This window comes from Miniopterus natalensis, chromosome 12, assembly GCF_054644295.1.
Source record: "Miniopterus natalensis isolate mMinNat1 chromosome 12, mMinNat1.hap1, whole genome shotgun sequence".
Taxonomy (NCBI): Eukaryota; Metazoa; Chordata; class Mammalia; order Chiroptera; family Miniopteridae; genus Miniopterus; species Miniopterus natalensis.
Genome location: NC_142092.1, coordinates 42415269 through 42703626, shown reverse-complemented (window position 1 = coordinate 42703626; position 288358 = coordinate 42415269). Strand labels below are relative to the sequence as shown.

The 288358-nt window shown below is 41.4% G+C and overlaps 2 protein-coding genes, 1 non-coding gene and 1 pseudogene across 7 annotated transcripts; 2 read left to right on the top strand and 2 right to left on the bottom strand.

The window, feature by feature from the left end:
- Positions 1-31524: 31524 nt before the first annotated feature.
- Positions 31525-31688, bottom strand: LOC148091827 (U1 spliceosomal RNA). Its single transcript, XR_015715482.1, has one exon. It is a non-coding gene; the product is annotated as a U1 spliceosomal RNA (small nuclear RNA).
- Positions 31689-41793: 10105 nt separating this feature from the next.
- On the bottom strand, positions 41794-66385 carry LOC148091826 (spermatogenesis-associated protein 31D1-like). The gene is made up of 3 exons (XM_087822543.1): positions 66244-66385; positions 42900-42957; positions 41794-42628 (listed from the first exon to the last, which is right to left on the bottom strand). The coding sequence occupies exons 1-3, from the start codon at positions 66383-66385 to the stop codon at positions 41794-41796; spliced, it is 1035 nt and encodes a 344-aa protein (XP_087678669.1).
- Positions 66386-160446: 94061 nt separating this feature from the next.
- LOC148091825 (large ribosomal subunit protein eL29 pseudogene) lies at positions 160447-160906 on the top strand (annotated as a pseudogene).
- Positions 160907-180404: 19498 nt separating this feature from the next.
- Positions 180405-262326, top strand: LOC107544870 (TLE family member 1, transcriptional corepressor). Of its 5 annotated transcripts, none has more exons than XM_087822717.1 (20): positions 180405-181672; positions 182438-182538; positions 183992-184055; positions 184168-184212; positions 208210-208272; positions 209827-209931; positions 221883-222087; positions 222817-222833; positions 234853-234969; positions 238099-238152; positions 238636-238788; positions 240175-240319; positions 241304-241488; positions 242795-242871; positions 253858-254107; positions 255757-256004; positions 258777-258924; positions 260524-260674; positions 261543-261619; positions 261754-262326. In XM_087822717.1, exons 1-20 carry the CDS (start codon positions 181649-181651, stop codon positions 261859-261861), a joined length of 2337 nt encoding a protein of 778 aa, XP_087678843.1. In that variant the 5' UTR covers positions 180405-181648; the 3' UTR covers positions 261862-262326. The 5 variants fall into 5 exon arrangements, with proteins under 5 accessions (XP_087678843.1, XP_087678844.1, XP_087678846.1 ...); XM_087822718.1 differs by having other exon boundaries at positions 181394-181672; positions 209827-209901; XM_087822720.1 differs by lacking the exons at positions 180405-181672; positions 182438-182538 and adding an exon at positions 183141-183172.
- Positions 262327-288358: the final 26032 nt, after the last annotated feature.

Below are 288358 nucleotides of genomic sequence, written 5' to 3'. Positions count from 1 at the left end.
TTCCAATACATGAACACGGAATATCTTGCCATTTCATTGCGTCTTTTTCAGTCTTTTATAATAACGCTTTGTAGTTTTCAGTATATAGGTCCTTCACATCCTTTGTGAAGTTTATTCCTAGATACTTTATTCTTTTGGTTGCAATTGCAAAAGGAATTGTTTTTTCATTTCTTTTTGTGAAATTTTATTAGTATACAGGAAAGCAGTGGATTTTTGTACATTGATTTTGTATCCTACAACTTTATCTTATTTGTTTATTGTTTCTAGTAGTTTTTTGGTGGTGTCTTTAAGGCCTTCTATATACAGAATCATGTCATCTACAAAAAGTGACACTTTACTTCTTCATTCCCAATTTGGATGCCTTCTATTTCTTTCCCTTGTCTGATTGCTGTGACTAGGACTTCCAGTACTATGCTGAAAAAGAGTGATGAAAGTAGACATCACTGTCTTGTTCCTGAGCTTCAGGAAAATGCTTTTAGTCTTTGCCCACTGAGTATGATGTTTGCTGTGGGTTTGTCATCTATGGCCTTTATTATGTTGAGATATATTCTCTCTATTCCCACTTTGCTGACAGTTTTTACCATAAATGGGTGCTGGATTTTGTCAAATGCTTTTTCTGCATCTATTGACATGATCATATGATTTTTATTTTTCATTTTGTTTATGTGGTGTATCACATTGATTGATTTGCAGATAGTCTACTAACCTTGCATCCAAGGAATAAATCCCCAATTCATCATGGTGTATGATCTTCTTAATATATTTCTGAATTCAGTTTGCTAATATTTTGTTTAGGATATTTGCATTCATGTTTATCAGGGATATTGGCCTATAATTTTATTTCTTTGTGGTGTCTTCATGTGGTTTTGAAATCAAGAAAATGCTGGCCTCTTAAATGAGCTCTTGAGTCTATGCTGCTCTTGAAATTTTTGGAATAGTTTGAGGATAGGTGTTAGTTCTTATTTGAATGGAAAAATTCACCTGTGACACCATCCAATCAAGCACTTTGTTGGGAGGATTTTATTGCTGCTGCAATTTCATTGGTTGTAATCGGTCTGGTCAGACTTTCTGTTTCTTTTGTTTCAGTCTTGGAAGATTATATATTTGTAGGAATTTATCCATTTCTTCCAGATTGTCCAATTTTTGGCATATGGTGATTCATATACTTCCTTATAATCATTTGTATTTCTGTGGTGTCAGTTGTTCTTCTATTTCATTTCTGATTTTACTTATTTGGATTCTCTCTCTCTCTAGTTGATGAGTCTGGTTAAAGGTTTGTCAACCTTGTTTATCTTTTCAAAGAAACTGCTCGAAGTTTTATTGATCTTTTTTATTGTTTTTTAGATTCTATTCCTTTTTTTCCAGCTCTAATCTTTGTTATTTGTTTCCTCTTCTGACTTTGGGATTGTTTGTTGTACTTTTTCTAGTTCCTTTAGGTGTGAGGTTAGGTTATTTGATATTTTTCTTGTTTCTTGAAGTAGGCTATGAATTTCCCTCTCAGGACTGCTTTCACTATGTACCACAAATTTCATGTTGTTTCATTTTTATTTTCATTTGTCTCAAGGAGTCTTTTGATTTCTTCCTTGATGTCACTGTTAGCCCATTTATTGTTTAGTAACATGTTATTTAGCCTCCATGTGTTTCTTTTTCAGTTTTTGCTTGTAATTGATTTTTAGTTTCATACCATTGTGATCAGAGAAGATACTTGATATGATTTCAGTCTTCTTAAATTACTTGAGTCTTCTTCTGTGTCCTAACATGTGGTCTATGCTATAAAAGTTTCATGTGCACTTGAAAAAAATGTATATTCTGCTGCTTTTGGGTGAAATGTTCTAAAAATACCAATTAAATCCATCGGATTTACTGTGTCATTCATTTAAGGCCAATGTTTTCTTGTTGATTTTCTGTCTGGAAGAACTATCCATTCATGTTAATGGGATGTTAAAGTCCCATACTATGACTGTATTGCTGTTGATCACTACTTTTATGTCCATAAATATTTGCTTTCTATATGTAGGTGCTCCTATGTTGGGTGCATAATGTTTTCAAGTGTTATATCCTCTTGTTGGGTTGATTTCTTTATTGTTATGCAATGTCTTTTTTTGTTCATTTTAGCTTTTGTTTTAAAGCCTATTTTGTCTTATGTGCATATTGTCACCCCAGTTTTTTTGTTTCTTTTTGCATATCTTATCTCATCTATTTACTTTCAGACTGTGTTTTTTTCATTCTGAAGTGGGTCTCTTGTAGACAGTATATATATATGGGTCTTATTTTCTTTCCATTCTGCTACCCTATATCTTTGAATTGCAGGATTTAAAGTGATTATTGGTAGGTATGTATTCATTGCCATTTCATTCTTCATAATTATGTTTCTCTCTCTCTCTTTTTTTTTTTGCCTTCTTCTTCAAGAAGTCCCTTTAACATTTCTTGTAATACTGGTGTGGTGGTAATTAACTCCTTTACCTATTTCTTGTTTGGAAAAGTCTTTATTTCTCCTTCAATTTTAAATGATAGCCTTACTGGGTAAGGGAGTCTTGGTTGTAGGTCTATGCTTTTCATCATTTTGAATATTTTGTGTCAGTCCCTTCTGTCCTGAAATGTTTCTGTTAAGAAATCAGCTGACAGTCCAGTGGGAGCTCCCTTGTAGGTAACTGTCTTTCTCTTGCTGCTTTTAAGACTCTCTCTCTGTCTTTAACCTTTGTGATTTTAATGATGATATATGTCTTGGTGTGAGAGTCTTTGGGTTCATCTGGTTTGGGACTCTCTGCACTTCCTGGACAGGCACGTCTTTTTCCTTCACCAGGTTAGAGAAGTTTCAGCCATATTTCTTCAAACAGGTTCTCGATACCTTGCCCTCTCCCTTCTCCTTCTGGTATCCCTATGATACAGATGTTGTTATATTTGATGTTGTCCAAGAGGTCCCTTAGATTTTCCTCATTCTTAAAATTTATTTTTTTATTTTTTTGCTGCTCTGTTGGGATGTTTTCTTCTATCTTGTCCACTGAATCACCGATTTGAGACACTGCTTCATCTAACCTGCTGTTGATTCTTTCTAGTGTATTCTTCATTTTAGGTACTGTATTCTTCATTTCTGACTGGTTCTTTCTTATGATTTTTGTATCCATTTTTATGCTTACTATCTCTTTGTTTAAATTCTCCCTGATTTCATCCATTATTCCTACAAGTTCTTTGATTATCCTCATAACTATTGTTGTGAACTCTAAATCTGGTAGCTTGTTTCCCTCCATTTCATTTAGTTCTTTTTTCTGGGAATTTTTCCTATTCTTTCATTTGGGGCATGTTTCTTTGTCTCCTCATTTTTGCTATCTCTTTGTATTTGTTTTAGTGTATTCAGTAGATCTGTTATGTCTCCCAATCTTGGTATGCTAACATTATGTAGTAGGCGTCTTGTGGGGCTCAGTGGTACAATCTCCCTGATCACCTGAGCTAGGTGCTCCAGGAATGTCCCTTGTGTGGTTATGTGAGCCTTCTTGTTGTAATTGAGTCTTGACTGCTATTAGCTCATTTTTGAGTGGGGGACCCTCAGGCTAGCTATGAGGACTGACCCCGACCACAGTGTACAAAATGCTGTGCGCAGCCTAACCTCATGAAGTAGAGTTGGCTCTAGCAGGGTCTGGTGCCTGCCAAGGTCTCTCTTTGGTATGCCACTTGTGATGCTAATTGGAGCATGCTCCATTGTGGTTTGAAGTTTGCCACCAATTTTGTTGGCTCTGGGGCCTCTTGGGAGGGACTTTGGTGCAGGTCAATGTCAGATGCTGTCTGTAACTGGTACCAAGCATTCCACAGTTTGTGACTCCCTCTGCTGGGTCTGAGTGCCCATGTGAGGAGCCAAGTTGTGTACTTAGGATGGCTTTCACCAACTCCAAGTCCATAAGGAGGTCAGAAAAAGGCTCAAGGCACCCCAAGACCTACCACCACCTGTTGGCTGCTCTGTCACCCTCCGTGGCTGCCTGGACTTCCTGAAGAGCACTCTGAAAAATGTCTGTTGAGTGGACCCAGGCTGGCCGCAGCCCACAGTCTCTTCCACAAGGCAAGAGCTTGATATCGCAGGGCACCAGGAATCAAGAGGACAGAACTAGTATGTCTCCTCCTAGGGGCAGTACCAGAATGGCATGCAGGGTAGGAAAAATGACCCCCACTTCAGAGCCACACAATTCATTGTCTCTCTCAGTTTCCAAGAAGAGCTCCCCAAGAAAGAGCACAGTGCATTTCCAGGCTGAATGCAGCAATAAATTTTTCTGCAGGGTGGTAGATTGGCAGGGTGAGGCGGTCAGGAGTTGAAAGGATAAGTCTAGTGGATCTCCTGTTAGGGGAAAGAGCCTGGAAGGGGATGAGGATCTCTGTTCAACAGCAAACAATTCAATGTCTGTCAAAGTCTCCAATAATTCCTGGGTTCATCCGAATTTCCTTAATAGTTCCCCAAGGCAGAGCACACTACAGGCCAAAGCTGGATGCAGCCACCAGACTTTTCTGCAGGGTGTGAGCTTGGCAGTGTGGGGCCACTGGGAGTAAGGAGGAGGAGGTTACTTCACTCACCCCAGGCTGTTGCTGTAAAGCTAAGGGTGCTCGACCCAGGGAAGATGGCATCTGTGGGCAGTGTGGGATAGGGACGTAGCACAGGGACCTTGGCCAATGACCCTTCAGTTCTCTCCTCAGGGCCAAGCAACCCAGTTCTTTTCTGTATGACTCCAGTTTGCTCTGAGTCACTTCCCCTCTGTTTGAGCCTCAGATTTGTGCACTTGCCTTTTAGAGGGCTTCTGGGTTTCTAGCAGACTCCCCTCTCTCCCTGGTGAATAGAATCCCAGCTGGTTTTCCCAGTCAGATGTTATGTGGGCTTCTCTTCTTGGCTCTGGTGCTCCAGGCTGGGGAGCCTGCCATGGGGTTGAGAGCCCTCACTGTTCAGGGGAGACTGCTGCAGTTGAGATATCCCCCAGATTCTCAACCATCACATGTGGGTCCGCACCAGCCCTTTCCAAATCACCACCTGGCTTCTTTTGTAGTTCCTTGGTTAGGAGATTTCTGTTCAGCTAGTTTTCAGTTGGTTATTCAGGTTGATTGATCTATAATTTACTTATAATTCTAGTTTGGTCCTGGGAGGAGGTGAGTGTAACTTTCACCTACTCTGCTGCCATACTGGATCCACAGAAGTTAAATATTTTTAAAACATCTGTTTCAAAATGCCCACTCAAACAAGGTATTACATTTTTTTAATTTAAAACCTAGAATGGCTTTCTAAGACTAAAATCATTTTAAGAAATCATAAGGCAAAAGTCCAACTGCTGAGATTACATAATATTTAAAACTCTTACTTGTAAAAAAAAATGTACCATAAGCAATTAGAAATGAACCAACAACAATAGCAGAAATTATGGCAAACAGTCTCCTTATGAAATGCATTATTTTATTGTAGAAAGTGATGAATTTTTACATTATTATTTGTTAATGAATTTTTTCTGTTCATGGCCTTTGTTCAGGGCAATATAATTAATATTCCTAAAACCCCATTTTCTTATGGCATTTCCTTATAATACAAGAAGAGCAATTATCTGTTGCTTACAATTCTCTAATCTTAGTCATTTCAGAACGACATACATATGCTCACCATATTTATATACCATCTGTCTCCAATATTTATTTAGTAATTTTCTTTAAATCAATTGTTTTACTTAAATATACCTTTCCTCTAACCAATAATTTCTGTGAAGTCAGTTCTATGTAAATGAAATTAAAATATATAATACAAATTTTAAAACATGAATATGTCTGCCACAGAAAATCGTCTATGCTTACTGTGACAGTTAATTTTTTAGAATATGTTTTTATTGATTTTAGAGAGAAAGGAAAGGTGAGGGATAGGGAGACAGAAATATCTACAAGAGAGAAACATGGATTGCCTGCCTCCTGCATGCCCCCTACTGGGGATCGAGCCTGAAACCCAGGCATGTGCCCTGACTGGGATGCAAACCTATGACCTCTTGGTTCCTGGTTTGACAAACACTGAGCCACACCGTCCAGACTGTGACTGTTAATTTTAATCTGTCACCTTGGCTAGGCTATAGCCCCATTGTTTGGTCAAACACCAGTCAATATTGCAGCAAATGGGTTTGATGTGATTATCATTTAAATCAATAAGCTTTGAGTAAAGCAGATGATCCTCCATAATGTATGTGGGTCTCATGTAATCAGCTGAAGGACTTGAGAGAAAAGACTGAGGTCCTCTGAAAAAGGAGGAATTCTGCCCCCAGACTGCCTTCAGATTCAACTTCTGGGAGAATTTCCAGCCTGCTAACCTACATGGCAGATTTTGAACTTGCCAGTTATCACACTCAAATGAAATAATTCCTTTAAATAAGTCCCCACTACCACCTGTGTGTGTGTGTGTGTGCGCGCGCACGCGCGGGCACACATATCCTGTCTTATTGGTTGTTTCTCTGGAGGACCCTAACACTCTTGCCAGCCTTTGAGAACACTGGATTTACACATTCAAATATCCTGGTTTAGATGCCAATAGCCACCTTAATCTGGCTTCTCTCTCCTATTCCAAGTTCATTTCATGTGACCTTCCAAAGCACCCTCTGCTTTATTCCATCTGGTGACCTCATACCTTTGTGCTCTGCACTCTGCTGAGAATGCCTTGGTGTGAGGCCTCCACAGTTCCTGCCATCGGGACTTGATCAGTTACTTCATGAAGAGCTAAGAAAGAAATAAAAGGTAGACTAAGAGTCTCACATTTAGAAATTTGTAAAACCGCTTTGAATAGTAAGGTTTTCTCTCACGTGCCAATACTGCCTAATTGGTAGTGGCTACTTAGAACATTTTAAGGATTCTGAGGCTCTATCTGAAGGAACACAATTATCTATTAATGATGTCTGACAGTAGAAGAGTGAGAAGGTGTCAAAATAGAAATAAACTTTGTACATACTTGCCATCTCTAGTTGAGCTATTATGGAAACTAGCCAGGATATTTTCCTGAGCCAGTTCCCATGCTTACTCAAACACGGTATTAGATCTGTGAACTTGTTAAAAAAATTAATTTAGCCTAGCCAGGCGTGGCTCAGCGGTTGAGCATCGACCTAAGATCCAGGAGACCGTGGTTCGATTCCCAGTCAGGGCACATGCCCGGGTTGCGGGCTGGATCCCCAGTAGGGGGCGTGCAGGAGGCAGCTGATCAATGACAACTCTTTCATCATTGATGTTTCTATCTCTCTCTCTTCCTCCCTCTCCCTTCCTCTCTCTGAAATCAATAAAGACATATTTTTTTAAAAATTAATTTATATTCAAGTCATTTCCCAGATTTACATACGTAGTGATATTCAAACAAGAGCATTCAAAGAAGGTAGAGTACAGAGAACAGGCTACCGTTGCTTCCCCAAAGCCTCCTTTCTCCTGTGATACCAAATATCAAGGCAGAATTTGCCTGCTGGGATGAGTGAGTGGGTGATACAAATATCCCCAGCATGCCCACTCAGCTACTCCTTGACCAAGCTGCCCCACACCTGACACTGGGACATCCTTATAAATACTTTTGGGAAATGACTAGGTATGACACAGTTCTCTTGGGGCATAGAGTTGCATTGGTCCTTACCTCACATTCCTGCCTTCCCATCCCTAGGTTGTTGGAATGAGAACAGAAGCAACCCCTTGCAGCACAGCAAGATCAGAGTTTGCCCTATTGATACAGATTTTCCTGAAAATCAACCCAAAATTGTCCTGATGAAAAAAAAAATCCCCCTTATAACTGGTTTTCAATGGTTCTTGTCCATAGTTCTTAAGATTGGAGATGGGGGGATAATTATTTACACAGATGAATTAGGTTACTTTCATTTATTCTGAACTTGAACACTTCTTTTCAATAAGACTGATAGGCACTGAAGATACAGACAGAAATCATATTTGAAAACCATGTTTTCAGGGACCTCCTACCTTATTTGACAGTCATAGAACATATAAAATCATTCCTTAGACCAGGGCAGGCAAACTTTTTCTATAACAGGCCAGATAGTAAATGTTTTCAACTCCGCAGGCCACACGTTTTCTGTTACATCTACTCAATTCTTCAATTGTACCACAAAAGCAACATAGACATGTCAAAGAAAAGAAGAATATGGAGGCTTTGGCTAGAAAGAAATGATAAAGATTTATTCAAGGGTCTTAGGGTTTGCAAACTAGAAATACAACTAGGTAATAACCAGTGTGTTCCAAAGAAGAAAGAAAAGCTAAGGGTTCTTGTAATAAAAAAAAATTTTTTTTAAAGTACATTCTTGAGAATAATGAATCCTACATTTTTAGCCTCAAGATTGGTTTGAGATGGAAATTCTCTTGATGACCAGTCATCTGGAGAATGAATGTCAAGCAGTCTGGACGCATGAAGATTCTTTCCTTAGTCCTTCAGGGAGTATCAGAGGGTTATCTGGAGCTTTGATGTACATCTGGGCATTGACTCAGAACAGGAAAGTTCAAAAGTTTAAGTTCTCAGGCCAGTTAAAACAAAAATAGAACCATTTCCTCATGCCTCAACATACTTGATTTTAGTAATTTACCAGCTTAACTACAGTGACTCCATTTTATTTCTTCACTCTGTTTCTCAGACATTACTTAAATAGAAGCTTGTGGCTATGTTCCAATTAAAATTTATTTACAGAAAAAGGCTGCTGGCCAGAATTGGGCTGGAGTTTGCTGATTCCTGACTTAGACTCCATTAGAGAAATTAGGAACTGAGATGAGCATTTCTCAGAGGAAGAGGTTAAAAAAAAAGAAAGAGTGGTTCAGTCTTTGGTTAGTGTGGTCACTTGTATAACCAGAACCTCATTCCTTGGAGATGATTTTTTAATTTATTAAAACTTCAAACAAGATCTATGACATCTCTTGTGAGTATGTGAGGAAATAAAGCTGTTGTATTTAATAACAGAATGGCTTTATTCATTAAAAAATATTTTTATAACAAGATCTGTAATAGTCACAATCCATGCAATGAGGAACAATTACCAAATACAAAAATGATGTGGTAGAAATCCACAGGGAAACTCTAGAGAGAAATCAGAAAATTATCATGCAGTATGTGTAATGAGAATGTGCCCCATCAGGCGCAGGAGCCTTAATTTTTCAAACCATCATGAATATTCTAGAGAAAAAGACCCTCAACCCAGTACCTCAACAAAGACTCTCTTATTCATGTACCCTCCAGCAACTAGAAATTTATTGAGTAGTAGGACAAATACAGAGGTTTTGAAAGCTTGATGGAAGATCAGAAAGCAGTATTTTAATATTAGTAACATGGGTAATGAAATCCTGGCCTTACAAAAAGAACTTGTTTCTGAAAAGTTGACGTGAGAAGTTCACTGAAACACAATGGCTTTGGGTAGATAGTGCCAACAGCTCTGCTTGTATGACAGAGTAACTTATCTCCCAAAGTTCATTGCACTGTCCCTCCTGATATTAAACTTCAGTGTCCTAAAGGTTAGAAAAATGGTACTCCCTGTTTTATTGTGAAACCAGAGTCCAGATAGATTCAGCTATAGTCAGTAGCACAATCATTGCTATCATTCACAAGATGACTTTCATTTCTAGAGGTGACGACAGAAGCAAACCCTGGCTAACTTCAGTTGATAAATATCTCTTACCTACAATTAGGTATTTTCAAAGAGGAATCTTAAAGACCAAAGGGTTTTTAAGGCCTAGCAATGATTCTGTAAAGTAAGATTTCAAATATCATGAGGGATAAAATCAATTTATTGGAAAAAGGGAAAAGGTTCTCCTGAAGCTAAACCTGATTATTAGCTTCCCAAACACTTATAAAAGACTGCTTGATTAAAACAGTAGTGGATAACCAGCTGTCTACTCACCACACCAAACACATTTCTCACCATATTCACACAAATTGTTGTCATTATAAACTATAATGGATTTGGTTAACTAATTTTCTCTCTAAGTGTGTATGTAAAGCCTTACTCTCAAGAATCTGAAATCAAACAAGAAGCACAAAACAAGTCTTTACAAGTTAAGAAGATTGAAACCATATCAAGCATCTTCTCGGGCATTTACACAATGGAATACTATGCAGCTATGAAAACAAAGGATCCCTTAGAGATAGCATGGTGGGACCTGGAGAGTATTATGCTAAGCAAAATGAGCCAGTCATAGAAAGACAAGTGTCACATGATCTTAATCATATGTGGAATCTAATGAACAAAGTAAACCGATGAACAAAATGGATCCAGAGACACAGAAGCATGGAACAGACTGATGAATCTCAGAGGGAAGGCAGGGGTGGGTGGGTGGGGAGAGATTAATGTAAGAATTTATATGCATATATGCATAACCCATGGACACGAACAATAGTGGAGTGAAGGCCTAGGGGGAAGGATATAGGGTGGAGGGGATCAATGGGAGGGAAAAAGGGGACATTTGTAATACTTTCAACAATAAAGATAAATTTTTAAAAAAAGAAGCAGCACAATCTCTTAGTCACCTACTCTATTTATTGTATAGTGCTGGCTGCTGGGAACAATAAGAAATATAAGACATGGTTCCTGTCCTGAAGAAGATTGCATGGTCAAAACAAAAATAAATAATAAAGCAAGTCATCATTTGGCCAATATAAATCCCCACAAAAAATTCCACAACACTCACCAAAATCACTCAGTTTTTCACTAATTTCCCACTGCAATCAGGATAAAAACAAAACTTAACAGGGGCTATGAAAACTCATATGCTTCCGGTGACAGCCTTTTCTCTGGCCGTTACTAGCTCAGTCTGCTCCAGACATACTATCCATCAGTGCCTTGTGCTTACCACACTTCCTCCCATCCCAGAGCCTTGGAACAGACTATTTCCTGAACCTGGAAGGCTTGTCATTCCTTTCTCCCTAGATAATCCTTTTTCATTATCAACACTCAGATCAGGGATGACACCCCCACCTCCAATATATACTTTTGCTGCCCCCATATGCTTATTCCTCTTGTTATTTTCCACTGTAGTGAATCTTTTATTCATTAAATATTTATTAATATATTTTTCTCTACTTAAAGTTCATGAAAGCAAGGATCATGTCTAATTTTTGCTTAGCCCTGAATCGCTAACATTTAGCATATAATAGGGTTACAATAGATATATTTGCCTGAATAAATGTATAAATGAAAGGCTATCTAGCCTTACATAAACAAACTAATCCATCTATTTTTATTTTATAATAATCATGTTATAGTCTAAAGGTCACTCAGCAAATATCTGTGAAATTCCTACTGTCTACCTGGCACTCTGCTAGGTACTGGAATACAGAGATGAAGACATTGTCCCCATCCATGCTGCCTACTAAGAGAGACATATGAATGAACAAAAAATTCCAACATAGCATACCTGATAGTTAAGAGAAATGCTCTGAAAACACAGAGGCAAGAATTAACTGCCTGAGGAAGCTGAAGAAGACTTGAAGAAAGTGATACTTGAGTTCTTGAGGAAGAAACAAGTATAATGGGCAAAATGGTGAAAGAAGGCATTTCATGCATAAAATGGAATGTGAAAAAGGTCAAGAGGTTTGAAGAGCTTGGTATAGGCATGGAAAAGCAAATAATTTGGTACACTGTGACTGAAAGTGTGCAGAAAGGGAATGACCTGAAATGGGATAGAAACTGTAGGCTGAGGTGAAGTGATTGGGGACATGACAAATCTGAGGTAAGTACAACACACCCGAGACTAAATGGCAATTAGTGGGAGATATAGAATAAAGGTTTGGGAAAGTAATAAGAAAGAGAAATATCTTTATGGGGATGATGAAGGATATTTGGGAATCAAGGTTTCCTCTTCTCTGATCACCTTTCAAAATCATACTTTGGAGGACAGTGTTCCCCACACGTCCGTCATGACAATAATCACATAGCTGTTAAAATACATATGTAAGAGACATACCCAAGCTCCCCTGCATCAGCATCCCCAAAGGAGGAGCCTAGAAATCTGAATGTTTAACCAACACCTTAGGTAACTCTTATAAGCAAGGAAGCTTGAGAAACATTTTCAGAGGGAACTCTGATTCCACCTTCAGGTAAGGCTCACCTTCCTTTTCCCTGGCACTGTCCACTGGCCTTCCAAGGATGTGTCTGTCCAAGAAAATATCAGCTTCATATGAATTAACATAATGACCTTTTCCCCCAGTACAGTAATCAAATATGACTGTGCTCCACAGAGGAAATACAAGCACAGTCAGCATTCATTGGGAGACTTGCACATGCTACTTGAGGAAAATTTCAGCCAATTATGCTCAGAAGGGAGAGAAACCATACTGTTGATGCAAAAAGAAGCAAGCCAATGAATTTCTATTAGTGTGGTAGCTACGGGTGATTTCTTAGGCCTCCAATCCATTTGCTTCTGCGCAAGTGACTATCAACTAAATTATAAATTGAGGTCCAAAGAGCTGTGAGGCCAACTATAGAACAACTGGAATCCTTTCAGCCTTTAGTTGTTGGGCCTTCCACTGACAGAGAATGGAGAAAGGATATATACTACATAACACGCCTTGCGTCAGAGTTTATCACACCACATGTGCTGGGAAAAGCTCTTTCTGTGCTACTGAGGAGTGACTGTTCAGAATCTGAGTTGCTCATACTGGAATCATTTGGATAGCAACCCTTCATTTAGCCCACACTTTCTGCAATGGGCTGGGTCACCGCCTGACTATCCATGACTACAGATATAAATGGAAACTTGGTTATTACAAGCCTAAATCATTGCTAATGGAAAGCTTTTGCCCTTCTTCGAAATCCAGCAGTGTAACTCCCTCCAACCTTGAAACTCACTGAAAAGCATCAGATTGTTTATATAATTTCCTTCACGGTTTTAGCTAAATAGTTTCATATATCTGTGCCTGTTTCCTCACCTGTGGTTCACCATAAATGTTACTTTTTAACCTGTATTATATAATAATATAAAAAAAAACATGTTTTTAGGAATTTGCTTGACAGGATATCAAAATCACTTGTTGATTTGAAACCATATCTAAACGGAAGCCTTTTATTTCAGTGGGCAAATATGTATAATCTATTGTTTTTCTTATTTTTAAATCCAATTGAATAAAGCTAAATTTACAATAGGTACTCTGTTTGAGGCAACAGCATATTGCCGGGAATGGAAAGGTTTGTTCAAAAGCAGAAAACCTGAGAAGTAAATACTTCTATGTCTATATTTTACTTTCTTTCTTAATGACATTTGCATGTAAGATAAGATTCTCTTAATAAAAGATGACTTGTTTTCCAAAATGCTGTACTGACGATTGGGTAAAAGAGGCTTGGGGAAGGAGAACTCTGGAGAAGGGAAAAGGGTAATTTCCGAGAGTTACTGAACTATAGACTATTTCTAGAAGTACCAGAAATTGTACTGGGTCAGCCAATTAGATGTATTTAAATGAGGATCTCAGGAAATGCTGAGCATTGCTTTGTAAATGACCATCTCTAAATTTTACAAATAATTATGTCCAGTCACAAAAGGACCTATGAGGTTTTCTAAGGTTTCTTGCTCTTTGGTACAAATGAATTTTCTCAGAGTATTTACAATGGCTGACCTAAGAATTATTTAAAAAAATAAAAGAGAAGAATCATGTTCAGAAATCAAGTACAAGGGACACCTGATGTATGACAAAAAAGAAACTACAAGACATGGGGCAAGAATGGTCATTACTATAAATAGCACTCATCATATAGAGCAGTGCTTCTCAAAGTGTAGCCCATGCACCACCTGCATCCAACTCACCTGGGTGATACTCACGAATACAGATTCCTGAACCTACCTTAGACTCTAGGAGCAAAACCTAAAAATCTGTATTTTTATCAAAGTCCCCTACATAATTTTTAGTACACTAAAGCTTGAGATTCACTGGCTGAGTGTTTTGCAGTTAGGAAAACAAATATCTGAATCCCAGCTCTGCCTGTCATGGGAAAATTAATCAGTCTGTCCAATTGTCAGTTTTCTCATCAGTAAAGTGTTGATAATGATAACCTTATAAATAGGTTATGATGATTAAATGAGATAACGCAGCCCTGGCCGCTGTGACTAAGTTGGTTGAGTGTTGTCCTGTGTACCGAAAGGTGCTGGTACAATTCCCAGTCAGGGCACATGCCCGGGTTGCAGGCTCGATACCCAGTAGGGGGCATGCAGGAGGCAGGTAATCGATGTTTTGCTCTCACACAGATGTTTCTCTCTCTCTCTCCCTTCCTCGTTCTCTAAAAATCAATAAAAAATATTTTTAAAATGAGATATTGCATATACTGCTCACTCCTTATCTGTGGTTTCACTTTTGTGGTTTCAGTTACCCATGGTTAACTGTAGTCCAAAAATATTAAGTGAAAAATTCCAGAAATGAAACAATTTGTAAGTTTTAAGTTGCCTGCCATTCTGTGTAGCGTGATGAAATCTCCTGTCACCTTGCTATGTTCCTCCCTGACATGAATAATCCCTTTGTCCAATGTATCCGGCTGCATACACTCCCCACCTCTTAGTTACTTAGTAGCCATCTCGGTTAACAGATGGACTGTCATGGTAGAGCAGTGCTTGTGTCCAAGTAACCCTTATTTTACTTAATGATGGCCCCAAAGTGCTAGAGTAGTGATGCTGGCAATTCAGATATGCCAAAGAGAAGCCATAAAGCATATGTATGGATAATAAAAAACATAGTATAAATAGGGTTCAGTACAATTTATGATTTCAGACATCCACTGAGGGTCTTGGAACATACCCCCATAAATAAGGGGGAACTAATGTACAGTGCTTAGCACAGTCTTGGTTCATAGTAAACACTCAGTAAATATTAAAATTACTCTCCACATCAAATAAACTTACTAAATATGAAGTTTTCAATCACTAACAAAAAATTATAATTATAAAATTATAAGTTTGTGTTGTATTACTATATATAAAGGACAGTGCTCTGTCAAGCACTGACATGTAAGTGGAGAGAATCTGAACTTGAAAACACATTTGGAGATACTACCTAGAGTACATAGCTATTTATTCATAAAACTTCACCAAAGAAATCATGATCCCATCTAAAAGATGCAACTTTAGGACTTGTGCATGTGATGCAGTAAGGGACATCTGCCCAGTGACCCTGAGGAGCTAAATCACCTTGATAATCAATGCAATAACAGATTAATTCATTCAGCAAACATTTACTGGAAGATTATCATATTCTAGGCACTGTATTAGAAGTTGAGCATTAAGAAGAAAAAGATATGCCTTCCCCTTGAGTAGCACATAATTTATGAGATATTGCAGTATATATCTTTATATTTGCATTACATGTATTTCTCAACCAATATTACACAGTATTTCTCAACCAATTTTTTGTTGTTGAATGGCTAAAAAACTGAAAAAGCCTGGTTTTATATGGCTATTCTGAATCAGGGATAAAAGAAAGATATTAAACAATAAATGCACCTAACTTCCTCTCCTCCTCCTGTCCCAAAAGCAAACATTTTTCTTTGGCACTTTGACTACCTAGCTCTATTTTTTTCAAGTATCCAGCACTACTGATAATAAGTATGATGCAATAAATGAATGGAGGAAACTACACACGGGTGAGATAGAAGCTACCTTAGCTACTCCTCTGGTCTATACATTCCTCTGCCTACTCTTTAGTACTGAGGGACTATCAATGCTGAGAAGTGAAGAGCCACTTCAGAAAATAACAGTCAAAGGGCTTATGAGTCTGGGCCCAACTGTGTGTACCCAGATATCCTAACCAGGCAAACCCGAGGTTCAGACAAAACATTTTGCAGAGATAGTCTTTACCAATTTCCTAGGCTGCCATAACAAGGTTTTACACACTGTGTGGCTTAAACAACAGAAAATTATTCTTTTGCAGTTCTGGAGGTTAGAAATTTGATATCAAGTTGTCAGCAGAGCCATGCTCCCTCTAAAGGCTGTAGGGAAGAATCCTTACATGCCTTTCTTCTAGCTTCTTAAGGACACCGGCAATTCTTGGCATTCCCTGGCTTGTAACTGCATTGCTACAATCTTTGCCTCCATCGTCACACGGCCTTCTTCTCTGTATGCCATCCCTTCTGATAGGGACACCAGTCCTTGGATTAAGAACTCACCTGAATCCAGGATACTCACCTAAATTTAACTAATTACATCTGCAAAGACTCTATTTCAAAGAATCACATTCTGAGGTTCTAAGTAGATATGAATTTGGGGGAGACTATATTCAACCCCATACAGTCTCAATAAAGCATGGTCTTAGTAGGAAAAGGTGATAAAGGTTAGTTGAAATCCAGGGTTCCAGTGCCAGGAAGAGAAGTCACCATAACTTCTGGCTGTAAAAACCAGCCAATATTGTGGCTGAGTGAGATGGAGGGCTTCTAGAATCCCAGACATGCCTCTTAAAGGGTGCTCACAGGTTTACTCAGACTCACTTGCTCTGAGCTCCAGCACTGGGTCAACAGCTTGAAAGGCACCAGGGACATATGGGGAGGAATGAATTATCTGGCTTCAGGATGAGGGCTGGAAGGGCAGCTTCTTCCCAGACAGAAGAGCTGGCAGAGGCCACTGTTCCTTTGCTGAACCTTCCCACAACAGAGGTGGCAGGCAGTCTCCATACCTGAGTCTCCTCAACTTGGTTAACACTGTTTGCCCCACACTGGGTACTCCCTGAGATCCCACTCCATTCAACTTATGCACCCACCCAAGCCCTTTCCAAGTGGCTTTTCCATACAAACAGCTTCTCTTGACTCATGCTTTGGACTTTCCTCAAAATCTTTCAAACAAGTAGCATCTGGCCTCTTATGTACCCCGTACCTCTTGCTAAGTGACCCCAGGCCTGGCATGCCCCCTACTGGGGATAGAGCCCCCAACCCGAGCATGTGCCCTGACCAGGAATTGAACCGTGATCTCCTGGATCATAGGTGGATTCTCAACCACTGAGCCACGCTGGCTGTATGAACTCTTTCCCACTAAAAGTGATTGTTTAAATCCTATGATTCTTAATATAATGAAGCTAAATATATTTTATGCTGTCTGAGAAATATGTTCCCATGGAACTTGGAGCTTGGGCATTTAGAAGATGGTATTCATAATCCTACCATACTGTGCTAGTGTCATTTCCAGTTGATAGGATTGGCATTGGTTAGTTCTGTAATTAATGCTGCTAAATATACAAACTTGTAGCCATCTTTTGGGCTTTTATTTTTCTCCCTTATTCTCAATTTTCACACCAAAAAAAATTTATATATATATATACATATATTTAGACAGATAACATAATTCAGGAGGATAAGCATGGATACTCATTTATGAAATATTTTCATAGAGATAAAATTTATTCCTTAATAAATAAAAGTTTAAAATATATTTAAAATAAAGTTCTAAGTGATTATCAGGATCATATGAAAATAAGGAGATTCCTGGTCAAAATTTATTCAGTAATATATGTAGAGCTTTGTGATCCTCCAGAAGAAACACTGGGTCCAAAGAACAGATGTTTGACAAATTCTTTGATTTTAATGGTGGAAGCCAGTTCAAACTAGTTTAAGCAAAAAGGAAATTTAATGAGTTACTGAATCAGGAAGCCATGGATACGTATGACATCTGGCAAAGTGAAATCAATGAGTTCAAACAATATCATCAGGCCCCCTTCTCTTTCCACTTTATTCTTCTATTACTCTGCCTAACTATATTCTGCATGCAGGCTGTCACCACGTGGTAGTCAATATGGGCATCGGCAAGTCAACCACATCTTTCCAGCTCAACAGCCCCAGCTTAACATTTCCAGCAACAGAATTTCCCTCTCCGCCCATATATTAATCCTATGGAATATTCTGCTTGACCCTTACCCAAGATTAGTCAAACTCAAAGTTAAATGACACAGTTCTCCAAACAGTCAAGTGTGCCTAAGACCTCTGACACAAACTGCAGTGAGTAAGCCAAAGTGCAAAATCAAAGGAAACAGACCACACAAAACTGCCCTCACTTTGCACACCAGCCACAAGTTCAGGGGTCCCAAAAAGGCCTCACTTCAGGCCAGTTAGCTACAAATTTAGGGTATCATATGACTACCCTCAGGTTCATGAATAGGCTAGAAAACCTCAGAGAACTCAGGAAAACATTTGATTTATCATTATAGTTTTATTATAGCAAAAGGATACGAGTTAGAAGCAGCCAAAGGAAAAGATGCATAGGTCAATCTGGAATGGTCCCAGGGGCAAAGCTTTCATCCTCCTAAGGGACAAATTACTCTCGCGGCACCACTGTATGACAGTGCTCTAAGAGTACTGCCAGCTAAGGAAGCCCACCCAAGCTACTGTAGACAGAGTTTTCATTGGGGGTTAATATGTAAACATGATTGATTGAATAATTACCCACACGGTTTAACTCAATCTTCAACCACCATACTTGCTGGGAGACAGGCTGACATCACGTGGTCTGAGAGGCACACCATAATTCACTTTGTTAAAATAAAGTACCAGATATGGTCCAATGGGCCAGTAATGACTAACAAAAATACTCCTATTAGGAAATTCCAAGGGATTAGAGGTTACCTCTTGGGAACTAGGGACAAAGGCCAGCCTTCTCCTTCAGCTGAGGACAAATTATTTATTACACAACCCTACTTGGCCATTCCTAAAAAAATCAGTCACTAAGGTTTAGTAAATGAAATAATCTGATTGTCCAAACTGGATCTGTTTGCATTCCAGTGGTGAGAGTAATGGGATTCTGGAGAAGTAGTTTCTGGAAGGAATCATAGAATAAAACTAGGATAAAACATATGAAGAAAAGACACAACTTTGCTCTGGCCAGTGTCGCTCAGTTGGTTGGAGCATTGTATCATATACTGAAAAAATGCGGGTTCGATTCCCAGTCAGGTCACATACCTAGGTTATGGATTTGATGCCCAGTCAGGGCACATACAGAAGGCAACTAATGGATGTTCTCTCTCACATCATCGTTTATCTCTCTCTCCCTCCCTCCAACCCTTCCCCTCTAAAATCAATAAACATATCCTCAGGTGAGAATTAAAAAACAAAACAAAGATACAACTTTGAGCCACAATTGTCCACTATAACTGGCCACAACCATTATTTCATTATTCAAAAATATTCAAACTATAAAACCTAATAGGAGTCTTAGGGGAGAAAGGAAGAAATGACTCTAAACAGCCCATGATTAGAAGCTAATCAAATAGAAATCTTTCTGTGTAAAACATTAAACAGGCATATAAGAAAACTATTTGAAGAATACGGTTTCAATAAATATTTGTCTATAGTACAAACTTCAAAATTAGGAATACATTTTTCCTTTCTTTCCTTTGAACTGTAATGCCTAAAAAATACAACTGTTTTTATTGGTGAAAGAACATCATTCTAAGGCTCAATTTTCCTATTTGTAAATATTACTTACCTACCATGTAGGATTATTAAGATGATTAGAGAAAATGCTTATAAACTGCCAAGCACAAAGTCTGGCATCTAATGGATAGTATCAAACTAATATCTGTTGTTGCTGCTGCTCCAGATTAAGAGCCACAACTCATACACAGCAAATGAGATAGCCAAATTTGAACGATCACTACCTCGGAAAAGCAGAACTCAGAAGAATCACTTTTTAGTGCTTTAGGATGAGAGAACGAACAGTACATATAGGAAAGAGATTTGAGGTAGGAAACAAAAGTCTTGATTTCACACTTCTTTCCCACCACTTTATGTACTAAGCAATCACCTTTACTGGTCTCCACTATTACATCTGTAAAGTGGGGATAGTAGTACTATTTTACTATCTTACTGGATTCTTCATGTGATATGTTGAGAAAGTATTATACCAAATGAGTGGCAGTAGTAGTTATAGGACTATCTTTTGCTTTGTACATATAAAGAAATATTACACGATGAGATAAAAATGTGTAAACTTCAGCTGCTTATAAAATTATGTCAAGAGAGAAAAGTGATTTTTATTACTCCACAAACATGAGAAATATCTTACCACATTAAAAAAGCATAAAATGTTAAATTTATATCTACTAATATATGTATGTCAAGGGTTACAAATTTGATGAAAGTAGAAGAAAATATAGATGGCTACAAACTTGCATATTTAGCAGCATTAATTACAGAACTAACCAATGCTAATCTTATCAACTGAAACTAGCAAAGTATGGTAGGATTATGAATACCGTCTTCTAAATACCCAAGCTCCAAGTTCCATGGGAACACATTTCTCAGGCAATGTAAGATATATTTAGTTTCATTATATTAAAAATTATAGGATTTAAACAATCAGTTCTAGATTGAAAGAGTTAGTAGAATTTCTAAGTTATGACCAAAGAATATATCTAGGACCCAAGACAAGCTTCCTCATTAATAATAAGCATCTTCCTTTTTTCAACTGAAGACGTCAAAAGCCTATGCTGGTATAATTTTCCACATAGTCCAAGCATCACAGTACCTCAAAGAACATTGCTTCAAAGACAGATTCCTAGCCTGGAGATCTTCAAGCCATCTTCGACTCCTCCATCCCTTCAAGCCCTCACATTCAACCAGGTATTCCATTTCCTGGATTTTCTCTTAAAATCTCCCTCACACTTGTTCCTTTATCTGCATTTTCTCTGCCACTATCACAGTCTACATCATCACATTTTGCCCAAACTCTGTCTTCTCCAGTTTTTCCTCCCTTCACTCCAGCCTATAAATCCCTGCCCATTATCTCCCTACAACACAGTACTGTTTACATCATCTGCCACATCCTAGCCCAGGAGCCTATCAGGTCAATCCTTTCATTCCAGGGGAGGAACTTTTAAAAAGCAATGATGCCCAAATTCTACCTGAAGAGGTTCTGAGTTAATTCATCTGGATTCAGTCCAGTCATTAATTTTTCTTTAAAAGTTCCTCAGGTGTTTCTAAATTTGCAGCATAGTTTGGGAACCCCTGTGATGAATCTCTATTGCTTATCAAGTCAACTCCTGTAGCAAACACTACAGGTACTCTGCCAAGATGCCTTCTGAACCCTTCCACCTTTCTGTGTGCTTATCCCCTGGCTTCAATGTGATTGGTATCTAACAGCCATCAGTGCTTCTCTCCTCTGACAACTGCCTTTGAGCTACTACTAGAGCTACTTTGTCCCTGCTTCTGCAGAGAAAACAGTAAGGGTCTGGAAATTTACATCCCCTGGAGTATCCCTTAGTCAATGCCTAAATAATGTGGGAATATGAACACCTAACTCCTTTGCTTGGATCTGGACATATTCTGAGGTGCAATTTACACTTCAGAATTCCCTGGCAGGACCAGGCTGACACATGAACTTTGCCTAAAAACATAAATACCCTTGCTTGACTTCTTCCCTTTCCCTTTACTCCCTTACTCATTTCTCCTAGGGACACTCCCTTAAGAAATCACTGCACACAAATCCTCATCATAAGGTCTGCTTATGAAGAATTCAACCTGTTTGACATCTTGCTGAAAACAGTTCATATCTTGGTCGCACCATGTTTTCTGTAATTATACATCATGCACCAGGGCGCTAGTTCTCTCTTGCACTGTGCTTATCCACCACACTCTACGCATGCCTCTTCCCAGCCACTATGATCATCAAAACATTCTACCTTTCAGAAAAAGCTCTAGATATCACCCCACCCCATGCATAGCTCAAGGCCCTACCCATGATAAGTGCTTAATAAATGTGGGTTGAACTGGTGCTGCCTCCTCCATGAAGTTTGCTTTGACAATTCTAACACACATAGCTCAAGATGTCTTCTCTAACTTCTTTATTCAATGTCAAATTCACACCCATTTATTGATTCATTCAACCGATATCTGTGTGATTATTACCCAGCAGGACCTGTGCTCATCATGAGGAATGAAAGAGTGAGTGAGAATATGTTTCTGCCTCCATGGAGCTTACAGTCAAGTTAAAGATACAGACATTCATCAAAAAATCACAAAAATAAATGTTAATTTATAAGCATGAAAATCTAAGGTGAGATCAATGGTGCTGTGAGTGAACATCTGAGTATGTTTATGGAGGACTCCTATGAAAAAATAATGAAGAAATGATGACAAATTTGGTCCTGCTCTTTACTGTGGAGGTTCTTGGCTCTCCTCTTAACACTGTATACAAATTTTGTGTGACCATGTATTATTATTCCTTTAATAGACTTTCAAGGGGTCCATAACCTCAAATTTTGCACAATGCCAATCCTATAGAAAACAATGCCACATTTATTAATTGCCTCCTATATATGCCTTGTATATAGACCCCTGTTTATAGAAATGTTAACATTTTTCTTTTGTATCTGATATCATTTAGTATAATGTTAGACTTGTTACATTTAACAAATATTTGTTTTCCTCCCCATTTGGGGGTATTTCTACTCTCAAAAACAAAAAAGAAAATGTCTTTATTTTCTTTATTGAATAAAAGTCCATTTTGAGCAGTTGTAGGTGGGGCAAAAATGATTATCTTGGTTTTCTTGGGCACCAGGAAAACAAGTGTAACAAAACAGGATTTGCAGGTTAAAACTTGATTGTGCTAGGCAAACAACTGTCACTGCACTTCAGAGTTCTGTTTCTTCATTGATTTAGCACCTTCATTCTGGAAACTCCCTATTGCTTCCCCCTTCCCAAACTTTAGCTATTCTAAAATTACTTGCCAGATGAAAGCAGAAAACATTCATTCCACATGCAAAAAGATGAAGGCTGATTACTTAATCAATTATCTTGATCAATGTAAAAGAAAAACTAAATTCAAAATTACGATTGCATTTCAGATGTCACTGGAAAATTTTTGTGACTATACATATACTGAAAAGTGTTATATATACATAAACAATAAATAAGTATGCATTTGTATATACTAGAAATAAATATGCTTTCAATATGTACATTTACAAATGCATTTATGTTATAGGTAGATAAACATATATAAACCACAATTTCTAATTGACGTCAATAAGTACGAGAACATAAAATAAGAAAATAAGATTATGCCAGATTCCAATATATGTCTATGGTATTGTTAAAAATGTAACAATTTCAAAAACCTGTAATTGAATCTCAGGTCCAGCAGACTTGAAATAATGGTGCAAAATGTGCAAAACAGAAAAATATTAAAATAATACAACAATTAAATTGGATAATCAAAGGACAAAAAGCTTCAAATTTGTGCATACCCACAAAGAGCTAAACAGGGTAAGTGACTTGCGTAATTCCATATTCTCATTTCGCGCTTTTCTAAACATCAAGCTCAGAATTCTCAAGGATACACTATTACTGGAATGTCATGAACAGATGACACCATATGTACACATCAATATTTTAACAGACTGCCATTCTTGAATGGTTCAAGGACCAAACACCAAATTTTACTAATCTATTTCCTTTGCCCATAGGTTGACAACCCTTGTTCCCCTGTACTCCTGCACAGGTGTGCAGATAAAGAGAGAGGACATTAGATGCAAACAATGTGGGCACTTAATAACAACTCAGATAAAAAGTCTGATAAAGTACTTGAAATCCATAATTCATTCTCAAAGCAAGATCTGATCTGTGGTTTCTTACTCAAGGTTTTCCTTTCTTGTTAGCATGTGCGATAAAATCTATGCTAAGTAATTATACATTAGAAATCAAGTCTCAAAGACAATTTTAAGAAGTAAACATCCGACACAAAATTACTTTCCATACAACGGTGACAGGGAATGAACGAATATAAAGTCATCTAATTTTGCCATCTATTGCTTCTACTTTTAGGTTCTTGGAGCCAATGTCCAAGTTTCCTAACACACTATCCTCCCAGGAATGTCACCCCATCCTTGCACAGTCAGCAGTTTTCCAAGCTAACTCTGTCCTTTTCTCTGCTGCCTCAATGCAAGTAAAGGAATAATGGGTTTACTATAAATAAGGATAGCTTTGATTTAGCTCCTGTTTTTTAAAGTAATTTATTCTTAAATGTCAACACTTTAATTACTAATGGTAAGTTATCTGCTACACACTTCATGAGTGATGAAGATTGACCAATATGTTGATATTCCAAAGGGGACAGTTGTTGGCCTCAAAAGATTAACACTAACTTAACGATTCTAACCAAAGAACTGTGAGGTATCTTGAATAACATCAGAGAACAGAAAGAAGAAATACTTAATAGCCATTTGATCCTGTATTTTGTAAATCCTCTGTCTGGAGCTCTCATATACACTGAGAGACTATCATAATTTTTCTTTTCTTCCTACTGACAGTTTTAGCCAGGGTGAGGGGAATGAAGGAGATGGTAGCCACAATAGAAAGCAGACAGGCTGATGAGTATGATGGAGGTTTCCCATGGGGATTGCATATATAACATGAGTATGGATGAGTGCTAGGGGTGATATGATGATGAAAGGCAGGAAAATGGCAGCTTCACTCTGTCCCAAGAAGGTTCGTTGAGCTGTCACTGACCAGTCCAGTAAAAACTCACTAAAAGCAGGCCCTCGATGTTTTTAACTTCACTTCATTGTCAGCCCAAGTGCATCATTGTTCAAACAGGAGTCATACTTGGGTTGCTTTCACTATACAAATAAAACAACCCAAGAATTTTTCAATAACAATGGATTTTTTAACTGGCATGTTAAATCCCCCTCCCGATCCCCAAGTCAAGGCACTCTTCCAATGACTTTAAGCCTTTTGTAGAATTATGAACTTGGAGAGCTTTTTAAAAGAAACAGGGATTGAATGCCAGGTGGGATTTAGCCAAAGCTGTCACAGCTCTGGTTGTTACCCCTTCATAATCCATCTTGCTGAATCAAAAAGCAAACTGTGAACAGCTTAGGCAGTTTGTTTGAAGATACACTCCTGTCTTTCTAGGAGGGATTAATTCGTGGCTACAGTTTGGGAAATGATTATTCACATGAAAATTATTAAACTCATGTGGCATCTCTTAGAGCCAAAATGTTTTATAACTTTTCGTCTCTGGATCGCAGTGATAATAATGCTGTATTTTTATCCTGAAGCACAGACCCTCTCAACAGTCTTTCAAAAAACTGTCTTTTTTTTTTTTTTTTTTTTGCATTTGTCACAAAAACACAGAACATGTTGACTTTCAAACTTTTAAATAATAAGGATTCAGGCACTGCCTTTAAGAGGAATCACAGCAATACCAGATCTGGAGAGAAAGGGATTATTTTTAGCATTTATTCCAAACACTGGGCTCCATAAAAGCCACATTCATGTCCTACTGCAATAGAGAGACAAAGTAGATGACTAAGAGCTTGAGCAAGAAGGAAAAAATACAGCCAATCCTGTGATACATTTCAGAAGTAAAGTATTTTCCCTTAAAATGGAGTGATGCTAAATTTCAGCATGGTAAATGGATCTACATCTTGGAATACAGTATAATCTCTTTAAATATCTAAGCAATCAGCCTCCTTTTTATTACCCAATATTTCATTTTTCAGACTCAAAGCATTTTTGGTATTTAAGTAATCCTTGAATTGAGATGGAAAAGGGAGAGTATTCAACAAACACTAAATAGTTACTATGTGTCAGGCACCATGGCAGAATTAATAAAACACTGGTCCTTTCTTCTGGAGCTCATAGTCTAGTAAAGGAGACAGGCACTTAAACAATAGATTATTCAGCGTTGTAATAAAGACCACAATAGAAGGGTAACCATTAGGTTGAAGAAGCAGAACTCCATAGAATGCATGCAGGCAAAAACAAACAAACAAAAAACTGCATTTATTACCTTCACTGGCCCTTCATAACCCGTCTGCAGACTCATTTTTCCCTTGCCCTGTGAAGAAAATGTTGGGTAAGAGAAGGTCCCATAATTTTCGTAGACACACTTCTTTTGGTATTTGTAGAGCCAAAAATAATCTTCCTCAGTAATTAAAATGTCCAGTCTACTTTATTAATCAAAACACCAATTTCATTTAAAGTTAAACTTCTTCTCTCTGCCAAATTGGTAGCGCTTTCAAGCTGGGAGACCTAGAGTCAAAGGCTACAGTATTCTTTTTCTCTGCTTTCCCACCTTGCATCTTCTTACTTCGCCATCTAACTCCCATCTCCACACACTAATCTGCCTCTGCTTCCATTAGGGGCGGGGCAGGTCAAAGGGAGTAAAAGGAAGCATTGGGAAACGTCTTGACTTGAATGGTACAATTAGAATCTGATAAAATAGATTCTTTCTCTCATAAAGTGTTTTTATTTATTTATTTATTTTATTTCACAAATATTAATGGAATACCAATTATATTTCCACAGAATTAGGCTGAGTAAAAAAAGCAAATCCCAGCAAGTTATATAGTATAAAATTCCATATATATAAAATGTTATTTAAATAGCAAAGTTATAAAAATGGAAAACAGGTTAGAGGGGGGTAAGGGGAGGAAAGAAATGAGTATGTCTATAACAAACATAAGGGACACTTGTGATGATAGAAATATTCTGTATCTTGACTATATCAATGTCAATATCTTCATTGTGATATTATACTGCAGTTTTATAAGATGCTATGTTTCAGGGAAATCAGATAAAGAATACATAAGATATCTCTAATTATTTCTTAATATGGTATGTGAATCTTCATACATCTCAAAAAGTTTACTTTTTAAAAAATCAAAATGAATGTAGAGAGATGAATGTGTTATCTTGACAGCAATAATTTCATTATCAAACTCACCTAGTAGTACACTTAAAATACATGCAATTTTTTAAATGTCAATTATGCTTCAAGAACACTAAGGAGAAAAAAGATGATGTATTTCTCTTGCTCTTCCCTTTCTCAAAATTATTTTTGTGAGAGATTGCTCACATACAGGAGGGGTGACTGAACAATATATTAAAGATAATGGAATCAGATTTCTCAGTGTTGGAAAAAGAAGTTATAAACACGGAAAGAGAGAAAACTAGGATGAACCCAGTAGTGTTGAATTGTAACTGGAAGTATTGATGTAAATCTATGATTTTCAGCATATACAGATATAGAAATAAATCAATATTTAAATGTGTGAATGTGTGTGTGCATATACATACACATATTCCCTAGCTGTGTTCACTGAGAGGGCCTAGAATCAGGAACATCCTGATAACAGTGAGCACATCTAACACCCTGACCTTGGATTCTAAATACCCTTCTTCACTAAAGGAGTCGGGGCTACTTGGAGAAATAGCTGAAACTTGCCCAGGGCTGATGTAGGGAAAGGTATACAATCAGCCTAAAAAATCTTTTTTGTGTCAGAAAGTAAGAAATTAGAGATACATCAAAAGAACACAGAAGTCAGATTAAAGTAACTACCTAAATTTGTGAAATTTGGGCACCAAAATAAACAGTAACATTTTGAATTGAACCAACTCACAAACCACAAGTCTATATTGATATAAATAACAAGGAAATAAGTGAATAAATTGAAAATTTGATTTAACATAAGACACTTGTGTTTGTTTTGGAGTGGATATTTAACCTTAATGAGAATGTTTTAGTTTTGATTCAGTGACCATATTTTACTAACATAATTAATATAGATTACAAAAATACAGCTAAAAAGTCTTACTTTCTGGGGGAGGGGGATGCAGTGGACTGTGAGAACTCTAAAATTTTTCTGCTCAGCTGACTAGCTATGGAGAAAATAAAGAGAAAAGGGCATAAAATAGCTGTTGTGTTTATACTTGGGTGTCCCGGTGCCATAACTGATACTGAAAACATAAGAGGAAGAGAAGGTTGGAGGTAGAGGAAAACAATAGGTTAAGTGCGCAAGATTCTACAGTGAAGATGTTTAGCAAGTAAGTGATTTCATTGGCTTGAAACTCAGAGGAGAACCTAGTACTGAAACAGCTAACCACAGAAGTGCACAACTCTGAGGACCACGGAGAAAGAGAAAAGCATTCAGCTCTCGACAAAACCCTGGGGTGAGCAGACATCTAGACACAGCTTTATGCTGTTTGGACAGGACCATTTATAAGCAACTACAATTCTGAGCAAACATGGTAAGCAAAATATTAAAATTTCAAAAAAATAGAAACTATCCAAATGTCCAAAAGGCAGAATTTAATACTGCTCCACTTGATAGGATTTTATCACTAAAAAGTTATGAAAGTTTATAATAACATAAAAATGTTTGATAGTGTTTTTCCTTTAAAGTACATATTACTTAAGAAATGCACACAAATAGGCATAGCAAAATCTGGAAAAAGATGCATCAGAAAATTAACAGCAATTGTTCTGAAGGTGGGGATCTACGAGGTTCTTCCTTTGACTTTTCCACGTCTTTCAAATTTACTACATAACATGTTCTAATAGTGAAGAGTCACAAAAAGGGTTCTGTTCTCCCTCTTCCTGGGATAAACATGGTGATAGTTCTAATTAACAAGGAGCCTGGACACACAGTAGGCCTTCAGTAAATGCATGAACCTATCTACACCTGCAATGAAGGCTCTCACCTGAGATCTTCTGCCTATAGAAAGCCTGAAATCCTGTGAGCAGGAGAGGCTCCTGTCCCCTTGCCCTGGGTCACGCTGGGATGGACAAACGGGGCTGGGTCCACCTTTCCGTCCAGTGACACGAACGCTTTGATGGACGTTCACCGGGGGTCCCAGGAACCGTCCTCCCAGATTCACTGACGGGCCCCAGGGGACGTAAAGCTCTCGTTGGAGCCTCTGAAAACCACCACCAGAGCCGTCGCTCGTCCTGCAGAGGATCAGCGATGGCGGCTTCTTCAGCGGCCTGTGCGCCGGGAACCGCGCGCTGCCCGCCCCACCTGGGCAGGCGCCCCCTCGGCTCGGGCTGCCCCGGGGCTGGCGAGGCCCACGTGCCGACTGCAGCCGCCCCGGGCGCCTCGTGAGCATCGGCCCCGGGCGTGTTCAGTCCCGCGCTCAGAGCAACCCCGCGAGTCCCACGGGCGTCTCCGCGCGTGGCACCGGCGACCAGAGACTCGGGTTCCCCCCCAGGCCCCGCAGCCGGGCAGGTGGAGCCCCCGCCGCCGCCAGGGCCGGCGCTGCGTTCGCGACTATGGCCGCCTCCCGGGAGGCCGGCGGAGGCCCTGCCCTGAAGCGGGGCCTCTCTGGGGGCACAGCCCCACCCCAGCCCCGAGCGTCTCCCGGGCCTCAGCCTCGCGAGGGTTCAGGGAAGGAGAGGGCTCGGGGCCAGGCGGGAGGGACGGAAAAGGCGGCCTGAGGGAGGGACGGGGCAGGCGGGGCGGGGAGAAGTCACTGGGGGCCCCATGCCTCCCTGATGACCTCCCTCGGGGTTAAATCTCAACTCCCATCTCCCAGAAACGATGAAAATAGGGCCCGGCAGCCAGAGGCGTCCTCGCAGCCTCCGCCCCGGGTTGCAGCTTTGGAAGCCAAAAGCCCGGGCCTCGCGCGCCCCCGGCCGTGGCCCCGCCCCCAGGTGCGTTGGGCGGAGCCTCCCGGGAGGAACCGCGGCCTTTGCTTCTGGTTCCTGCCCCCGCAGGGCTCCGGGCTCCCCCGCGCCGGCCCGGACGCGGGAACGTCAGCCTGTCCTCTCGGGAGGTAGGCGCCGTGGGCCGGGAACGCGCTGGGGCTGGGCGCCGACCTGCACCGGGGAAGGCTGCCTGTGACTGAAGTCGGCCTGCGCACAGAGGACGTGCGGCTGCCCGTTGAACCTTGGACCACGCGCTTTGAGCCCAGGGTCAGCCGAGCGTCCTGGGTCCACTGAACTGTGATCACTGGAACTGAGGAAGTCCACTGAAAACACACCCAGAGATAAGTGGACCCATGTAGTTCAAACCCGCGTCGTTGGAGGGTCACCTGGGGTTCAGCCGGATGTCGCGCACCGTGTGGAAAGCGGTGTGAGCTGGGGCGCAGGGCCTCGCCCGGGGGTGGGGGGGGGTCCAGGAGAACATCCCGGGGGAACCTTCAGTGTAACAGGCAGAAGAGGAGGAATGGGGGGAGCGGGGAGGTCACGTGTTGGTTTTGGTTTTGTTGTTTTGAAGTTTTTATAATGAAAAGTTTCCATGTGCTGAGCTCGCCTTCACCCGCGGTGCCCGGCACGGGACGCCCAGCGCGGGAGCGGCGTGGGGAGGCTGTAGGAAAGTGAAATGGTTCTCGGCGCGCAGGCAGGGAGCGATCGTGTCGGTCCCACCCAGGCAGCGAGCTCTGTCCTTCACTCGGGTGCCCCAAGTGCTTAGAAGAGTGCCTCCTGGGTATTAAACCCCGAGGAATGAATGGATACTTTTCAGGCGGTGTGGGAGCTGACGCGTAACCACTACGGAAATGTACGGTGACCTCGACATCCTTAAGAGGAGTCTGCCGCTTATTAGGAGCCAGGTCTAAAGGAGGCGGTTGATTTTGCCAGGCCGCACAGATGAAAGGGGGTGGGGCGGGCTGTTTAGACGGTTTAGATCTGGGATTACGTGATGGACCATGAAGTTTTCCTTGGAAATGAAAAGTTTGTCAGATAGGGAGAAATTGTAAAGTGGCGTGTAGTTCCTGAGTGTTGAGGAATTGGAGCTCTGAGGACATACGCTGAAAGGATAAAGTTTCAATGTCAGACTGTATTTTCAGAAGGCAGAAGGGTTGCTGGTGTTCTAGGATATGGCCATAACTGAACTGGAATGGAGGTAAAGGGGCGCACCCACAGAGTCAGCGTTTCCTGCAACTGTAAGCTTCAGTCAATGGCATGACTCCGGGCAAGAAGTCAGAAATGGGCCAGAGAGAGAGAAGGCTGTAGGAGACATCTGATTTGTTTTTTGTTTTGTTTTGACACCCAGCATTAATTCACCTTCTGGAAATAATTGCTCTGTTGTCCTCTGGGGAACTAACCCCATTCTCAGTAAAAGTCCAAGTCCAAGTGGAGTGGTCTTTCCCTAATAACACTCTTACTTTAAGGATGAATGTGTAACTCAGGTTTGTTCGAAAAGATCATTCCATGCTTTTGGCAGTAGTGGTTAATCAGGGATGGGCAGGTGACCCAACTGGAGACAATTAGGCACAGTGGGACTTTTGAAAGGGAGAGAGAACTCGTTTTTACCTGCACATGAAGCTTGCCGGATGTTGCCAGACAGAAAGTCTCAAAATAGAGCCACTCCAGAATATACAGCCAAAAAATGGGTGGGAACTGAATCTTTATGGCATCTACTGAGTGTCAGTATGAACCCTCCTACCTGAGGCCAACCTTACTCTGACTTATTCACAGGCCTAGTCAACAGTTTCTTTTTTTTTAAGTCAGTTGAATTGTATTTCCTGTTATTCACATACAAATTCCTCACAATATAAAGGGTTCTCCATCTTTGGCTTCCTCTTCCATGCTAGCACACACACAATATATATATTCTATGTTCTTCAGGTTTCTCTCTATAAAAGGGCATAAAGAAACCTATAGTAAAACCTCAGTATAATGGACTAACTCAGGCAAGAGGTTGTCAATTAAAGCCAAAAGCCCGTTATTTAATAAAGAGGTTTCCTGAATGCTTGTTAAAAAATTGACAAATTAGTTTACCTGTTTTTACTTATGTAGACACATTTGTATAATTAAAATTATGTATGAAAAGTTTAATTTCACAGAAAAGTTTTCTACGTGTATTACAGTATTTTTATTTCTCTCCAGGAGAGAGCTCGAACGCAGTCCACCACCACCACAGATTATGCAGTTGAGTTTCCCACACTTGGGAAAATCCAAGGGGTCAGCACATTCAGAGTGCAATGGATAAGCCTTGCCCTGGGACAACCACCTTCGTGATCATGGTATGTCCCCTGCCAGGTAAGTATGTATTACAGTAATTTCAAATTTATACTGAATAGCCTGGCTGGTGTGGCTCAGCGGCTGAGCATCTACCTATGATCCAGGAACACATGCCCAGTAGGGGGCGTGCAGGAGGCAGCCTATCAATAACTCTCATCATTGATGTTTCTATCTCGCTCTCCCTCTCCCTCTCTCTGAAATCAATAAGGATATATATATTTTTATATTTTTTAATGAAGTATATTTATACTGAATAGATCTAGTAAATACGTGAATTCACCAGGCACCACAAGTAAACAAATGCACATGGCTGGGGCATGGCTTAGTGGACATGGGAACATCAGCCTTCCAGACAGATTCATACCCCACTTATAACAGATTCTTCAGCCAGACCCACCCAGTTCCTAGACACTGCCCTAGGCAATCCAGTGTCCACATTCGCACAACCCATCCATACACACTCCACTCAATGACTGCTCACATATGATATACTGTGGAATTAGCAACTTTTTCTGAATGAAAGTAAGGCCCTGTTTTCAGGAAAGTATTCATATTCCTGGCCCTTTTCAAAGCTTCATCTTCTGCTCTCCTTTCTGCTCCAATAAGGACTGAAGATGGGGAAATGTTGAACTACTACCCATTATCAATTCAGACTCAATTCAGTCTTGGCTGGATCCTTTCTACTCTGGCACTGAAGCTCAAAGAGTTGTAAATGAGCATGTCTGTCTTTCTGCTGAGATATTTCAGTTAATCTACACGGTAGTGTCATCAGTGCTAGAGACTATATTCCTATATGCATGGAGACAGCAGCGTGGGATTAGCTTCCTTAGAACATGGTGTTTCTCCTGGAGTTCACTGGTGATATAATGGCCAGGAAGGATGGAGACTGCTACATAGGCATGGGACAACTGCTGACCAATGGAAGGTTGGCACCTTGAGTACAAGTGGGCTCTTGAGATTTTCCCACAAACTTTCATTGTCTCTACATGTCATTCCAGATGTTAATATTTATTCACTATATTAGAGTGTGACTCATTCTGGGATCCATGGAATGACACTCCACAGTCCCTAATCTGGGATGGAGAAGGTGATAGGATTGGGAGTTGGAAATGGAGGAGGGCACAGGGGCTGGACCTGAATAAAAGATTGGGACAGGGAATTGATGAGGCAAATGTTGAAGATCTGCATTTAGTAGGGGAAGCAGATGGAAATGAGGAGGAGGAGATCCTTGATGCTGCATTTTGACTATAGAAGCACTTCAGATTCCACTGAATAAGACAAAGTAAATCTCTAGTGGGGAACTACTTCTGGAAACCAGGAGAGTAGCCATGAGGGGCTCACTGTGCAGAGAAGGAACAGAGATTATAATGGGTCAAAATGTTAGTTGCTAAATCTGGAATAAAGTATATGGCTTTCCATACATGCAACTTTCCTACAAGTTTATTTTCAAATAAATGCATGTAAAAATGAACCATTGCCCAGCCCAGTCGAGCGTGGCTCAGCAGTTGAGTGTCGACCTACGATCCAGGTGATTGGGGTTCGATTCCTGGTCAGGGCACATGCCCGGGTTGTGGGCTCAATCCCCAGTAAGGGGTGTGCAGGAGGGAGCCAATCAGTGACTCTCTCATCATTGATGTTTCTATCTCTTTATCCCTCTCCTTTCCTCTCTCTGAAATCAATAAAGATATATTTTTAAATAAATAAAAAATAAAAATGAGCCATTGCCCTGGCTGGTATAGCTCAGTAGTTAGTGTCGACCTACGCACCAAAGGGTCGCAGGTTCTGTTCCCAATCAAGGGCACATACCTGGGTTGCAGGTTCATCCCCAGCCCGGAGGGGGGACAAATACAGGAGGCAACCAATCGATGTCTCTCTTTTACCTCAATGTTTGTTTCTCTCTCCATCCATCTTCCTCCTCCCCCCCTCCCTCCCTCCCACTCTTTCTCTCTAAAAATCATTGAAAAAAATATCCTCGGGTGAGGATTAACAAAAACAAATAAATAAGTAAATGGATCATTGACACTGTCCTGAATTTTACCAGACCTTTGAGATTTCTCCCCTTGATTCCCACAGCTACCACCACCATCATACCCAATCCCCAGAAGTGCAATACCAACTCTAAGAGTTGTCTGATTCTGTTCCAGGAAGGCATCCTCTGCACGTTTGAAGCACGCTACCATTTCAAACAGGATTTTACAAAATAATGAAGAGAACCTCCCCTCCCCCCCAAAAATTTTTTTGAAAAAATTATGTACAGTGTAAAACAAACAAAAAATAAAGATGTTTACTGCATTGAAACCCCTCATTTCTTGTCTGATATCATCGGGTAATTTTGTTTTCTCGGGTTTTGCGGAGTGAATGGGTTTGCCAGCACTTCCTCAGTTCTGCTAGTCACTCACCACACCTCCACTGGATTTCCATCTTCCAGAGATGTGTTGACACCTCTTGTCCTATCCTCTCCTCTTCCTGTCATTCTCAAGCACATATTCTTTTTGAACACTTTACTTTTTTAAACAGCTTTATTGAAATTATAGTTTACATACAAATAACCCATTTATAGTGTATAATTCTATGATTTTTAGTGTATTCACAGATATGTGCATCATCAGTCAATTTTAAAATATTTTCATGACTTTAAAAAGAAACATTGTAACCTTTAGCTATCAACTCCCCTCCTGTTTCCTCCTCCCAGTGCTAAGTAACCACTAATCTACTTTGACTCTATAGATTTCCTTATTTGGATATTTCATAGTAATGGGATCATATGTGGTCATTTGTGACTGGCTTCATTAACTTTGCATAATGTTTTCAAGGAGGTTCGTCCATGTTGTAGCATGTATCAGTATTTTTTATTGCCAGAAATAATACATTGTATGGATATACAATATTTTATTTACCCATTCATCTGTTGCTAGACATTTGGGTGGTTTCTACCTTTTGACTATTATGAATAGTATACTGCTATGAACATTTGTTTGTATGTTTATTTTTCAAATACAGTTGACATTCAGTATTATTTTACAATAGTTTCAGGTGTACAGCATACTGATTAGACATTTATATAATTTACAAAGTGATACCCCCAAGAAGTCTCCTACCCACCTGGCACCCTTGCATAAGAAGGGATTGGACTGAAATATTCAGTGATGAAAAGCAAAGACCTACAACCAAGAATAATCTCCCCAGCAAGGCTATCATTTAAAGAGAGAGATAGAAAGATAAAAAGCTTTCCAGAAAAAACCTAAGGAGTTCATCACCTCCGAATCAGTATTACAAGAAATGTCAAAGGGACTTCTTTAAGAACAAGGGGGGGGGGGGGGGACCTATAAATATGAATAATAAAAAATCAATAACTATGTACCTATCAATAATCATTTTAAATGTAAATGGATTAAGTGCTCCAATCAAAAGGCATAGGGTAGCTGAATGGATAAGAAAACAAGACCCATACATACGCTGCCCTCATGAGATCCACTTCAGGTCAAGTGACACACATACACTTTTAGAAAAGGGATGGAAAGAAATTTTTCACGCAAATGGAAACAAAATAAAAGCTGAGATGGCAATACTTGTATCAGACAAAATAGACTTTAAAACAAAGGTTATATTAAAAGACAAAGAAGGACATTTCATAATGATAAAGGGGTCAATCCAAAAAGAGGATTAAAGCCTTTATAAACATTTATGCACCCAATGTAGGAGCACCTAAATATATAAAGCAAATATTGACAGACATAAAGGGAGAGATCGACAATAACACGGTCATAGTAGGAGACTTTAACATCCTATTGACATCAGTGGATAGATCTTCCAGACAGAAAATCAACAAGGAAACAGCGGTTTTAAATGACACACTGGATCAGATGGATTTAATTGATACTCTTCTGAACATTTTGACCAAAGCAGCAGAACATGCATTCTTTTCAACTACACATGGAACATTTTCTAGGATAGACCACGTTAGGACACAAAACAAGTCACATAAATATAAGACTGAAATCATATCAAACATCTTCTCCAACCATAATGGCATGAAACTAGAAATCAATCACAAGAAAAAAAAGAATAACACATAAAGACATGGAGGCTAAGTAGCACATTACTGAACAATGAATGGGTTAACAGTGAGATCAAGGAAGAAACCAAAATAAACAAATGAGAACACAACAACCTGAAATCTATGAGACACACCAAAAGCAGTCCTAAGAGGGAAATTTATAGCATAATAGGCCTACCTTAAGAAACAAGAAAAATCTCAAACAATCTAACCTTACAACTAAGGGAACTAGAAAATTAACAACAAAGCCCAAAGTGAGTAAGGAGGAGGGAAATAATATAAGATCAGAATGGAAATAAGCAAAACAGAGCCTAAGAAAACAATACAAATGAAATTAGGAGCTGGTTCTTTGAAGAGATAAACAAAACTGATAAAGCTTTAACCAGACCTATAAAGAAAAAAATGAGAGAGGACCTCAATAAATAAAATCAGAAATGTTTATAAGTTTTTGTGTACACATATGTTTTCATTTCTCTTGAAAATATACTTAGAGGTAGCATTGCTGAGTCATATAGTAACTCTATGCTTAAGATTTTGATGGGGGAGAACATTTTGAGGAAGAGCCAGGTTGTTTTCCAAAGTGACTGTACCATTTTTTATTCTCATCAGCAGTGTACAGGGTTCCACATTCTCTACATTCTCTGAAAAACTTATGTGAGTTTTTGATTCTACCTATTTGAGTGCGTGTAGTGCTATCTCATAGTTTTTTTTATTTGTATTTTTCTGATGGCTAATGATGTTGAACATCTTTTCATCTAATCTTTTAGTGACATTTGGGGAAGAAAAAGATAAACAAGTGTGTCTGATCTACTGAGTTTAAGTCATTTTCATGTGTGAGAAAAAAGATTTTCTGAATATTTGAAAACACGTATAGTGATGCCAATTCCATAGTTTTCTACTTCTACACATTTAGCATGTTAGTGTAATCGCTGTGCGATTAGGAACAGCAGTGTTGTGCAGGGGATTTGCTGTCAGATTACTTCTCGCATGGAGTTGAGAGAACTCACTCAACGCCTCAGGGTTGACTAAAAGGCAGAGCGGAACTGATTGCCAAAGCCTTTAAGGCTCAATGCTTTTCTTCACCAGTGCTATTTATACTTGATAAATATCAAAGCAATGTGAGAGCTTTGACATGGGCACATAGCATAAGCCTGAGAAATGGATGGCAAGATGTTTCAATGGGCTTTTGTACTTTAATCATAATGCAAAAAATGGGTTGTAATACATATGCCAAATAATAATGAAAGTTGGTGAGGGTATAAGGGGAAGATATATGATTCTATCTGCTCTCGTGCATGTTTATGTATTTCTGTAACAACATGCTTTAAAAAAAATAGAAGATGTTAGGTGCCTCATAAGGAGAGGGAGGAACAAAACCTGGCAAGAGTACATCAGTGAGCCAAGACTAGAATGTATCTATCTCTCAATAAGGTGATTTCAGGAAGTGTCATTCCTTTGAGGTTGTGAAGGAAACCTCTTTCCATGTAACAGGAAGGAAAAAGCAAAGGGAGAATGTAAAAATGATTTTCTTTTTAAGTGTTTGATTGGGAAGTTCCCATCTCATGTCCTCTAGCCCCTCTGTGAACAGTGGTGCAGCACATCTATTGAGCCAGCGGAGATGCACTCAGCTTGAGGATAGTGAGAAAGATCTGAAATAGATTTGAGTAGCTTTGGAGAGAGAACAGACTACAGAAACAGGGTCCTAAGCTCCATTTGTTTTGTTCACATGTTAGTAAACAAGGGATAATTGTTTGTGGAATAAATAAATGGTTTCCAGGTAATTCTGGGGCACCAGTAGAATCAGTTGTGAGACTTAATTCAATAGTAATCAGTTACTTATAGGAAAGCACTTCTGGAAAAACAAAGAGTTGAAATTTTGCTGGAGAGGAAGGATTAAAGGGAATTTGAAGGGGCTGATTTGTAATGAAACTTTTTAAATATTGGTTGCCCAGTAGACCATCAAGTCTACTTTGGTGAGGGAGAAAGACATGAAAACTTTTGGAGAACTGATAAGTAGAAAAATAAATGATGTGAAGTTGAAAAATTAACAAGGGGCTTATAAGATTGAAGGACAGGAGTTTAATGTCAAAGGGTGGAAGGTTAGACTGTATTATTCCAGATGGCAGAAGTGTTCCTGGTAATAAGCTCTATCTACATTCTGGCAGTAACTGCACTGGAGTGGACGGACCCTGAGATGATGAAGGAACTGAGAGGCTGGGTTATTGGCTCTCGATTAATATGGATGTTAGAGGCCTCCACTGCCTGCTCACCTCTTTAAGTTCCTTGCCCTGGGCTCCATCCAACCTTTTGTCCTTCCCACTGCTTCCACAAAATCTGCATTTTTTTTGTTACCCCAAACTTCAGACATTGTAGGGTCAATGGAATAACTCTGGATAAGAAGATAGAAGTGTAGTAGTGAGAGAGGGCTACGGTCAGTCGACATGCTCTGTTTGTTTGCACCCAGGATTCACAAGGCTTACTGAAAAAACTACCTGAAGGACTCACTAGGACACTCATCCCATTTCTGTGTTTCAGCCTGTACAAGTGGAGTTCCTTTCCCTCTAAACCCTTATGGTAAGGGTGAGTATGCGTGCAGATTTGGCCAAAAATGCATTCCATGGCCCGGCAGGCGTGGCTCAGTGGTTGAGCACTGACCTATGATCCAGGAGATCATAGTTCAATCCCCAGTCTCGGCACATGCCTGGGTTGTGGGCTCGATCCCCAGTCAGGGGCATGCAGGTGGTCGCCAAACAATGACTCGCTCATCTTTGATATTTCTATCTCTCTCTCCTCCCGCTCTCCTTCTCCCTGAAATCAAGACATAATTTAAAAAAAAAAAAAAAAATGCATTCCTTGGAAGTCCATGATGAGTCCCCCAAACGTCTGTAACCCTGGTACATAGTCTAAATCTCACCTCTGGTTCATGAACTACAGGTGTTCTAGGGGAGAATATAACTCCACCAAGATCATGAATATCAAAGATGACACCTCCGTCGTGAGAGGTGAAATGTACTCGCTAAGGGCAAGACCTTGTATATTTCCATCAAGCATGGATGTAAGGAAGGCGCCACAATCACCTTCCTCAAAGACAGGGATGCCGTGCCTGATGACAACCCTGTAAATACTGTTTTAGGATTCAAGGAACAGCCCATGTCTTTTTGGTGTGAGGCCCAGTAGCTGTGCAGTGTGGAAGCTAGGAACAAGACAGAGTCACAGTGTGGGGATGGTGAGACATAACTCTTGTTCCAACAGCGAAGTTGCTCTTTCTCCTTTGCAATTGTTTGTATTTTCCAACTTACTCTAAGGCATCTTTTCCTTACTTTCATCTTTATTTTGCTCTGGGAGGTAGATGGCTGCCCATTCAGCATTGACCAGCTGTGTGATGCTTTTGCTCTGCAAAACATGTCATTAACCCCAAAGCCTGAAGAAATAGCCAGGGGCAGGAACCCCTTCCCCACAGTGACTTTCTGGTAGTAAACTTGACTTACTTCAGTGTCAAGTTTAAAGTATGCTTCCCCAACACATTAACATGACCAATTACACAGATCTTGAAGCAGATGTATATTGTTCCTAGACCCTTCCCAACCAGCCCAGGATCCACTGCAGCCATATCCCCCCAAACACTCCCATTCCGTGTTTATACACCTGTGGGATCCTCTGCTCACTGATGTCTAAATGATGACTAAGCCACTGTGTCTTCACTCATATTTTCTGAAAAATATACCTGTTCATCATCATCTTCAGACACAGAAGGCCTGTCTTCTCTACTGTTCAAAAGGATATAAAGCATCCCTGAGGGGGAAGGTGTGGGCTGCCATACATGTTTATTAAAGCTTAGCTAAAAGATAGGAGACACAGCCAGTCTCCTTAACCTTCATCAGGGAGGAAATGAGTATGGGAAGGGGGGAAGATACCTATTTTCAACAAGAACTCCAGGTTGCTGCTCACTTTTAGAAGCCAAAGGAAGCAATCAGTAAGAGCTGCACTAACTTCTTTCTTTCCTTAAGCACAAGCCCTGAGATACCCCAAACCCATGCACCCAACTGAGTACACAGAAAAAAAAACATCACTATTATTAGTGAAACATTTATTAGGGCAAATCGATATTCTCTACAGCGATGGAATTATTTTGGGGTCAGAAATTCTTTCTTCTGAAAAATGTCCAGAATCATTTTCTGTCTACATCGATTAGATGGATCTCTGGACACATTGCCTCCAGCAGTGGTGAGAGCAGCAGGAGGCCCCTGGGCAGCTGGAGGCCTGCAGGTGGGGCTTGTACGGGGCACAGCCCACCTGTGGGGCACAGAGTGGGGGGGGGCTTCTGACATAATAGTTGGTCCTTTAATCCCACAACTTTCTGGGGGTGTCTGTCCTTGTCTCTGAAGAAACTTCTTGGCCATAGGACTTGGTATTTGTCACTTTACAGGACGGATCCCTGGAGTTGAAAGGATGCCCCCGGACAGACTCTGCTCTGTCCCACACTGCTACCTCATGCTGAGCTCTCCCAAACTTCACTGCAGAGGGAAGGGCCTCTTGAGGGCAGGTGATATCTACTGCATGACGATTCCCTAGATTCTCCTCTAGAAAATTCCCAGTGTCCTCCTCTACTTTTAACTGGGCCTCTGCTCTGTATGGATGATCTGGGCCTGCCCTTTTCCTGAGAGAGTTCTTGCTTTTTGCATTTTATCCCAGGATGAAGCCATTGAACAAAGGTTCAATGAAAGGCTCAACTGAAAGCAGTTGATTTTGTTTCTGAAAAGGCTTGCAGGACGAGACTGTCCCTTCTGTGATGGAGTTTGGGTGGTCTTGCTCTCAAGCCTCACCCTTAATGCCATGTTCTGAATAGGAAATCTCTTTTTTCTAGGTTGGGATGTTCCCCACCCTGCCTCCCTTTCACCAAGTTCTTCTGATGTGGAACCTGAGGGCCTCACTTTCTTTATAGCTGCTGGGAATTTTTTATCTTGGCACAACCTTGAGACAGTCTTAGAGACCCAAGGCTCCTGTGGCTGCTCCATACTGACTCCTCTGCCCTCCAAATGGACATGCAGCACCTGGGGAGCTGCCTTGTCTACACTGGAGACCCCCTGAGCATGAATCAGGGAGGCTTTGTAAATCAAGCTGTCTGAGGCCTGGGACATGTGAGCACCTTGGCCTTGGGCCTGGCATTGCTTCCTCTTCTCCAACTTCCACTTTAACTCAGCCGTTAGTTGCTCCAGAAGGTCTGCTGATTTAGGATCTTGAAGAACTGAAAATTTTGCTGAGAGGCTTTTAGTTGTCACAGTATTTACTTCTTTACTCTCATTCACATATCAGGGGCACATAAGAGAGTGATCATCTCAGGGTTCCCTGTCCTTCCTTGCCCACAAGTGAAGTGGCAGAGCAAGGATAATTCAGGGTTGTAGAGTTTTTTCTAAGGTATGTGAAGCTCCCAGATTTGGAATCCATCTCAGAAATCAGGTTGTTTCAGGAGGAAGATTTGGAATCGAGCAAGGAATGGGAGGAAGTATCTTTCAATTTAAAGATCTCTGTGGGTTCAAGGACTTTGGCAGGAAGGCCCCACACCATCCTCAAATGAAACTTGGTAATGTGAGCTTCCAGCATCTGCAGTGCACTGGACTCAAGGAAGGAAAGCTCGTGGCACCACTGAATTTGCTCCTGACAGACTCATCGTGTAGCTGTTTAGGTCTTTCTCAGAGTTTTATCGCAAACCCTTATCTGAAGAGCTCTCTGAGTCACTCAGCAGGTAGCCTTTGGGGGCCATTCTCTGGGCTGTGTCTCTCATTCTTCCCCCTCATCGTCCTCCAGCTGAAGCATTTCTGAGTCCCTTTCACAGAGGCTTCCTGGTTGAATCAACCCAACATTTATATTTTTGCTACTTTGACTCTTATACACAGAGATGCATGAGAGGCCATACCTGCTCTTTGACTCATATCGCTGAGCAATCTCTTGGAGGCCTGGCCTCATCAGTGCCAGAGACTCATGGATCCTGTGGGGCAGGCCGCACCAGCGTTGGATGAGTTTCTTCCTAGAGTGGTGCTCTAGTTTCTCCCTAAGTTCACTGCTGAGAGGAAACTTTACAGGAAGAATGGAGATTGAAAATGGGCCTTAGACAGCTGGCAGCTGGGAGCTGAGGAACAAAAGTCATCCTGAGATCTTTGGACCACAGTAGGTAAACCCCACAAACTCTCCTGTTTCTTCTGCAACACATTCCATTCCAGGTGTTGAATTTCAGATGGGGTGAGACAGTCTGATTCATTATGGGATCTATGGAAATATACTCCACAGTCCTTAATCTGGGTTCGGGGACTGAATGGTACGATTGGGACTGGGGATTGAATGTGGACCTGGGGTTGGATCTGAGAGAGAGGTAGGGGCTGGGATTGGGGCAGGGTTTGAGACAAGCAGTTGATATCTTTGGTCATGGAGGAGCTAAGAAAGATGGTATTCAGGGTAAGAGGGGTTTCCATGCTCTGAGTATCATGTAGTGGGAGAAAGGGAAAGGCAAGGTGTTGGGGTGGGGAACTATCCACAGCGAATTCAGATTCCAAGGAAGGAAAAGGTTCTGGTGGCAGAGAGTGAACCGATAGTGATGGTGATGGTGATGGAAAATCACTTAAGGGGGTCACTGAGTTAAGAGAGAGATTGGAGGATGGTGGTGGGAAAGGCTCAGGCAGAGGAAGTGGTATGTTTCCTGGAGGGCCTGCTGAGAAGGCAGGGGACAGAGTGAATGAAGGCTCAGTCACAGGAGCTGTGGAAGCCAAAGGGCACACACAGGGAGTAGCATCTTCCAGGGCCAATGAGAACAGCAGCTGGTCCATCTCAGTGGTTGCGTTATTACACACCTCACAGGAGGGGTCTGGACACAACAGCTGACGAAAGCGGATGGTATCGTGATGCTGGCCCAGGGGGCTGCAGGAGACAGGAGGAGCAAAGCTGCAGCCAGGACCAGAACAAGGAAAGGAGGACCTACTGGCCTGGTCGGGTGGGGCCACCCGAAGCCCGCTGCCCCTTCGCATTGCCCCACATCACAATGCACTCAGTAGCGCTCACCCCAAGGCCTTCACTCACATCCTGTTCCCATGGCAACCCCTCCCCTAACTATGGAAGGGTGCACTGAGGCCCTGCAAGTGCATAGAACATGCTAAAGAGGGATGGGTAATGAAGGAAAAATACTAGTCACCTTTTAAGGAAAGAAAGTGTCTTTTTCTCCTCTTCTTCCCTCTGGTAGTATCTGCAACCTGGGAAGCAGGAGAGCAGGTTACATGTGGTCAAGGTGCAGAAGCCCAGCTATTACAGAGGAGCCCCTTAGAGCAGAGCATTGGGGTATTATGCCCTGAAAGCCCCACGGGTCAGGAGATGAGGCCAAATGGTCCATGATGATATTAATAAGGTTCCCAGGTGTGTGGCATCATTTATAAGGTGCTTTCACTTACATTATCCCATTTGATGCTCAAAACCACTCTGTGAAGCAGAGAGGTCAGCTGTTACATGGAAAAGGAATCTGATCATCTGAAGTCAAAGTTCTTTCCCAAAGTCAGGAGACAGAAGTACTGACTCTTGACACCTACTGGGCAACACCCATGACCCAGGTCCGTCACCGCTTCATACCCAGGGACAGCAGAGCAGGAATCTGAGAAGTGCCTCAGGTTCTGACTGTCTTCTCTTGAGCCTCTCCTCTGAAGGCTCTGTTTCCTGAGTGGAATTGTTTCTAGCAACTGACAGCCTCAGAGATCATGGATCTGGGATTTCATGGAAAAGAGAGCTCAGGTGGAATAGGCAGAACCTTACCTCTCATTGTCCCAAATTTCCTTCTCCTCTTGGCTCTGCTCTGATGCTATAAATAGAAGATAATCGTTTCACTTCTTAAGAAACTCAGAGATTCATAATCCAAAAATAATGACTCAATTTTAATTACTAGAACTTTATGTTCCTTCTTTTTATCAATTTTTATAGCTTTAAAATATTTTCAATTTTTTCTTCTTTGTAAAACTCAAAGTAGCATTTTGCCTATGAGGTCTACACTTGATATTCTCGGCGGGCCTCTACTCAAGAAGGGCACAGAATCTGAGGCCAACAGTTGCATCTCTGCTCCCTCAGAGAGAACCCTGTAGCCTAGGACAGAGCTCAGGCTCCTGCCTCTACACAGAGACTCTCAGCAGCTCAGCACTACTCTCCTGATCAGCCCGACATAAGGGAAGGCTTATCAAGTGAGACATGACATGGGAATATGACTCATGATGAAGTGCTGGGCAATTAGGTCATTCTGCATAGATCCGAAACTGTCTAACTCAATCCAGGGCCATGAAATCACTGTTTGGGATTTTATTCAGGAATCCTGCACCACATCCATATGGTGTGTGTGCTTCACATGATAACCTGAGTCCTCCCTGAACCCCTAGCCCTACCTGGTCTCTTCCCCTAAAAGAGTGATGTTCCCAACTAAACTGATTTATAAATGTGGAACTAGAAATGGAAAAAAAACAGTAAAGAATCTCTGTTAGGGCTTGTGTAAGGTTCCTTACCTTTTGTGTGTGTTCATCTTCCCAGAAGGTTGGGGTAAATGGAAATTTCACCAGGAAATAGAAGAAGAGGAAGAGCACCCATAACACACAGAGGTAAGTTAGGGTGTGGTAACAGTCTAAAGATTCTGAGCAGAAGCTCAGATAAGGCTCTGGGAGGCTGTTCAGAAATAGGCTGAAAGGCATTTTCTGAATGGCAATTCTGCCTGAGGCAACTGAGCTCTGAGAGTGCAGACTCTTGACTTTATTGCCCCGCCTGCATCACAGAGCACTGAGGGGTCACAAAGGGTTTCTGAGGGTGGGGGAGGGTACACCTTCTAGAGGGTGTGTCTATGACCCCTCCCCACACCAGCCCAGCTGATTTCTCTCCATACATCTTTTTTCTCTAAGTCCCTCTGCCCCACTCTTTCATTCTTTTTTTTTGTTGAATCTTCACCTGAAGACATGTTTATTAACTTTTAGAGAGGGGAAGGCAGAGAGAGATAGAGAGAAACATCTATGTGAGAGAGGAACACTGACTCTGCCTCCCGCATGTATCCCGACTGGGGTAGCGATCAAGCCTGCAACCTAGGCGTGCGCCCCAACCTGGAATCAAAACCACAGCCTTTCCTTATACATTGATCCGCCTACCAATTGAGCCACACCGACCAGGGCTGCCAACCTATTTTTTTAATCCACCTGACATCATATCATATATTTACTTTAATGAATGTTCTCTTTGTTCCGTCTGTAACCCATATGTTACCTGGGTTCCTCTTTACTGTTTGGAGACCTTGACTTGGGGCTCATCATGTCCACTACCTTGAAAGTCTGAAATAGTACCTGGAATTTTTGCTTATACCCAGACATTTACACTCAGGATCATATATGTCCTCCAATCTATCTTTCCTATAAGATGTTTTGCCTTTCATGAACCTAAATATAGAACTGAATGTTCTCTTACACTCGGTTTTCTGAATTTTAAATAGCAAATTTTAGATTTTGTTTCAGTTAGCGTTTACTGTCTTCAATCAGAGGGGCTGACTCAAATAATTAAAATAATTTATTATTCAACATTCACAAAACCAAAAAGTATAAAATGAATGCAAATAATTAAACCTTCAAGTGATCTTGGGAGCAAATCTGTGACACTTATTTCTCTGAAGTTAGTGAAGCTTAAACTGTGTAAACACTTTCAGGATATGCTACATACACGCACGAACACACACTGACACATCTTTTGACAAACCAATTCAGTATTTTCAAAATAAAGCATTTTCTCTTTTTTTTTTTTCTATCTTCTTTTATTTTGACCCTACTTCTTTTTACTCTTTCTAAAACAGACAGCCCCTGCAATCTACATCAATTTCCTAACAGCTGTAAAAATACCTGTCTTAGGCCTGGCTGGGTGGCTCAGTTGGCTGGAGCATCATCCCATATACCAAAGTGTTTCAGGTTTGCTTCCTGGTCAGAGCACATAACTGTGTTGCAGTTCTGATCGCCAGTCTGGGCATGTATGGGAGGCAGCCAATTGATGTTTCTCTCTCTCTTTTCTCCCTTCCTCTCTCTAAAAAATCAATCAATCAATCCCTCTCTTAGTCAGTTTGGGCTGCTATAATAAAAATACTGTTATCTGGGGGCTAAAACAACAGTTATTTCACACAGCTTTAGAGGCTGGGAAGTCCAAGATCAAGGCACCAGCAGACTTAGTGTCTGGTGAGGCCCACTTTCTGGTTCATATACACCTGCCTTCTTTCTACCACCTCACATGGTGAAAATAGATAGTAAGGGAGCCCTGGCCAGTGTGGCTAGATTGGCTGGAGCATCATCCCATGTACCAAAAGGTGGCAGGTTCAATCCCTGGTCTGGGCATATGCAGAGGTAACCATTTCATGTATGTTTCTTTTCTTTCTCTCTCTCTCCCTCCCTTTCTCTCTCTAAAATCAATTTTAAAAAATTAAAGAAAAAGATAGTGCCCTAGCAAGTTTGGCTCAGTGGTTAGAGTGTTGGCCCCACAGACTGAAGGGTCTTGGATTCGATTCTAGTAAAGGGCATGTAGCTCAGTTGCAGGTTTAATCCCCAAGCCCTGGTCTGGGAGTGTGGGGCAGACAACCAATCGATGTGTCTCTCTCACATCAATTTTTTTCTCTCTCTCTCTTTCCCTCTCCCTCTCCCCACCTCCTCCTCCACCCCTTCCACTCTCTCTGAAAAACAGTGGAAAAAATATACACCTGCCTTCTTTCTACCACCTCACATGGTGAAAATAGATAGTAAGGGAGCCCTGGCCAGTGTGGCTAGATTGGTTGGAGCATCATCCCATGTACCAAAAGGTGGCAGGTTCAATCCCTGGTCTGGGCATATGCAGAGGTAACCATTTCATGTATGGTTACATGAAAAGGTATATATGAACCAGAAAGTGGGCCTCACCAGACACTAAGTCTGCTGGTGCCTTGATCTTGGACTTCCCAGCCTCTAGAGCTGTGTGAAATAACTGTTGTTTTAGCCCCCAGATAACAGGATTTAAAAAAAAAGAAAGAAGAAAAAAAGAGTGAGGGAGCTTTCCGGGGTCTCTTTTCTAAGGGCACAAATCCCATTATAAGGGCTCCATCCTCATGACCTAATCACTTCCTAAAGTCCCCATCTTCTAATACCATCACATTGGGGTTGGGTTTCAATCTATGAACTTTAGGTGGAACGCAAACATTCAGGCTATAACACACCCAAAGATTGAACTAGGTGACATTGTGCTGAGCTATTGATCTTCTTGGTCCTCCAGTGGTCGGGTGGGACCTACAAGTGTCAAAGCCTTAGGGAAGATTCAGTTTTGAGCACCTTAACTTGATTATTCCTATGGGTCCTCTAAATATAATATTTTCCTAAGAAAACTGCATACAGCTATAATAAAGTGATGGGAGTTATAAAATAAGTAGTAATAAGAACACAATGCAACATAGAAAAAAGAGCAATTAATTCTTGTGCCAGGACATAGTGGTTAGAGGAGTCAGGGTTCTAAAACTTCAGAGTTGGTGCCAAGCAAGATGGGCCTTGTGAGGTTGTGTTCCCCTTTCCTTCTCCTTCCTCCTATTATGCCTCTTGTTTGTTAGTTTTGTTTGTTGTTGTAGTTGTTGTTTAGACTTTATTTGCTCAGAGCACTTTAGCTTCATAGGAAAATTTAGCAGGAATTACACAGTCCTATATGCTCCCCTATACATATGAGCACAATCTTTCAATATCCACCACCAAGTGGACATTTTTAGAATCGATGAACCTACATGGACACATCACTATCACCCAAAGTCCATAGTTTACATTAGGTTCACTCTTGGTATTGTACATTCTATGGATTTGGATAAATGTATAATGGCATGTGTCCACCATTATAACATCAAACAGAGTAAGTTCCCTCCCTAAAATTTCTCTGTTTTATTCCTGTTTATTCCATTCTCTTCCATAACCCTAGACAATCACGGATCTTTGTATTGCCACCAGAGTTTTGCTTTTCCAGAATGTCTTCTGGGTGGAATCACACAATGTGTAGCCTTTTCAGACTGGCTTCTTTCACTTGGTAATATGCACTTAAGGTTCCTTCATGTCCTTTCATGGCTTAATAACTCATTTCTTTTTAGTGTTGAATGGGTTCTATCATCTGAATATATCACAGTTGTTTTATTTATTCACCTTGGACATATTGAATGCCTTCTAATTTAGCAACTATGAATAAAGCTCCTGTAAACTCTCTTTATTTAAACAAACAAACAAACATTTTATTGAGATATAATTCATATACCATATAATTCACCCATTAAAAGTGCACAATTCAGTGGGTTCTAGTATATTCAGAATGTTGTGCATTCATCACCACAATCAATTTTAGGATATTTTCAACACTCAGAAATAAATTATGTTCCCTTTAGCCTTCACCCTTCAGTCTTCCTATGTCCTCCAAGCCCTAGGTTATCAATAATCTACTTTCTCTGTAGATTTGTCAATTCAAAACATTTCCTACAAATGAAATCATACATTATGTGGCCTTTTGTATTTGGCTTCTTTCACTTAGCATGTTTTCAAGTTTTATTTCTGCTATAACATAAATCAGGACTTCATTTTTTTATGGCAAATAATATTCCATTGAATGGAGGTGTTGCATTTTCTTTACACATAAATCAGTTGTTGAACTTTTGGGCATTTTCATTTTTTGGCTGTTACCAATAAAGCTGCAATGAACACTTGTGTGCATGTTTTGATGCAGACGTATGTTTTCATTTCTTGCTTAGTCATTTCTGCAATAACTTAAAGTTGCACTCTGTCAAATCTTGTTGGTTTCTGAGATTTTGGTAGTATAACCATATTAGGTTCTCTATGAAATGAGACCTTTGGGGTTTAAATGCAGTTTCTTATCAAATATCTGCCAACACTCTCAAAAATAGCCCTTAAATCAGCAGGAATGATGTTGATGTGTGATGTTTAACATTTAAAAATAATGAACACCGTATGTTCTCAAAGTCCTATTCTTAGAAAGTCAGAGAAGGGTGTGGGTGGGGGAAGTGCAATGCAGCCCAAGGGAACATGAGCAAACCTATAACATATATAAAAGGACGTATCTGGTCACAGTAAAGCATAAGGTAGGTGCCTAAGGAGAGAAGCAAAAAATTAGGCTAAAAAGTAGAAGGGGACTCAGTGGTGAAAAACACTGAATGAGAGTTTAAGAAACTTGAACTTTGTTCTGAGGGCAGTGGGAAGCTGATGTTTTCACAATCGGAAGAAAGGCAAACCCAGATCTGTTTTGGAAGTTGATGGGTAAAAGAGAATATGGTTGGGAGCTCATGGAGAAATATGCAAATTAATCACTGTGTCACATAGGACTCTCTCTCTTGCAGATGATAGAAAACCAGAGGAATTCAGGCTTTAGACAACATTATGCTTTATTGGCTTATATTTCTCCACAATACAGGAGTAGACTGAGCTTCTGACTTGCCATCCCTTGATTCTGCCTTCTCAGTGCTGACTCATTCCCAGTCCACTTCTCTTGCTGTCCCAAGGTGGCATCCTGGCAGGAGAAACAGGACTGTTGTCCCAGTGTTCTCAACTAAAGTCTGAATACTCCATTGAATGGGACTATCTCAGTCATAAGAACACTCCTGAAATAATTACTGGGAATCAGAGAATACTATTAGCCAAGCCTGTGTCACTGCTACTCAAAGTGTAGTTTGTGGACCAATGTCTGTCCTCATATTTTTCTTACCATCTGCAACAGTTTAAATATAGAAATTGAGGATGGTTAAAAAGAAATATTTATTGCCATTTGACAGAGTAATTAAGTCTCATAATAAGAAAATTGAGCCTTGTATTTTATATGTTTTTGTTTTGTGTGTCATTTTTCTAGTGATTTATTTGGATTGTAATTCCCACAATGTCAGTCCACAGTGGATGGGGGTGGTGCAAGAGGAAGTAAACTGGTTCTTCACCACAGAAAGTTTGAGAAATGGTTGTCTTAACATTCATGTGCCACTGTGAAGCCTGGAGTGAGTCAACATTCTGGAAGCACACAGAGAGACTTTGAGGAGATCTTTCCCTCTCTCCATTAGAAGGGCAATGACAGATGTCCACTATCATTGTGGAACCTAATTTGGAGAGAGGAAGGACACTCCCAGACTCACTTTAATTCTCTATTGTTCTCATGTTTCTTCCAAGTTGACCTGCCCTTCAGAGTCCTTCGTAAGAATGTACTCTGCTTAAGCTGCATATGGCCACTTTAATAGGCTAAACATTACATAAGCATTCATCTGTCCCCCCCATTGGAGGATCACAGGATTCAAATGGCTCTGTCAAACCATAAAGAGAAATGCTACTTTGAGCTAGACTTGCTAAACTGATGGACATTCCTTTCCCATGCTCTTCTCATTGAAGTATGGAAACACCAGAGCCCTACAAATAAGTTCCCAGCCCCACGCCTCACCCTCTCCCTCTGTGTGTGTGTGAGTATACTCCCGTCCTATTGATTCTGTCTCTCTGGAGAACCCTGAGACCCTTGCCAGCCTTTGGGAACACTGACTTTTGAAAACACTTTCAAATATCCTGGTTAAGATGCCAATGTCCACCTTAATCTGGCTTCTCCCTCCTGTTCCAAGTTCATTTCATGTGACTTTCCAAAGCACCCTCTGCTTTACTCCATCTGGTCACCTCACACCTTTGTGCTCTGCACTCTGCTGAGAATGCCTTGGTGTGAGGCCTCCACAGTTCCTGCCATCGGGACTTGATCAGTTACTTCATGAAGAGCTAAGGAAGAAATAAAAGGTAGACTAAGAGTCTCACATTTAGAAACTTGTAAAACCAGCTTTGGAAAGTAAGGTTTTGTCTGGTGCAGATTCTGACTAATTGGTGGTGGCTACTTGGAACATTTTAAGAAAGATTCTGAGGCTCTGTCTGAAAACACGGAGGTCTATTAGTGATGCCTGACAGTAGAAGAGTGAGAAGGGGTCAGGATGGAAATAAACTTTGTACACATTTGCCACCTCTGGCCTGGCTATTAAAGAAACTAGCCAGAATATTTTTCCTGAGCCCTTTCCAATGCCTACTCAAACAAGACATTAAATCTGTGAACATTTTGAAAATACTAATTTACATTCTAGTCATTTCCCATATTTACATATGTAGAGAAAGTCAAACGAGACCATTTAAAGAAGGTAGAAAGAGTACAGAGAACAGGCTACAGTTGCTTCCCCAAAGCCTCCTTTCTCCTGTGGTAACAAATGTCAGGACAGAATTTGCCTGCTGGGATGAGTGAGTGGGTGATACAAATATCCCCAGCATGCCCACTCAGCTATTCCTTGGCCAAGCTGACCAGCACCTGACACTGGGACATCCTTATAAATACTTTTGGGAAACGACTAGTTATGACAGTTCTCTTGGGGCATAGAGTTGCATTGGTTCTTCCCTCACATCCCTTCTTTCTCACCCCGGGATGAGATGAGTTTGCAACCATAGATTATGAGATATATTTTTGTGAACAACCATCTGTTGATGAAAGGAATGCCTTTGAAGATCTGATGCCGTTTAATAATTCCCTGGAGATCCTAAAAAATGTGGTTCTCTGGAGCCAGTTTTCGACAGGTTAGAAAAATGAAAGATTTCATGGCATGGAAATTCTATCAAGATATGTTTCTTTATAATTTAAGCAGCTCCTCTCAACCTTTGCAGCAGTTTTGGAGCTGAGCAGATGGCAGGGGAGGGCTTTACTAAGTGGTAAAGTTTCAGCTGCAAAAGGCAATTCCTAGAATGACAATTCAGAAACTCATTTCCCCCAACACTTATATTGGCAGAGGGCTTGTGAATATTTTTAAGAAAATAAGAAGGAAGCAGTGCACCAGAATAAGGCATTTTGTTTGCTTAGGTTATGTGGAAGCAAACACTACTGAGACCAATTCTTTTCTTGTGTTAGCTATTCCCAGGGCAAAAGTCCAGGCTTGTTTGTAAATTAAATAATACCAAAAAAGCTAAAGCTTAGGGTCTGCAATATAACAAACCCCCAGCACACGAAGCAACTGATAAGTGCGTTCTGAAACCAGTGTATGACACTCTCAGCTAGGTTGCCCCAACCCTGGCTAGTATTACAGGCCCCTGTAGTTTCTGGCTATATTTTATAAAGAAATAGTGAGGTTGTAGAAAGAACATAATCTGCACTAAAATCCTGCCTCTGACACTAAATAACTAAATGACCTTGAACAAATTACATGTCTTTTCTGAGCCTGTTTCCAAAAATGCAAAATGGGGGTTAGAGGTAGGGGAGGGAGGGGGTCATAGCCACCTCAGAGGATTTTGTAAGAACTCAGTGAGATAATGTCTATGAAAGTAACTGGAAAATGGTAGACCTTAAACCGTATCAGTTTGCCTTCATTTCTATTCTGCCTAGGTTGGCACAAGTTTATGTCAAAATATCTGTCACTTGTTTTTCAGACTATTTCAGCTCTAGCTCATCTATAATTTTTCCTTTATCTTCAAGAAGCTTTAATATTAAAAGTTTATTTTCCTTGAAATTCCATTGCCTTTTTTCTGTGTTTGAGGCAGTGACATTGAGCGTTGGGGACTTTACTTTTGACCCTCTACAATGTATATGTAATAGAAACTGCAAATGTATTTGTTATTCAGAAGCTATAAATTTATTGTCTTTTAAATGAGAATAGTTTAATTCAGTTTAAATTTCTCAAATACAACAAAGACATTATTAGTTGAGATAATTTCTATGGCAAATAACAGGAAAACTATTCAACTGGTTTAAACAATGAAGGGAATTTACTGGCTCTTGTAACTGAAAAGAACATAGGACTTTTCATGGCTTGGACCAGGCATGGTTTGATCCAGGCTCTGGGACAATTTTTCTAGTTGTCTCAGTTCTATCTGCCTTCAAATATTGGCTTTGTCCTTGGGCCAGCCTCCTGAAATGACTGCCAGCAGCATTCATGGTGGTTCCCTTTTCACATTTAAGAGTAGAGCAAAGGCCAAGGCCAGTTTATAGCACCACATTCTAACCAACTGAGCTAACTAGCCAGCGGTCCAACGCCAATTTTTAGAACCATCACGCAAAAGTCCCAAGCTTCACTCTAATTAGACTGCCCTGGTAAAATCTCTGTAACTAAGGGAATGCTATGCTCTGATTGGCTTAAATCTGTATCAGTCACTATGAAAAAGAAATGGGATTCTCCTGAGTGGCTTCAACCAAGCAGGGCTTCTGCCTGGATCTGAAGAGAAGGTTCATTCCTCCTTAGGGATAATAAAGAAGGAAAAGTCCTAAAGGATATTATCAATTGTGGAGACATTTTTTTTAAGTTTTATATTATATTTTAATGTAAAGAAAAAAGCTGTTTCCTCGTTGTATTCACTGAATTTAGTTTATTTAATAAACTTACTATACAAATGCAAAGCATCATATATGTATCTTCCGTATGTTTCAGGTGAACATACCTAAATGAGCATCAGTTGGTTCCTGCAGAAAAATCCTGAGTGTTCAGAGAGCAAGGGAGGAGTTTGTAAAGATGTGGACAGGGCTAAGGGACACCCAACAGATCAAAGGTGCAGAACACCACATCTAGCAACAATAGGGAGCCCTCAGCATCCCTAGGCTTGAAGGAGGAAGGGGAGGGAGATAGGGTTTGCCCAAGCCCAGGCAGGGATAGAGCTGAGCTTCTCTCTGACCTGCTGGTGCTGTGAAAGCCCAGCCAGTGCTGGGCGCAGAGCAAGACAGAGGCAGGTGAAAACCTCACTGGCATTGTCAGATGGCGAATACTCTGCACATATAATATATTTCTGTTTCTAAATTCTGGCAAATATAATTATAATTGATATGTATAATAATGAAATTACTTAAAATTGGTGATAAAGTAGAATTTCCTCATTGAATCTCTTGGCAAAAAATTGAATTGTATTCCTGTAGAAGAAAACATTAACCTTGGGTCAGTGAAATTAGCCTTAAGTGTTTAGAATATAGATAATGATATGATAAAATTAATCACCAAAACAAATCTGGAAATAAAAATGCTGAAAATGAAAGCTAAAGAAGCAGTGATCCTATGTCAGATCACAAGTGGAGATGCAAGCCCCAGGCCTACTTCACCCACCCTGACCTGTCTGCATAGACCATAAAAGTAACATGTCTTTTAACATCTTTGCTAAGACAGGTCCTCAGTAATACATTTTCTGACATCTGCAGTCTAAAATCATGATAAGATCATCTGTATTCTTAGGAAAACAGAAAGCTTTGTCCTTCTTAGCATCTCAAAGGATTATTTTCCCTGTTGCATCATTTTCCATTACTCTCTGCATTCTTATCTTTGTGAATTTCAAGTGGGCCACCTAAACTTTCCACAGCTTTGTTCTTTCTCACTGATGAACCAGGAAGGCGAGATTTGTTCAGCTACTCTTTCCCCAATCTACCCTCCAGCTGGTTCCCATATTCCAGCACTGCAAATCTCTTGCTTTTCTAAATTCAACTAAGTGGAGAGTCCTGTGTTCTTCCATTGCTCTAGAAAACTTTCTTCCCTGTCCCCACCACACACACACACACACACACACACACACCTGTGACTCCCTTCACTGTCTAAGGAAATCCGTCACGGTTCAGTCACATGTGGTCTCAACTCCTCGGTAATCACGCCCATACTGTGACTGACAGGACCACCCCCTGCCCTCCATCTGACCAATATAATTGAACATCCCCACTCTTCTGCTCACCTGGGACTTAGTCCCCAAACTTTAGAATGGTCTTTATCACCTGTGTTACAGTTCACTCTTCTGGCAACCATTCTCTGTTAGATTGTTAGCTCCTGGAAGCAGAAATCATACAGTTTACCTTTGTATCCCTAGCAGAAGAGGGAGAAGGTTCAGAATATATGCCAAAAGAAAGAAAAATATGAAAAGGTTTTCAAGATATCTTTAAAGTTTTGTAAGTAACAGAAGTAACTCCTATGCCCTTTCCTCTGCTCCACTCTACATCAGGGCCAAGGCTGCAGGAGACAGATGGTGGACATCTGGGCTTCCCACTTGGACACTGGTTTTTCACCCAGAAATCAGGTAAGGCCATCTCAAAAATCCCTTTAAGATAAATACAAGAACAACATGTAATAAGTTGAATCCTCTTTTTGCCGCTTAATTCTTAGCCAAGTTCTGTATGTCAGGTTGCTTTAAAATGAGAAGTGGTTGTTTATTAATAAGCAATGAGGTGGCTGTGTTTAGGAAATGGGTTGTGGCTACAACACATTGACACAGTTATAAATAAAGCAAACTGCAAAGAGATTAGCAGTGGAAGATCTGAGATTTTATTTGTTTTCACGAGGACTCTCCCAGTCACTACATGCTTATGGCAAAGTCATGACTGTACCCTAAGGTATACTTAGCCTAGACTAACTGGCCATCGTAAGCCCCATTAATGCCAGCCAAAAGCAAGGGGAGTTCTTTTCAGACCAGGGGGGTGAATTATGTCATTTTACTTAAGCAGAAACAGTTCTGAAGTCTTTAGCTTCTTTCACAGCCAGTAAAGGCAGCCCCTGAGTTTCTGACTATGAACTTTCAAGAGCTCCCTTCAGCCCACCCCTCCCCTGAGTCACGTTCGCTATACACATTAGATGATTACCCAAGTTCCTATTACTTGCAACCCACTGTTCTCTAAAACTGCCTAGTAAACCATAAAGGCTTTTAAATTCACTTGTTTTCCTGCCTGAAGTGGAGACACTCCTGCTCCATCTGCAATAAAGAGCACATATCTCACAACTACCTACCAGTGAGGATGGACCTTCCCTGATTTCTAAAGCAACATACTAAAGTGGAAAGATTGCTTTATTTAGAGAACTGAAGGCTGAGGTCCAAATTCTGGCTACATTACCAGTTCTGAGAGTAGGATGAGATGAGCAACAGGCCTAAGGAGCAAAATTTAAGGCAGCACTTGCTCTGGGGCTCCCTCTGGTCCTGCTCCACCCGTTATAAACTGTGACTTTTTTTAATTGAAGGCCTATTCATATAAAATTAACCATTTTGAAGAGTGTTATTCAGTGGCATTCAGTAGAGTCACAATGTTGAGAACCACCATCTCTACTAGCATAAAATTTTTCATCACCCCAAAAGAAAGCCTCCTGTACCCATTTGGTAGTCGTACCCCATTCCTCCCTCCCTCCAGCCCCTGCCAACTCCCAATAGCCTTTCTATCACAATGGATACAAATGTGTGGTTTTGAGTGCTAATCACTAACTTGCCTTTTGCCAAGACACTATCTGAAAGGTTTTATGTGCATTAATTCAATTCATCCTCACAAAACCCCAATGAAGTAGACATGAAAATGCCCACATGAAGAGCTTATTATTTAATTCTTTAAATATTATTTCTTCAACTGTAAAATGAAGAAAATGGTAGCATGCTAATAGCAATTTGCTAAGCACATTTGTGTGAGAGGCATACTTCTAGGCCAGGAATCTCAAATACAGTTCATCTTTAACCAACTGCAGACTTCCTTAGAACAGGGGGAGAGGGATTCCCTGAGATGGCTCATTGGGACAGGCTATGATCATCAACTTATGTCTGTCATGGACAGAGGAATGGGCGAAGTACCATAAAGAACAGAAACTTGCCTTTCCTCTTAGGCAAATGAGAAAAAAATAAACTATAAAAAAGGACAAGTGAAGTACAGACCCTGCCTCAGTCAAAATCAGGAGGGAAGCATCACCCATATGAATGCACTGAGGCAGTGAAGGCCACCTGTAGAGTGTTAATAGCAGAAGCATTGGAATTCAAACCTAACAAAATGGAATGTGTTCAGATCTGGACTCTGCAACTCATAGCTAATGTAAAGACCTGCTATATAGTAGGCAGTCAAGAAAAGTGGTGAAAAATATAAAGAGAATCGGTAACTAAATGTGTGATTAATATAATCATAAATAATGATTTCTTCAAATCTTTCAAAATTGGTCTAAAATGATTTCTCACTTTGAACTCATATACAGGGCAAATTGAAATGTGGGAAGATTACTTTTGCTCTCCTGACCCCCATTAATACATTTGAGAGATATTTTTATCTCATGGGAGTATGAGTATCTGGAAAATAGAGAGGAATGTGGGCTTATGAGTTAATAACAAAAGCTGATTGTTAAGAGTTACTTGATAATGGATCATTGAGAGATTATTCTGATGCTCCTAAAAGATCTGCTCAGAGATTTCCAGGAACTACATAGACCTTCAGACAAAAGGCAGGAGCCATAGAAGAGACTAATTACTTCAGTAGAGAAATTGGCCTCTTACCTTCATGCCCAACCCCCTCCCATATCAAATAAAACCCTCCCTCCCTATCTTCCCCTGCAGGTACTGCCCTACTTCTCCCCTCCCCTTAACTGTCCCCAGCTTTTTGATAGTTGTTTATATCATTTTTCCTACTTCCTCGCCTCCCACTCATTTCTCAGCCCACTGCAGTCTGGCTTCTACCCCGCCCCCTTTCACTGAAGCATCACTTGTCAAAGTCAGCAACACCTTCCTTTTAGCTAAACCTAACAGACACCTTTTCATCTTTGTCTTACTTGGCGTTACAGCAGTTCTGGATTATGATAACTTTTTCTTGGAAATACTGACATTACTAAACTTCCATAATTCAATAGTCTCATGGTTTTCCTCCTATGTATAATCAATTGTAATACATGCTCTTGGAGACTTTACAAAGGCACCCAAACTCAACACTCCCAGACTGAACTTGTATTTCTCTGCACATACTTTTCCTCCTATGTCCCCCTTAAAAATGAATGCCTCCCATATGTATGGGGGCTAAAGCTAAAGACTCGAACATCATCTTTGAATCTTCCCTCTCCCCAGTGCCCTTCTGTCAGCCCTCCAACAGTCAGTCAGTGCTGATTATTACAGTCCCTAAGTAGCACCCAAATACTTGTCCTTCTCTACAACCTTTCCGAAGCTGCCCTAGTCTGAGTAGCCAGCTAAATAACTGGATGATCTTAGTGGCCTCATACCTCTGAATCTCAATTGCTGCTTTGTAACATGAGACAGAACGGACACCAGGTTTCTTCCTTCTCTGTATTCTGTGATTGTAAGACTTTAAAACCATAGAGAGGATCAGGGCAAAACCAACTCCAGTGCCTTGGGAGACCATCCCTCTTTCCCCATTTAGGTTAAATACTGGTATGTCCAAGACTGGGCTTCATAGTCTCCCATGGCACTGCTCTTAGGGACAATCTCAGAGCCTTATGCCACATTTTGAGCTGTAGGAGAGAAAACCTGAATAACAGAAAAAGATTGATGGAGATTGCAGGAGAGGAGCAGTGATGAAAGGACTTTGGCTGATCGTCTGCAGCAGTAAGATCAAAATAAACACCTCATAAAAGAAGAGTAAAGGAATTAGGTCAGGGCCTTACATGAAAGAAAAAAATCATAAGCAGACAGAAAAAGTTAAATGACACAATAGGGCACATTACATTAATGAGTTTAATAAGCAGCCATTTTAATGGGAGAGAAAGTAGATTGCAGAGTGAGGAGAAGTTGGGAAACTTAAATAGGCAAGAGCCAGAAAAGTAAGGGGTCTTTTCCTGCACTAAGGTTTCACTTGGTTCTAAAGTGTGTTAGTTTATCTGAGTGAAGGCCTGGTGAGCATGTCACATATCCTCTAAAAGGGGCATCCATCAAAAGAAGGAAGGCGTGGCATCTCTCTCCAAAGCTCATTAGCACATTAAAATGTGTCTATATCACTCTGGTTAAGGGATTAATTTTCTAATCCCTGGGAAGGGACTCTCCTCTGAGTGAGCAGGCCTTCACCCAAAAACACAGACTCACATGGTATGGATGAGACACAAAAATAGCCTTAACCTCTGCCTTCCATCTTCTCAAGACCCACTGGGAAAGAAAGAGGAGGTTCCCCACCAATGAGGGGAGTTAAGGGTTAGAGTTTTCCAGCTGTTCCAGCCAGATACAGGCCCCACTAATGGGGGGCAGTATGATGCCTTCATACTAGCCAACAGAAACCTTGGGAAAGGAAAACTGGGCCCTTCTGGTCTGGCTATGGAAAACACAATACTTCCAACTTCCAACCACATTAGGGCCAAACTAGATGAGTACCCCATTACCTCAGACCCTCCCAGGCAGATGGGCTCCTGCCATTTATTGAGATAACTGGGCCCTGGCCATTTGGAAAATGCCCTGTCATTCCAGGGCTAGGCTTTGCAGGCAAAAATAACCCGCCAATCCCTTTAAAATATGTAACTGACAGCTATCTACACTTTTATATTTTAAATATGCTGTTGGGGCTTCATTTCAAACTGCTATATAGTAGAATTGCCTCAGATAGCTTTAAATCCAAGGCAGTAGCTCCCAAATTCTTTTGACAGCAACTCACAAAAAATACATAAAATCATTTTTATCATAGGCCAGTATACACACACATGCACAAAACTAATTTTAAAAGTATTATGAAATTTTACTGGCCCTTATTACATATAATGCACTCTAATATTATCTATTCCATTTTGTTTCATTGCTTTTTAAGTGCTTGCCACAACCCCCACTAACTATTTTATAATGGTTATTTTATAATTCACTACCTAGCAGGACCTGCAGTTTGAGAAACACTATTTTAAAATTATAGGTTCCAGACACTCTAGCCAGTAGTCTGGTGTCCAAATTTTTTAAAGACTCACTTAAATGCATTTTCAAAAAGTAATATTTGCTGAAGGAACCTCGGTCCCCCAAGAGGGCATTGTATTGGGGATTCCTACCATAACTCAACCAAATAAATAACCAGCCTTCCCTTGCAAGACTGAGATGTGAGCAAAGCATCAAGTGAAAATGACATAAAATCAGAACAGAGGTGGCAAAGAAACCAAATGCAATGTGTGGTCCCTCTGGAAAACATAGAGCAGCTTCAAGTGAGGTGAAAGGGGCAAAACAGAAGAAAGATATAAATGGAGAAAAGGCAAAGCTTGCGACTTCTACCACCAAGCTTTACAAGTCACCCTTGTGCTTTCCAACCCTGTAAGACAGAGTAAGATTCAGAACAACTTCAACAGTCATATGGCCTTGAGTGGCTCAGCAGACATCATTTAAGTCATTTAAAAGGATAACTGCAAATTAAATTAGTTCATCCTAATTATGCAAAAATGATAAATTCAAATAAGCAAGGTAATTCGCTTCTAAATTAAAATTTTTTTCAATCACTTGGCATCTCAAATCAAAGCAAATGGGTAATGTTACCAATTATATCAATTTGACTCTTAAATTTAAATACATAAACAGATGATGAACAAGATTAAAATTCTTATTTGATATGCACTTAACTTATTAACATCTGCACTAGGGTAGGGAACCACATTCAAGATGTGGAACAGGGTCATATCCTTGAAAACCTAAGAAGGTTGCTACCAAAGCCTTCGTGAGACTCTAGCAACACAGCGAGTCCCCGAAATCTATTAAACAGGTTCTCCCCTCAGGAAAAGTAAAGCAGATCACACTAGTAAAGGCAACACTAGGGAAGCTTACAAAATATTTATCAAGATAATAAAAAACATTCCATTTCAGGAAGCAGTATGAAAATGTGTTAAACTTCGATGTGGTCACACATATGAGCATAGACTTCCATAGGAAGAAAAGAAATGCAAATTTATTAAACATCTATGTTTTTGCAGGCATTACTACGTAATCTCAAATTCATTATAGCATTGGAAACTAGGAGTCAAAGATGTTAAATAACTTGCCCTAGGCCACATAGTGATAAACGATAGAACTAAGGTTTAAACTCCGTCTTCTGATTACACATCAATTATTCTTGTCACATCGATATCACTTTATCCTGAACCAATCATCAAAATATGATATTGCTTAAACTATTTGCTTAAATATTTCCTCAGATCTTTGATCAAGGTCAAGTCAGATCCCAATTTCAAGGCTCATGAGCAATAAAGTGATCGATCTTTATTTTTTAATTTTTTTTTAAATATATCTTTATTATTTCAGAGAGAGGAGAGGAGAGGGAGAGAGAGAGATAGAAACATCAATGATGAGAGAGTCATTGATCGGCGGCAGCCCACAAACCAGGCATGTGCCCTGACCAGGAATCGAACCCTGATCGCCTGGATCCTAGGTTGATGCTTAACCACTGAGCAACACCCGTCCGGGCCAAGTGATCAATCTTTAAAGAAAAATACATAAAACATATACATGCATCCTGGGTGGTATTATGAATCTTTCGGACGTTTGATACAGTGTCCTTTATGCTTCATGTAAGGATGAAAGAAGTTATCTATCACTATATAACAAACCACACCCAAGTGTAGTAGCTTAAAACATTATAGTAACTTATTCTCGTCTCTTATTGTCCTGTGGATTGACTGGGGTTGCTTAGGGTCAACTCAGAAGTGCAGTCAGATGTCACCAGAGGCTGCAATCATCTGTACAGGCTCAGCTGGGCTGGACATCAAGTTGGTTCAGTCACAGCACCGGCAGAGGATGCTGGCTATTATTTGGGGCTGCCAACTGGAGGGTTTATATGTGGCCTTTCCGTATGACTTGGCTTCTTTCAAAGTGGTGGCTGGGTTCCAAAAGAGAGCATCCCAAGAGTAAGTGTCCCAAAAGGCCCAGGATTCTTATACCCTAGCCTCAGAAGTCCCAGGAAGCCGCTTGCACAGCATCTTATTGGTTAAGATGGTCAGTAAGGCCTAGGGGTAAGGACTTCAACCCCACCTTTTGATATGAGAAACAACATGTAAAGGGAAGGACAGATTACCCATCAAAAGACCCACCTTGGTCTTTTGCCTCCCACTTTGGCATCTCTACTTTACCCAACTGAGTACAGGGGAAATATATAATAAAATTATAATAACACAAATTATTTTGTTGTATTTTCTCTATTCTTTGGCTCTGTCTCTTTCTCTGGAAACACAGCATTTCTTGAATGAGTGAAAAAATAAGTCTCTTCCTTTTCCATTCTAATCGTTTTCCCCCCTCATTACCTTTCTTTTCTTTCTTTCCAACTGAAGATAAAAGGTAAAAATAATAATAATAAATAGTGACATAGTGAATTAATTAGTAAATCTTATGGTTAATTTCTACTCATATCTCCCATTCAATATCTACCTTACCGATTCAGTGATCATCCCATACAAGAAGGTAATAATAGAATTTTTTTAATGCAAGCAAAGAATAGAAAAAAAAAAGTGGGAAATAAAAAGTAGATTATTAAGAGATAAGGAAAATATAAATGGAAGGGAAATAAATCAGTATAATCCATGGACGCAGACAACAGCGTGGTGATGGTCAGAGGGAAGGAAGGGCTGGGTAGAGTGGGACAAAAGGGAGAGGGAGGAAATGGGGGCATCTATAATAGTGTCAACAATTTTTTTAAAAAGAAAGAAATCAGGAAGACTGAACAGTATTAAGCCCAAGCTGAAAAGACCAACAGAAACAAGCCAAATTATCTCAGTATAATGCTGCATCGATCCCTTCCTGTCCCGTCACTGCCACCATTGCTAGCCTAGTCCAGCTTTATTTCTAATGACTGAATTATTGCCATATCATTGTATCATTGTACCTAATCTCCCTGCCTAGAGTCTGTATACCTCTTACAAACCATGAAAAACACTGTTTTCCTCATAGTGTTCACAATTTTTTAAAAAATTAAATGATTTCTGAAGGATAAAGTCCAATATAAGCATTTTAAGGATTTTTATAATCTGACCAAATACCTGGAAAAATGAGACTATATCTCACTATTACATCATGAAAAATGTGAAATCTAAATCAAAGAAAATAATGAACAAAAATATTGTGTTTCACAAAGCAGTGTGGCCACATTGTAAGCATGTTAATTACAATGCTTAGGGTCCAGACCACTTCTCACAAATACAGCCTTCTCATTTCTGTCTCCTGTCCTTTGCTCTAACTGATCCTATCACCAGGAGCTTCCCTGCTGCCTCCGTCTTTCCAAATCCTATCTCACCAGCCCATAAGAAGACCTCTTCTTTATGGAAACTGATGTTAGCTGATTCATTTGGAAGAAGTGTAATTAGCAGGATTATTCTGAACCTGAAGTACCCTGTTTAACTACAAGCACCTAGTTTAACTCTCTATAGAGACAAGTTGCCCAAGTTCCAGTTCAGTTTTTACTCTGTAGACTTATTCAGTACACAGTTGTTTAAAGGACCATTTCATCCCAGTTTAGTACTTAACTCAACCAGCATCCATTCATTTACACAACTTTGATTTACAATGATTACAAACAGTAATTACAGAAACAGTTAAGAAAACACCATTGCTAATATTACAACTCTTTGGGAGTCTGATATAAATGGAATTTTTTTAAAAAATTAAATATTTGAAGATAATGATGGGTATAGTCCATGATCAAACAGATTTTGTGGTGAGAAAAGTTTATTGTCAGGTATAATTAAAGCTATAGATACCATTTTGAAAATACAGACTTTAGGGGGCAAGGAAAGAGACTTTTTGAAGCAAAGTACAAATTAGGAATAATTACAGTGATGATCATGGAATGTCAACATCCATTTTCATCATGATGAGCTCAGTCTCCTTCAAAGTTCCATCGAGTCCAAGACAGCATTAGTCTAAAAGCAAAGGAAGCTTTGGGAAGAATACCTTTGAAGTATTAAGGAGTAGAGTGACTGGCAGCCAGCACACATAAAAGTGGGATAAGAATGTCTTGATCACCAGCAGAAATTGTACACTTCAAAATATCATATTAAAAAAATAACTAGTTTTCTTTTCATGTCCAATATTGCATGCAGTTGTTGTTTTTCTTTTTAAATCTATTTTGAAACCCATGGACAGACAATAGTGTGGTGAAAACCTCGGGAGGAGGGAGGAGGGAATGGGGTGAAGGGGTTATATGGGGAAAAGGGAGACATCTGTAATACTTTCAACAATAAAGATAAATTTTTTTTAAAAAATCTATTTTGAATTCAAAACTGGGTAAAACTAAACTTTTTAAGGGAGTGTATAAAGGTGGTAAAATTATAAAGAAAAGTAAGTGAAAGATGATTATATCAGACAGAGAGGTAAGGCTTCTGGGCAATATCAAAGTTCTTACTGGACATGAGTGGTAGTTCTATGGATGCTCATTTCATTCTATTTGTCTATGTTTTATGCATTTTGCTGTTTATGAAGATGTTATATATAAAGTTCACTGATAATGAAATGTTCAACTTCTACAGCTCATTAGCTAGCAGGTGTCTGTTACTGCCATAACTAGTCCTTTGTTCCCATTTCCTTTTGCCCAATGGTTGTGCATTTAGTGATGACTTGTTTTCTAGAAAAAATAGTCAACCTGGTCTGGCCCTCAGTGATATTTCAAAACAGCCTCTTCATGAATGGACACTAGATGTCCTTCTTATTAAGACAAGGATGGAGTGTTATACTTTGTATTATTTAAAGATCCTCATACAGTGCTACACAACTAGTATTCTTTCATTCATTCGACAGATATTTATTGACTTACCTACCAACTGACTCCCTGGAAAGCCACAGCAGTTTGCCAACTGCTGTGGTTAAATGGCATTTGATGAGTGCTATAAAGACACTGGAGATTCAGCGATTTATCCCGGCTGTCAAATTTATTTTGGCTAATGGATATCACTTACTCTCACTTTCATTTAAGTCTTACAAAGGGATACAAGAGAGGATTGACCAGTTAGAAGGTGGAGATTTAATAAAAATTGAAATAGAAAGAGCCAGATACAAGAGGGAGTTAAAAAAGCAGAGGAATGAGAAGGCAGAGATTGTATAAGCAGCAAGGCCTCGGTGCCCCGCACAGTTTACGTTGAGCCAGGCGCTCTTCCTATTTCCTTGCTTGACCTTTCCTCTTGTCCATGCCCTCACCTGGAGGAGCCAAGCCCAGCACAGATGCCACTGAGACAGGTCAAGTTTACGGAAAGGTCCTGGGATCAAAACTTGGCTGAGTAGGGTCAAAACTTCTGAGCAGCCTGTAGAAAAAGTCAGAAGGTAAACATCACCCATTTTCAAAGGAGTGCCGAAGGTGAAAAGCAGAAAAGCCAAAATTAGTCCCCAAGTCCCCAGGGACGAGAACAGAGCCAGAAGCTGGGAGGAAAAGGGGAATCAAGAAAGTCAAGTGCCAGGTAAAAACAGCAAGAGAGACCTGGGGCGGGGGGGAGGGGGGACTGAGTGAAATAAAGGGTCCAAGACAATAAGTGGAACCATTTCTTGGGGTTTGACACTGGGTTTTGTTGAGGGTGGGTTATCTTAATTTAAAAGCACAGGCTCTGGGTAGACACCTTCCCTCCTTCTGACTTTTATCTACCACCTTATTGACAACCTATTATCAACAAGGCATTAAAAATACGTACCAACTAAAGTCTGGAAGCCTTTTAGGCAGTCCTGCTAATGAGCCAACTTTGTCCAGACTGATTTGGCCATGAAGATGACCACATCTCCTGAGGACAGTTCTCCCTAGATTCCTCCACTGACTATTTCAGGAAATAAAGCACTTGAAGAAATGGTATATTTAAATAAATTAGTTCAGGTTTGAGCAGCCTGAGACACTGGTAGATGGAAATGCCTTGCTTATAGCAGAAAATTTACTGAACACTTACTATGTCCCATGCAGCATGCTTACTCAAAGTACTTTAAATATAATATCCCAGTGTATTTAACATTTTAAAATTTCTCCATTTGGTTAAAATCAATTAGATTTTTTTTTTTGAGGATCTTGATCTTCTCCCCACCCCCCAATTTAAACCATAATTTCCTGAAGACTAGGACTATCTTGCCATATTATTTTTAACCTCCGCAATTTCCAGCCAACCTTCAAAATGTGAAGTGTGCACCTGGGGCTCTTAGCACCTCAAAGATCATCTCAGTTCCACCTGTCCTATAGTGGAAAACTGACATGCTCAGTCAACATGCTACAAAGTGTGTAGCATCAACCTAAAAATAAATGTTTTCTTCTTTTCTTATTGTCTTCTTTTTTTCTGCTTTTCAGAGAAGAAGCAACAGTAATTTAAACTTCTCTGCTATGTGGCCTGACTCCACAGGCACTCTATCACGCCTGAGCCAGGTCAACAAAGGATTTGGGTGTGCGGGGGCATGTGTGTGTGCACATGTGTGTTGGTATCACACAATGTGATTGCCAATGTGAGGTGGGAGACAGGAAAGAATGTTCAGGCACATGCATATTTATGTCAAAGGGGTGGTGTGACCCACAAGAGAATTCATTTTTGTGGCATTCGTGTTCTATTTTCAGGAGTGGGCCGGGGAGCAGCTAGGGGGATGGACTCCTATCTCCGAGTGTGTAGGGAGGCTCAGGTATGAAGACAACCGAAGTCTTTACCAGCATTGGAGTATCTGTAGTTGATTCTAGAAAAGAAATGATGCAATGTTCATTCCCCTCCTCCCTCCCTTGGTGTCCTTCCAAGGTAGGGCCCCTTGGTGCTGGCTTCTCAGTCCTGCTCCCGGGGGAGGCTTATCCAGGCCAAGAGGGCCAGATGGGGCTGCTGGCAGAGCTGCTGCTGATCTGGCTCTTCCTTAGCCCACTTTCCGTCTGCCAGCGCTTTTGGTGGTGCAGTGCCTGCCCTGATGAGGCTCGAATTACCTCCCGCAGCAGGCGGCGCGTGTCCCAGCAAGCTTCCAGTTGCGTCCGCCAGCCCTCTACCTGCTCAGGGCTGTAATGCGCCATTATCCTGTGACTCCCATTTTACACTTCACACATCAGCTTTCTCTCGAGACAGTTATTTGATCACTAACCACTTTGAATATCATGATCATCGGCTCATTTATTTTTTCTATTTTAAAGGATGGTGCTGGGGAGCACAGGGAGCAGCCGTATCGATTTCCACATTTGCCAAGGCATCCGAGTGTGAGCTGCCTATCACGGTGCTGACTTTAATAAAAGGTTATTACCGAGATCATTATTTAGCATTTATATAGCTCCTCACAATTGTTTACCCATTTTTCCTTAGAGCACCCCTGTCAAGGTGATCAGTACTAGCAATCCCCACTGTAGAGGCAATAAATCGGGGAGGGGTTTTAGGGATATCCAGGAGAGGACACGTGATGAAGAACCGCAGAACTGGGCCAGGCCGGGGCCTCCCCCCGGCTAACGTTCTTGGTGAGTCCATTCATTCCATCTTTCCGGTTAGCAGATCTGCACAGTCCCCTCCTCTTGCGGGTTACAGCTCAAATACCCTGGCAGGCTTTCCCTGGCCGCCCCATCTAAAACAGCATCCCTTCCCCAATCACATTCCTGGGTTTATGGACTTCACAGTGCCTGGTGCTACTGAAGTTATCCTGTTTGTGTATTTATGTGCTTGTTTATTAGCTGTCTTCGCCATTCAAGAAGGTCGTCTCCATAACAGCAGCAGCCTTGCCTGGATTGTTCAGTGCTGCATCCATCCCCTTTGTTGAAAACACCTGGCATGCAATAAGTGCTCAGTGATGTTTGCTGAGTGAGTGGCAAGGACAAGAGCTCTGTAAATACTCCTACTCATGCATCATTTCCTGTGCCTTTTCATCTCTTTCTGGACTTCCTAGATATAGTCGCACATACAGTCAATTATTCTTAATTATCCTGGAGCTAATGATCTAGTTTGTGGATAGCCCAGGTTCCTTGGCTTCCTTTCCTCTGGAGTATCCTCCAGATCTTTCAGTCATTTCAGGCTTTAGTTGAGAGAGGTCAAAAGGAGAGTGGAGCAATGAAAGTCCTATTAAACAATTTTACTAGTTCTAATAGCTTTGGAAAGGTACAAAGTTGAAATGATTGATTCCAAGATTTCTTTTTTATCTTATTTGTGGATTTTTTTAAAAATCCATCTGTTTTATACAGGCAATACAGTGAAATTGTACTTTGAGGAAGTTAAAAGCACTGTATAAATGTAAGATATAATTATGTATGTATGTAGTTCCATTAACCTTGATAATTGAGAGTTGGTTATACATTTAAGGTTTAATTAGTTTTGATAGAACAGTAGCTCACACTTTTCTAATGGGTAGGGCTGGACAAGGACTTTGAAAATGTACCTTTGGTTGATTTTTTTTTCCCCAATCATCAAATCAAGATAAAGCTTGAAATCCCTTCAAAGCCTGAAAGGCTGCCAGTAATGCTGATTTCTCATCAACAAGTAAGAATAGACAACTGGTACTAAGCATTTGAACTTTCTTGCTTCAGATTTCAGACAATGAGAATACAATTTCCCCCAAAAAATTCTTAGTCAGATCTTGGAAGAAAGATCCTCCTGAAAAATCTAAAAATGAAGTTTTCTATTTAAAGGTTGTTTCTAATGTTCTTTACAGTCCTATATGCAACCATAAAATAGGTTGTCTTTTTGTTTTAAACATAAGAAATCAACATAGTACCTTATATTTAATAACATGTGCTGTGGCATTTGGTCCTCACTACGATTATGTCCACAGATATTATTGTTGCCACTTTATAGATGAAGAGATGGAAACAAAGCCAATGAGTGCCTTACCGAAGGTTTTAGAAGTCACCAAGAAAACAGGTCTGGCTCAAGTCTCCTGACTCCAGTTTAATATTCTCCACAATAATATTAGAAAACCACATTGGAAAGGGAAGACTCATTTCTAGACCACATTCAAAAGGGAAGACTTTTGTCATATCACCAGGCTTCAAAGATCAGGCATATTTTTTACTTTCTAGTTAAATTGGACACATTCACTCAGTCTGTACCTTATCCCAGGCCCTGTGCTTTGTCCTGGGAGAATGAAGAGAAAGTAAAAAGGAGGTTAGATTTCCCTTGCTCTTACACACATACAAACATTGCTATAATACAAGGAGGTGAATGGGAGGGGAAGTGAAGGACAGGGCATTGAGAGAGGTGCAAAGCTCTATGGAGCAGGAAAGAGCAGTTTGTGAAAACATTCCACAAAAGAGATCACCTTTCATGCCAAGATGAACCTGGCATAAAATCAGGATTTATCTGAGGAAATATTGAGAAGAGTGTGAAGGGGGGGGGGGGGGTGGCTACGAAATTTTATCTATTCAAATTTTATCTACCATGTCAACAAGTTAGTAGGTAATATTTCAAAGTTATTTTAAATAATAGTATTTGTGTATTAGATACAAAAATAGAAGTAGACACAGAAAGAACTAAAATAGAAATGGCTAAAGTGATTTTCCCTGGGATGTGGAACTGAAGGGATAGGAAGGATTGGGGTTGTGAGTGGGATAGGGTCTGTCATGGTTCTTTTTTGGGGAGGGGTTCCAATTAAAGTTTCCATTCAGTATTATTTAATATTAGTTTCAGGTGCACAGCATAGAAGTTAAATAATCATATACTTTACAAAGTGTTCCACCTATATTTTGAGTACCCACCTGGCACTGTAGTTATTACAATATTATTGACTATATATTCTACGCTGTACTTTACATCCCCATGACTATTTTGTAGCTATCAATTTGTACTTCTTAAGCCCTTCACCTTTTCACCCAGCCCCCGACCCCCTTCCCCTCTGGCATCTACCAATCTATTCTCTGTAACTGTGAATCTGTTTCTATTTTGTTTGTTTATTAGTTTTGTTCTTTAGATTCCCATATAATTGAAATTATATGGTATTTGTCTTTCTCTGCCTGGCTTATTTCACTTAACATAATACCCTACATGCTGTTGCAAATGGTAAGATTTCATTCTTTTTATGATTGAGTAATATCCCATTGTATATATGTACCACTACTTTTCAAACCATTTGTCTATTGATGGGCACTTGGGTTGTTTCCATATCCTGGCTATTGTAAATAATGATGTAATGAACACAGGAGTACATGTGAGGTGATATCTCATTGTGGTTTTAATTTGCATTTCTCTGATGATTAGTGATGTTGAGCATCTTTTCATATGACTGTAGGCCATCTGTACGTCCCCTTTGGAGAAGTGTCTATTCAGGTGCTTTGCCCTTGCTTTAACTGGATTGTTTGTGAGGCTTTTTTGGTGTTAAGTTGTATAAGTTCTTTATAAATTTTTGATATTAACCTTTTATCAGATGTATCATTGGTGAATATGTTCTCCTATTCAGTGGGTTGTCTTTTCATTTGTTGATGGTTTCCTTTGCTGAGCAAAAACTTTTTTTTAGTTTGATGTAGTCCCATTCATTCATTTTTTCTTTTATTTGCCTTGCCCAAGGGGATATATCAGAAAAAAATATTGCTAAAAAAAATGTCAGAGACTTTACTGCCTATGTTTTCTTCTAGGATTTTTATGATTTCAAATCTTACATTTAAGTCTTTAATCCACTTTGAGTTTATTATAATAAATGATGTAGGAAGATGGTCTAGATTCTTTTTTTGTGTGGGTTTTTTTTTTTTTTTTTTTGCCTGTATCAATCCAATTTTCCCAACACCATTTATTGAATAAAGTCTTTACCCCATTGTATATTCTTGCCTCTTTTGTCGTAGAATAATCTACCATATAGGCCTGAGATTTTTTTCTGGATTCTCTTTCTGCTCCATTGATCTATATATGTTTGTTTTTATGCCAGTACCATGCTGTTTTGACTACTATAGCCTTATAGTGTAGTTTGATATCAGGTAGTATGACACCTCCCACATTCTTCTTCTTTTTCAAGATTGCTGTCACTATTCTTGGTCTTTTGTGTTTTCATACAAATTTTTGGATTATTTGTCTTAGTTCTGTGAGAAACACTATTGATATTTTGATAGGAATTGCACTGAATCTATAGATTGCTTTGGGTAGTATGGGCATTTTAACAACGTTAATTCTTTCTGTTCATTGTTTTTCTTTATAAACCCTTCAGTACTATTTGAATTTAAAGTCACAGGTATGAATTACTTAGATAAATATTAATTTCTAAATGAGTTTTCAAGAACTAGTAAGTCTTGAGGGGAGGTTAGGGGTCATTTCTAACAGAAGAACCAGAACTAACAGAGAGAGGGTAGGATAGCAGAGGGAAGAGTAAGTAATTCATTTGAACTGCAGTGCAGAATACACCCACATGGGCAGAGAGTCACAAGCTGGTGTTCTATTTTAGATAGCCTTGAATACGAAGACATACGAATGAATACATGCTTATACTTTTTTGGCAAGAAAGGCAAAAGGGGGTATTCAACAGAGGTGATATGCTCAGAATTGACCTTTACATACAGCAACGGTTCTCACATTTGGATTACCTGCTTGAGAAAACAAAATTGCTGGGCCCTAAGGCCAAAGTTTCTTCTTGATTTGGTCCTGTGTGGGGCCCAAGAATTTGCATTTCTACTAAGTTCCCAGGTGGTGCTAATGATGTTGGTCTGAGGACCACAATTTGAAAACCAGTAACAGAATAATCTAGCAACAAGAAGAAGTCAAGGCTAGAGTAGTGCGAGAATGAGGTAAAGGGACCCTTTCTACAGGACAGACAAGTGTGGGGCCCTGACTAAAGAATTAACATTGTTAAAATGTCCATGCCACCCAAAGCAATCTATAGACTAGGGAGCTAATGATGGGAAAGCATGGAGCAGCAATCAAGAGAACAGAACAACTGTTTCAAAAGACACTGGGCCATGTTCTGAATCATTTCAAATCACAAATCATCAGTAAATCATCTCTAGTACAATGTCAGGTACACAAGAAGCACTTGCAATTCATTTTTAAAATAGCAATCTTGTCTAGAAATTAAGCTGCAAGTTTTATCTTACTTCCCTTCCTTGCACATCAATAACTTCATTCAAGTGCAATTTAGGTTGCAAAAGCATCTTCCCGGGAAAGGCATCCATAGCTGCACCTTGTTAGCAAGTGCATCTGTCTGTATATGTAAAATCATACAAAACCTGAAATCTTTATAATTTTAGCACATCCTTGTAGTTAAATAGTGTTCAAAGTAAATATAGAGTACAAGAAGCATCCATGTCTACCAAGTGGGGCAAAAAAATAATTAACTCACCATACCATATAAATACCCCATAAAAACATAGATGAACCTTTATCCAACCACATTCATTGACAAGCACCGTGGATGTGTTTGTTGTATACAAAGAAATAATATATGGGCTCCTCTCACAGCAGTTCAAAATCTAGTAGTCTTTTCCCAATGCTCTTAAATCTGCTTAAAGATTGTGCTTTGTTTGTAATAAAATTCTAATACAAGGGCAAAAGAAGATAGTTAGCTTTTCTAAACTGACCATTTCTTTGTCTAATTACTCAACTGAAGAGAACACTTTGGTTCTGGGTTACTTCACCAAGCTCAGGTATATTTTGCTGACACACAGAGAGTCTGGGGAACATCCAGCACTCATTTACTCCCTTGGTCTTTAATTATAGTGAGCATTTTATCACTTACAACTTTCAATGCCCAAAGTGCATGCCACTTGGGGTTTTTTAAAATATCATTTCCTTTTCTACCTCCCGAAATAACAGGGTCACTTCAGGACCAGTAAGTGGTTGGCACTGTGATGTGTTTCCCAGAAGTACTAATAGTTCTGGAGAGGAGCAAGTATTTTCACAGCTGCAGGTCTGGGTGCTGAACTTTCTACTGTCAGTGAGAATCATGTCCCAGTGAAAATATAGAAGTGGAGCTGACCATCAAAGGGATAAGGTGACGGGGAGTGTTGTTTACTTGAGTTAGAGAGCAACCAAAAATGATTTCTGCAGCTGGAACAAAACAAAGACAAGGGTTGAAGGTCAACTTCCTCTTTTATTTTGGCTACTCAAGCACTCCTAAGCAGCCTTTCTGAAATGTTTCGGGTCTGCTGACTATTTGTGCCCTATAAAAGACCCCACATATTGTACCTACTCTACCTTTTGGGCACTAGAGGGAAACAAACTGGAAAATGTTTAGTCTTATTAGAACTAATGAAGTCATTTACGGAATCCAGCTCTCCCTGCCCAATCCCCAAACTCACTCTTCTCTAAATGTTATGAATTTTATGTGTTAAATGCTATTCACATCCACCCACATGGCCCCATCTTAGCCACCACCAGTGTACTGCAGGTTGATGTCATTCCTCTTAGATTGTTGCATCTTGTAACTCATTAATTTACGTAGCTCATTCCTAAGAATCCTTTAAAAACTCAACAATACTACTGAAATCTGAACACCCCACGCATACACGTAACACCTAACTAAAATTTTTTTCTCTGGCTCTCTATTGTTCCAAAGACTTAGCTCGCTGATTTGGCCCAGAGAACGCTGCTTAAGCTGCGCCTCTCGCCCTTTCCCTCTTGTTGGTCCTTCCTCCCTCCTCACCCTTGCTCTCATTCCCCTGCCTGGAATGTTCCTCCCTCTCTGCTTTGCCAAGTTGTCTCCTACTCACCTTTAGCTCGGAATCCACACCCGCTCCCGAGGGACACTTGAGGACGACCCTCTCCTGCCTGGTTGAGGGCAAATCCTCTTGTTTGAAACTCCCTTGGGGCCATCAACCAGCTCATGAACCCTTCATAAATGTAGCACAGGACAGTTACACAATCTCGTGTGGCTGTTTAATTTCTGCCCGGTCTCCCCACTGGACTGTAAGATGCATGAAGGCAGGGACCCTATCTCTTTTTGGTTACCCTTGTATTCCAGAGCCTACCACGGCATCTGGCGTCTGTTAGGTACTAAATAAATATGTTCGTTTCCAAGGAAGAAAGGAAGGAAGGAAGGAAGACTGTATGAGTGGTGCATTGATTCTACTAAAATAAGAAAGAGGAGATCTAGCATTTTAAATGAACGATAATAACAATGACATATTAAACTTCCAATGTTGGGTAAAGTTCTAGAATCTACTTCTCATGCTGACCCTTTAAGGTAGTTATTTTTATGATCTTCATTTCATAGATGAGGAAGCTGAGCCACATAGAGATTAACTACTCAAAATCACACAGCTAGTAATATACCTCACCTCTGGGAAGATATTATGACCATATATCACCTCAAGAAGCTAATCCCCTCTGGGAATCTTATTGCCCAATCATTTTTAAGGGTTTTAGCAACCACTGCTTTTAAGGGTCAGGGATTTATTTTATTTGGAATTAAACTTTGTAAGTAGAAAACTCTGTGTCATCTTTACAAATGTGTCAACCTCCTCAATAGATGAAGATTGGGGATGCTCTTATCTGGATTTCAGCTGCCTCGGTGTCACTTTTCAGGATGAAATTTTTCTACATGAATGTAAGGCTGGGCCAATTAAAATGAGCACAATGTAAAGCAATAGGCCGCCCTCACCTCAGTGTTGACTATATTGTTTTAAAGTGAGCAAAATAGAAATTGGAGATCCTAAGCCATGGGATGCAAGGAAGAAAGACAAAGAGAGAGTTCAGAGTATGAGAAGAAGAAGGGAAGAAGAGCGCCCTAGGAAGAAAGATTGAAATACAGATATATATGTTTACAAAAGACAAGGTGAAAGGAATGTGCTGCCCTCCAAATAGCTACAGGAAGCCACTTGCTGTGCACACCACCATAGATCCGTGTATTTTGGGTCTGACCTGGAATAGAAAGCTAATGTTTAGACAAGGCAAAGCCTTCTGTAGAGGGAGGAAGGGAGGAAAGGCATCACATGGAAAAAGCAAATAATTTATTTGCAGAATGGAACTCTAGATGGAGCAGTTCCCCCTATTTGAATTTTCTGTGGAGCCTGATGCTGATTTCACTGGATTAGTGACTTTCAGAAAGATGACTAGTAGCAGCCCCTTAGCTCTGTGATTGGAAATAAAATTGAATGATGCACCACTTACAAAATAGAACCTGACTCTGTGGGTGGGATTCATATAAAGAGGGGAAGGCAGAAGATACAGAGGAAGGTGGGAGCAGAGGCGTTACAGTAGAAGGAACTTTGAAAAGGTGTCCATAAACATGGAGTGTACTACAAAATATGATACGGGGCACAAGCTCCAGAGTCCAACTGCTGAAATTTGAGTCCAGGCTTCCTCATCTACTAGTTGTAACCTCCCTAAACCTCAGACTTCCCATCTTTAAAATTGGGATTATAATTGTATCTAGCTCATAAAGTCTTTTAAGAATTAAAGAACCTAATCTTTGTTAACTACTTAGCTCATCGTAAATGTTTAACAAATGCTAGCACTCTGCTGCTAGTGAAGATGATCTATACCATCTGACATCATAAACCTGAAGTGCTAGCTGTGTTAATGATGTTGGAATCCACCAGAAATAACCAGGAACAATAGCAATGCTGTGTTAGACTCTCCTCTGTTTTAGAGGAGGTCATCACCTAACAGTGAGCTTTGTACCTTTGATGCAGAAAGCCAAAGTGAGATGCCATCTTCCAGAAATTGCCCATACTAGGCTTGTTCTATAAAAATCACTTTCTTGTCGCCCTGGCTGGTGCGGCTCCGTTGGTTGGGCATCGTCCCGTGCACTGAAAGGTGGCTGGTTCGATTCCCGGTCAGGGCACAAGCCCGGGTTGCAGGCTTGATCCCCAGTAGGGGGCGTGCAGCAGGCGGCCCATCCATGTTTCTCTCTCACATCGATGTTTCTCCTTCTCTCTCCCTCTCCCTTCCTTTCTCCCTAAAAATCAATACAAAATCTTTTTTAAAAATATCAGTTTCTCGTCTCCTTTTAGCTTTCATTCTCCATCTTTTTTCCTCTCGTTTTCTTTTCTACTTTGTGCTGTTTTCCAGTCCTTTGGAACCTCTGCTCCTCTCCACATGTAAGGATCCTGTCGAGACAGACCAAGCAGATCTGTTTCCTCTATGTTTAAACACTGGGGGCCAAGAGGGGAAAATGTTTCCTTTGGGTGGGTGCCAAGTAACTTCTTTGGGGATTCGGGGGCAGGGGAGAGTTTTTAATGACACAGTAAGAAAGAAAATATTTATGTTTCATTTTAATTGAACTTTTCTTAAGCTCACTACATTTTAGTAGGTGAAAAAAAGTCACCGTATGAGAACACTGGGAATGAAAATACACATAGCTCTGGCTTTGTGCACAAAAATGAAAAACGCAAATTGGGCAAAGGGAGGTCTACTACAAGCATCTAGTGCAGGGAAGACTTGCCCGGAGCTTAGCAGCACTGCCTTTATCACTTCATTCCAATGATTAGTGTACATCTTGTTTGATTGGCCCATAAAATTGGCAAGACAATGAACAAGGTCATTACTTTAAATAAATATAGTTCTATCTGGTCTACTCCAGTACCTTGAGGAGCAAGATTATAGAGTGTCAGTCACACTCCAGCGAAACCTGGAAAAGTGAGCATTGTGGAAGGAGGTGGCTTACTTTGTTAGATGACTCAAGAAATAATGACTTTTGTCACTGTTTCCTAAGCATTTACTATGCTCTAGGTACTGTACTGACTACTTTATACATCTGATTTCATTTAAACCTCCCAGTGGCTCTGTGAAGTAGATGTTGTTAACCTATCTTACTAAGATGGGTGACATCAGGCAACTCACCCAGGTCACATAGCTGATGAGTAATGGAGTTGGAATTTTAACCCAAGTCAGTAGGACACCAAACCCTGCATTTACACCATTATCTACCCGTCCAGTTACCTACTCTAACAATTGCTGGAAAGACTCATTATCTTAGGATTTATGGAGATAATAGAGTAGCTGAGAATGAGGACTACGTGCATATGTGTGTATAATACATTTAAATAACATAAAATATCATTGTTCTATTAAATGAATCACAGTAGGACTAGGATAGAAACATCAGTTCCTCCCACTATTCCAAATTAAGAGAATGCTTCTTTTCCTTGCTAAAGTTTCTCTTCTCACTGGGTTATCCAGCTTTTCCTAATTCATTTCTGTGTGGACTTCCAACCTTTGCATCCCAGCTGTGCCTCAGTTTTACCATCTGTATAAGGAGTACTGAACTCAGAGAGTTATCAGGATTAAGAGAATCCATGCATTTAAAACATTTGGAGGAGTGCCTGGCACATTACTGATATATTAAAAATGTTACCTATTAGTATCATACCGTTTCCTTGAATGGAGGTCATTCCCATTTGAAGCACTGACTTTAGTCTTTGTTGATGGACTTGCTTGAAAATATGGGCATTATCATATTATTGCCAAGGAGACTTTGCTTCTCTTTGCTGCATCTGTAAAATGGCTTATTAACTGCCCAGAAAAGTCTCTTTCTATTTTCACAGCCCCCTGTAGCTCCTTGGCATCCTCTGAAGAGGGCGAGGGTGTGTGTTGTACACCCTTTGCCACACTGAGATGGAGGAAGAAGATGTTTTCAAGGACAGTGGTAACAAGAATCATCTATTTGTAGTCAAAGCAAATTGATCTGCCTTTTCCATACATCTTCAAAAAAGATTTTCTATCTACTGTGGAGCGTCCCAACTCATGGAGAGTTGGTTTCCAAATCCTATGTCTAGTTCAAGTACCCATGAAGTCTCAGACTCTTCACATTTAATCATCCAGCACATTGCTCTCATTTCACAGATGAGAAAACTGAGAATCAGCTGGGTTAAGTCAGTGTTCCTGATAATATTTTTCCTGTGACATTTTATCTTATCAAATTTATCTTTCCTGAATTATAAAGATTTCTCACCCCTTCTCCAATAAATATATTGTTGTTTTCTAGCTAGAATTTATGAGATAGCTTATTATTTGTCTTAATAACTTGTAGAAGTTGGGAGGGGACTTCCATTTTGATATTTTTCAATCTCTTCTTTTCTCACCTAATTTTAATGCCATTGTTTCCCAAGGGCCATTCTGGTTTTATAGGTGAAAAATATTGAATATCGGTAATTCTGTGTGCTTCAACCTGATACCTAAAAGTCAAATAATTCTCTATTTCTAGGTTTATGTAGCCATTTATACTGTGAATTTTGTTTCTTGCTTCTTTATTTTCTTAACACACAGTATACTTTAAAGTAAATATTATAAAGTCAAGAGATTTACCGTGTAAAACATTCAGAGATGCACAAATGGCCCATTTAATAGAACCCTTGAATTTCAGTCTCTCACAACATACCTGTTTTGGGGTCCCCAATACTGCCCTGCCTTGTCTGACATGGACGCAGTAAGGCATCAGGGGGAGAAACCAATCTACTAAAGAAGTCCAAATCTGTTGCGTGACTAAGCAGAGAGCAGCAAAAAATTGCAGCCACGTGAGGCTGAGCGGTGTGCGCCGCAGTAACACTCACAGCAACCCCTGCTTGGGCAGAGGTCAGCGCTCATGGTGGGCCCTGACTCGTGTTCCCTCTCTCCTGATCGGGACCAGCTGGCCGTTCATACGTGAACAATGAACAGAGTGTGTCTGATGTCCATGTGTTAGGGACAGGCAAGGGAAGGTGTGAAAAGTATCAGGGAATGTGACTGCTGAGTCCACATTTGTTCCCTCAGAGAACATCTCATATGTGATTCAAGCCACTTCTAAATGACTCAAATGGGCAGAAAATCACAAGCAAACTGCAGGCCCACCAAACATTTCTTATACTGATGCAACTATAAGACAGCGCATGGGGGTGGGGAGATTCCTACAGAGCAGTAAAAGTTAATGAGTGAAGAGATTAAAAGCTGCTTCAAACCCAGCTTTTAAAAATGTGAACAAGGCAATAACTCAGTAGCAGTTTCCCCAGGACCCTAGAACCAATTATTTCCACCCAGTGGGGGTACATGTAGTGGCAACGTCTGCTTGTGGGAGAAGGGACAGCAGTGCCACCGAGCCATGGACTCAGGTCCCCCTTGATTAAAGCTTCACTTGTGTCACCTCAGGCAAATGACCTCACTAAGATTCAGTTTCCTCACCTGCAAAATGGGAGATGCCCAAGTCACAGTGTTGTTGTGAGAAACAGGGGCACCTGGTCATTGGTGGTATCAGTAACTAAAGAGCAGTGCCAGGCATGTAGCAGGAGGTCAGTAAACAAGAAGAAAGATTAACACTTATTTGGGGCTTGCTCTGTGCCAGGCATTGACAAGAATTTTTGGTGCATCGTTTATTTAATCCTTTCCACAACACCAAAGCAAGCACTAAAATTATCTGCATTGTATAAGTGAGGAAACTGAGGCACAGCAGGAAGTTCCCACATTTAGCGAGGGGAGGAGTTGGGCCTCTAACCCAGGCTGTTAACCAACCCCAAACCCATGCTCCTCACCAGTGAATAGTGATTCCTGTTTGTCCTGAGAATGACCCATAGGAAACAAGACAATATCAGCAAACCCACTGAGTCCTTCCTCTCACTTCCTCTACCCCATGGAACCCCACCTTCCTGCGCTCAGAGGGGAGCCCAGGTCTTTCAGGAGCTCCTAACCCCTGCCAGGATTGCTGAGGCCCAGCAAAGCTGTTCTGGGCTGAAGGGAGGTCAATCCAGAGTCTTTTCAAGCTCTGCTCTGGGCAGCGAGCCTAACCTTTATTTTGCAACTGATTTACTCTACCCAGCAGTCAGCTTCGGCTATCTTCTGTGAGAACCGGGTAGACTTAGGAAGTACTCGGCTGGCCAACCAGAAAATTAAATAAGAAAATCACCAGGCCCTGAAGCCTAATTCTCAAATGCCAAACAATTTAAAGCAATGAGTCACTCTTTCAAAATAGAAATAGTTGTCAACCAGTGTTTAAGTTCTTGCAGCATAACAGTTTAACAGTTAAAAACAGCCTGAAAGCCTAAGTTCTAGTCCTGACCCTGGCAGGGTGACTCTGAGAAAGTTTCTCAACCTCTCTGTGCTCTAAAATAGTTGCACTATTTATCACCTGGGAACAATAATAGGTCCTACCTCAGAAGTTGCTGTGAGAATTAATGAGTTAATATATTAAATACTTTAGAAATGCCTGGCACATCATGAGAACTCTATAAATATTAGCTTTTCTTATTATTAATTTATCCTCTTATGTTTCAGTACATGTATACAGGTTTTGCAGCCATATTTTTCAAGAATAACACTGCTGATGTCCGGCCAGCATGGCTCAGTGGTTGAGCATCGACCTATGATCCAGGACATCTGGGTACGATTCCCAGTCAGGGCACATGCCCGGGTTGTGGGCTCAATTCCCAGTGGGAAGTGTGCAGGGGGCAGCCCATCAATGACTCTCATCATTGATGTTTCTATTTTTCTCTCTCCCTCTTCCTTTCTCTCTGAAATCAATAAAGATATATATATATTTTTAAAAAGAGTAACATCTCTGATGCTTTATTCCTTTTGAAAATGGTTTCCCTGTTTTTACCGTCTCACCATCAGCACCATCCACCCCTAGGAACCCCCTTCCCACCATCTCATCTTGTTCTTAAGCAAAGGAAGTTACACTTAAAAGCTTCATGGAATTACCACACTCAATATGCTCATAAAAGCCAGGAAATGCAAAAGTTAGAATTCTCTAAAGACATTAACTCAGAATCGTGGCTCTGACATAAGATTTCAGAGGGCTCAGTGTAGCCTCCGGTGGTGAGCTTTGAGGCCTTTGCTGACGGCCTCCTCTTCGGCTGTTTGTCTTCTGGAATACCTTCTATAGACGCCAGCTGGCCTCTAGACTTGCCATTTCAAAGGAATGCAACCCTTGCTCCAGACTCAGACCCACCTCCGAGAGCAATGGTTCTCAGATTTAAGTGAGCATCAGACGGCCCTGGAGGGCTGATGGAAACACAGAGCGCTGGGCTCCACTCCCAGGCTTTCCCCCTCAGTAGCCCTGGGGTGAGGCCTGATCATTTGTATTTCCTGTAAGTGCCAGATGATGCTGATGCTGATGCTCATGCTGATACTCATGCTGGTGCTGATGGTCAGGACCACACTGAGAATCACTGCCATGGGGACTTCTCTTCACTCCCTTTCCCCCAAATCCCTTAGACTCCTCCAAACTGCACCAAAACAGAATGAAAAATTCTGCCTGTGTGTGTATATCATCCCTCCATTTTTTGAGAAATGGAAAACAAGTTTTGTTCAAATACCAACACAGTCTTGACAAAACAGGACACCTCATTTCAGCGGCTTCACTCATTCCACGCACCCACCCGCCCTTCCAGCCAGGTCCCGCCTCTGTCTGCACAGGAGTCAGACTCGTGTGCGTGTTTCAACAGCTCCAGCCCTGCTTGTCCACATGTACACATTTGTGTTTCTCCTTCCCCCTCATTAAACTATAAAGTCCTTGAGTGTCTTTCTCTCTACGGCTCCTCAGCCCCTGATGCTGAACACGCAGTGGGTGTTTAATAAATGCAGCTGACTGATAAATGCTGACTATTTTATTGTACCTGGTAAGTAAAAGAAACAGATATTGCCATGAGAACTTCAGACTTTGCATCAGAGACCAAAGTGTGTTTATTTTTTGTAGCACTTATGTAGCCAAAAGATGACTTTGTACTCACATATAAATATGCAGTATGTTGCCAGTGAGCATTTTAAATGCTTTGATGCCATCCTCAGAAATACCATCTGTGCCTCTTCTTCTCACAGTTATCAATATGAGCCATTTAATATAAGGCAGTGTGTTGCAAACTAATAGGAAATTGTAAGAGTGATGTTAAGTTGTAGAAATATTAGTATAATTGCAATCAACTTTCGTTTTAGGGGACATTCGTGATGTGCACCAACTACATCAAATCTTTTCAGAATTAAATAAATGGTATTAGCCCTGAAGGCCACCAATGAGAATATTTTCTGAGAGTTGATAATTAACCCAGAAGTTATTATTATGATGTACTGATTTACAAATCTCATGAACTTAAATCATCAAAGGATGAGATCATTGTTTTATCTATTGACCAACTGAGAGTCGAACGGTACCGAGTTAAGGACTCAGTATATTATCACTCTTTCCCAAGCAAGCAAAGGCTATTAGGGAGCCAATCAGAAAGCAAAGCCTCTGTCTCAGTGTCCTCTGAGGTCTAGAATATACATTAACCATAATGACATTGGAGGTCAAATATTTACCCAGTTCTGTTGAAAGAAGTCATTGTTATACCATGTCCCAGTTGATGTGACAATATGTGGCCTTTTAAGAGTTTTTTTAAGGATTTGGTGCTACATCTAACCTTTTTCTGATCCTTTCTTTTTTTTTCCTGATCATTAAATTAAGAAGCATTTTGCTGGTGTATGCTGAACACTTGGTTTCTTTCAGCTTAAATCTTTCTAAAGTTCAACCAGGGACCAATAATTAGTTCTAACTGAGGATAAGTGTAGGCTGTTTCTGAATTTTTAAAAAAGTGATTTCACGCTATTGTTACTTTCATAATAAAACGTAGTGACATCTGGGGTGATTTCTTTCCCTGGTCTGACTCCCAGTGCTGCTTTTATCCACCCAAGTCAAGTCTTGTTTTATAAAAGAAACCACATTGGTGAACTTGACCCAGCCTTTTCTTACACGTACCACATAATTACAGGCACCGCACTTTTCCCCCTGGCAATTAATTAATCTTTTCCCTCAAAGAAATTAGAAAAGTAAAGGATAAAGGGTATTTTTTTCTTTAAAAGTTAAAATCACATTTTGCCATATCACATAAGGATTTTAAGCCACTCAGACTCTTTTTAAAAATTTTTCATTTACTTTTTTAATTGAGATGTAATCAACATATAACATTGCGTATGTTTAAGGTATATGACATATTGATTTGATACATTTATATATTGAATTTGATTACCATGATAGCATTAGCTAAGGCCTCTATCACATCACATAATTATCATTTCTTTTTCTTTTTTTTGGAGGGAAAAAATTAAGATTTGTTCTCTTAGTAAGCTTGATGTCTAGAATACAGTACTGCTGTCTATAATTTTAGATCTTCAGAATTTATTTCTCAACCAGTTGCAAGTTTGTACCCTTAAACCATCTAGCCCCTAGTAACTACCATTCTACTCTCTGTTTTTATGAGTCCAGATTTTTTAGATCCCACATATTTGTCTTTCTCTCTTCAAGCCACTGAGACTCTTGGCTGATTGGAATAGTTTTAAAACCAAATAGGCAAGTGTTACACATTAAAATATGCCAAGAGCAGCTATGGTCAAGAAAATGGGGAAAATAATCCTGATCCTCCTCTGCTATTCCAGAAGCAAAGTTAAAAGTGACTTCAAAGGAAACTGATATTTGGACCAATTCCGAGAAGATGAGTTTTCAATCCAGTCCATCCACTGCCAGAAACTGTGGATAATATGAAAGTAATAGTCAACACAAACCCAGTCTTCAAGAAAGTTAGAGAACATTAAATGGATGATAAGAAGTCAAAGCACTTGTGGCAAAGTACTTTTATTCTTCCAGCATTTTGCTGTTGTTTATTTTCTAAATTGTGTTGCTTTTCCAGAAACTATGTGCATCCTAGACTTTAGAATTAGCAAAAGATAGTAATCAGGGGTGTAATTAAGCAATGTGTTTTCATTAATAAGTACAGGTTTTTAAAAACTAGTTAATAGCCCTTTAGTGGAAAAATTTTACTGAGAAAAAATATTTTAAAATATTTTTGTTTGTTTACTAAATTTAACGTTGTGGGTTAAAAAAAAAAAAAAAGAGCTATATCTTAAATGAAAAGATCTGAAACTGAGCCCATTTTCTGCGGATCACTTACAGGAGAATGCTGGCAACTTAGCCTATCTGCAGTTGGGCACCAATTCATCTGCCACAAGGTAAGATCCATAGAGGGTCTGAGCTCATCACATACAAAGTACTTAGGGCTGTTTTAGACTGAATCTTTCACAATATTTTCTGCATGTTCCACATTTTTACCTGTTTTGTTAATTTATTTGTTTTACTCAGTTGTAGCCTTTTGCAAAATTAATTTTATCCCCATAGAAAAGTTTTCTCAAGTTTCCAAATACAGGGGTGGGCAAAAGTAGGCTTACAGTTTTGAGTACATGAAGCACAGTTTATTCTTGTATTATTATTATTGATTATTGTATTACTAATTTGTATTACAACTATAAACCTACTTTTACCCACCCCTGTATATAATTTTATACACCAGCAAACTTTTAGAATCTCTCCAACTATAATATTTCCATGTATTTTTGAAGACATGTTCCTTTGAAGTGTAATGTTTTTGCAAAAAAAAAAAAAAAATGCCTCCGATGAAGATTGTTAAATTCTGTGGCGGTGTCCCCACTGCTCTGAGGTTACTATGCAAGGTGATGGTTGTACTTTGCCACGTGGTAGAATATGCACATAAGCTTTGGAATCAGACCTGGGTTCAAGGCCCAATTCCACTACTCAGCACCTGGGTGATATACGATATTTTACTCAACCCTTATAAATCTCTGTTTTCACATCTGTAAAAGAAGGATGATAGTAACAACCCTGTGGGATTACTGTAAAATTTTAAGAAGAAAATGCCTATAAGCCACTTTTGAAGAGTGTCAGCATATAGTAAACACTCAATAAATGTGACTTGCTCTTGTTATGACTATTTGGTTGCTGTTAACTTCCTCCTTTTAAGAAAGTCCTGTTTTCAATTTTGTTTAAAAATACTGTTGACCATTGAACAACACAGGAGTTGGGGTGCTAGCCCCTGCAGTCAAAAATCCATGTAGAACTTTTGACACCCCAGAAACTTAACTACAATTAGCCTACTGTTGACAAAAAGCCTTCAATTAACACATATAGACAGTTGATTAACACATATTTTGTATTATGTACTGTATTCTTACAACAAATTTAGTAAGCTAGAAAAAAAATGTTGAGAAAATCACAAGGTAGAGAAAATATATTTACAGTATTATATTGTGTTTACCGATAATATGTTTACATCATCTGTTTTAGGCTATACAATTCCTATGGGTGTTCTTTCAAATTATCAATTGAAAGAAAACAACCTGAATATAATTGGACCTTCACAGTTCAAACCCATGGTATTCAAGCATCAACCGTACCTTATTTCCCCGAGAAATGGCTCTTCCATTTCACTCTGCTGCAAGCTATGACCTAATACTAGCTCACCTACAACTTGATCTTCACTCATTCAATGTATTTATACAATACCCAGGGAACAAGTATTTATTAAACACTTCCTTTGTACTGGATGTGACACCAGGAAAAAAGGGGAACTCTTCCCAGTAAGATGATAATGCCATCTCTGCTTTTCAAAAACTCACAATTTCATGGGAAAAGATAGATAATTTTTTTAAAGTACAGTGCAGCCTAAAAGAATTAGGGAAATGGCAGCCAGAGTCATCTTTTTAAAAGAGGACACCTTGAAAGATGGAGAGGGTTTTGTCAGGTAGAGAGGGTGGAGGCAGGGCGAGTGAGGCTCCAGGTTGGAGTACTGGGAAAGCTAAATTTTTAATCAGAAGCTGACTAATGAAGATAAGATCAGAACAAGAGGAAGAAAATAACTGGTGAGAGGCCCATTCTTGCACCTAAGGGTTGAGGTGGCACTGAGCTCTCTCTAGCCGACCACAGAGAACAACTCTCAGAGACCAGATTGTGTCTGCTCCCCAAGCCTTGTATCTTTGTCTTGAAAAGCAGTAAGTTTTGCCTCCATGAACTCCATTTTCTATACTGGCCACCTATACTTTCGTGAGATATTATTTCTTTTCTTTCACATTAATACTGTTTACTAAATGGTTTGCTTATAAATGTAAATGATAAAACCCATGTGACTTTAGCAAAGAGTAAAAACTAACTAACAAACAAAAAGCCACGTCCCTCTAATGCCAGCCATTTTAGTATTTCTGCTTTAACTCTATAGTCTGTGTGCACAGTGGCCCAGACGGGTGTCAGCCCTCGGATGAGAGCTCACCAGCACCGCACACTCATTGGACACCAGCCACTTTCCCGTCCTTTATGTAACCCTCCCACAGCCTTTCAAAGAGCAGGTGTCACTCTCATCCATGCAGAAATCCACTCTCACATACAGAAATGGACACTTGGGGAAATAAATAACTTGCCCAAGGCCACACACCCACATGCGACAAAGCGTAGACTTAACCCAGGTCATCCCACTTCACAGCCAATGCGCTTTTCATGCCCAGAGCCGAGGTTCCCAGCACCAGGTCTTGAGCTGGGACCAGGCACAAGGACAAGCTCCCTGGCCTGTTGTGATATGAAAAAACAAAAACCCAAAAGCCCAACATAGTGACATTTTACATAGAGACAAATTTATTCAAGAATGGTTCTTTATGAAATGATGTCTTACTTTTTTTGATATCATACCGTCCTTTATGAGATGATGAGACTGAAGACGGCAGTAGCTTTCTTCACAATGCCCTACTCCCAAAACAAAACAAAACAGAAGCTGGCATGGGGTGTCAGTTTTTTAATATAAAAATTGTGTTGTCATTCCCAGAAATTCAAAATCTGAACTGTACTACTGGGTGAGAAAGCATCTCCCTCCCTGTAAGGCACGTGTTTATCTTCTGTTGTCCACATGCCTAGTCATTGTCGTCTTGAACTTTCCATGTTTCATTGCCTGGTTTTCAAGTGCTGCCACTTGCCTTCCCCAGACTTGGACCGGTTTCTTAAATGCATTTGTATTTACAGGGGGAGAGTAAGTGAATAGATAATATAATAGCTTTCTTCTGCTGCGGTTTCCACAAGAGCGAAAAGTCCAGGCTTTTCTTATCATAACTGGCTGGAAACATTCCACATCAGAGATGTCAAGTCATAACAATGTGGAAAAAGAGAAAAGCCCACTTTGCTCTCGGAGCTACACAGTTCTTCTATAGAAAAGATGTTCTTAAAAGCTGTTTGCAATATCCTACATCAATTTCCTCTGGCAGGCATCTCATACAAAGGGGTCTTACAAATGGATTAAATGTGGTTGGGTGCAGAAGTACAGTAAGCCCTCTGTCCAGTGCTCCTGAGGGTGGACGCCACAAACAGGGGCTTCCTTCATAAGGGTTCCCTGAAAATAGCTGACTTGAAGTTTTGCGACCAGTAATAACCTTCTTAAAAATAAACCACTTATACCATCTGCTGCTTAACAGTGCCCTATAAATTATACCAGGAATGTGCAGCTTTTCTACCCTGGCCCATGTCTTCTAAGTTGACAAAAGGATAAACAGAGCGGGGAGGAAAGGGCAGGGGAGCACTCGCTCTTTCCAGGCCTCCCCTGCTCGCCACCATTGTTTGGACTCGGCCTGCTCTCGGCGTCTTCCTCAGCAGGAGCAAGTCTGGGATGGAGGGAAGCAGAACCAACTTCCACATTTCCAAGACCACACGAATCACGGCTGGACAGGGTTAGGTCAGAAGGAGCAGGCTGAGGCGCTAGAACGAGCCCTCCGAGCTCAGGTGGCTGAAGTGGGTGTGGGCTTCGGTCCTGGCTTTGATTGCTGAGCCGATTGAGACACAGACAAAAGAGCAGAAAGGCAATCAAAATGTGATTTTTAGTATCTGACAAGTATGTATTAGAAATAACTACTTGGCCCAGAGACTAGTAAGATTTTTTTATATTTTTCCTCAAAATGTAGATTAGGTAAATCTGCAAGGGGAGAGTGAGATTTGCAGAGCAATAGTTATCTAGCCTAACTCACCTCCACCGAGACGTGGTGTGACTCAGATCCTGCTGAGAACTGGCCACATGTGAACAGCATGTCCCCTCTCAGTGGGGAGAGCCTGGGCGAGGGTGAGAGGAAGCAGCCATTTCTACCCACGCCCCTCAGAGAGGAAAGTTTCTTGAAAAGGGTGAGGCAGGCACGTGGAGAAAGGGACACGTAAGAAATTGCAGCAAGTAGAACCGAGCAGATCTTCCCAGAAAAACCACAGTTTCTGCAAAGCACCAACTTCAAAATCCCTCCAAACTCAAAAAAAGCTTGCTCAGGCCACCCCTCAGGTCGTTAAGAGGAACAATTTTGTCTGACACTTATTCTAAAGTGCTGTGCTTTGAATCGCAGTTACATAGTTTTATTTGGCTTTTCTTTATTTAAGTAACACAAGCGATAGCCAAGTTAACATATAAAACTTAATTGAGCCTTTCTTTTAAGTAATTTTTTTACTCTTCAAAATTAAGCCAAACATGGCAATGCCTGTAGAATGAAAAATTACTCAAAAAGAAAGCCGTGTGTTCAGGAAATGAGAAAATGAAAAAAATTACTTGCACTTACACCAAATAAACTATATTACACTGGGTGTCATCCAAGCCAAGATTTTTCTCAAGGAAAGTGCAAACGAACTCATTGCAATGTAAGTCTTCGCTCCTCCTCCAGTCTGCAGTCCTGAGGAGGTCAGTCTCCACTGTGTCCTAAGGGACCAAGAGGACGTTCCCCCGCTGACTCCAGCTGACTTCATTCTCTCTGAGATTAGGGTTTCCAGAGAATCGTGTGTGTGTGCACGCGCGTGTGTGTGCGTGTGCGTGTGCGTGTGTGTGTGTGTGCGTGTGGTGAGAGGAGCCAGCAGCAGCATTCAGAGGCACCCAACAAGTGCTTCAGGTCCTGCTCCTGAAGGGTAGAATGAGCAGCACGTAACCACTGTGGGAACAAGCTCCTGGCTTTGTGCGCAGGTGGGCTGCTAGTTTCTCTCCAGCCCCTCCTCTTAGGCACTCGGAGCTCTCCTTCAGACAAGAAAGGGGGAAGAAACCAGAAGTGACCCAGCTGAGCAAGAGGTACACTGTGCATAAGAGAAGAAAAACCAAACTGTAGCTACTGCCAAACCCCATGTGATCTGTGGTTCTTCCTTTCAGAAGATTATTCAAGGCAAAGTTGGGAGCTGGTGATAGAAAATATGAATGTTAGGATGTTGAGAGAAAGGGATGCGAGGTGGGGTGGTGGGTAGATGTGATGTGGAGTCATTTGGATAATTGTCTCAGCTAAATCCAAACTCGGCCTCTCCATTGTTGCACTTGGTCCTCAAATGGTGGCCTCTGGCTGGCATGTCGGCACTTCTGGGCTTTCTTTGTCATATTGCAGATATTTATGTGGGTAGCTGGGCCTCAGTCATCTTCAAATGATTTTTTTAAAGTCTCTTATTTCACCCAGTTTGAGAACCGCACTACAGAGCCTGGAGGCTGAGTTTCCCTTCTTCCTTTCCTTCTAGGTTCCCCTAACTTCCACCCTTCTTGCTCTTCTCCTGTCACTTATTCAGACATATTTTCACTGGGACCTACAGTGAATGCAGCCCTTTTAAAACTAGAAGTTAACTACCCTTGAAAATGTCTCAAGGCAGCATTCCTCCAATTCCATCATATAATAAACTCCTATTACGAGGAAAGCATCCCATTATGTCCTTTGGAGAACGCAAAAACATACCAGGCCTGTGTATTTAGTTATCTATTACTATACAACAAATTACTCCAAAACTTAGCAATGAAAACAATAAACATTTATCTTATAGTCTCTGTGGCTCAGGAATTGAGAAGTAGTTTAACCGGGTGGTTCTCTAGCTCTGGGTCAGTCACAAGGTTGCAAACCAGCTAGTCACATCAAGGTTCAATTGGCGGGAGGATCCACTTACCAGCTTTTCCACAGGGCTGCTTCTATGCATTTCCACGTGGCCTCTCATCCTCCAGGACCTCCTCAGCAGAATAGCCTGGGATAGCCTGGCCTCGTTTCTATGGTGGCTGGGATGGGGGATAGAGAGGGGGGAGACAGAGAAAGGAAAGGAGGGAGAGAGGACAAGCAAGAGATCCTGACCAAGACGGACACCAGCCTTTTTATAACCTCATCTTGAAATTGACATCCTATCACTTCTGCCATGGAAGTAAGTCAACAAGACCAACTCACACTCAAGGAGAGAATAATATGCAGATGGTGAATACCACCAGGTGGGGGTCACTGGGGACCCCTTTAGAGGCTGCCGGGCTGCACATCTTGGACAAAGATTGACGCATGCAGATACAGCAGATGCGGACAAGTTGTACAGCAACAGTAGAAGGGAAATGCTCTGAAATGGTAGAAAAAGAACTTAAAATTGTATGAGATGCTTGGAAGGCTTCTTAAAGAAAGCAAAGTTTGAGTTAGGTCTCAAGTAGACCTCAAATAAAGGCATTTCAGACAGCCAGAACTTCTTGAGCAAGTGGCCTGGGATTGGAGCAAGCCTCAAAATTACTTGCAGGGCTTGTTAAAATGAACATGGCTGGACCCCACTTCCAAAGTATCTAACTGAGTAAGCAGGTGGGCAGAGCAGGGAGGGGGAGCAGAAGGCATAGGGAATTTGCATTTTAGGCAATGCCCAGGCCCATGGTCCAGGGACCACACTTTGAGAAATGCTGGCATGAGCGAAAACTTGGAAGTAGAGCGTATTTGGAAAGTAACAAACAGATCTTTTTACTTGTCCATTTGGACTAATTCAAGTAGTTTCAGGATCTTCTTAGAATCAGTGGTAATGAAAGGCATTAGTCTGTACTTAATGAATCCCAAACATGAACTTCTAGTGCTGGGAAGGATTCAGAGAATCTAAACCCATCATTTTACAAATGAGGAAAGTGAGGGTAGGAGATAGGCTCAAATAGAGAGTGAGTTTTCCTTAAAATCAGATGCATATTTGTGATTTCCTTCTTCCAGGGCTCCTGAAAGACATATGCTGTATGAGAGCCCTTTTCCTTTGGCGGTTGAGTGCTTTCTCTTTGAAATGAGCTAACGAGCTTGTGATCGATTCTCCCAGTAGAATACTCACCCTCTATAAAATGCATATTCCCATACTTGGGGTAGGGAAGGGAGGCAGAAAGAACTCTCAGGACACCTCTGGGTCCATTAGACAAGTTTCCTTCTGCAAATGGATGGATGTAACTCCTGCCTGGCTCCTGCTTGATGAGAAGAGGCCACCCCCACACTTCTGCTGTTTCTCGGCCTCAGCTGACCTTTTTCTCTCACAAGGCCTCAGGTACACAAAATTGGTTACCTAATTTCTGTAAAACTTGGATTTGGGGCGCTGTTTCTTTTTAAAGTCTAAATAATTAATACAATCTCAGTGCAAATTGGGATGCATCCATCTGGACTCCTGATATACGCTTCCTTAGGAAAGAGGGTAGTGAAACCCTGCAGCTTATTTCTTGCAATATGTGCACAAAATTTGCCTGATGCCTTTGTTCTGTTGTTTGAGCTTCTGTCACCTTTTATTTGACTGAATTTAGGGAAACAGTATGAAGACATTCAAAAGAAGCCCAAGGGGATCTCATTTACACATTCAAATACAAGCGGCTCTTATCATTATTCCCCTGCCCCTGATTTCCTGTCCTCTCACTCTTACCCCAAATACCGCCCTCCACCCCACCCTGACATATATTCTTGCTCTAAAAGCAGAAGCAAAGATTCTAAAGGCAACTGAACTGTAACCCCCTTTCCACTTGTGGTTTCTGCGGAACCTCGCTTAGGCACAGATGTCTCTTTAATTGTGACATTCTGAGAAGTCCTGAAGCTCGCCACCCACACTTCCTCCTAAGGGTAGGACCTGTCCCGAGCTTTAACCTTGAATAAGGTAAACTACAGACAGACTGAAGTTAGCCACAACCTCGCTGCAGCTCCTCTCACACTGAGACCTGGTTTCCGAGCATACGTTTGTTAACTGGGATGAGAGGATGCCACGTAGCTAATGTCCTCTTAAAAAGCCGAGAGGTGAGAATGGCAAATTATAAATCCATTTTACTCATTGTCTTTACCAATTTAACCACAAATTGTTTCCTCTTCTCCCCCTGAGCACCGTTTACTGAGCTGTATCAGGTGTCCAATGGAAGCAGTGAACCACTGCTTGGAGGGAGGACATGTCTCGTGAGCACACGCAGGGGTCAGGCCCTGCCTTCTCCACTTCCCAGGTCCCTGGGCAAGGCCTCGGGCTCTTCATTTGGGCCTTGGTTTCCTCACCTAGAATGGAGGTGGTAAAGTGAAGTTGTTGTGACAATCACAAACTCCACGTGCATCTAAATCACCCTGAGGGACAGCACGAGTTCAATAAATGGTAGTCATGATGGACGGGGCAGTAAATTAAACACATGATTTTTCTCCCAAAGAAGCGCACACACAATCTTCATTTGTGTTGTTACAGGCTTGATCCTATTTTTCAGTGGCTCAGCACCATTTTTGTGTGTCTTACTTTTAATTCCAACTCAGAGAAATTCAAACTCGCCAGAACAGTGGTCCAGGGTCAGCCTCTGACTGGAAACCTCTGTATTGCACTGAAATGCCCACTGTGCTTTTCCCAACCAAGACCAGGTTTTTAACAACTCTGTTATCGAAGTTGTTAGGAAGGAACTGTCAGAATGGAATCATTCTTTGTATCTTCTGGGGGTTGATAGAAAAAAAGAGTTTTAAAATGTTGGAGGCTGAAGCATCAGTCACTGACATATATTCATCTGAAACAAAGACGACGTTTTTAAAAAAAAAAAAAAAAAAATCTGTGATGAACATAGACACAGAAAGAAAAATACTTTGGCTGCGAAATAGCCCCATCTTCTCTGGGGAGGCTCAGGCCTCTGCCTGCTGTTCATCAGCCTTGATTTTGATGGGGCGCTTTTTAGTCAGCTGCCTCAATCATTTTGGCACAGACAAAAATCCTTTAAAAAATGTTACACTTCATCAAAGTGTATCATGAGACTTCACGGTCATTATCTCAATGGCCGCTCTGATGTGCTACAATTGGCAGAGACACAAACGGTAGGGGGTGTAGGAGAAGAAAGCCAGCGTTTCGTGTGGAAAGCTGGCAGGCCTCGCCAAGCTTCTGTCAACAACTCCACGGTCTGATCCGATGCACTGAGCGTGCTGATGATGCTCTTGTTTCTGGAGGAAGTAAACAAGAAAATGAATTCCACCGCGCAACACAGCCTCTTTGTATCTTCCAAATGGTGTGACTGGACCCGGGCCAGCTGTGTTGAAAGTTTGGCCATTTATGTCATCTGGGCCCCAGTACTGATGGAGGCTTTGATTACGACTTGGACCCAGCTATAAGACCCTTCAGGGGCAGCCACGCAGCAAATAAAGGCATTGATTGGTTGTTGGGTCAATTTAGCCATAAGGGTACAGAGCATGGCTCTTTTGAAAGGCCTAATGGATTAGCTACACAACCAGTCCCACTGCAGGCCTTATTTTTCAAGTAACTCCATGACAGTTTTCCAGCTTGGCAGGGAGCTAACTCTTCCTCGGGATCGCGCTTCGGAGCTGTTCTTGTTATCAATAGTAGGGCTCAAAGGATTAGACACAGCGGGCTTTACAATTTAATGAAAACAGCTGTTGAAGCAACAATTAAGGCAAACAATAGTTTGCATGGAAAACTATTAATTATGTAAAGTTATGCAGAAAGTGGAATACTCTTTTATTCAGGGCCTTCTAAAGCGACTGAGCTGCCTTCCATTCCCCAGCTCTCAAGTGTCAGGAAGTGGGGTGCTTGTAGGAAGCGCTCCCCTGCGTGCGGATTGAATGTAAGCAGAGCTCAAGGCTGCCAGTTGCTGCAAAGCCAGTCATGGGTAAAATATTCAGGAAAAGAATATCAGTTCAATTTATATTACCTTGGGCATCTCAGATACAAACTCAGAGCTGTGTTTTCACAAGTTTCTGAAGTTCATTTGAGCCTTGTGGTTGGGATCTCTACTTTTGCTTTTTTTTTAAAAACATTTGTGTAATATGCCCCCTTTCTGGCCTCACTCACCCTGAAATGTTATTAACAACGACATTATTGTTTAAGTCATTAGTAAGGAACTGTCAGAAAGAAATCACTCCTGGGGAACTGGTGAAGTCCCTTGTTCTTTGGCCGAAGCAGGTTTTCATTCTTAAATTGGGATGGTCCAACTTGGACTCTCCACCATCCCTACATCCACCTCCTCCCCTGGAACAGCTCATCTCTCCTTTCACTCCCTCTGCTTGCCGGGGCTTTTAAATTCATTGCTTCTCTCTTTGCAATTTCCATCCTTGACTAACAGTGCTGGGAATTGACTTATGGCCCTTTTCCTACCCTGTGTTCCGCGTCTCACTCTCTTCCCGTACGGGAATCACCAAGCCAAGAAGTCCCATTAAGAAGGTTATTAACTGTATACATAAACATTGCCTCCTGCCTACAGTTAGATTTATTTCTCGCCACCTCCAAATAACTGGTTTTAACACTCTTTCCAGCACACCCAACACCTTTTATTTGACTATATTGTTTTAGAGAGGCCTCTGGGAATTTAGCTAATTTCATGCTGGAACTTATTAAGTGGGATTTGACACTCTTTGATAATTCCAATAAGCCATTAGTCATGTCTCACTCCCTTCAGGGAAAGAATGAAAGCTTTATTAGTCATAGAGCCTCTATTCTAAACATGTTACCTGAATTTAGTGGCATATGGGTACTGAAATAGAGTTGACGACATTGAATAGAACTTCCCCTGAAACTATAAGAAAGTTGTCATTGGCTATCAACAGTAAAAGAGCATCTGCCTTTTTCAGAAAATTCTCATTAGGTTCACCTGAGCATTACGCCATAATTCAGTGAACTTAATTTACTGTTAATGTTAATAAAATGAACAGCACGCATGCACACACACACAAACACGTGCATGCACACAGATTCTCTCTAAAGTGCATGCACACAGATTCTCTCTTCTTTTACAAGAAGATACAAGAACACAGAATAAGCTCCTACCTTTCTATGGATAGTTTTAAAATCCAGAGAGACCACATCTCTAGAAGGCCCCAGAACATAACTGAGTGTGCAAATGACATTCATTACGAGGGGCACAACAATAATCCAATTAACATGTATTTACGTAATGCTTTTAAAATCATTCTAAACTAAAAACGGCATTCATCTTTGAAGTATAACAAAAAATAAACACCAAGTCACAGCATACTCCAGTCCGCACTTTGCACTGGAGAGTACAAAACAGCATCAAGATTGCAAAAGCAATTATTCCAGTTAGCCAGATGTGATTTTTCAATCATTTTAAGAATTTTATTTTTTAGCCGTTCTTATTTCGTGGCTCCACTCACAGCTCTCACGCTGGCACGGTGCTTACATCTCTTCATTATTAATTCAGCTCATGGAGCTTAATTGGACAAGGCTAGAGCGAATTTGACAAACATCACAGCAGCAGAAAAAGCAATCACTCTTTCAAGATGAAAATTTGTTTGATGTCTTACTGTGTAACTCATTTACTCTCCTCGGCAGTCATGTGACCTGAATGTTAATCAGCCATTGATTGGTTCCTCTCCTTGGACAGTCACGCGACTCGAATATTAATGGGCTGGCACTTGGTAGCTGTGCTGTTAGGCAACCTTGTGATTGGCTGCCAGGTTAAGATACGGAGATAAGTGGGTGCTTGATGAGCACTTGACAGAACTTCACAGAAAATTAAGGCCCTAAAATAGCATGAGAAAGTCTTGTCAAATCAAGCATGATTATCATTGAATGCTTAAGGAATTCATCATCTGCATGAAATTGATACACTTCAGCACCAGCAGGCCCTGTAGTCAGCAGGGACTCATCAGATTTTTATTTATATGTGTTCACCAAATCACATTAATTCTGAGAGCTAAAACATGCTAAGGATGAAGGTTATTTTCTGTTCAATCTAATTTATCTATGACAATAATCATCACTAATAATGTGTCAAATTGGATTGCAGTCATTTTATGCATGCATGCTGATTTGGAAAATAGTGTTAAACCATCCCGAGGTAATTAACAACCAGTAAAGGTATGCCGGCCCGAAGTAATCAGCATATCTGGATGGAAAATTAAGTTTTATAGAATGAATTTATAGATACATATCCTTATTTAATTCGGAATATAAATTATTCCTGGTAAGAGCCGACATCATTTTTACAACACCATTAAGGCCAATAACTACTGAGGGACTCGAATCCTTAATTTGCTCCATCCTTCATTTTTTCTCTCATTTTCCGTGGTTAACTTTCTAATGGATGTCACTTCCTTCTTGGCAAGTCCTCATTTTAGAGGGGTTTGGTAGAACTGAGCAGTGAATGAATATGCATGGATTTAAGTGCTAATCACGGATGAAGGGCTCTGCGTCACACCTCTTCATACACAATGCTTTATGATTGTTGGCGGGGGTAGGGAGGTGGGCAGCCGGGAGAATTCAAAGAGGGGGGGTGGGGCCAGACTTTGGCCTTTTGCTGTTTCTCTATTATTTCTCCTCACAAAGGGACAACAGGAAATTTTGCAGATTAACTCATAAGGGATTAATGTTTCTTGGGGACTCATTTAAGCCTAAATTGCTTTTGTTGAAATACCTTTTACAGAATAGGAGCTGTGTGTGTGTGTGTGTGTGTGTGTGTGTGTGTGTGTGTGTGTGTGTGTGTGTGTGTGTATAAATAGCCTCCTGTTTACAGGAAATTATTTGAGTAATAGAGTATTGAAGTAATGAAATCTTAAAGAAATGTTAATACCCTTTGCTGAGCTTGGATAAAATGTTTGAGAGAAGAATTACACCCAGAAAAGAGGGGGGACAACAAATACATATAAACTGTTGTTCCTTTCCCACCACAACCCCTCCCCTGTGCTCCGCCCACCCCCATCTTAATCTCCTGTGCGACCAGGACGGCCCCTATTCTCTCCCCCTCTCTCTGGAGGTCTCTTTATTGATTAAATGAATCTGCTCCAAAGGCTGGCTCCCAGGCTCTTTGATCTAATCCGATCTGATTTTATCCTATCGCTTCAGCAGGACATCGGGGAATTAACAATAAGCAGCTTTACCACAAGTGTTTAATAACTCAACACAATCGCCTTATGGCTCGGAGCTGCTCAAGTTCCCATCCAGTCCACAGCAAACAGCGTAACAGATTGGCCATCCCCCTCACCCCCGCCCCCGCCCCCGCCCCTGAACCTGAGGAATTTCCATGCACTGTGAAACTAATCGCTTCAAGTTCCTTCATAAATCACACAAAGCAGATTTTAGCATCTTAACAAATTGAAAAAATAAACAAAAAAACAGCAGAGTGGGTTGGGGTGGGGGTGACAGAGAGGACTCACCCTCCAGCAACAAGGGGGTGGGAGAGAGGCAGGCTTTCTAATACTGCAGTGGAGGGGAGGCAGATGTAAAATAATAACTTCTGCTTCTCAGGCAATATGTTTCTCATCTCCTTAAATTTTAACATGAATGAAATAATTTGGGTATGCTCAAACCGAACTAGACTCCAAGCTGACAACTGACCTTATTTTTTTTTTTTTCCACTGTGATGGAAACGATGTGGTTTCAACAACAGGCCTCTTATTGTTGTTCCCGTGACAGCCCTTGAAGTATGCAAGAAAGACACAATTAAACAAGGGCCGCGCATCCTGTGTGGTGCAGGCAGCCGAGATGAGACGTTAGGCTGAAACGGTGTGTCCCCTGGATTTCAGGCCAGCAGACACGCATAAAGGGGCATCTTAAATGATCACTCAATCACAAAACGCCGTTTTTGAAATGCCTAATTTTTTAACCCGAGGCTGCCCCTATAAATGCACCCAGAGCTCTAAATTGCAAAGGCAGACTTCACTTAATATCGTCCTCGCCTCCCAACAAAAATAGTGCTTGACACCCACCTTTTCTAAATATCACAAGCACAATGAGTAAAGGTGATTCTCTCCTTTTCTAAGGCAGAAATTGTGACGCAATGGCTCACCCTTATGTCAGAATAGACAGAGCTGGGACTGAGAAACGCGGAGGGGAAATGGGCTTGTGAAAGCTGCCGGATTATTAGTGCCAGGGGGAAAATTTCACTCTGGCACTAATCTAAAATAAAACATCTTTTAGTTGCTCTATTTAATACCTACTGTACATCAGAATTACCTATAAAAACATGTTTCATAACAGAGAAACAGCCCATCTCTCCACCTCTGTCACTGCTCTCTCCATTACTCTGGCAGTTCTGTGATTTCTCGCTACATCAGCAGAGTAACGAAGTGCCCTCTAACTGGGGGCACCGGGAATTCTGTGACTCAGGTTTAGGCCCGGTTACTATTACCATGGTGAGATCGTTTTCCATATCCCCAGGGCCCAGGCCACTTACAGATTCACTCAGTTACAGCTGAGTGTTGCATTATTGCTTTCCAAAGTAAAAACATTCATTTTTATATCCTTAAATCTTTCTCCACCCACATCCATTCATCAGTATTTATCCAGATTTTCCCACCACTATACGAAGCCAACATTTGGAGATGCCTTCCCACCCCCCACCCAAAAAAAGGAGACTCTGATTTTGTGATTTCTACTCAATATGGAATGGAACGCTCACATGAAGAGTGTTATTATTTCCTCCTTGGAAATGCCTTTTGCCTTACTTTTTTCCTCCCCCTCAGATAAACGATGTCATAACAGAAAAATCCCTGTGAAGTTCTCCAAAGAACTCTTTGCTGCTTCCAGACCCTGGAACTATAATTATGCCTTGCATAATTAAAACAGAAAGAGCATCCCCTGCCAACTGTGAATGCCCGTTTACATCAGAAAAAGATAGCAAACTGCACTCAGGAAGGTTCCAGCCAAAGGAATTGAGAGGGCTGCTTGAACCCAGCTCTGCTTTCTAAATACGGTCCCTGGGTTAGGAGCTGGAGGGCCGAGGAAGGGAAAGCAGGGGAGGAGGGCCCCAGCCAGAAGCCTGTTGACATTTCCTGCCTGGGCATGATGTCACGGAGTTCAGTGACTTCGGGGCTGGTGTTGACTGAGGTCTTGCTGCACACTTAGTTCAGGTGCTTCTACTGGGGAGTTCCGACCTGCCGCTCGGCTGTGTGGTGGCCTTCGGATGCCCTGAGCCCCTGCACTGCCACGGAACAGTTCAGGACATTCCGCCAGGTGTAAACGTTCTTGACACCAAGCAGTATTAAGAAGTCTCTTCTGATTGCAGTTCACTTAGTTCACAAGCTGGTCCTTCTTCGGGTTTGCTGCAACTGGAACATAAGAGAGAAAGAGACAGGGAAAGAGAGAGAAAAGAAAGGGCATTGAGCGAAAAGAAGAAGGAAAAAACCCAAAGCCACAAGCCGAAAAAAATCCCTATAAAATGGAAGTGCATTATGTTTTTGTACATTTTCAAAATGTAGCCAAACTAAACCATTAAATGAGGATTTTGTTTCACAAAGTCTGCAAACTATTCAACCGCTAACCCACTATACCAAGAATGTGGTGCCAACCAAAATATGTCAAGATTAGTAGTGCTCAATAAAATCTCAAAACCAAATGACATGCAAGCTGTATTTCACGATTAGAGCGCTTCCTTATGTCAAGGAACATACATATTAACTTGTTTAAACACAGCGATGGGCTGTCACTCTGTTTGTCAAAAGCAGAGGAAGGAGAATCTAGTGCCTACTGAACCCATCCAGATGATACTCCACACTCTCTATTTCCCTGGCAGGCAGCACGGACACCATCCAATTAATGCTTACATCATCTGAGAGGAGCGGAGCTCAAGACAAGAGGGGGGAGCGGGAGAGAGGGGGGAGCAGCGGAGGAGGGGAGAGCTTCCCACTGTACCAATCGAATCGGGGTACTAAAAGGCAGCGTTTGCAAGTACCTTGCCCAAGGCCCTGACACAAGTACAGAGCTGGGATTAGAATAGAAAATGCTTACCTTTTCATGCCAAGTCACCAAATTTACAAAGTGCAAACACCTCGAATATTCTTTTTAAATGTAGGAACTAACATCTACATAAAGCTTTAGGGCCTGCAAAGGACTCGGATATATTTTGTCGCTGAATCTTCATCACTGTCGTCGTCACTTATATACTATTATCCTCATTAAACAAAAAAGAAGCCCAAGTCTCCGAGAGATGAAGTGACTTAACCAATCAGCTACATGCAGGACAGCTCTGTCTCAGGCCCCCAGACCAAATGGGAAGTATACAGAATGAAGCTGTTCCTCCCAGCACAGCGTTTCTTTATGCACCAAAATGCTTGAGCTTGAGCAGGATTCTAAAAACGGAGAGGGGTAATTATCTCATTCTCTGACTGTCAACAGCGAGGAGCTGCTGTGCACTCCTACCTGGCAGGAGGAAGAAAGGGAAGCTGTTCTCTCATTTACAAAATTAAGTAGTAAGATGTGTGATTATGTTAGGAAGACTTGAAGGGGCTTTGGGGTGAAAAGGAAAAACCAGAGCCTGCTTCCATCTGTTACGTGGATGCTTCTTCCCTTGTGTGAGCCTTGCAAGTCCCCTCCCCAAAGCTGACACAGACAAACTCCCCACCCACCTGTCCCCTGACACCCACGTGCCTTGTTCCCATCCACCCTCTAGATGCTGCAGTTTCACTGCCTCCTTTTAACTGTCACGGAGCCTTAGGGTGACGTGGGAGAGAACTGGAGTTCAAACCAGCTCTCCTCTGACATATTACAGTGTGGCTCCTTCCAGTCTGCCCCTCATTCCGCAGCCTGAGGGGGCCAGTGGAGCCTAGATGGGGTGGTCGTGTCAATTCCCACCCCCTCCACACACACACCCCCTAGTCTGATGAGAAGCCAGGCCTTTCAAGACCTGGGCACTGCTGGCATTCTGGCTTCATCCCCTGACACTCACCCACATACGCCTGACTGGTGGGCCATAGTTAGATGACCTGTCATGGGCTGAATTGTGGCCCCCGGCCTAGCCCCCTGTACCTGAGAATGTGACTACATTTGGAGATAAGGCCTTTAAGAGGTTATAAAGGCAAAATACGGTCATTTGGGTGGACCCTAATCCAATATGACTAGTGTCCTTATAAGAAGAGACTAGAATAAAGAGAAAAGACCATGTGAGAACACAGCGAGAAGGCAGCTGTCTACAAGCCACCGAGAGAAGCCCCAGAAGAAATCGAACCTGCCGATACCTAGATCTTGGACTCTAGCCTCCAGAACTGTGAAAAAAAATTAGTGCCAGACACTATTCTAAGTGCTGCACTTGTAATGACCAACTTGATCCTTCCAGTGACCATATGGAGTAAACAATATTGATATCCTCATTTTTACACCAAAGACCTAGGATTACCAAGAGAAGTTACTTTCCCAAGGTCATACAGAGCCAGGAATTTAAAACCAAGCATCTGGTTTCAGAGTATACATTCTTAAGAAAATGTCTTCCAAGGAGAAACAGAAGAAGACTGGAAAGGAATGAAGAAGGGAAGAAATCACCAATTGTGTAAACTTAGGCAAAATACTTCAATTCTTGGAAACTCAGTTCCCTCCTCTGCTTATCTCAGGAAAGGCCCAAGTGAGATAATACCCAGGGATACGTTGTAATTGCAGGGGCCCGTAGGACCGCACAGCCTTTATTTTCAGTAGCCAGAAAGCAGTCAAGTAACCACAGGCCAGCCACTTGAAGGCTGGATTTTCCGGTGGAGACATTTTGCACAGTGGAAAATCCTGAGAAGATACAATTCAAGAGAGAGAAGAATAGTATAGTCAAAGATGAGTGGAAAGAAATGCTTCTCTGCCTCCCACCCGGGGCCAGAAGTAGCACTGCCTTTTTGCAGCACTCAGGGGACACCCTTCCCCTTATCGAATCTCTGACCCCTGGAGGTGAGCATTCCAACTGCCTGGGAGGATCTCTGTTGCCCCTGGTTCAAAAACCACAGATTACATCTTCGATAGTCCTACAAATCACTGTCACATCAAAAATTTCAGTTTATTCACCCAGCCTACTGGGCTTAATACTTAGAGCAGGGATCCGAATGCTACCAGCGGGGTAGCAGGATTTCCTGGTCTCTTTTCAAACTGGACTTTTCTTTTTGTTTGTTTTTTAGGTACTGTCTTCAATGGAGCACCATCTCCCTTTTTTTTTTCCTCTCTCTCTAATTCAGAATTGCATTGAGTGTCAAACAAGGACATAATGGGGCCTAGTAAAGAGACGTGTCTAGTTGTTCCACACCTGCAAATTCTCCTCTTCTTTGAAGGTTTTCAGATGACCTACTTACCTAGACTGAGCAGAAAGGTTCAAGGGCTTGGAGGAAATCACCTGGAAATAGAAAAGCTATGTTTAACCTAATCGCCTCCAGAAGACTCTCCTCCAGTCACCGTAATCAACCCTGTAGCATCAGGTGAAGGTCCTTGATTTGTCTGCCTGTGGCATTATGTCTCACCGCACAGCCGATGATAAACTGATGGATTATCAAACAAGATTGCAGCTTTAGCAAATAAAATCATGTTTTGTGTTAAGAGAGAAAATGCTTACTATCCCTATCTGCCTGGCTAAATATTTACATATCACAGGCTTTCCAGGGTCCCTGTTCTTTCTAATCCGATTTTTAAAAAACAACACAGAGGTTAAGTTAACAGAAAGGGAACACACTGTGCTTTCGACACTAAGCTAAGTGTGCTTCTGGGAGAAAACAGGGACTGCCTGAAAAGTAGGACGAAATCCAAGGCCTCAGGTGCCAGCGAGATCAATGGGTACATGTGACAAAGGGTGGAGCTAAGTGTGTTAGGAGGGATCCAAGTGCCTACTTTAAAGGGAACATAAATGAAAGAGAATGGAAACATAAATATGTGTGCAGCTGTGTGTGTGTGCGTGTGTGTGTAAGAGGGGGAGCCATGTGCTTGTATAAAGCTTCATTCCGGTCTGCGGCTTTATGCCTTTCAAAGCCCTTCTCCTCCGTTACCTGCGCTCCCCCATCCACCCCCACACCTGCCCGTTTTCCCGTTTCCCCAATCTCTCCATTTTACAGCTGACACAAAGTGAGGCCGAGGAGAAGTTAAGTGGCTCATAAAAGATCCTGGAAGGAAGGCCTCTGCTAAGTGAAATAAGTCAGAGAGACACAAATACCATGGGATTTCACTTACATGTGGAATCTAAAGAACAAAATAAACGCAGACATGAAATTGAAATAGACTCATAGATACAGAGAACAGGCTGACCTGACAGTTGCCAGAGGGGAGGGGAATGGAGGGGACAGGGTGAAGAAGGTGAAGGGATTGAGAAGCACAAATTGGTGGTTACAGAACAGTCATGGGGATGTAAAGTGCAGCGTAGGGAATATTGTCAATACTGTAATAACTGAGTGCAATGTCAGGTGGGTACTAGCTTTGTCAGGGTGATCGCTTCGTAAGTTACATAAATGTCTAACCACTGGGTTGTACACCTGGAACTAATACAAAATAATATTGAATGTAAACTATAATTGAAAAATAAAATTTTTAAAAAAGGAAAACATAAATAACAACAACAAAAAAAGGTCCTGGCAAGGAGGCCTCAAACACAAATTTTCTAATTCCGAGCACAGCCCCCTCTCTGTTGCACCTCTCTGCTGTAACACAGAGATGCTCTCTCCTGAAGTCATGGCGTGGCAGCCCTCGATGGTCTGCTCAGTGGTTAGAGCATTGGCCCACGGACTGGAGGGTCCCAGGTTCAGTTCCGGTCAAGGGCACACACCTTGTTTGCAGGCTTGATCCCCAGCTCTGGTTGGAGATCACATGGGAGGCAACCAGTCTATGTGTCTCTCTCACAAAGATGTTTCTCTCTCCTTTCCACTCTCTCTGAAAAACAATGGAAAAAACATCCTCAGGTGACGGTTAAAAAAAAAAAAAAAGGAATGGAATGTTAAAGCTTCAGGTATTCATATTGACAAATCTGAAGTTAAATTACTATTTGGGTTAAGACTGGTGAACAGAAATAGATGTAACATAAAATAGAAAGTGGACATTTTTAAATGCCTGTCTTTTAAGAGAGAGAAGAGAAATCAGTTTGGAAATTTTGGTAAGTTTAAATTTGTTACCATCCCAGGGAAAAGTCCATGGCGTTGATAACAGCCACCTTGGCTAGTTCCGGAACAAGTTATTTCAGAAGATTTGACTTCCTTCTACGAGTGACAGATCTTGTAAACATGGGAGGGCAGAGAGACTTTATTCTCTGCATGTGAAAGTCACAGAAGCTCTTGGTTCCAGTCACTTTCTGTCACTGGAAACAGCCCTGGGCTGACCTTCATTGCAAAGAAATCTCTGTTCCGTAGACGTTAGAGGTCCACAAAAGCATCTGGGCAAGATGCTCTATGCTTCCCTCCACTTAGTCACAGGGTAGATGATCTTCCAGGCAAATCAGCCAGGTACCCTGGCATGAGAACATGCTGGTTCTCAGGCACGGGGCCCGAGAATCGGGTGTTCTCTGCACGTATTGCCCACCCAGTGAACAATACTGAGTGGAACAGTAATGAGAGTAACACATCATAAACATCTAATGCTGTATTTCTCTTTTGTAATGAATGGTATGTCATTTACACAATATATCAAAAATAAACCAGTGAAATCATGACTTTTCCCTTTTAATAATTAAAAGTCTGAAAAGAGAATACTAGTTGCTTAAAATATAAGGAAAACAATAAACAATACAAATTATCTACAAGTTTATACACCTTTCCTTCCTCACAATCTTTTTTCTCCCATCTCCCGACGGATTCTCTCTATAGTTTGGTGTGTATCCTTCCAGATCTTTTTCTATTATACATATATAATGTAGATATACACACACAGACACTTATAAAATATGTTATACACACACAGATATGTTCTTCTATCAATATTTGGTTTAACTTTGTTTAATGTATTACATAAATGAGGTGATACTTTATACACAATTTTGCCACTTTATTATTATTTTTAATATTATGTGTCAAAGTTCTTTTCAGGTTAATAGACAGAACTCTACCTCATTCTTTTTTCTTTTTTAAAATGTATCTTTATTGTTGAAAGTATTGCAGACATCCCTTTTTTTCCCCCTTGACCCCTTCTACCCCTTACCCACCCCCCATTTTTAATTGCCACTTAACATTCAAGAGTATGGATGTCCCATAAATTATTATGGATTCTACTGATGGACATTTAGGTAATTTTCAATTGGGGGTTATTTTAATCAAGAATGCCATAAACATTCGTGTGTGTGTTATTTTGTGCACATGGTGGAAATCCTGATTTGAAAGAAATGTCTGGTTTTAATTTTAATAGATACTGCCAAAATAACTATCACTTTATACTTCTACCTACAGTATATTAGTACCTGTTTTTTCACTCTCTCACTGACAGTGGCTATTATCAAATTTTTTAAATTTTGCCAATTTGATGGGCAAAAACTACCTTCTGTTATTCCTTTTTCTGTGACCTGTTATTTTCTATGGATTTAGGGAGTACTTTAAATGAGTTTTAGGAACTCTATACATTATCCATTTTGAATTACATATGCTACCAACCCAATATATGACAAACGTTTTATCATTATCTTTTTTATTGTCTTTTATCCTACAGAAATTTTAAATTTTATGTTATAAAAATCAGTTATTTTTTTTAATGGCCTCTGAGTTTTACTTGATCTTAATAAGGACTTTTCCACTCTGAGTTATTTTTTTTCTACATTTTCTTCTAATACTTATATTTATTTGAGTATTTATTTTTACACTTAGTTCCTTGATTCATCTGGAATTCATTTTTATGTATCTAAGAGATAAGGCTCTTACTTTATTTTCTTTCCAAATAAATAGCTAATGTTCCCAGCACCATTTATTAAATAGTCCACACTTTACTCTTATCTGAAATGCAAACTTTTCCATAGAGTAAATACCTGCAGGTGCTCAGGACTCTCTAATGTCAATTGCAATTATCTATCTATCTCTCTCCAGTCATTGCAACACCATTTCAATTGCTATGGCTACATGTCCTGTTTTGATATCTGGTAGAGCAAGTCCTCCTTCATTGTTCTTTTTTCAAAATTATCATACGTAATGTCGAACATTTTCTCTCCCTTTTAAAACTTTTCTTACATATCAACAGGTAAATATTAATTTAAAAATGTTATTGAGATATAAAGAATAACAGTAAAATGAATATATGTACAACCTCCATTCTACATTTTGTGGCCATTGTGTGTGTGTGTGTATGTATGTGGTCAGTCATCATTAGTTTTGGTACCTCGACTACATAAAATGATAGCTGAATTGGAATAATTTCCTTGTTTATTTACAGTAGAGATTAACTAGTTCTTAAGCATTTGAAGATTTGAAATCCATTAAATAGTCAAGGCCTTGCATCTTTTGTGGGGTAGATACTTTTCTTACCTTGTCAATTTCTTCTATGAGTACAGTTCTCTTTAGGTTTTCTCCCACTTCTTGAAATAATGTTAGTAATTTATATTTTCCTAGAAAAGTGTTTCTTTTCAAGTAGATTTTGAATATGTTATTTTAAAGTCAAACACATCATACTCCTATAAGTTTTTCAATTTCCTCTAAATCTGTAGTTGTGTTCTCCCTTGTTTCTAACGCGTGCATCTTTTTTTTTTTCTTGATCAGACTTACCAAAGGTTTTGTCTAATTCATACACCACTTCAAAGAAGTAGCTTTGGGTTTTATAGACAGAGTCCATTGTTTGGTGTCTATGTCATTGATTTTATTATCTCCATACTTGTACGTTTTTATTTATTTTGCTGCTTCTTTTCTCATTTACTGAGATTTTTTTGACCCCTTCTTATTTTCTAATAAGTGAATTGAGGTGATAATATTTCTTCTAAGTGCTGCATTAGCCATAGTCAGCAAGTGTTGATTGGAAGAGCTTTGATTTTTGTTTATTTATAAATGATTAATAGTTTGTCTTTATTTTCCCTTTAAACCAAGAGTTATTTAGGAAAGTGTATCTTTTCTGTTTTGAAATGCATAGAGTAGGACTATAATGGTCTCATTCTATTGTTACTATTTAATTTTACTGTATTTTGTTCAGAGTATAGAACTATGATTTCTGCTCTTTGAAATTTGTGGAGGTTTTCCTGTAGACTAGTACATTTTGTAAATGTGCTGTGGATCTTTGAAAATAGTTCAAATTCTCTATTGAAGAATATGAAGTTTACAAATACTTAAAGTGTATAAATTATATATGCTACACCAGAATTATTAAATGTGTTTTAAAATTCTGTCTCCTGGATTTATTCATTCTCATCAAAGTTGTATTAAAATCTCCCACTCTAATTATAGGTAATCCATTTCTCTTTGATTTTCATCACTCTTTTTTTCTTTGCTTTATATTTTATAACTTTTTTCTGCATACAATTTCATGATTATTGCATATTTCTGTCAAACTTTTTGTATTACTTTTTGAGGGGATGTTACATATCTAAACATCAAAGGTTGGCTTCTTTTTTCTTTTTCCAGTCTGAAAGTCTGTTTTTTAAAGGAAGAATTTAAGCCATTCTCATTTAGTGTGAATACTTATATATTTGACTTATTTTTGAACAGTTATTTTTATGTTTTCTATTTATCATTCTTTTGCATTCAGTTGGTTTTTGGTTTTTGTTTTGGTTTGTTTTTTTTGTTCCCTGCCTTTTGTTGAATTAACTTAGTTGTTCCATTTATTTTCTTCTTTTTTTAAATGTTTAAAAATACATGCATTTTTTCTTATTCTTCTTAGGGATTGCCTTGACCTTTAACTATTCACACTTAATGTATATACAGTCATGCGTCGCTTAATGACGGGCACATTCTGAGAAATGTGTCGTTAGGTAGGCTGTTTTGCTATGTAAACATCTTAGGGTGCACTTACAGGAACCTACCACACTTAGGCTGTACTGGAATAGCCTACTGCTCCTAAACTGCAAACCTGTACAGCATGTTGTACTGAATGCTGTAGCCAATTGTAACACAATGGTAAGTATTTGTGTATCTAATAGAAAAGGCACAGTAAAAATGCAATGTAAAAGGTAAAAAAAAAATGATACACTTATATAAGGCACTTACCATAAATGGAGCGTTCAGAACTGGAGGCTGCTCTGAGTGAGTCAGTGAGTGAATATGCAGGCCCAGGGCATTACTGTACACTGCTGCAGACTTTATAAACACTGTACACTGAGGCTACAATAAATTTATTAAAATATTTTTTCTTCAATAATAAATTAACCTTAGCTTACTGTAACTTTCTTACTTTATAAACTTTTTAGCCTTTTTTAACTTCTTGACTTTTCTGTAATGACACTTAGCTTAAACACAAACATTGCACAGCTGTACGCGGAGCTGTCATCTCCTATGATAACAATTATTTTTTCTGTTTACCTCCTGAAGGACCTGCCTGAGGCTCTTCTTGAGGAGCTGTCACTCTTTTCAGAAATATAATGATTTGCTTGGTTTGTCTCTTTTTTCATCCTAGATTTGCTTAGAAGCAGATAATGCACCGTGAACATTCCTCTCTATTACCGAAAACCTTTCCGTGTTGGGGTCCATGTTTTCAAACTTTTAAGGAGCTTATGGAGATCTGAAAAAGCTTCTGCCAAACCCTTCAGTGTGAATTTTCTTGGGGGGGGGGGTGTCTTCTTTTTCCCCCCTGCAGTTTCCTTTTCTCTCACCTTTTCTTCAGCTCCGTGTTCCTGTTCCAGCTCTACCCACTCCTTGTGAGTTCACTCCTCAGGAACCACCTCTAGGAGCTCCCCAGTGGCATCCTTGCCCACACCCAGGTTAAAGCTGTTTGTCATCTCAGCCACAGCTTTGATTTTTGCAACCTTCGTGCTATGTTACAACAGCTATGAAGTCACAAGATGATAGGAACTTCTCAGCTCCATTATAACCTTAAGGTCCCCTCACCATCTATGAGGGCCATCCTTGACGCAAATATAGTCAGGGGGCACATGACTGTATCTTATCAATGTCTAAAAATAATTAGTATTTCTATTATCCTCCTGACCAAAACAAAAATCTTAAGACATTTCAATTCTGGCTCCACCCTTTTCTTTCCTATTCTATAATCCCTGTACTTGCACATCTCCTACTATGGGATTTTAGTCCCATATTATTAACAATTATTTCTATATTATGGGTCAAATAGTTCTTTAGACTTGGCTATAACTTTAATGTTTTTTTGGCCCACATCTTCTTTATTGCTATGTACATTTTGTTTTCTAATTGTTTTACAGCAATGTGCTTTGATGATTACTTTCAAAGAGGGCCTGTGGTCATGTCCAAAAATGTCTTTATTTAGACCTCCCACTGGAACACAAATTTTGCTGGGTATAGAATTTGAGGGGTAAAATTGTTTGCTTTTACTAATAGATAATCTTTAGTATTTTGACTTTATGTACTTAGTCACTGTTTGGGTGTTTTTTTTTTAATGAAAGGAAAAATGTGGTAAATTCTACTTGGGAGAAAAATATTACTGAAGTTGATGTTTAATACATACAGGAATTGTCTTGTTTACCCTTTAATTTTGTGTGGGGTGAAGAAGCAAAGAAACTGAAACAGAAAATGGGTTTTATTCTTATAAACTCTTATGTAAAATGAGTTCTAAGTACCATCTGCTAAAGTGAAGAGATTAACAATAGAAAGGAAACTTCGAGAGCTTCATAGGCCACTCTAATCACTTTCTAAAAACCTTGGAACTATATTCACTCTAGAAAGAATCTGATCTAAGCTTAAGTAAAAATTGTTTTCTCCAATGCACTGTTGTTCAGATAATGAGCTGTTGATGATAGGTAATGCTAATAACAAGGGAACCAGAGCACACCAATGTATTTGTATTTCTTTAAATTTTGCTCTAACATGCTCTGTTGTTAATATTGACAATATTTTGTCAATAGAACTTGTCACATTTTACCATTTTAATAGGGAGCGCTTTTTAAAGAGAAACCTCTATTTGCATAGAATTTTAACCATAATCTATGCTCTTGGTTACTCTTACTCAATGAAAAAATTTAATCACTGGAGTCACAAAAACTCAATCCAAAAAAATACCATTCTCCACATAAGTTTCATGGGCTACTGTAAAGAAGGAAATAAAATTTCTGAATGACTAATTTTACACACTGAAACCTGTAAAATGACACAATATTTTTCCTTCCTCTACATACCTCAGCAACATCTCCTTCCCTTCAAATCTCCTCTTCGTTTGGAAAGGAGGAAACTGATTTCACAGAATTTTATTCAAACCCAAGAGAACAATTCATTAGTCACATTTCAAACCTTCTGCTGAAAGCTTGAGCCTTTTAGATCAGCCACACCATTGCTCACCAGCATAGCCCTTAGAATGACTAACACTGTCCAAAACAGAATGTACAAATCATAGCTACTGAAAGGTCACGAAGAAGCAGCTTTGGGTAACAAAATTTTATTAGACGAATTAATCAAGGAATGTTAATGTGGGTAGTTATCTGTGGCTATAAAAGGGGATAGGAGAGATAATGAATTAAGGAGACTCTACAGCCACCTTCCTTATATTTATGTACTATTTAAAACTTTTATAATGAGAATATAATCATATATAATTGTGTAACATTAAAAAATAAGGCAAATATTATAAAGTAGAATGTTAACAAAGAAAGGACCTTTGGAGGTGACCTGGACCCAGGTCCCTCAGTTGGGAGGGTATTAGAGAATGGAACTGATGCACCCCAGGTCACGGAGTAACCCAGTTTGTAACGCCAAACCTCCATTTAAAGGAGAGAGGTGGGGAACAGTGCAGAGCTGCTCTAACAACAGGTGTCCTCCTTTGAGAAAACAGATGTCAGGGCTTGAGATTGGTTAATCCAGAAACCAGGTAGAAAAGTTTTTGTTTGTATAATGGAGGAAGTAGAGAAATATGCCCAAACCAGGGGACATGAGCTAGGAAAGGTACGGGTTTAAGTCAGAGTCAATCTGAAGATTTTGAATCTAGGTTATTAGAACCAGTCAAGACATCAGGATCAAACTGGACCAACTGGTTGTCTCCAGCAGCTCTAGAGCTGGATCCTTGTTTTATGAGTTTATTAGACAGCCAGAGGGGTGGGGTGGCAGCAAAGATAGCAAAGAGCTGCTAGAATACAAGAACTACATATTAAATGCACTACTCCATCACATGTCAAACACCAGTAGTAAGAATTTCTTATGCCAAGTGATGGTGGTGCAAAAGCATATATAAAATGTTACAGACTTTTAGGGTAAAAAGAGCTGAAGTCCTTCAACAGGAGCTGAAAGCAATCACTGAAATTTATTTTCTTACACTGTATTGCTGTAACCTAGCAATACTGTTTTCACGTGATTGGGACTGAGTCACAGGCAATCTTTATTCCACTGTGTGGCAGAATCCAAAAAGAGAGTGCATTTCGGGGGAACCAGAAAGAGATGAAAAAGCTTAAGGACTTGGACACAAATGGTGCTGGTATCCATAATGACTTCTCTTCGTGTGTCCATTGTTTCTTCAGATAAAAAACAAAATGTTGTCTTATGGGCAATAAAATAATATCATAAAGTTATAAAGACCAGAGTAAATTGCAGTTCAAAGTTAAGTTTCACATTTGCTGAAAGCCTAAACAAACTTCCTGATAATTAATCCCCAAAATGTATAAATCTGCTGCAGATAGGTGCACATAAATTATAATAAAGAATGCTGGCATGCAATTTGATTCAAAGTGCTTTTTAGTAAAGTACAGAGTGATGCATGCTGAGGAGATGTAGGTATATTTAATTGGATACAATTAAAATAATGATGTGTGTTTAAAATAATGATATATTTAAATTTTTTTAAGTGTAAGTGACTGACAAACTCATAATAAAAAGTCAAAGCAGTAACTGCTTTTTGATTACTTGATTATTCACAGAGCTAATGCCTTTTATTTAACAAGTAATCAGTAATGCTGTGAGAATGTCACACTGGAGGCATTCCGGAGCCCCGCTGACAACGTGGGCCTTGGCTACCCCCTCTTCGGAGGGTGTTTCACCCTACAGGTCTCTTCTCATGCCAACTCCCATCGTCAAAACAGAATTTCTTTTGAGATCGGTAAAATGATGACAACCGTTGAAGCTGGGTAATGGCACACGAGGTTCAGGGTATGTTTCCTCTCTACTTCTGTGTATGTTTGCAGCGGCCTTTTATTAACTAATGACAGAAACAGAAGCCTCTCTCTACCTTGGAGTACAGGTTCTATAATGTTTCATAACGTTGACTCCTCCCTACGCAATGGGCATAATCTACTAACATGCCAGGGCGGGCCCTGGTTCTACCGCATGAAATTTCTTTCGCATTTCTACTAGACTTTTCTTCCAGACACGCGGACGAGCAGCAGACAGGTGCACACCCCTAACTCTGCGCCCGGGTTAGGCAAGGCCCCTGCCAGGGCCGCACGGTGTCTCCGCCGTCTCCCGCCTTCTGAGACCTGAGCTGCTATTTGGTTCCCTTGTTGTTCACCATGCTTCTTGCTTCAGCTCGAACCTATGAGTCACATCGCCTCGTCCACGGACCAGGACTTCCCAGATGAGCAGCTGATGAGCTACCCTATAGCCCAGGCATCTCCTTAGGCTCTGTCCTCTGCAGCCCTGCTGTCACCTCAAATGGAGCTCAGTCAACTCCCTGCAGGGTTGTGTGGTAAACCAGTGCCCTTGAAAACCAAGCTCTGTGATTCACGATCTTGGGAGAGGCAAATGGCTTGGTTGATTTCTTTTATTTCTGTTTATATGACTAAGCTTCTGTGCTCAAAAAGGGAAACTAGGGTTATGGTGCATTTATAACATTTCTTGAGGATTAAAACCATGGTATGCACCCTCTGTCTTTTCCCTTACTTTTTGTGTTTAATAATTGATAAATTATAACCACATTTTCAGTATTTTGAAATAGATACTCTGGAATTTTGAAAGATCATTCTCAAAAATATCTCAATTCCTCTAGCAGTTAATAGTTTCACAACTTCACAAGGTCATCTTAGAAGCGATTGTAGAGCAGGGGTATCTTCTTTGCAAAGCACATGTAGGACATCCAGAGAAGAACATGCATTGGAGGGGGAAAGGTCAGTGAACTTTTGGGAAATATTTGTCTTATAGCAATCCAGTTTCAGCTTATATGGACTATGATACCAAGCTTTTGACTATTCACTGGTGATGACCCAGTTTATAAATTGTACCTGTCTTCTCTTATTCTTATTTTCATTCTGTCCATCTTTCAATACTTTATTGCTCAATAGCAATAACAACTTTAGTAAAGACAAGGCAAAGAAAGAAAGGTAGAAAAAATGAAAGTAATCTATTGTACCCATTTTAGCATCTATCCAATAAGATTGTTTGAAGGAAAACGTAAAACCTTTGACCAAAATGACATCTGTGGAGTTTGAAGACCCGTGCAATTACTATTTTACAAATGCTAAAAGCAACAAGGGGGTTGTTTTTATACCCCAAATTTAGCAAGATAGCCATGAAATCCAATTCTCCAATACAGTGGCCCAATTTTTATAAGATTTTCAGTTGGGGTTTCATATGCAGCAGAGCAGCTCCCTCACTGCAATCTGTTGAAAGTCAACCCTCTACACTAGGGTTTGTAAAAAAGAAGATAAAAAATAAAAAATAAAGATTTTCAGTTAACATGATTTCTATAAACAAGTATGCGACGAGTATCCAGGACCTAGCCGGATGTCTGAAAAATCATAGTCTACATCCCACAAGAGTGCTTGCATTTGAATTCTTACATGTTATGTCTCAAAGGACTGTTGAAAATTTAATTAATGAAAAAATTAAAATTTTAAAGAGAATTTTCAAAAGTAAAGATACATTTTAAGAAGATATTTGTCTTCTCTCAGCAAGTTTTCACATTGCCAAGCTAGTTTTCTTAATGCTGCTCCCTGTTCCTTCATTTCCTTCCCGCTCACCCACAATCACTGGCCCAGATGTCCCCCGCCAGATTGTACATGGCAGAGAAAGGGGAAACACAGAGAACAAGGAAGGGTGAGGAGGGCTGAAAGAGCCAACAGCAACTTTTCCTAGGGCCAAGGTTTGGAGGTTATGCCACAAGTTAAACACACAGCAGCCAAATTATTTATTTTGCAGTTAGTGGAATTTTCTCCTTCAGTGTCAAGAGGCAGGATCCAAACTTTAGAAAGTCACAGTTTTCCCAAGACTTAAAAGAAAGATAGCCTTGATCATGCACATATTCTTGGAAGGCTTGCAGGCTAGAACTGATGTCCTTCCACTGGATGGGTTTACAGGCCAAAACGCAATCAAGGCTTAGGAGCTCTGCCTTCAGTTACAACTGCAAGTGAGGTAAATAGAGATTTCCAAATTATGTTTTCAACCTGCCAACGCATCTTCTCCTCCGCACCTCCCCACCATGCCCCAGCTCTGAGATTCAAATAACTGCTCCAGCCCGATTTCTGTGGCTCAGCAGTTGAGCATCAACCTATAATCCAGGAGATCGAGGTTTGATTTCTGGTCAGGACACATGCCCAGGTTTTGTGCTCGATCCCCAGTAGGGGGCAGGGCGTACAGGAGGCAGCCTGTCAGTGACTCTCTCATGATTGATGTTTCTCTCTCTTCCTCTCCTTTCCTCTCTCTGAAATCAATAAAGATGTATTTTTTTAAAAAAATGACTGCCCCATATTCATTGAGGTATTGTTATCTAAGATTTTTTTAAATCTCTGAAGGACATGGAAAGGTAAGCAGGGGTCACAGTATGGAAGGTGGCATTACAGGCCGTGCAAAAGAATATGGCTTTCCCTTTAGGGGGAGCTGTGATACATTTTTAAACAAGGTAAAGATTAGACCATGTTTATTTTAAAAAGATAGTTCTGAAGATGCCATTTTCTTCCAAAATAATGTATAAATTTAATACAATCAACAAAGATCTCAACAAGTGTTGTGTTGAAACTTGATACAATGATGCTTAATTTTATTTGGAAAATAAGATGTTGGGGGCTGGGGGAAGTAAGTATTTGCCACAAAAATTATAAGTAAATGAATGAAATGCAAAAAGGGGAACTGGACTACCAAATACTAAAACCTGCTAGAAAGCTACTGGGTTTGAAATAACAGGGCACTTTTGCTAGAAGTCGTAGTCAGATTGATGAAATAGAATAAAAAGCCCAGAAACAGACTTTAGTGTATGACAGAGTATTGGCACCTGAAATCACTGGGGAAAGGTTTGGTTAAACTATAAATAATATTATAAGTAATATCAGAAAGCTGGCAACCAGTTTAGGAAAAATGAACTTCTGATCATTGTCTCACACCTCATGCCAAAAAACTTCCAATTAAAAACAAGTATAAGTCATGAAACCGCAAAAAAATATTACAAGAAATTATATGTGATCGAAAGTTCCATTTCAAGTAAAAATGTTTCCTAAGGAAGTGAGACAGAAAGTGATATAAGTAGATACATATAGAAAGGTATTCAATATAATATCATTCATAAAATCAAAACAACTTGAATGACTTTCAAAAGAAAACTAAGTAAATGGTAGTACATCCATATAATGGGATAATATAAAGCCAACAAAAATGATATAGATGTGTGTGTATTCATTTATAAAAATACTCACAACCTATTAAATAAAAAGACAGATCAGCAATCAGAATTATATCATAATCTAATTTGTGTATATGTGTACATAATCATAGGAGAAAGTCTAGAAGGATACACACTGGCTTTTCAATTGGTGATTGCATTTAGCTATTTAACAATAAGAAAATATTGCTTTTGCAGAGGAGGTAAAAATGTGAAAGAGTGTATTTTGAAGGAGAAAATAAGATTAGGTCTGAGAGTAGTTTGAAATGGACTGGAGTAAGGAAGATTAATGATAAGTTAGGAGGTTGCTGCAAAAGCCCAGCTGATAGCAGATGAGAACCTAAAGAGAGCCAAGGGCAACAAAGCTGAATCTGAGAAATATTTGGGTGCTGGAAGGAGCAGGACTTGGTGATCAGCTGGGCCTTTGTTACAGGTTTGTTATTTAGTATGCCTATAACTTAAGTAGATCAATGGATCATTAACAAAGAAGGAAGCTAGCACTGCATGGTAGGGCAGGTGAGCAAGCCAATAGATCTACCTTTAGACATAAATTGCAGGACATTATGGAAGAGCTGGAGTAATTGTCCAGCAGGCAACTGGAAATAAGAGACTGGAACATGAGACATGGAGTTTATTAGTGGAAACCATAATCATGGCTTATAAAAGCACCTGTAATTCTCCAGGGGAAATGATCACTGGGTCCACACTGTTCCTAGAGCTGTTATCCCACCTGACTACGTTTTCCAAATTACATGGCATTCCATTTCCTGAAATCCTAATCATACAAATCTCTGTATCATTAGGATTTCCACTGTATCATAGTCCAGATTAATAAACTGCCAGTCCCTGCTTTAAATCTCCCTTTGGCTTCTTATTTCATTCAGAACAAAATTCAAATTCTTGGCCAGGATCTACTCACCCTACATGATTTAGACTGATGCTCTCTCTGGCAGTTTTTCTCACTATGATCTTGCCATTCTGGCCTTCTTTCTGATCCTTGAACATACTTTTGTTTGTTTGTGGGGTTTTTTCCATTTTAGGGATCCACATGCTCTTCCCTTTGCCTGGAAGGTTTTTGTTTGGCTTGCTTTATAACTGATTCCCTTCTTATCTTTCATATCTCAGCTCAAGGTCACCCTCTCCAAGGGGCATCCCCTGACCCCCATTTCTAAAGATCCACTCTCCTCTACATACTGTTGCTACTTTATCACATCATTGCATCATATTTCCTTGACTGAACTTACCTCTACTTAACATTATTTTGTTACTTGTGCATTGTCAATCTTTCCTTCTAGATTGTAAGCTCCATAAGACAAGTCATGCCAATCCAGGACCTATAACAGAGCCCAACATATAGCAGGCTTTCAAATATTTGTGGAATGATATAATGTGGAATGAATCAAAGAGCGATGCATTTATAGTAAGGAGCGTTACATTTGCAATCAGAAGACCCAAATGCAATACAACCTTGGCTAAATCAACCTCAATCTTCATATCTCTAAAATGTGGCCAAAAATGTCTAGCCTACCTATGTATTAGGGTTTTTATGAGAATTTAGTTTTCATGAGACTTCATTCATTCTTCAATAAATGTTTCCCAAATACTCCTATGTGCTAGGCACTGTGTTAGTTGCTGTGTTCATAGATATGAGTAAGGAGTTTGGTCTAGTAGCTGAGACAGTTATGAATGCTAAGACTATTATCAAAAAGACCAAGCACAGGGTGCCATAAGAGCACATAGGAGAGCTACCAAATCCATCCTCAGGGAATTAGAGAATGGTGATCAGCAACAGAAATCAACTTGGCAAGGAAAAAGGTTTGGTGGGAAGTGGGTAGGCAAAGAAGGGGAAAGTAATCCAGACAGAGGTAACAATATGTGCAAAGCAAACAAGGACAAGGCATATTGATGAACTGTTTATGTTATTCAGTATGGCTGAGACTAGAAAGAGGGAGTAGTGACAAAATTCAAGGCTAGAGCTCTAAAGTGAATCCAGGTCATGATGGGCATGGAGAATTTGGAGCATTGGCAGGACCAACTGCTTAGGGTGGTGGCGAGTTTAAGCTAGGCAATGGAGAGAAAATTGGAGGGAGACAAAATAAGGACTCAAAATTTTCATTAAACCAAGAGAAAACTAATGGGTGGCTTGAATTAAGAGTAATGATGATGATGGATCAAAGAGACAAGATCAAGAGATACTTAGGGCAGAGATTTGGGGTGACTGTCAAACCATGTTTCTGGGAGACATCAACGTGTTGAGGGATTGACTGAAAATTCTTTAATAATAGAAGTCTTTTCCTAATTCAGTGAAGAGATAATAATTAAAGGAGAGGATTTCCTTAATATTATGCTCTTTTAATTTTCCTTAAACTTTGGATTCTGTTTTCTATTTATAACTACCTGGCTCAAAAGAGAATTCTATGCTTGATTGTTTAAGATTGGGGGTTTGGAGGAAGCAGATTCTAAGACAGAGTTTAGTGTGCAGGATGTTCAGTAAGAAGTGTCCTTGGGATCAACAGCTGTGGAAGGGAAGTGAAAATAGGATCAGGTGAGACAGAAATCAAGTCCAATATGGGCCCAATGACACACTTGGACAATCCCACAAAGAGCTCTGCTGCTCAGATGGCCTGCCAGAGTTGTCCCATGCTGGACTGAATTGGCCAGGCAGGCCTTTAAACCATCTCAGTGGTTGGGTGTAAGCCACCCCGGGAAGGGTGTAACCTTGGGTAAGGCAGTTTTCTGAGGTAAGGAGGTAGTGAGGTAATCCCTGAAGGGGCTAACAATAAAGGCTGTCAGCAGACCACATTCCCAGCAGCTGGGTCAGGAAGTTCTTCATTGACATGAGATCTGAGCAGTGCACCTCCATGTCACAAAGTGATTATAAGTCTGTTATTTCAACATATCAAGACTCCCGGAGGACACCCTGACAGCCAGGAAATATGCCACCCTGGACAAGTTTGACAACTTCTTCCCTTCCTATATTCTTTAACAAACCTTTACTGGGCACATTTGTTGTGTCAGGCACAGGATCAATGCTGAATGTCACGGAAATGGCCTTCATGGAAATGATAATGTAATGGGGGAAACAGTTTTTTAAAAAAAGAAAAATATTATACAATTAAATTATTCCCATAGAAGTAAGTGTTCCAAAGAAAATGAAAAGGGTGAGTAACCTGGAGAATTGTCATTACACAGCATGCCTCAGGAAAGCCCTTCTAGAGGCTACCTACATTCCTTGGCTTGTGGCTTTGTATCTTCAAAGTCTGCAGCACAGCGTCTTCTCTCTTCTCTGGCCTCTGCTTCCACCCTTGTATCTTTTCACGCTGACTGTATCCCTGTTCCCTTCATATAAAGGACCTGTAATTACATCAGGCCCACGTGGATAATCCAGGATAATCTCCTCATTGCAAAATCCTTAACTTAATTGCATCTACAAAGTCCCTTTTGCTATGTAATGTAACATATTCACAGGTTTAGGGGATTAGAGAATAGACAGCCTTGGGGGGGCATTTTTCAGCCTACCACATTCAATTTTCTAATCTTTAAAATGAGGATAATAATAGGATCACCTCATATGGTTCTTGAGAAAAATTAAATTTATATCAAGTGCTAAGAACATTGCTTGGCACAAAGAAAACCCTCCATAAATGTCAGCAGCTATTTTTCCCAGGTGGGCTTCCTTATCTATGCCCTCCTCTTCATACCTGGTGTTTCTGCCTTAGTTCAGTCCCTATTTAGATCTTCCCACAATCATCTGTTGGCTTTAGTTTTGCTTTCTTATACACATATTCCTACATCCCCACCCTCACTACCACTACCAGAGTGGAACCACAGTGATCATATTTTATTAATTCACTCACTCAATAAATATGTACTGGGTGTCTACAATAAGCTACACACCCGCAATCACTGTCTACATGACCAACTCCTATGCCAGCTGGACATCTTGAGCCAGATATTGAGTCTCATTTATCTCTTTACCTCCACATTTTACAGTCCCTGGACCACAGTAGGTGCTCAATAATGCCTACCGAATGAGTTAATGAATGGGTGAATCCAGTTATAACATTCTATAGTTCTGTGATTCTACAAGAGTAGGAGCCCTAAAAATCCTCATCAGAGGAACTTATTCAAACTATTTCTAAAGCACTTGAGGTGCTATAAAAATGTATGGCTGTAGTTCAGTGCATCCTTGAGAAGCATTTCTGCACCTCCACACCTCCAGAGGCTGCCTTGGCCCGAGCTGCAGGGACACTAGTGTGGAAACGGGATCTAGGTAAATTGTGGAAGAGGCAGGCTTCAGAGCAGATACCTCTCTGCAACTTTTAGGAAGGAGAATCAAGTGACCCTATGATGTGGCTGCCATTTTGGTAAGGATATATTTTCTCTCTTTCAACGAAATCTCATTTCCTCTCCACCACCACCAAAAAAATAAAAAATAAAAAGGCAAGGTACTGAGAAGGGCCCTTCTCTCTGCTCCCCATTCAAGAGTGCCTGCCAAGCCAATTAATACCTCCTGAATGTTATCTCCCTGCTATGATAATGTTATGTTAATAAATGCAATTAAGATAACATTCAGGAGGTGTTAATTGGTTTGGCAGATGTACATGAATAAGAAGCACAGATATTTTGCTTTCCCTATTTATGGAGGCAGGAAGTGACACAAAGTCGGACAAAAGGAAACTTAATTTGCCTCCAGGCTCTTTCAATATCACTTAGGCCTTTTTTGTTAAGTAATATGTGGGATTCTTAAAAATGCTAATTTAGACGGTACTACAAAGATGAAGTGATTGTCAAATGTTGCAAAAACACTAAAATTGTCTTTTGCCACCAGAATCAACTGTAACTATGTGGTGCTTACTCCCTTTAAAACACAATATATGCCTATATGCTATATATATACATATATACACACTCTCTCTTTTTCAAATGTGGCTATAGCATATCTGCAAATAAATTCTCATGCTAATCTATGAAACAGATTGTTCCAAAGGACTAATTTCTAGACTATTCTTTTTTTAATTTTAGTACAGTCGACATACATGACTATTATGATGTAATTAGTCATTTAATAGATTCCAGTGATATAAGAGTTAATGTTCTTTTATTCTAACCTACAACAAAATGATAGCTTTAATTTTTTGTTTTTCGTGTTTAGGAAAAAAGTATATAGTGTACCTTTCAAAACAGGTTTTCTCTGAAATTTATATTTATACAATATATTTACACAATATATTTATACAATATATATAAATTTGTATGAACTTGAAGCACAGAAATGTTACACTGTATTGCCATCAAGGTCACTGTGTTGTTTTCTGGAACTTGGCATTTGCCTGCACATCACATGGCCTTTGGCAGGCTTAGCCCTCCCAGGGCGGTATTAGGACACACCTCTGATAAGAGCTGAGATCTGAGAAGATGTCAGAGCACAGACCCATTGAGGTTCCTTTCAATCCTGGAGGGCAATGTTTCAAGTGGATTGTTTTGTGCCATTATCTGTTGCATAATTCCAGAAAATTCACTGAGCCTTGAGAAATACATGCCTATGTTTCTTTGCTGAATGCCAATCTGCAACTCTTAACTGTCTTTACATCACTTTTCTCAATGCAATTTCCTTGGGTCTTACATATAAAATAATAATGGGACTGTTCCTGGCTTTCAATCTATGGGTGTAATTTCTGAAGCGATAAAGGGTTATTGTTGCTCTCTAGTGATGATAGATGTTAACTGAAGATGCTTGGGAAATATTCTTCTAATCTGTGTGCGTGTGTGTAACTGTGTTTGCAATATTTTCCAGTGAGATAGAATCACTGTGGCTCAAATTCTTTAGATTTTATGATCTTGGCTCCCCTCCAGGCCAAGGAGGTAGAGGAACACTTCCAAAGGCAGTGACACTGACTCAGTGTTGTGGGGCAGTCCCCACCACGGTTTTTGGCTTTGGTTGACTCTGGAGTGGCAGCAAAGCATTGACACAGATTCCACTGAGAAGCCATTTCCAGACGATAAGCTGTACCCTTGAGGGGAGTGTTGCTCACAGTGAGCACCTCCCGCTGCACTGCCCCAAGAACTCAGGAGGCCACCTGAGGTGAAATCATACAATAAAATCTTGTTCTCAAAGCAGTGAACTCTGGTCCAGGGGTTGGAAAACATTTCAGTTAAATAAATAAATAAATAAATAAATAAATAAATAATAAGTAGGTTATACTCACTTTAAATTATTTCTGGATAAAATTATTGCAATCATACTGTATGACCAAGATAGAAAATATATTATATCTGTGTGTAATAGGCTGAACTGTATCCCTCAAAAATTCATATGTTGAAGTCCTAACCCCTAGTGCCTCAGAATGAGACTATATTTGGACACAGGGTCTTAAAAGAGGTGATTAGCTAAAATGAGGCCATTACGGGCCCTAATCCAATCTGACTGGTGTCCGTATAAGAAGAGGAGACCTGAGCACACAAAAGAGACACCAGGGAGGTGCATGCACAAATGAAAGACATATGAGGACACAGCAAGAAGGTGGCCATATGGGAGCCAAGGAGAGAGGGCTCAGAAGAAACCAAACCTGCTCACACCTTATCTTAGAGTTTCACTTCCCAGAACTGTGAGAAATAAATTTCTGTTGCTTAAGTCACACAATGATATTTTGTTTTGGCAGTCCTAGCAAACTAATACACTGAGTGGCTGTGACTGGCTGCCTAAAGCACTATTAGAAAGGATTCTGGCCTGGTGAACCTGGGCACGGGAAGTGGGGCAGTGGTGTATCTGTCAATATTAGCCATCCGTACTCCACAGCATGGAATTGAGAAGATTTGACTAACTATATATTCACCTGCATAAAATCTTAATCTTACTCAAAGGTATTTATGTATTCCACCTATAGTTAAAAAAGATGAAATGTATGTATCTCTTTCAGCTTTCTTAAATTTCACAAAAGAATGTCCGTCTTACCCCAAACCCTGCTAATTAGTAATCATTAACACTGCACTGAATTGCATCAACAACCCAGAATAGATGCTTTTCCAGTCAAAAAGGAAAGCCTGAAACTTAATTGATGTTTAATATTAGTAGCAAATCAATAAATATTTCTTTATGAATAAGTGAATCTCATTCAATAATTATTTTTTCTTTTTATAAAAGTATGTTTTTATTGATTTTTAGAGAGAGAGGAAGAGAGAGGAATAGAGTCATAGAAACATTGATGAGAGAAACATCATCGACTGGCTACCTCCTGCATGCCCCCACCGGAGATGGAGCCCAAAACCCGGGCATGTGCCCTGACCGGGAATTGAACCACTGACCTCTTGGTTCCTGGGTAGACAATCAACGGCTGAGCCATGCTGGCAGCGCTATTTTTATTTTTTGAGAACATCCATTTTTAGCTTCATTTCTCCCTCCAAAGGACTTTGGAAAACCAGCATTCCTTCCCTGAAGAATTTGTGACCAAAAGCCATAAAAAGTCATATATTTATGAAAGTAAGGCCTCTGCAAGATTTTTATTTCATTGATCTTCTAATACTTATGTTTTTAATGTTGGGCACCTTTTTAAAATTCAACATATACTTTAAAAATATATATATATATATATATCTTTATTGATTTCAGAGAGGAAGGGAGAGGGAAAGAGATAGAAACATCCATGATGAAAGAGTCGTCATTGATCGGGATCCAGTCCGAAACCTGGGCATGTGCCCTGACCAGAATTGAACCGTGATCTCCTGGATCCTGCTCAACCACTCCACATATACTTTTGATTCTAACTAATCTTTAAGATTGAATAATTGGGTTTGGGGTTGTGTTGTTTCTTTGTTTGCTATAGTTTAATGGGTCCCAATGAGTGCATTGTTTCAGAGTGGCGGAGTGTCAGAGAGATCTTTGTGTGGAAAGACCAGACACTAATTACCTGATGAACCCAGCTTCCCTTATTCATGAACAAGGAAAAGTGTAAAGGAATGTGGTTATGCGATGTTAGGATGTCAGAAAAACTTTTATTCCATTTAGTATGGACTTGACCAAGGGAACTAGCCACCTATCACCAACACAAGCAACCCAATTTGGGCAACTTAGGAGAGTCCATTGCTATGGCACTAAATGTTTGTGCATTGCCCCCCCTTCACATGTTGAAACCTTAATCTCCAATTTGATGGTATTTGGAGATGGGGACTTTAGGAGGTAATTAGGCTATGAGGTTGGAATTCTTACCGATGGGATTAGTGCCCTTGTAAGAAGAGACACCAGAGAGCTTGCTTCCTCACACTCTCTCCGTGAGAGAGCTCTCATTTGACACTGAATCTACCAGCACCCTGATCTTGGACTTTCCAGCCTCTGGAACTGTGAGAAATAAATTTCTGTTGCCTAAGCCCCCAGTCTATGGTATCTGGTTATGCCAGCCTGGAATGAATTAAGACGTCCATCAGGCAAGCCACTTTACCCCTTTCACACATGAGAGTACTCCCTGACCATCCACTCTAATTATTCAATGCTTTCTCTAGCCCAGATCCTTTAATGATTCCCTACTATATAACCATTTCAACAGCAGATACTTGATTACCTATCTACATACTTTTCTAAAATAATTGAAGTACCCAGTGGGGAGGGGCAATGCAGAGACTAGATCATCTCCACCCAACTGATTACATTTGTGTGACTTCTAACCTGAAGCCATATTATTACTTTTAACATTTTTATTTTTTTAAACTACATACAATAAAATTCACTCATTTGATGTACATTCTACGAATTTTTACAAATTCATATAGTCATACAACCACAACCGTAATGAAGATACAGAACAGTTCTATCAGCCCCTGCCTCAAATTTCTTTAGGCTCCAAGTTTCTTCAGGCTTCCTGTTTTTTAGTCAATATTCCACCACTAACCATTGATTTGTTCCCCTCCCTACAGCTTCAGTTTATCCAGAGTGACATATAAATAGAGTTACATAGTATGTAACTTTTTAAATCTGGCTTCTTCCACTCAGCAGAATGGCCTTGGATTCATTCAAGTTGTTGCATGTATCAAATAGTTCTTTTTATTGCTGAGTAGTATTCCATCCTATGGATGTATCGCTGTCTGATTATCTATTCACCCGTAAAGGACATCTGGGTTGTTTCAGATTTAGGCAATTTTGAAAAAAGCTGCTGTAAGCATATTTGTACAGGTTTTTTTGTGTGAATGTAAGTCTTCAGTTCCCTGGGATAAATACCCAGGAGTAGGATAGCTAGATCATATGGTACATATATGTTTAGTTTTATAAGAAACTGCCAAACTGTCCTTCAGAGTGCCTATACCATTTTGCATTTTCACAGCAGTTTATGAGAGTTCTAGTTGTTCTGAAACTTCAACACTTGGTATTGGCAATTGTCTGTTCTTAATTTCAGTAATTTTAATAGGTGTATAGCTTATCTTGTGATTTTTAATGTGTCTTTCAATAACATCTAATGCCTAATGATGTTGAGGATTTTTCTATGCACTTACTTGCCATGTCTCTTTGGATGAAGTACTTGTTGAAATTTTTTGCTTTTTAAAAAATGGGGTCATTTGTTTTCTTATCGTTCACTTTGAGAAGTTCTTTATATATTCTAAGGACAGGGCTTTTGTCAAATATATGATTTGCAACTATTTCTCCCAACTGGTAACACGTCTTTTCATTCTCTTAACGACTTTGACAATGAAAAAGTCTTTAATTATGATAAATCTAATTTATCAAGTTTTCTCATATAAATCCAGCTTTTATTGTCATATTTAAGAATTCCCTACCTAACTCAAGTCCATGAAAATTTTTTCCTAGATTTTCTTTAAAAGTTTCAGAGCTTTATGTTTTGCATTAACTCCTATTATCCATTTTGAGCTAATTTGGTATAAAATGTGAAGTCTAGGTCAAGGTTCATTTTTTTTCTTTTTGCACATGGATGTCCAGTTGTTCAAGCACCATTTTTTAAGAGACTATCTTTTTTCCATAGAACTGCCTATGTATCTTTTTCAAAAATCAACTGACCAAAATTTCATGAGTCCATTTCTAAAGTCTCTATTCTATTCCATTGTCTGTGTGTGTATATTTTCATCTATATACTTCATTGTCCTGATGACTGTAGCTTTAAGTAAATCTTGATATCAGGAAGTATGCTTTCCAATTTTGTTTATTTTCAAAATTTTATTGGATATTCTACTTTACCTTTCCATATAAATTTTAAAATCAGTTTGCCAATAAACACAAACATATGGGCTAGGATTTTTATTGGAATTGCATCAAATATATAGATCAAATTGGAGAGAATTAACATCTTAACTGCATTGAATTTCCCAATACATGAACATGTTTTTTTTAAATTTCATCAGTGTCTTGTACTTTTAAGCATACAGATCCTGGTAAATTTATACCTATGTATGTATGTATATGTATTTAGCTATTATAAAAGGCACTAATTTTCAATTTGGGTTTCCAAATGTTTACTGTTATTGTAAAAGAATACAATTGCTTTTTGAATTTTAATCTCATAGCTTGACACTTTATCAAACTCACTTTTAAGTTCTAAGAGCCTTTTTATGGAGTTTTTGAGATATTCTACTTAAGCAATAATGTCATTTAGAAAGTTTTATTTTCTAATCTGAATACCTTTTATTTCTTTTTCATGTCTTAGTGCACTGGTTAGGACTTCTAGTATGAATGTTGAGTAGGAGTGGTGGAGCAGACAGCCTCACCTTGTTCCTATTCTTGGGGGGAAACATTCAGTCTTTCATCATTAAGCATGATGCTAACTACTGGTATTTACAGAGGTCTTTAATCACATAAAAGAAGTTCCCTTGTATTCCCAGAGTGCTGAGAAATTTATTATGAATATATGTTAACTATTATCAAAACATTTTTCTACTACTATTGAAATGATCAAGTAGCTTTTCTTCTGTAGTCTGTTAATGTAGTAAATCATATTGATACATTGAATGCTAAAACAATAGTGCATTTCCAGGATAAACCCTGTTTGGTTGTGATGTATTGTATGTATAACTGGATTCAGTTTGCTAATATTTTGTTGAGGACTTTTGGCATCTATGTTCATAAGAGGCTGTAGGTTTCTTGTACTGTCTTTGTTTTGATTTCACTTAATACTGGCTTCATAAAATGGGTTGGGAAGTGCTCTCTTTTATTTTCTGAAAGAGATTATGTAGAACTAATATAATTTCTTCTTACTTGGGCTTGGAATTTTCTTTGTGAGAATGTTTGTAACTACAAATTAAATTTCTTTCATAGAAGTAGAACTATTAGGGTAATTTCTTTCTTTTTTTTATTAAATTTATTGGAGTGGCATTGGCTAATAAAATTATACAGGTTTCAGGTGTATACAATTCTATAACACATCATCTGTATATTGCATTGTGTGTTCACCACCCCAAGCCAAGTCTCCTTCCATCACCATTCACCCTCTCCTATCTCCCTCTTTCCCCCTTCCCAGTGTTAATCACCTTGTCTGTCTATGAGGTTTTCATTTTTGGTGCTTAACCCATTCACCCTTTTCACTCAGTCCCCCTCCCCCTCCCTCTCCTCTTTGACAGTTATCAGTCAGTTCTCTGTATCTGTGAGTCTGTTTCTGTTTTGTCAGTTCCTTTTGTTCATCAGATTCCACATATGAGTGAAATCATATGGTGTTTGTCTTTCTCTGAATGGCTTATTTCACTTAGCATAATACTCTCTAGATCCATCCATGCTGTCACAAAAGGTAAGATTTGCTTCATTTTTATGACCAAGTAGTATTCCATTGTATAAATGTAACACAGCTTTTTTATCCATTCCTCTACTGATGGGAACCTGGGCTGCTTCACCTCCATGGGGTCTGGTGCCTGTCGAGATCCCCCTTTGAATATGCCACTTGTGAAGCTAATTGGACCCTTTTCTGATGTTGTCTGAAGCTGGCCACCGGGTGTGTTGGTTCTGGGGCCTCTGGGAGGGACTTTGGTACAGACCAATGTCATATACTGCTTGTGACTGGCCCTGGGCAACCTTTTCAAAAAAACGTTTTATTGATTTCAGAGAGAGGGAGAGAGAGGGAGAGAGAGATAGAAACATCAAGGATGAAAAAGAAACATCATTGATCAGCTCCCTTCTGCATACCCCCTACTAGGGATTGAGCCAAAACCTGGGCATGTGCCCTGACCAGGAATTGAACTGTGATTTCCTGGTTCACGGGTCGATGCTCAACCACTGAACCATGCAGGCTGGGCTGGGCAACTTTTTGAGGGTACAAAGCGATTCACAGTTTGTGGCTGCTTGTGCTGGGCCTAGGTATGTGGGGGAAAGACCAAGCTGCGCATCAAGGCTGGCTTTTGGCAGCACCAGGCCCAAGGGCAGGTCAGCAAATAGTCCCTGGGAACCCTGAAGTCTGCTTCTGCCTGCCTCTGCCTGCCGGCTGCCTATTAGGCTCAGTCACTGAAAAAGCCTCTGGCGGTACTCGAATTGCATGCGATAGGTTCTCAGTGAGTCACAGATAGGGGTGAGAGGTGTTCACCAGATCTACACAGGTTGAAACTTGGCATCGGTGCTGGGTGTGAGGCCACTCAGCAAATGTCCCAGGGTATACCAAGTCTAACTTACACCTGCTGGGTGCTGGCACACCTTTGTGGTGGTGCAGGGTCTCAGGTAGTTGACAGAGTAAGGCCAGCAGAGTTTATCAGGCCCAAACAGACCAACATTGGCCATGTGAAGTTGTGGGGTGTGGCCTTTGCCCCAGAGCCATACAACTAAGTCTGTCCCAGATTCTGCCCAGACGTTGGCAGTGCAGAGCCACCAAGCATTGAGAGGGTGAGGCTACTGGGAGCCCGGAGATGGGGCTAGTGGATCTCCCGTGGTGGGGGGAGAGCGCCAGTCAGGTTCATGGGAAAGTGGGGGGACCAGTACTCCTGAGTCTACCCAGACCTTTACACCGAAGCCCAATCAGCTGACTCCTCAGCAGGGCATGAGCTCGGAAGGGTGTGTCAACAGGGAAACCACAGGGTGAGGCTATTGCATTCCCCCAAGCTGATGCCATATGGAAGAGTGTGCACCACCCAAGAAAGATGGCATCTGTGGTGCAGAACTGTGACTCAGCATAGGGGATTCCAGCAGTTGTCCCCTCAGCTCTCTTCCCAGAACCACTAACCCCAGTCTCTCCTAGCTCTAGTCTGCTCTGCCCTCACTTGCTGGAGCCCAGGGTGAGTGACTACAGAAGAGATTTTGTGCATTGGCCCTTAAAGAGGGCGCTGTGTCTGTAGCAGACTCCTGTCTCTCCTTGGAAAACAAAATCCTCACTGATTTTCACAGCCAGATGTTATGTGGACACATCTTCTTGTTTCTGGTGTGCTGGGCTGGGGAGCTCGGCTTGGGGTTGAGACCCCATGCTTCCAGGGGGAGCCTTTGCAGCCGAGCTATCCCTCTGAATCTCAGCTGCAGTCTTTGGGAGTGAGGCCAGCCCTTTTTGGGTCTCTGCCCTTCCTACCAATCTTGGTGTGGCTTCTTCTGTAAATCCTTGGTTATAAGACTTCTCTTTAGCTACTCTTTAGTTGGTTATTCAGGTTGATTGTTCTATATTTTAGTTGCACTCCCAGTTTGGTCCTGGGAGGAGGTTGAGTGTGGCTTACACCTATTCCTCCACCATCTTGGATCTCTCCAATTTATTTCTTCTTGAGTTTTGTAGTTTGCATTTTTCAAGGAATTGGTACATTTCGTCTAAGTTTTCATATTTATGGACATGAGTTGTTCATAGTGTTACCTTATTTTACTTTCATGCCTCTAGGGCTTGTAGAGATAGCCTCTCCTTTCAAATCTATTTGCCAAATAAATATAAGAGTAATCCTTCCAAAACACAAATCTGATCATACCAACATTCAGCTTAAAGTCCTACAGGGTTCCACCATAATCTTTGAGATGAAGTCCAAAGTATTTAACCAAACTCTTCATTATCTGACAACTGATTTCACACTTTCTGCTTCACCCACACTTTATTATTGTAAATTTTTCCAGCTCTTTCTGCTCTCTCCTGCTTTTAGAATGTGCACCAGGTTGCACTCACAGCCTGAAAACACCTTTCCTTGCCTCTCTCTCCTCTCCTTCCTTTAACTTGATTAACTCCTATTAGTTCTTTGGGGATAAACTTAGTTGTTAATTTCTCCAGGAAGTTTTCTCTGCCACCTTAACCCTTATTACAAATCAAATGCCTTGTTTAGGATTCTACCAATCTATACTTACTTCTCTCTAACACAAGATTTCAAGGGATGGCAGAGAACATGCCTTATTCATTTCTGAATTTCTAACACTTAGCATAATATTTGGCACATAATAGTTTTCAATAAATATTTTCTAAATGAATGAATAAAACAGAATTTGATTTCTAAATACACACTCTAATGGGAATGTGGGTCATAGTTTCAAGAGGGAAATTACTGGAGGCCAGAAGACAGGTTACAAGAGGTAGTAAACCAGACGAGTAGAAATGCAGGAAAAAAGGAACTAGATAAAGACACATTTTGGAGGTAAAATAGCAGAATTGGTGCTTGGATGTGGGGGGTAAGGGAAAGATTGTAGTACTAATGACAACTGGATTTCTGACTTGGGCAGCAAGATAGTTATACCTTAACTCTAACAGGGTAAAAGAGATGGAGCAGGTAAAATAAAGGGCATAAAGATGATGAGTTCATTCAGGGCCTGTTGAGGTAGAGGTGCCTATAAGAGATTCAGGTGCTGTTATTTGGATATCAGTGTATGGGGTGAAGGAAGAAGTAGAAACAACACATTGGATGGCCCAGAGGGATAGTGACTGTAGGAAGGAGGTTGAGCAGAGTGCCCTGGGAACACCAACTTTGCTACAGATTATGCTGGATCGCTTCCTTTTGCTCCTCCAAGTTGACTCTCCACCCTGCCCCAGGAGACTGATTATGTGAATGACACCAATTGGCTTCCTCATCCTCTGGTTTTGTTTGGGTTTAGTTAATGTGGGAAGCCAGCAGTAGACAGGAGAAGAGTGAAGTCTGGATATTTATTCTCCAGCTTGCTCCCTGCTTCATCCCTCCACCAAACGTCATAGCAACTTCTAGGTAGCCTCTTTCTACAACTACCTCTCCAGGTTCCTGTGACTGCCCCTCGCCCCATCAGGCCTAGGTGTGGTAATGAAGCCCCAGTGTTTCTAGCATGAGTGTTTCTAGCAGTGTTTCTAAGGCACACACACTTTGTAAATAGTCCTTTCATTAAACTCTCCCCAATTACCCAGCTCTAATATGCCATCTGTTTCCTAAGGAGGCCCTTAGTGATAAACAGGGGATCCTAGGAAAGAAAAGATAGGCAAACTATCTGATACACTAACTCTCTTCAAGTGATTTAGGGGATTACCATTCAAAGCTTCACTAAAACTAAAGCAATAACTCTAATAGTGGAAAATTCAGACACCTAGAACAAATGGCTAAGTTCTTGTTAGGATGACTATAAAGGAAAATTAACTTGGTAATCCCCCAAATTAAGTTTCAATGAGGCACTTGTATCTACGGTGACACGGTCTCATATTATAATGAACTTTGTAAGGCTAAATCACAGCAGGGTGTATAAGTAACTGGGTATAAAATGCTGGTGGGTCGGGGGAGTGGGTCAAAAGCATTGCATTCTTGCCAACTCAGTGACATCCATCCCACCTGGTTCCAGTGGCTGAGCATCAAAGTAGAGCAAAAGAAATGCAGGAATGTTAGGAAAAATTCAGCTGTCTACTCTGCTGGAACCACAAATTAATAACATTTATGTATTTTTTTTGTATTAAGTATGGTGTTTTGACATACACATATGGACTCAACGTTATTCCTGAGCACATTAAAGCTGGACAATAGCCTTTCTTTAGGTTCTTCAAATACATAGCATACACCACTCTGCTGCCTCTGCCCCATTCCATGACATCTCCTTCCACATCTGTATCTGCTTTGTCATCTTTACTGCTGCACAGTTTATGACTCACTTTCTAAATGAACCCTCTAAATCAGCCCCTCAGGACCCTTATATTGACAGCTTGTCTATAAAAAGTAGCTAGATTGCACCTTTCATTTGTTTTTCTATGGTTTATCCAATCAATCCTGCCAAAATGCAGGACAAATAATAACAATAAGACCTAGGGAGAGGGTCGGAGCAGAGTGGGAGGGGTCAATGGGGGAAAAAGGAGGACATCTGTAATACGTTCAACAATAAAGAATAATTTTAAAATAATAATAATAATGGAGAACACTAAAAAGCAATTAAAATGCCAACATGTTTAGAAAGAGAGCTATTAGTATTTCAAATATGAAACATTTTTTATCTTGATATTTAGGCCACTAGAACTTTGAATTGACTTACCAGTTAGACAAAGAAAGGCCGCAGACCCAGGGCTATGCGTTGTTTGCCTACTTATCTCAAGTCGACAATCTAAATCTAATCAAAGAAATATCCCAAGCTTAGAAATAACTCTAGAGTTAATCTCTTCTAACTTGCTTTTCAATCACTAATTTCTTGTATGCTGTCCCTGACAGAGTCACTTGTTAATGTATTCAACAGACACACATTTAACCCCAAAGATAAACTTTGGTTCCTACTTCCAAGGAACTCACACCAAACCTGTCCTTTAATGCTGACTTCATGAAAAATCATTATCCCCAAGTTATCTTGAACCAAAATCTGCCTCCACACAACTTCCAGTAGAAAAAACTCTGTTCTTTGTATATTTTTAGGGAGTGATTATACTTTTGTGCCACCCACCCCAAACCAAGTCTGTTTCAGGCAAAATATATGACGTTTGTCCCATCACTCCTCATATGACTTGGTGCCCAAGCCATTCATGACCCTGGTCGTAGTCCTCTATGTACATAATCAAATCCCCTCTTATTATGAAGAGCCCAAACTGGAAGGTACACCTAAGATGTGTTCTACAATGACCTGGACACTGCTTTCACTAATGCAGCTACAACTCATTGGTGTTTGAAAACTCTCTGATGATTCTGTTTTATGAGTATGGGCTTTGAAGTCAGGCCTGAATTTGTATTAATAGATAATTTTGTAATGTTGGGCAAGTGACCTCACTTCTTTAAACCCTAGATTCATCTGTGAAACAGGTATAATCATTATTTCCTTATGAATTTTTCTGAGGGTGAAAATATATGACATATGTAAAGCTCACAGCACAGTACTCAATACATAAATGCTGAAAAGTCATTAATTGATGGCACTGATATTACTTCTGCTTTCACAGACACATCCTTTGCTTTGGGTTTTGTTCCACATAAACTAACACCAAATCTAGTACCATCCATACTGTATTTAACTAATTTTCTCCCTGAAACTTAAGACTTCACATTGACTGTACCAGTGTATGTGCTTTCATCTCATCTTCCCAGTTTAATCAAGATTTTCCCTAACATTTTATCCTGTTGTGTCACCTACAGATTCGATAAACCTGACCTTTAAGTCCTGATCTATCCAAGTCACTGAGAATGCTTTGACTAAAGGACCAAGGGCAAACAGCCCTGTGACATATCAGGAGGCCTTCGTCCAGGTTTACATCTATTTCCACTTTTCATTAGTTGTTTTAATGAGTTGTGCATTGCCATCTTACACACATTCCTTCGCCTTCGAACAAGAGCATCCTAAGAGAAAACCAGGCTGATAAATTTGTATTGGCATTCCTCACATCTATTTGCCCAGTAATTCTGTTAAATGAGAAAATGATATTTGCTATGATTTATTGAACCTATACTGGCTCTTGTTGCTCCTTTTCTTTGCTAATTATAAGTCATCTCTCTAAGAATTCATAGCATTTCTTAGCTTCCTCACTCTTTGTGGTAGGCCAAATAATGCCCCGCCCCTCAAATCTATCCAAATCCTAATGCTGGAACCTGTGAATTTGTTACTTTATAAGGCAAAGTAACTTTACAGATATCATTAAGGTTAAGAACTTTGAGATAAGGAGATAATCCTGGATAAACCGGGTGGATCCAATCTAATTACCTGAATCCTTAAAAGTAGAGAAGCTCTTTCCTGGCATGGTCAGAGGGAGATCAAGCTCTCCAGTGATGAGAGGAAAAGGGCCAGAGAGGCGCAATGTTGCTGGCTTTGAATACAGAGGAAGGGGCCGCAGCCAAAGAATGTGGGCAGTCTCGAAGAGCTGGAAAAGGAGGGAAACATACTCTATGGCGGGTCTCCAGGAAGGAATGGAGCTCTGCCAACACCTTGATGTTGGCCAAGTGAGACACATATCGGACTTCTGACCTTGAGAACTGTAAGAGAATATAGGTGTGTTGCTTGAGGTTACTACAAGTGTGCTAGCATGTTACAGCTGCCTTAGGAAACTAATACCTTCTCCTCCTCTACAATAAATACATACTTGGAGTTGACATAAAATCTTCTTCAAATTCACTTTTGGCCAATTGGGTCTTAATTTGGCCAAGGCATAGGAGACCAGTATAAGATAAGTCTGGTGAACTGCTGGAAATCATTAGTTAATCTCTTCCAAATCATTAGTTAAGGATTAGATACCAAATTACCCTTATCTCTTCATTAAAGCAAGTTGCAATGAAACGTGTCCATAGCAAAACTTTGCTAGAATCAATCACCATGACTATGTAACGATATTTCTTTTTTTTTTAATTAGTTCTTCTGATCTTTACTCCCTTGCACCTCTGAAGTAATTCAATAAAATCAGGTGCAGAGTTACTGAATGTATTCTTATCCTTACAACATTTAAAATAATGTTATTGTGGAAACTACATTTGTAAGCCAGGGCCCAACTCTCACGTTTTGTGACTTTCAATAATCACCTCTATCCCTCTGGACCTCAGTTTTCATACCTAAAAAAATAAGGGCATGAGCTGGGATATCTCTAAGGCCTCTTTCTTCCTCTAAATTTCTGTGTTATATCAGAATACAGATTTTTTTTTTAAAGTCCCTGTTTCTTTGCTGAAGGATAAACTGATTGAAGTACAGTACTGCAATCCTTTGTTCATGCCAGTCCCTCTACATGAAATGCTCTCTTCTTCCCCTTTATTTTCCTTTACACTTGTATCTCCAGCAGTAAAATCCTACTCTGCTTTCAAGTTCCAAATCAAATGCCACTTCTAGTGAAAACTTCCTTGATCACAGCATCAGGAGTTAATCTTGCTGTCCTCTGAAATACTACAGCACTTTATCGCCCATAGGCTTCTCACAGACTGAGTTATTATTTTTTTTGGTTGCAGGATCTTGTCACTCCAACCAGCCTGCAGCTTCTTGAGAATGGGACTGTGTTCCTTGTTGTTTGCCAACAGCAGGTATTGAGTAAATATCCTGCCTTCCCTTGCTTCATAACGGAAGCAGGACCCTCCTCCATCTAAAGCCCACTTCTTATCTTCTGATGCTGTAGCTGCCTCTCGCAGACTTGGTGACATCTATTATCCCCCATCTCTTCTTGTCCTTCAACTTCTTTTCCAGCCTCAACCCATCAGCTCAACTATATTCCATTAAAAAAAAAAAAAATTCCTCCCTCAGCCCCATGTTCCACTCTAGCTACATCCTTGGGTCTCCCACTGCCAAATCTCACAAGGTTGGATTGTTCACATTTACTGCCTCAGCTTCTTCATCTCTCAGGCTTCTGTCCACTCATGTCTGATTTCTACATCATCACTCTAACGAAATATACTTCCCCAAGGTTACCAGTGCCCTCCAAGTCACCATAGCCAACAGGCACTTACTATCCTTATCTTGTAGGCAGCAGTTTATACTATTGAGTATGACTTCCTTTTTGAGGTTTTCCATTGCCTTCCACGATATGACATTTCTCCTTCTGCCTAGATGTTCCTTTAGCCTCCATTGCCAGCTCACCACTTAAATCTTTAACTTCCTTAGAGTTATAGACTCTCTCCTGCACTTGGTCTACAAGGTCTCCCTAGAGTCTTTCCATTCCCAAGGCTCCAGCTTGTCATGCGAAAGAGCAAATTAGAGAAGCAAAGCCTTTGCTCTCCAGAAGTGTATATCCTAATATAAAAAATCAGACCATAGACAAGTAAACAAACATAAGATAATTCCACATAGTGAAAAATTAGACGTAAAGAACATTTGCATGTAGATATCATACAACAATAAAATGAACCAAAGTTGAAGATCAACGAATGTAGGATTTGTAAACTTACATTAACAATTTAGATTTAATGAGACATGTGTAGATAGGCACTCCACCCCATGACCGAATGTGGCACTCCCCATCAACGTGCAGGTTCTTCTCAGTCCAGTATGCTGATCACATGCTGAGCAATGACTCAGTGCTTCTACCTCTTGTCTATTGAAATTACACAGACCAAAAAATAATAATAATAAATAAATAAATTACACAGACCTCTCTTCATACATCCTGTGATGAAGTCATCTGGCTTTCACTTAGTGAGAATACAACCTTCACATATTAGATGCCTCAATGTTCTCCCCCCGCCCCCCAAAATCATTTGTCTCTGACAAAATGGCATTCCCTGGCACCAACAAAATCTTAAGCACAGAAAAATATGCAGGCCACGAAAGCACATGGCAGCTCTCTTTTAAATTGATCATCCAAAGGAACAAAACTATGTTGATAGTCATTATTAGCATCAAAATGAAAACAAAATTAAATTCTTGCAGAGAACTTGAGGCCCCTTGAGAAACAACTGCAGACTTTCAAGGATCTTCAGACCCTAATTTGAGAAATATGAATGATGTGAGAAAGGCTCTTGACTTAAAATCAAAAATTGTGGATACACAACCTAGCCCTGACATGTATAATGAGTGGGCCTAGGATATTTACCTTATAGATTTTTTAGAAAGACTCAATGAAATCATAGTAATAAAATTATTTGTGAAATTATCTTTATAGCATGTTAGAAGATGTCTTAGTCAGCTTTCCTAGGAAACTGGAGAGTAAGCAATGCGCTAACACTCAATGGGTGTGCTGTTCTAAGGAAGCAGGAATCAAGGAAGGCAGAAATGTCTCCTGTGCAGTAATCATCACAGATAGGAATATTGCAGCCTTCCTTTGCCTCTGCCAGGATGCTCAGGTTATTAATACAATTAGAAAAATACTAGCCTACAATTTTGCATTTAAGTTATATTCTCAATTGTGCTGGTTTAAAAATAAAGCCAAACCCTCACTCTCCCCCCCCAAATTCTTCCTATAAACAGAAAACATAAACTCTTTTATTCCTAATGACTCTTTTGAGGGCTTGTTTTCATATAGTCTTCTGCCCCAATTATGGCCATGTGTACATGGAAATACATTTGCTGAAACCAGTTGCCTGATTTGAAATGCAAACACACAAACATGATTACAAATGCATAGAGCAAAGCATGCTATATGAATGGTCCATCAAGACAAAGTCCTGTTAAAATAAAGAAGTAAAACAGATTTTGGAATAATCCATAAGAAGTAAAATGTTTGAAGTGGCTAAATGCCCTTGGTTGACCAAAAAAATTAATCTTATTTAACCTGTAAAAGATAGCCACGGGGAAGAATATCAAAAGGCCTATCTATATCTCATCATTTTTTCCACCCAGCCATTTTGCAATTTTCATTTCTCACTTCTAGGCTCTGAATCTATTTCTAGACATTCACTAACACCTAGTATAAGCCACTACATGTTAGTCATGAGTTAATGAACAGTAATATCTAGGGGGTGGCACATATTGTGGCAGGGAGAGTCAGATGAGATGGGTGGTGAAGAGGAGTGTTTTGTGATCTTACATAAGATTACACCATGGAGTTGAGTAAAGGAACAGTGTATGTGCTCTCAGACACCAGTCAGGAGAAGGTTCATCCTGCCTAGCAGGCTTTGAACATTCCATCCACCATCAGAGCCTGGAGAGCCAGCCACCTAAGCAGAATGACCATGGACCCCTTTGAGAGTGTGCAGAGGAAACTCGCTCAGGTCAGGGGCTGCAGTGCACATGGCTGTCCCAGTGGATTGGCAGAGGAAACACTCAGAAATAAGAGCCCCAAGGTAAAAAGTGGACATCTCCGCTCAGACCAAACTAAGTAAGACAAAAATAATGGAGAACATGCAGAAGAGAATCCAGTCCAAACAAGTAGAAAATTCCCTGATTCACAGGAATTTACAGTGTATGTGTATGTGATATGTGTACATTTGAGTGTGAACTACTATTTGTATTTGGTTTTTATTTTTTTTTAAATATGTTTTTATTGATTTCAGAGAGAGGAAGGGAGAGAGAGAGAAACATCAATGATGAGAGAGAGTCATTGATCGGCTGCCTCCAGCACTCCTCTTGCCAGGGATAGAGCACGAAAACCGGGCATGTATCCTGACTGGGAATTGAACCATGACCTTCTGGTTCATAGGTCAATGCTTAACCACTGAGCCATGCCAACTGGGCTGTATTTGGTTTTCTTTAGAGTGTGGGTCTAGTCATTCTCAATATATTGTCTTCTTTGGAGTCGGAAGTTAAAATGAGTGAGTGAATGAATGAATGAATTCTATAGTTCTTGCCAAATATACATATCTAGATTAGATTTTTGAGTTCTAACCTTTATCAAGGCTTTCAGCTGCTGAGATAGACAGACAAGAAATATTTCTCAGGTCCATTTGCAACTATATTATATTTACTTATAGTGGTTATCTGTTATTTTGTTTTACTACATCTCCTCTTCCTTCTAAGAAAGAAATTCCCTTTTTGGAATGACCCCTTTCCACACTCCAAACATGTGGTGCAAGGGGGCTGGGCTACCATGTTCTTAGAAGACACCACCCCACTGACAAAATTGACGGGACCAGGCTTGCGCCCCTCCCTAAAGCCAGGACAACTAGGGCCTTCCCCAAGACTTTTCTATCTGGGATTCAGAAATAAAGTCAATCCCTCTTTGGTGTTTTAACCCACAATATGTGAAACTCAAGATCTATAATGAGAGCGAATGACTTTAACAACTAGGAGGGGCAGAGATGAAGAGAGAGAATCCTGGTAACATTTTGGCTTCTGGCTTCAGTCTTTGTGTTATATTAAATTTCTGGCTACTTCCTTGTCTTTCCCATAGATTGACTTTTAACCCCATCTTCAGTTACTTAAAATACCCCAATATCCTTTCAATAAATCCCTCCCTTTTTCCTAAACAAATTCGGTCTGGATTTCAGTTGCCAGCAACCAAGGAGATCCTGAATAATAAAACAATATATTGTTATTGCCTTACTCCTTAAAGAATGAATGTGAAAATGTACAATAGCTAAAGGAATAGGTGGTGATTCCCAGTTAAAACTCTCTTTTAGCCAACTTTGATAAGTGGCTTACCACAAGTTTAACCTCAGAAGTTAGGCTGATATCAAAGTGGGGGGGGGGGGACCTCTCCACATTGTTGGGCCACTAATGAATGGCAATTGCTGTAGGAGATAGTGGGAAGCAGTAAGGATTTTCAAAGAGGTCTTTCTTTTGTTCTTTCCCCCCCCTCCCCCATTATTTTTAAAAGCCCTTTGCTTCTGAACTCTTTTCTCCACAGGCAGTGCAGCTGGGAAGCCATGGGCGGTCTCCTCACTCTACCAGGACAGCCGAGATGACAAGCCTCATGGTCATTGCCCCTAACTAAGCAGGGTCCAAGGCTAGGAGAAATCAAAGGAGTTGTTTTTATAAAACATGTTTATTTTGCGTTCTGTGCAGGGACATCCTGGGACTGGCTGTCTGGAGGCTGGAACGTCTGAAACAACTGTAGCAGGAAGGGAATGGCATGGAAGTTCCCTCTGCTTAGCTCTTTCCCACCTCCCACCACCAAAACCACCAAACCCACATTCAAATGACAGCTGAGACATCAGTGCTGCTGGTTTAGAACAGCCTTTGAGTCTTTTCTCAGGAGACAGATTTGGGAAGTAGAAAGGTTTTTGTTTGTTTGGTTGGTTGGTTTGATTGTTTTTGTGTGTTTTTTGAAAATCTTAAGAGAACATAGCACCACCATCAACTTCACCCACATGTCAGTGATTGGGAGGTAAAGAGGAAAGAACACCACCCAAGGTGAGCGAAGACAAATTATGACTTGACAACCTAGCAACCCCCTGTCCAGGCCCCCAACCTGACCCTTAACCACACAAAGACAATCCCACAGTGAAGCCTCCCGGCAGGACAGGCACTGCCCCTACCACCAGCTGTTGCCCATGAAGCAAACTATTATTTTATTTTTTTTATATGTTTTTATTGACTTCAGAGAGAGGAAGGGAGAGGGAGAGAGGGATAGAAACATCAATGATGAGAGAGTCATTGATCGGCTGCCTCCTGCAGGCCCCCAACTGGGGATCGAGCCCGCAACCCGGGCCTGTGCCCTGACCGGGAATCGAACCCCAATCGTCTGGACACTAGGTCGACGCTCAACTGCTGAGCCACACCTGCTGGGCAAATAATTATTTTAAAAAATAAAATCTGAAATCTTCACCACTTCCCCATACCACCCCACCCCTGCCAACACACACACACACACACACACACACACACACACTCCTACACAACAGTCCCTCCCTTGCTGTGTCACGGGAGGAAGTGCACAAAGCAGTGCAACTTAAGCAATTGTTCACCCTTCTTACCCTTTTACCCAGGCATTAGTGTCTGTCTGAAGACTGGCCTGCTGTCCGCCAAATGAAATCTAGAAAATTTGATTTTTTTAGCTAGTGTGTGTGTGTGTGTGTGTGTGTGTGTGGTCCTTAACAAACACATATTAAGAATTTCAAAAAGAGCCCAGCCGGGTGTGGCTCAGCGGTTGAGCATCGACCTAGGATCCAGGCGATTGGGGTTCAATTCCCAGTCAGGGCACATGCCCAGGTTGCGGGCTCTATCAATGACTCTCTTGTTGTTGATGTTTCTATCTCTCTCTCTTCCTCCTCTTTCCTCTCTCTGAAATGGATAAAGACATATTTAAAAAAAAAAAAAAGAATTTCAAAAAGAAATGCCCAGAAACAAACCCTTTCACAAGTGAACTTGCTCTTCTGTACCTTGACAGAAAGGACCATGCCTTCACAGAGAGGAGCTTCCTGTAAGGTGACACAAGCCAGACTAATTTCTCAATGTGTCCTTGAGTTAGTAGAGTGAGGATTATTACTTTTTTAATCATTAAAAACACTTTTGCTGAGTATGAAAATCAATGAAGGTGTTTTATTACTTGAGTTGTATTCACATCTACTGTTTATGAGTTTCCACTGTTTTTAAGCCCTTAAAGATTTCACAGCACCTGGGCAGAGTCCTCTGGGTAGTTTTGCAAATGGGCTTCTGTATATGTTAACAGTGACTTTTCAAATCTAGACTTTGTAGAGTCAGATGTATATCATTCCCTTGAGAGCAGGCTCCTGAGGAGACAGCAGTAATGCTGAAATTATCTGAAGTATTTCTGGAACCTCCCAAAGCACTGCCTGCAGAAAGGGCATGTGCTCCAGAGTGAACCAGACCTGGGTTTGAATTCCTGCTTATCCAGTCATTTGCTGTCTTATCTGATAATTAACTTATCAGCTTGTACTTTCATCCATAAAGCAGGTTACTAATATGTACCTTACAGGTTGTTAAGAGATTTTAAAAACATAGTTGCTGCGAAGCGCTGTTATAACTTTGGAAACATCTAAAAGCTAAGTAAATAATTGCTCTTTTCTTTTTCAAATTATAAGTGAAAGTTTATTTAAAAAGTTATAGAGGTAATAGAAGTGAGCCAGCTGGGCTGTGTAGGCTCAGGAAACAAGTTCCAAAAGCAAAAGAAGGACCCTTGGAGCTTAGGACAGGGAAAGGCAAGGATAACGCCCTGGGGGAAGCAGAAAGAGAGCACCAATAAACAGTTATTCTAAAAACGGCCTTTAGAGCTTTCGCTGTGCTTCTAATATACTCTGTAGTTACAACCTTGATGTTCTGGATTTTTGAAATGTCCAAAATTTACTCAAAGCCCATCCCCATGGAAAAGGTGGTCAAGCTGGGGCAATGCTGGTTTTGGCTGGACACAAAGTAGACCTCTTATGTAACAAGGCTGCTTTGGTTGTATTGCTTGAAAACTGATTCTGAAGAAATTGCCAGAGAATTTCCAAAAGTGGTTGCGTGGCTTCCTATGGTGATCGTTAACCTCCACTTCAAGTCGACAGCTTCATGCACTGCAGCCCCTCAAACCCACCCAGTCTCAGAGCCACAGTCAGTCCCAGATAAGGCTGCTTCTCGTGGTCCGTCTGGACATTTAGTCACCTTCCCAGATCTGCTTTCCTGTATCACATTACAAGGCCTGCACTCCTGAGTCAGCCCCTGAATCACTCTGCTGACAACCAGATTCAGGTGTCCAAGAATGATAAATGTTACCTTCTTAAGAAGCTGCTCTACTCAGTTTCCAGTATTAACCCAGTTCATGCAGCCTGACTCTTCCCAGCTCCCCAGTCCTGACAAGTTACCTTGCTGAGCCCTCGGTGTTCCCCCAGATCTCTGTCGTGCGTGCCAGTTCTCCTGCTGTGTGAAATAGGTCCTGCGACGGGGAGAATCCCTGCATAGAAATTCTTTTTTTTGCAAGCAACAGAATCAAACGCTCACTAATTTCAATAGAGAAGTGATTTATGAAAGGGTACTGGGACCTGACAGAGGATGGGAGAAGGCTGGACAATCAGACTCAGTAAAGAAGAAGAGACACTAGACATCAGCCAGGGCCACAACCAAAATCATGCCAGAGCCCTTCTGCTGAGACATCGCTGCCACTGCCACTGACTGCTGGACCTAACGGCTTGAATGACCACATCGGATGCCACCTCCCTCACTGCTGTGGCCACTGCACACAGCCCCCGAAGGATTCTTCACTGTGCCTGTTTCTTTGCATAAATAGTTTCAGCCTCAAAGTCTGAAGGGAGCCAGTTTGGTCCATCCCAGGTCACATCCTGATGCCCTAACTTTGAGGGAACCTGAGAAAGTACCTGGTATTTTCAGCTTCTACAATAGATGGGCAAAAAATAAGTATCCACTATTTGTATGTGGTCACTAATTGTCCATATAACTAAATATCTGCGATAACTCATTAACCACCCTGTGTCTGCTTTGAAGAGAACATTTATTCCAATGCAGTAAGCTTTGGCACGTTGGGTTTTTAAAATTTGGAACACTTTTTCTGGAAAGTCTTGGACTCAGGAAATCCACTTCTCAGCCTCATAATGTGAATTTGATGGATATAATGTGAAACAGACTACTTTTTCTTCAAAAACACGTTTATAGTATCATTATTGTTAACTATTACAAACTAAATGTTCAACAGAAGATGATTGTTTGCAAAATTATGGTACATTCACTTAATGGTACATTATGCAACCATTAAAAATTACAATTACATTAATTTTAAAGAGTAAAAAGATAATGCAGGATATAAAATTCCTTAAAGGAAAAATTATATACAGAATGGTCTCAACCATGTAAAAATATTTGCAAATAGGTAGGTAGACACACAGAAATACATAAGTATGCCAGGAAGGTAGCCATGCACACAGTTGGTGAAAGACATAAAAGTATTTATTTTCTTACTTCAGCTTCCTGCATTTTTTCAGATTATTATTACAAATGGAATGTACTACCTGGCCAGCTGATGTGGCTCAGTGGTTGAGCATTGACCTATGATCCAGGAGATCCAGGTTCAATTCCCAGTCAGGGCACATGTCAGAGTTCTGGGCTTGATCCCCAGTAGGGGGTATGCAGGAGGCAGCCGATCAATGACTCTCTCTCATCATTGATGTTTCTATCTCTCCCTCTCCCTTCCTCTCTCTGAAAGCAATAAAAATATTTTTTTTTTAAAAACCAAACACATGGAAGGTACTATTTCTTTTTTTGTATTTCTTATACATATTTTAAGAGTAATTTTTATAATATCTGTTTCATTTCCTTGTGGTCACTCTTAAGACAGTAGTGTATGAATTAAGTTAACTTATTCTAGATTTTAAGAAACTAAGAGCCAAGTTACATAGTCAAATGCAGTGACCCACACACATAAAAGTCACCTTATGGACAATTGTGGGTATTTGAGTATGGGCTGGGTATTAGATGATATTAAGGGATTCTTTGGGGGGAGGAGAAGTTATGCTAAAGTACTAGTTTGAATATTTGCAACATCTATAGTTTAATATTAAAAGCTCAGCAAAATATATAAAGAAAATATGGCAAAATATTATGGAGAGACACATGAAATATTAAAAAGATTGAGAGTAATTGGCTAGAAAAATGAAAAGAATAATTAAAAGAATGCAAATATTAAGCAGAAGAAACATGGTGTGGCTCTATTAATATCGAAGTGGTCTGTAAAGCAGAAAGCATCACAGAGATAAATAGGGGCACAAAAGAAGCTATGTTCACCAGGAGATAGAACAATTCTAAGTTTGTCTTCACCTACTAACTTTATCTCAAAATATATATATAGCAAAATTCATATGTTAGTGAGAGATTTTAATATAGCAGTCAAAATAAACAAAAAAATCAGTAAAAATACAGATCATTTGAACACAAGATTAACCCACTTGACATAACTGATGCACAAGAAACATTCCCACCAACAGCTTCAGAAAACATTTCCTTCTTCAAGAGCACTTGGCACATTTACAAAAGTGACATATGCTGGACAGTCAAGCAAGTCTCAGCAACCTCCACATGACTGAATCACACAGAATCCGTTCCCTGGGCATCGCAGAATTATGCTAAAATATCATCATTATTAGAAATATAGATACCATTGCAAAAAGATAACTAGAAGTTTCACAAATATTTGGAAATTAAGAAATACAGGGGTGGGCAAAAGTAGGTTTACAGTTGTGAGTACACAAAACAGTGTATTCTTTTTTTATTATTTATTAATTATTGTATTATTTTCCAAATGAACAACTGTAAAGCTACTTTTGCCCACTCCTGTATAGTTCTAACTATCTTGTGGTACAATGAAGAAATCAGCAAAGAAACTAGAAAACATCTTGAATCGAATAATAAAGAGTAAGTCATCTCCTCTAAGGTTTTTTATACGACACTAGTTTGCTAAACCAAAGATAGTTAGTTTTTGTTTAAAATAGCAATACTCTTCTAATCCAAAAAAAGAGCGACACAGAGACAAGCAAAAAACATCAAGGTCAACACTGAGAAATATTCTCACTGTTCTAACTCCTCCAGAAAACAAGGGCCAATGTTTGGGTGGGTCTTTCACTTGCCCAGTGCTATACAATTTGAGCAATGAAATTAGTCCAGCTCAGAGGTACGAATGCATTTTTAATATCCATGTGATGGTGTTAATTCGGGTTCACTTTAACCAGCACTTCTCTCTGTCAGAGCAGAGAGCAAGAAATAACTAAAGCTTTCTGAATGACAACACATGACACTAGAGGAAATGTCACCAACGAAGATAAAATATGACAGATGAGGCTGCAAGTCTGAAATAGACTCCAAGAGCTTTAATTAAGCATTCAGTAACCTACACCATAAGGAAAGAGTCCCTTGGTCAGGAATTTGGAAAGGAGACATTTGGTGTCTGTTCCAGGCTGCACATTTTCAGCAGAAGAGGTCGGTTCTACCACCAGAGCTCCTCATTTGAGCTCTCTCTCTAATTACTTTGCGTCCTTGGGCGAGGCATTAAGCACACCTGATCTCCTTGAAAGGAGCGTATGTCAAACATAATAATGACTGTGGATGTGCTTTGTAAACTGTAAAGGGCTGCATAAATGTCGATGGCTGTTGGGTCACAGCACTGTCCCCGCTGAGCATGTATTGAGGTCACTGCATAAGCACAAACACTCTTGGAAGGTTTTTGAAGTAACCACTTAGAAACCGAGTATTCCCCTCTTCCATACTCTACCATTTTCCTGTCCCTTTTCAAGTTCTCTTTTGTTGCTGTTTTTGCAGATACTCCTCGAATAACAGTGGCGGTGTGTTGAGCATGTAATAATGCGCAGACTCCGTGAGGTGTACTTTACACGTTATTATTCATCTCTAATTCTTGCAACAACCCTTCAAGGTAGAACCCTCTCAAACTTCTCTAATGAGGACACTGGCCCAGAGGATTGGTGGCATTTAAGCCCACGGTGGAGCTGAGAAGGGTGGCAAGAATGAGGGGTGGTATAAAAGAGCCCTCCTTCTAAAAAGTGCTAAGGAGTTGGAATGGAGGGACAAGCACATCCCCGGGCAATCTGTCTGCTCCGGTTTTGTCTGCTAGGGAGGACAGAATCCGCACTGAAATCCAGGCCTCTACCAGCAAAACTCATGCTTTCTCTACTGTGTTTCAATGATGCGGTATGTAGTACAAATTTAAATTTCTGTTTCTTAATCATGAGTAATAAGTGATCTTTGTATAAATATTAAATTAGATAGCACAATTTCATCTATAAAATAGTTTTGCCAAGAACTTTTTTATTTATTTATTTTTAAAATATATCTTTATTGATTTCAGAGAGAGGACGGGAGAGGGAGGGAGAAAGATAGAAACACCAATGATGAGAGTCATTGATCGGCTGCCTCCTGCACGCTCCCTGCTGGGGATCGAGCCCGCAACCCGGGCATGTGCCCTGACCGGGAATTGAACCCCGATCGCCTGGATCCTAGGTCGATGCTCAACCGCTGAGCCACGCCTGGCCGGGCTGCCCAGAACTTTTAACACGAATCTAATCAAACCTCTAGACCGAGCTACCATATTGCAGTAAGTACAGGGAGTACAGAAATGAGTTAAATGACATCATGAGGAAAGAATCAGACAAATCCAGAATTTTGTACATTCTGCAAGACAGTTAGCCTGGGCTCTTCCAAAGTCAATGTCATTAAAAAAACAAACAAAAAAGGTAGGGGAGCACTGCTGATTAAAAGAGAGTTGATTGGGGAACAGGTTAGGGGAAGGCAATAAAAAGGCATTCTTGGTATAATTAAGGAAATCTGAATATGGAATAGACATTACACAACTGTATGGGGTTGGTGCTGATCTTTTTTTGGATACCAAATTAGGTGTGATAATGGTATTATGTTTAATTATGACGGTGTACTGATTCTTGGAGATACATATTAAATTACTTAGGGTGAAATACGATATCTGAAACTTTCAAACAATTCAAAAAAACATGTATGTGTGTATATATATAGAGTTTAGGCCAGGCATAAGAAGACCATGGTTTTAGCCTTAACTCTGCCACTAACAATTGTGGTGATGATAGCTGCCCTTCGATAGCCTCAATTTGCTTATCTGCAAAGTGGGTCTGGACTACATCAATGGTTCTCGAACTTGTTTAAAAACCCACAGATCCTTTCCTTCAAACAGAATTTCGTAGAGTGCCTATCACATCAAACAGATAACAAGCAAGTGACTCTGGTCGAAGAGGGTATCTACACATACACACAGAGAGAACATAGTATGTTAACGGTTGGTGAAGCTAGGGGGTACAGGTGTTCCTGGTGCCGTTCTTTCAGATTCTCTATATGTATGACCTTTTTCAGGAAAAAAAGATTCAGATAAAAAGACCGTAAGTTCCCGAATGCAGGACTGAGACACTCTTGTTCATGCATGTGTCCCAGTGCTTAGGTATAGTGCCAGGCCCAGGGAAGGAGCTATAAATAACTGCTGAAAGAAGAAAAGAGGAAAAGAAGGAAAGGAGAAAAATAACTTCCGAAACCCCAAATTCACACAACCACTTACTGCCCTAAACTGCTTGCAAAACTATATGATGGTTATGAAACGATAGCAATAATCCATGAGGAGAGAAGCGAAGGGAGGGAGTGAGGGAGGGAAGGAGGGAGGGGGAGGGGGGAGGGGGGAGGGCCGTGCCTCATCCCACCACCCAGGAATACCCAGCATGAAGAGCACACTGCACATCCCCCAGGGCTGTTTTCACCACCCAGATCAATCCCTTTTTAGAAGCGCTGCCTCTGTAGAATGATCAGGTTTTAGAACCAGAAACGCCCTGGACATCAGCCAGTCCCTAATACAGTTAAAGAAACTGAAGCCCCAAAGCAAGGTGACTAAGGGTTCCCCGGTGGGTTAGTGAGTAAGCTGCAGTCGTTTGTCAAGGCTCCTTCCTTCACACCGCACCGTCTCGCTTCCACCTTGGGCAAAACTATTAATCTACCTATTGCCGTTTCAGTGTGGACCTGAAAAGAGCGATGCTTAGTCACTCACAGGCTTTCATTTGCTGAATGTAAAATGTTGCCCAGCACAGCAGTTTTGATGACCTGTCAAGCTTGTCAAGGTAAGATGCCTTCAAGGACACAAAAGTAAAAGTAATACTGGGTGGCATGCACCGTGCTAGGAACTTCCATATTCATTACTGCATTCAGTTCTTCCAATGCCCTGTGAGGCAGGCATATGTTACAAAGTCTATTCCCTACCACCTGTCTCTTACGGTTAAAAGGTAAAGGCCAGAGTCAAGACAGAAAAGTGAAGGGAAAGAAAGAGAAAGAAAGGATAACAACTGGGATACATCTATGAACCCTGTGAGCATTTAATAACTGTTTCTTGATGAAATAGAATAATTATGCATATAGACTTGTGATAAAAACTAAAAAAGGAAAATTCACATGTCCAATAATCAATTGGCTTAGTAAAGTAACAAACCCAATGATAAATTATTTGATAGGAAAAAGTCCAAAAATAATTAGAATGTAAGTATCCAATATCCACAAGTTAAGAGACTGTGATAGGAAGCATACATATGGACCATAATTTATTAGGTACAGATACTGATGCTAACACAATTCATTTCAGGCTCAGTAATAATGGGTGATGGTTTACATTTTCATTCATTATATCTAGTATTTCCTTTAAGAAAACAAACAAACAAAATTTCCCTTTCCCAAATGGGAAAAAGGAGAATAATAACAATAAAAAGTAAAAAGAATGGTAAAGTCTGAATTTAAGAAAAGTAAACCACAAGAGATTAAAGTAATGCTTTCTTTAAGAACAACCTGGCATTTTTATTGAATTTATTGGGGTGACGCTGGTTAACAAAATTATACAGGAAGAATCACCTAGCATTTACCAATAGTGAATTACATTTGAACAGAACCATATTTGATCTTAGGTTTTAAATGAACTTTATTTTAAATCTTGTTTGCAAGGACTTTAAGTTGACTGCTTCCTGTCAACTTTCAATCATCCCAGGATGTTAGATGCAATTGGAGGCCTTAACATTTAACATACGTTTTGAAAATATTTTTCCCCTTAAAATCTTGGAGAAATATTATTCTTACTTTTACTAGGCAAGGAAAAATGAAGTGGACAGTTCACTATAAAGTTTATTCTCATTCAAAAGACAAAAGTGATGCAGAAATTTTGAACTGGCCTTGCACAAGTATTCGAACTACTCCAGGTTTGTTTTTTTGTTTGTTTTTTGTTAACACTCACCCAAGGATATTTTTTTCCATTGATTTTTTTAGACAGTGGAAGGGAAGAAAAGGGAGAGAGAGGGAGAGAGAAGCCTCGATGTGAGAGAGACATATCGATTGGTTGCCACCCACACGCACCCCGACTGGGGTGGGGATCAAACCTGCAGCCCAAGTACATGCCCTTGATGGGGAATCAAACCTGAGACCCTTTGGTTCAAGGTTTGACGCTCTAACCACTGAACACACCAGTCCAGGCATTACTCCAGGTTTTAAGTTTTGCATAGACAAAAGCTAAAAGTTTGAAAACTGAATTGCCTGGGCAAGAGTCTGCCAGCTGTTAACTGTTATACTGTAATAACACTAGAAGTTTTAGTAGAACACAACATTGACTGAAACAGTTGTCTTTAAAATGATTTATGATATTTATATAATGACTCAATAAATCTTAAAATTTTTCTTTAGAATATATAAATTTTAATTGGAGAAATAAAAACTCTTATCATAGTAAAAGGATGATTTGATAAGAATAGAAAAGGAAACACTGTTTGGTATTCTGTCAAATAACAAAGAATCTAGTAGTGATAAATTTTATTTTCTTACCACAGTTTACTTGGGGGCTCAGTGGAGAAAAGGCTAATTCCAGGGGTGGGCAGGGAGAATATAATAAGAGCCAGTTGCTACATCATGGAAACATGTTAAAAAGACAAGCCAGGTTGAAGGAGCTGCCCACTGGCCAAACCTGGGAAAAGTTGAGAATCAAAATTTAAAAATGACATTAATAGATTACAACCTACCAAATAACATGAGGATCCATGAGTTTATACTTAAATAAGTAAGTAAATGGTGAGAAGGGAAAGCTCTTCCTTACAGCAAAATGCCAGCTAATAAATCTAGAAGGAATGATGGAGTCAGAACATCCTGAATGGATGCCAAAGTAGACAGAAAAAAAGTTAGAAACAGGATATTGACACAGTCTCAAAATATCTCTCCACAAATCAGTTGTAATTTACAAAGAGAAAAGCTGTAACTTTATGATGGAGAAAACATCTTAACCAACGGATCAAACCTAACTCATTTATATATATGGGACAAATGGACATCAATGACCTGATACATTGACAAGGGCATGACATTACCCCCATGGTATCTCTGCCAAAAACCACATAACCCAAGTCTAAATATGAGGAAACTCCAGTCAAATAAAAAATGAAGGGCCTTCTCCAAAACAAAACAAAACGAGCATTGATCTGTCTCTATAAAAAATATCAAGTTAAGACAAAGACTGACAAACTTTTCCAGATTAAAGGAAACAAAGACATGACAACTCAGTACAATGTATGATCCAGAACTGGATCCTGGTCTGGGGAAAAATTAGCTTAATAACTAATTATTGGGTCATCATTGGGACAATTGAGAAAATTGGACTGTGGCTTATCAATGTTAAAATAACCTGACTTTGATAACAACCATGGTTATTAAAGAGAATGCTATTCTTAGGAAAATACCAAAATATTTTGGGGGGAAAGGACATAATGTCTCCAACTTACTCTCAAATGGTTCAGGAAAGAAAGGCTGTGTGTGAATTTGATTAATAGAAAGAAAGAGAGTGAATGGGGCAAAATATAAATAAATATGAATCTCAGTAAAGGGTATGTGGATTTTTTGCATAATTCTGGAAACTTTGCTATAAATTTGAAATTATGTTAAAAAGTTACCAAAATGCTAAAAGGAAAAGTTTTCTGGGACTCACAGGGCTGGCCATCCACAATGCCCTAAATCCTAACTTGATTGACTGATCAGCACCATGTAGAAAGTACAGGATGTAAAAATGCATCACCTGCCAAACAAAATGGTGTTTTCCCCATGAGGTAAGTCTGACGCTAAGAGAAATGTTGGTGCCAAAGGAAATATTTAAGGTTAAAAGTTCTTCTAAGGTAGAACTACTTGTACTAATTTTTTGACCCAACTTTCCTTCACATGAAAGGGAAGAACTGTCCCTGAACCATTATATTGGAATGGGCCTTCTAATTTAAAGTCAATATTTTAATAATCTCTCTGACTCTCCAGTTGGTTGCTCTTGGCTATAAATGGATCACTACCAATATGTAATTAAAGGTGAATAACAAACAGTAAGAATATAGATTCCACAGGTGCTGGTTTACAAATGCAAATGCTGTAGCAGAAAATTAAGCTCCCAGGAGGCTGGAGGTGTGTGCCTCTGCTTCTTGCCGTCATAATTCGTTAACCATCAAAGTAATGCTGAGATCGATAATTCCTGCCGTCACGGGAATGAGAAAAAATGATCAGCACCAAAATAAGATACAAAGACAGTCTCAAAATGCTTCTCCCTACATAACTGAAAAATCCAGTCACTGTCATGAATTTTAAAGCTTAACAGGTTTTTCTTACCTGTTCTACATTCAAGAGATGGCACAGCTTAAAGGATAGCGACAAGGACTGTTGTCCCCCAAGGTAAGACCATCTGCAAAAAGAAAGAGGAAGAGAGGTCGTTGCCGTTTTTCTTCGTGGTGGCAAAGAAATGAAAGGAAGGACTCTGCGATGTGGTGATGGTGTCACAGGAGGCTCAGCCCTGAAATGTGCTTGAAGGGGATGTGCAAACGAGATTTTCCTACAATCCATGCCTAAACCAGTGGCTCCAATGCAGATTCCTGGGCCCTACTAGAGAGAATCAAATTCCGTGGGAGTGCATTTGGAACCAGGAGTTCTGCATTTATAACAAGCATTGCATGGCCCACTCTTTGAGAAATATTGAGAGGCAACTGTTACTGCTTTTATGAATTTAATTACTGTAATATGATACTCGTGCTATAGTAGTAAATGTACCATATAACAAATTAAACAGTGTGGATGGAATGCTACAGAGAGGTTTATGATGATTCCTCCCCAGCCCCAGTCCCATCTCCTGTGAATACTGTTTTAAATATTTATGCTGTTAGCTCTGTTGGTTGTAAACAGCACCCCCTCACTTCCCCCACTTAAAAAAAAAAAAAATACTGCTTTTACAATATGCCCATATTTTAGATACATTAGGATAATGAATATTTGAAATAGTGTAATTGGCCTATTAGGTAAGTACCAATCTTGTGCAAAATTTGAAATAGGCTAACTCCTGCCAAGAGTAATCAAGAACTGCATTAGCAGGCAGTGTGTATGGCAACTGTGTTTATCTGTGTGGCTATGTGGCATGCCACTTTAGCCAGTAATCAGAAATACAGTGGAACTTGTAATTGCTCACTCCTTGATAATGGGAATTAGGATACAACAAGTTTGGTGATTGGTGATTGGCTCCTGTCCTCTTGCAGCCGGCTCACCTTGATCATTTCATTAACTTCGCACTAAACTGGTTCTACATGTTGACATAATTAAATTCGGGAGGCCTTGCTTACAAAGTTGCAAAAGAGCTTTTCTTGCCCCTATCATCATTTAACATGCACTTGTGAACCATGCTGTTATTGAAATGCACAGGACCATCTAGAAGTGATTCAAGTGACTTTTGTTTTCTTAATTTTTAGAATTATAATTTTAAAATAGTTTTTATCCTATAAGAAGGTCCTCTAAGCTATCATTCAGTAGGAGCAAATACAATTCTGAGAACATATTCTTTTGGAAGGGAAGTAAGTTGTAATAAAACAGGAAAGAGACAACGTGGCCATGTACCATGCCCCCAATTTGGGAGAGAATACTCTGTGAAATATTAGACATAATTCTGAGAAAATTTAAAAGCATTAAAGCAGATATAACTTTATGAAGTTTGCAAATATAATCTTATAATTGGGCATGGATGAGGGAATGGGAAAAACTGCCATGGTTGCAAGATCATCAGCAACATAACGTGTCCTTAAGCTACAGAGATCATTGGTATCTGTGCTCTGAGATTGTGCCCACAACCTTACATATATGCCTATGAAAAACCTCTCATGAATTATGCATTCTTTGAATAGCGGGTGTTTGAAAAATCATTCCTCTTTTCTATGTTTTGATTATAAATGGCCACCAGTTACCCAAGAAGAATTTAGCTCATCTCTGTTATCTTCTTCCAACCCCTCCCAGTTTTGGGTAGTTATGTTATTCCTGTATTAGATCCCTTGCTGCCTTCTTTCTTGGATATCCTCCTAGTTCTGCTGGAGCACATATTCTAGTAACTTTTTAAGAAAAGGGTCCTAGGAAATAAATTTTCTGAGTATTGGTTTATGTGAAATGCCTATATCCTGCTCTCACAGATTGACAGGTTGGCTGAATATGAAAATTAGTATCAAATTCAATTTCCTCCAGAATTTAAAAAAAACTATTATCTTCTAGATGCCAAAGATGTTAATGAAAATTTAACATCCCTCAATTTTTATTTCTCTGTAAGTAGCCTAATTTTCCTCTCTGTAAGCTATTTTAGAAAAGTTTTATTTATTCCTAGATGCTAAAATTTTATCAAGTTGTGTCCAAGTGGGCTATTTTTCCCTTTTTGTAGTTGGCCTTTATGGGGCTCTTTTAATGTAAAGATGTATGTCCTTTTCTAGGAAATTTTCTTATATAATTTCTCTAGTAATTTCCCTTGACCATTTTCTCTGTTCTCCCTTTCTGCATCTCACATTACTCAGCTGTTGGATTTTTCAGATTGGCTTTTGTATCTCTTCTTTTCTCTCATATTTCCCATCAGTGGTGGAGAATGCTATTTGTACCTCAATATCTTCTTCATTACTGTCATCTTATTTGTCCACATCAGTTGATTAAAATAATAACTATTATTGATAACCATGCCAGCCTGTGTTCACCACTTTGAGTGCCTCATCCAGAGTCATGCCCATCCAACTGTCATCCTAGGTAACATCCTCTTGGAGAGTTGATGCTGAAAATGTCAGGGTTGGAATTAAAAAGCAAAAGAAAACAAAACTTGTGAAATCCAATGGTTGGTCTTGCTTCCCCCTCTTCTGCCAGGCCCATCACTCTCTCATAGATAAAATTAAATTGTCTGGCATAATTTGTACTTCACAAATCCATGTTGATTACTACCCAGTACCCTGTGCTCTTCTAGGTGGTTGCAAATTGATTGTTTGATGACTTGTTCTTGTATCCTCCCAGGTATCTGAGATAAGCCAAATAGTCTATAATTACCATGGTTGTGCTTTTCCCTGTTGGAAAAAAAACAACACACACCATACTCTATCTGCAGATTCCACTTGTCAGGACCTTCTCCTGTCCAACATTCCTTTTCTAAAATAAAGGCTGGAGGTCTTGCAATTACATTTGCCAATTCCTTAAGTGCCTTGGGATGCAAGTAATCAGGCCCTGCTGATTTGAATGTATTGAGTTTTCTGAAGTGCTCTTCAATCACTTCTTTCCTCTTGTTTGCTTTAGTACCTCCAATGAGATAGCACTTAATCTGGTTTGGTTTCCTTATCATTGCTGATTAAAAAGAAAAAAGAAAAACAGATTAAAAACACTGTGAAAGCCTCTGCTATTACAGTTACTTGTTAATAGTTCTGTTTTGTTAATAGTTTTAATGGTTGTGGTATACATTCTATAAATTCCTTCGTTTCCTTCCTCCCTCCCTCCCTTCCTTCCTTCCTTTTTTTCTTCCGTCCTTCTTTCCTCCCTTCCTCTCTCCCTCACTCAGGAGGCAAAAAAACTTCACATAACTTTATTGCAGAGACATTTATTAATCACCAAGTATTCACATGCTCCCCCAAATTTCCCAACTGCTTATAGTTGGGGCAAAGAGCATATGACTAGCTCTGGCCAATAGGTACTTAAAAGCCAGGAGCCCCCCTTGTCTTCTTTCCTCCTGCCCCAGTGAGCTGGAAGCCACATTTCAGATGGTATACCAACACAATGCAAGTGGCCTGAACCCCTGAGTCACCCTTGGAAGGCAGCAGTCCTGGAGAGTCATCAAACCACCCAGAGGACCAAGTGTTAAGCTGCTAAGATTTTGAGGTTTGTTTTTGCAGCAAAGCCTACCTTATCTTCACCAACACAGTACCAATTTCTGGATTAGGCAGATTATGCTAGGTTTTGCCAAGGGAACAAATTAACCCTGAAAGCTAAGTGGCTTAACAAAGGTTTGTTTCTTTCTTGTGGTATGTGATAGCTAATCTCCAAAGAAGGCTGTCAATGACTTTTACCTCCTGTAGTCACACCCTTGTATAGTTACTTCCCATTGTGTCTTTGCACTGATCCCATGATTCACTTTAACCAAGAAAACAGAGAAGTGACACTATGATGGTCCCAGCCCAAGCCTTAGGAGATCCTGACAGCCTCTGCATTTGAAGTCACTCATGATATGTCTGACCTCCTGTTGCCAAAAGAGGCCATACACAGATGCCTAGAGGATGAGACTCCATGTAGATGAGTACTGAGGTGCCAGACCTGAGCAAAGATTCTTTAGTTCAATCCCAGTCAAGTTTTCCAAGGAATCCAGCACCAGGCACCATTTGACTACAACCTCATGAAAGCCTAGGTGAGAAGAACAGGAGAACTGCCCAGTGGAGCCCAGGTAATTCACAGAATTGTGAGATACAATAAATTATTTTAAGCAGTTCTGTATGGGATGGTTAGTTAGGCAGCAATCACTAACTGAAATATGGTAGACATCCATTGCTGGTATGTGGAAGCTGGGCTCCACATATTCATGGAACCAAATTGACCCAGGTTCCACCATCTTGTATCTGCACCATTGGGAGCTCATGACCTCCTTTATTGTAGTAGGGGGTTGCATACCAACTTTTAAATGCTTCTGCCTCCTTTCCCAGTCCATTGGTCAATGAGAAATGTGGGGGAGTAGGTGAAGATTCAATGAGTATTAAATGTCTCTGCCACAGAACCTGCAACCTATTTATCTTTTTCCCCCCACGAGTATCATAACAAGGTTTATTCAAGAATCATCTGACTATCTTTCCAAAAATTGTAAATAGCAGTATGCCAGACTGGCACAAATAGCTCACAAGAGCCCACTGAACATATCTCCTCCCAATTCTGTATTCTGTGATGCCATGGTGGTAGTGTGAAATCAGCCATGGTAGAAATATTTACACCACAGAAATTGGTAAATGCTGCAAGCTGGGGTTCTCCCCGAGTTAGTTGTTAAGTATTTACCAGGCTGCTAGTTGCACAGGACCCAATAGCTATTATTGAGGCTGCCCCTTTATTCATGCATATTTATTTATTATTATAGGTAGAATTTTTTAAACTCCATCAATGGTCTTATCTTTCTCTTCCATATTTCAAATAACAGGGTGAACCTATGAATTGAAGATGTTTATACAAACCTAAGTAAACTTTACTAATTAAACAAATGACAATTTGAAGTTTTCTATATGGGATCAGAATGTGCATATTTTCATAGTTAACTTCATTTTAGTACAGTATTGGAAATATTGCTCTGAAGTATAGAGCATACCTATTTTCAGCCAGCATCGCAAGGACTTCATCCTTCCAGTAATTACTGCATCTAATAACACTGTCTTAGCTACTGATTTATTTTGAAAGCTTCAGTATCTTTTAGGTGTGAGAGTTTCTGAGACCAAACCTTTTCTTTTAAGCCTTGCTAAAAGAGTTAATTCAGCTTCCTGTTCCAGTTCACAATTCTTCCTCTCCTAGCCTTTCCCCTCCACACACACACAATCAAGAGATAGGCCATCAATAAGGTCCAAGCTTCCATTATGGGATATGAAACAATAACATTTTAAATAGCACCTTGGAGGCCTGAATGAGTTAATATATCTTTCAGTAGTGCCTACTTTACAGCTGTGGAGTATTTTGGACCCTGAAAACCTGGATCATTATTTATTAAAAGCACGAGAAGGGTCCAGTTGGAGGGAAAACCTCATTCACCAAGCAAAAAAGAATATGCTTACAAATGACATTTGAAAATAAGATGACCAGGAACCTTTTGCTACAAACAAGGGATTTGGATTCATCCATATCTAATTATATGGTAAAATATAAATATAAGATGGTTCTGGAATCAAGGAGACAAGTCATCTTTAAAATGCTGTTTCCTGGGGAGAACCCAGTGAGACCACCTATAGGTAAATTTGATGTTCATTAATTCAGAGCAGGAAGAGAAAGAAAGAATTCTCATTGTACCCACCAAGCAGGATATTTTCCATCACAACATTGATAATTTTCTGGGAACTCTGATGCCTTTTTGAGTTTTAGTGATTATTCCATGTGTTAATCAAGGTTTGGTTTATAACTATGACCAATTCAATTTTCTAAAAATGTCCACACTGATGATATACATTCCAGCCGCATGTTCTTCTCACAATGCGGTGACATTCCTTCACTGACAGGTGGGTCCCCTTGAGCATGGGTGGATCTTTGTAACCACCTCCACAAATAGGATGAGTGGATATAACCCTGCAAGACATAGGAGGCTAGGTCATAAAAAGCAGATATAGCTTCCACCTGGTCCTCTCTCCTTGGGACCTGTGCCTTTGGAGCTCTGAGCTTCCAGGTGAAAGTCCATCTACCCTTGAAGCCACTGTGATGCAGAGACCACACAGCGATAGAGAGATTTCTGCATGGCTCCAACTCTCCTAGGCCCCAGCTGCTTGAGTCTTTCCAGCCCAGGTACCACACACAAGTGAGTGAGAGTTCAGAAAATTTCAGCCCCTGGCTTTCAAACTGCCCCAGCTGAAACCAAGTTGGAGCAGAAATAAATAGTCTGTGCTAAGCCCTGCTCAGTATGCAGATTTGTAAGCAAAATAAGTGTTCTTATTTTAAGCCACTCCATTTTGGGGTGATATGTTACACAGCCTTTGTAGCTAGAATAGCAAGTAGCAGAAGTCCTTCAAGCCAGCATTATCAAAATAGTGGAGGTTAGAGAATAAAGGTTGAAGAATATCTAATGGCGCCCCAGAGGCAGAGGCAATGCTGGGTCTCATGCCATTTGAACAGGAACAAAATTAGAAAGCCAGCAGAAGCCAATTAGCTACTCCGCTCCTGTCATCTTTTTTCTCCTTCTGTCTTCTCTAATCTCTTACGTCACAGGCCTCATCTCTGTCTCTCAGCACATCTGCTTCGTGTCTCTGCAGTCAGAGAGTTTACATGCCCTGGTTTAAGACAGCAGGCCACACTAGTAGCATCCTTGCATCCCAGCGATACATTCCTGGGAGAGAGGGTCTTATTGGTCAGCCTTGAGCCAGATGTGTGCTTCTGGTCCAGTCAGTCAACACAAGGGAAGGGCCACATTGTACCAGCGTGGCTGCTGCTCCCATCCCAAATTTCCAGTGAGAATTCTCAGAAGGCGGGCTCAGAGAGTTCCAAACATAACAATATGCCTAATGTAATTTTTTTTTTAAATCCTAACCTGAGGATATTTTTTCCATTGCTTTTCAGAGAGAGTGGAAAGGAGAGAGAGAAAAATATCAGTGGGACATCGATTGGCTGCCTCCCGCACACGCCCAGAAGGGATAGAGCCTGCAACCTAGGTATATGCCCTTGGTCAAAATTGAACCCAGGACCCTTCAGTCCGAGGGCTGACGCTCAAACCGCTGAGCCAAACTGGCTAGGGCCCTAATGTAATTCTTGAATGTTAGAATGCACTTGGAATGTTTTTATCTTTACCCTACCAAAGACTCCCCCCTTTAATTTACTTGTCATTTCGTTTACGAATATGCTTAGATAAGTGTATACTAACCTCATGCCACTCCCATCCCATCCTTACCATTATTTGAAAGGGTGGTTCTGGATTCTCTGCAACAACAACGGAAGTGGAGTGGATTGATGTGACCACAAGCAGACTGAACTAAAAGATTAATCTTTTTCATTTCATTTTTGTCTTTTGAGGTCTATCTTCTAATGTAAACTTGCCTCCTTACTTTACCTTTTAGCTGTTAGGGCCTCTGAGTAACTGGGCTGACTGGAGATCACAGAGACACTCAGGGCAACAGGATTCTTGATGATCTTTGATAATTTTCCCACTATTAAAAATTCCCCTTTGCTAACTAATCTACTGTGTGAGACTTCAGAATAAAAGTTAGCCCTGGGGAGGGAGAGACTGGATGGGGTCTCTTAGGTACTGGTAATGCTGTGTTTCTTGTTCTGGGAGGTAGATGCATGAGTTTCTGGTTTGTGCAAGTTCATGAAGTTGTACACATACTATCATGCTGTGTACATTTTTCTGCATGTATGCTTTCCTTCAAAATGTCTCAAAATATTTCACTAATTATAAGACTGTTCAAACTAGCCTCACTATATGTTGTTGATCAATCTGTGGAAATATATATATAGGGTGGGGCAAAAGTAGGTTTACAATTATGAGTATGCGAGACAGAGTTTATTCTTATATTATTATTTATTATTGTATTATTTTCCAAATTATACATTTGCCCAAACCCATAGAATTATACCACCAAGAGGGAACTCTAATGTAAACTATGTTTGTGGTTGATTATATGACAATGTAGGTTCATCAACTGTAATATATGTACCACTCTGGTGGGGGATGTTGGGAGATAATGGGGAGGTTATGCATGTGGGGGGGTAAGGCCACATGGAAAATCTCTGTACCTTCACCTCAATTTTGCTGTGAACCTAAAAGTGCTCTAAAAAATCAAATCCTCATAGGAATGTTGTGAGAATTAAAAAGAAATAATGCATATAGTACCTGGAACGGGGCCTGGCCCATAACTTAATATTATGTTATTAGACTGTCCAAAACACTTAATATTATGTTATTAGACTATCCAAAAATAAAAGGAGAAAGCATCTCTATTCTACCTCTTACTGCTCCATCCACTCTAACTCAGCAGAACCCACTGCAATTCAGCACACACTGATTGGATGTCTCTATGTGCCAGTACAGGCAGAGCAGATACTTATTTCTGGCTGTTCCAAGTTCCCCACAGCAGGGACCCTGGGAGGGTTTCTATGCAGGCAGCTTCCCTGAAAGGTTCTGTGGTTCATTTCCTCCATCGCTCATTTCTGGTGCTGTTCGAAGTTTTACACATTTCGATCCTGAGCCAGTGCGAACGGGACAGCCCGTCTGCCTGGGTTTCCCTAGGAGGGACCTGGCAAGGTAGGAAGGTGAAGCAGATGGACTTGCTGCTTCGTTGGATTTTGCTGCGGTGGCTGTTTTAGTGTTTTGTTCCACCGCAGCACCAGCGGGCTTTCCCTACATAGAAGCACCCCATGTAGTCTTTTGTAACCACCAGAATTATGTTAAGGAAGCATAAGGAGGCAGGACAAAAGAAAATGACTGTTAATCAGCCCTCTTCACAATGAGGTGCCTTTAGAACCATCCAAGCTGAACAGTTGTTGGAGGTCATTTGGAACCAAGCGATCTGCAGTGGACAGGAGCACGAATGATTAGTCACCTCCTTCAGAATGCACAGTCACCGTCGTTTCCAGTACCTCCTGGTTTAGAGCTCACGCCTGGCACTGCAGCGACAGATGAGCCGAGAACCCACGGAAATGCAGTCTCTGAGAAATGTAAGGGAAATATTGCTTCTACTTAGGCAAGCCTAACTTACCAACAACTGTCAAAAACAAAAATGAAAACAAACCAGAAGCCCAAAACCCTGAAGCAGTATTTTTTTCATTGATTTCCCAGCTCCCGTCCTGAATGAGCAGCTTCCTGAAACCACCTGGATCTATGTCCCTCTTTCTTCCCTTTCAGACACAGAATTGGGTGCTTGCAGCTTGGTTTCTCTCCTGTCCTCACCCCGGAGGGTGCACAGCTAGTGAAGGGGGAAAGGGCAGGGGGAAGGAGTACCATAGCTCAGCAGTGAGCCGTGGAGTCCCCATCCCCTTTCCAGCTTTGGGAGCTGCACACACTGCAGGCTGGGTATGTGTAGGGTGAGGAATCTCACCCACTTGGTTATTTGCAGGTGGGATCATTGAGTGCTTAAGGGCATGGGCCTTGCCAAAATGCTTGAGTTTGAATCCTGGCTCTGCCACTTACCTTGCAGTTTAACCCCTCAGGGCCTCAGCTTTCCCGTCTGTAAAATAGGAGTGATAATGCTATCTACCTTCTGGAGTTGTGGAGAGATTGAGTTAATCTATAAAACACTTAAAACAGGGCCTGCCACATATTAGCCATCCACTAAATGTTAGCTATTGTTATTATCACCTTGGAATATTGCCAAATCATAATTCTGATACCACATTATATTATATCGGCCTCCAGTTGCTAACCATGAAACCACCATATACGCAAAAATTAGCCAGTCCTTTGGCTATGTTGTTAAGAGACTCAAGATGAAACACGCTGGGTTGACTAAAGCCAATGATGACAAAAGTGGGTTTCCAGGCATCTATTTTGCCAGTAATCCTACTTCTAGAAATACCTTCTTCAGGAATTTTCAGAGATGCAGAGACAAAGAACAAAGATGCTCACTACAGCATTATTTACATGATGAAAAACTGGACACCACCTAGGGGTACAATCATCTGAGTGATTAAATAAGTTAGGGCACAGCAATGCGTGCTACAAGTATTATGCAGCCATTAAGAGGGTGATTTGGAGGCTTTTTAAGGCCTAGAAAATGCTCGTGAAATGAGTGTAAGGGGAAAAGCAGGCTTCAAAACTGTGTGTACACCAGGATCCCATTTGGCAACTAGGTACACACACTTGCAGAGAAAACAAAACTCTAGGGAAACATATGGAGCTCTTCCCGTCCCAGGCATGCAGGGGCTTTGGCGCAGAGATGGCCAAGTCCAAGAACCACACCACGCACAACCAGTCCCGAAAATGGCACAGAAATGGCATCAAGAAACCCTCATCACAAAGATACAAATCTCTTAAGGGGTAGACCGCAAGTTCCTAAGGAACATGCGCTTTGTCAAGAAGCACAACAAGAAGGGCCTGAAGATGCAGGCCGACAACGCCAAGGCCATGAGTGCACACGCCGAGCTATCAAGACCCTCGTAAAGCCCAAGGAGGTCAAGCCCGGGTCAACTTGCCCGCATCACTTACCCCAAGCTTGGAAACGTGCTGATTCGGGCATTGCCAAGGGTCTCAGGCTCTCCCGGCCAAAGGCCAAGGCCAAGGCTCCAACCAAGCCTCAGGCTGCAGGTGCAGCTGCAGCTCCGGCTCAGGCTCTCGCTCCCCAAAGTGCCCAGGCTCCTGCTCCCAAAGGTGCCCAGGCTCCCACGAAGGCTCCATAGTAGAGGCGTCTGGCTGTGGATGTGAGGACAGAAGGACTGGTGTGACCTCCAGGCTGCTGTCTGCATGGAGCTGGTGTCCTCCTGTGCTATTTGTACAAATAAACCTGAGGCAGGATATGTAAAAATATATATATATATATATATATCGAGATGCTAACAGTGGGGTTGAAGGCCTTCCTGCATGGTTTTTGTTTAAATTTCTAATTATTTTTTGGTGTCTTCATGTGCTTACACAGGAACACAAATTATCTTTATATTTGGGGGAAACATTAAGTCATGAAACCAAAACATTTATTAAAGAATCTTTCAGAAGACACAAGGGAACTAACAGGAATTGAACCCATGTTTCCTAAACTCCTAGTTTTTTAGCCCCAAACAGTGCCATATAACAGAGACAGGTGTTACTGCTCTTCTACTTACCTTTGCTTTGGAAGGAAAAACTATGAGAAATCTTTGATTTGAAAGAGAGGGTGGGTGGGTAGGGGCAGTGGGGAGGACAGCAAGGGCCTCTTAAGGTCTTGGGATACAACCTGGCATTGACTAATACAACCATTTGTTTTTACAACAGTGGGTCACAGCAAAATAGAAGAGGGCTCTTTTGGAAGAAGTTAAAAAAAATTCTGTGGTTAAAAGAGGGGGGGAAGAATACTAGTGCACACAGGATATGACACAAGTCCTAACAGAGAAGTAAGAGGGTTCCCAAATTCCCATGCCTCTGCCACACAACCTTGTTAATAAACCTCCTGTTCTGCCTCCTACACCTAAGGAAAGATTACTGCTGAGAAGAGGCCAGATCTGAAAGGGCCTGGAAAACATCAGAGAATGCCAGTTTAAGCTGCAGGCCACCTAATGCCGTCCAGGCCGGAGAGCTTCCCCATTCAGCCGTGTACTCAGGAGGAGAGGGGGCCTTGCAAGAGCTGTGTGTTGGCCTAGAGGCAAGATTAATAAAATTAGCATTATTTATGATGCAGGGGTGATTTAATAATATTTTTCAAGAACCTGAAGGATTTATGTGGAAGAACTGCTGTTTTAGTAACTAAATTCTTTTGGATGGACTCCAAGATAAACCAAACTTGTCTGGCTTCCGCCCTGGGCCCCTCCACCTCTTCCAGTTTCTCTTGGAAAATATCTCTTCTACTCACTGGAGAGCGATGGTCAAGGAGATGACCTTCCTGGCTGCTTTATCTACCCTCATCACCCCCTTAAAATATTTCTCAGCTTTTCTCTTTGTTCAAATCTCAAAGGAAGACTCGAGAAAGGAGACAAGCAACCTTTACTGAATGCCTTCTACAAGCCAGAAGCCGGTAGATGCGTTACCCATTTAATCCCCACAAACACCTTGTGAGGGAGACATCATTATTCCTATTTTGCTTGTTTAGGGGATAGAGGAAATTTATTCTTTTAGCAGCTGGTAGAATTCCTCCTGGGGACAGAACCACCTTTGTGGGAAAATGCCTTGATCAGCTTCTTTGGGCTGTATGGGGGGAGGGGAGAGGAGGGAGAGGGAGGAGGGCGACTGGTGTGACCCCCAGACTGCTGGGGGAAGTGTGTGGAGAATGGGAGGGGAGGGTGTTGTTCCCGCCTCACTCAGGAAGGAGAGACACAGAGGCAAGAGGCAAGCAGCAGGTTTAGAAAAAGGCTGTGTGTGGGGCACAATATGTTTCACTCTCAAAAGTGTAACTCTTCAAATCTCCAATAAATTCACTAAGCTCGTGAAATGCTTGCTGAAAGAGACTTTTCTGAATGGGCTTGTTGGTACAGGGTGAAACTGAAGCCCCACGTGTTTCACCTGAGATGGTGACAGGTGGTGCCATAAGGAAATGTTTCCCATACTTGACATCTGGGTTACATAAGGGATGGGGGGAGGGAGGACTGAGGCTCAGAGAAGTTAATCAACTTTACTAAGATCACACAGCAGTGATACACACATGAACGACTAGCAGAGACAGAGTTGAACCCAGAGCTGTTTACTTCCAATGCCCATTGTTTTTACTATTCGACAGGCTGCAAAGTGAGAATGCTTTTCCCTCTCTAAGGCCAACTTTTCCAGTGGTGTACTCAGTCCAGTCCTAGTGATAATATGGACTATTTATTGAGTGCCTACTATATGCAAGGCATTGCTGCATCCATTAGCTCATCAGTTCTCCCAACATCACTATGTGCTTGAGAGTATAATTATGTAGATTTTAGAATATGGGAACTGTTCCTTAGAGTAGTCAAGACAAGATCTTACTGCCATAAGTGGTGAAACTGGCGTTTGAACCAGACTGTTTTCTCATTTCATCCCTTTCCTCCTCCCTCAGGAATGATTCCTCTAATCAATCCATTTAATTAACCCCTTCTCTCCCCGCAGCACCCTAGACTGCACCCTGAGATGGGACATGGCGGGGTTTGTGAAGGTCACACAACACTGAACACAGAAGATGCTCTGGTGGACTCAGGTCAAAATCACTGTCACAGCTGAGACACATAGTCTAACTTGGAGGCTTGGCGAACCTTTTCTCTAAGGGGCCAGATAGTAAATGTCTTCAGTTTTATGGGCCATATGCTCCCTGATGCCAAGTCTTAACTCTGCTATTGTAAAACAAAAGCAAACATAGATGAAAATGAATGAGCACAGCTGTGTTCCAATAAGACTTTATTTATGGACACTGAAATTTTAATTTCATATAATTTGTTCATGTCACAACATACTCTTCTTCTTTTGACCCCCACCCCCCACCCCAACTGTTTAAAGGTTAAAAGCCATTCTTAGTTGGAGAGGCACATAAACCCACAGGCAGGCTGGATGTGGCCCATAGGCCACAGCGTGCTGACCCCTGGTTTTCCCAAATCTTCCTTCCTTTTGGGGTCTGCATCCAGCAGGGCCTGCATCAGGCCGAACAGCCTCTGGGCTGGGCTTCGATCCCCCCTTCCTCTTGCCCATAAAACCAGATGGGCTCAGTTCCTGAGCCTCTGTTCCTTTTGTTGCTCTCTCATTAGCAGCTCTCCTCTAGTTCTATAGCTTCTCCTGCTGAACCATAGGAAAAGCGATTGTCTGCTCTCCCTGAAAGAGGCAACTGTAAAATAAGACAAAACTGCCATCATTTAGATAACCTGATGAAGCCCCAGGACAGGTTAAAGGAGCTTCACCCTAAGGCTGTGACAAGGCTTGAGGATGATATGTTTCAAATACACACACTGAACATCCTATAAGGATGTCTCTAGGAATGGTGGAGAATACATTGCTAAGAATGTGAGTCCAAGGAATGACCCCTAGAACCCAAAATACAAATGCCTTTCCCATCCAGGAGAACAAGACCAGAGGACAAGAGATAGTAGGACAGATGAAGGACAGGAAGGCAACTCAGGCCAGGGCCTGGGGACAGCTTAGGTCCAGACTCAGAAAGACTAAAATGCACTAATAATTGCTAATGTATTAACCATCTGCTATGTTCCAGGCACTATGTGATGGGTTCTTTACATGTTATCTTATTTAACCCCTTCAACATTCCAGTAAAACAGGCATTTAAAATAATCTCCTTGCATTTATTAAAAAACAACAACTATTCATTGTGCATCTCCTGTGCATCAGACACCACGCTATATGCTGAGGACAGGTGAGTAGGCAAAAGCATACCTTGTACCTGATTACATGGAGATTATAGTCTAGTACAGGAATCGGCACATTTTTTCTGAAAAAGGACAGATAGTAAATGTTTCGGGTTTTATGGGCCGTAAAGCCTCTGGTACAATTACTCAACTCTGATCCTGTAGTACAAAAGTGGCCACAGATAACACGTAAATAAGTGGATGTGGCTGTGTTCCATTAAAACTTCACTTACAAAATAGTCTGTGGCCAAAGCTGGCTATAGTTTACTGATTCTTGGGAGTCTAGTAGAAGAGATAAACATTAAGCAAATAATTACACAAGTAATCGTCAAGTACTATCAAATAAACTTCCTGATACTTCAAAAGCCTATTATAATAGGAGGGAGTTTACCTGTTCAGGGAGATCAGAGATTTCCTAGAGGGAGTAGCCATAGATCTAAATGTAGTAATTACTGAAGAGTGAGGCAAGACTATTTCACACGGAGGAATCAGTATGTGCAAAGGCCCTGGGGTAGAAGGGAGCTTGACAAACACAAGATTGAAAGGTTTATGTAGTTGGAGCAGAAAGAATGAGGATCAGAGGATATAAGATGAGGAAGGAAAAGGCAGGTAGGGGCTACTCTATCCAGGGGCCTGAGCCCTGCTGGAGGAAGTTGTATGACCCCGAAAACTGATGAAACCTAGCTTAGAGTCTCTGGCTTTATGGAACCATCAGCGGCTCCTGCCTGCACATTTATTAGCTAATGAGGGCCTCCACACTCCTCAGGGATACGGCGCCAGTAATTGATGGAGATGGCCTATGCCACGTGAGCACGCAGCAGTAGTGTCTGTGCCCAGCAAGACAGAGAGGTGGGGACTTCTGCTAAGAATCAGGTTGGTGCCACGTTGGCAAAACACAAGAATAAAGGGGAAAACCCCACATGAAGAAAACTAGCTGCCAGCCATGCCATCCCCATCAGCCTATTCCATCCCTTTTTCATAATCAAAAGAGGAAGATAGCAGTAAAAAGGTACTATGTTCGCAGAGGGCTGACAGGGAGACACCAATAAAGATGAGCATACAAGGGCTCCCGATACATTTGAGGGGAAAAACAAACAAACACCTAAAGTAGCAGGGATAACAGAGAAAACTAAATGAAACTTTAGAAAATGTATAAATGGAGAGAGCTCCTCCAGAGAGAGGTTCAGGAAGATTTTGTATCCATCAAAAACTCAGAGATCTACCAAAAAAAAAAATTTTTTTTAATGCACTGGTTGGCATATATATATTTCAGAGAGAGGAAGGGAGAGGGAGAGAGTTGAAACATCAATGATGGGAGAGTCGTCATTGACCGGTTGCCCCCTGCATGCCTCCACTGGGGATTCAGCCCACAACCCGGGATGTGCCCTGACTGGGAATCGAACTTCAATCTTCTGGATTCCAGGTCTTTGATCAACCCCTGAGCCACACCAGCTGGGCGAGATCTACAAAATTTAAAAACTGGGTGACTTGCTGTTCTACGAAAACTCCACATCCCTCTTTAATTCCGTTAGTGCCTTCTGCCAGAAGAACCCATGCCTAGCCCTGACCTTTTATCTGGATACCTTCCCTTCTTTAAGAATCAACTCAGGAATTACTCCTCAGGCTTTTAGCTCTACAGGACTCTTTCCAGGCTTCTTCCCTGTCTAGCCTGAACTCTGCCTTCCCGGTCTCTCCTCAAACAGTTCCCTGTGTTATAGGCTAATATCCTAAACTACTCTTTGTGTTCAGCCTCCCCCACTGGACCCTGACCTTGTGAGCTTGATGACAGCAAAGAACTTACCTGAAAGGCATTTCATGCTTTCTATGTAGAGGTTACTTAACTCTGTTTTCCATGTGGAGGTTAACTTGTTTAACTTATTGCTAATCCTTTTGTTTCTGCCCCTTAATTATCCTATTTCTCCTTTAGAGTTCCTAGAATCGGCAGTTCTCAAAGTGGGGTCCCTGGTCCAACAGCATCAGCATCACCTGGAAATTTGCTAGAAAGGCAAATTCTCAAGGCTTCTTCCACCTCTGTAATCAGAAACCCTGGGTGTTGGGGTCCAGCAATGTGTTTTTAATAAGCCCCTGGGTGATTCTGATGTGCACTAAAGTTTGAAAACCACTGCCTAGAGGAGGTTACTGCTCATTAAACTGTTCATTCCCTGGGGATGGTACTCAGTTATTTTCCGTCTGGAGAAGAAAAAGAGCGATTTGAGGAAATGACAAAGCTTCTATTAGGCTACATCTTTAGAAAAGGAATTTTCTGACATGACATTTCAAATATGTGACTTGTTCAGAGAACTTTGAAAACAGGACTGATTTTCCTGTCTGGCTTGGGTGTGGTCTTGCCAAAGGGCAGGGATTTGGACAAGATAACCTCACCAGGTGCTTTGCAGTGCTCAGGTTACCTGCCTCCAGGATAGTCTATACATTATGAAAGAAATACAAGTTACGGAGTGGGACATTATTGCTAGGGGACTTTGAGCTTTCATCCCACAAGGAAGTACATATATGCTCTTTTTCCCTGTAAGGTGAGTCTTTGCCAGACTATATTCATAAAAGAGATGACCAGGACCTTTTGAGAGTGGTAATTGTTTGTTTTTCAGTCATAAAAATGAATCCTTGCTTTGTTTTCAGAGGAACATGTTCTTCATGAAATCTATACAAACTGAATGACAAGTAGGCGAGGTCTAAGATTGGAAAGATAAAAACTTCATTTGTTGATTCTTGGCCTAGAGATGAAACAATGGGACAAAGGAGTGGCCTGTTGGTATAAGCTCTATGAAACAATAATATTCGTCATATGTAAACAGAATAAAATAGGAGAGGCTTAATGAGATAAATTACACCTAGTCACCACACTAGGGATTAAAATACTCTGACAAAGCAAACACTAAAGGGTCCAAAAGGATAAAGGGAAGGGTGACAACTTCAGATTTAGAAAACAATGGGTCCTTCTATCTAGGGTGCTGTCTGACAAGAAGAGCTTTCAGAGGCTGCCTAAGCCGACTGTGAGCACCCATTAAAATCCCACTTTTCATCCAAAAAAAAAAAGCCATGCTATACTCAAACCATTGGCAGACAAAGCCGACACATTCTTTCCTTCCCTATTCTTTCTTCCCCTTTACATTTGCAAAGCAATTCACTTCGCAGTGTAAGTGTGTGAAGGGAATAAAAGCTCTCACAGGTTTCTAACTCTATTTGCATTCTCTAGATTTGTTGGCCTGACTTCCAAAGTGGGAATCCGCCCGCTGCTCTCAAGCCCAGGGGAAAAGAGCCAACTTATCAGTGTTTGAGAGGCCCATGTACCTGTGCTAACAGCAACTTCTTCACAACCGCTCTTACAAGAACACTGAACCACCAAAGTATATAGTGCACGGACTTGTGCTATTGAAACTAATAAAGCTATCAGGTCTTGAGCCGATATTATCTTACTTATACAGTTGTCTTTATTAAAGTGTACATCTATAACTATGAAGAAACAAAATGTTTTCAAGACTTAGAATGGGTAAACTCTCAGGAGCTCACACCTCCGTAAGCTTCTTGGCAATGGGGATGACTGCACGGTTGCCAAAGTCCAGAGAGCATTTTAAAAGCAATATAATAAGAGTAATAATATGAATAATCAGGCTACTTGACCCAGCTCTGCATCAAGGACTGACAATACCACTGCTAGAGAGGCCTCCGTCTGTGTCTTTCAGGAACATCCTGGGTGTCAAAACAGCCTGGGTGTTTTGAAAATGTGAATAACAGGACTCACAGCTGGGGCATTTTAGGCTCTTTCTGCACTGGAAATAAAAATTCCCAACACTGACATCTTCCACCCACAACCAACCCCCCCCCCCCCATCTCCTCTCTCCCAAACCACTTTGGCTTCTACGCTTAACCCAAAAGCGTGACGGTAATAAGGCTACTTCATTCCTAGAAAGGAATTTCCTAATTCTAGCCCAGTGCAACTGTGGGCCTTTCAGTCCACGCTGGCTCTAATGTCTGCTAATGGATTATTAGGTGAACACGCTTATGGAAAAAGTGAGGCGTGTGTCAGCGTAACAGCTGACAGACTGCAGATTCTAGAGATGCCTTCCCATCTGACAGCGAAGGGATTCTTCCTGAGTGAAATTAAAGAACAAGGAGTGCCACCTTCTCCCTGTTCATTACTCCATCCCTCCTCCCCAGCCCGGGAGCTCACTGCACCACTGCACTGTTCCCAGCACAAAGATAGGCTTTGTTCTACCCTCCCAAACAGAACTTTTCCTTCCATGGCTGCAGTGGGGGAGGGAAGTGATCCTGATGTAAAAGCTGGTAGGATTGGTCTATGTATACAGCAGCTCAGCAAACTATGCTTTATAATCATGAGGTTTTGTTTTAAGCCTGATCTGAGTAGCCAAGATTGTTTACCTGGTAGTCTCATTTTTCCTGGAAAAGGCCAAATCTAGAGAGAGAGATCTCTTATTTTTTTCTGACTCCCTCAGAAATGAAGGTTTTGTATTTTGTATATATATAGATATAGATAGCCTTTCTAAAGTAGACCTGATTTCAAATGAAAGATTTCAAATGAAGAAAGACACATGGAAGAGGTCCTAAAGAGTCTCCCAGTAGATAGAGAATTGTTGAATTTAAAGATAATTGAGTTTGACTTCTACCACATAACAGCAACCCACAGCCATTAGGATTCTTACTTAGTCAGGCCTCATCAATTCTCACTAAACCTTACTCACAGATCTGAGACCTTGGCCATTGCTTATAAAATAGATGACGTGAAAGAAGAGGCTCTGGGAGGAAAGGGGAAGTTCCAGTTCAAAAGTAATCCTAGACCAGATCACTTCCTAAAAGGAGTTCAGTTAATATCTAATTGACTTCTAATTTCTATATGTGTTCCTCAAGGTCTTCCCGATGCACAACTTCATATTCAATGGGTGAGATGGCACGACCTTCAAGAAGAGCATATTTAAGACCTAATTCCATTAACCTCTTGCTGGTTAGCTACATTTTTTTTTTTCTTATATTATCTAAATGGCTAACTCAGGGCAGTTAGCCACCAAAAATAACTGATATATGTTGTCCATTATTTGTTTTCATAGCCTTCCCTACCCAAATTGCATTTTTACTTCCAAATACATATGTGTACTAGTATTTTTTCTTGAGTATCAAACAGCCTGTAATGGGGGTGGGGTGACAGGGCATTCAAGGTTGGTGGCTTGGCCTTTCCCTGGGATCCATTTCTCCTACACTTCCCAGCCTGAGTGTTGGGCCACAACAGGACACACTCTTGGAACCCTGCTGCAGTCTGATTTTCTAGAATGCACAGTAGTGGGGGTGGCACTTCCCCAGCTTCTGGGCACCTAAGGCAGGGCCTTCATCAAGCCCCAAGCAAAAAGACAACAGGATTGTCAGGGCCAACCACTGTGTTAAGTACTATACTAAGTAATCTCAGCTAATCTCTTGCAGTCCAGGCAACCTTGAGAGACATGCTATTATCCTGATTTTATAGGTGAGGAAAGGGAGACCAAGAGAGAACTGCGGCCCAGGGTCATATATAAGAGGCAGACAGGAATTCCATTTCAGGACCCTTTGTCTCTGAGCCTGGTGCTTTTTGTTTTATCACTCTAGGCTCCAGGTAGGCCCTGGAGATGGATGAGGGATGCCAGGGGATGTGGAGGGATGGGGATGGCGAGAGGGGAGGGGGAGAGAGGCAGAAAAGAGACATCAGAGGAAGGAATGACAAAATAGAAAATTCTCTGAAGAGCTCTGAATCCTACTGATTTGGAATTTGGACTGTAACTTCGTTTAAGGCAGGGACTGTGATTTATCATTGCAAAAAATGTAAAGGAAAGAAAGAACAATCTCCCCTAACATTATTGAGTAGAGTGGTGTTGCCATTTTTCATGAATATGGTTTTGGGGTTAATGACTTTCCATAAGCTGGAAGTGTTAATATTCAAATTGAAAAACTCTATAAGCTGTAGTAGTTCATTTTATGTGTCAACCTGACTAGGCTAAGGGATGCCCAGAGAGCTGGTAAAGCATTTCTGGGTGTGCCTGTGAGGGTGTTTCTGGAGATTAGCATTTGATTCAGTAGACTGAGTAAAGATCACCCTCACTGATGTGGGCGGGAGTCATCCAATCCATTAGGGGCCCTGAATAAAAAGGAAGAGAAAGGGCAAACTCTCTTCTTTTCTTGAGCTGGGTCATCAAGCTCCTGGTGCTCCTGACTTCATACCACTCTGGGACTCATACAAGTGGCCCCTTGGACTTGGACTGAATTATACCACTGGCTTTCCCGGTTCTGCAGCTTGCAGACAGCAGACTGTGGGACTCCGTGGCCTCCATGAGCATGTGGGCCAATTCCTGTAATAAATATCTTTCTGTCTCCCTCTATATAGTTCTCCTATTGGTTCTGTTTCTCTAGAAAATCCTAACTAATACAACAGCATAATTTAAAGCAGTGTTTTTAAATTATGTGTTGCAATTTGTGAATGTGACCTGTGTGTGTGTGTATGTGAAAGAGAGAGAACTGGAGTGAGATTTTTAAAATGTGTCTCTTAGCATGGTTCATAGTCAATGGTATTTCAAAGCCTTTGATTTTAAGAGGGTTTTAGAGGACAGAAACACATCCATTTGCATTTAACAGGTCAAAGGTTTCCAAACATGCTATCAGGACCCGAAGTATACGTCTACTATTACCAAGATATCACAGACCATTATTAATCACAGAACTATATATGTCCCTCTGTTTTTTTGTTGTTTTATTTTTATATTTTAATGTTATCATTGGTGAAGTTGTAAATAAAGACATTTGCTTTGCTGTCCTAGATGAAATTAAAACTGGCAGTTTCCCTCATTCCTCTGCTTTAGTGGGCTACTGAGCCCACCTTTTTTTTGTTGTTTGTTTAATTTTTTTGCTGAACTGCAATTTGGGGTATGGATTGGGTGCTGCCAGAAAGCACCCAACTGAAGGTGGCTGCATTTCTCTGCTGACGGACACAATTCTAGAGCCCTGAAGCAGCTGTTAGCTCTGTTAACAGAAATATAAATTCTTAAAGTATCAACCTCACCTCAAAAGGACCAAGAGAAATCCTACCAAGCTTGTGGGCAAAACACATATAAATATTTTCCTATTAGTAGATCAATGAGGGGTGTGATCTAGAGAGAGCAGAGTGAGAAATGGCACTGTGTTGGGCAACTAAGTACTCAGCTCTGGAGAGTGGCTGCCAGTGGGCTCTCTGGAGTGCAAGGGTTCAAGATCCAGCTAGCACATGCCACTCCAAGAAAGGACTAGGCCTCAGGTTTCTTGTCAGTAAAACAGGGATGACAACAGTGTTAGCATAGATAGCTAGATATTAATAAAGGAAGAGAGCAAAAGGAATCAGACATTATTAAGCATAATCAACTAGGGAGCATAGGCTTCCTTCCTTGGGAACGTACAGCTTCACATACTCCCCGGGGAACCACCTTCCATTCCTCCAGATCACTGGGGGGAGGGATAGAGCAATAAAGGGGTAGTTAAGCACATGTGCAATAGGAGCCAAGATGGCAACCACAGAGGCCTATCAGTCTAGCCTGGGAAAGAATGTATTGGTTACGGGGTAGACACATCAGAAGCCTAAGAAAGCTTGGGAAGTTGATTGGTTATTTTGAAAAAGCGCCTGGTCTTTCCCAAGCCAGAGATGATATAAACTGAACCTAAAAAAGACAAAGTCCCTTTTCTCTCTTTTGCCTGGCAACTCACACTCGCCCAGTTCATTTGGGGGTTATCTCTTCATAGTAACCGTGTGGCCCTAACAGCCACTGTGGTCCCCGGCAGCCCTGAGGACTCTGAATGCAGGCCCCAGCCAAAGTGTAGCAGGACCTGGAGCAAAATGTCTGGACACTGGCCCTATTTCTAGACCTGATGAAGGCAACATTGGACTTCATCCATGGCAGGGGGGATGGAGATGGGACATTAGAAACCCAGGGGAACTCCTTTGATTTTGCATCTGGCACCACAAATAAGTCTTATCACCAGACGTCGTCCTCCCTTGTGGGTCTCCTGGAATGCTTTCCTTGCCACACCACAAGTACCCCACTTCCACCGGCAACAATAATCCTTGCCTAATAGAAATGATGTGAGGGTCAAGTGAGGTAATATTAACAAATAAAGTGCTTAGAACAGTGTCTGACACAGTAAGTGCTCAATAAACAAAAGTTGGTAACATATACCTACTATAAAATTTATCATCTTAACCATTTTTTAAAAACGTTAAAAAACATTTTTAAATTGATCTGACAACAAAAGAGAGAGGAAAAGAGAGAGAGAGGGAAGATAGAGAAACATTGAATTGTTCCACTTATTTATGCATTCATTGGTTGCATCTTGTATAGTGCCCTGCCCAGGGACTGAACCTGCAACCTTGATGTACAGGGACGACGCTCTAACCAACTGAGCTACCCGGCCAGGGCCTGACCGTTTTTAACTGCACAGTTCAGTGTCATAAAGTACATTCACACTGCTTGGTACCACCACCACCCATCCACAGAACTGTTTCCATATTGCAAAACTGGAACTGCACACCCATTGAGCAATAATTGCCATTCTCCTTTCTCCCTCCCCCCCGGCAACCTCTATTCTTTCTACCTTCTATCTCTGAATTTGACTACTCTAGCTACCTCATAAAAGTGGAATCACACAGTATTTGCCTTTTTGTTTCTGGCTTATTTCAGTTAGCATAATGTTCTCCAGGTTTGCCCATGTTGCAGCATGTGTCAGAATTTCCTTTCTTTTTAAGGCACATTGGCTTTTTAACCTATCAATTTTTTTTTTAATTTTCAGAAATCAAACATGTAGATATGATCACACCCTCTCTCTCCAGCAAAGCCTAATAACTTCTTGAATGGCTCTCTGGAGTTACCTGAAGGTACCTGTCTCCATAGAAATGCTAAGCGGAAAACCAGTTTTCTTAAGAAAGGTATTATTCCTTGAGGCAGGCTGTTTACATTAATCAACATTTCTCTAATACTTGTCAGTGTTTTGTAACACTTTTTTAAGTGTCAACTGTAGCTTGCCAGTTCTTCTGAAGCGTGGAGGCTGCGAATGGGGGAAACCAGAATAACTCTGTCCCCATGGGGCTTTTTCTGTCATGGTGAAGCAGTTATTTTTAACATTTTCATTTTACATAATCATTGCTTATGTGGATGGTGGCTGAAAATATTGGACAGACTGATTAGTCACTGTGTTTGAAAAGTTCTGGTGTCCCTGTATTTTCATATTTGTCTCTCTTTCAGGCAAGTTTTTCAAGGGAAGTTGTGGATTTAATCTGTTCACATGCAAGCTAGAATCTGTTTACCATTGTCACAGAAATTTTTCCTTTAAATAAACATAATGGTGATAGGAAAAACAAAAAAAACACATTCTAAACAGTTACCATCAAAGAAAAAAATTTAATGGTTACCACATTCCAACTGTCATCTCTCAGATTATGCCTTGTCACTTTTCAGGACTTTTCTAGAAAATTATTTATTAGCATTTCATAAACACATGCTTCTGTGATTCTAGATGAGCATAACATCATCATCCAAATTTAGTGCTATTTTCATTTCTTTGCAAGATTAATATTTAAAGCTTAGTACAAAGCAATAACCTGTTTCAGCATTCTACTTTAAAATATTAAGGAACCTTCCAAATCAAATTGATAAATTTCACTGCTAGGCTCAAGTGATGAAAAAACCAGCAGAACAACTATTTATAATGGGAATTATGAAGTTAAAATAAAATTTATTTGCTACTACTTTATTCTTAACATAGAAACAGTTTATTTTATAGTAGATTTTCTGGTGATTCTGAGCTTGATAGCCCACAAAATGATGCATTAAAGGATTGCTAATGTAATGCCCTAACTTATTTAAAGATTTCCATTTTATATTAATTGAACGAATGGATATTTAAGATTGCAGGAAAAAACAGACAAAATAAAATAGCATAAATAATAAAATAAAATAATTCAAAGATCCAGAGCAAAAACGCTGGATAAAGTCTTTGTTTTTAGGTAATAGTCCTCCCACTTTCTCCCCACTCTCCTGACACTGACTTTTTAAACAGCCCAGGATAGTTGTCTTGTGGCATGTTTCCACATTCTGTATTCGTGTCATCTGACTTGTTCCTTTAGGCCTAGACTTGCCATTCTAGAATCCGTGGAGGTATCTAGAATATTTACTTGCCTTCTAGCCCCAACATTCTGTATTTATGTCACTTGACTTGTTCGTCTAGGCCTAGACTTGCCATTCTAGAATCCATGGAGGCATCTGGAATATTTACTTGCCTTCTAGCCGTCTTTCCATCCCCAGAGCTCACCTGCCTTCAGCCATGAACACAAAGAGATCACAGGTTAGCTGAGCTCAAATGTTAACCCTTCAAAGAAATTGCTAGCTTCAGAAAGAAAGTTATTTAAATGATACTGCCAAAGCAAACGCTTTTAAGATAAAAGGAAAGGTGTCTCAGTTTAATGTTGATTTCCTAGCAAGTCCAGAGCTTGTAGCAAGGTGGGTCAAAGCAAAGAGCAGTAAGGGGATAAGGTCTGCTCTTGTTATGCGAATATGTAGAAAGGAACATCAAAGGTGCTTCCTTTAGCTATTTTTTTCTTTTGTCTACCAAATGCCCTGCAGCTTCTTTTGAGCTAAATGCTAACATGAAAGAATAAAAAAGTATGTTATCACAACTTTTATCAGACTTTAGAATGGGTTAAGGGGTGGGGGCAGTGGGTAGCTAACTTTACTGAGATACATTATTATAGCCTGAGCTATGGGCAGTATCTGATTTTGCCCCCCAAATACTGTCCTTGTTTTTCAAGGACATCTCCCTAAGTGGACTTGGAAAGCTCTGACAAAAAGGCCCTCTGCTTGAACTACTTCAAGAAAAACGAATGAATCTATTCCGTTGGTGTGAAAATCCCCGAATTAAACAATCTACATTTAACACATAGGAATGTGCCATACATGTGCACAAGATGTAAACAGGCTTAGAAGGGGCACCGATATGCAGGAGAACATGCTATGATGGCATTTGTATCTGCAGTTTTATGATGGCGTATAAACACTGGCTATTTTGGCCAGATACCTCTCCAGAAATACAGACTTAAATAAACAACAATTCGACCCCAGCAGAGGTGGTGTTCTTCTTGCAGGCCAAGTGCTTTTAAAAAACTTGATTGGCCAGCCCAGATGTTTATCTGCCTGGTGCCGCAAAATTCTCAAACAGTTTATTTGAATGCCTAGTGAATGGGTAATCTCCTACAAGTTTGGGGGCTTTAACAAGGTAAACAAATGGGTGGGCTGTGAAAGTAAACACTGCATTTCCTTCCAGGCTCATCCTCCCTCCAAAATTCTGCTCCCTCACTCCTTTCACTAGCCCCAGTCTTTCCCTTCTCCAGCATGGTCTCTTGTACCCTGTTAAAGTACTGAAATTGCAAAGGAGGCATTTTTAATTATAAGTACTACAGTAATGAATTCAAGTACACTCGTTTGTCATAAAGGGCTTTCCCATCTGTCTCTAAAGTATACTTAAAAAGGCTGTGTATTTGATAACATTAGCACCAAGTATCTTCCACATGTTAATGTGCAGCGTTTTAGATGTTCGCTCCCCCATCCCCAAAGACTTAATGGTGGCTGTTCCAGAAAGAGCACATTTATCTCTGTGTTTGGGAGTGTCTGTGTGGGGAGTGTCTGTGTGGTCTCTTCCTAATTTATTTGCACTCCAGTTCTCAGGGATAGCATCGCAATCCCCCTGGGCAAAGGGAGATTAGGGAATGGGGTTGTCTGCTTCTCCCCACCCGACAGCAAAAGGAAAACAACTTCCCGCAGTCCCACAACTTCTTCTGGCCACTGTACAAATTGTTCTTGAGTATGGAGGGTTTCCAAAAGCCCCAATTAGCAACTCACAGCAAACATTTCTTTGCATTAGCTAATGATCCGGCTACACTTGTAAGCAAACAAAACCAACATATCTAATCAATGCTGAAAAACCAACCGAATGCCTATTAAACATCTGGATGTAATTTTCTAGTTAGAACAAAATGAAAACATATGCAGGTTCCTTTGATCTGCATCTTAACAAAAAAATTGTTGATAAAAAAGCATACTGGTCAGTCAATGTGTCATTTTCATAAAGTCTGCTCGTTTCTCTTCAAATGCTCCCAGTTTAATTTAGTTGGTTTCCTGCAATCTCTAATTTTACCATATTGTGTGAAACCACAAGAGATTCTTTGGATGTGTTTTTATTTGAGGTTTTACTGCTGCATGGATCTGCTACTGATTTTTTTTCTTTCTTCTCTGCTTTCTCCCCTCCACCCCCCACCCCCACGCCCATCCTGTGCTTTTCTCTGGTAAAGAGGTGGGAAGGAAAGGTTACAAAGCAATTCTAGGAAAAAAATTTTCTGTACCCTACAGTCTTAAGGTTAAGAAACTCCCAGTAAAAAAAAAAAAAAAAAAAAAAAAAAAGTCGAATGAGGAAATGTATATACAATAACTCACAGCTAAAAGGAAGAGAAAATGACAAAACTGATCTTTTAAAAATTGATACAATTATTCTTTATTTCAAATAAAAAAGCAATACATTTAAAAGAAGATGCATCATTTCTATGACCAGCAGCCATAATTTTTCCTATTGCTACTATATATAGCATCTAATTTTTGTAATTACTTAAGCTATTGGTGAGTTGGACATTTGATAATCAGCAACAAATGAATGTAAATATACCCATATGTGCATCAGTGATAAAATAAACGATCTGACGGTCTTTCTGTTTCTTTTGCAGAAGATAAAAAGGGAACTTTTCTCAGAGACAATTTTTTCCTATGGAAGCAGAATACTTAATATCATTTCATGAAAAAACAGCAACCCATGACTATGCTAAAGGTAAAGAAGATTATGTTTAACAGACTTTAAATAGAAGATCAAAATTATAGATTTCATGAGTAGAACTATTTTCTTTTAAACAGGCTCTAGGCAATCTGCACATATATTATTTATTTAAAACATAAGATTAAAGCTACTTGATTGTTTAAACACCGTCATTTGTAATGCAGTTTGATGAGAGTTTTGTAGTATAATTATTACAGCATGACAATCACAGGGAAAATATGACCTTGAAAAGGGGCCCAGCCCTCTCCCTCTCTCAAGGAGGGTGCACTGCCCCAGAAAGAAGCTATCGAAAACCCACCATCTTTAGGCACACAATTAAAGGCCTTCCAATTTCAAAATCATCATTCTTTCTTTTTTCCAGTTATTACATTATAAGGAAATCAGAAGGCCTGGTGTTTCAAACTCTACTGGTAACAAAGCACTGGTTAAAAGAAAATTTCCAATTTTCACCCATGGCAAACTGGGAAATACAATGAGTAGACATGTTTGCTTTGAATCGCTATATTAGAGAACATTTAAAGACACTGGGTTAGAAATGATTTTGAAGGGGATGGAAAGGGAAGAGTAGAAGAGAAGTAGCAACACTTTTGCTCCTGTCTCAAAATATAGTGTTTAAATTTCTCTGTTTAAACTTAATTACCAGCCTGTGCCAGTAAATCGAAGTAAAACTTGGGTAAGCCAGGGAGAAGTCTCAGTGGCCCAGGTTGTTCCAGCATACACAGGCACAGTGATATCCAAGGACTTTCTACAATGTCCTGGAGCTGATTACGATATCCACTGACCACAGACTGGCAGACGGGGCCCAATCACTGGATGAAGATTTCAAGGCACACAGGTTGCCAAAGGACAAACTTGTTGCCCGTGGATCATATGATTTCAAGAAGTCCTGTGTGTGGAGCAAGCCTGTTCTGGTTATCACTAAATTTAACCAAGAAAACAAGGGGCAGTGCTCCCTTCCTTTCCATTCTCAATTTTAGCAAAATGATTATGACCCCCTTCCTAATCCTACTTAATAAGAACACTGCAAAGCCACAAAGCCAAACTTGTTTAAGAATTTACCATGGTCTTGTAAAGACCGGCTAAAATTGCTCCTTTAATTTTTCATTTATAACTGATATTTGGGATTGATGCAATTATAGACAAATCAATATCATACATATTTAAAAACAACTCTAACAGTGAAATGTATTACCCACAATGCTTTTGATATTTCAAGAAAATGATCTCTGCAAAAGCAGATCATCGAATAAAATGTATTTCTGTTTAAATAAATGCCTTTCCATAAGTCTCTTGAAAGTAAAATAACAGGACGGCGGGGTTATTAGTACTAAAAACTTAGTAAGTACGGTCCAACATAAGATGCATGCTTGTCAAAGATGTGTCTCTCTCATGGAAGACTTCACCACCATTTGGCGAAAATAGCATTATTCGCTCACTAATCACGGGGAAATAACTCCACTGAACTGTTCTTTAATCGAAAGTATAAATGCAGCAATACTGAAGATTTTCTGCTGTGCGGTATATTTAGAGAAACAGACAAAAACTGGAGATTTATACAGTATGCCCGTTTATTGAAAAATCTCAAAATCCCTCTTAAGTTCCACTTCATAAGAATTTCAGCCACGTCATTTACCCGGCGCTGCCCATTTAGCTCCTTACAGGGCTCAGACGTAGTGTAACATCCGACCTACGGTGGGGGGTGAGCAGGACTGGTTTTTCAGGTCTCAATGCTGGTTTATTCCATTGTCTCCCTTTGTTTCCAGGAACTGGAGACAGACCCGTGGTCGTGTCGCTGAGGCCCCTAAAACTCTCAGCAGCCTCATCCCCCAATACGGCGAAGTTGGAACTTTTAAGACAAGGACCTTGGATGTCGAGCCGCGGGGCAAAGCACATTTGCGACTGGGACGCGCTGTCTTACCCTGGCCGCACCTTGGGTGTACCTGCCGCCAAACGAAGGTAGACCAACCTTTTTGCAAAGTGGTGTGAAATCCTCCTATAAAAACCAAATCCCATCACCCTGAGCGCAAAGGGGGCGTGAGCATTAAAAGCCTAGTCTTACGAGGCTGGTGCACAAACAACAGCCAATGCTTTCTTTGCCCATTTATGCATTTTCCATCAAGTGCACAGTCCATTCCTTCTCGTGCATCCGCGAAAAGGCAGCTCAAAGAAAAACAAACCTCAGAGAAATTTTAAAATGTGACCTCACTTTCAAAAGAGTAGCATCACACAAGGGGCCAGCACCCCAAAGATGCGTTTGGCTTCAACTACCAAAAAGCCTACCTTCCCCCAGCCCCGCCCCCCTCCAAGAAGCTGAGCGGTTAGCCTCTGAGTTACTTTCCCTGAGATCTCAGGATTTTCATTAAAGGGAGAAGTGAACAAGTGGCAAGATTTTTGCAAACTCGAGCCCCCGGCTTGCGCGGCGGCACGCTCGCGGGTCCCTCCGGCTCGCGCGCGCCCGCGCGCTCCCTCGCAGGCCCCACGTTACTTTGATTGACAGCCCGGCGCCGCCGCTCTCCTTCGCACCGACCTTCCCAGCCACAGTGCCAATCTCCGCGTCTCGCCGCTTCCCGTTGGCTGGCTTCGGCGTCCCGCGGTTCCTACAGGAACAGTTCCTCACCCAGCCCCGGCGGACGCGGCTGGCTGAGGCGGGCTGGGAGGGATGGGAGGGGAGACGGAGGAGACGGCGCTGATGGAAGCGAGCGGGGTGCAGGAGGAGGGGGAGTGGGAGGGGGGCGGCCCGTCCAGTGCTGCGCCGCCATAGGCTCCGGGGAGGCGTCGCGTCTGCACCCCACGTTGGGCGCGATGCACGCGATTGGCCGGCGCTGGCCTTCGGTTCCCCCTCCCAACCGCCCCGGCCCCGATCGCCCGCCCGCTCAGCGCTCGCGTCCCCCGCCTGCGCGGAGCTGGGCGGGGCCCGCTCGGGGCTGGGCGGGGCCCGCGCTGGTTAGCTCCGGAGTGTGAAACCGCGTGTTAATGTAACCGGCGCGAGATACGCGGGCGGCGGCTGCTGGAGCAGCAGTAGCGTCGGAGGGTTCCCGGTGCCCCGCGTCCGCGAGGCAGCTGACTGCACCCCCCCCACGTATTCACGGCCGGGCGGGACCCGCGCCACCAGCCCCGGCCTCCGCCGGCCAGCGGTGACTTAACCCCCGCCGGCTGCTCCTGTTGCGACTACTCCAGACTCGCCCGCGGAGTTTGCCGGCCCGGAGGGAGGCCAAGCGGCGGAGCTCACTCCGGCCCCTCTCGCCACCATCTCCTGGATGTCGTACCCCGGGTCGTGAGAGAACTTTGCAGCGGGCTGGAGCGCCTTTTACGTAGAGGCAGACGAAGGGAAGGAGAGAGAACCGAGGAAGGGTCTCGGAGGAAAGGTCCGAAAGGGCCAGGCCGGTCGTGCGCGGAGAGCGCTCACTGCGCGCCGCACCCTGATGCGCCCCAGCCGCGAGGAGTAGCGGGCGCTGCGGGACTGCCCTCCGCGGAGTAGCCCCGTCGGGCCCGAAAGGTTTGTGCACCCGCAGAACATCGAGTGCCGGTGGCGCGGGGCGTGCCGAGCAGCCTCCAGGCGCGCCCTCCGCACTTTCCCCGCCTCGCGGTCTCCAGCACGCCTCTGCCCGGGCTGAGGCTGCGGAGCGCCGGGCGCTGAGCCTCCACCGCGGCCGGCCCCTACCTCGCTCCCCTCAGTCTCGGGGGCCTGCGACCTCCCGGCCGAAGGCGCTGCCCGGACCCGCCGGGGTCCGCTCCAGACGTCACCCGGCCTGTTTGTGTGGGGTTAGCCGGGGGCGCCGAACCACCTGCACCTCGCCTGCCGCCGGCGCCGCGGGGAAACCCGGGAGAGGACGCGGACCGGGAGAAGAGCGAAGGAAAGCAGCCCGCCTAGATTTGTTTGCCCGGGACGGTTGCCGCTCACGCGGATAGCCTACGGGAGCGGGCCGGAGCCACCGCGCCCCCCGCCTCCCCGCCCGGGCGGCCGAGGCCCGTGGGTCGGAGAGCAGTGCGTCGCCGCGGAGGGTCTTGGTGCGGCCGGGCCCGGAGTGCCCCGCGATGTGGCCCTGAACGCGGGAGCCCGCACCGGCGGGAGCAGGAGCAGCCGGGCGCCGAGTTGCCGGTGCGCCGCTCCGAGCGCGCCTGCGTGCGTGGCCAGCGGGCCCCCTGCGCGTCCCGCTTCTGCCTGGCTTCCCAGCTTAATTTACCTCGGCGGGATTAAAGTTGGAAATTGAGCGGAGAATTGAGTTGCCCGGGAGCAGAGCCGCGGCCGCCGCCAGAGCGATGTTCCCGCAGAGCAGGCACCCGGTGAGGAGCGGCTGGCTGGGGGGGCAGGGCTGGGTGGGGGAGGAGGTGCTCGTCAAGCCCAGGGAGGCGGGTGGCTGCTGTGTTCTGGCGGACCCCCTTGTCGCTGGGAGTGCACGGCTGGGAGGCCCCGGGCCCTGGCCCCTGGGGTGGGTTGTGGGCTGAACCTCCCAATATTCCCCCATTCCTCTGGGCCCCCTCCTACTTGACGTCTAGACTGGGAGGGCGGGGGCCCCGGGAGAGGCTGAGGTTTCGCTCTCGCGGCCACGTCCTCCCCCTTCGGCGGGGCAGGTAGGGCGCCCCCCCCTTTGTTTCTGGTCTCGCCTATTTGCATGTCAATGAGGCCCCCGTTCCGGCGCGCCCGGAGGTGGCCCTGGCGACTCTGGGAACTGGGAGCCTGTGGGAGTTGTTTTTCTCCTCTGGTCCTCTGGGTCGTTATCGCCCCCGTGGAGGACGGCGCGGCGATCCCGACAATCTGGCCGGGTTCTCAGCTTCCGCCCGGGAACCCCCTTCCCTCCAGCGGCGTGCCCCAGGCGCACTTACTACGACCCATGCTGGGGGCTGGAAACGGCTCCGAGTCTCTCTAGAAGCCGGGGGTTGGAGGAGGGTCCATTTTCTCTCTCCCCAAAGGAAAGCGTAAACTAGAGTGCAGGACTCCGTTTCCCACCACTTCTAACTTTATTTTTTGTTTATGTCGCACCCACTTCTCTCTCCTCTGACTATCCATCCGCCTCCCCGACCCTCGGTCCCCCTCGCTGGTTGCCCCAGACGCCGCACCAGGCTGCAGGCCAGCCCTTCAAGTTCACTATTCCGGAGTCCCTGGACCGCATTAAAGAGGAATTCCAGTTCCTGCAGGCTCAGTATCACAGGTGCGTGTCCGGCGGTGACGGGCGAATCGTCGCCTGGGCAGCCCGGTGCCCCTTGTCGCCCAGCCCCATGGAGGTGGTGGCGACGGCTGTACTTAGTACAGGCGTCCAGGCGGTGGCGTGTGGAGTCGCAGTAAAGACCTGTCATTCGCGTTACCCCCTTTCCTGGCTCTTCCAGGGCAGCCCCTTCTCTTGTCTCCTCCTCCTCCCATTGTTTCCCTTTTACCCGTTTGCTGCTGTTCCAGGGAGTCTATTTTCGTGTATTTAGGAGTTGCATGAGAACCATCAATATTTGCACTTCATTTATTTATTTTGCAACAGGCTGAGCTAAAACCTTGGTTCAGTCGATGGCCTAGCCCTGGAGTGCGAGTTCAGGGAGGCAAAGCCAGTGTTGAAATCGCTGTTTGCAATGCTAGAGAATTGGGTGGTCTGAGGCAAAGTCCACTGTGGAAAGCTAGATGCTTTTAGCTGTGCCTAGTATTGGTGGTGGTGAGAGGGGTGGATGTGTGTAAGGGAAAGCTCACCTGCTTTGGTGTCATTCTGGGTTGGTTTGGGTAGGATGGGGGATTGGAGTCACACATTTATATCCATCTCAGCTTTAGTCTTTTCAGCTAATGAAACCTATTTGAAAAGATTAGTAAGTGAAAATGGTTTGTAAAGCTACCCATTCATAGTGGACTTTCTAGAAATGTTAGTTTCTCCTCTTGTTTCTATGAGGTCTTAACTGACTAGAGCTAAGAAATAACTGTGTAATGACAGTTTTTATTTTTGTCATGCTTGAGAAAAAGCACAGATGCTTGGGTGTGAATTTTCTTATTTCGTCAGAGGCTTTCTGATTATTGACCTATTGTCTACTTGAAGATAATAATCTCTAAAGCTTGAGGCATACCTGTCCACACCATGTTTACCAAGCAGGGAGGACTTCAACCCACTTTATCACAGTAGCTGCTTGACATATTTTGGCAGGGATTTTAAAACCAAAGGTTTTAAAAGGGACTAACAATTGTTAGAAGTAACTTTACAGTGACAATTTTCAAACTTTGAGTTGGCAAAGACAGTACATCCTATTCCTGAGACTGAAGATTGTGCAAAGGCCAGATTTTGGTGAAGTCCGGAGAGGCAAACTTTGATTCAGGGAAGTAGTAGTGATCAGATGACCACCAGCAAGAATCAGTCTTCTGGGTCGATCAGAGGTTTTTACAGATTTTTCCTTGTTGTCATCTGATCAGGGTATGCACCAAGAAGAAAAAGGATAGCAGCTGAATGGATACCCTGTAATGCTCACTTAATTTCTTTTCTCTGGTAAACGCCGAGATGAAGTTTTTGAGTGTTTACCTAGATAGTTTATGGCTTTTCCAAATTGGTCTGTGTTTTTACTTGAAGTTCAAATATGTGAGGCAGATGTTAAAACAAGTGACATAATGTTTACATTAAGTTGCCTGTTTTGTTTTCGTAGCCTTAAATTGGAATGTGAGAAACTGGCAAGTGAAAAGACAGAAATGCAGAGGCACTATGTGATGGTAGGTATCCAAGATTGGGCTTTTTCCTTTTCATGTAATATGAGCAAATATGTGTTCTTAGCATTATAAAATGTGAGTTAATGAAATGCTTCATTCTTTTCTTTTTTTACAGTATTATGAAATGTCATATGGATTAAACATAGAAATGCACAAACAGGTAAGCTTTAGTTAAATCTCAAGCTGAAATGACAATTGAGTCATAGTTTATTAAAACTGGCTTTGTCCTCTAGTGGGGGGTTTGTATGCCATTTTTCTGCCTTGGTTTCCCTTTCTGCAAATTGGTCGTAGTATTCTGAAGCAAGGGTTGCTTTTCTACAGTTAAACAATGTTTAAATGACTGGGTGAGCGGTGCTTTGGAAATGTAAACTAGCTTGTTTATAGGCAGGTAGAAATTGAGACTCTTGAGTTTCCTTTTCTACCTGGATAGATAGATTCTCCTTGAAAGATCTGGGTATTCTGTAGAGTTGCTGAAGTTGCTAATGTTTTTGTTCTGGTTTGGAAAGACGTGTGGACCTGTGAGACACTCCCGTCTTTAAATCAGGTTAAATAAGGCATATGACTAACTATGGAATTTTCTTTATGCTTCAGGGCTGCGTAAAGCGATACTCAGAATTAGTGGCTTATTAGCATACATCTTTTTGAAAAAAATTCTCAATTGGTGCAGGTTTGGAGGTGAAAAAAGTGTTCCTTTATTGCCACAGCATATGTTGGGAGTTGCTTCAGTCCTAGTAGTTTTAAAAGCATGAAAAGATTAGTGACTGGAAAGCTCTAGCTATGACTATGAGTTTGCAGGTTCCCATAAAATTCACACTTATGGCTACTATAATGGTGTATAAAAAGAGTATTGAGCTGGAACAAGGCACTAAGGACCTCATAAGAGAAGAAAAGCTAAATGATTGCTCAGCCCAAAGGACCCTCGATTGAGTAGTCATTGTCTGCCAAAGAAAGCATTAATGGCAGGGTGTAAGTATTCTGGAGATATGCTGACATTCACTTTTTCATCAAGACGCTGGTACAATAAGTCTTTTAGAAATCGATTGCCTCTTAAAAAATTATCATCAGATGAAGTTGCACAGTTGGACACATTTCAAAGTGCAACAATACAATTCTTACTTGATGTATATGTGCTATTTCATCTCAAACCCTTGTTTCATTAAATTAAAGAGCATGGCTGACCGGCTGGGGCACAGTGGAGAAATTGATTAGTTCAGCCTTCAGATCTTCCTTATATTCAAAGACTTTCATTAAGCAAGTATGTTTCAGAGTTGAATTCTGCTTTTGTAACTCTGTGCTCTTTGATTTTTAATTCATCATAGGTTTCATAATGTTAAGGTATCGTCCTGTACATTAGATCTGTTCTCAGATATGTGTTTGGAGATAGTGAAGTTCAGGGCCTTTCATTAATAATACAATTGGACCTTTAAAAGTGCTGATTTTATTCTGATTTACAGAGTTGGTATCCTAATGTATGTTGGGTTTTTGCCTTTGTTTTTGTGTTTAAATGGCTAGTGCCTGATTGAAGTACTTGTAACTTGTTGATAGTAATTGGGCTAGAAGATCTATGGTCATTTAAATAAATTATGCAAATGAACTTGGTCCAGAAGTTCTAGCCTGCCACTTTTTAAAAATAAATTAACCCTAAAGACTCCCCTCCCCCACCTTTTTTTTTGCTAACAAATATTCTGGAAGAGTAAGAGGAGACTAAGCTTTGTCTTAAACTCATAAACTCAAAGGATTTAATAACCTCCCTGACTCTTTTACAAGGGAACGCCAGCTTTGTGTGATGTATACTGGTGCTGGATTTATTGGGGGAACTAAGGAGGTGTGTAATTCTTCTGGGTTCCTGTAGGTTACATGGCAGAGTGACCTCTTCTTTATCGCATAGGACGAAGAAAGAACAGAAGAGGGTCAGGAACCCCCATGGTGTGAAAATAGTTTTCTAATGAGTTTCTGTACTCCATCAGGCATTTGTCCGTCCATGAGCCACTATGCATTAATAATATGCTGTATATAATTGGCTCAGTAATTTGAAAAATGTGAAAAGCTGAGAGACGCCATATCCTTCATAGTAGGGGATTCAGCCCTCTGAAATTTAGTTTATATTGTAAATGCTGACAGACCCTTAACTAGAGTGGTATGCAAAGCAGTGCTATAATTCAGTTTAAAGTGGCCTTACATTCGAAAAACATCTTTCTGAATGTCACACATTAATAATAAGTTCTGAGGAGACATTTGGTGCAGCTAGTAATCATAATTCTTATTAAAACTGGTGACGTCTGGCCCCCAGGGTGTAGCCAGGCTCAAATTGATGCTTTTTGCCGCCCGATCACCAGCATGGCCTAAGTGCTCATTATATTGTAGAGAGGGCCTTTGGAGCTCTCATTAGATTTGACAGGAATTCTCTCTAGGGGGAAACTGGGCATTAGCGAGACTCCTGACAGGCTGAAATTAGTCCTGCTTTATGGCTTATAACCAAATGCTAGCAAGGCATCATCAGGGGACACAAAAAATTGTCATTTCTGACAACATCTTTGTTACGGAAAAAATGCAGTGATGGGGAAACTTTCCGTGGAGAGAGCTTTAATGTTGTTAATATTTATCTCCAGTGTGACTACTGCTCTCCCTTCCCACCTTTCAGCAGATTTGTTGAAAGAATGAGTTTTAGGGATTTCAGTGTCAAGTCTCACCAGACTTTTCCGTCTGGGAAAAAAAAAGTGGAAGTGCATCCAAATCAAGAGTGGTATAATTGTGGTTTCCTTACTTGGTTTGGTGCCCACAGTCCATGTTTATGTTGTGTCAACACTTCCTGATAAGCCTTCCCCTTACTTTCTCTGCTCCCATTTGTGGCTGGTTACTGAGAAGTCAATGGCAGAGGGATGGTAATGGATACTTAAATCTTTTATTACAGCATTAGGACATTTTTTTTTTTTTTGAGCTTTTTATAGATCTCTGCCTGTCCATCTCTCTCTAGGTAGATCTTAAGCTCTGGCTATCTCTATACATGAGAGGTGGTGACTTCTCATGAAAAATTGAGGCAGTTCTGATACCACCAAAGTGTTCGGGTACAATAAAAACCAGCAGGTAAATGTGAGTCTGGTTGTATTGAGGTCTGGGCCTAGTGTGTTTAACCATGTGAATTTTAAAGGGTTTTTTTTTTCCCTGTCATGTGGCATAGTATTACCTCAATTGATATTTTTGATTTTTGGGAACAGTGTGCACTGAAAATACATACATAAGCCTTGTCTGTTCCACTTATGTGTCTTTTCAGCAGGCTGATGCAGCCATGCCATGAGTTGTCATTAGTGGCTTGAATTTGTACAGCATTTAACAGTTGTCAAAAGAGATTTGCCTTATCCTGTGACATAGATTGGGGGTAGGTGTTTTGCTCTGTCTGCAGCTGTGGGCACATGTTCAGAGTCTGGGCGTTGTCAAGGCCAGGCACCTACTGAAGCTTGACTTTGGGTCACCTGGTCCCCAGTTTAGTGTTTCTTCCCCGAGAATGAGGCCAGTGGTGGAAACACCACTGGCTTTCCTAGCTCTATGTCTTTCCTGTTTTCACTCTTGGTCTGTGCTGACCAATTTCACAATTTACGAGTCACGTTGGGGCTAGACCCATGTTCTGAAAGTTATGAAAATTAGTAATGCTGATTGACCTGTGGGATCCTCAGCTATGGTATGTAGAAAGGTGTAACCAACCTAGCAACACTGTCTGCAGGTTAAAATAACATCTAAGAATAAAAGAAAATTAGAAGCATGTGGCCAGGACTCTTGGTTGAGGCCCAGACATGCAGTGAATTTGATCAGTCACTTTGTGTCACTGTGCCTGTATTCTTCTGAAGAGCAGGCAGAGTGAGCACATGGGGCTCTCTAGGGTAGTGAAGAATTTAAATGACAGGACTAGCTCTGGAAGAAAAGATGCATTCTGCAGTCCTGGTCATGGGGTGGGGAAGGAGAGGAGAAAGGAAAAACCAGATGAGAGCTTAATGTTTCTAAGCTCCATGCACTATATTCAGCAAGCACAATTTCTCAGACCATGTCAATTTTGGAGTAGAACTGATTGCACAATTTTGATGTGTGCTTTTAAAGTCTCTTAAAAAACAAGTTGTTCTTTAGTAGTTTTTAAAAAAGTATTTAGGTGGAACTGTTAGGGATTCACCTGTGGGTTAATTCCATGGATGTGACTTACTATTTGTCTGCAAGTTTTACCTTTCTTCCTGTTTTTTAACCAGTTGTGCTCTCTGTCTACAGTTACTCACTTTGAGACTTTTTTCTAAGTCACTGTCTCCGAATGGGAAGTGACTAGCTGGAGTGTAGGCACTTAGAGTTAAGCTCCACCAGGTGTTAATCTTGTAATACAAAGAGGGTAGCTGTCATCAGGACTGGAGTGGTCCCCAACTTCATTTTCATTAGCCAGGCCTGTCCTTTACAAGCATAAGTTAAAAGAGATAAAGCTCCCTGTGTACTGAGAGCCAGATTCTGAGGTGCAAGATTAGCCTTTGTTTTTTTTATTGGCATCCAGGGCTCAGTCTTTACCCTGAAACCTGCAGCTATTCAACCCCTTTAACAGGTGGGCTAGTTGCTGATTTCTGTCAGGGCTGACTAGAGTGAGACAAATGAGGCAGTTGCCTTTGGCACAGAATGTAAGGGAGGTATCAAAAACCTTAGTACTAAAGGTAAATAATACTATTTTTAAAATTCAAAATTGATACAAAAAAAACTCCAATAGGAACAAAATACTATATAAGGGCAGGACCTGACAGTTTGGGAATACTGTTGAGATGAGGGAGGCAATTTCAGAGACAGAGCAGAGAAGAGGTGGAATGAATGGCCCATTGGGAGCTGTTGTGATCTGCAGGATCTGCCTTGGTGTAAAATACTTCAGTGAGGTTCCTTAATTAGGCACTTCGATTAGTGACTGGGCAAGTCATTAATAAGTTGCCTGGGCCTTGATTTTCCTTTCTGAGAAGTGAGGGTTTAGACTAGGTAGTTTCTAAAGTTTGGTTTATCTCTTGATAGGGAAGTCACACAGCACCCCCACCGGAACTAGAACCGTGTGTGTGTGTGTGTGTGTGTGTGTGTGTGTGTGTGTGTGTGTGTGTGTGTGTGTGTGTGTGTGTGTGTGTAAAGTCTCTGGCTAGAGGGTTTAAGATGTGCCTCCAAACTGTTTATTAAGAAACACAGAGAGAGAAAAATTGTGTTCCCTTAGCAAATATTTAAATAAATCCTCTTGAGTGGTAGTTAAATTAAAGATATATTGTTACTGGCTCATGGAACCATTTTAAATTTCCATAAATCTGAGTCTTTGCTCTTCGATTATTAAACGTTTGTGGTCTCCAGAAGTGGATTAAGTTGGAGGAAACGAAGAAACTGACTGGGTTCTCTTTATTAAGGCTTTGATTGACTCAATCATTTCATTCCCTCCAGTCCGTGTTGCTTTCTGTTGCTTCAGATTATTTGAAAATTGAAATTCTCAGAATTAGTACCTTTAATGTGGAATGTTGGGTGTATGGTTTTCAGTTAAATTTTAGACAGCTGTTTTGGTCAGTCAGCTTATTTGACAAGGTTAGGTGTTTATATCTTCAAAATAGTCATTACTAATAGGATTGGTGAGTTCTATGGTAAGAAATGTGCCATAGGATTGTTCATATATGTATATGGTTTGATGTTTTAGGTAGAGAAAGTAGGTATAGGCACTGAGATGTGAGAGAGATTTTCTAATTTTCTGAGGCATGATTTGATCTAAAAAAAGTTATACTGAAGTTTTAAAATAAATGAAGATATTCATGTATTGCCATTTAGTTGGTTAAAGAAAAAATGGTTTCTAAAATTGTTTGCAAAACTATGATGATTATAGAATTGCTTAGTTGGTAGACCACCCAGTCGCCATAATGCTTTTTATGGAACTCCAGGAAATGTTGACACAAAGTTTTATCAAATAACCTGTGATTTTGCAGAAATCTATATTTCATTATTTTATAATTTAGATTTTAAATCATTTTAAATCATTTTAAAGTTTGATTCATTTGCCTGCCTTCAAACAACATAAAGTCATAACTGTGAGCACAGTTTACCCCCTTTCCCCACACGTTCTCATACTAGGTATAACAAGGAATTTATTTTTATTTTTACTTGTTTTTTTTAGTTTTCCTTGTAGTAGTATTTCCTTCTTAGTCATTCTTTGACTACAGAATATGAAAAGGGTAAGGTAAAGTTCATTTTGAATAGAAGGAAAAAACAATAAGAATTCTGTCTATTGAATTAATTTTTTAATCTGCCAAATAGAGAAAAAAATTGCTATTAAGTGTGGTGGGTGTATATCACTGTGCCCACTGGAGAGGGGAGAGTTGTATACACAACTGTTTTCAGTGTACTAGTAGATATTCATTATTTACTTGGTGAAGTGGAGTCAGTTGTTCCCCGGAATGTAGGTGTATTTGAACTTGTATGTCCAAATCATGCAATTTGTTAAACCACTGAAATACATGCAGTACTAGGCTGGGTTTGATATTAGCACCATTACTGATCTAACCAGATTATTAGTCTGGTATTTTGTGCAATCTGTCAGTAAAAAGTTTGAAAACATGTCACCCAACTTGTTTACTTATAAGTTTATAAATTATGTAAATATAATTAATATCTTGTATACATTTGTTATATGTAAATGGCGAATTTAAATGGAGGGGTTGAAATATAAGTTCTCATATTCTCAGTGCACTACGCCCACTCTATAGACCACTAGCCCTACATTTCATACACTCTTGGAACTCTAGCCCTGAACAGGGAGCATCTTTAAGGTAATGAATGCAAAACACCTTTAGGGGCTTGGGTTTATGACCTCCTCAGTATGTCTGTTCTTTCTCATTTTGACTTCCTGTTATATTAATTGCCTCTGCCCATCACAGCTTTTGTGTCTGCCCCTGGTTAGTGTCCCTGCCAGTCTTACTTAGTCACCTCCTTCCCCTTTCTTGTTCTTTTTTTTTTCTTAATATATCTTTTTTGATTTCAGAGAGAGGAAGTGGGAGAGAGAGATAGAAACACCAGTGATGAGAGTCATTGATCGGCTGCCTCCTGCATGCCACCTGCTGGGGATCAAGCCAAAACTGGGCATGTGCCCTGACCGGGAATCGAACTGCGATCTTCTGGATCATAGGTTGATGCCTAACCGCTGAGCCACTCTAGCCCGAGATCCTTCCCCTTTTAACCCAACCAAATGGGTCTCTTCTTAATGCCTGATATGTGTTTTATGTTTTTCTGTTTTCTGTGTAAAAAGCCCAGGCCTCTTTGTCAAACTTCACATGGCCTTCCTCACTATCCTTCGAGGTCCAGTTCCAGCAACAGCACTGCCTATTTCCTTCAAGGCTTTCTCCCATGACTGCTCCAATGGGAGGCTGTCACACCACTGTATTTACTGATATCTGGAATCATGTTTTTTTTTGTTTGTTTTTTTAAATACATCTTTATTGATTTCAGGGAGAGGGAGAGAGAGAGTTGAAACATCAATGATGAGAGTCATTGATTAGCTGCTTCCTGCACGCCCCCTATTGGGGATTGAGACTGCTACTGGCATATGCCCTGACCGGGAATCAAACTGTGATCTCCTGGATCCTAGGTTGATGCTCAACTGCTGAGCCATGCCCAACCGGGCTTTTTTTTTGAATCATGTTTTTTCATGTGCCTCTCTTGTTACCCCAGCTAGATTGCAGTCTGCTTGAAGCTTGAGTTTGAGACTTACGTCTCCCCTTCCCAGTGAGTCAGGCAGAGTAGGCACTTGTTCAGTAGCCAGTAGCATTTAATATGCTCCTTATGTAGAGTGGTAGTTGGATCCTGAATCTATATGGAAATGAGGTGAAAACTGCTTGACAAAAAATCGTACACAATAGCTTTCCCCAGCAATTTTGGCTCTTTGTGGATATGTTAGGGTTCTTCAAGCCCATGGAACCCGGATTAAAAACTTGAATCGAGAGTATGGGTCCTTTTATGCTAAAATTCAGAATGAACTCGATTTGATTTCACTAGCTGTTGTATAGGACTTTAATTCTAATAATCTTATCTAACCATGTTTGCTCAAGTTGTTTTCCTTTTGGAAAAGTGATTTATAGTCAGAATATCCACTGAAGCTTCTTAATGGGGAGTTTATAATTAGTAATAATAGATTTGGGTTTGTACTAAAAAAAAGAGAAAACAAGCTGCATGTTGGGAAGTGAGCTCCCATGTGAATTGAGTGTGTATGTCAGTTACTATCCCTGGAACCACTGCTTATCTCTTAAGGTCCACCACAGGCCTGATAGAGTTGTGGTGTGGATAAGTTGAATTACAAGCTTCGCCCAAGGCATTAAACTTGTCTTAGTTGCCAGGTTTCTTAATAATAATGATTAGACCCATTGATTATTTACTTACAATTTTTACATAGTAAAACTTCACCCTCCAAACATTTTCTTATTAAAAATTTCAAATATACAGAAAAGAAATAAAATGTACAGCGAACACCCATATTGTAACCACCTATATGATACCAGGAGTCTGTAAGTAAACATTTTGTGATATCTGCTTGTCAGATATCTTACATAGAGCTTTTGCACCACCCCTTCACCCTCCCCTTAATGGGTAACTGAATAATTCTGGAAAAAACTGTGGAAAAACTTAGAGGGTTTGTCAGAGGGCTGGGCCTTTCTCTAGCTACAAACCCTGTTTTAGATGGATAATGTGGAAGAAGAATTTTCTCCAAGTACATTTTAAGAATTCCATCTTAACAGGTGTTTATAATATTTTATAACATTTTCCTCCTAAACTTGCCCTTTGTGTTTTGGGCATGGTTGTATTAGGTGGTCCACAATTACATGGTGTTAGGATACCTTCAGCTGTCACCTGAAAGTGAGATTTGTACTTAGACAGGAAGGCCAATTTCCCTTCCGAAGCCTTCTTGCCTTTTAGCCCTTTGTAATGCACCTCTAAGATGTAATCATATTTGCTTGGGGAAATAGCTTTAGTGTTGATAGGTAGGAAACCAGGAAATAATTGTGCAAAAGGACTCTGACCTTGGACTTTGTGTGGCTGGAAACTGTCCTAATGGAGAAGTTAAGCTCGCCTCAGATGCCGTGGGTGGTGGAGGGGTTTGAAATACCAGAAAACAAAACCTCTTTGACTGCCCCTGTATGTGGAGGAGGCTCTCCAAGGCAGGGGGCCTCAAGGAGTGCAGCCTTAGTCCCCTCTTGATGCCTTGAGCAAACAGCCAGTCTGAGCCTCTTAAAAGTAAGGTGACCAGCCAGTGTATTGACACGCACAGACACAATAGAAAACTGCATTAGGAGGCGAGCCATTGGGATTTGCAGTAAATATATTACAGAACACAAGTGACTTGCCGATACTGCTTGTTTAGCAGTTTGCAAGGGCAATGACAGTATGGATTTTTGAATTAGAAGGGAAGGGCTGTTCTTTCTCTGTGCGGGAACATCTACTTGATGGCTGGGGAGAAAATTGATTTAGAGAACAAAATGCAGCCGCCTTTATTTGTGCCATTTGAAAGGCTTCTATGGATTAGTGAGTGAAAATAAAAAGGTCGCTTTTGGTTTAGGAAAGGGGGTCTTAACATTGATCTGCATCTTGGTCTGGTATGGAGAGAATAAAGGATGGGCCACCCGGATGGAGGAAGGGCAGCCAGTCCTGTGCAGCCTGCAGCTACAGGTGCCTGGTTGGGTCTCAGGCAGTTGTCTTTTTCAGCTGTGGCTTTCAAAAGTCAGCTTCATGGGTTTATTATTGTCGAGTAAGCTTATTTGGGGCATTAGAGTGAGTAGCCATAGTCTCCATCCATTGAGCTCCTACATGCCCTAGAAATTGTGCTGTAGGAGCTTTCTGTAAATCCTTCCATACCCCCGGCCCCCACTCTGTGTGGGTGTTAATTATTCCTCCTTACAAAAGAGTTAACAAGCTCCTAGGTTAGGGGATGAAGACAGCACCTACCCCAGAGGGTAGTTACCAGAATTGAATGAGTTTCCTTATGCAGGAGCAGTTACAATGGTGCCTGTTACTTGGGCACTCTGAGGATAGCTGTTCTCGAAATCTGTTTTGATCCCTTTAAAACTATACCGTTACTGGAATTCCAAGCCATGCTCCCATCTTGTTTTTCCAAGCACAGTTTCCTCCCTCCCTCCACCTGAATTGACTGCTTTTCATTATTTTTCCTCAGTGACTAAGTTTTTTGTTTGTTTCTTTTTAAGATCAGATCAGAAGCATTTATCTTAAGACTCAAAAGGAAACTTTTTTTTTTTTTTTTTCTAAATGAAGCCTGTATTGGTAGCCCGTTGTCTAAGGAATCTAGAGGAATTAAAATGCCTTATTTAGCCCGGCCAGGTGGGCTCAGCGGTTGAGCCTTCGACCTAGGATCCAGGAGATAGAAGTTAGATTCCTGGTCAGGGCACATGCCCAGGTTGCAGGCTCAATCCCCAGTCAGGGCATGCAGGAGGCAGCTGATCAATGACTTGCTCATTATTGATGTTTCTATTTCTCTCTCTCCTTCTCCCTTTCTCTTTTTGAAATCAATAAAGATATATTAAACATAAAATAAAATAAAATGCCTTTTTTAGGCCAAACAGTAAAATATGCCCTTGGATGGCAGCAGCCTTAAGTAGTTAATACAACTACCAGTGAAAATAGAGCTGTGTTGAGTTTGTTTACTTAAGGGGATGGATAAATAACAAAGAGGATTTGGTTCATTTTACCAAAGTGAGTTTTGGCAGGATAAAGGATGGGAGGTGCATTTCTCATTTTTTTCTTTTTAATGTAATGTAGGAAACCCAACTCTTAATTTGAAGAGACTTTGTCATCCTGAAAAAAAAAGAGGGGGGTATGAATTACAAGGCCAAGTTGTTGCTTGGTTAGAGAAGTCATCTCCAGCCTTGGTGAGGCATACCTTTTGGTAGGTATATCTTTTGGCTATGAAAACTTGTAAGGTGTTGTGCAAAAGTTTGAGTAGGTAATTGTGTTATGTTCTCCATGTACTTGGACTTGAGATTTTTGTGGACTGTCACATTCACAGCTTCTGCTCTGTGCTAATAATTTGGAAGAGCAGGAAAAAATGCACAAGTGAGGAAAGCAGGGCCATTGGGATGGGACATACTGGAAGTTTAGGCTGTTGTCTCTTATGGCCGAGCAGGGCAGTAGAAACTCTGTGTATAAGTATTGGGGGTAAGGAAGGCACAGTTGAGACAAAGTGTGCCCGTACCCATTCTTACACTTGCTTAAAAGCTCAGCTGCCTGTTGACATCTATGTGCTGAGAAGCTCCGTGTTTGTCTCTTTGTGTGTAGCCTGAGGAGGTCCTGAAGTCCGGAGCATCTGTAGGGGAAGCATGAGGTTCTTGACAACCTCCTCAGCCTGCCAGTTGGCTTGGGTTCTGGAGCCTTTTTCATTTGTAAGCTGGCTGGCTCTTTTCCAGTGCCTGGACTGTGAGCTCCCACAGAGCCAATCTCCTTGCACAGCTACCAAGAAGATTGGACTTGGACCACTGAACTGTGTCCAACATCTGTACTTTTTAGCTGACCAAAGACCAAAATCATACCAGTAACTCAGGAGAGGAACTGCTGACTTTTGAATCTTACAGGAAACCTGTATTCCATCATTGACTACCCTGAATGCTGTGATGTTCCTGAGTTAAATGAAGTATATAGAGGTGCCACATTTTGACTACTTGGATTTCACTAAGGGTACAGAGATTTTTGAACTAGTGGATAAATCTGTATTCATTCTTATTTCTTGACTAATGGATCAAATATGGCTTATCCCCCCTGGAAAGCCCTAGAAACACCAATGTCAGCATATAATATAATCTTGTGCATCCATTGTTTTGGTCATTATTTTATTACAGGGTCAAATATCCCCCCAAAGCTGTGATTTTTTAAAATTTTATTTTTCTGATTAGCTACTGGAATTACTCTTGTCAGTTTCCCTCAAAGTACTGAAATTGCTCAAGATATATTTGGAATGAGTACCAATTGTTGCTTCTCAAAACAGTATAAAAGGGAAGAGGCTTTTGAGTAGACTTTGCACTGTGAGAATATTGGTATTGACACCGTTTATAATTTGGAGTATAGTTTGAAGACCAGATTCTACTGTTTGTCGCATACTGGTTAATATGGCTGTAAAGAGGAGATGAATGTGGCTACTTTTCCAAGTCTATTACTCAGGAGGACTGTAAATTTGATTGGCTGTTACAATTCTAGCAGAATCATTCGATTTGAGAGCAATAGAAAGATAAGATATCCAATTACCCAAATGATTTGCAGGGTTAGCCAACGTTGTCATGGAGACACGACTTGGAACAAATTAAATTTTAAGCAATAAAATAATCTTAAAGCCCGTCTGGGAACAAGAAAATTTGGCAGTGGCACTTACCTGAATTGAATCTTAGCTTGACACTATGTTGTTTGACATTGATATACTGTGGGGGCCTAAACTTATATATGGCACAGTATTCCCTTAAAAAAGTAGCTCGGCCAAACCAGTAAAGGGGAGTATTAGTATAAAATCGGGATATTAACATTGATTTCATGGCTTAAATGATAATTAGGCTTTGGGTTCCCAGGAATATTTTGTATTTAAGAGTTAAAATGCCTTAGTAATGATTAAGCAGCATTAATTGGACGCTTGAAAAAAGATTGATTTCTCAGCAGCATGCAGTTTTTAGAACTGCTGCTCCCTTTGTGTGTCTGTTAACACATAATAGAAATCGTGTGGATGTCTTTTGGTGGGGAGTGGAGGTGTAAGTATGCATATATTTGCATGTACGAATAAGGAGATTGTGGCACATGCTCATGTGCTGTAGATGATTCTCTGTATTAGTTAAAATTTTGACTTAGCTGCAGGACTCCTTGCAGACTGGAGAAATCACCTTCCAAACTTTAGCCAGTGACCCAAAACCTGGGGAAGCGTCACTCTGGGACTTAGAAGGTTATTTCCCTCTATTAATGTATTGTTTAACTGGTTCCTGGCTTGTGCCACAGATTTGAAAACAGCCGAGCAGCCCAGGAGGGAGGGCTCTTTATCCACATGTCTATTAGACAGATGGAGACGAAAATTGGTCTGAGGTCAAGCCATTTGCAGTGTTCTTACAGCCTTCGATTTTCCTCTCATCCTCACCACAGATCATCTCAAATGATTCAGTAATGACCAAAAGTGCAACCTTGACCTTTATTCCCTAGTGGATTACTGTGTTTCACAGTCCAAATGGCAGGAAGTCTATGCTGTTCTTCCAGAAGGAGCTCGGCATTATTGAACGAGCCCAGCCCTGTGGGAACCCTGTGAGGGCAGACCAGTGTAACAGAATATGTGGGTTAAATTTGGTTTCTGGTACTCTGGGAAACGAGAATTGACATGTCCTAAACCCACATAATTAATGGAAGAATATCTGGGATACTTTCTAAAAACACCAGCACAGAAATTGATTTGTCTACTTGTAAAATAACTGGTGAATTATAGGAGTGGTAATTTCTGGTGGCCCCTCATTTTTAAATTGTTCTCACTTTCATGGTTTAGTTGTTCCCCCTTCTTATTTAATGCTCCCCAGTATATCTTAGGCAACACATTGTAACACTGTATCATTTTAAAATTGTAAATTGAGCTTTTCTTTGGCATACTTTTAATTATAGATATTTTTGGTCAGTCCATGTAACCCTGAATAAATTCTCTCTCATAGAACATACTTCCCCTCTGTCCCCCTGAAAAGTAGCTTGATTATTATCTTGGAGAACGACTGTTATTTTTCTCTTGCTTACATTTCTCTGTGGATTGTATTATGATGATCAGGTTTTTTTAAAAAAAATAACTTAATTTGTATATAAAATGATATTCCTGTTTGCCTCCACCTGCATAGCTGAGTTAACACTCTGTGAATCTAACACAGTAGTGAGGTCTGTCATCTAGGATCATTGTACTTAGCATCTTTTTAAACACTTAAAAGCTTTTCCAAAAGGTTATGCTTTTAAAAATTTTCACCAGCATCCCAGATTTCATTTTAATCATGAGCTAAGATGCTTTTGAAAAAATAATTTTTTCTCTACTGTTGACTTCACTGAGTGCAAGTTTTTTTCTACTTCAGCAGCTCCCAATCTGTGATGCCCCGCACTTGCTGGGTCCAGCAGTGCACTGTTCCTAAGGTGAAGGCAGGTAGTGGAGCCACCTCCCTTACACTGTTTTCTGGCCACTCGGATAGTATATTGCATTCTGGAGCTTTGCAGGTTTTTGGCACATGATGTTGATTGAAAAGAGAATCCCAGGTTCCAGCTGGGAAGGCCAAGGACTTGTCTTCCTTCCCAAGGTACCACCTCTCCAGTAATTCAGCCTATGGGGGAGTAAGGCCCAGGAGTGTGGCTTCCACACTGAGAATGAGTTGGGGGATCAATGGCTTTGCCCTGGGGCCTCACCATCATATTCATCTCTAACTTGTGGCCATTCTGCTGCTGTGCCACATGGCATGGATGGCATAGGCCCCCAGGTAGAATAGTTGCTTTCCCCGAAGATATTGCCCTGGAAGAAGAGTGGCAAGTCATTCATGTGTAGCATGCTTTTAAAATTAGGGAGCATTGTCCATGGTCATCTCAGGCAGGAAATTCCTCTCCCGCTATCTGGATTGGCTAGAGATTCCAACCTGTTAGGGAAATATTCACACCAAACTGCTGATCCAGGGATCTCCAGACAGGATGTGGGGAGTTGGTTGATGGGAAATGCTCAAGCTAATAATCAATAGTGCTAGATAGTACTGCGCCCTCATGGTTTGCTTTGTCATCATGGAAAGCATGGAGATAGTGATCACAGACGATTGGAAGTCAGTACCAACCAAAGACAGGTAACACAGGCCTAAAAGATAGCTATAATGAAGAAATGTTTTTATTTTTATTGCAAAGAAAATAATGTTGCAAATTTTGAAAGAAGAACCTTCTCAGAAACCCATTTTGCATACTCCTGGGCAGCCTTTGCCTTTACAAATAGGCATATTTTATTTTCGTAATTGTAATTTTAGCCTTCCTGCTCTGATGATGATGTAGTCAGCTTTTCCTCCCACTAATTCCGCTATTGTATGATATTATCTAATTTCTTAAGAGCTCCCTCATGACTAAGACCTGTGAAAGAGGGTGAAAGGTGTATGTTTGCTGGGGTGTGTTTCAGGGGAGGCTTGTTCGCTTTTCCTTCTGAGAACAATAGGTAATGACTTCACAGTTGTGTTCTGTGATTCACCCTATAGAGTTTGTCTTAAAAACCTTTTGTGACATTACAGAGAGAATTTTCCTTTCCGGCTGCCAAACGCTGTCTTTTTCCATCACGGGACAAGTCAATACGATTTCATGTGAACAGCACTTTCTGAACCCCATAACAAGGGCTTCTGAATAATGGAAATGTGCTGTTTAGGCACTGAAACAGCTGTCATGCTTTTGTCAAGGATGCATCTTTACCAAAATGACAAATTAAAGCCCAAATGCTCTGCTTGGCAACAGTTGGGTCAAAACATTTAAGTCATTAATTAGAAGGAACTGAAGGGGGGAAAATTTACACAAATACACAAGTGTTGCAGACTCAACTTCATCTTGGAAATGTAACTGAATTCTTTAAAAGAAAAAAAAAAATGAGGACAGCCCTCAAGTGGGGCCTGCCAAGCTTGTCATTTGCAAATAAATCAAAAGACCATCATTGCAGGAAGGAGAACCAATGAATAGAGTTGCTTTGTCATTCTTTGATGGGCCGCATACTCAAGCCTGCTATTAAAAATGAATGCATTCAAGAGATTCTGCATTAAGAACATAAACAATTAAGGGCACTTGAGTTGCTCTGCTGAAAGTGCTTCGAAGAAGATACAAGAGCAAGAGCTTTCTCCTGGAGATGCAGGCCCTGCAATCTGTCTCTGGAGAAGCCAGAGAATGGGAGCAATTAGTGTTACTATCTCCGCCCCTGCAGCCTTCAGCAGGTTTCCCCCCTTTCTTTTAACCCCTCCTTGTTTCCCCGAGAAGCTGCAGTGAACGATGAGCAGTGTGAAAGGACAGAGACTGCGCCCAGTTGGAAAGGGCTCAGATTTAGAATGCGGTGGGAGCTGCCAAGTGAGGGGGAGATGAAACACAAACGTTATTATCTGCCAGTAATTGGTGACTTATGTTCTGATTAATTGAGCCACTAAAGGGTTTCTGTCATCTGGTACTCTTTGTTTTGTTTTAATCATAGGGTTTAGGAAGGGGTGAGATTACATTGCCATGGGTGGAATCATTTAAATGAATATTGTTAGAGGTTGTTTCCCACAGTAGGCAAATGTGTTCCAACACCCCCGGTTTGTGTTCTTGCGTAGGCCTTGTTTTGTAAAAACGTGTGGAGAAGGCGGCCGTGGCACTGTGGCCAGGCTCTGGAGAGAGGCAGGCCTGACCTCCTGGCCCAGTTGTTTTTTGACCATAGTTACAGGGGACCTGCTCAGATTGAGGATTAGAGAGTAGGTGTAAGGTGTAAGAGGACCTGTGTGCTAAGCAGTAGGTCCTGCCACTTTTGTGGTTAAGGAATGACAGCGGTTCTCAGGCTGTGGTTCTTACTCAGAAAACCACACATCACCTGGAAACTGGATAGACTTGCAGATGCTCGTGTCCCAGGCCTCCTGACTCAGAAACTCTGAGTGAGGCCCAGCTGCCCATGTTTTAGCAAGTCTTTCAGGTGATTCCAAAGTTTGAGAATCACTCATAACCTCATTACAACCTCAACCTAATGATACCCCAAGTCCTTTTCATTTAGATTTCTCCAGAATGTGATTAGTCATTGTATTGACACAATTATAAACAGAAAGCTACTCTGATCTGATGCATTAGAATTTAAGGTAAAATTAACCTTTTCATAAGGTGCTGTGGTGGGAGATAGTAAGTCTGGTGAATATTGGGTATTCTGAAGGAGGTCTCTAGGCCAAGCCCTCCCCACCCTCCAAAGGACAGCAGTGAGTTAGATTTTTGCAGTGTTTTGCATATGTCATTTTGGGTATATGTGGTTTTTATTCAAACATCTTGAATTTTTCTCCAGGTATACCAGATGTCATCTTCAGGAAATAAAGATGTATTTGTAGATGTGTTTTTGTGGATTTTGCTTTACTGGTGGGCCAGATTGATATTAGGGATAATACACTAATTCTCTGCCTGAGGAGAGGACTAAAGTACAGTTTGGCTGCGACTTGCTTATTTAAGGTTCACGACTGATAACAGGTTCCGTTGTAAAATGCCTACTCTGCTTTGCAGAGTACTTACCCAGGGCAGCAAAGGTGTAGTTCCCCTGTCGTGGACAGTCGGGGACTGCTTCTTGTGGCACCATTGTTGGCTGAGAGACGACATGGCCTTGTCCTTGTGCTATTGCAGTCCTGTTTGGGCTGCATTGCTTTGCAAAACAAGGCTGAGTTTCAGCTTTATTTCTGATCTTGAATATGTCCCAATTTTCCACTTCTGCTTCCTGGAGAAAGGACTAGGCAAAGAATGTGGCTTCTCATCTTGCTTTATGATCCTGGGCAAGTCATTTCCTTTAGACGTCTGTTTCTCCATGTGCGATCTGAGGATTGTAAGAGGGCCAGGCACCCAAGTGGTTTCAGGGTTTGCCAGCATTGTTGTGACTCAGTGCCACTGTCAACTACCGGCATGGTGGTCCAGACCCCTATTTTCTCCCTTTCCAGTTTAATAGTACATTTAGACAGTAAATCAAGCATGGTGTTCACAAGGTCAGTGGAGGAGAAAAAAAGTCACCAGTAACCCTCCCCCCAGCATAATCACCTCTTTTATTTTGGGTACCAACAGTCCTTGGCCACATGCATATGTTGTAAAAACACAGGCACACTAACATCCATGTCTTTGTTCTCCTGCTTCATCTGGTAATGTGTTGGCCATTTAAGCATCATTATCATAAATACGACTTTAATGGTTACTTGCCTTGCCTTTGGGTCGATGCAGGGTATTTAACTGTTCTCCTAGTATTAGACAACTGATTTCTCAGGAGGGCAAATGTTAAGTTTTTCAGAAACTGCAAATGGTTGTGATGTGTTGAACTGCTGTTACATCTTTACCTGTTTTTTTCTCTTTTGCTTTGAAACTGGTGCTGCAATGAACAGCTTCCTACATGGAATGCTTTTCATTTGAGCTATTTCCTTAGGATAAATTCTTAGCTATGGGAAGCCTTACCAAAGGGTTTGAATAATTTCATGCTCTTAAAAGTACATTGCCCAGTTGCTTTCCAAGATGACTACTAATTTGCTCTGCCTTCAGTAATGTTGGGATGGTTTCACTTTCCCGGAGGACTCATCATCCTTGGATTTTATTAATTTTTTTAATAAACTAAACTGGTGGGGAACGACCCCACCTTACAACAAAATTTGCATTTCGTTCGGTTGCTGGGGAGGTTGAACATTTTTTCTGTAGTTAATGTCATTTCACCGACTCAGGAACTTCTAGTCAGAAGGGATTTAGACATTATCTATTTATTTTCTTTTGTATCCTTTGTTTTCATATTCTTGCCTGCCTGTTGCCAGACACATCTTACCAACGCTCCACTGTGTTTTTCTTTGGGCTTCCTGCTTGGCTCAACAAAACCAAAACATCAGTTTGCCAGCCCTCAGCATAAGCAGCACTTTTTATGATCCCTCGATTGCAATTTAATGGTGATGGAGTTTCCCCTCCCATAACTGGCTTTGGGCAAGGTGCCACTGGATTGCTTTGAGACCATGGGCAATTACTCTTAAGTAGCCCTCACCCTGTTTTGAGCTTCAAACAGCATTCATTATACATTACTCTGTAGTGGAGGAGTGAGCAGACATTGGGGAGTGTCCTTTTCAGCTTGTAATTAGACTAGGTGTAAGGAGTACAAAAAGGTGGACAGTCGAGCTTTCAGGAATCATAAAATCCTAAAACTTAAGTTCGGATGTCCAGAACATGTCTTCAGTTTAAGAGCCCTGCAAAATACACCAGGGTTTGGTTCAAAAGCTGGCCTTTGAGGTGTTTGACTATATTTAATTTAGTTAAAATATGTGAATCTTATATCTATTTAGTGTTAAAAAGAAACAACAGGCCCAAAATGGAGTTGCTTGTGCTAAGCCCCACAGTGGCAAACCAAGACTTACAAATACCTAACCTAATTGCAGTTTTTAGCCTTTCCTAGGAATCCAACCTCTTACCAGTCAACCTGGAATTACCTGGTCAGCAGTGGTAGTGAGGTAATCTAACTGATAGGCCCCCTCCATTCCCCTTAGGTGGACGACCTTGCCTCAAACAGTACATTATTTGTTAATAATTTTCTTTTTTCACCCCTCTTCTGCCTTTAAACACCTTTCCTTCTGGACAGCTCTTTGGAGCTCCTTCCTGTTTGCTAGATCAGTTGCTATCTGATTTATCTGATTGAATAAAGCCAATTAGATCTTCAAATTTACTCACTTGGATTTTGTTTAACATAAGATGTGATTTGTTACTGTAAACAGAGCCTTACTCAACAGTGTTCAGTAATAGTTTGTCTGGTTGCCTCTTGATCATTGGGTATGAGGTGATTCCCTTTCAGATAGTGAACAGTTCCTTAAAAGCACATTGACTGTGCCCTGTGGCCAGTGTTAGTGGCAGAGGGTGCAGTGAGGAGCTGCATGAAAGTTGAGTTAGAGTCTTGTTTTCATTGTTCCCATCTTGTTGGGTGGAGAAGACTTGTGTGCTGGGAGCTGTTAAGAATCTGGATGGAAGCTTTATGTCAGATGTGATTTTCAACCTGTGGACTTAGTGTACCAAAGGACAGCAAATGCTCTGGATGGTCCTGAAGGGCCAAGAGAAGAGTTTGTTTTCTGGTGTTCCGGGAGGCTGGGGGTGGGGTGGGGTGGGGTGGGGTGGGGTGAGGAGGCAGTTTCCAAGTAGATGAGAGGTAGGCCTTGAAGGATTGGGGTAAGAGGATAGCTCTTCATAATAATTCAACTGTAGTTCATGTTAGCTTACTTGATTTTGATGAAACACTGAAGCAGATTGATGATAAGACCTGTGGCCAAGAGGTTGAAGTGACTTAAAGGGCACCTAGTACTGGTTTGCTGAGATGCAAACCCAAGTTTTTGGATTATGAGGGCCAGCTCTATTATCATAAGCAAGTCAGTGAGGGGGATTGGTGTTGGCAAGAGAATAAAAGATGGTTCTGAACAGATCATTTGGGTACCTGCTTCCTGTTGCCTCAGTGGGTGGAGGCTAGCCCTGATGGTAAAGCTTGATGCTGGGGCCTTTACTCCTCTGGTAAGTTTCTAGGCACAAAAGTGCCATGAAGATCTGGTTTGGGTATAGCTTTCGAACACTGACTTAGTGTTGTTGTCTTATCTGGTCAGAAATACAGGCACAGGGAAAGTTTATTTATAAGCATTTATGACTATTAGCAGATACTGAATACATCTTCAGCTTTCATCAGGGAAATGATTTCCAGGTGGAAAATACAGTTAGCCTGCAATTTTTTCCATTGGAGTTGTCTAGCCTTTGGAAGAGGTAGAAGGCAGTCTGAAAAGCTTACAGAACTTTCTTAATACCTGCTTAAGCAGGGTCAAATATCCAGTTTAACCTGCTTGAAAACTCTGTGGTCAGGGATAGAAACATGGGTGGAAAACAGTACCTGTTAATTTGTGTTCGGTTGTAGGCCTTGCATTGAAATAAGAGATAATACTTAAGAATTATTGTCGGTTTTTATTCCACTTTTAAGACTTTTTTAAGGGCTGGGGAAAACATTTATGAAACCCTCCTGGGGTGGTGGTGATGTTTTAGAGCTCACAAAGAAAAGCAAAGTCAGGGAAACAAATGGATTCATCCTCACACGGCCTGGAAGTAAGAACTCTCCTATGGGAAGCCAGGGCATCCCAGAGAATTTCTAGATAAACCAGAGGGGAGACTTGAATTTAGGCCTTCTTGCTCAAAATCAAGCTCACTTGTCAGGATAGTTTAAGATTAGGGTTTACAGACCTGGAGGAGGGAGGAGACAGCTGGAATAAAGGTCCTCCTCTGTTGTTCTTGTTTCCATTTCTTCTCTAGACCATTTATTTAGAATTCCCAGTAAAGATGATATGCCTTTTGATGTTTCTTCATCAGTTTGAGCTTTGATCTTTAACCTTCTTCTTCCTGTTTCTGTCTTACCTACTCTAACCCAATTTATATTATCTGTGCTTTAATCTGTACTTTTTTTTGTTTTTAATAACTATTATTACTAAAGGTTTACAAGTTCATTTCATTCAGACCAGGTCTTAAGTGTCCCCTGACAATTAAAATCAGTTCTACCTTAAAGCCGTTCTATGTAATAACACATTATTATCAATTAAATAGATACTTTTTTCTTAACACCAAAAGAAATTTCATCAAGTCCAGTACTTAAGTATAGAAAGTACAACCATAACAGCACTAGAAGAAAATTAAGAATGGCTTCTATAATTTTGGACTGTTCTAACTCTGACCCAAAGGCCAAGAACATAAAAACGGTATTCTTTAGTTTAACTACATAAAAAACCTATAGTAAGATTGAAAGACAAATGGCAAGCTGGGAAAACTAGGGAAAGGAGTCAATATTTGTCATATGGGAAGAACTACTACAAAAAGACAATGATGAATAAATACCAAAGGAAAAACAGAAAGGGAAAATACAATGGGTCAATAAATAAATGAAAAGATGCTTAATTTCAGGAAGAATCCGAGGGATGTAAATAAAAGAGATCATTTTTTAATCTATTAGATGGATAAAGATTTTTTAAAAGGTCAGGAAGACCCAATATTGACACTGTGGGAGAGCATGCACCCTTATAGACTGTCCATGATATAAAGCTTTCTCCTGGGCAGTTTATCAGCATGCATTCCAATTTAAAATAGGCATACACTTTGACCCAGCAGTTTCACTTCTAGGAGTTCTGTTTTAGACGGTTATCCGACACAGGACTTGTAAATGTGGCGAATTAGATGAAACATCAGTATCCACTGAGAGCAAGTGCTTAAACACCAGCAGGCTTGTATAGTGGAATACATCGATGATGTCTTCATTCATATCTGTATTTATTGAGCGGGAAGGTGTCCATGAGACATTTTTGAGTAGAAATAACAAATTACAGAAAAGCAGTATATATAATGGGAACCGCTGGTATAAAAGTGTTTCTTTCCACTCTGGGCTTGTGAGTGCCTCGAATGATGCTTCCCAGAATCACCAAAATTTTACTCAGGGTTATCCCTGAATGACAGACCTAGAGTTATTTTAATTTCTTTTTTTATTTCTACATATACATCTGTGTCTGCTTAAAGTGAGCATTAATCATTTGGAGAAGGGGAAGGTGCAGGGTGCTGTTGGGATGTGTGGTAGGTAGGGAGTTGGGGGCAAGGACCTAAGAGTCCACGAAGGGCATCCCTACTCCTTTTCATATACCCAAATATATAGTGCAGAACCCTGTTGCAAAGGAAAGGGAAGCCAGCCAGTGCTTTCGAGGAGAGCTATGACCTTGAGTTTGCTTGAGTGAGTGGCTATGATCGGATGAATTGGGTGGGGCTGCCCAGTTCTGTTTTTGCACCTGGTACAGCTGCACCCTTTTTCCATATATCTGTTTACTCTGCTGTCTTAAGCAAAGTCATGGGTTTGCTTTCTATACCTACCAGTCATTTCCCCTTCTAGTACTACATTTCTTTTTTTTTTTTTTTTTAAATATATCTTTATTGATTTCAGAGAGAGGAAAGGAGAGGGAGAGACAGAGATAGAAACATCAATCATGAGAGTCACTGATCAGCTAGCCTGCAACCCGGGCATCTGTCCTGACCGGGAATCGAACCCCGATTGCCTGGATTCGAGGTCGATGCTCAACCGCTGAGCCACGCCCGGCTGGGCATAGTACTACATTTCTTCTAAGGCCCGGGCTGGAACCCTATCATCTCATTGGTGGTCACGAAGAATTGAGTTAGGTTGGCCCCAATCCAATCCCATCAAACCAAAGGCCCTGTTGTTCAGTTAACTGGAATCATCTTAAAGGACAGAAGGCAGATCTTTTTTATATACTTCATTATACGGTTTCTGAGGTTTCTACTTTATCTTACTTATTCTGTTCCCTGTTTCTCAAGGGCATGGCTGTGTGCTTCATAATTTTCTTCTGCTCATGATCCTTTTCATTACCTAATTCACTAACAGGCGGCATTAGTAAGCATTGGCAGAAAATGATGAAATAAATAAGGTCAGCGCTGGGACTCTTTTTAGATGACTTTTTTTTTCATTTGAAGGTGGAACTGGTTCTTCAGAGATAAAGGCAGAGCTGCTTTACATTGCTGGAAGGTTTTGGAGGTGGGGCAGGCAGGTGGATCCTACCCTATGCTGGAAGCCAAGCACCCTTTACTCCCTCCCTTGCCAGCCTGCCCCTTGTAGCAGAAGATTCCTGTTAATTTGGAGCTGAGCAGAGACTTTTCCTACTTTCTTTAGAGCAGCCCGGGCTGCAGTCAGGACACAGTTTGTTAGATTTAGCTGAACCGTGGGGCCCTGTCAATGACATCTTTACATTTAATGCCGAATTGTGGTGAAACGTCATAGATGTTCAGAATGTCTCAACAAGATTGGCCGTCTGATTTGAGTTCTGTTTCAGTATTGTTTTCTTGGCTTGTCTGAAATTTTGAGACTTAGCGAAGGCTACTAACATTAAAAAACTGTTTCAGCTGTGCAAGAGTTGGGACAATTGGAAAGAGGCCCGTGGCCTTCTTTCTTCTGCTCTCACTCTGGAGTCTAGACCTTATCTTGAAAGCTAGATTGCTTTGACGGTGCTCCTGCCCCCCTGGTTTCTGACACCAGATTGAGTGAACTTGCTGTAACTGCATAAATGTGCCATGGTACACCATAATTGAATAAGTATGGGAGGGGCTTGCCATCACCAGGTTAAATGATTATGTAGCCTTAAACCACGTAGTTTTTCCAATTCAATTAAAGTGCTCATTATCTCTTATTTAAGTGACCAATAAAGCGTGCAGTTATGTCTTACTTTGCAGGTAGGATTAATATCTACTGTGTATCTGAAGGTAAATATTAGTAAGGTATCACAGGAAAGCAATTTTATGCCTTCAAGAGTGAGGTAGTGGAGGGCTAACGTGTTGGGTATGAAGTTTTATCTTTCTGAACTGATTATGAAGTATACTAAACATTTATATGGTTTTGTCTTTATAGACTGAAATCGCCAAGAGATTGAATACGATTTGTGCACAAGTCATCCCATTTCTGTCTCAGGAAGTAAGTAAAACTGTTCAGCTGTTAAAGTGCAATTATGTTGCTTCTCTGTTTGCAAATTAGCTAGTTTTAAGATGTTAATTTTATCACAAGGAACAAGTGTGAAGAACATCTGTTACAGCTGTGGTGTGTAAACCCCCTGCTATTCCATCTAACGGATCTGAGGACACACTGTAGAAGTGGTGGCAATAGCTCAACCTCAAATTAATTTTTCTTCTTTGGCAAACTGTTAAATGACTATCAAACATAAAGCTTTTCTTTTTCTTCCTTTTTTTTTTTTTTTTTTTTTTGAGGAGGAATATAAGCTTGATAGGTACTGATGATTCCAAGTGTCCTTTCTCTAGAGAGCTTTTCTTATCCTGAATTTTAAAAATGGGTCCATCAGGGTTGACTTGACCGTGGAAGCAGGTATTTCATTTGTACTTGTACAGTGGTTGACTTAATGCTGTCCATGGAGGGAGTGGATGCCAGTCCTCTTAAGGATGAAATAAGTGTTCACGTTACCTTAACTTATGGAGTTGTATACATATATAAGCTATTTTATTAAGTTACAAAGCCAGAGAGGTTAAACTATAGTATTTTGAGAGGGAAAAGCTCTTTCTGTGAGATTGACTCAAAACCAGTATGTTTTAGTTTGGCCTTAAAGTTTACCTTACTTTCGGATAGAAGCTCATAGCTGCTAAACTGTTTAAAGTGTGTACAGGATGCATATATCTTGTTGAGACAGAGTGAAACGCTTGTTGGACTCAGAGCTGAAATACTGGTTGTCTGTTCAGTTGGCATCTCTGCTCTGTGCCACATAGCGCCATCCGCTATTCCAGCAGCCTCTTTCAGCGTAGTGTGTACTTGATGTTACAGTTTAGATTTGTTGGCCTTTTCAGTCGTGCTGTTTGTTAGACTTCAGTAATCCTGGTCTCTGCTAAAGTCTGTCTCATGCCTCCCAAAGCATAGGTGTGACTTCGTTTTTATTTGTGGGTGTGCAGAGTAGTTCTAACCTGTGAACTAAGAGTGGGGGTCTTTCATTTCCCTTGTGGAGGGCAAACTAAAGACTAAAGAAGGGAAGGAATTCCCAGAGTTCCAAAAACTATTTGTGGGTTTGAGATTTGTTGACTAGAGAAGTGATAGAAGATTTAATGTTTAAATGTCAAGTATCGAAATGGGACTTTTAAAATGGCTATAAATTTTACCTGCTCTAACTTATCAGAGCCCCGTCTGCAAACCAGGGTGATCTCCCAAACCCCATGCTACTTATTTTCTGAAGCCTTAGATTATCATTTTTGATGTCCCTTTGACTTTCTATGATTCCGAGCCTAATTTTTCCATCGGATGTTCAGTGATGACTGGTGTTAGTTAGAAATATGGAAAGCTCTGTTCTATATTCCCCTCCCTCTTCTACATGTGTTCTGTGAAATAACACGTGCTTGAGAAATTTTGTATATAAACCATATTATACTTCAGTCTGCGTTGCATGTGGCATTTGCCTTTTGCTGTTATCTTTGGAAGGTATGTGAAGTTCTTGGCTGCCTTGCTTACTTTTTCTTCTCTTTGTTTTCAAAGCATCAGCAACAGGTGGCGCAGGCTGTCGAACGTGCCAAACAGGTGACCATGGCAGAGTTGAATGCCATCATCGGGGTACGTGGCCTACCAGGTCTACCTCCTACAGTGTGTATAACCGGCTTTCATTTCTTATTAATATGATGGCTTAATCTCTCTCTCTCCTTCTCTTTCTAAAATATTGTGTAGCTTAACATTGACCTACTTGATAAGGGCTGGAGGGGGAGGGGGCTTCAGGTATGCTGAGGTGTGTAGCGGAAGAGAGATTAGTATAAGGGAGATGATAGGAGAAACATTTTTAGGAGGAGAAGAAAAATCAGTCTATTCTTTTAATGGGAAAATAAATATCATTTATCCTGTGATACTTAAACCATGCTCCAATAGTCAGGTAAAAAAAAAAGTGTTAGGTTCAAGTTTTAAACTCTTCTCATTATTTCTGTCCTGTAACTTTAGATCACAGTAAAGTCAAGAAGGGCCTCATAATGACCATTTCATGTAGTTATCTTTGCTTTTGCCTTTTGCTTTCCTAGGGTATTGGAACTTTTATAACTGCTTGGTCTTTCTCTTTCTTGTGCCCCTTTCATGAAGTTTTAAGTGGCACCCCAATGAAAAGAACTCTCTCTTGCTGTTGAAGAAGTGATAATTGTCTGCCCTAGTGCCCTCTATCCTTTCACCAGGTTTCTGCTCTCCGATGTTGAGTTCAGTTAGTGCTCCTCGCTGGTGACCCATTGTCAATCACAAGTCACTTGCTCTGCATTAATGAGCCTGGTGAACCCTTCGGTCCATCCCCTGCATGAGTTCACCTCTCCCCACCCCACACCCTCCTTCAGGGTCCAGGATGGTTCTCGGGTTTTCTGCCCTTCCAGACTAAATGAAAGAAGTAGTTGAAACGTGGGACCATCCTTTCTGATTTTATTCATATGTGAGTGCCGTGAGCAGATTCAAATCACTCATTTATCAATTTATGTTAATTGCTTGTGAGAAGATGCCCTGCTGGTCTTTATAGTTCCCTCAGACACTTTGTAATGATAATTAGACATGCTGCTGTACGGATTAAGAGTGCCATAGTCCAATGACGGCCACAGACAATGGAACCAGTTAATCCATCAGGGTTTAAAATTACATCCCAACTGGAGATGGAGAAAAAACATAAGAGCCAAGGAGGATTAAAGAATGAGCCTCAGCTTGAAAACTCTCCTTTCATCAGTTTCTCAATTGCAGATCTGCAGTCGGGTTGCCTGTGGTAAGCTATTGGCAGTCAATTAGGTGAAATAAACTGGGAGGGTGACCTTCATTTCCTTTTAATAGCTTTTTCCTCCCTGAAATGGGGAGCTTCAGTGGATTTTCAGCTTAAATTTTATTCAAGCTGCTTTATTACACTTGACAGCTTAGCTCTGCATAAACAATTCTCCCCTTCTCCTCCTCCCCCCAGGTCTAGGCTCGGCATTTCTCCCCCTTTAGTATCACATTTTGGACTGTTACTTAGTGGGCTCTCTAATCACATTCAACAAAAAACACAATTACATCTGCATTTGTCTGCTGCCTTCTGTACCCTTTTCTTGTGTAATGAATTGCTTTATTTCAGAGATCAAATCAAATATTCGCTGGTACTTTTGCATGTTCCGTGTTTGATTAGCAAAGACTAATAGCAAATTGTACTTGCAGCTCGAGCACAGAATTTTTAACCCTAATGAATGAGGATGGAAAAGCCTGTTTTGATTAAAAGAAAACATATGCAGAGCAGTTCTCAAGTACCGGTTAGACTTTGTGGAACATGTTTGTTTTCTGATAGGCTCTAAATTTTTACATATCATTTTTTGATGGTAAAACTTGTATTTTTAAACCTCAAAGGCTCTGCCCAGTCCGACACATTAGAAAGGAGGAAATTGTATCCACCAGATGTTTATAGGTAATAGTCATTTTGAGTGGAATCAGAAAATGAAAATAGCAGGTTGCTTTAGAGGGGCAGCTGAATCACTAATTTTATGAATGGCTTTAGTCCAGGAAACATGTTGTTGAGATTAGAAAGGCAGATCAGCTCTGCTAGCTAGCAACAATAACACAAATCAGTGTATTGGGCCCAGCAGAGGACTCAGCGCCAATTGCATGTCTTCAGCATACTGGCATGTGTGGTTTTTATCATTGTAATTTTTGAATCAGTGTATTATAATTGTAATTTTTGAATCAGTATATTAATTTATGTCAGCAGGCTCTTTTAAAGTTGGTAGTGATCAATAGTTATCCCGAACCTTAAGTTTCATGCTCTGGCATATGCTTGATTTTTGCTTGAAAGGAATTGCATGCGTCCTGGAAAATCGAAGTAGCATAAAATTGGGTTGACAATTCAGCGGACCTTTGAACCCCTTCATTGAACATGCAGTGTGTCAACCTGTCTCCCCAGAGGGGAGGAGGCTCCGGGAGGCTGTCTGTTCGTACAAGCAGCAGCTGCGCACAGAGTAAATGCAGCCCAGTTTGATAGCAGCTGTCAGTATTGTTCAGGGACCGACTTAGGGTAAAGAACAATGGGAGAGGCCACGCTCTTCGTCTGCATCGACTTTCAGGCTAAGAAAAGAAATAGTAATTTAACGGTTTAGACATCTATTACAAGTGTGAAAGATCATGAAAGAGTACCCCTTAAAATGCAAATGAGCCGAAACATTCTCATTCCCTTTAAGGTACAATCAAGGAGCTCACTGCTTGCTTGACAGGGCTGAAGATATTTCTCTTTAGCAAATTGGGAGAAAGTTAAATATTGTCAAGGACACCAAGCTTCTAGGCAAACTCAGCTTGTGTCCTGGGACTATGGATGCTCTTTTAGGAGGAAGAGAGGATATATTTTTTCCATCCTTGTTGAGTGAATTAATGGTGCCTATTTCTCACCAGCTAGAAAACTTGTTTTATCTGATGGGAAAACTGGATTTTAAACCTTTCCACCACAGCACTTACCTTCAACTTTAGATTATTACTGGTATGTAAGAAAAATAAATTTCTTAAATAGTTGATATTTGGAGAAATTACTGAAATGTTTTGTTTTACATTTTTAAATAGCTTTCACTGATAGCAAAATTGATAATTGGTAGAATAATAACTGCAGCCCTACTTTTTGAATTTTGCTTTTCATAAGGTCTTTTGCTATTAAACATGTTACATTCTTGTAACAATAGAAAGAATATTTAATAATGCAGAGATATTAAAAGGCACAGGGTTTATTTGTTTTGACACACAGCTCACTTGTGCTTTAGAAACAAGTTCATTGTGCAAAGGGAACTTACTCATTTGAGACCTTAATTATTTTATTTATTTTTATTTTTTTTACATATCAGGGTAGTCTCCACAATTTAAGCAGCGTCTCTCAAAGATTTTTTTAAAAACTTTGGAATTCTGTTTAAAAGGCTTAAAACAAAATAGATTATTTGTAGGATAGTTAATGGCTACCTCTGAAGGCAGAGAAAAATTTACTGAAGGACTCTTCAAGATCAGTCCCCACCGTACCCAGGGAGTTTGGAACTCAATAACTAGTGTTATCTTTTAATCTGGTTTCTATGACATAATTAATCGATATCATATAGATATAGATACGTACATATCTGCACACACACATGTCTTTTTAATTGAGGTGTAGTTTATATGTAGTGAAATGCACAGATCTCACCCGTACAATTTGATCTCTTTGGGTGCATGCACAGTCCTGTAAGCAGACTCCTTTCAGGATGCAGGGTGTTTCCATCACCCTGGGAGATTCCCTGTCCTCAGCTAGTTTCCCCTACCCCTTCAAGAAAGGTAGTTGGGTTTTGATTAAAAGGTAAAAAGTGGTGGAGTGCAGTTTTCTTTTTTAAAGACAACAGTTGCATAGTTGTATATCTGTTTCTAGCCAAGTGTCTGCTGCCTAGCTTTGTGGTGTTATGTGTTCATCTTTCTAGGAACATTTTGTGTTGTGTAACCTGGGACAACATGTAGGCCTAGAATCAGATGGACTTGAGTAGGATGCTTGATGCTTCCATTTTTTAGCTTTGTGACCCCGTAAGATCAGTTCACCTCTATCTGTGTCCCATCTGTAGATCATAATACCATCTAGCTTGCATGGTTTTTGTGCGATAGGACCCTGGCTGGCAGCCTTCACCCAGCACATGGGCCTGACTCCTTGACCTGCAGTTTCGTCTGCCTGTTTTCTCTAAGTGTTCAGAGCAGATCTGTGGGTCCAGTTGGCCAAGCCCCCTGTGAGGGGTAGCTGCTCCAAGCAGCAGGTCACCTCCTCCTTTGTCTTTTCTAGTAGTTATGTGGATGCTGGTGTTTGAGATTAGACTCAGCCAAATGCTCTGCTCCTGCATTATGTAGTCGTACGTGAATGACTTTTAATAAGGACAGACCAGTGCAAAAGCGCTGCCATTTAACTTTTGATGAACAAACTTAAAGTTCAAAACTAAGGGGATAAAGGTAAGTTTTGGGAATAGATGGAGAGAGAATTGAGAAGCAAAAATGTGAGGACAGGGCATCATTGGTTTCCTTATTCATTGAAAAGAGGGGGGGGAACAGAGCCTTGCTGGCACTGGGCGGGGATCCTTGTGATAGAATTGGAAGGTGATATATCCAGGTGACCAGTGTTGGGGTTGTTTTTCCCACACCACACAATGCCAGATTCCAGATAGCTGCCTCGGTGAGAACTGTGAATATAAGACAATTTAAGCAGTTTCCCATAGCAATTGCCTGTGAACTTCAGGAACTCAAGAAATTTGGGGTTAATGTAGGCAACTTTGTTTCTCCTTTCTCATTTATTTGGGCACAGTCTGACTTATTTTCCATGAATATAACTTCTGTCAAAGCCTGTGGGGCTCAGGTCTGGGGCTCTGTTTATTGGTCAGGTATGTATGTTTCTACTTCATAGGCAAATTTGTAATACTTTCCTCTTTAAAACAACTTACTGTGAAATAAGCATAGGGTATTTGGCGATGCCAGCTAGGTTGGTTTGTGTGGGGGATGGCTGTGAGTACAAACTCCAGTGTGTCTGGAGCAGGAGCCTTTCTGTCCTTAAGAGATTGAGTTGTAGACCTAAAGGGCTCCCATTGTTGCATGAGATGATTGGTTTAAGGATTAGCAAAATGTTGGATTATTTTTCTCCTCCGGCTGTCAGCTGTCTATAGGATTGTAGTGTGTGATGTTTAAGAGGATGAGGTTAGCCTCTTATTCTTATGAGTATGCAGTTAATCCCTGGAAAGCCCATCAATAACCCAGCTGTAAGTTTCTTTATAAAACAAATATGCCCTAGGAGAATAATGCATGGCCTGCTACCAAGAAGAAAAACCGAAATGGCTACAACAAACATAGATCTTTCAGCTCTAGTAACTTGTACTTAGTGACATACCCTCCACTTAAATTCCAGCAGTTCAGCCCTTTTATTAATTTTCCAAAGGGAGTGAGCAGTATTGCAAAGAAGTCTTTCATGCACCTTACTTCTCCTTTGGTTCAAGTTAGTATTTTACTGAGAGTACAGCTAGTTCTGACAGATGCAGGGTTTGGCTTCAATGCCTGGGTTCTTCTGAGTAGTCAGAGTACCAATTAGTTATTAGAAAGCTTATTGGAGCATTGTTTACTTTTTAATGTCCCCACGTATTTTTTTCATATGATTTGTACTCAATTCCTTGGGGAAAAGCCTACTATTTTCTCTCTTGAGAGTAGAAAGTATAGAGCACCCCATTTTATGAGTTATAGCTATGCGTGTCTTTAAGTATATATAATTTACATACTATAAAATTCCCTCTTTTAAAGCATATAACTCAGTGGATTCTAGTATATTTACAAAATTGTGCCACTATCACCACTACCTAATTCTAGAACATTTGTAACACTACAAAAAGAAATCCCGTATCCCATTAGCAGTCAGTTCTCTTGCCCTGTCTCCCCTGTCCCTGGATTTGTCTATTTTGAACATTTCATATAAATGCAGTCATGTAATATGTGGCCTTGTGTGTCTGGCTTCTTTCATGTGACATAATGTTGTCAGAGTTTAGTCATGTTTTAGCATGCATTTCAGTCCTTTTTATAGATGAATACTACTCCATTGCATCAATATACCACATTTTTAATCCACTCATCAGCTGATGGACATTCAGGTTGTTGCCACCTTTTGACTATATGAATAATGCTGCTACGACCATTTGTGTACAAGTTTTTGAGTGGAATCACTGGATCGTATGGTAACTATGTTCAGCTTTTTGAGCAGTGGTCAGACTGTTTTCCAAAGCAGTGGATGGGAATTCCAATTTCTCTGCATCTTTGTCAACACTTGTCATTGTCCATCTTTTGATTCTAGCCATCCAAGTGGGCATGAAGTGGGTTTGATTTGCATGCCCCTAGTGGCTTGCAAAATGTCTAACTACCAAGTGCCATAACTGGCACTTACTGTCACACTTTTAGCATTAGAGATGCTGTTTTGGGGCATGGTTTTAGTTCAGTTGAGTAGTGGCATCTCATTTGAGGTTTTGATTTGCATGCCCCAAGTGGCTTATGATGTTGAGCATTTATTTTTTTTCATTAAAACCTTATGCAGTTTTAGAAGTGAATCTTCCTAAATAAACATGACTTTTTAAAGCTTATTGTAATTCAGGCCTGTAAGTCCCTGGGTTCTGGTCATTGCCACAACTGTAACAGTCACTTAGGGCAGGCTGGACCAGCAACTCGGTGATGACGCGGGCTGAGCTGGCCTGCGTGGATTGGCTGGCATGCAGAGAGAATGAGGATGCATTCGGGTCCTTGGAGTATTAGGCCTTCACCCTGGTGTGCCTGCTGCATAGCGGCCATCATTTTCCCCTTTCTGTGTCATTCTCTGTGCTGCTGCATTGATAATGGGACCTTTGGATGGGTTGTTATTCTTGTTTTATTTTAATTGTCTTCAAGTGTCTTGAGAATTCTGGCCTCAGGAAGCAGTTTCTGCCTGTTTGTCACCTTTGCTCTTCTTCTTGCTCGAGGCTGATTCACACAATGGCAGGTTTTCGATAACTTCTGTAGTGGTGTCCTTGATTTTTCTGCTGCCACACAGCTCTTTCCCACTTTTCCGGCTTGTTTACTGTAGCATACCAATTTTCTTTTTCTGCACTCTCCCAAGGTAAGGACTGAGTGTTTTAAAAAACAGAGAAATAGCAGAAATCAAGGAAGAGTGGTTGGAGAGAACTGTCAACAAATGCTACTTTTCACATTTTTTTCACTTTAAAATGTTTACCAAGTGCGATAAATGCCACTAACTGTCATGCTTTTAGCATTAGAGATGCTATTTTGGGGCATGGTTTTAGTTCAGTTGGGTTCAGTTTGTGATCTGTGTGACATAGTTTCTCCTGAAGTTATACACGGGATTAAATTCAAGTTGATTCCGTGATTGGTAATAAGGAACTTAGCATCTGGTGAGGGTGAGATGGGCATTGGCCTTCACATGCATGCTGGGTGTCTTTCCCAGTTGTATAAGCAGCTCTGAGGTGATAAAGCATGTGCCACGCCTGGCTGAGAAACAACAATGTAGAAACACTGCACTATTACATTAAAGCTCTAAATGTAAACAGCAGTTAGGTTCATTACAGTAGCATAGTTCACCCAGGCTGCACGAGGTAGAGGTGAGATACAATTTGGAATGCGTGACTGTTGGTTGACACGGATGAGGTTACTTTATTCCTTGTGGGTTTTCGGTATCATTAACTCAAGGTTTGGTGTTTTACATGTCTCACTCTCAGCCTATTCAGATTGTTTGGACAAGAGCAAGTGCATTCATCACCTTACCCCCAACCCAAATCTTTCGTAATTACCTTTGAGCACTAGAACACTGATATGTAAAAGTTACCTGTGTAGGTCTTTCCCAAATTGTTTTGTAAAACAGGAAGTTTTTGTTTGTTTTGTTTTGAAATTGTTGGTGGTGCCAGGTCTCGAAAGTAGATGCTCTTTTTTTTTTTTTTTTGAGCTGTGACAAGGTGCTCAGTGGTGATGAAGGGAAAGTGAACAACTGAATGTTGAGAAGTATTTTTAGTTTTTAAGCAACAACTTGGCAAGCCCCTGGGCATTAGGAACCTGAATTCTAATGTAATGGGACAGAATTCCAGCTTAGATCTAGACCGAAATTTCTCGACCTTAGCACTATTAACATTGCGGGCTTCATAATTCTCTGTGGTAGGGGGCTGTTCTGTGCATTGTAGGATGTTCAACAGTATCCTTGGCCTCTACCCATTAAATGCCAGTAACATTTTATCCCCTTTCCCTCCAGTGACAGCCATAAATGTCTTTAGCCAGTGCCAAATGTCCCTGGGGTGGGGAAGAAGGGGTGTCAAAATTGCTCTGAGAACCCACTGGTCTAACTTGATAGCGTGAGTAACCAAACTGTGTTGCTAAAAACCATCATTTCTCATTAAAAATGCCTTTTGTGGTAGCATTAATAACTGTTTTGCTTGTGTGTTGTGTGCTGTATAGATCTATAAGCATTAACTTAAGACAAAAGTTTGCTAATTAGTGTAAACTAATAAATAGATGGTTGAATTTTCCCACTCTTGCTGTCATGTTAAGAAACTTGCTATAGTTTCCTCTACAGTCTGTTCAGGTTTGGGTCTATAGAGAACTGATGCATGGAAATTCCCCTAATTGGCAGAGCCATTGGCTGTTTATTTTTGTTTGTTTTTGAGGTTTTTCTGGCTGTATAGCAATGTCAATAATTCTTTTGTTCTAAAACATTTTTAAGTAGCATTCATGGCTTTTCTTTTGGTGAAGGTGATGGGTACTAGATTGCCTGTCTCCAGGTGAGCTTTGTTGAGAAAAAATGCTTTTCCAAGGACACATGGGGCAATGAGGCAGGTAGGCTGCCCTTCTGGAGTTTAATTGTTTCACTCTCCAGGATGAGGGCCCTCTATTCCTTTCAATGAATGTTTTATTTTAGGAACAACTCTTCTTATCTGGTAACAGCTTGTTCTGAGAAAAGCCAGAGCTCTCTCTGTTTAGGCTTGATTCTTCTTTATAAGCTTCCGTGGAAGAGAGCTGAGCAAAAGACACCCTCCCTTTTCAGATGTAGGGACGAGGTATTGGAAAGTGGGGACTGGAGAGTGGGCAGTTGAGTCATAAGCCCCAGAACAAATTCTAATCCGTCACTGCTAAATCCGCATATCCAGATGGGTTTATCTTAAGGTGAATGTCCAATGGTTAAGTTTGAGGTATTGAATGCCCTTGAGCTTCTCATTACCTGGGAAAGGAGAGAAACGGGAAGTCTTTTGTGAACATGAAGAGAGGCTGCTGCTGTGCCAGGACAAATGCTGTTCTAGGGAACAAAAGCTTTGCAACCATCATTCTGGCCATGAGTCCAAGGCAAGCCCCTCTGCTATCTGGAAAATGCAGGAGCCTTGATGCCCACCCTCCCTGCCTCAGGTGTGTTCTGAGCTGAGGCCAGATACTGAATATGAAAAATACTATCTGGGAGCTTATGTGAGACAGTGATACCCGTGTTTCCTGGGTCTACTATCTTCAATAGCCTACCCATCCTGTTGCTGTCCTGTATACTTTTCTTTTTGCTTTAAAAATGAAAAGAAAAAAAAAGAAGCTCTCAAGGTGGCCAAGTTAAGGATGGAAGAACCCAGTTGCCTCTAATGATGGACAGTGAACTATTTTTTCAAGGGGAAAGCTTAGAGCAGAGCGGTGTGTAGAGGTGGAGTTGCCCATTGCCAGTTAGGCTCTTAGATATCGCCATTGAGTTATTAACCCAAATACTGGGTTTAACCACAAGATCTACTTAACAGCTGTGTCAAAGCCCCTTTATTGTATAAACCAACCTTTCTTTTCAACAACATATCAGAGAATACGTTCCAGTTGTTTTTCTAAAAACCGACTTGAGTTTGGCAGAAAATCTACTTCCTTCCTGCGTATCCAAATACCGCCTTTGCTCTGGCATAAATCCCACCCCTAAAGTTGACTTTTGGTGACTTGATTCTGGAGTTTTGGGGGAGTGGAGGCATGCAGGGAGGGTGGCAAGGTGGTGTCCTCAACCCTGTAGTTAACTGCCTTCCCTCTGCTTAGCCTCTCTCATCTTCTTTTGATCAGTGCCTGCCTAATTACCCCGCTGCTCTTGCTTGTGTATGCATCGCTGCGTTCCCCCCAGAAGCCGGACGCAGTCCTTCTTCTCCGAGTGATGATAGTAATTGCCGGTCGGGGAGACCTGGTCCTCAGCCTTCTCAGGCACATTCTTGTGGCAGGTGTCTAGTTCCTAATTAAGTGCTAATGAGCATGCCTAGCGGACCGTGACACGCTGCCAGCTTCTTCCGTTTAATGTCTTGCTATTGCCAAGCTCTTAAAAGGTGACAGAGCAAGAATTAGTGTCTTTGGGATGACAGGAAGGTGATTTTATGCTTAAAGAAATTGTTGTTATGATCTCAAATGGCGAATGAGTAGTTTATAAATACTCTCCGAGAATACTATTAATGCTGTCCTCTTGGACCTCGCCCCCTTTTCCAGTTTCCCTCTAATTAGAACTGTGCTCTCTTTGGAAGGGGATGGAAGTTTAAAGAGAACATTGGTTCCTAAAGATTTTTAAAAAGATGCTAGTAGTAGTTGGAGATTTATTGTAAGGTGATTGTAGACACTGATTTCTGCTTTTAAGATGCTGTTTTCTCTTGCTCCTGAGGGTGGGAACATGTTTAGGACTCAATTAAAGATCAGTAGTCTGGGTGGAAATTACTGAAGATCTGGTGTGAAGATTTAATATATTCAGTGCACGCAAGGGAATAATAAATAAAACAAGTAATTGAGTCCCAGGGAAGTGAGCACAAATCAGAATCTGAGGAATTTCCTAACATTACACCTTAGAAATTGAGCTTTAATCGTTTTTACTGTCTCATCAAAAACGAGTTTTATGTTGGACAGCTGAAATGTGGCCAGATTTATGGTACAAGGGCCATTTCTTACATACTTTTTCATTTCTACAACATGCTCTTAAATATAATATATGAGAGCAATGATACTTTTTAATGTGAAGAGACTTATGATCTCTGGAGTGGGTTAAGCGATAGAGGCAGAGGCATTTAGGATTGGAGACTGGGGTATCCGTGGTTGGTGTCCCATAGGTCTGGTGAGAGTGTTTTCCCATCAAGGTCGTTGCCCTCTCTGGGCCTGAGTGTTTTCCTTGTGACCCTGAAGGACTAGGTCTGGGGCATGGAGCTCAGAGGAAGTAAGGGATAAACTAAGCTTCACCTTAACGAAAGCTTCTTCTATCTGTCACATGCATGGCTCCCTGAGGCCTCCCTCTGTGTGTGGTGGCTCAGTGACCAGTGAGCCATAAGGGTCTTTCCTATATTGAGTCCCCTCCCCCTGCTGGGAGAATCTGCAATTTTCTCAGTGCTTTGAGCCTTGGCTCCTGTGAAATGGGAATGTCAGTACGTACTCACAGTGAGAGCTTAATGAAATAAGGACACAAGGTACCTGGGGGTGGGGTGCATAAGAGATGCTGGCTTTTCCTGCTTTCTGAGTAGTGTTAATTAAGGATAATAAGTTGGTTTTGTTTCATCATACCATTGTAAGTTAACGCAAGACTGTCGGGGTGAAATGGAGTCACTTAATAACCGATGACTACTCAGTTACTATATTGTAGGATGCATATCTGTGTGTCCCCAATTTTAACCTTTCTGAAATCAGGATGAGTCTTCAATCTATGGCATCTTAGATTCAACAACATACTGGATTTCATCCCTTGAGGCACTTAGAGGTGGAACTAGTGTGAGTTGTTTACTAACTTAGTTAGGCTTGCTTATAATAAACGGCTATAGTCCCAGGGGGTGACTTATGCCAGAAAGTGACAGTGTAGATCTGAGGATTATATTTTGGGAAGATTGTACCTTGTCAAGTAAAAGCTTTTGATGAACTGAAAGTGCTAATCACCTTTTTTTTCCCTTCCTCTGTCTCCCTCTTTGCTCTCTTCGTGTGTGTATCGCCCCCCTGTTTCCCTCCACCCTATCATGTCATGTCTACTTTCTCCTGGATGCTGCCACCACCACCATCACCACCACCTGCTCCTCTTCCTCCTCTTCCTCTTCCTCCCTCACCACCACCAACAGCAGCAGCAGTTGCAAGCTCAGCACCTTTCTCATGGCCACGGACCCCCAGTCCCTTTAACGCCTCACCCTTCGGGACTTCAGCCGCCTGGAATCCCACCCCTGGGCGGCAGTGCCGGCCTCCTGGCGCTGTCTAGTGCTCTGAGTGGGCAGTCTCACTTGGCAATAAAAGATGACAAGAAGCATCACGATGCAGAGCACCACAGAGGTGAGCGGCCGGGCAAGCCTGATTAGGACTTTGTCCTCACACTCATACAGTGCTGCAAAGTTGTGTGCACCGCTAAAGAAAGCCCCAACCTATTCAGAGAGCAAACAATGAGCTAAGAGGAACTGTCGAAAAGCTTGGCCACTGAAACACAGTTCACCCTGGAAGTGCTCAGGGTTAGCGTGGGCATCTGTAGATTTCTCGATCTTTTTAGATTGCAGGCATCTTGACATCTTGGCAACTGCCTAGTTAATGCCAGTGGCCTGTACCATATTATGGAAAACTGTTAACTGCTTAATTGGGTAATTTTCAAAGAAAGTAATGTTAAATGGGGCGAAATAAGAAGTTAAATCTGAAAGTGAATGTGTTCAAATGAGAGGTTTGATAATTGCATCTGTTACTACTTAGCTTCATAGGCTTTAATTCTAGTATGCGTTAAATATTGGGCAAAATTGCACTTGACTAATTTTTTGAAGAAAAGTAATTTATTCTGTCAAGAAATAAAAAAATAGGCTTTGTGTATGGTTAAACTGTAAATCTTATGTTTACAAAATACTGTAATTTTCAGGAAATCACTGTATTAGGAATGTGCAATGACTTATATAAATAAAAGCCATTTTTAAAACTGTTTGGGGCTTGTGTTCTAATTATTCCCCCCTTTTTTTTATTTCTGTTCTTGCCTCTGTGTCTGAACGGGCATGTCTGTGCGTTTCTTGGTAACCTCCGGAGCAGACAGAGAACCGGGCACAGTAAGTACTCTCGCCTGCCGCACACAAACACACCCCCTTCCCACAGTGCATCCCAAGCTTCCTTTCCTTAAACACAGGCACAGGCGTGCACATTCTTCCCTGTCTCTCAGTGACTAGGTTTTTTATTTTTTTTTAAATATGACTATTCTTCTTGCTCCGGATTTTTTATAAAACTTTCTTTGATGAGAACAACGTGATTTGGGGGCACAGCTGTTTGCTCTGATCCGAATGTGCCCCAGGCCCACTTTAAAAATGTTTCCCGTTGCATTTTGAGTCTAGGTTGCCTGTAGTTTAAGAGTATTCATTCCTATCTTAAACCAGCTTTACAGGCAAGAGGTCACAGCCCACATGTGAAATTGGTTAGTAACGTGTTATTTCTACCCGAACCATTTATTATCCTCTGCAAATGCATCTTAGTTGCTAGGTTTCCATATCTAGTTTTCTTTTCATAATTGTCCTTGGAGTGTGGACTTGAACTTAAATTTATTTTACACCAAAGAATTGAGCATCTTAAGTTCTTAAAAACAAGGAAATTCAGCGGACTTGGAGAGCTCATTTTTTCAGCAGCCTAAGTCTTACCCATTTTACCTAATGCACATTTGATCTGTATACATAACCACGAGTTAGCTGTGGGGAGATCTGTATCTAAAATGCATATCTCATGTTATGATCAAATAGAGTGAGAAATTGGCCCCTTTTTAGCTACGATAACCTACAGTTTTGTCTCCTTCCCTTCCTTCTTTTCTTTCTTTTTGAACATGGCAGTATTTTGACCATCTTAAATCTAACTGGTAGAAAAACAATGGGATACTGAACTTTTAAATCATTCTGGTAACTTTTTTTGGTTATGCATTTGGAAGGAAGATACGTAATTCTTTTCATCCTGAAAAATTTATGGTTTTTTCCCCCTCGCTTTTCCATGTGGAATAGTGACTGTGTATACCTGTGTTATGTATCTTTTTAAAAAAAAAAATATTTTGTTATTGATTTTTAGAGAGAGAGAGAAACATGGACAGGAGAGGGAAACATCTTCCGTCGGCTGCCTCCCACATCCTCCCCACTGGGGATCCAGCATGCAACCTGGGCATGTGGTCTCCCTGGGAATTGAACCGGCAGCCTTTCAGTTCATGGCACGATGCCCAACCAACTGAGCCGCACCAGCCAGGGTGCATAGTAATAACTTGAAAAATTCTCTTTGAGATAGATCTTGGAATACCTTATGTATCAGGATGTGTTGGGGGAATGGATAATGGTGAAAGGATGGGGTAGCTATAGCTAGTTTTAAAATTCTGGGTACTATAACTTTTCTCTGGAAAATGTTGAGGGGGTAGAAAACCATTATAGCTAGGTATTAAACTATCCTCTTCGCAAAATACACACCTGAGTAAACTGACTTTGATTTATAGAGGTAACCTTTATGTTTTGCTCTTTCAGTGTCCCTGTAGATTATCATCTCTGCCATGTTCATTCAATAGAGTGTCAAATTAAAATCTCTAATCCTGGACCAGGGACCAGGAGGCGGAAGATGCTGAGGGAGGGAGCCCATGTCCTTTAGTTTGCTGCATGTTTTAATTTATTGAACTTATTCTAGGTTTGGAACTTTAACTTTTTATTCTCGGTACTATGATTTCACCTTAAATCACTGTATATTTATTTAATGAGTGTTTACTATATGTAAGGTAATATAGGAGATGCACCTATAGTTCAGGATATGAAGCACACATATCACAAGGCCTTTTTCAAGGAACCAAGAAAAGGTGACCAAAATCCTAAAGGAAGGACTAGAAAGTTTCAGCAAAAGTTCTAGGCAGTCCTGGAAGGGGTACCATGGTATGTACCTCTGTGAAATGCCAGTGAGTGGCAGGAATGAGGAGAGGTTTGCATGCTTAAGGTAGCAGAGGCATTTTTCAGACCTCTTTGTGTATTTCTGAATGTGTCTAATAATGCCCATTTGTATTTTTGGCTGAAAAATGGAAGAAGAACTTAATTCACTGTGGAAGTGAGGGTGGGATGGAGCAAGGACAAAATGTTTCTTGAATTTCAGGCAGCTGCGGGTGGTTTTAAAGTCCATGCGTTGAGTCAGCAGTGAAGTTCAAGGCAAAATGTGGATACATTGCGTAAAAAGCTATCTGTAAAATCATGCAAAATAAAAGGTTACTTCATGTGTTACTTGTATGTTTCCTTTTTCACATCAAATTTTTGACAAGTAATGATAATTTCAGAATATTTTCAGAATGGGTACTGTGTTTCTTGCCTAATTGTTACAGAGAACTGTAGGTGGTGGTGATATAAAATGGGGAAACTACACTAATTTATAACATAAACATTTAATTCAGTCTGTAGAGAAGAATTAATCTGTTCGCTGTCCACATAAGTGGGATTTTGCTGCAGTTACATAAAATTAAGTAGCTCTTCAAACTTTGTGTAAAATTGAATATGAGAAGCAATGGATAATAAGATGATGTGTACTATTAGTGCCTAAAATATTATAGTGCTTATCCCTTTAATAAAGTGGTTTGAATTACGAAGTCGGATTTTACTTGGCTGATGAAGTGAGTTGATTGCTCTGTAATGCTCTTGCTTCTTTTCACCCAATTAGGGGTTAAGAGTAGTTGCTACAAGGCAGGGGTTTTCAAACCTTATGGTCTCAGGATCTTTTTGTACCCTTAAATTAAAATTATTGATGACCCCAAAGAACTTTTGTTTATGTGGGTTATATATTTTGAAATTTTTCTGGATTAGAGATAAAACAAATTTTAAAATCACTTAGGCAGATAAAGAGCTATTTAATTTGTGTGAACACTATTAATGAAAAACTATTTTCCAACATAAAAAAATGATAGTGGGTAGAGGGGTTTTGTCTTACCCATTTGCAGATGTCTTTAGTGCCTGGTTTAAAAAAGGATGGCTGTATTCTCATCACCGGCTGCATTCTTTCTATTGGGAAACATTGTTTTAAAGTATAGGAAGAAAGTCTGCCTCAAAGAGATATGTAAGTTTCTCTGGGAACATCAGGGGTTCTTGGACCAAACCCTGAGAACCTCTGCCATAAGACTGAGGAGTTCTGAAAAGTTCCAGACTAGTCTAGTCTAATATTTTCCTGCTTTTCTTTGTATAGTGAACATACATTATTTATATTAAGTGCAAAAACCAGGAACTTATCTAGATCCAGAGGGGAGGGGATGTGGGTGTGTATGGATTTGTATCTGTAAGTCTAGAACTGGTTTGCAGGTTGTGTTTGCTTATTTTTAGTGACAAAATTATCCCATTTGCTAGTTTAAGGTTTTACGGTAGGGAAAACAAGTGAGCCTTAATGTAACCCGTTTTAATGTTAAACCCAGGAAATGAAAGCACTAAGAAAAGGTTGAAAACATGGGCACTATTTTTAAGTTGCTTGTTTCTGAAACAGGAATGAATGATAAAGCCAGTAACTTTTATTTTGCTCTTTGGCTGTTGTTTATAAGTTAAGATTTGACTGGTGTTTTTCTAATTTGCAAAACTTGGTGGTTGTAGTTTTTAACATAAGCCTACTAGCAAAATGCTACTTACTATTGAACAAAGAAATATGAGATGACCTAACAAAGGCCTTTATTTCTTCAGTAGTAATAAAACTTTAGATATTTCCATTAGAGATGAATTGCATTAACTTTTGGCTGAAGAGAGTATCATTTAAATAAGTCGGCTTGAAAGATCTGGAATTAAGAGAATTGACTAAGAGTTGTATGGCTTTTAAGAAAATAGGATAGAAATGTGTTTAAATCCTCATTAGTTTAACAAATACATAGTGAGCACTTACTATGTGCCCTGCACTGTTGGAGGCACTGTGTATACTTGGTGCCATTTTGCAGTGATGTCTTTTAATGTCCCAGTCAGATATTTTTTAAATGAAAATACCGAAATTCCTAATGCGTGTGATCACTCTTTGGAACATTGGGAAAAGGGAGCACACTTGGGAGTGGGGTTTGGAAGAGACCCCAGAGCACAGAGGGTCTGTGGACTTAGGCAGGGCTCCTAGATGGGCTTCAGAAGGTTCTTGAACCCTCTCAAAACTGCATGCAGAGTGTTCTGGGGAGAGAGATAACTTCCATCAAATTCTCAAAAGGGGTTCCTGCGCCAGAGAAGCCTAAGTACTATTCATCTACATTAGAGACCATAACAGTGCAATTATCATCACTTTATCAATCATACACCAAGCTCAGGGAGGTTGGGTGCCTCTGGTCATACATTTGCTTAGTTAATGGCAGTCAAAAATTAGATGTCTCTCAGAGGGACTGTGTTGTCACTCCCATCGCTGGCTTCTAAAATGGTCAGGTTCATATTTGGAACTTATTTAAAAGTACTTAGGACAACCATCACTATTCAATGTAAGGTGGTGTCTTTGTTTTTCTTCTCTAGTAGTTCTGCCTGCCTAGTTAACTGGCCGAGGTAGCACAAAGCCAGACCCTAGTTCAGACCACCCATCACTTCACTTTTTTTCAAGACGACCCTCAGCACTGGAGAGCACGGGGAAGTAAGACGTGAGGCCTTCTTTGGAAAAAATTGTATTGTTGCTCTTTTTTTGAAATTTTATTTTTGAATATCACATTATCTCCAGTTTCTCTTCAGGATTATGGCAGTTCAGGATTACGGCAACACGAGGGGTGGGAGTGATAGAAAGAACACCCGTTGTGGACAAGAACATGCTGCGGTGGAATTCTGACTGCACGGACAAGCCTCATCTGTAACATGGCGATGGTGGTGGCCTCACAGGGTGAGGGCTTAGGAACCAGGAACAGCAAGTCATCAGGCAGAGCCGAGCAAGCCTTTAGGATTCCCCTCCCCCTGAGTACCTGCTAGCAAGGCAGTAAACACAGTCGTGCCCAACAAAGTTTCTTGTGGTTTCCTTTCCTTTGTAAAATACAATGGGTAAGACAGTTGTGGAGGTTAGGGCCTAGTGACAGGGTGTCAGTTACTGGTGCTTTTTAGGACATTGGGACCATAGACTGATGTCAGCTTTCTATGAACTTTATCAGTCTCATGATAATCAAGTTGGTCAAACGTAGGTAGGAACTAGGAGAAGGTATTTTCATCTAAATGTTTATGACTTTATCTTGACCTGGTGCATGCCAAGGAATTGCCTAGAAATAAAGGGTAGAACTGAGAAGAGTCACCTGAAATATCAGTATTTAGGCACAATGGAAAACACTGACGTTTTCTCAGACAGTTGTCTCAGCAGATTTCCCTCTTGACAGAATTTAAAACCATGTGCTTAAAAAAAATGGATCCTCTGGGAAAACTGGCACCACTGTCATGAGAAGGGTGAAATCCTGAAGAAAGGGGGGCCCCAGCTGTTTCTAGGTTGTTAAGAGTGTATGCCTGTAACAGGTGAGGCATCTGTTTATGTGGCTGCCATATCCCACCAGGTGGATATTGGAGCCTGCGTGTGACCAGAAATGTGTCAGTTTTATCTCACTGCATTTATAGTGAATATAGGGCATCTTTACTCTAAAAACAACAAGAAAAAACCAAAGAACAGGTAGAGACCATTTTCTCCCTCCAAAATCTTTTCTAGACTTAGTTTGTGTATTAAAAATTATTTTTAAATGATTATATTTATTGTCAGCTCCAAAGTTTTTATTTGTTTTATTTTGCTTTACCTGGAGAAGGCGAGTGGAAGGCAAGCTGGGGGTGTAGAGGGTGATGTCTAAGGCATCTTGTGATTTAATTTAATACCTCTTCGAGGCCAAATATAGCCTGGGTGTCTCCTGCATGGCTTCGTTCTCTTCCCGGAGCCCTCCTGACTGAGTCCCCCTTCTGCATCCCACAGCGCTGAGTTCCTAGATCAAGGTGCAAGAGCACACTTCTTTCTGTATTTTGCTTTTTAACTATGAAAAATAGATGTATACCCTTCAGCACAACTGCTTCACAGCCAGGGCTTCTGAGATGTGATGTGGTTGCCAAGTGGACACGTTTCCACACTTCTCCACTTTCTTCCCCTTTTCACCATTGACAGGTAGGGATCTTGTTAGTTTTATGGGCAAAAAATACATTTGTCGAAATGTCAGGCAGAATACGAGAATGACCAATTGGACTGTAGCAAAAAGTACAGCATGGGGTGATGACTTAATTGGTACCAGGTGTTGGTGGAGAAGGCACACAGATGTGATGGGGTGCGTCGTTGCCTAATTGTTTTAATGTTCACCGAGAAGTTAATTGTCAGTGTAGAGTGCGCTAGCAAATTAGGTTCCCACTGCCTCAGTGTAACTGAGGATAAATGAGGTGTCATGAGTTTCCAATCTGTACCTCTGACACAAACACTTTCCTGCGGGGAGGAGGAAATTCCCTAGGGGAATCAGCATGGCAGCTAAAGAAATCTATTTGAATAATGTACATTATTTTTGCATTAGGGAAACCTGTCTAGCTTCTGCTCTATCTGTGAGCAGTTTCTCCTTTCAGATTTGCTGCGGGTGGCTTCCAGGTTGAGATTTGGTTGGCAGAAGAGTTGCTTTGAGGTCTCAGAATAGATGAGGGATATATGAAAACTTTGTAACAAGTGTTCTGGTAGCACTGACAGTGTAACGTTTCATTAAACTTGCCTTCTTTTATATTTTCTGGAGTTTACCTTCCAAAATATCTCAGCATACATGAACTATTGCTGTAAAATTGCTGAAAGAAAAGTAAAATTCTTGGAATAAGACTCTAAAGTCTGGTTTTATGCGTATTGAAGCAGCTGGGTCTCTTCCTTTTTCTTGAGTGGGTTATCAGAGCATGAAATACAAATGCTGTCCAGAATGGTCAGAACGAAGGTAACAGACACAAAGTCCAAATCTTGACAATCTCTTTTGATTTGACTGAATGCTCTCTGAGGTTCAACAGACTCTTCTACTTACATCACAAGTTCTTTCATGAACATATGGTTTAATAATTGCATTTGGATGTTTACCTTTGCTTTGTTTTAAGACTGTATTGTCTACTTCTACCCACTAGGTTCAAACCCTCTACCAACTATATAGTTAACCTGATTCCACTGAACTGTGGCAGACAATGTTCCTATTGTGTGTTTTTACAAAATGTGCTTCATCCAATTAGAAAGCTGCTCTGGGTTTGACCACTCACGGAGTGCATACCGCTGTGATATTGGAAGATCTGCTACTCTTTCTAGTCCCTCTGAGTAGCTCCCTTGCTCACTCTCATAGTGTTCTTAACCATCCCATCACTGTTAGTGCAAGAAGTGACCCTCAGGAAGCGTGTATTAGTCATACATAGCAAACAGTTTCCCTGTTGCCAGTGGAGAGGCCCACTGAGGTGTTATATTCTCAAGGAATTACAGCTTTTTTTAAAGAGAGACAGGTGGAGTATATTCTCTGTTCCTGCACCTCATCTAGGCATTTCATGTGGTTTCAACATAAAACGGAGAGGAAGTCATGCCAGTGGGCGGGTAGGTCTGGACCCTCTTTCTGTCTCTGGTACTGAATATTCCAGGGGGGTCATTTTTCTTTAGAGATGGGTCAGATAGCCTCTCCCTTTATCATTTTACTTGACTCTACCTGTGTATGCAACACGAAAGGTGCAGACAATCATCAGGGTTTTACAATTTTAGTTTGTTTTGAAATCAAAACGTGTTTTCAGATCTTGATTTGCTCTGATTTAAATATTCCCCCTGGGCTACATAAAACTCCTATTTTGAGTTCTTGTAGAAGACATAAGGTAAATAAGATGATTTTGTTTTGTTCTTAACGAAATTTTAAAGTAAAGGAAAACATATATACAGTCTGGAAATCCCAGCCCTCAGGACATTTGTAGTAGAAGGCTGCCTGATAATTAAAGTGTTTGAAAAATTCTGGCAGATACTTAAATTTTGCCAGCTGCAAGGTGAAATAAAACATTGAGTTTCTTGACTAGAATTCGAGTATATCAGTGTGGTAACACTAGTTCTCATGCTGAATAAAAAAACCTCTGATTCACAATTAAATGTTTATTTGACAAATAAACACTGGGAAAATGAATTGTACTTGATGAATGCTGTTTGGTAGATTAAAATCTTTCCAAATGTGGACTCTGGGAAGAGAGGTCTGTGATGGTAAAGAGGGCTGAGGGATCACTATCAGCCTTGATTGCCATCACATGAAACCAGTGCTGTGGGTACCTGGACTACTTTGTTCTCTGCTGAGTTTCTTTCTTTTCTTTTTTTTTAAATCCTTACCCAAGGATATTTTTTCCATCGCTTTTCAGAAAGAGTGGAAGGAAGAGAGAGAGAGATACATCGATGTGAGAGAGACACATCGATTGGTTGCCTCCCACACGCGCCCAAGCCAGGGCCAAGGATCAAGCCTGCAACCGAGATACATGGCCAGAATTGAACCAGGGACCCTTCATTCAGTCTACGGGCCGACGCTTTAACCACTGAGCCAAACTGGCTAGGGCATCTGCTGAGTTTTTCTTCTCATGTGAATCTTGGGTTATCAATGGTAGGATTCATGAATGCAAATATAGGAATTTGGGACTATTTTCAGGTCACTCTAAAGTACGCTGTAAAATGTTCATTTTCAAATTTTATGTTCACATTTTTAGTATTGTGAACAACCAAGTGAATCAGGGCGTGTGTGTGTATCTGTGGTTAGGAGGGGGGAACAGAGAAAACATGCAGTATGTATTAGGCACTGTTTTCTGTCCATTAGAATATTTATTAAGCTTCAAAGGCTAAAGAGCCAGTGTGGCTTGTAAGCAGTTATTTGGAACCAGGTGTTTGGGTACAAGTTTTCAGGTACATAAATTGAGTTTAAAAATCACTCTTCTGGCCCAGCCAGCGTGGCTCAGTGGTTGAGGATCGACCTATGATCCAGGAGATCAAGGTTCAATTCCCAGTCAGGGCACATGCCCAGGGTGTGGGCTCAATCGTTCAGGAGGCAGCCAGTCAGTGACAACTCTGTCATCATTGATGATTCTCTCTCTCCCTCTCCCTTCCTCTCTCTGAAATCAATAAAGATATATATGTATATATATTTTTTAAAAATCACTCTTTTGGGTGGTGGCACTTTGACTTAATGGGAAGAGCTTCCTGCCTTAGAAAAATCACCTCCCCTCTCTGGGCATCCTCCAGATAAAATGAGGGGATGAGGGAGATGAACAGTGTGTTTTTTAAGGTTGCTTTGGCCTCTTTAAAGGTTTGACTCTAATTATCTTCTGTGTTTAGAATGCATGACTTTTTAAATAATAACAAAGTGAAACAGCCTCAGTTTCACCATGGCCTCTTAAATGTTAAGTGTTTGTGTGAAATGTGATTCTACCTATCCTGGTCCAAATCCAACAAACCAAGATAGAACCCTAAATTTTGAAGGATCCAAAGGCTATTAAGTCAATACCCAGATATAATCTCTCCATTCTTAAAATATATAAAAAACAGCTCATAATGACCATCAAAATGACTGTTCCACTTCTGAGCCATTAGATGGTGCAGGGGGGAAAACAGCAGGAGAGGAAAAGACAGTGGCATCATGAGACATCCAGTAATACCCATGAAGTCTTTTGGTTGGGTTCCTGGGGAACAAATGAAGGAACCACAAAACTTGGGGTCTCATAGGCAGTAATTAACCAGAAAGTTGTTGCCGACATGAAGTTCATTAGACTGGAACTATTTGCTTAAATCAAAAACAATACTGAAGGGGAGCATCAGAGCTGGGAGGATGTCAGGGTCAATTATACACAGAAAACTGGGTTCCTGGGGACAAGGGTGAAAGAGGTGGTCCGTTTTGGGTGGGTCTGCAGCAGGAGCCAGGAACCCCCTGGCTCCTTACCTTGGCTCCCAGCCTTTCCAGCCCACACTCTTCGCTGCTTTGTTTTGAATCAGTTTTATAGCACTAGAGGTATGATGAGATGTTTTGTTTTGTAACTTGTCTAAGTCTGCCATTTGAATGGGGCCGATTTTCAGACAAGCAGAGGTGCTAATTACGAGCTCTGTCCAAATTTAGAGAAACTTTTTAGAGCTTTTTCAAAAGCACATTCAGATTGCAGGCCTCATTTAAGCTGCTCAAACAGGAATTGCAGTAGTAACTTCTAACAGGTTGACGGGAAGGTCTCAAAACTTGACATGCTTACAGGTCCAGCTGTAGGAGTGCTATTGTTTCTAACAAACGTTGTATTTTCCTAACAGAAGTGTCGTTTACTTTTATGTTTGCAATACCACTTGACATCATTTTAAAAAGTAAGATCGTTTAAAATTGTCTCTGAATGGCTGAGTGGTTTGGATGCCCACTGCTAGGCATAGCAGAAGGGCTGTGAAGGTGACACTGATGAGAGACTTTAAAACTGCTGGTAGACACCAATCGCGCGTTCTGGGCACGTGGGCAGATGTAAAGTTGATACAGCCGTGCCCTTAAATGTATCTGCTCAGAGTCTGGAGAGGAGATTTGGGGGCTGATATATTCTATAACACAGATGTATTTGGACACATTTTATACTTAAGTGCAAACTCCCCTTGGCTCTGCTTTTCTGAGTGCATGTTTGCACTTTGCAGAACTTTTAAGCCTCTGCATCTTGTCAGGCAGTGTGGGTTTGGGTTGGAGGAGTTAATTTTTAGTAGACATTTTCCAAGGTAATTCTTTCAGGGACCCAGCCAGCTTACCTTTCAGCTCCCCACCCTGTGCTAAGGACATTACTCTGAGCTTCTGTGTATTGAATTGCATTTGTCCCTCCCCTGTTTTTCTGTAAGCTTCTTAGCATTCGTGTAGCTTGGACAGTCATGAATGAAAAGCTCAGCTCATGACACAGTCAGCTCCAGAAGTGGGCAGAGAGGCTTCAGACTGCCTTCTGGTTCCCAGTTTTTATTTTTTTCCTGCATGTGGTTGAGCTGTGGATGCCCCTGTGGTGGGGTCCACAGTTGTCACAAGGGAAAGTTGAGAGCCAGCCACCTGGCTGATTACTGCAGGCTAGTTAGGAGCGAATACCCATGATGGTTAAAAATGTGTGTAAATGATTCGTTCCTGGTAATACAGTGGCATTAGAGGTGATCTAAGGCAAGGTTTTCCTCAGACCCTTCTCTTTTAAATTGTGGCAGAGAAAGGTAACATAATTATCTATTGGCCCTGGGCACCCTCCTCTTAGTTCTCCAGCATCTTTCAGAAATTGGGGTTATCTGTGCTTTGTGAAAGGAGGCCTTTACACAGCTCGCCCAGCATTGTTCGAGGCTGTAACACATCACTGAACAAATTGCCCCCTTGCATATGCTAATCCCCGCACTTAAAATAACTCATTGTAACATGTTCTGATGCTTTAGCCCAGAGGAGATGGGAATTGACCAGCTGTCAGATCATGTCATGTGACCCCCAAGTATCTAAAATGCCTCTTTTCTTTGGGTCAGCAGTTCGTACTCAGCACATTCGAATGAAAGTGGCCTGTGTGGTTTGTGGAAAAGATTCGCCCTTGTTCCTGCTTTTATGTGTGGGAACTGGCTTGGCCGGTGAAGATCCACTGGCTGAAATTTCCTCTTTGAGTCTTACATTGCGGTGCTTTTGGCGAGGAACATCAAATCATATTTTCAACAATAAATTAAAAGAATTCAAAGGAGTTTCTTCATTGTCTGAGGAAAGTGTTGATTTGTGTTTTAGGAAACCATCCTGTTAATCCCACCTGTTCTCTTTGGGATTTTAGAGGGGCGCACTGACTCGCAGTCACGAAATAAGGCTAATCGAATAACTTCAGGTTTTACTCATAGGCTTTTCATGTTCTTGACCAGAAAGTCCAAGTGGGAAAGAATAGAAACATGTCCACACACAAGCATCAAGCTCCCATTTCTCTAACAGTAAATAGAGCATTGTAAGTAAGTAAGGCCTGAAGCATGGTTCAATTGCATAGTCAGGGTCTCCCTTTTAAGTGCTTAAAGTTCTGTAAATGTTTGCCATCCAGTCTTCAGACGAGATGAATTAAATGGAATGAAAGGTTGTGTCGGTATCACCTTTCTAAAACAGCTATCACATTCAGGTTGGGTTTTCAAGTGTACAAAGAGGCCTGGGAAGAAGCCTTTGATTAATTTTTTGTCTTGCAGAGTAATTCCCTCTTGGTCCCAGACAGTCTAAGAGGCACAGATAAACGTAGAAATGGGCCTGAATTTTCCAACGACATCAAAAAAAGAAAGGTGGACGATAAGGACTCCAGCCACTATGTAAGTAAATAAAGGACTAGAAACAATATTTGTTGCTTACTTGCTTATTTTTTAAGTGAGTATACAAATGTACTCTAAGATCTTAGTGATAATCCACATCCCTTAAAATAATACATAAAGAGGACAGATTCTTACACTGCTGGATTTTATTTCACTCTACAGCTGTAAATTATCCTCCTGCCAGGCTCAGTATTACATTTTAGGCTTTCTGCCTTACTCTTAAGTGGGGATGTAAGAATGCAGGGCTGGCTTCATGGGCATGCAGTCTGTGTAGCTGCACAGGGCCCTGCTTATAAAAGGACCCTGCCTCACCCTTGGTTTTAATGCCCTGCACTCAGCCCTCTTCAAATTCTCAAGTTTTGAACAATGCCTGCATTTTCATTTTGTCCTGGGCTTGTGCTGCTAAAATGATCAGGGTAAGATTTGTGGTGTCACAAAACACCTTCCTGAATGCTATTCTCATAGTATATTCAGGCTTGTATTAGGTCTTCAGGCAGAGTTCACCCTTTTCCACAGCAAGCAGTTTAGTGGTAAAAATGGAAGAAATGTTGGGAGGCACCTAGTCCAGATCCTGCAGGCAAGATCCCATGGCGGGTTGATGGAGGGAGGACTGTTCACTCAGGTCTCGCTAAACTCGCATTCCCGTGGAGAGCGCCCCGAGCCAAATGGCCATCGGCTCTGTTCTTGGCATCATAAACATCGCAGCTGACAGACAACTTGGAGTTTCCTTATATCCCTGAGTGTCTATTTCAGTTCTCAGGAGCAGTATGTGAGTAGAAAGCTGATTTAGGCCACTTCCTGTTGCTCCTGGAGGAAGAAGCTCTGCCTCTGGCTGGCTGGTGTGCAGGCTATGTGGAGGCTCACACGCTAGGCCTCTCTGCCTCCTGCTAGCTGGCTCAAACCTGTAGCTAACAATGGGTAACATTTCTTGAGCAACAACTCTAGTGTCAGCTACTGGGTGCTTTTACATGAATTGTTTCCTTTAACCCTTAAAACACCCTGTGAGGTTGATACCTTTTATTTAATAAAGAAACGGAAGCACAGATCTTGCAAGTATTTCCCCAAGGTCAGAGTTAGTGGTTGAGTCTGGAGGCAGTCTGACTCCAAAATCCATCTCTTAGCCATGATGCTAGGATTCCCAAACCCAGGGCTTAGGATGGATATTATTATCAGAGGTCTTTTGAAATGATCTATACTTTGCACCATAATAATATCCTAAGAACCTACTTTTTTGGTTCTTCCTAGCCCAATCCTTTTAGCACATAATGTTTGCCCTTCATGTTTTTCCCAGAGCCAGTGTCCCGTTCAGGTACTTTTATATACAGCATCAACTGTTAATAAGCTAGTGAGAAGGTCCATGATATGCAGAAATTTGGAAATTTGCCAATACAGTTCCATTCCAGGTTGTTCCATTCATGTATGTTAAATTATTTAATAGTGAGTGAGCTACAATCCGTAGCTGTGACTGTTTTGTAATCTGCATGTATGTCTAGTTGTGTAGGTGATTGAGGGTGATGTGTTGAGGTGATGCTGAAGAATCTGGGCAAAGGCCTCAGACCCATAACAGGCATATTGTACTGTATTTACGGAAGGGTTCAGCACAAAGCTAAGATTTAAATTACAGTATACTTAAGGACTCACTTCAAAGTTCCATTGTAATAAATTAATTGTTTGCTACTTTTTGCCAGTTTGGTTTATGTACTACATTAACCATTTCAATAAAATAATTTTTTTAAAAGGGAAACAATTTTAGCTTCTATTTTTTTCACCACACTGTCTTTGGGTTCGGTACACCTGAAAACATTTAAGCTTGTCTGTGGGCTTTACTAAGTGAAAGCAAATTATTCTTTAGTATTAGTTTTTTCTTTTATTACCTGAAAATGTTTCTTTCAGTGGACTATTTTGAATTACCTAGGCTTCCTCATTGCTTATAATTTTATGTTGTTACTGGTGAATTGCATGGTGCCTTTATAACAATGTCTAAAGTAACACATTATTGAAGAAAGTAAATTAGGTCTCTCACATGTAATGCTCTAGGTATGGTTAGAGAAGACATTTGAGACCTGACTTTAAAGCTGAAGTCACACAGAAGGTCAACGTGGGTAATATTTGCACTGTACTAATATTTCTCAAACATTATTTGTGTATTGTCATTCTACAATGACACCAGTAAAAGGACTGTTTAGATCATAAATTATGGGCAAGTTTTTAAGAATTAGGGCCTATTGCAGTAGCCTACTTTTTCCGTATGCTCATTGTATTACTCTGCACCAAAGGTCGTCAGGCCTTTTGGCCATGAAAGCAAGTAGCCTGTTTCATCCTGACCTAAACTTGTAGGAGTGGTCATATCCTTAAATTGGACAGCTTTTCTGAGGCCTTTGCAAACTCAGTGCAACCTTGGAGATTGCTCTGATTACCAAACTGTAAGGCTTTATGAAGAGACGATGAAAGCCCTACTGCAAGATGTTGGTGCCCTGCATATATTGCCATCCTATCTTCCTTCCATCTCTCCAAAAATATTCCAGCCTGATTGCTAAAGAGGTTTATTCTTAACATGAAGTCAGATCTTGGTATGTTATTTCAGCCAGGAACTAGCTTTGTTTTTAGTTTTTTGTTTGCTTTAATTTTTTTTTTTTTTTTTTTTTTTTTTTTTGCAGTAACTACCCCATGGGAACATGGTTTAAGTTTGTCTATATAATTATGAGTTGTCTATAAACATTAGATTTTTTGGCTGTTTTCAAGGTGATGCACATAAAAGCAGTGGCATGAAATCGTGTTCTTAATTTGAAATCCAATGGGAAAAGACCTGATATAATGTGGATTTCAGATTATAAGGGAGATTCAGCTTGCAAACATTTATTGAGCCTTTACTTTGTGCCAAGCCTCCTCTGCCGGCTGTGATTATAGAATTGGTGTGCTATTGCAACAGAATTCCCACCTGGGGCTCTGTGTAGCCTTGGGTCAGATAAGAAGGGGAGAAGGGGGATTAATCACTAGGGCTGGCAATCTGGAAGGGAGCCCGTAGGCATATCCCAGGTGGTTTTTCAGTCTGTCTGATACCAGGACTGTAGAAATTTAACTGGGCCTCAAATCTTTAATAAATGGCATTAAAACTTTTTTTTTTTCCAGGACAGTGATGGTGACAAAAGTGATGACAATTTAGTTGTGGATGTGTCTAATGAGGTAACTATACTTTTTATCAGACTTTATGTTCAAAGTGACTTGTGAGAAAAAGAACTGGAGCCACAGTGTTTTGTGTTTTGGTTTCTTGCACCTTTATGTAGCGAGAACCTAATGTTGTTCGTGGATGGAGCAGTAATGCTCTGAGTCGGAATTGTGTTTCCTCTAATCACTCTGGATTCCTAAGTTGGGTCTTGTGCTCTTTTCCTTCCCATGTCCTCTGGGCAAAGTATTTGAGCATAGGAGGGATATGATTGTTCCTAGGTTTTTGGGGTTTTTTTCATTTATGGTGTCTAATTGGATGTATTTGCAAAAACCATCCTTTTAATTAGAGCAATGTTAGTGCGCATACCCTGGAGTCCCCTAAATCTAAAGGACTCTCAGCATTTCCTTTACTTTAGAGATTTACTGTGGAAATAGGAGTGTGTAAGGGGAAGCTCTGTCCCCTGTAAGCAAAATCATGGAAATTTGCTTGTGCTTGTTGAGGACCCTTCTTCTCCGAGAGCCAGCCCCGCCCACTCACCCCGGGAAAATGGGATCGACAAAAACCGCCTGCTAAAGAAAGATGCTTCCAGCAGCCCAGCGTCCACGGCCTCCTCAGGAAGTTCCACTTCTTTGAAATCCAAAGAAATGAGCTTGGTAGGTAATGAGAACTCTCACTTGCCTCAGTAGTTTAGTTTTCTTTGTGGACCAGAGGACCTAAAGTATTTGAAATGTGAGGTTTTTACTGATTAAGAATTATATTTCTAAGTGTTTAAAAGTGACACTCATCCTTCTGCTCTTTGTTCCCATACAGTGCTACTCTTCCCCTCCCAGTTGTTTCTTTTGGGCCATGATCAGAGAGAGAGAAGCTTCCATGTCCACTGCCATCTTACTTGGGGGATATGTTCCTAGCACAGGCTATCTAAAACTTCCCAGTTAGCAAATAGCTCAAACCTCTTAGGTCTGGAGAAGTCCTCCTTTTCTTAAGCTGTCCATTTTTACCTGGTTTTAGACTGAGCAGTCCTGTCGGGGCGTGTTGTGATTGGGTTGCTGGTCAGTTTGGTGGTGTACACGAGGCGGCACTGGAGGAAGCCTGGAACTGGTGGAGGGAGGGGGTACAGCAGAGCCTGTTCATGCCTTCAGCCCTTCAGCAAACACTGTGGAGTGTGTCATCTCTTAACTCACAATAACTGAGCCATAACAGCCCTGCAGTTAATCCTTACACAGTGTCCATACTCATGCCATCTCACCGATGGGGAGGGAAGCCTGAGGAACTTGCCAGTTTATACTGCCCATCAGATCCAAAGCTGGGCAGAGCCGGGGTTTCTCTCTAGCCCATGTTCTTTGCTACTGCGCCATAGCACTTCTCAGACCCATTTAAAAGATATGAAAGGTTGAGAGGCAAAAAAAGATGCTGTCACCCTGTTATTGTCTTGACTCCTGCACTAATGGTCCACACTGGTTATATAGGCAAGTGGGCAGCGATGCTTAACTCCAGAGGGCCATCTGTTCATTTTAGGAATAACTCTCAAACACAATGATGGGACTAGTCTAGGGCTTTTGCCTCTGGGATACTGGTTTGCAACTCATAAAATCCAGCCCCGCTGTCTTTCACCATTAGTCTCACTCCCACGGCTACTAAAAAAAGGCAAGATTAGAAAAGGGGTCTTCCCTCTGACATTCCTGGTGACCAGGCATTTGTTTGCTAGTGACCAGGAGCTTTCCTCTGAATGGTCACCCTTCTAACTTGGCCCTGATCCAAAGTCCACAAGCCTGATGGAAAAATACTTTTTAAAATAAAATCTACAGAGGAAGAAGTGTGACCATGTTCTGTGTCTCTAGCTAGAGTTTTAATTCTGGCAGGAAGAGGAAAGGTCAACATTTCTCGCTCACAAGTTAATGCTGTCAACATTGTGTGGATTTATGAAAATTGGCTGAGGGAGCAGCGAGGAGGTGCCCAGTGTCCCAGCTGCTGTTGTGATAAATTGTGTAATATGGCTTGGATTAAAAATAATACTCATTTAATTTGTTTAATGATACCAGCATGAAAAAGCCAGCACGCCTGTTCTGAAATCCAGCACACCGACGCCGCGGAGCGACATGCCAACGCCGGGCACCAGCGCCACTCCAGGACTCCGTCCAGGGCTCGGCAAGCCTCCAGCCATGGACCCCCTCGTTAACCAAGCGGGTAGAGCACTGCCTCTTGTTGTGCTTTGTTTTGCTTTTCCTTTCCCAGCTTGAGTCGTCCTCTGTTCATGTTGTGACGCAGTTTCCCCATGAACATGAAATGTACTTGCTGCCTGCCTCCCTCCTTCTATCTCTGGAAAGCCGTGATAAGAAACAGATGTTCATCCTCGAGTTTCAGCAGCTGTACCCTGTTCCATCTCCGGCTGTTTAAATTTGACTTTTCTGTTATTTTCAAATAATCCAAATCCTAGGGACTTCAGTAATGTTTCTGGTAATTATTCTGAATGGAAGCGCCCTCCCAAACTATTATTGTGTGTCTTGAATTTGCTAATATTGACTGAAACGGCCTGTCTGGCCAGCCCAAGTGTGCTTCTTGCTTACTTTAATGGGCGAGTTTTGTGCTGGTCCATCAGGAAGCCGGGATCTCGCCTTCCGTAGAAACTGGGAGAGTTTTACTGAGACTCCAGCCTGTGAATAAATTCCTGACTTTCAACTCGGCTCTCCTCACTGGGAAAGGAAAAGAGGCCCCAGAATATTCCTTCCAAACCCGTGCTTTGCTTTATGTAAATCCAGGGTCGGGTTTTCATTTGGAAGCATTCCCAGGGAACAGAGGGTTGGGACTGAAAAACAAATCTAGGATTTTATCAAGAACACCTTTTGAGGCTGAGTCAGGTCAACAGGTAGCGTCTGTGTCTCAGTTTGCCTTGTGCGGACTGGGTGCAATACTGCTAATCTTACCCCCTGGTTCCCCAGGGCTGCGGAGAAGGAAGCGTGTGGGCAGGGCGTCCCCTGGGGTCTGTTCCTTCCCAGGGCTCAGTTCGGCTCTGGGAAGAAGGGGGCCTGTGTGCGAGTTGGAGGTGATGGGCCGGCTCCCTCCGTTCCCTTCCCCCGAATGAACGGCACTAACAGCAGCCCTGGGCGAATGGCCAGCCAGGCCGGACCTGAGCGACCCGCTGAGTCACGCTCGGCTTGTGCTTCCTTGCAGCGGCCGGCCTGAGGACGCCCCTGGCAGTGCCCGGCCCGTACCCCGCCCCGTTCGCGATGGTGCCCCACGCGGGCATGAACGGCGAGCTGACCAGCCCCGGCGCCTACGCCAGCCTCCACAACATGTCCCCGCAGATGAGCGCGGCCGCCGCCGCCGCCGTGGTGGCCTACGGGCGCTCGCCCATGGTAGGTGGCCGCCCGGGGCAGGTGACCCGGGATCGCGGCCGGGGCCCCCTGCGCCCCGGAACAAAGGCCCAGTGTCCCCGCGCTCGCCGCCGCGCCTCCCCCACATGCCGCTCCATTCAGCCACGGCCGGGCGCTTGCTTGACTGTGTTTGCGGATGAAGAAAGGCAGTGTTTAGGAGCGCCTTTGGCGGCTCGGGGACATCTGGTTTTCTCCCACCAAAGTAGATTTTTTTTTTTTTCTGGAAGGCGATGAAATGACTCAAGTAGCTCACAGAAGCCTTTTCATTCGTTTTCTTGAGGGTTTTTCTTCCTCTTTAATCCTCAGGAAAAAATATTTGAGGAGCCGTAACTTTCTCTTTCCATGCCTATATTATTCTTTGAACCCAATAGCATGGCTTAGGTGTAAGGACCTCAGTGCAACAGACAGAGAAACACAAAAAGGGACTGAACCCATGGGGTGGGTTGTCCCTCTGCCTCGTTTTTGACCAGGGAGATACAAAACTGCGCATGAAGGATGAAATCTCACGTGTAGCCCTTCATTGCCTCAGGAAACGGGGATAGATTATAACCCATAGCAAACAGAAGTCTGTAAACATTTCCTCTTGGTTATTTGCAGTGTGTCATGTGCATTTCTCATTTGTTGGTTCTTCCTTTATGTTGCACTAGTAGGAAGGGTGTGCAGTGGAGGGCGGGATAGTTTAAAGCAAAGTGCGCAGCTGGGGCACTAGGTGCTATCATTGAGGTGCCTACAAGCAGGTATGAATCCTTAAGGAATAACTTAGACCAGCAGTATGAAAGGGAGAGATTTTGCCTCCAAGGGACATTCGTAATGTCTGGAGGTACTTTGATGATCACAACTGGGGGATGCGGCACTTAGAAGGCAGAGTCCAGCGATGCTACTAAACGCCCTGCGTTCTCCAGGACAGCCCCCAACAAAGAACTGTCTGGCCCAAAACGTCAATAGTGTTGAGGTTGAGAAATGCCGACTGAGACAACACACTGCTCTGTGTACCTGCTGGGACAAGGCAGAGTATCCTGAGTCCACAGGAAGGGTTGACTGTGGGAGGCTGGCTCTCAGTGCACAAGAGATCCCACTCCACTCCACCTCCCCAGGAAGAAGTGTATCTTGTAGTATTTAGAGGTGGTAGTATTACTTCTGTTATATATTTCCTTTGGAAAATGCTAGCACGTGTCACTGTTTATGTTGCTTTGGAGATCTGTGGGTTTCCAGTGAGAAGTCTGTAGAGATGTTCACCTAGTGCCTCCCACATATGAACTGAGTCTGCGATGCCTTATTTTGCTTCCAGGTTGGGTTTGATCCCCCCCCTCACATGCGAGTACCTGCGATCCCTCCCAACCTGGCAGGAATCCCTGGAGGGAAACCGTAAGTACCTCCAACTCTTCAGTTTTATTTCCAAGGCAGTTATTTAGTCATGGGTATTAGCAGACTAGAATTCCAAAGGGAGCATAGGCCTGGGCGTTTCCAAGGAGATTTCTGGTGTCTTTTCCTGAGGAGTGTTAACACTTTCTATAAATAGGCACCTTGTAGGTGTCATGCCTCTGTCTTCTCACTGTGGGTGAGCTCATGCATTCAGTTATTTCTGGGGAGAAACTGTTGGCGACAGGGTGAGGAGCGATGCAAGAACCAGGGGCAGTTGGCCCTCCTCCCTCGGCCCTTCTGCAGAAAGCTGCTCTGCTTTGCCGTGTGGTTGGAGAATAACTGCAGGGGATTTTCAGCAGGACTGTTGTGGGCAGTAAGCTGTCACGAACTCTTGAAATCTCAGAAATGTGAAACATGTTGTCTCTTTACCCAGCTCAGTGCTACGTTTTCCTTATTTTGGTAGATGTGAGGTCTTATAAAGGGTAGGTTCTGTTGGATACCAACATCCAAGGTTGACCCCCAAGTAATGTTTTGCTGAGTGCTTATTCTGAGAGGTTCAGAATTATAGAAAGCGAGTGGCAGTGTGGGGAAGCAAGAAAGATGGGTTCAAGGGCAAAGAGCTTTCAGAATTTGGGAACCTCTGTTGGTTATTTCTCCATAGTCACGTGAAATCATTTGCTTTCCATAGTTAGTAATTAGAAATGTGATTTCAAAGAACTCCTAAAGTTCTCAGTTTCTGTAAAGCAAAATTGAAATAGGTCTTACTTCCCAACAAGTACTCTGCCTTTCTCTGGGAAAGGCACATGTAATAGGCCTTCAGATTATTTTTGTTACCCTCTACCTTTGTGTGTTTGCAAGGGACACATAAAGTTGAAAGCAAACATTACTGCATTATTTTGAATGGCCCATTCAGCTACCTGGTCATCCTTGTGTGATTTCAATTGGAGCCTTGTTTCAACTAAACCAGGAGCATGAGGAAAAATGGAATTCTTTATCTCCATCACCTGCTTTTAGGAAAGCAGATTCCTGGCGTCCACTTCTCATGCATTTTTTGGAGGTGAGCATATTATGTGAGCAAGATGGAGGTAGTATCCAAGGGCAAAATGAACTTCCCCGTTGTCACTAGGATCAGGGCTATACAATCTTACTCCCATGTCAGCCCTTTAATTAGTAACTGTTCTTACCCGTTAGTGAAGTAATAGTGCCTAGGCAGTGCTTCTCTCCTGGCTGAGAGGATAGACCAGTTTTTCCCAGTGTGCAGACTGTACTCTTGTTACATACAACACAGATGAATGGGGACGGGGGCGGAGGGAGCAGATACAAAGTATCCTAATATTTTAGTACAAGAGTTATGAACTGACTGTTGTATATACATTTCTCAGTGAGTTGACAATAGCAAACAAAGGTCTGCAGACCCCACTTTGACCAGCAGTGGTCTGAGACACTTAAGAGAAAGGGAGACAAACCAGTCTGTCCAGAGCTGGGTGAACAAGGTGGTAAAGGCCTTTTGCAAGTGTCATTCTTGAGAAACACCAGTCGAAATACTTGGATGGCTGTTCATGGATGTTTGAGCAAGAACTGTGTGGCAGGCTTTGTGCTAGATGCTGGGCATGCTCCAGGCAAGAGAATGTTCGCCTTCCCCGCCTGGGGGCCCACTGATGTGGAGACATTGAAGGAACAATGAATGCTTTAGTTATGTTTGTGATCAGCGATAAGTACTGTGAAGACAGAGCAGTGGGTTATAGGCAAACACGTAAAGAATGACCAGAATTAGGAAGGGCAGGGCTTCCTGGGGTGAGGCTGATATACTGCAGGCTGAAGCATGTGCAGGAAGGAATAGCCCACAGGGAAAGGGGACAGAGAGGGTGGGCTGTTGGGGACAGAGTAAGATAAGCTCCCAGCACCAGGAGTAAATGGATGACTACCTCCTAAAAGTGGTACAGCTAGGAGAGTTCATTTGGGGCCAGAGGGACCTTGAAATGCCTCTAGTGTGAATGCTCATCTGTGGCTCGTCTCCTACGATAGCCTCTGTGCCTCTGACCAAGCATATCCAGTGCTGGGGACTCGCTGCCGCCTGGAGCAGTCCATTTTCTCCAGCTGTGTGAAAACTCTTCCAGCCCCTGAGCTGAGATCTGTCTCCCTGGAATTTTTACCCATCAATCCTGGTTCTTTCCTACCCCCTGAGACCACACAGTGCGCCGCTCATCCATCATCCTCACGACAGCTCTTCAGATATGTTTGGAGACCACCATCTGCCAGGAGGCGTCTCTTCAGGCTGAATGTGTCCATGCTTCAGCCCTATCTTGTAGGATGTGATTTCAGGTTCCTGCACCATCTGCTCCCTAAAATCTAGATAGCCACCTCCCTCCTGTCCTCTCTTCCGCAGATTTCATTGAGATTTGCTGCATAGGCATAGGGGACCCTACTGGGAGCTCACAGCCTACTGATGGAGAGACATTAATCAAATCACCACAAAAAATAAATGCCTAATTATAATTGAGATAAGAGCTGTGACGGAGAGGAACCCTTATGTGAAAGCATGTGACGGGCTGATCCCATCTGGAGGGAGGGTCAAGGAAGAATTCTTAGAAGTGTTTTCTGAGCTGCATTAACCTCATACGGGCAGGACATAAACCTCCAGGTGGAGAATCCTGCATATGCAAAAGGCCCTGTGGCATTACCTTCTTGTTATAAAAGTGGACTAGAGCGAGATGACTCACAGTCGAGGTACTTGTTTTCGGTGTTAAGTCATCTAAGATCTCTGTAAGGTTTTGCAATGAACGTGGTCATTGGCCCTCCCCCACACCAGTCTCTCCTAACGTCTCTGTGTTTGTTAAAGGCGTATCTCCCATTCTGTCTGACATCTGGGCCCAAACTTTAGCCTTTGATTCTTCCTTATTTAACTTCCATTTTACCCAGTCTTTTTATTTGTTAAAATCCTCACTTATTTTATACCCACTTTTGTCAATAGGATCCTAGATGAGTGTTCCCCTTTCTACAGTATTTATCTGGTCTGATCCATTTCTTGCTCAGAGGTCTTTAAAAGTTGCATATAAGCTCCTGATGGGGCACTTGAGGCCCCTCTGGTAAAATCGCTCCAGCCTGCTTTTCCAGTCTCATGTCTATTTGCATCCTGTGCTCTGGCCAGATGGGATAACCACTTATTCCCAAAGGTTCCTTCTTCTACCCAAGCAACGTCCCTTCTCACCAGTCTTCTCCTCCTCTGTGGAGCTGTTTTCTGTTCAAAGACCACTTCAGTTGCCGCCTTCTTCACGAAGCCTTTGCTGATAACTTCCCATACACGGTCTCTCTCCAGTGGTACCCTGTAATGTCCTGTGACACTTTTCACACGTTGGACTCCAGTAAATTCACGTCCACATGTCACTTGTATCTGCTGCTTCCCCACTAGAATGGAAGCTTCTGAAGTCCCCTTGTCCCCTGAAGCATAGTTACCCAGTAGACAACTGTTTGCTGCATTGACTGGGTGGGAGGTGAGCCCAGAACTGTGGGAGACCCTGAGATTCAGCCTTCCCGAGGAAGATTCGCATTTTGCATTTTACACTTTTAAGTAGTGCTGATTTTTAAGTGGTAACCCTGACTGTTTCCAAACCCTTGAGGTGAAATTTATTTGGTATTGTTTGGTTGGCTTAACTTGAACTCACTTTCTCATTTTTAGTTGTAGGCAATGTATTCCTCTGAGCTCCGTGTAGATCACTGGTGAAAGAGATTTGGAAGTTTAGTCAGGTTGACATCTCTTTGTTGTCCAGACATTTTTCTAGCCCTGGAGCACTGCTGTCCTCCATAAATACTGGGGGCTGTGCTTTACCTGCCTCCCGCAGTAGCATCTAGAGGTCACTAATAATAGTTTGGCTTAAGATTCTAGCTTAGTTCCAGGTTCCTTCACCCTGTGTTTTAATGCTAAACATGTAATTGAGAAATCTTCCACCCACTTGTTTACTGTTTAAATAAATCTTTAAAGTACCTTTTTGGAGTTAGAGCCTAAAGGAAAGAGAAAATGTTAACTACATTTGGGGTAAAATCGCCTCTTAGGAAAACACGTTTTGCAGCAGTGAGGAGAGGCCACCCCCTGCTTCTAGCCAAGAAGATACTTCAGTGCCCACCTCCCTGTGCCCCCACTCCTTTTTCCCCCTGAATTTGCTTCTGGTTCTTCTGGTTGACTATGTCTAGATTCCACAGCTGGTATATTTAGTGGATTTGGAAATTAATTCAGCCCTCTTCTTACCTGTTTTGACATTTGGGTGTTTTTTGCCTATTAAATACTAAAATAGACAAAGTGCTAAATACAAAATGCCTGTTTTGTGCCTTATTATCACCACGTGGGTTTCGTTTAACTTCTGTTTCTCTACCCTCTGATGATCTGGGAATGTGTAGCTAATTTCTTGAGGTTACATTGACATGAGGCCCTTTTTTTTTGATGTGACAGCTGCTGGACAGCTGTCCTTCCCTTTTCTCCCTCTTCCCTTCTTCAGAATTGACTTTCAGCTTATCACATATAAGTATAGTTTGTACAGTTCTTGTGGTGATAATGCTGTTTGCCTGTAGTGGTTGGATTCTTGGCCAGAATTTTTGAATTGAACTTTGAAATGGCTGGATTTTAAACTTTTCTTTGCCTCACTTGTGGTCCACGAATCTCTTGGTTTGTGTCTTTGTCCTGCATTGGAACCTCGTCGTTGCTGCCTCAGCACACCAACACATGTGGAAATATTTAATTGATGGAGAAATAAGGGCCTAGGACTCAGAATCATAAATGCTGACTTTGGCAAGAGATTCTCCCAGTTTATCAAGCAGGCCATCTCGTCTCATCTTCTCTGTCTAGTAATTTGTTTTTTCATTTCCATTTACGTTTTCTGCATTTGCCTTTAAAAACCAAAAATTGCAGTATAGTCAACTATATAAGGAAACAAAAAGTTTTCTCTCTTAATGCTTTAAAGTCCTCAACTTGTAATTTGTTTCTAAGTCTCTCTATCCTGTCAGGATGCCAAACTGGAAAATTCTGTGAAGGAAGTAAAGGATTTTATAGGTGTTATGGGTTGGATGTGCAGAACCTAAGAAATGTTAAAGGTAAAGCTTGTTATATAGGCAAACAGGGAGATTTCACTGTAGTCGATGAATTAAATTCCTGAGGACCGATTTTCTTTTGCTGAAATCTTAGAATAAATGTCTCTGATTTTCTTATGACCTCACCTCACACCCTCCCACCCCCAACCACCACCTTCACTCTCCTAGTTCTTGAGGCTAAGGGGACACTCAACTTACGTTATTCTCCTCTGCCTTAGAATGAGCCAGACTCCCCAGCCCTCAAAGCCTCCTGTGCCTGGGGCTCTACAAAGAAGTGCACTGATATGTTGACATGCCTGATGTCTCCTTCAGTGCAGGGTAGGTGTCTCCATCCTGCTGGGCCCACATTGTCCCTCTTGAGATGAAAATGTCAAAGGTAGTGCTGATACAGAAACTAAGGGAAAGGTTAGAGCTCCGCTTTTGTAAATGGTCCGCCCTGGACTTGAATCTTGGCTCTCCCACTTAGCAGTCACCCTCTCCTGTGCTGCTTCCTCTCCTCCCTGCATAATAAGGGACAGTATGCTACCTCCTGGACATGGCAACCAAAGGCCAAATCTGGGAGTACTGTTCAAATCACTTCATTTACTCCACACCTCAGCAGTCAGGTTTATAGGGTAGTTTGGTCATGGCGCACTGTGAAAGTAGAGAAATGATGCCCAAATGAGTTAGACACAATCCTCACGTCTTAGTAGTGACTAAACCGAGACTCTACCCTGTCTCCTCACTTCTTGTAGTTACTGTATTGTTTCCAGCCTCCAGCCACAGGATCGAGCTTGCTGCCTGTGACCTGTGGCTGCTCCTGTCCCAGCTTGCTTGGAGGAGGTTCCCGCATCCACTGGGTTCTGCTGGCTTGAGTTCCACTCCATTATTATAGCTGCTTTCGCCGCCTTTTGGTTCAAGTCAGCTCTCAAGAGACTTTTTGTTCCCTTGGGAAAGTTGATAACCATCTTTTAGTGATATTGGGTGCGACTGCTAGAAATTCCTTGGGAAAAGTTGGCTGGCATAACCCAGGGGTCAGAGGACTCTCCACGTTCTTGTAGCTGACTCCCTTGCCAGCAACCTTTCACGCCTCAATTTATAAGTGATCAGGTAGCAGTAAACAGCTTGGGGTGTTGGGATTCATTCACTGAGTGCCAGCTGTATGCTCGCTAGTGAAGTCATCCCACCTGTCCCTGAAGTACTCTGGAATGAGACAGACAGACATGTAAATATATGCAGCAAATAGTCTGCAGTGTGAGACGTGCCGGAGTCAAGGTTGACAGGATGAGCCCAACCCTGGGGAAGAATCCTCCTGCCCCGGGACACTGTGGCAGGTGAGGGAGGGAGGACTGAGGACACTCCCTGGGGAGGTGGTGCTGTTCTAGGTGGGAGGGAACAGTTTGTATGCAACATGGGGAGGGGACAGCCAGCAATATTTTAGGGGACTGGCCTATTCCACGTGGCTGGGAGTTTAGTATACAGACAGGTACATAAAAGAGGCTCAGCTGTGAAGGTCTTGGTCCCTAAAGAGCTTGACAAGCGAGTGAGGGTTTTGGACATGATCAGATTTTTAATACCTGTTAATACAGCAAGAAATCCCATGACAAGCATGCCAAATCCACAGGCCACGGGGTCTTGGCCACAGCAGTTATATCCGGGGTCTGATGTTCTTCATCATTGTTTACTGGATTCTGCTGCTGCCGTTCCAATCTAGTTACAGAGAACCAGTAACTCCGTAAACACCTGTTTTCCTTTGGCCACAGAGCACAGCATAGGTTTATTAACAGGAGCCAGCCTGCCAGGAAAAAACAACCTGCTTCCCCGAACACTGTCGTTTTCTGGTTTGCCACCTGCACTGCGAGGCATCTTGGGTGGAGACTCTTGAGTTCCTTCCCCTCTGGTGTGCGCCCAGTAAATGAAGAGGCACATGCTCTGACCATGTGTGATTTCATTCAGGTTTTAAGTCTGTGATGTCCAGTGGGATTCATTCTTTTCAGTTCTACAACCAGGTTTCACATTAGGATCTTGATCTGCAGATGGTTGGTTCAGAAAGGTTGGTGGGGGTAGGACGGGGGCTCTGTTATCTTTCTTGGGTACAGGTGGGTGGCCCTAGCAGTGTTGCTTTAATGAGGGCTCCAGGGACTGTTCTTTCTGCCCTACAGGTTCCCACAATCCTATCCAACTGTCCTCCTCTTCTCTTTGCCAAGTGCTGTCTCCCTACCCTCCTGTGCCTTTGAATTTCCTGAGTTTTGTGCCTGTTCCTTGCCCTTTGCTTTCCTGACTTCCACCCCACACCTTCCTCCCTTTCTGCACACCCGGGCCCTCACACTTGTCCACTCGTCCGGCTAAGAGCCCTTGTTTCAGTGTATCTCTTTCCTCTTTCAGAGTCATGGGTGTTGAATATTGACACTGTCATTGCCTGAAGGCCCCTGCAGGTGTCAAGCACTGTGTTAGTGTTCTGCAGCTTTGCAGCCACTACTTCTTAATCCTTACCACAGCCCCTTCCACCCTTCTGTCTTATTATTGTTTCCACCTTGTGGGTCAGCAGACAGACATGATAGGCCACGGGCAATTAGGCCAGTTAGGAAGACCGCCATTAGTGAGACCACTGAGCCAGAGGTTCCCATCTCAGGTTTGTTTAAACCAGTCTGGGCCCTCAACTTGGCTGTGGGCGTAGTGTAACATGTTCATCGGTCAGGGGCCCTCCCCTTGACCTCTTCTTGAATGAACACATGAAACTAAGGTTTTTATTATTGAGATAGACGTGTGGGAAAGGGCATGCACCATACGTGTATAGCACAGTGGCTTTTCACCAAAGCACCCTAGAAGCCCGCCTGTGTCGCTTCCAGTTGCCCAGGGTGACCACCACTCAGACCAGGTTTTGCCTGTGATTGAACTTCCGTAATTGCAGTTGCACTATATTCTTTCTGAATTTGGGCTTGAGAGAGATTCATAAATACCTTCTGTCTGTAAATTCCCCTTCCTGATTGGTCTTACCTTTCCTAGCTCCTTGGTCAGGCGAGAAGTGAAAGCTTCCTTCTGCCTCTCGTGTACATTGTCGTGGTGCACCGTCAGTGTGGCCTTTTCTCAGCGACGGCCTGTTCTTCCCGTGGGTGAAACACTAATTCCTACGTGTCGCGTTGGCTCCCTGGTTTTGCTTCCACCTCTCCCCTCTTTGAGACCCTCCGCCCTCCAGTCATTCTGGTTTGTTCATTTGATTAGGCTCCCAGCACAGCGGGCAGCGCCAGCTTCCTCCCTGGCCCCCTGGGACTGGTGCATTAACATCCGTATGGGTTTCCCCTGGGACGGCCAAGTGTTCACAGCTTCTGGCAGCAGTTCAGTGCACTGTGAATCAATTTCAAATTGCTCAGCACGATGATCGCAGACCTCCTGCGGGGTTTAAAGAAGAGGACACCTGGGAGGGAGGTGGTACCTTCCCGAGACAACAGCACAGCTCTCCACCTGCACTTTGTGCATCTGTTTTGATCTGGAACATTTAACTCCATCATAAGCAGGGTGCCGGTGGAAGCAAGAAAACATTTCCTTCCCCTGAAAGCTCAGAATTGCTGAAAGGGCTCCTGATGAAAACTCTGGCGACATGCAAGTTGATTCATGGCAAACAGAAAACTAACCTTCGCAGGTGCCGTGGTTCTGACAGCACAGAAAGCTTTGAGAGGCAAGTTCTCTCCCTGTGCCAACGACCATTCTCCCAAAACACATTCAACCCAATTTTTTTTAAATCACAGTTTACATTCAGTGTTATTTTTGTATTAGTTTTCTTGCAAGGGCAAGAAAATGCTCTTTGATTTCAAATATAATAAATGGCATAGGTTCAATTAACTATATAATGTGCATGTATTGAACTATCATGTGGACTTGATACGTTACCAAGGGCAGCAAAGTATAGTTGGATTAAAAAATAGGAGATTTAGTGGTTTGGTGACGCAAGAGCTTTGAGCTGTAGTTGCTTTATAGTGTATTTATTTCCCAGAGCAGTCTGTCTGGTTCCCATTTTGTATGCTCAACTATTCAAATTAAGAGTGACATTAAGGATTTGGGCCAAATAGCCATTTAATATTAGTTATTGCAGCCAGTTTGTCAGGAGATAACAGATATGTAAGATTGTGTCCTTTGGTTGGGGGAAGGGGAGTTCTTTTAAAAGTCGTGTGTTTAATAGTTGCTTTTATAGAGGGAAAATAATAGCATATATTTTATTTTCAAGCTATGCAGTATGTGAGTTTCATTTGTAAGCTAGTGGAGACCTGATATCTTGTATCAGTTTTCAATTTTGTGCTTGCTAAGTTATTTTACAAAATTTGAGTTAGCATTAAAATGAAAATTTAAATTCTATACTAATACCTGTGGTCTTTAGATCTGTAACAGGACTGCAGGGTGACAATGACAAGTTCCAGGGAGTGCCCTGATTTATCCCAGAGGGTTATGGGAAAGAAGAAACTCTACACACTTCATTTACTGTTTATTTATGTGGACATGTAGAAAAGGTTTAATGTTGAACTTCTAGATCACATAGGGATGCTTCTGACAAGAAAGTGAAAGTCTTCAGTGCTATGTGCTTATTAATTCCATCAGTTTGAATGTAGGGTGAAAATATTAGTACTTCATTCTCTAAAGTGTCTTATCTTTGTGTATGTTTTATAGCATCATTATATATTAGTGCTGGGAGTTTAAATACTTTGACATCAGAGAAAAAATATACATTAAGATTTTGATGTAGAAACAGAAGTGTGCACTAAGATTAGGTTTTTTTGTATTTAACAGGAGAAGAAAACAAAAGCTTAAATAACATAGAAGTTTATTTCTCTCTCCCATAGTGTCACCAACACCTCTGCATCCTATCTTTCTTTTCTGCCTCCTTCTGCCTCCCTTTGCAGTTTATTTCCATCTTCAGAGTCACCTTTTGGCCCAAAAAGGCTGCCAGAGCTCCAGTCATTTTGCTCATCTCTCAGGCAGCAGGAAGGAGGAAGAGAAGAGGGCAGGCACACACCCTCCCCCTTTTAAACTTCTTTCTTTCTTAAATGAATAAACTTATTTCTTAGAGCAGTTTTGGGTTCACAGAAAAATTGAATGGAAAGTACAGATAGCTCTCATGTTCCCTACCAGATCCCCTTTGTCCTAGGTTAAGAACTTCCTCTAAGCACCACCCAGCAGTTTCTACCTACATCTCTTTGGTCAGAACAGGGGCTCACCTGGCTATCAGGAAGCTGGGAAGAGTAGTCTTTTAACAGAAGCTTTGCTGGAATTCATGGCCAAGGTAGGTAGGGAGGTTGTTGAGGAGAAAACTTGAAATTTCTGTCACAAAGCCATTTGACGTAAGAGAATCTCTTTTATTTTTCTCTTGGTTATGCAAAACAGAGTTTAGGTTCAAGTCCTAAATTGGTACCTTTAGAAAGCAGTTTTTGTTAGTGTTGAGATACACTGTTTGCTGTGTATAATTATGATGAATTCCTAAGTGGTCATCATAAGCATCAAAAATAATCATTTTAAATTATAGGAAGAAATGATACAGTTATAAGATACATGGAAGGAGGTATTTTGTGTTAAATTAGAGGCACATTTAGTGCTTTATAGTGGGATTTGAAGGAATGCTTTATGGAATGGATAAACACAATTTAAAAATGTTTAAATACAGTTCAATATATGTGTCTTTTGGTACACCTTAGATTTCTATTACTCTTTTAAATTTGTTCCATCAGTAAATACTTCAAATTATACTGATTTAAAAAGGAAATTGTAACAAGCGAATCTTTCCTTTTGTCTTTCTCATAGTAGTGTGCTGAGGTTGTGACTAATTGCTTTATGATACATGTTTTTTCTGTTTCCTCTCCTGCCTTTCTCTCTTCTCTCTTCTCCTCTCTTCTGTCTTCTCTCTTCTCTCTTCTCTCTTCTCTCTAATCATCCCCTGTCCAAAAGTGCATACTCCTTCCACGTGACGGCCGATGGGCAGATGCAGCCTGTCCCTTTCCCCCCCGACGCCCTCATCGGACCCGGCATCCCCCGGCACGCTCGCCAGATCAACACCCTGAACCACGGGGAGGTGGTGTGCGCAGTGACCATCAGCAACCCTACGAGACACGTGTACACGGGCGGGAAGGGCTGCGTTAAGGTCTGGGACATCAGCCACCCCGGCAACAAGAGCCCTGTCTCGCAGCTCGACTGTCTGGTGAGTGAACAGAAACCGGTGCACAGGGGTAATTTCTCCCTGGAGACTCAATAAGGAAATAGCTGTCCGGGCCTGGGTTTTATTCCCATTATGAGGAAATGGAAGCCCATTCTGTTTCCTGTGTTAGCTATTTAGCTCCCTGCCGCCCCTCTCCCTTAAATATGAAGGTTTCATTTGTTGCTCTTTCCATGGTTAAATCCCATGATGAATTTCTTTAAAAAAATATTTTAGAGTCGTTTACAGAAGCTGCCCTTGTTTAAATGTGTATGCAAAAGGGGGTTTTCCATTTAATGGATGAAAGCTCAGCTAGCCCTGGACTCTGAGTCCTGCAGTCCACTCAACTTTTAATTTCCCTGCAGCCTTCGGATAAATATTGAATAGTAAACATTTGATAACAGGTCATTAAAACCATTCTGAACAGGGTCTGTGTTTTCAGGGAGGCCTGGGGAGTAGACTGGGTTTTATTACCTTAACTTCAGGAAGGGTTAATAGATCACACTAAGAAATCAGGCAGCCGTCAGCAGAGCAGGAGTGGTGAGAAGGCTTCCCCAGGGTGCCTAGCCCACCTCCCGGAGTACAAGAATACCACTGCATTTTCAGGATCCTAGAACGCGCTGGGACATGTTCTGGTCTCTAAGCTGTAAACCCAGGATCTATAGACCACATACCACTGGCCCGAGGCAGGTGAAAGACTGCTCTGCCCCTGGTGTGGTGTCTGCCTGCACGTTGCTGTGCAGATGATGCCATTCACCCACTGCCTGGACTCTGCAGAGAGTGCTTCCAAAAAGAAGAGTGGCAGTATTTGTGAGATATTTTTTGGGGTAGTTATTGGCTTATTTTTTTAATGAAATAACTTACAAATATTTCCATTAATGAAACTTATACTTAACATTCTGTAGTAGTAGGAGTCTTATAACATTCATTGCCTTTTTAAAAAAATTATGTGCTTAAAGTTTCTCTAATCTTTAAGTGATAGGTCATAGTGAAAGCATAGTAAAATAATTCAGCTATATCTATATGGGTTGAAGGATAGCAGTTACTTCTTTTGGGGAGGTAATTTTAGGTCCCACCTCCCTTCTTAAAATGTGCTGATTTTGATGGAGAGATGCTGTCTTTGATCAGTTTCTTTGGTCTTTAGATTGAGAGATGTAAATAATGACAGCAGCCAGGTTACAGGGAAAGCAGCGCTGTTAAATTCCTAGACAAGGACCCATCTGGCTAATGACAACACAGTGCCAACCTATGTACAGTTAAGAGCAATGAAAACCAAAGCATGGGCAGGGGGTCTACAGTTTCCAAATATGAGTAAATAACAGAGAATGATGTGATCAAAGATTTATAAACTAGCTGTGAAAAGTATGTGTGTACCTACCTTACATCTACTGATAACTTCAGTTCTGTCTGCTTGGCAGAGAACTGGACAGGAGGTGCAGTCCTATCTAAGTGTACAATCCTGTGAGTTTGTTTTGCTTACTGTTTTGATGGAGACAGCTGCCGTCGGATCCCGATTTTTACCACAGAACTCTTGCTTGTTGGTGTCCATGAAATACCATTTTTCAGGTCAAAAACCAAGATAGCAGTTGGAGAACATGGCATTGTTAGGGCTTGGTGTACTGCATCGCAGCGATTGAATTATCCTTATTTCACAGAATAGAGATAACTACATCCGTTCCTGCAAATTGCTCCCTGATGGCTGCACTCTGATTGTGGGAGGGGAAGCCAGCACTCTGTCCATCTGGGACCTCGCCGCGCCAACCCCGCGCATCAAGGCGGAGCTGACATCCTCAGCCCCCGCCTGCTACGCCCTGGCCATCAGCCCCGACTCCAAGGTCTGCTTCTCCTGCTGCAGCGACGGCAACATCGCCGTGTGGGACCTGCACAACCAGACGCTGGTGAGGTGAGCACAGGTGGTTTTCTGTTGGTGGGGTTCAGAAGCCTCCTGTCCCCCTGCTTCTCCAGCTTCCCCCAGTCACCCAGCCCACACATTAAGATCCTAATGTGTGCCAGGCTTGGAGCTGGGTATTGGGAGTGCAAAGACAGAATTGTGTCGTTTCCTTGGATTGGGGGGCTTGGGTGTCCCCCAGACTATTTAATGCCCTCATGCTCCCATTCCTGTTCTTCAGGCACATACAGATCCCAGACTTGTTTAAAAACGATTCCTGGCTTTTGCCACATTGCAGCACATGGATTCCTTGGCTGTAGGAAGGGTCCTCAGTGCTAGATGGTTTTGGCTTTGGCTAGAACCTTGTTTGTGCAAACAGGAACCAGCTAATAAAGGGTAACAAAATCAACAAAAAGAACATCAGAAGAGAGGTTCCACGAATTTCACATACATTGGTTTTCAAGTATTCATGTTTCTCGATAACTAACTAACTGAGCCCTGTCCAAGGTCGTTCACCCAGGAATGAGCTGGCTTCCTGGAACCTGCCCCCCTAACCGTAGCGAGAGCTGCAGTCTGCCACCTTCGTGTCTCCCTTCGGCTCTGGCCGCTCACTCCCTCTACCCACCTCAGTGCTCATACTGGAGTGGTTACAGAAAAGTCTTTGAAAATGTAAGCACTAAGTAAACATCTAAGGCAAAACTAGCTTCTTTCACCCTGTTGGTTCACAGTTCGTCTTCACTCTTCGTTTATGGTGTGATTTTAGGCTCATAGGTTGGTTAGCCCGTGTTTCAGAGAGAAGGGATGGATGGATTGTGGAAGTCATCACAGCAGCTTCCTCTCCCTACATTGAGTGTCTCTGAGCCAGGCTGTGTCCCTGTGTGTATGTGACGGGGTGGTGCTTATTTCTCTCTTGCCACTCACTGGGCAGCTCAGAATAAGCAAAGTGGACTAAGTAACGGAGCTGGAGCTGACAACTGCTTCACACTTTTAATCTAGCAAGTGTTCATTGTTTTTTTCTTCTTTTTTTTTTTTTTTTTTAACTTAGGAAATAGCACTTTCAAAATACCAATTCTCAGTGCTTTTCAACTATTAATTCATTTAATCCTTATAATGTCTGCACTGCTTATTATTCCGATTTTATAGATGAGGAGCCTGAGGCACAGAGAGGTTAAGTGTACCTGCCTCGGGTCACACAGCCAGGTGGAATGGAGCTGTGATCAGGGTCCAGGCATTCTGCTGTGTTCTGAAGCTCTGCTCTGTCCAGCCCCCTCGCAGTAAATGCCTGTCCAATATAACAGGGTGGTGCTTCACAAATCTCTCAGCTTGAATGGGTCACGTGTGGATAGCAGCTACTCTGTGCTATGAATATCTTTGTATCTACTGTGGCCACATGTTCTGAACAGTCCTGGGGTCTGCCTTGTAAGAGCCTGAGAGAGGTGCAGAGATGTGTGGGCAGAGGGATGGAGGATGCCCACCAGTTGCTATAAGTCAACAGAGACATGCGTAGTCAAGAAATTATTTCCTGAGTTCTAGAATTAAAATAAGTCAGAGGGTGAAATGGAGAGGAGGCCACTGGGTTTCAAGAGCATTTGGAGGAAAGAGAAGTAACACACGAAGCAGGGCCTGCTTGGCCTGTGTGACGGTGGGGACGTCTGGAGGCACGGAGGGGGTGCCTGAGGTGCACATGCATGGTGACAGTCTGGGAGAACGAGCGTGAGGGGAGAGGCCTGAGGTGGAAGTTCAGAATGGCTTGCAGAGGAAAGATTTCTGAAGTGATGGTTCACACGTCTCAGAATTCAGGGCAATAGTGGTGCTTTTCCTTCTCTTACACGCTCCCGAAGTCCCAAGCTCAGCTTAAATGTGTGGAAACCTGTGGGAATAATAAGGTAAGAGGAAGGACAGGCATGGGAACTTCCCTCTCGGTGTTGAAATTCCCAAGCAGCTCTCTAATGGGTCATGCCTGTTACCACAGTGATTGGGCCTCTGACCGTCTCTCACCTGTTCCAGTCTCTCTCCTGAAAGCTCCCCCTTGGCACGTGGAACTGGCAGAGCATCTGTGCCCAGCAGGTCCCTCTTGGTCGATTGCTCTTGGTGTTGCTTTGTTACTGAAGCTCGAGGTTTCCCTGTACAAGAACAACCTCGTGCTTGGTCTTGCTGAGGTGCCACAGGCTGGCCTCAGCAGTTAGCTTTCTCTGCTCAGCACCTGTGAGTCAGGAGGTGGGTACCACCCTTTGTCTCTGGGAGTCGATTTCAAATGCAGGCCTCCTTCTGACACAGAAAGCAAGGATGAGTAACTCGAACTCATGCTTTGTTGGCTTGAAGGGCACCGAAGTGTTGACTCACTCCTGGAACCGTGAGCACTTCTAGACCCCGAGCTTGTCATGCGGTGAGGCAGGCCTGCAGGATTAAAGCCAGGCCTTCCTCTTTCTTCAAGGAATACGGTTGGGATTTCGTGTTTGTCTTTTTTCTTCTAACACTTTAACTTTTCCAGACCTGGGAGAAATTTTACCTTTCAGATCAGTTTGTAAGAACAGCTATAGGAGCGTATTTAACTTCTGCGCAGTGACCTACAATGGTATTCCATTTCTTTAGCACTTGGATCGTGAAAAAAGGGAAAGCAAACCTGCAGGCACGCCGTCCTCCTCCTCAGAGAAGGTTGGCTTGATCTTGCACATCAGCAGACACCGAAGAGATGACACACACACAGCGAGTCCAAAACCAACAACACAACAGTGTTTACCTTGCGCTCTGGCAGGAAATCATTATTCAATCTGGCTGTTTTATCAGGCAATTCCAGGGCCACACAGACGGGGCCAGCTGTATTGACATTTCTAATGATGGCACCAAGCTCTGGACGGGCGGCCTGGACAACACGGTCCGATCCTGGGACCTGCGCGAGGGGCGGCAGCTGCAGCAGCACGACTTCACCTCGCAGGTGCGGGCTCCTTCCGCCCGGGATCCATGCGGGGGTGGGGGTGGGGGTGGTGGTGTGTGTGTGTGTGTGTGTGTGTGTGTGTGTGTGTGTGTGTGTGCTCTCTCCCTTCACACCCCCACGGTAGTAGTAGCTATACAATCAGGCTTAAATCTGAGATACTGATATTTTTTTTTAAACCACAGACAAACATAAAAACCTTGAAATGCTTAGAGTGGTTTCTGAACCCCTGTAAGTTAAGCCCTGTTAGCTGTTATATTCATATTTGGGTTCGTTTAAGGAATCCATGCAGTCAGGAATATACAGTTTTCCTTCAGCAGTGTTGGGTCTGTTTTGCTTATTTCCCCCTCATGTGGGGTGAGGTGATTATTTGATTCACATAAACAGAGCTTGGAAAACATGCAGGCACATTACAAGGAGTAGAGGAAAATCACAACAGCTCTGAAAGTTAATTCATTTTTCTTGCATCAGGAAACATAAAAAAGTGCTGCAGCATCTCAGTGGATGCCTGTTTTATTACTCATCCTTCAGAAAATGGACTCATGGCTGACTACATTTATGGAGTTTTGAAGTGATATAAATCTCTCAACTTTGATTGTGGATTGTGAAGATTATTTAGATGACGAGCATGGGAGTCGGCATGTTTGGGAAATCCGACTGCCATTTTAAGTGCTTTCTGATGGTAGAGTTGTTCTTTTCATCATTACTTGTTTATTTTTTTTAAATAATAAAAATAATTCTACTCAGAAAAATAGGACAAAAATGGAAAATAACTATACCTACTACTAAATTTTGTGTCCCTGTTAAAATTTTGTTGAGTTTCTTACAACCCTTTTCCCAGTATGCATAGGATACTGCCTTTTTTGGTTAAAACTTCTTACGCAAATTTTCAAGTACATATAAGAGTACAGAGAAGGCTCGAGCATATAGGAGAGCACAGAGGATTGTGCAATAACCCCCACATACCCACCACCCAGCTTTAACAGACATTCGACCAGTCTTTTCTTTTTTTTTTTTCTTTAAATATATCTTTATTGATTTCAGAGAGAGGAAAGGAGAGGGAGAGAGAGAGATAGAAACATCAATGATTTGAGAATCATTGATCGGCTGCAGCCCGCAACCCGGGCATGTGCCCTGACTGGGAATCTAACCCCAGTCGCCTGGATCCCAGGTCGATGCTCAACCACTGAGCCACGCCTGGCCGGGCTCGACCAGTCTTTTCTCGCCCATCACTTCTGCCCCCAAACACTAGAGTATTTTATAGTAAATCCCAGACATTCTGTCATTTCAGCCATAAGTGTTTCAGTTAGTATCTGTAAAAGACAAGGGTCCCTTTAAACAACACACATGAATACATTATTATTAAGAATAATTTTTTAGTCTCATCACATATAAGTGCTCCTGTTTTTCCAGTTGTCTCATAAAGATTTTTAACGCTTGGCTCCTCTGGGTTGAATCGCTTGTCCTGTTGACTTGACCACAGTCTAGAGTCTGCTGATTCCATCCCTCCTGTCCTTGCTATTTTTGCCCGTTTCTTGTTGCCTTTTTCCTTCCTAAGTTTACTGTGCAAAATCACCAGTGAGCCTGTTCTGCTTCTTGTAGATATTCTCTCTGGGGTACTGCCCAACCGGGGAGTGGCTGGCCGTGGGCATGGAGAGCAGCAACGTGGAAGTTCTCCACGTGAACAAGCCCGACAAGTACCAGCTGCATCTCCACGAGAGCTGCGTGCTGTCCCTGAAGTTTGCTTATTGTGGTGAGTTCAGCTGAAAGGAAACCCGAGGACAGCGATGGCCTCGATGGAAAAGACTCCTAAAAAAATATAGCCGAGATCCTATCTGGAAAAAATATTGTTCTCTGAGCCAGCTGGATGCAATAATTCCGCTGTCTTAATATGTCCCTCAGAGCACAGTTGATGTCTGTTTTTCTAATTTGAGAAAAGTCAGCAGGCGATGAAATTGCCTCATACAAGGTTTTGACACATTTGTTTTTGGTGGGGAGAGTCTGGGGTGGGGGTGGGGTGCAATTAGTTGCAGCTCTGAAGAGGGGCGGGTGGGGATTTATTGAAGACGGGGCAGGAGCGGAGGAATTCGTGAGGGACTGACCAGGGTGAGGAGCCCACAGTCAGCTGGGATGTTTAGCTGAGCCGGACTGTTACCCTCTGCAGTGAGGGTAAAGAGGGAAGAGCTCTGTGGAAAATCAGACGTTTGTTCACAAGGCTGCTGCTGCTGCATGAGTAGCTATCACTACTGACCACACTTCATGCGCCATATAGCGTGTATGGCATTTTGCTTAGGTTTGTCGTTTAATCCTTCCTGTTGTGGGGGGACCAACAAGGAGAGCAATGTCACTTATTCCGTATGTGAGGACTCTCTGCTGGGTGTGATGCTACATGTCGTGGCCAAGGGGACTCACATGGTCCCTTCCCCTGCTTTGATTAAACGCAAGATCACAGGTGGTACGCAGCAGAGCTGGGATTTAAAACCTGCTCTCTCTACTCATGTCATGACCCAACCCTGGGACAAGATAGCTTGTGATTTAAAAGTGCTCTGAGTTTAAGTCCATGTAGCTAATAGTATAGCAGGGATTTTACCTGTTCAACTACTTTCCTTGACTAATTCTAGGTAAATGGTTTGTGAGTACTGGAAAAGATAACCTCCTCAACGCTTGGCGGACCCCCTATGGAGCTAGTATATTCCAGGTAAGTCAGTGTTCCTTAGAATGACGATTTGACCGTGCGTTGCAGTGACACCAGAAGTGAAGGTGCTTGGAGGGACCAGGGCCCTGAGTACCCCTGTTCCGCATTAACCATGCCCCCGATGTTTTCTCTTCCAGTCCAAAGAGTCCTCGTCTGTGCTCAGCTGTGACATCTCTGTGGATGATAAGTACATAGTCACTGGCTCAGGGGACAAGAAGGCCACCGTCTACGAAGTCATCTACTGAAAACATGATGTGGTTTAATGTTTATAGTTGAATTGGGCCAAAATGTTTTGAATTTGTAGAAATAGAGAAGTTGTAACTTTAAAAACTTTTTAAACCTTGACACAAAACTTTGAGTCTACAAAGAGGAGGCGACGAGTCTTACCAACAGAAGGTCACCCATGTACCTAGAGCAAATGGAGCACCGAGGCGAGGTGGACAGAGGGCCGAGGGCTGCAGCTCAAGGAACAGCCTGCTGGCCCGGCAGAGCCCACCCTCTTCCTTCTGTGTGATCTGCGCAGATTACCTTTCTGTTCCTTGCGGTTCCCCTCACGTTCTGTCCTTGGTAGCGCAGTGGTGTCTCCAATGAACTTGTTTCCTGGTTTTGCATCTTGTGAAATGTTTTTTTGTATTTTTGTTGAAGGTTAAACATTTGTATAAATTGTAAATATATTTGGTTTATTACAGTAAAGGCTTTAGTACCAGTAAGTGGTTTTCCTTTTCCTTCTTTCTTATTTTTATCAACGCTTTGGGGTCATTGATGTGGGTTTTATAAGCAAAGTCCAAACACTAGAGGAAATTTTAACATGCACTTCTGATTTTGTAAATGTATTTGGTCATGGGCTTCCGCTGCACTACAACCTAATCAACAATTTTGAGTTTCTGGACTCAAGACTATGATTTGAGAGTAAATCGAAGGTACATTAGTTTTATTTTGGAAGCTAAAATAACTTGGTCATAATTCAGAAATCCTTCTTTTGTTAGGATACTCTTGTAATTCGAGGTCACAGGTGAAAGCCCTGCTTTTTCTTGCTGATACTTTGGGAAACGGAATATTATTTTCTCTGGGAAGGCTTAGCCTTTTCAAGCCCATATTCTCTCCCTTCACAAGCTCCACATTTCAAGGAGTAGAGGTGACTTAGTGTTAAGATTGATGACAAAAGCTGTCGAGTTTATTAACCTGTAACAGAAAGGTGGGCTGTCAGCTGGTTTTGTCTCATTAATACCTATTTGGTCCATTACATTAATTTACTGTACCCAGACCAACCACACCCAGCCCTTCGCCCCGTTCTCGTTAGGGCTCCCCCTGCAGCTCCGGCCGCTGCTCCCGTCATTAGTCTGGTCTTGTCTCTGTGGACAAGCTTTTACTAATTTGATTAGATGAAATCTAACCCTGGGTTTTTCATAAGTTGCTTGCATGTTTCTCCCTGAAAAGACTGTAGGGCTCATTCTTTATATACCTGTTGTTTACTATTATATTTTAGAAAAATAATGAGTAATAATTTTCAGCCAAGTTTCCTGGCTCTTTAAAAATAACACCTAAGGAATTTTTAATGCTCTTGTTTTCTTATGATCCAGCAAGTTGTTGGCAGTTTGTCTTAATATTTTTTTATTTGCTGTCCAGACCTTATTTCTTATATATTGAACAACATTATTTTGTTTGCCTTTTGCCAAAATAACACTTGTTTATGTACAGAGTTTGTTAAATATTTTCTTTCCTCATTAAGCAAATGGCAAAGCCCTAATTACTAACCTGATTTCTCTCATCCTTCCCTTGTATAATGAAGCAGGTTTCTATACTACAGACTCTGATAGCTTATTAACGTGCTGTTTACCTTCTCTGTTCTCTCTCCTTCCCTGCCTTACTTCCCCATTTCTGTAATAGTAAGAGAGGTTAAGTTACTGAAACAGAGCCCACTATACAGTGGCTTAGAGACCACAAATGTTTGTGTCTTGCCCATGTAACACCTAGGGACCCAGGCCAGCAGTGCAGCTCTGTGCCTCCAAGGCTGCTTCATTGTCCCCACTTCCAGCCAGCAGTGGGACAGAGTGACAGCCCAGGGGAAGGGATGTGCCCTCAAGCAGGTGACTAGGAATTGGCCCAACCTTTCTGTTCCCAGTCTCTCTGCAGGGACTTAGTCACTCCCCAGACTGGGAAATACGGTCTCTAGCTGGGCGGCCGTGTGTCCATGAAGAGGGGGGACACATTTGAAAGGATTCTGAGTTGAAGAAATAGCACTGTTTTGTTGTGCATTTTCTCCCTTCATGCTTTATAGGTTCCCAGGCTTCCATTAGTGTTGCTCTAATAGGATTTTCTTAGGGTCTACGTCTAGACCTTATCAACTCAAGGATTTGCTTTTGGATGAGACATTCGTTGGATCCTGGAAGAGGCATTCTAGGGCTAGCCCCTCTCTTCAGGGGGTTTGGAATCTTGGAGAATTGCCTGGATGACTGTTTCCCCACTCAAAACGAGAATAATAAAATTGCCATATCTGCCTTTCAGGGTTTGAGGATCAGAAGTGGGTATGTGAGGCAGGATTGTGAATGGAGGGGGCATGTGTGGGAGATTTCTTCTTAAGCTGTGAATTTAGGAAGTAACTCCTCTCCCCCAAGAGGTGGGAATTATGGTTCTTGAAACCTAGGTAAGCCAAATGTTTGTATACCTCTTGCCTTGAATACGGATTACAAATTAGGGTTCAATAAATTCAGATTCAGCTAGACATTGATCACCAGTATGTTCCAGGGGCCATGCTCAGCAGTTTCACATATAAAATGTAAGAGGATTATTATCATCAATTAAATAACCAAGGCTCAGGGAAGCTCCCCAGGGCCTCATAGGCGGTAGAACCAAATTCAGGTTCACCATGGGCCCTGTCTGAATTCTTTGAAATCTTAGAGTGCGTTGTGATTTTTTTGAGCTATCCAAACATGTTACATGATTCCCTTAGGTACCAGTCTGGTGCAATAGTATAAGAGTAGATAGGCTTGTGTTCACTGATTTATAACTTAATTTATGCAAATAATTGTTTTCCCCATTCTTTGTAATAGATTTACCTTACGTATATTTAATTTTTTGATCGCTCAGTCTTTCCTTATACCTTGGATGTAGGTGTCTGCCGTGTACCTCTTCCATGGAATTGAAGCTCATTGGGTAAAAATTGAAGTTCTAGTATGATAGGTTTTATAATGCCTTTTTCATTGCTAGAGGTTTCTACCACTTAAAATAAGGACAAAACATTTCATCAGATAGGGTCACTAATATTTATTAAGTTCCTGTTATTTACCAGGTGACAGGGGTGTGTTGGACAAATTATAAGAATCCTCACCAGAGATGGGACATTTGATGGGTTATTTTAAGATTTCCGAACTAGGAGGCAGCAGCTGCCTCCAAAGCCATGGAGCGTTCATACAGGGCTTTAAAAAATTTTACTTTTACTAATGGTGCACCGAGGTCGTGACTCTCCCAAAAGTTTTCCAGAAATCAGAGCCAGAGATCCAATTCTTAATTTCAGCAGGCCGCTTAATTCCCTCAAGACGGCTGCCCGTCAGCCTGAGCCTGAGCCTGAGCCTGAGCCTGAGCCTGAGCCTGAGCCTGAGCCTGAGCCTGAGCCTGAGCCTGAGGGAGACGCTGCAAGCCCTCCCCTCCGCCGCGGGCTCATGGCTGGGTAGTTTCTCAAGGATGTCTTCTCTTCACTCTCGCTCAGCAATGCAATTGTCACACCACCGGTTTCAGGCTCCCCTGAGCAAGATGAAGTTGGTATTTAAGGGTAATGACCAAGGGAACTTACTCCCCGGACTTCTTGCACTTAAACAGTTCAGTGCTTTTAATTGGGTTCATGTTTCCAGAGAAGTTTCTCTTAAACTTTTGATCTGCATCCAGATCACTAGGAGGGCTAGTTCAAATTCAGATTTCTGAGCCCCAGTCTCAGAGTTTCGACTCAGTGGGTCAGAGTGGAGATGAGAGTGCATTTCTCAAACAAGTTTCCCCGAGATCCTAAGGGCTGTGGCCTGGGGCTCAGTGAGAACTGCCGACCTGGAGCAGCAGTCCTGACGGTGGAGGTATCGGTGATTCCGAGAGCACATTCATAGTCTCCTGAGACCGGAACCATGCCCTAGTCTAGGCTCTGGGCTGAGGATTGAAAGTACAATGACAATAAAACGCAAGGTAGGCTGCTTTGAAATTGTCCTCGCATTAGTCTCTGTTCCCAAAACTAGCTTTTTTAAAAGATTAAATTTTGGGGGGTTACGCTGGTTAACATCGTATAAGTTTCGGGTGTACAGTTTTATTATACATCATCTGTATAGTGCATTGTGTGCTTATCATGTATTTGACCCCTTTACCCACTTCATCTCCCCCCAACCCCCTCCCCCTCTAGTAACCACCATTCTGTTGTTTGTGTCTATGACTTTGTTGCTTTCTGTTTTATATTTCACATGAGTGAAATCATATGGTTCTTGTCCCCAACTTTTGAAGCTGAACATTATAATAGGTCTAAACCAAAACTGAGTTTTTAAAATGTTCCTTTCTAACTTAGCCATAACCCAGTGTGAGTTATGTGTCTTCTACAGCTTAGAAAACCTGCCGAAATGACCGAAGGCAGTGGAAGCCTCGAGAATGTACACGGTGTCTAATTGGAGAGATGATGCATAATTAAAAGCTAGAAATCGTTCTTTGAAACACTGGAATACTTACTGTATGTAGAACAATAAGTTGCTGACTTTTATAGAATGTTTTTATTTAAATTATCATAAGATTCAGTCAGCCAGCATTTATGGAGGATATGAGCTCACTCAGCACCTGGCAAGGTGGCCACCGGGCGGGTGACTAACGTGAAATTATTGCATGAGGGGGGCTGGGGAGGAATCTGCTGATAGCAATGGAAGGATGTGGGTGGGGCGCTGCCCTGAGGAAACTAACGGTAAGGGATGGGCAGGCATCTCTCAGCAGACTTGGGTGTGAGTTACTAATTTGACATTAGCTGGCTAGGACAACCAGTGATGCCATTCCAGCAAGTGGCTGGAAGAACTGTTTTGTGCCAGGCACTGGGCCAAGGGCTTCCAGATGTTCTCTCCTGATATATATATTTTTTATTCTATAAAAGTATCATACATCTCTGATTCTCAATTTGGAAAATATGGCAAAGAAGACAATTAAAATCCACAATTGTACCACCCAGGAAAAAATATAATTTTTATGCCAATTATGTGGAATGTAACACAGATGATTAATGATAGCAGGCATTGTTGAGTGTTACCATGTGCCAAGGACAGGTGAGCCCTTTGTATTATCTCACAAGGGCCCGATGAGGTGGTTTCATAATCATTTAACAGATGAGGAAACTGAGGCACACAGAGATTCAGTCACCAGCCTGAGGTCACATAGCTAATTGTTAGTAGAGCCTGATTTAATCCAGGTGGTCACACTCCAAAGCCCGTTGTCTTAGGATTCTACTGTTCTACCTCCTTGTGCACATGGTTTTAGAACCTGCTTCTCACTTTCTTTTTCTTTTTTATCACAGAAGTAGCTTAATTTGATACACATAAACACTGTGAAAGGATTCCTTCCATAGAATGAACATAGCCATCACCCCACAGACTTTCTGGTGACAACACAAGTTCTACTTTCATAGCAAATTTCAAACAATCCAGTATTAGCCTCAGACTTTATTCATCTTACAACCGTAAGTTTGTACCCTGTTCCAGAGCCTCCCTGTCCCCCACTCCCCAGCCCTGGCCATCACCATTCTACTCTGTTTCTGAGTTTAACTCTTTTTTTTTAATTCAACATATAAGTGATATCGTGTGGTAGTCTTTCCTTGTCTGGCTTATATCACTTAGCATAATGCCCTCCAAGTTTTTCCATGTTGTCCCAAATGGCAGGATTTCCTTCTTTTTAAAGGCCGAATAATATTCTTGGGTGGGTGGGTGGGGGTGGGTGTGTGTGTGTGTGTGTGTGTGTGTGTGTGACATCTTCTTTATCCATTCATGTGTGTGTGTGTGTGTGACATCTTTATCCATTCGTGTGTGTGTGTGTGTGTGTGTGACATCTTCTTTATCCATTCATGTGTGTGTGTGTGTGTGACATCTTTATCCATTCGTGTGTGTGTGTGTGTGTGTGTGTGTGTGTGTGTGTGTGTGTGACATCTTCTTTATCCATTCATCTGTTGAGGGGCACCTAGGTTGTTTCCATACCTTGGCTATTGTGACTAGTGCGGTAATGAACGTGGGAGTGCAGATACTTCTTTGAGATAATGATTTTGTTTCTTTTGGATATATACCCAGAAGTGGGATTGCTGGATTGTATGGTAGTTCTGTTTTTAATTTCTTGAGAAACCTCCATAGTGTTTTCCATAGTAGCTTCAGCAATTTACGTTCCCACCAGCAAGAGTGGGAATGTATTTAAGGGTTTCCTTTGCTCCACACCCTCCCTAGTATTTATCTCTTGTCCTTTGGTAACAGATGTCCTAATAGGCATCGAGGTGTCTCCTTGAGGTTTCGATTTGTATTTCCCTGATGGTTAGTGATACTGAGCACCCTTTCATGTACCTGTTAGCTGTTTATATGTCTTCTTTGGAAAAATGTGTATTCAGGTCCTTTGCCCATTTTTAAATTGGGTTATTTTATTTTATTTTGTTTGTTATTGAGTTGACTATATTTTTGTTTATTATTAAATATTCACAAATAATTTACAATATTGGGTTCACCCTACTTTTCCCATTTGTTAGGAATATAGGCTCTTTCAAACACTGAGATCCTTGTAAAGAAAATGTTCATATTTCATATTCTCTCTTTGTTTCTGCTCCTTTCCTTAGAATTAATCCCGAGAAATGGAATGACTGCATCAAAAGATGGAATGCTATTTCAGACCTTTGATATTAGACACTGCCACACTGCTTTCCAGAAACACTAGGTCCGTTCATACCAACCCCAGTAAAGCATGGCAGGGCAAGCTTGTTTTGGATTGATCACATTGCTCTTACTCTAAAAAACATTTATTTCCCTTGGGGGTAGGGTGTGCAGATTTAATCTAGGGGATCAAATAGGAAAGGTCAAAAATGACTCTAAAATTTCCTAGAGGGAAGGGAGTTCAAAACTGTTTACCAATATTTATTGAGTAAATACTGTGTACTAGGTTCTGTGCTAGGAATAGAGATTTAAAAAACCAACAACAAATAAGGGGTGGTGGTGCAAATAGCTTAAAACAACCCACTAAGTGTTAGGATAGAGCTATCTGCTGGATGGGGGCAGGGAAACATTTTTTGTTCAGGGCTATCTAGTAAGTATTTTGACTTTGTGGACCCTACAGTCTCTGTAAATAATAAATAAATAAGTAAATAAATAAATACCATTTACTAATGATAGGCAATAAATGATTCTTCATTTTACTGTTTAGTTTTACTCTAGCTTAGACCCATTCTTTGACAGGATCCTGGGGAGGCCAGCTCATTGATCATGTCCCTGTATTTGAGGTGTCAGTCCTGTTACCAATTCCTACAAAACCTTTCACAGACCCTCGATAGCTTCTTTCAGACATTTACATTGGATGTCTCATTTTTTCAAGCTAGGTTTCTGTTGTATAGACTTGTGTTTTATTTTTAATATTAAGGATTGATAGTTTTCAAGAATTAAGTTGTGTTCTTTTGCATCGTTACCATTTGCTTGCCTCAAAGAGGTAATTTAGAAATCCCAATGATGGTAAGCCTTAGTAACGAGTTTAAAGTAGGGCACTGCATAAACTAAGTCTATATCATTTTTGCTGTTTAAAATAAGAGGTTCTTCTATATTTGCAAGAGTAATATCCTACTAGTAATAAGAATGCAGACTGGGTTAGAAGAACACTGCATTTGGAATCAACTGCAGTCAAGTACAGGTCTTAGGTGTCATACACAGTCATCATTTGTACATGGCCTTGGGCAAGCTCCTTAGCCCCTCAGGATCTCTCTTCAAGTAGAAAACTGGAATAAAAGTGCCTACCTCACAAGGTTGTTAAAGGGATTAAACAGTATACCATTTTTTTGAGAATTCAACAATTAAATTTGAGAATTTTAAAACAATTTAAGAACATTTATCATTTTTTTTGACACTTTCACAGTTTTGAGGATTCGACAGGGTGCTAGTCACACTTTTCTTTGAGAAGTTGCCGATTTCCAGCCAGTTTGGCTGACCAGTGTTGCTTGCGAAGGCCTGGGACAGTGAGCAGATGGTCCGGGGGGACTTTACCCACAGTTTGCACATCAGGAACTGGCACTGTCAGCAACTCCAGTTTGGTCTGTTCAAGTGCATCTGCAGGTCTGGAAATGTCAGGCCTCTGCATCCAGGACCCTCTAAACAGGCATCTTTCCCTAGAAATAACCAAACTCAAATGTCATCTTCTGAAAAGGCAATTTCTAAAGAAACTTGGACTCGCTTTACAGTTTGCCCAGGCTATAGGGCTGCTGCAGACTTGCTCCGATCCTGACGCCGGGACACCTGGTATTTGGTCTACTCTGGGCACAGCATCTCTTGACTCTGGAAGAGGTTACTAGCAGTGTCGATAAATGGATTTTAACTTAATAAGTTAGGTTGGGAAGGGTACCCTTCAATTCTTAGAACACTGATCGTCCAGACTACTCTCTTTAAGAGGAAAATGTGTGTTTCAATATCCCTTAGAGTTTGGGTGGCATATATCTCTTGCTGTGCATTTCACTCAGAAGCAGTGAGCTGTCAGGCTTGTGCAGTTTCTACCTGTTCCATTAATTGTCAGGTGGCAGCTTTTTTTAAGGCATCTGGCCACTGCCCTTTGCTGGGAGCAGGGAATGCTACTGTTCCTTTATTTTCTTCAATCTACATCTAGTTAGAGAAGTAGCCAGAGTAACGACCCAGCTTTATGCTACAAAACTAATGCAGTGACAGCCAATGTGCAAAGCCACTTGCAAAAATGAGGAAGGAAGGGCCCCAAACTCATTATATGTCACTGAAGGAAGATGCTACAAAGCAAGAAAAAAACCCAAACTTCTTCATCCTGATATTTCTACTTTTGATGTATTTTTTAATCTTTCGATGTATTTCTCTCTTCCTACGTACATTCTTCCGTATTGTGCTCTTCACATTAAGCTATCACAAGTGCTTTCCCCCTGTATTTCTGCACAGTCTTCAGTTCTTGTTTTGGCTCCATCAAATGATACACCATTTATTTATTAGACTACTTCTGCAATGTTGCATGGTGATTTTTACCGCATTTTAACTCTGATAACTAATACTGCAGTAAGAACCTTCAAATACAGAACTGTTTCTTCTTTTGAACCGTTTCCTTGGAATAATCTCCAGAATGGAATTGCTAGATTATAGGGTGTGAATGCATTATAAGCCTGCTTTTTATTTGTGTAGCTGGCTTTCTCATTTGCATAAAAGTGAAATCTCTTCCCTCCACCCAACACCAGCATCTCATTCGAGTTTTCTTTTTATCAAGCATTTCAGGTGTAATGTTTTATATATGGAACATTAAAGGAAGGAATACACTGTTCCCTTTCCATAACACAAACATCAGAGCTCAAGCGAGGTCTGTGTGCCGAAACCTCTGCCCTTCTGGTTTTCTTTCTGATATGGGGTGAAGCGACCCGTATCCCACTTCTGCATTAAAGACAGTTGATGAGAAAGACAAAGCTCTTGTTCTCTGGGTGAGTGATTCATTGGTTGATTGCCTAGCATTTTCCACTTGGGAGCAAATTCCTTCTGTGATTTCCAGAGCTTGAAGAGACATTAGTTTGCTTTTCAATTTACATGGCCATTCTGCTGAATCCAGCGCACAGCACTCTGCGATTGTAATGGCCCCAATATATAACTTCACATTTGGAATGTAAAGCGCAACCATTCTTAATAGTTTCATTTAATGGCCACTCTTTTCTTTCCCCTATGGTTTCTTGTATATTAGTATTTTTTAAAGCAGACTGCCATTTTAGTGCCACCACATTCTCTGTTGAACATACCCTCTGTAGTGAAAATCCTTTTAAAAACAACTATTGTCCCTTGGAAAGCAAGCCACTCAGGATGAGAAAACATTGATCTCTGGGGGTGGGGGATGACCCAGGAGAGCCCTTGACTGGAATGTTCCTTTTTCTCTTTTAACCCTCTAAGACAAGTAAGAGTGGTGTGTAAGAAAATGTATGAGCAGGTGATCTGAGCCCCAGGGACAGGAGCTGTGTAGAGCAGCGGGATTAGGTAGCTGAGGGATGGCCGTTTTTAAGGTCTGTGGCAGACCATTACCACTGTATATTTCTTTTACTTAAATGACTAGATTTTGAATTAAAGAAAAACTTGTTTGTCTTTTTTAAAAAAAAGCCTTATGAAGTTTTAGGTCACTTCCAATTTCTTTTCTTCCTTACACCCTTTCAGCTAATACCAGGACTCGTGGCCTCACCAACTCTCCCCTTCAGTTCTGCCTTCTGAGACCAGCCAAGGAAGAGTTCCTGCTCTCAGCAACTGGGGGGTGGCATCCCTGATTCCGTTACCAGGGAAACCAGTTTCAGATGGGTGCAAAGAAGGTAAAAGGTTCAAACATCTTATTTGAAATAATGAAATAAGAAGGCAACCCATAACTCCCTTCTCCCCTCACCTATCTAATGTCAATTTCCATGGAAACAGGATCCGAAAGGCCGCTGACAGCCAGCAACTGACAGTAAACTCGACAGTCTCTCCAGGTGGCAGGCATCCTTTTGATATCTGCAAATGCCAATTTGTACAATCCTGTGACATATCATCGGGCTGGAAAGACTCTCTTATTTGAAGAGTGAATAAAATAGAATCTACCCAGCCAAGATGTCTGTCTTTCTACGTTTTATCAAATAATCATTCAGGTCCACTTTGTTCTTATTGCTTTCTGTGATACACACTTTGTCAATATGCAAACCCCCTTGTCTGTTGTGTTTGTCTTTCTAATTTCTGGGCTGATACTTGGCACATGATAAACATCTCTTCTGGGCTCTAATTTATTATATTTTCACACTCAGAATATGCAGATTTTCAGAACCTTTAATATATAGAGTATAAATGTTAGTGTTGTTTATAATCTCTGCAGTAGTGTCTAAATAGTTGTCATATTGTCTACTAATTTATATCCATTTTAGATGTTTTGCCTTCTAGAAGACATGGATTCTCAGGATGAAACAGTTGGAAATTCTTAACATTCACAACTAAATAATTGAAAGCTCTAGGTAGTCCCTAGCATCTGCAGAGTGAATCCCCCACAGGTAAGGGAGATACTGTTAAAAATGCCTCATCACGGCCATCATTCAATTGAACATTTCAACACAGGGTGAACGTGGAAACATTAGTAGCAGAAGGGACTATAAAAGGGAGTAGAGTGCTTTAAAGGGATGTCACCCCTCGCTGTTGCTGTGTAGAGATGCTAGATTACTCATTTTATGAATTTTTGCCTTTCTAGCCGACTTTTGTTAAAATTAAAATATAATTCAGCATGCCATCTACTCTGAGATCCTCTGTTAACATTAGACTTACATTATTTGTATTAAATGGACTAGACATTTACTATTTAAGCGTTAAACCTGAATCGATTACTTGCACATAGTAAATACCAACTGCTGCCTATTAATGGTGGTAAAAATACGTAAAGTCTTAAATTTTTCAGCACAAACCCAGCTCTCTGATAAGACACGTGGGCCGAACGATACCCAGGCAGGCCGAGCTCGCCGAGCGCACGCTGCCTGTCGGCCAAGCTCGTCTCAGCGCCCGCAGCCGGGCGGCCGCCCCGGGAGCCACGGCTTCGTGTTTTCCAGGTGTGATGTGAGCCAGAGCTGGTTTGTTGAATGACTCAGCGAGAGCAGTGCTGAAGCCCTGGCCGGTCTGCTCAGTGGTTAGAGCACCGGCCCTGGACTGGAGTGTCCCCGATTTGATTCTGGCCAAGGGCACTACCTCGGGGGTGGGCTCCGTCCCGGGCCCTGGTCGGGCACATGGGGAGGCAGCCAGTCCATGCCTCTCTCACATCGATGTCTCTCTCTCTCCCCCCCCTTCCACTCTCGCTGAAAAGCAATTTTATCCTGGGGTGAAGATTAAAGAAAGGATTTCCATACTGGCCTTTCCCCGCTCATGGGGGCAGAGGAGCGTGAAGAAACATCCCCAGTTACACGATACATCAGAAGCTAGCAAAGCATCGCCCCTACCGCGCTCTCCTCGCTCTTCCATCTGCCCGCACATTGACTGGAATGGGCGGGGCTGACATGCCACCTGGGCTTCCCGAAAACCACACACATTTGATTTCTTTTTTTTTAGGATATAAAAAAATATATATGTCTTTACTGATTTCAGAGAGAGGAAGGGAGAGGGAGGGAGAGAAACATCAATGATGAGAGTCATTGACCAGCTGCCTCCTGCATGCCCCCCACTGAGGATCGAGCCCACAACCCGGGCATGTGCCCTGACCGGGAATCAAACCCCGATCGCCTGGATCCTAGATCGATGCTCAACTGCTGAGCCACACCCGGCTGGGCACATATGATTTCTTTCAGTTAAGTTGGGAGATAGAGAAATGTGCATAAATGAGACTTTGATTGGATTTGAACAGAAATTTCATGGCAGGAAGTGTGTGGTTCTTTCTGTTGACGACTGACAGCTGTTGAAAAGCAGGTGACTAAACGGCTGGCCTTGCGTAATTGTGAGACCTTTTGGAATAGCTTCCAGGCACAGTCACAAAAGTATGAGTGACTATCCTGCCGGAATGGGAGTATTTTCCTCCCAGCCTTTCCTTAGACTATTTCACAAGATTTTCCAGTCCTCATTGTCTGTTTTCTGAGTCACTGTCTTATGGCTGTTTCAATTTTAGGAATTGCAATTCTGTAATTTGCCAGTAATTGAAATATTCTAAATCATTTGGATCAACACTTCAATGATTCTGGAATGTGAGGGAAATCTTCACAGAAATAAATGCCAATCAAATAAAACTAGAGTTGATAAAAACGTTAGAGCAAACCCTAGAGTCAGTGCTGAATTACACTTTATTTTTTGAACTTTAAATGAAAATAACCACACTGACATGTAGCCATGTGTAAGCAATACTGCCTGGTACACTTTTTATTGGATCATAATGTTATTGTAATCATCAGTAGAATCCCAGAGCAAATGCGTGTCTTCATTGCACTCCACAAACAAGGCAAAGGAAACCAGCTTTTTCCACCCGGAATAGAAAATCTTTTTTCCATCCAGGACTCAGTGGAAGCATTTGCTATCTAAAAGCTCTAGACTTGACTTTTTGAAGTGCAACCTTTGAAATGTTAGAGGTGAAAATAAAGATAAGGGCAGGCCCTAAATACCAAATTTGTTCAGTCTGACAAAACAGACAATTATGTGCTTTCAAAATAGGTGAAAGGTGAAAGGATACGTCAGTTGTATAACAAGCTATTACTTCATTTAACAAACATTTACTATGTGCAGGTAACTCGGGTAGGTGCTGTTTGAGAGATATAACAGTAATTACTATGGTTAACATTTATTTAGCACTTATTATATGTCAGGCACTTTACTAAGTGCTCTTTCTTTCTTTCTTTCTTTCTTTCTTTCTTTCTTTCTTTCTTTCTTTCTTTCTTTCTTTCTTCTTTTTAAATAAGAAAACATTTATTTGGTAAATCTAAAAATAATAATAAGACCTAGTTTCTGTCCTGAAGGACCTGAGTCCAGGGCCAGGACTAGGGCAAGTTGAGGAAGCACTACTTTTGATATCAAAAGTTTAACATGATGACAAAAAACTCAGTAATCAAGAAAAATAACATTTTACTGTCAGATTTAATATATTGAAATAATGCAAAAATCTGTGAAGATGTGGAGCAACAGAAACTCATTCATCGCAGTTGGAAATGCAAAAATAGCACAGCTACCTCGGAAGACAGTTAGGCAGCTTCTTACAAAACTAAACGTACTCTTACCATATAATCCAGCAAACATGTTCCTTGGTATCTACACAAAGGAGTCAAAAACTTATACCCACATAAAAACCTGTGCAAGGATGTTTATAGCTTTATTCATAGTTATGAAATTGGAAGCAACCAAGATGTCTGGTAGGTGAGTGCATATGATGGTTAATTTCTGTGTCTACTTGACTGGGAACCAGGGTGCCCAGATATTTAATTAAGCATCGTTCTGGGTGTGTCTTCAAGGGTATTTCTGGGCATTTGAGTAGGTAGACTGAGTAAATCGGATCCTCTTCCCCCATTGAGGTGGGTCTCATTCAATCATTGAGGCCTGAACAGAACAAAAAAGCTGAGAAAGAGAGAATTCACTCTTGCGGCCTGTTTTCCAGCTGGGACAGTCATCTGCTGCCCTCTGACTCAGATTTGGACGGAAACTATACCATCAGATCTCCTGGGTCTCCAGCTTGCTGACTACAGAGCCAATTCTTTATAATAAATTTCCCTCTCCCTCTGTATATATATACAGTGTAATATATTGAGTAATACTGTGTAATATATACACAGGGGTTGACAAAAGTAGGTTTACAGTTGTTTGTATGGAAAATAATACAATAATTAATAAATAATAATACAAGAATAAGCTCTGTGTTTTGTGTACTCACAACTGTAAGCCTTCTTTTACCCATCCAGTATATGTATTACATTACCTATCTGTCTGTCTATCTACCTATTTAATCTATTGGGGGTTTTTCCCCTCAGAGAACCCATATTAATACAGTGGATAAATAAGCTGTGATATATCAAGACAAAGAAATTTTATTCAGCACTAAAAGAAATGAACTTTCAAGCCATGAAAAGTCATGGGGGAATCTTAAGTGCGTATTACTGAGTAAAAGAAGCCAATCTGAAAAGGCTACATACTGTATGGTTTCAGCCATATAACACATGAACCAGGTAGGGGTTATTGTTAAATCTGCTTTTAAATACTAGTAAGCCTATTTTATTATTTTAGATTGTAAAGAAATGTGAATATGCATACATATATATGAATTATAATATTGTTTTCTCCCCATGCCTCCAGCATCTTTCACACACGGCCACATGTCCCATTCGGTTCACAAAGTGCCTCAAGGGATAGCAGGGACAGTGGAGGGGTTGACAGTGTTGTCCTAATAGCAAACTGTCATGTGTAGCTGATTCCGTGTACAGGTGAAATCCATTTCTGTACTAAAACTTTCCAGCAGTGGAGTTGGAAGTTGAAAGTAATACTAATGGTGCAAACATAAGCAACCCAAAATGTCAGTGCAGACACTTTCTTCGTGGAATATTGGGAGCTCTTTATCAGCCAAATTATTAGGTTAAAAAAAAGAGGTTTTCTTTAGATCTAACAAGAAGTTTGTCCAGAGGAAAAATTAAAAATTATCAAGAAGACTTTGAAAACAGAGGTTAAGGATGCACTTCAACCTAATGTGTTGGATTCTTTTGTTAAATGATCAGAGGTAAGTGAGATTTCTTCATTTCCTCCACCTCACTACCAGACAGGAGAGTAGAGTACCATTGTAATGGCCCCTGTGGATTGTTCCTCCCTGTGGCCACACCTCTTTGCAATATGAGGTTACTGCTAGTCTCATCAAGAGTCAGGCTGTATTTCTCTGTCCCCTTGAGTTTGAGCTCACCTTGTGACTCCCTTTGACCAACAGCACATGGAGGAAGTGACTTTAGCTAGTTTCTCTGGAGGCCCTTTAGCTTCCACTCTCACTCTCTCAGAAGCCTGAGATCATTTGTGGGAAGAAGCCTAGTCTAGTCTCCTGCAGATGAGCGCTCACGTGGAGGACAATGGGGGCTGAGAGCCAGCAGCACCAGCCGCACATGTGATTGAAGACAGCCCCAGTCAAACCATCAGATGACCGTACCCGCACAAGGCCAGCAGATCAATGATCAGACTTCCAACAAACGGAATTGTGAAAATTAACAAATCATTGCTTCACAGGTAATTGACACAGGTGGTTTGTTAAAAATGTTATCTGGTCTCAGAACGAACCAACTTCTGTAAGAAAACATCATCCAGCCTTTCCTCTAGGCTTGGTGCAGCCCCTGTTCTCTGTCCTCGTGAGCATTCTGAACAGCACCCTGAGTGAAAGGATCAGCAAGTCTTCTAGTTGGACCAGGCAGTAGGTTCATTCAGGACCATACGAAGTTCTGGAGCTGGGCATGCTCTGAAGTTGGGCTGCAGGGCTCCCAGGGTGCTCATTACTGTGTTCCTGCAGGATGATGGCACATGCATAACCATACAGCTTGAAAACACTTATTTTCCCAATGAAAAACATAAACCTAGCATTCCTATGCTAATTAAGGAACCCTTGATGTTAATTTAGATAATGGCATTTGAAGCATTTGCAGAATCTGGAGTATGAACTCTAGATTAGGGTTCTTTACTTCCTAATTTACTGCCCCCAGAGTAGGGATGCCTGACTAGACATGTTCTGCTCCCGCAGGCCCAGGACATGAATCATTCTTATCGGATTCATCCTCGCTGTAGACACTCCCTGCCCGTTAGTCACTTAGGAGCCATCTGGGCTATCAGATCGACTGTATCTCAGTGCTTATGTTCAAGTCACCCTTATTTTACTTAATGGCCCCAAAGTGCAAGAGCAGTGATGCTGGCAATTTGGATCTGCCGAAGAGAAGCCATAAAGTCTTCCTTTCAGAGAAAAGGTGAAAGTTATTGACTTCATAATGAAAGAAAAAAATTGTGTGCTGAAATTGCTAAGATATATGGTAAGAATGAATCTTCTATCTATAAAATTGTGAAGAAAGAAAAACAAATTTGTACTAGTTTAGATCTTCCTTCTGACAGTGCCTACGCCATTCACTTCACTTCATCCATCACGCAGGCATCTTATCTCACATCATCACACGAAGGAGGGTGGGTACAGTAGAGTGGGATACTAGAGAGAGAGTCCACATTCACATAGCTTTAATTCAGTATATTATAATTCTATATTACTATGAGTTATTGCTGTCAGTGTCTTATTGTGCCTAATTTATCAAACTTTCTCATATGTATGTATACATAGGGAAAAAACAGTATATATAGAGGGTTGGTATTATCCGCACTTTCAGGCATCCACTGGGAGTCTTGAGATGTATCCCTGCAGATAAGGGAGCAGGGTTGTTCGTATGGAAAACAATACAATAATGAATAAGTAATAATAAGAGAATAAACTATGCATTTCAAGTACTCACAACTGTAAACCTACTTTTGCCCCACCTTGTATAACACTGTCCTATGCAAGGCTACTGAGCTGAAAGAGGAGAGGAACTTCCCAGTGGAGCAGGCAGGACTGAGTGGAGATAGGGGGATGCTCGGGGCCATCCGGGAGGAATCAAGAAAAAAACAAGAAGTCCTTGTCTGACTTTTGACTCCCACTCAGTGTTTTTAACTCACTATTTCTCCACCTTCAGGTCAGGGAACATACAGAGAAGGAAAATACTCATAAGATACAATGGGGGCGGAACACTGAGGCTGAGGGTGCTGACTATCCCAAACCCTCAGGGCAACAGTGGGAAGTTCTGGCTACTTGTTTAAAACACACACAAAGCCTTCCATTATGTCCCATGTATGTAATTAAAGTAAATAAAAGTTGACTATTTCAATAATCTATAGGAAAATTTTCACTACCCTTTGATATCACTGGAGGTATGTACCGTGGGCAGAGCACAGCAGGGGCTGTGAGTCTCTGCACCTGGTCACTTTCAGTCACAAAACTCAGTAGACAACTCTAAATCAATCGGAGTTTAAAATTGTATATTGTAGGAAAAAAAATCACTTTATTACTTTCATAAACTCTACAAATTAGACATTAAAGTCTAAATATCTACTCCTGGGTTAAATGAGAAGAGCTAATGAAAGAGCTATAATTTCCAATTAAATCAAGAACAGAAATGTTCCAAGTTGCCAAACTAGCTTTCCAGAATTAGTTGGGTCTAAATAAAACTCAGTCCCAAGGGTAAAGATGGGAACTACATATACTGAGTGATTGCCATCTATGTTCCAGAGACCTGTATCTTACCTCATTCCTTTCAGCATACTTCAGCCCCTGTAGGCTGTCCTATCTCTCATCTTAAAAATCAAAGCCAAACATCAGAACAAAAAATTTCCTTAGCTCCGTGCCCTGGAGGTACTACTCCATTTGTCTTCCCCTTATCACATCAGTTCTTTTCAGAATAATTTCATTCTATAGCCTCCATGTCTTCACCCCCTGCCTCCATCCAACACACTCATCAGGCTTTCAGTGCCATCCACGCCACGGAAACTGCTCTTGACAAGGTCTTTGGTGCTCTCCTTGCCAGGTCCACTGGACAATTCTTTATGTTTTTCTTGTTTGAACTCTCAGCAGCTTTTAAAATAATTGACTACTTTGTCCTTCCAGAAACAGTCTCTTTCCTTGGAGACGCCAGACTCTGCCAAGTTGCCCCCCTGCCTCTCTGGAGGCTGGCCTTTCCTATGACACTCCCTATTTCTTTGTAACCCTCCATCCACCCTTGCCTTCCTTCTGTCTCTGAAACATGCCAAATTTGTTCAAGTTTGTCCAGTGCCTTTGCACAAACTGTTCCTTCTGCCTGGTTTCCACATAGAGGTTCCTTCTCTTCATTCAACTCAAATATCATTACCTTAGAGTCCCTGACATCATTATCTAAAGTCACCACCCCTCCACCTTGTCCCCTTGTTACTGCTTTGTTTTTTATGCTTGTATTTCTATCTTAAATCCTTATTTGTGAACTTGTTCACTATTTTTCTTCCTCCTCAAGACAATGAACTCCTTGAAAGCAAACTCAATATCTGAGACAACCTGAAGATACACATTGTGATAGCCAAACTCCAACATGGCCTCCAGTTACCCTTGCCTCCTGGCATTTAGGCCCTTTCTACACTGAACCCAGGCTAACCTTTGTGACCAATAGAATACTACAAAAAAAAAAAAAAAAAAAATGACAGCATGGGCTTTTACCTTGTTTGCTTAAATTGCTTTCTTTTGGAGAAGCCAGCTGCCATGTTGTGAGGTCACTCAAGTAGCCCTGCGGAGAGTAACTGAGGCCTCATCTAACAACCATTTCCAATTTGCCAGCCATGTGAATGAGCCAGCAGATCCTTCAGGCCCAGTGAAGACTTTGGTTGACTTTTGCCTGCCAATATCTGACTGCAACCTCATCAAAGACCCCCAAGCAAAGCCAGAACTGCCCAGCCAAGATGGACTCACATTCCTGAACCACAGAAACCATATCACTAAGGTTGTTTTTGGTGGTTTGTTATGCAGCATTAGATAATTAATGCAAATACCTATATAGATTTTATTCATTTGAAAATGATGCTCAAACTGGTAACTGAATTCCTGCCCTTCACTTAAATGTATTTGGCTTCACTATGAATCACATGGTATCATCAACCTATTGACAAATGTTTATTGATTACATGCTCTATGGACAACCCTGCTAAGCTAGAGACACAGAGTCGAACACGTTATGGCCCAGGCTCTTAAGTAGCTCCTGATAGAGTTTAAAAGCCAAGACAATCGCTCTTGATAGACTTTAGGAGACAAATAGGAGCATATGAAAAGTTAACATCAACTAGAAATGAAGGAATGATGACTTTAGAGGGAGGCAAGGGATCTTAAAGTTTTCTTACCATGAGAAGTTTTCCTGGTAGAGGTGGTCATGGACCTACATGAAAAAGCATGGTTTAGATCTAGAATATTTATGTTTCTCAAACTTTAGAGTGCATCCAAATCACTAAGAGAGCTTGTTAAAACTCAGATTTCTAGACCCTATCCCCAGAGTTTCTGCTTCAATCTGTCTGCGGTGGGGGTCCAAGAATTTGCATTTCTAACAAGCTCCCAGATGCTGCTGATGCTGCTGGTCCAGGGACCACACACTTTGCTGCCTGCTGCTCCAAGTGTGATCCACATGCCAGCAACATTGGTATCTCCTGGGAGCTTGTTCAAAACATAGATTCTTGAGCCCCGCCCAGTACCTACTGAATCAGAATCATGTTAACAAGATCCCCAGGTAACTCATGTGCACATTAAAGTTTGAGAAGCTCTGCTGCAGGGGAAGAGAGGCTATGCTCTCTTCAGCAAGCTGGCAAGCGCTGGATTGGCTGAGCACATCTGAGTCAGGCATGGCCTGTGCATATGAGAGGGTTCTTTCTATGGCCAACCCATTTGGTCTCATTGATTTTTCTCAGGCAGATAATTTTTTTCGCTCATTGATTTTTGCTGCAGCTTGAGTCTTCCTCATCAGTTCTCTGCGGGTTAATTTCAATTCATTTTGATTCATTTCCTCACCAGCTTGGCATTTGTCCCCTGGCACCAGGCAGTGCAGCTAACTGTGCTTGCCTGCAAGTGACCAGATACAGCACAACCATGCAAAACTGCAAAAGGTCAAGAGGATGCTGCCCTGGGTAAAAGCAGAGAGGCCTGGGTGTCTTCTGGAAAGCCACGGGACTTGAGCCAGGGCCAGGCTTGGGGCCAGAGAAGTGTCTGTGCTGTTTGCTGAGAAGCAGGTGACAAAATGAGCATGTCTGTGGCAATGCTTTAAACACAACTGAAAAATTTTATGCAAACTCCAGGAGGAATGGGCGGTTTCCCCTGGTGATTACAAGATCGATGTGGTGACATCAGCTGCTCTAATGTTCAGCCCAAAGAATCTCATCTCGCGTCTTCTGTTGCTCTCACAGAGGCCACACCATCCCTGTAACAGAGGGGCCATTGTGTCTGCGTGGTCATTTTAAGACTCAGGAAAAGAAAACCTTGGTCCTCGAATCTCCGGATCCCAAATTTTCCTTCTTTCCTTTCTTCTCTTTTTTTGTGGGTTTTCATATTTTATACCATCGACTGAATCACATATGAGCTACGTTCTTCTAGGAGTAGCAAGCTCCCTTTTTTAAAAGGTTTTTTTTTTTCTTTTTTTCTTTGTGGTGTTGATGGCTTCACAGATATATACTTATCTCTAAACTCATCAAGTTGTACGTTAAAAATATTCAGCTTTTTGTAAGACAATAATACCTTAATAAAAGTGGTTTTAAAAATAAATAAATAAATAAATAAATAAATAAATAAATAAATAAATAAAAAGGCATTTTTAACTTTTCATTCAAATGCCATGTAGCAAACACTCCTTGTCTTTGGGCAAAGATGAAGAAGACAATCTCTTTCCTTAAGGAGGAAGACACACTTACTTTTAAACACTGCGAAATAGTCTGATAGGTATTGTATAAATACTGCTGAACTTACAGAATCATTCAGTTCCCTTAAGCAAAGGTTCCCAGACTTTCTCTGCTCATGGCACCCAGGTCAAATGAAATATTGAGCATTTGTGCTTACTAAATAGTTAGGTCCAAACAAGTTAATAATTTAATTTGTGTCCTATAAACTTAGTAGCCATTTAAACAAATACACATACATTGAAAGAAAAAACAAAACTTTTTTTGAATGATCACACTAACTCATGGACGTGTCACCAGCTGGGAACTTCACAGCTTTTCCATATTTGGAAAGACGTCGAACAGCACCATCCCTCACCTCCTGTTCCGTATTGGTTTTTAGGAGCCAATGCCAAAACTGTAAGTTATCTCAAGCTAGTAGTTTGTACAGGTCTGGCAGCCTTTGAGTGCCTCTGTGTTGCCTTGAAAATGTAAAATATCTCATGGTGTCCATTGTGAATTTGCTGGGGTGCCCCAGGGAGCCATGGCCATGAAGTTTCATGTAAATGTTGAAGAAATATGCAACTCAAAAATTCCTGGCGCTCCATATTGCCCACTCTTCTCATGGACTCAAATTTAGGGAAGCACATTCTAATGACCAAAAATAGGTTAAAAATGGAGGCTTTTTTCTGATGGTTTTGTTGAGATGCATCATCCAGTTTAATTCAAATTTTTGCACATTTCAAAGTCTCTACTTTTTCAGAGTAAATAATTTTATTGGTTCAGAACTTTGTTGTCATAGATTTATTGTGATATAGATACAGTACAAAGAACATATCAAGGGTTAGCTGCTGGATTTTTGCACAGATGAACACCTGACATTTGGGCTGGATAATCCTTTGGCGTGGGAGCTGTCCTGCGCAGTGTGGGATGTTTAGCAGCACCCCTGGCCTCTGCTCTCTGGGTGTCCGTAGCATGCTCGCCCAAGTCATGACAACCAAGAGTGTCTTCACAGACATTGCCCTATTCAAAGCACTGGTCTGTACACCCATGTATCCACTGCCCTGGGCTTGCCAGAGTCAGATAAACAACAAATACATTTTTTAAATTCCTTTGCCTTGTATTTTACCTGGCAAGCCTACACCACCCATATCAAGATACATGTATGGAATGTTTCCGGGACCTCAGACAGTTCCTTTAGGCCCCTTCTCAGTCGGTACAGTCACGCGACGCGTAACAACGTTTTGGCCAAGGAGGGACCACTTACACCATGGTGGCCCCGTAAGTTTATAATGGAGCTGAAAAACACTTGTCACCTAGTAGCCATCCTAATGTCATAGCTCACTCAACACGTTACTCCCAAGTTTGTAAACAAAATGGTGTAAACAAACCTGTGCTACCAGTCATATGAAGTACAGCACATACAATTATGTATGGTACATACCTGGCTAACGATAATAAGTGACTATGTCACTGGCTTATGTATTAACTATACTACACTTTTTATTATTATTTTAGTGTACCCTTTCTTGCTCTAAATTCGTATGCCGTGTTACCCTGCAGCAGCCCCCTGCATCTCATGTTTACCTCGCCTCTTGACCGCATCATTTTCTCTCGTGCTTGACTTAATCTCGAGCTGCTTGGTCCTGTGACGTGCTGAGCAGGCTTGCGGCCTCGGGGCGATAGGCTGCACCGCCCAGCCTGGGCGTATGACGGGCTACCCATCCAGGCTTGCATAAGCGCGCTCTGTGGTGTTAGCGCAACGTCAAACCACCCGAGGACCATTTCTCAGAACGTTTCCCCATTTCACTTTATTTTATGTTTTATTTTATTTTATTTTCCCATCACCATTTATCCCCCTGTGCCTTCCTCCACCTCCACCTCCCCGGCTCCCGTTATTCAGCGGCATGAATAGCCTCACGCCCCACAGCAGCGCCACTGACGCTAACCTTTCTGTTCCTGTGAGGCCCACAGCAGCACTTCGACGAGCCTTCCCTGTTGCGGAATTTCTCTCCCCTGAAGGCTCTCAAAGCCTCTCGCTTGTCCAGCCTGTGACTCTCCTAGACACAGCCCATGCCCCTTTCCAGCCCTCTTTCTGCCCTGCTCATCCCCCCAGGCCAGGCCAGGAGAGGAAACAAGGCCCTGAGGACCCGCCCGCAGGCAGCTCCCGCACCCCCGTTGCCTCTCACGGGGAACCTGCTGCCTGTCTTCTGGAATCTGCATCCCCACAAAACCGAAAACCAGGCTGACAAATAGAGACTTCTTTGTAGGAAGAGGGCTTTGGCGGGCACATTTGGGCGATGTGGAGGACAAGCGATCCTTGCCAGATCTTTGTCGCTGCCAGTGCTGGAAACTTGGCAACTTCTGCCCAACTCAGCCCCGTTGGGCCCCTCCCCTTGCAGGTAACTCTGGATGAAACTTGATGTCCCTCTTTGCGGGAACAGAGCAAGCTACAGGCTCTTGTTTGTGTTGGCTACTTTCTCCCACACACTCATGTTTTGACTTTTGTTTCCGCACTGGATTATTTTCCTTTTCTGTACTTAATACAAAAGTGTCACACCAGTCACATTTTGTAGCTGATTAATGGACAAATTTGGATACATTTGAACTTGTAGTAATCAAGTGAAAAGTTGCTGAGAGTCATTGTCATGACCTAGGTAAGATTTTGACACCAAGAAGGGAGGCACGACCTTTGCTGGGTGGTTGTGAGTCAGGAAGTTTTCCAGAGAAGGTGGTGTTTGAACTGAGATTGTGAACACAGATTTTACTAAACATCTGTGACAAAGGAAGTGTGTTTGAAGTGAGTTAAGAAAGTTTAGAGGAAAGGTAAAAATTTCAGTATCATTCTGTGACAAGAAAAGAGAGGAGCAATGTTTAAGTCCTGGGCAATAGTGGTGGGTATCTGGGCAGGGTGGGAAAGCAGATGGGGTGAGAGAGGGGACCTCAATATTTTCTGTGGGTCACAGATCACCCAAATGCTCTGTGAAGCTGGACTAGAGGGAAAGGTCAGTTGGAGGACTTATCATTTAAGTCAAAGGAGCTAGTCATTCAATACCTCTTAGTATGAATTTGTATAGACCCATTGTTTCCCTCCAGAGCTCTGGTTGACATTAGTAGGAAGGAGATGGGAGTTTTACTGAGGTGGTGAGAAGACAGCAGGCCATTTCGAGGCAGTGGATACAGCCAGGGAGCTCAGGTTTGGTGGAGGGGTGTGCCTCAGTGCACAGGGGCCACCTCTGGCTGCTTTCAGCCACTGAACCCATGAAGCTGGTGCAGGGAGGCATGGGTAGGATTTAAAAAAAATTGTGCAAGGAACAAAGATGACTCATGTCATGAGTCAACCTGGGGTTGGCATCAGCTACATCGATGGGTATGCCAATATGGGATTGTGGAACACTCTCAGAATCAGGAGTTTGAAAGGTGTGACATCTTGTGAACATTTGTTCTTGTATTTATGAATGTGTCTAGGAACGAGTCTGAGAGTAAGAGAACAAATAGTTTGGTTGTTAACTAATCAAACTAATCAAGCATTCTATTGCGTCAGTCCCTGTGGTGCCGCGTTTGATCAGTTTAGTAGAAGCAAGAGACTGTAGTTTACAATCGCAAAGCCCAAAGCTGCTGTCCCAGAAAGGCCTGCGTTCCCAGTGGGGGAAAGCTGAGCTAGCAGGCTGGAGAGGTCACAAGGGAAGTTCACCCACAGCATGGAAAACTGAAAAACGACTTGTTACATCCCTTGTCATGGGTCTAATTTGTTTAAAATCAAATCCATCTGTTCATTTCACACTCTTTGTTCCACTTCCTTGCTGCAATCCACAGTGGATTACTCTATGACTTTACAAACTGGCTGCACTTAGAATAAGCTAATAACTTATTTTGTGGTTAACTGCTTCAAGAGATTCTGGAACACAACCAACACTCATTCTCTATCTATCTACCTACCTACCTATCTATATCTCAAAAACAAACTTCTTAGTGAGGCACGTTGATGGGTAAGTCCTTTAAATTTCCTTCACAAACACTGTTTTCAGGCCCTGAAGTGACACGGAGGGGAAAGGTTTCTGTCACCCCACGAGGGCTTCTTCTCTCTCCCCAAGTTCTCATTTGCCTCCCATGCGCCACGCATCACAAAAGACTTCCTGGCTCAGTTGATTCCGTTTATGATCTTCAAATCTTAATTTCAAATGAAGCTTGCTCCTTTTCAGGAAAGAATTATCTTCTGTGCAATAAACCAGAGTCCCCCGGGGCATTCATTTGAGATGCATCAATTCCCTTAAGGTCTCCTAGCCCATTAAAATATGTACAGTATTTCTGGTTAACTAATGGATCATTGGAAAAATGGGATTGCATGCAAGATATAATTCAAAGAAATGCTCTTGGGGTTGCTGGCCAATCCATTCATAGGAACATTTGCTGATTGGGAAAATATTTTATTTTTATTTATTTTTTTTGGCTTAATCCTTTGCCAGACCACACAAACTAGTGAGGGTCGTTATTTTTGTTTTCTTGGACCTAATTCTGAAGACAGAGCAGCAATGAAATTTGTGATTTTTGTCACTGCTCCTGATTAAGAAATGACTGGCTGGCATTTACTCTCAGTTGGATCTGTACACTCTGTGATTATTACCATTTTTTTCCCTTGTTGAGTGCTGGTTATTGCTAGACGTTGTCTTGCATTCATGCCTGTCTTCTGAAGGGCCAAACATTTTGGAAATATAATATTTATGAAACTGGATATTAAAATGGCAAGTGGTTTAAAGCTGAGGAATGGGTGTTGAAAGATGCTAGCTCTCGCACTCGCAGTAATTTTACATTTTTCATTACTGAGGTAATTAAAAAATTCCTTAGGGCTGAATTATAGTAAAATTTTATGTATCCTTCTACTAAGCATAAACTAATTTTCTTTCCCACTGGACAGTGTTAATTTAAGTAGGAAACATATTTAATTCTATCTCATTTATTCATATTATGAAAAATTGCAAGCCTTACTAATTTTATTCAACATCATTTATTTCTAAATATTCTTAGGTTTAGTAACTGAGATGCATTTAGTATTAAAGGTTAAGCAGAAATGCGAGATGGAATTTATTGTCTCACCAGTGACCTTTCCTAGTTCATTCCTAATTCCTGGGTGCCCCCAGAAAAGTCACAGGGTCTGAACCCTTTGTATCTAAGTTCACAAATGTCATAAAAATTTGTCGATACATTTTTTTTAGTTTTGACATTGAAGAATATATGAAATGCTGTGTGATATTGGACAAATCCTTAACTACTCTTTATCTATGCAAGAAATTTAATGAGCCACATTCTCTCCCTTACCCAATTCTTGAAGTAGCAGGTGAAGCGCTCAGTGAAGCCCTTGGAGTCTTCCAGGCCACAGGGTGCCATTTTGCATCGTATGGTCCCAGTGGCATTAACTTTAGGGTTCTCCTTTCTGACACACACGGGAAGAGAGGAGTGAATGTAGCATGCAAGAAGTGGTACAGATCTGATTAAAAACCATTATGTCTGGAAATGACAAGAAGGAGCTGAGGGCATGGGGTCAGGGAGCAGTCATGCACTATAATGGCTCGCCCGTTTGGAAGCTATGGCCGAGAGAAATGCAGTGACACAGAAAGGGAAGAGCGAGGACGGGAGGGAACACCAT

Excerpts from the sequence above, each read along its gene's own strand:
- LOC148091826 (XM_087822543.1), bottom strand. The coding sequence starts at position 66,385 with ATGGCGCATTACAGCCCTGAGCAGGTAGAGGGCTGGCGGACGCAACTG. Across the intron at positions 42,958-66,243 it reads AAAGCGCTGGCAGACGGAAA|GTTGCAGATACTACCAGAGG; the intron begins GTGGGCTAAGGA and ends CCTGCTTCCCAG. Across the intron at positions 42,629-42,899 it reads ACACTTTCTTTCCTTAAAAG|CCCCCTGGGCCAGCATCACG; the intron begins GTGACTAGTATT and ends TGTCTCCTGCAG.
- LOC107544870 (XM_087822717.1), top strand. The coding sequence starts at position 181,649 with ATGTTCCCGCAGAGCAGGCACCCG. Across the intron at positions 238,153-238,635 it reads TTGTGGATGTGTCTAATGAG|GACCCTTCTTCTCCGAGAGC; the intron begins GTAACTATACTT and ends GTGCTTGTTGAG. Across the intron at positions 261,620-261,753 it reads ATGGAGCTAGTATATTCCAG|TCCAAAGAGTCCTCGTCTGT; the intron begins GTAAGTCAGTGT and ends TTTCTCTTCCAG.